A 288358-nucleotide genomic window follows, 5' to 3' on the forward strand; every position below is an offset into this window, starting at 1 on the left:
AAGCGGAATTAATGACGTTACAGTCATTTAGTAAAGGTAATAGAAGGTGCGACTTCAACATTCCTCCTCCTTCATTTTGACAGGCCCTCCTCACTCCTTTAATCCTCCTGCCTAGTGTGAGCTTTACACAGTCTCTATCTCACACTGATCATCCTACCTGGTGTGAGCTTTACACAGTCTCACACTGATCAACCTACCTGGCGTGAGCTTTACACAGTCTCACGCTGATCATCCTACCTGGTGTGAGCTTTACACAGTCTCACACTGATCAACCTACCTGGTGTGAGCTTTACACAGTCTCTATCTCACGCTGATCATCCTACCTGGTGTGAGCTTTACACAGTCTCACACTGATCAACCTACCTGGTGTGAGCTTTACACAGTCTCTATCTCACGCTGATCATCCTACCTGGTGTGAGCTTTACACAGTCTCACACTGATCAACCTACCTGGCGTGAGCTTTACACAGTCTCACGCTGATCATCCTACCTGGTGTGAGCTTTACACAGTCTCACACTGATCATCCTACCTGGTGTGAGCTTTACACAGTCTCTATCTCACACTGATCATCCTACCTGGTGTGAGCTGTACACAGTCTCACACTGATCAACCTACCTGGCGTGAGCTTTACACAGTCTCACGCTGATCATCCTACCTGGTGTGAGCTTTACACAGTCTCACACTGATCATCCTACCTGGTGTGAGCTTTACACAGTCTCTATCTCACACTGATCATCCTACCTGGTGTGAGCTTTACACAGTCTCACACTGATCATCCTACCTGGTGTGAGCTTTACACAGTCTCACACTGATCATCCTACCTGGTGTGAGCTTTACACAGTCTCTATCTCACACTGATCATCCTACCTGGTGTGAGCTTTACACAGTCTCACACTGATCAACCTACCTGGTGTGAGCTTTACACAGTCTCACACTGATCATCCTACCTGGTGTGAGCTTTACACAGTCTCACACTGATCAACCTACCTGGTGTGAGCTTTACACAGTCTCACACTGATCATCCTACCTGGTGTGAGCTTTACACAGTTTCTATCTCACACTGATCATCCTACCTGGTGTGAGCTTTACACAGTCTCACACTGATCAACCTACCTGGCGTGAGCTTTACACAGTCTCACGCTGATCATCCTACCTGGTGTGAGCTTTACACAGTCTCACACTGATCATCCTACCTGGTGTGAGCTTTACACAGTCTCTATCTCACACTGATCATCCTACCTGGTGTGAGCTTTACACAGTCTCACACTGATCATCCTACCTGGTGTGAGCTTTACACAGTCTCACACTGATCATCCTACCTGGTGTGAGCTTTACACAGTCTCTATCTCACACTGATCATCCTACCTGGTGTGAGCTTTACACAGTCTCACACTGATCATCCTACCTGGTGTGAGCTTTACACAGTCTCACACTGATCATCCTACCTGGTGTGAGCTTTACACAGTCTCACACTGATCAACCTACCTGGTGTGAGCTTTACACAGTCTCACACTGATCATCCTACCTGGTGTGAGCTTTACACAGTCTCTATCTCACACTGATCATCCTACCTGGTGTGAGCTTTACACAGTCTCTATCTCACACTGATCATCCTACCTGGTGTGAGCTTTACACAGTCTCGATCTCACACTGATCATCCTACCTGGTGTGAGCTTTACACAGTCTCACTGATCATCCTGAGCTTTACACAGTCTCTATCTCACACTGATCATCCTACCTGGTGTGAGCTTTACACAGTCTCACACTGATCAACCTACCTGGTGTGAGCTTTACACAGTCTCACACTGATCATCCTACCTGGTGTGAGCTTTACACAGTCTCACACTGATCATCCTACCTGGTGTGAGCTTTACACAGTCTCTATCTCACACTGATCATCCTAGCTGGTGTGAGCTTTACACAGTCTCTATCTCACACTGATCATCCTACCCGGTGTGAGCTTTACACAGTCTCTATCTCACACTGATCATCCTAGCTGGTGTGAGCTTTACACAGTCTCTATCTCACACTGATCATCCTACCTGGTGTGAGCTTTACACAGTCTCACACTGATCATCCTACCTGGTGTGAGCTTTACACAGTCTCACACTGATCATCCTACCTGGTGTGAGCTTTACACAGTCTCTATCTCACACTGATCATCCTACCTGGTGTGAGCTTTACACAGTCTCACACTGATCATCCTACCTGGTGTGATCTTTACACAGTCTCACACTGATCATCCTACCTGGTGTGAGATTTACACAGTCTCACACTGATCAACCTACCTGGTGTGAGCTTTACACAGTCTCTATCTCACACTGATCATCCTACCTGGTGTGAGTTTACACAGTCTCTATCTCACACTGATCATCCTACCTGGTGTGAGCTTTACACAGTCTCACACTGATCATCCTACCTGGTGTGAGCTTTACACAGTCTCACACTGATCATCCTACCTGGTGTGAGCTTTACACAGTCTCACACTGATCATCCTACCTGGTGTGAGCTTTACACAGTCTCACACTGATCATCCTACCTTATATTTTTTACTTTTGCTCTGGTCTTTTCCCCCTGAAGAACATGCTTGTGCTTTGTATTCCCCGGTAAGAGAGGATAAGCCATGCTTTCCTAGTTACACATATCAAGTGCTTAAGAAACCAAGAGCCACAAGGACTCTCTACATCCACTTTGAGTCTCCAAATTGGGATTTAGGAGGGTAAAAAAAAATATATATATATATATATATAGACTTTCTTCATAATAGGCTTATTCTGAAGACATATCCTTGAGCTGACAAAGCAAATAGAACATTGTAAAATATGTATGCTTTGTATTTACCAGATGGTTCAGTTTCTTATATTACATCTTTTACTGAATGTACTTCAAAAGGAGTCAACATTAGCATTTTTTTTTTATCCTGACAGGAAAAGGGATATCACATTTGTATTCCTTTCCTTCAAATCAAGGATAGACAATATGATGTACAGCATGCCGAGAATCTTCTAATAATACAGTACAATGCAAAACAACATTATTATGCAAAAGCTTTCATCTGAAAATAGCTATTTTATTGAGAGTTTTATAAGCCAACTCTCCAAAAACTAGAGACAGAAAGTGTCTGTAAAAGATGTGGAACTGCATGCTATATGAATTGTCCATATTATGAGTAAAACTCTTGGGGCCAGTTTCCCTGACACAGATTAAGCCTAATCTCTACTAAAAATACTTTTCAGTCAAGGACTAGGCCTAATCTGTGTCCAGGAAATCGTCCTTTTGTGACCTAAGTGTTATGAACTAAGCGATTGGGGTTGCTATGGTGACTAGTAGAAGTTCAGTTCAACAACTGACTTGCTTATGACTCAACATAGCCTCAAAACACAATGTACCAAAATCAACTCTTGATGACGGCGGCCAGAGTTGGGGTCAACGCTGTGCATTAAGTGGCTAACACGTCTTCCCTGTCAATTTACCCTCGCTTCTCTTGCTTAAACAAGCGATTGTCAGCACAACGCAAATGAATGAACGCCTGTTTTACAGCTGTTGACCTTCTTTCTCTACAGGTACAATGCAATCTAGTCAGATGTCATTGGATATGTGTCCCAAATGGCACCCTATTCCCTATATATAGTGCACTATGGACCTATGCTCTGCGGTCAAATTTAGTGCACTATCGTCCTAGGGGTCATGGTCAAATGTAGTGCACCATATAGGGAATTGGGTGTCCTTTGGAATGCACACTTTTTTTTTTACCTCTAGGTCTTCTCAGACAGATTAGCTCTTTACCGTAATAAAGATATACTATTTAGCTCCTTCCGCTTACTGTCCCTACTGATCATAAGAACATGACTCAAGGTAGAACCCTTTTTGGTTCCAAGTATAACCATTTTGGGTTCCAAGTAGAACCCTCAAAAAAAAAAAGGTTATTCAAAGGTTTATCCTATGGGGACAGCCGAAGAGCCCTTTAAAGGTTCTATATCTTTTTTTAGAAGAAGAAGAAGAAGAGTGTGTAATGGACGCATTATGCCAAGAGTATCTCATGCTATTCATTCGGCTTCACTACCTGTCAAACATGACTCAGGGAAATGTGCATAGTGTTAAAAGCCCTTGATTTGCATAGATGCAGTATGCAGTGTGGTGTTTTATATCTTTTGAGCACACTGCTATCAACTGAGTCATTAGGCTAAATTAGTGATGCTTGATATTCTGTGCCATCGCTATCCAAGGTTCTGCCTTGAGGACATGAAACCCTATCATTACCAAGGAGAGCAGAGAAAACCCATATTAGCTAGTAGGTTGAACCGTGGTTTTGATTTAATATTAACCTTAGGAAAGGACCTATTATTAATTAAACAATTATCTCAGTTCAAAGGACATTTCACTTTTTCACCCCGGCTAGTTCGTCTCCCTCTCGGGTTGAGGGACTTGTCAATCCAATATGGCCGTGTGGATATGACTATCGATTTAGCATCTCACTCAGTGATGTATTGAAATATATACTCAAGTGGCCTCATTAGTGTGGAGCCAATGAGATGGGTGTCAGAAAGAGTGAAAGAGAGAGAGAGAGAGAGAGAGGGGTCGCTGTGAATAAAATATAGGAACCCACAGCAGTCCTCTTCTCCCATCAACATGACGTTTGACTTTGGGAAATGTCCATGCAGATTTATTTTACAGTTCATTCCCTTTCCTGAAACACAAGGTCAACTGAATGACAGATTGGAGGGTGCTTTGCCTCTGCATTTAGCCTTTTATTTGTTTAAATCACTGCCTTAAGGCTGCAAATTGAGAAAACAGCCGGGGTCTCATTTTCAAAACCATTTGAGCATAATAAGTATGAGCCTTCCGATGGCATTTCTGTGTGGATCTGGGAGTGCAGAGGAGACTGATTGCAGACGCTGCCACAGAGCCATTATTGCAGACCCCCACAGTTCAGGGAATTATAATGTTGCCTCTCCAGATATATCAGCTCTTTTTCATTCCTGGTATTATCATAACATGTGGATTTTGACATGCATTGCCATGATCTGTTGCAAAGACAAGGGGTTGATCAAATTATCTATATTACTGTGACTATTTAACAGTAGAGTTGATTAAGCAAGTTAACAGAACACACCAACGTAGATGTCTGCTAGAGAATGTGCCATAATACAAATGTCTATAAAACACAAGGTAAAGATTCATTATGGAAACTTAGTAAGTAACCCTTTACACCCACAAATAATTATAGAACACAGATTACTGAGTTTTGACAAAAATGTGCTTATTTCTCTAAGGTCTACAACAGAGAAAACATTTTTTTAATCTAAGGGAACATTTTAATTACAAGTTTATCTATTTGCAAAGCAGAAAGACTGTACTTCAGGCATTACAATTGTAGGCCTGGAGCCTATAGGATTTTAGGGCTCCCGAGTGGCGCAGTGGTCTGAGGCACTGCATCTCAATGCTAGAGGCGTCACTACAGACACCCTGGTTTGAATCCAGGCTGTATCACAACCGGCCGTGATTGGGAGTCCCATAGGGAGGTGCACAATTGGCCCAGGTTTGGCTGGCGAAGGCCGTCATTGTAAATAAGAATATGTTCTTATCTGACTTGCCTAGTTAAACAAAGGTTACACACAACCCAGTAATGGAATGCCTGGTGCCTATATGATTCCAGAACTATATGATTCCAGAACCCAGTAATGAAATGTCTGGAAACAATAGGATTCCCAGAACCCGGTAATGAAATGTTTGGAAACAATAGGATTCCCAGAACCCGGTAATGAAATGTCTGGAAACAATAGGATTCCCAGAACCCGGTAATTCCAGAACCCGGTAATGAAATGTCTGGAAACAATAGGATTCCCAGAACCCGGTAATGAAATGTCTGGAAACAATAGGATTCCCAGAACCCGGTAATGAAATGTCTGGAAACAATAGGATTCCCAGAACCCGGTAATGAAATGTCTGGAGCCTATAGGATTCCCAGAACCCGGTAATGAAATGTCTGGAAACAATAGGATTCCCAGAACCCGGTAATGAAATGTCTGGAAACAATAGGATTCCCAGAACCCAGTAATGAAATGTCTGGAGCCTATAGGATTCCCAGAACCCGGTAATGAAATGTCTGGAAACAATAGGATTCCCAGAACCCGGTAATGAAATGTCTGGAAACAATAGGATTCCCAGAACCCAGTAATGAAATGTCTGGAAACTATAGGATTCCCAGAACCCAGTAATGAAATGTCTGGAAACTATAGGATTCCAGAACTCTGAAATGAAATGTCTGGCTAATAACCACACCAAAACCAGTGTTATTTGGCAATATTGACACTAATTTATTTGTCTGTTGGAAATTGTAGTAAATCATGTGCCTGATATATCTTCTAGTGCCAGTACCGAGTTAGCTACTTAGCTCATTTGCATTCACACATCTCTCACCTGGTGGAAGTTAGGACTTGATGGTTATTGGTCAGCCAAATGACCGCGGTCACCGTTTATAACCGTAAAACAAAAAAGGATGTGTATCATTTTATTTTGAAGACACATTTTCTCCTCTCTTCCATTACTTACTGCATTGTGCTGCTGCTGATGGAGGGAGGGGTCGTTGCCGAGGCAACCGAAGACTCATTTTCTCCTCTCTTCCATTACTTACTGCATTGTGCTGCTGCTGCTGGAGGGAGGGGTCGTTGCCGAGGCAACCGAAGACTCATTTTCTACAGCAGCAGGCGTTGTACTTTCATGGTTTTATATAGACTTCTGTTTGCTGGATGCTAACTGAGTCGTTCATTTCAGCATGTGTTAGCTGGTGCCATGAGTATGAAAGGAGCAACGTGTAATTAGTAACAAAGTTGGTGGTTCGCTTTCAAAATAAAAGTGTGTTAAAAGTGTGTTAAAACTTACATAAACGGATACAGTTGTTGGATTTATCTGAAAATATGCTTAAAATACATTTGAAATATGATTGTCTTGCATACGGAACATTTAAAATGAACATATATAAAATAAGCAGAAGGTCTGTCATATTTGAATTGCTTTTAATCTTTTTAAATGCATTTATCTTATTAACACTTTGTTCTAGCTAGCTATTTGTGTAGGTAGCTATCAAGTAAACCCTTTCCCTACATACTATGCTGTCAAAGCGGCAGGTAGCCTAGTGGTTAGAGCGTTGGACTAGTTGCAAGATTGCAAGATCAAATCCCCGAGCTGACAAGGTCAAAATCGGGGCCCCTGTGACAACAATTTTGGACCCCCTTGTGGCCCCCCTAAATGTGGAGTATGAAATAGTTCTTTTTTTTACATCCGTTATTAGACAGTGGCAACGATGATAATTATGAACATGGTATTTTGCCCTGCTGATGCCTGCAATGCAGTGAAGAAAATGATACGAAAACAATAACGTCTAATGTAACTGGCCCCTCTAACAGTACAACTGGCCCCTCTAACAGTACAACTGGCCCCTCTAACAGTACAACTGGCCCCTCTAACAGTACAACTGGCCCCTCTAACAGTACAACTGGCTGGCCCCTCTAACAGTACAACTGGCTGGCCCCTCTAACAGTACAACTGGCCCCTCTAACAGTACAACTGGCTGGCCCCTCTAACAGTACAACTGGCCCCTCTAACAGTACAACTGGCCCCTCTAACAGTACAACTGGCCCCTCTAACAGTACAACTGGCCCCTCTAACAGTACAACTGGCTGGCCCCTCTAACAGTACAACTGGCCCCTCTAACAGTACAACTGGCTGGCCCCTCTAACAGTACAACTGGCTGGCCCCTCTAACAGTACAACTGGCCCCTCTAACAGTACAACCTCTAACAGTACAACTGGCCCCTCTAACAGTACAACTGGCCCCAGCTTGCCCCCCCCCCCCCCCCGGTTGAAATGGTCTAGAAGTGCCACTGGTGGGTGTGGTCCCCTGGAATATCTATTCTGCTTCATTTCTAGAGTCACTTCGATTATGAGAAAATTCACCATGTAGATTACAAGGCCGGGGCTTAGTGATATCTGACATCAGTGAAAATTAGAAGAGTTAACAAGCACATGTACATGACCGAGACTGACTCTGCTTTCCAAATGGCACCCCTTTATAGGGCACTACTCTAGAGCCCTACCCATAGGGTCCCTTTTTAAAAGTAGTTCACTATAAAGTGTATACAGTGCAATTTAGGACGCAAGCCTGAGACTGGAAGCCGCTGTGATTTATCCCCTAGTGTCGCCACAGAGCCTCTGACCTGAATTTGTTTGTTATCACTGTACATGATTCCAGACTAGCCCAGAGAGTCTCACTCTGCTGGGTTATTCATGTTAATGGTAGCCTTGGTCTGCGTGGGACTTTAACAGCTTGCATTTGGTGCTGGCTTTATCATTAGACACACATTCTTCTGTTAAACACATGCTTAGAGGAGCAGAATAATTATATGGCCAGCTCCTCCTTTGGTGCTAATTAGTCTATTTTAAGGCAGACTGACTCGTAGTAGTACCACTATGGCACAATTGGTGATGTAGATTCCTTGTGGTTCCTGTTAGTGCTTGATGGAGAATCCCAGTGTGATATGATGTCACACTGAAGAACCACTAGCTCCCTTCTACATACCCTTGTGTAGTGTACAAACATCTGAATGTGTTTATTCCTTTCCCTATAGGTTTCCCCCTCTAGCTCTGGAAATTCAGAACTGGCAACCCTCCAGAAAATGTACCGGCCCACTTCTCTAACCTTGAGGTTACTGCCACTTCCAAGTCATCATTTCTTACAGCACAGAGCCAATGGTCCTGGTAAGCTGACCCTTCTGGGCATGCCCTATATAGGGCTATAGTGAGCTGTTGTTAATCATGCCCTATATAGGGCTATAGTGAGCTGTTGTTAATCATGCCCTCTATAGGGCTATAGTGGGCTGTTGTTAATCATGCCCTATATAGGGCTATAGTGAGCTGTTGTTAATCATGCCCTCTATAGGGCTATAGTGGGCTGTTGTTAATCATGCCCTCTATGGGGCTATAGGGAGCTGTTGTTAATCATGCCCTCTATAGGGCTATAGTGAGCTGTTGTTAATCATGCCCTCTATGGGGCTATAGGGAGCTGTTGTTAATCATGCCCTCTATAGGGCTATAGTGAGCTGTTGTTAATCATGCCCTCTATAGGGCTATAGTGAGCTGTTGTTAATCATGCCCTCTATAGGGCTATAGTGAGCTGTTGTTAATCATGCCCTCTATGGGGCTATAGGGAGCTGTTGTTAATCATGCCCTCTATAGGGCTATAGTGAGCTGTTGTTAATCATGCCCTCTATGGGGCTATAGGGAGCTGTTGTTAATCATGCCCTCTATAGGGCTATAGTGAGCTGTTGTTAATCATGCCCTCTATGGGGCTATAGGGAGCTGTTGTTAATCATGCCCTCTATGGGCTATAGTGAGCTGTTGTTAATCATGCCCTCTATGGGGCTATAGTGAGCTGTTGTTAATCATGCCCTCTATAGGGCTATAGTGAGCTGTTGTTAATCATGCCCTCTATGGGGCTATAGGGAGCTGTTGTTAATCATGCCCTCTATGGGGCTATAGGGAGCTGTTGTTAATCATGCCCTCTATAGGGCTATAGTGAGCTGTTGTTAATCATGCCCTCTATGGGGCTATAGTGAGCTGTTGTTAATCATGCCCTCTATGGGGCTATAGTGAGCTGTTGTTAATCATGCCCTCTATGGGGCTATAGGGAGCTGTTGTTAATCATGCCCTCTATGGGGCTATAGGGAGCTGTTTTACATTAAAACTGAGATCACTGAACTTATTTAATGCTTCAGCAAAATCTCTTTTGACTGGCCTTACCTCGACAAATTAGAGAAACGATTTGAATAGTCTTCACTGCCGTCCCTGTCTGTCTGTCTGTCTGGCTTAAACTTGCTTTCAATGTAAATGACAGATTTATAGCACACGTTTTCTACGTGAATTTGGACGGGTCGCCTAACAAGTTACACATTGCAGTTTAAGAATTCAAAGACATCAGTGTAAAACACAATTTTATGTGGTGATTCATGGCACCACTCTGTAAACTGTTAAATGTGCTTGACACCTGGGTTACCAATATTTACATCACATCTGTATTCATCTGTCTTTAAAGTACACAAAGTTCAACTCTCTAGCTTCCTCCGGTAGAACAGCATTCTAAAGGGAAATTGCATCTGCATTATTACCACCTTAGCAAGGTTACTTGTGGTGTTCTAGGCCTACATTTGAACTCTCGTTTGGCGTTAACTGTTTCTGAAAGATCGGAGCAGCCAAGAAATTCAGGAGACATTGTCATTTCCCTGACACATACGTTGGCAACGCCCCCTGGGTGTACATTCTAGTCAAGGCAAATGTGCCCTCAACAATCTCAATGTCGACTGTGATTTTGTCACCGGGTAGCTAATTCCAGTGTCCCTGTTTTGGATACAAATGACAACGCTATTCCACTATGCTGAGAGCACAAGGGGATGGGCACACCAGGTTAACAAAACATTTAAAAATAAATTGTTTTTCAAAGATGGGTGAAAATGGGACTGCATAAACTTTCCGAAGGAAAGAGAAGGTACAAGAATGCCCCAGGTTGGTTGATATTAAACTGTTTACTGGAGTTTTGATAGGGTCACAATACAATCATTCTAGAATGTTTGGTTAGAACCACGTTGTAGATGCTTGATGGCAACACATGTTGTATTGACATACATCCTTACCTATAGGCATCAATGATGTGGGTACAGCAGAGTTGTATTACTTTCATCGGTTTGTTGTTGTTGCCATTTAGACACTGTACTTCCTACACAGAACTCACATGACCATTAGTTCCTTCAAATCTTTGTCAGTTTTGTTCAATAAAAAGTCATTGCTCTCCTCTCCACCTGTAAATTAGGATGCTTACTTAGCTGGGTTAGTGGAGGAGTTCGTTTCACCCTGCCGTCTGCAAAGGAGGTCAATCCACTGGTTTCTAAGCCAATCGGAAATGAAGAAAAAGAAATACAAAAAAAACAAGAAGACATCAGTAATGTGCTCACATTCTGTTAATCTGGATTCTGGCCATGATTTTCATTTAGTTCAACAAAGAGAGATAACCAAACTGTCAGCTATGTTGCAGTTCCCACATTTAATCTCCGCCCTGCAGTCAATAATCAGCCTGAAACCCCCAAAAAACCTTTGTCAGTTGATAATCTTGTATTGAAGACATTCGGATGCTGCCTGCTGAATTCTGCATCAGGCTATGATAATCCAGACAGGGCATAGTAGAGGGAAAATGTGATTCATTATTGCATTTGTATTATTAAAAAATGACAAATGCATTAAGTCCTCTATATAAAATTAAATTAATAATTTGTATATATTTTTCAAATTTGCTGATGGAGAGCAATAGTACCATGTTCAGTATAAGGTTATGTAAAGTATTGGCGTAATATTTGCAGCCTATGATCCTATGCCTTATGGAAGTAAAATATAAAGACAGACAGACATTATTATCAAAGTACACAATCACTATTCACTATACTTGATACTGTTTGAGTTGTACAAGCACCTGTGGGATATGAACAAAGCATAATGAAATAGAGGTCTGTGTGGAACATTCCAGTACGCCCTACCAATTCACAAATTGGACAATATGAGGTCTCATTAATGACGTAGCCTTCTGTGATTAAAATGAATCACTCACTGATTGATTGGAGGGTCACTGCTGACAATCTCCTCTGTGATTATATTAGAGAGGGCCTTCACATTTAAATGAAAAATCTTAAATGACTTCCCGTTTGCTATTTGCTTCCACACCGGCGCATACACCACAGGATATGCCTGGGCATGCTCAAACAGAGGACAGGCAAAAGAGCTTGATTAAAGTTTATCTTTCAGGGCAATAAGTCTACCCGCACTCATTATGGCTTGTCAGATTGTAAATGGTCTCGGGGAGAAATTATGCGGTCTCACACACATGTTAAAGGGCCCTGATTTACCTCAGGGCCCTTAATGGCCCTTAGTCTCAGCTTAATGTAAACCTGTGTTTATTCCTGGGTTGTCTGATCAGTTTGACAAACCTTTTAGACTGGTGGGAATCAGCCTTTTATGGATAGGGCTACATGTAAATGTTTCTTACAGAAGAAATATAAAAAGCACATGCGTAACCATGGTAGCAATTGAAAGGGAACAGTTTAGAGATAAATGGGACAAGTATTAGATCAAAAGGTGAGAGGACACAACAGTTCACCTGACACTAGACTGAATCCAAACATTTCCCTGTTGATTTGATGTGCATTTCACATTTACTGTACTTTATGAAAATACTCTGGATTCATTCAGTAACCTGACTATTCCTGGTAAATGTTTAGTGTAGGTGCAACATAAGACAAAACAAGGGTTTGAGTGAGAGGACTAACTGGAGTCTCCAAGTGGGGACACACACACCTCTCCAAAGTGTGCACAGTTTGCTATTTTAATGCACTTTTTATGACTCAAAGAACAGTCTTCAACTATGAGGTGCTTTAAAGAGCTCCCCTAGTGGTGGCTTTGAGGAACTAGAACAAGCACACTTGTAGTTGTTGCATTCCTGCAATCACACAATTACTGTTGTTGTTGTTAATGCAATCCAGAAACTGGCCATTATAAATTACAATCTGGGTCAGGTGGGCATGAATTGAAAGCTTGTTCTATTTCAAACATGACACGCTTTGTTATAAATAGGATCTTACAGTGTTAGGCTTACACAACGCAATTCAAAGAATTCAAAGAAACAGATCGTAATTTTGGTGCGCATAGAAAGGACTCATGAGTGCATTCAGGTGCCTGTGTTGTGGTGCATTACATAGTCACCAAGATGGCATAGCAGTCAGACGTCTTTTGTCCTCGTCTTGTCGTGTCCCGTATATATATATATATATTTACAACTTTCTTCGAATACCTTTTTATATATTTTTTTTCTTTTCCATAAACTCATCTTCAAAACATTCTCCTGAAACTGGCCTCACCAATTTATATTAAAAAAAAGAAAGTATTATTTACCTCAAATCTGTAATCCTCCATAGAAGCTAACCAGAAGCTAGCCAGAAGCTAATCAGAAGCTAGCCAGAAGCTAGCCAGAAGCTAGTTAGCTTCTTTACTGGCTAATCGTTAGTATTCAGCTAACCACGGTTTGTGGTCGTCAGCAATCCTTTAGCTCGAAAATCTATCGCCAGTTTTGTACGGCGCAGCATGGCTCGGACCGGAACATACCGGACCTATTTTTCTCTCCATGTCCCCGGATTTCAACTGCAAGCTCTGGACATTTATACCTGGATCTCGCAGCTAGCTAGCTGCTATCCGTGTGACTATCAGCTTACGTCGATTCCGGAGCAAACATCAATTATTCCGGAGCTAGCCAGCTGAAGAGTTCCATCAGTCACTCCTGGGCTACAATCACCTATCCGGACACGTTTTACTGCCAACGTGGAGCCCCACCGGGCCTTCACAACTGGACCACTGACGTTATCTGCCCGAGGGAGTTATCCAGCTGGCTCCTCCGTCGCGACGTTACCTGAATGCCCAACTGCGGTCCGCTAATTGTTAGCTGTCTTATCGGCTGCTATCTGAATAGACCTATCAGACAATTTTTTTTCTTTTTTGTTGGGCCTCTATAACTAAATCTATTCGTTTTTTTGATCCCCTCTACCACACGGAACCCCACTAATCCTACCGACGGAAACACACGAGGTGGCTAAAAACAGACCTCCATCCTATGCTAACTTGCCCGGCTAGCTGTCTGAATCGCCGTGACCCCAACCGACCTCACTACTCACTGGACCCTTTTGATCACTCGACTAAGCATGCCTCTCCTTAATGTCAATATGCCTTGTCCATTGCTGTTCTGGTTAGTGTTTATTGGCTTATTTCACTGTAGAGCCTCTAGTCCTGCTCACTATACCTTATCCAACCTATTAGTTCCACCACCCACACATGCAATGACATCACCTGGTTTCAATGATGTTTCTAGAGACAATATCTCTCTCATCATCACTCAATACCTAGGTTTACCTCCACTGTATTCACATCCTACCATACCTTTGTCTGTACATTACACCTTGACGCTATTTTATCGCCCCCAGAAACCTCCTTTTACTCTCTGTTCCCGACTTCTAGACGACCAATTCTCATTGCTTTTAGCCGTAGCCTTATCCTACTCCTCCTATTTTCCTCTGGTGATGTAGAGGTGAATCCAGGCCCTGCATTGCCTAGCTCCACTCCTATTCACCAGGCGCTCTCTTTTGATGACTTCTGTAACCGTAATAGCCTTGGTTTCATGCATGTTAACATTAGAAGCCTCCTCCCTAAGTTTGTTTTATTCACTGCTTTAGCACACTCTGCCAACCCGGATGTTCTAGCTGTGACTGAATCCTGGCTTAGGAAGACCACCAAAAATTCGGAAATCAGACAAGATAGAAATGCCAAAGGGGGCGGTGTTGCAAACTACTGCAAAGATAGCCTGCAGAGTTCTGTCCTACTATCCAGGTCTGTACCCAAACAATTTGAACTTCTACTTTTAAAAATCCACCTCTCTAAAAACAAGTCTCTCACCGTTGCTGCCTGCTATAGACCACCCTGTGCCCTGGACACCATATGTGAACTGATTGCCCCCCCCATCTATCTTCAGAGCTCGTGCTGCTAGGCGACCTAAACTGGAACATGCTTAACACCCCAGCCATCCTACAATCTAAGCTTGATGCCCTCAATCTCACACAAATTATCAATGAACCTACCAGGTACCTCCCCAAAGCAGTAAACACGGGCACCCTCATGGATATCATCCTAACCACCTTGCCCTCTAAATACACCTCTGCTGTCTTCAACCAAGATCTCAGCGATCACTGCCTCATTGCCTGCATCCGTAATGGGTCAGCGGTCAAACGACCGCCTCTCATCACTGTCAAAAGCTCCCTGAAACACTTCAGCGAGCAGGCCTTTCTAATCGACCTGGCCGGGGTATCCTGGAAGGATATTGATCTTATCCCGTCATAAGAGGATGCCTGTTTTTTTTTTTAAATGCCTTCATAACCATCTCAAATAAGCATGCCCCATTCAAAAATGTTTGAACCAGGAACAGATATAGCCCTTTGTTCTCCCCAGACCTGACTGCCCTTTAACCAACACAAAAACATTATATGGCGTTCTCTGCAGCTTTTCACGGAAGCTAGAAACCATTATACACAGGCAGTTAGAAAAGCCAAGGCTAGCTTTTTCAAGCAGAAATTAGCTTCCTGCAACACTAACTCAAAAAAGTTCTGGGACACTGTAAAGTCCATGGAGAATAAGAACACCTCCTCCCAGCTGCCCACTGCACTGAAGATAGGAAACACTGTCACCACTGATAAATCCACCATAATTGAGAATTTCACCAATCATTTTTCTACGGCTGGCCATGCTTTCCACCTGGCTACTCCTACCCCGGTCAACAGCACTGCACCCCCCACAGCAACTCGCCCAAACCTTACCCATTTCTCCTTCTCCCAAATCCAGTCAGCTGATGTTCTGAAAGTGTTGCAACATCTGGACCACTACAAATCAGCCGGGCTAGACAATCTGGACCATTTCTTTCTAAAATGATCTGACAAAATTGTTGCCACCCCTATTACTAGCCTGTTCAACCTCTCTTTCGTGTCGTCTGAGATTCCCAAAGATTGGAAAGCAGCTGACGTCATCCCCCTCTTCAAAGGGGGGGACACTCTTGACCCAAACTGCTACAGACCTATATCTATCCTACCCTGCCTTTCTAAGGTCTTCGAAAGCCAAGTCAACAAACAGATTACTGACCATTTCGAATCTCACCATACCCTCTCTGCTATGCAATCTAGTTTCAGAGCTGGTCATGGGTGCACCTCAGCCACGCTCAAGGTCCTAAACGATATCTTAACCACCATCGTTAAGAAACCGTATTCATTGATCTGGCCAAGGCTTTCGACTCTGTCAATCACCACATCCTCATCGGCAGACTCTACAGCCTTGGTTTCTCAAATGATTGCCTCGCCTGGTTCACCAACTACTTCTCTGATAGAGTTCAGTGTGTCAAATCGGAGGGTCTGCTGTCCGGACCTCTGGCAGTCTCTATGGGGGTGCCACAGGATTCAATTATTGGACCTACTCTCTTCTCTGTATACATCAGTGAGTCTCTGATCCACCTCTACGCAGACGACACCATTCTGTATACCTTCATTCTGTGTATCTTCTGGCCCTTCTTTGGACACTGTGTTAACAACCCTCCAGGCAAGCTTCAATGCCATACAACTCTCCTTCCGTGGCCTTCCAATTGCTCTTAAATACAAGTAAAACTAAATGCATGCTCTTCAACCGATCGCTGCCAGCACCTGCCCGCCTGTCCAACATCACTACTCTGGACGGCTCGGACTTAGAATATGTGGACAACTACAAATACCTAGGTGTCTGGTTAGACTGTAAACTCTCCTTCCAGACCCACATCAAACATCTCCAATCCAAAGTTAAGTCTAGAATTGGCTTCCTATTTCGCAACAAAGCATCCTTCACTCATGCTGCCAAACATACCCTTGTAAAACTGACCATCCTACCAATCCTCGACTTTGCCGATGTCATTTACCAAATAGCCTCCAATACCCTACTCAACAAATTGGATGCAGTCCATCACAGTGCCATCCGTTTTGTCACCAAAGCCCCATATACTACCCACCATTGCTACCTGTACGCTCTCGTTAGCTGGCCCTCGCTTCATACTCGTCGCCAAACCCACTGGCTCCATGTCATCTACAAGACCCTGCTAGGTAAATTCCCCCCTTATCTCAGCTCGCTGGTCACCATAGCATCAACCACCTGTAGCACACGCTCCAGCAGGTATATCTCTCTAGTCACCCCCAAAACCAATTCTTTCTTTGGCCGCCTCTCCTTCCAGTTCTCTGCTGCCAATGACTGGAACGAACTACAAATATCTCTGAAACTGGAAACACTTATCTCCCTCACTAGCTTTAAGCACCAGCTGTCAGAGCAGCTCACAGATTACTGCACCTGTACATAGCCCACCTATAATTTAGCCCAAACAACTACCTCTTTCCCTACTGTATTAATTTATTTATTTATTTTGCTCCTTTACACCCCATTATTTTTATTTCTACTTTGCACATTCTTCCACTGCAAATCTACCATTCAAGTGTTTTACTTGCTATATTATATTTACTTTGCCACCATGGCCTTTTTTTTGCCTTTACCTCCCTTATCTCACTTCATTTGCGTATATAGGCTTGTTTCTACTGCATTATTGACTGTATGTTTGTTTTACTCCACGTGTAACTCTGTGTCGTTGTATGTGTCGAACTGCTTTGCTTTATCTGGGCCAGGTCGCAGTTGTAAATTAGAACTTTTTCTCAACTTGCCTACCTGGTTAAATAAAGGTGAAATAAAATTAAAATTTACAAAAAATTACAATAAACAAACATATCAATCTGTTCAGAACAACCCAGGGTACAGCGCCATGTCATCTGGTAACAGTACATCTAACATAGACTCAATCTGTTCAGAACAACCCAGGGTACAGCGCCATGTCATCTGGTAACAGTACATCTAACATAGACTCAATCTGTTCAGAACAACCCAGGGTACAGCGCCATGTCATCTGGTAACAGCACATTTAAGATACTGATCATTAACATTGACACTGAATTTGACATGAGTTTTGTGATTTAGAAATGTGAAGTACAGATTTTGATTTTCTTTAAGTTAACCAATTACCGGGAGGAATGGGTGAAACTTCTTGTTGCACCCGGTGCTCATTTTCAGAACATCTGTCAGTCAAAACCCATACCGAGCTGTGAAGAACAGACTCTGACGTCATGTATAGCATGTTACTGGACAGACCCTGAGCTCTGACGTCATGTATAGCATGTTACTGGACAGACTGAGCTCTGACGTCATGTATAGCATGTTACTGGACAGACCCTGACGTCATGTATAGCATGTTACTGGACAGACTCTGACGTCATGTATAGCATGTTACTGGACAGACTCTGAGCTCTGACGTCATGTATAGCATGTTACTGGACAGACTCTGACGTCATGTATAGCATGTTACTGGACAGACCCTGAGCTCTGACGTCATGTATTGTATGTTACTGGACAGACCCTGAGCTCTGACGTCATGTATAGCATGTTACTGGACAGACCCTGAGCTCTGACGTCATGTATAGCATGTTACTGGACAGACCCTGAGCTCTGACGTCATGTATTTCATGTTACTGGACAGACCCTGAGCTCTGACGTCATGTATAGCATGTTACTGGACAGACCCTGAGCTCTGACGTCATGTATAGCATGTCACTGGACAGACCCTGAGCTCTGACGTCATGTATAGCATGTCACTGGACAGACTCTGAGCTCTGACGTCATGTATAGAAGGGAGTAGGGTGCCATTGTTCAACTGTTCAACAACAACAGCTAAAAATAACAGGATGCCATGTACTGTAGACGTTGGACTAACAGGCAGACATTACTTATCACATGTTTTTAGACATATCATACTGTTTTATGGTATTTATTCAAAACCAAAGATGAGGTAATCACAATGGATTTTTTGGGGGTGGCCTATACATTCCTCACAATGTCCAACTTCATCACCTGCTGCAAACTACCACATTAAATCAGGTATCTCCAATAACTTGTAGACGGTGGAGGTATACATAATAGTTGACAGGCAGTAGCTGCCAGGCCATTTCCCTCCAGAAATACACCTGGACAGACTGCCGGAGGAACTACTCAGAGTAACTCTCTCTCTCTGTGGACCCAACTTGAACCATTCATAGGATAGACCCCTGCCGTTTGCACACTGCACTGCCAGTGTTTGCTCTCATAGATTTCTTCTCCAATGTAATACTTATGGTAGCACACACATCATGTTTGGCCCGGGGAGCTGTCTGACACACGTCTTTCACAGCTCAGGCAGTTGAAATGGCTTACAAGGCTGTTCCATGTGTTCTTAAGTATTACCTCACAAGATGGAAAACAGCGATTAGTCTAGTGCACTGTGAAAATGTGCTGTACTGTGAAGACCCCTAAGGCTGCTCGATAAAACAAACAAACAATGGGGTACGTGCAGAGATTATCACTCCTATAGCCTTAAGGGACAGAGTACAATATGTTGAACAAATGTTTAGTAAACAAGCCAAGCCAAAAACCTGTGTGGTTGGGGATGATTGAATTTAAGTGAATATGAAGAAATATATGGTCAATGCTGCTGGGTCCTATTGTAGTGAAATGTTAAGGCTGCTATGCCCAGTTGACTTTAAAAGGCATAACATTTAGAGTTGCATTATACAGCATGGTACATTACTAGTGTTTCAAAATGTATGACTGTCCAATCTGCATTTGTAACTACCACTGACTGTAGTCTCTCTCTTCAGTACAAGGGATAGCTCAAGGGCCAGTTTCCTGGACACTGATCATGCTTTTTAGTTCATGACCAGGTTTGGGTCCGTGAAACCTGCCCATAGAGTTCAGTCATCACAGTCCCATCAACCTTTTCCATGTGAGTAATAGGCCAAACTTCCACTTAGGAAAACATTGGACGTTGGACCTAACGACACAAACATAAACCTTGATACTTTGACAAACTAAAACATCCTGGCATCACAGTAGTGTACTAACCCACCCTTGTTATCACCACATTCAATGGTCCACGATGGCAACTCTATGAGATGTTGAATAGGACACGTTCCCTTATATTGTGAAGTCAACTGATGTACAGTTGTAGAATTTAAATCAGGCAATGAATATGGAACACTCCATTTTCGAATTTCCGTTCGGGAAAAGCAGCTTGTCAATCACAACATCAGTATTCCACTTTTGCTTCACAGGACTAAAATACAGAATTCAGAAATATGATAAATTTGGCATCAATCCTCTGACAGCTATAGTGAAGCTCCACTGCGCTGACCTGCTAACTGTGTATTACATTTAGGAGACGTTCTGAACCACTGCCCGTAGACAGACACACACATATACAAGGGAATTTAGAAGGTTCGACACACAGAGACAATGAACCAAGCATGCATTCAACTAAATCCCTCAAACTGAAGGGATTGTCATTTGGAGCTGGTTTTCTACTAGCCAGATATGTGATTTATTTTCAAGATTAGTAAGAATATACATATATATATATATATACTCTACACAGACACAGAGGTCAATGGAAAGTGTTCCCTTGCTAATGAGCATGCCTGCTGGAAGTCTGGTGTAGTATTTGTTTATGAGAAACGTTGTTTTGTTTTACGTCATCCCATTACGCTATCATTAATAGAAATGAACTTGAAACAATATCTTAATGAATAATCTGCTTGCATTACGTACAACTAGCCGTGTTTAATATCAGGGGGTCTGCAGGTCTGTGAAAGTGGGTCGTTGTGCTAGCCATGCCTAATGGCTGGGTCTGCAGGTCTGTGAGAGTGGGTCGTTGTGCTAACCGTGTCTAATGGCTGGGTCTGCAAGAATGGGTCGTTGTGCTAGCCATGTTTAATATCTGGGTCTGCAGGTCTGTGAGAGTGGGTCGGTGTGCTAACCGTGTCTAATGGCTGGGTCTGCAGGTCTGTGAGAGTGGGTCGTTGTGCTAGCCATGTCTAATGGCTGGGTCTGCAGGTCTGTGAGAGTGGGTCGTTGTGCTAGCCATGTCTAATGGCTGGGTCTGCAGGTCTGTGAGAGTGGGTCGTTGTGCTAGCCATGTCTAATGGCTGGGTCTGCAAGAATGGGTCGTTGTGCTAGCCATGTCTAATGGCTGGGTCTGCAGGTCTGCAAGAATGGGTCGTTGTGCTAGCCATGTCTAATGGCTGGGTCTGCAGGTCTGTGAGAGTGGGTCGTTGTGCTAGCCATGTCTAATGGCTGGGTCTGCAGGTCTGTGAGAGTGGGTCGTTGTGCTAGCCATGTCTAATGGCTGGGTCTGCAGGTCTGTGAGAGTGGGTCGTTGTGCTAGCCATGTCTAATGGCTGGGTCTGCAAGAATGGGTCGTTGTGCTAGCCATGTCTAATGGCTGGGTCTGCAGGTCTGCAAGAATGGGTCGTTGTGCTAGCCATGTCTAATGGCTGGGTCTGCAGGTCTGCAAGAATGGGTCGTTGTGCTAGCCATGTCTAATGGCTGGGTCTGCAGGTCTGTGAGAGTGGGTCGTTGTGCTAGCCATGTCTAATGGCTGGGTCTGCAGGTCTGTGAGAGTGGGTCGTTGTGCTAGCCATGTCTAATGGCTGGGTCTGCAGGTCTGTGAGAGTGGGTCGTTGTGCTAGCCATGTCTAATGGCTGGGTCTGCAGGTCTGTGAGAGTGGGTCGTTGTGCTAGCCATGTCTAATGGCTGGGTCTGCAGGTCTGTGAGAGTGGGTCGTTGTGCTAGCCATGTCTAATGGCTGGGTCTGCAGGTCTGTGAGAGTGGGTCGTTGTGCTAGCCATGTCTAATGGCTGGGTCTGCAGGTCTGTGAGAATATTTGTACAGTTATCTGACTGAAGCCTCAGACTCAGACGTCCAGATCCTTGTTGGAAAGTAACAGCCTGTTTATTTTCTTTTTAAGAAGAAGAAGACAACGTCGTGAGAAGATCAGCGTTGACATCTCTCACATCTACTTATTCATCATTTCAGCTTCTTGTTCAAAGGTCTCACCAGGACAAGCCAATCTAGAGTAAAAACAAACATACCCTCCTGTCTGTGAGAGTGGGCCGCTGTGCTAGCCACGTGTAAAGGATAGGTCAGCAGGTCTGTGAGAGTGAGTCGTTGTGCTAGCCACGTCTAGAAGATGGGTCAGCCTTTCTGTGAGAGCGAGTCGTTGTGCTAGCCACGTCCTGAGGATGGGTCAGCAGGTCTGTGAGAGCGAGTCGTTGTGCTAGCCACGTCTAGAGGCTGGGTCAGCAGGTCAAAAATACAGGAGGCCAGTATTCTGTTCCCATTGGATCCCCCAATAATTAGAATCATTCCATATCCTGCAAACTCAGCCTGACCTGTTTTTGCAGAAGGAGAACTAAATATGTACGTTGTTCTTGGGATATTTCCAATCCAATTGACTGGATAGGAAGTGACAGAGGCATAAAAACTTGGAGTAGCATGGCTGCAGATTCCAAACCTCTAATTAGCACATTCCCAGGAGACTGTGATGTGTGGTAAGTCTGCTGATATCACTGGTGGTGCTTTAGCTATGTCCATGACTTCCTATCTGAAACTGGGGCAACACTGGATTAAACTTTTATATTGTTCTTTTAAAATTAAATAAATCATGTTTTTTTATTGTACTTTACTACCATAAAGTCAGTGCTGAAGCCAAATTAGGAACAAAATTAGTTGTTTTTATTTCCTTTGTCCATATGTTATCCCATCAACAGGCAAATGGAGAATAGGATGCAGGCTTCTGCTTACACCCCAACATTTGAAAAGCGTAACATATTGATTAACTGAGTTGAAATTAAATAATTGGCATAGGTCTGATACAAGGCTTTATCTCAGAGATATGGCTAATTCTAAAAAGCAATCAAACAGTAATTGTTCCACTTCTTGAACACATAAAAAAAAGCTACAACGATTATGTATTGGTTAATTCATTCCATAAAGCCCATCTGTTTAATTAAAATGGCAGGCTTCATGACCGTGTGCCATGCAACAAATACCTGTCTGGATTGGATTGCCTGCCCCTTGATTGCTCTGTGGATTTATGATTTTCTATGGACACATTTGAACATTTCTTAAGTGGTCATTCACTTGTGACTCTCTCTGACTCGCTCGCTCTCCCCCTGACTCGCTCGCTCTCCCCCTGACTCTCTCTGACTCGCTCGCTCTCCCCTTGACTCTCTCTGACTCTCTCAGACTCGCTCACTCTCCCCCTGACTCTCTCTGACTCGCTCACTCTCCCCCTGACTCGCTCACTCTCCCCCTGAATCTCTCTGACTCGCTCGCTCTCCCCCTGACTCGCTCGCTCTCCCCCTGACTCTCTCTGACTCGCTCACTCTCCCTCTGACTCTCTCTCTCTTTCCCTTCCTCCAAATGTCTTGTGATGTATTCAGGGCTGCCATGGTTAGTTCCAGCTAAGGCTTTGGACATGACTTGGAGATGCTCCTCTCCCCGTTGGAGATGATCCTTTACCCTTGAGTGGGGTCCTTCAGTGGGATTTTCATTGAAACCTTTCCTTGAGGGAACAAATTCAAATTTAGCTTGAAAACTTTGTCTTCAGGGACACAGATTTTGTTAAGTTTAATACCACGACTTTGACAAACAGGCTTTCCTTCAGTTGATGCTGTGTCCTTCAGTTGATGCTGTGTCCTTCAGTTGATGCTGTGTCCTTCAGTTGATGCTGTGTCCTTCAGTTGATGCTGTGTTCTTCAGTTGATGCTGTGTCCTTCAGTTGATGCTGTGTTCTTCAGTTGATGCTGTGTCCTTCAGTTGATGCTGTGTCCTTCAGTTGATGCTGTGTCCTTCAGTTGATGCTGTGTCCTTCAGTTGATGCTGTGTCCTTCAGTTGATGCTGTGTCCTTCAGTTGATGCTGTGTCCTTCAGTTGATGCTGTGTCCTTCAGTTGATGCCGTAGCTTATATATTACATTAGTGTGTTTACCACAATGATACCCTTTTGATTTGAGTTCTTTGATAAACCACACATGTATTAGAATTGAAGTTGTTTGGTCCCGTTCAAAGAGATATAACATAAATCAATCATTACTAAAAACCCCTGCTGCTTGCCATTTTAAGTATGATAGATTAAAAAATAAACCTAACTAGGCAAGTCAGTTAGGAAGACATTCTTATTACAATGACGGCCTACTGGGGAACAGTGGGGTAACTGCCTTGTTCAGGGGCAGAACGACAGATTTTTACCTTGTCAACTCGTGGAGTCGATCCACGCAACCTTTCGTTTACTGGCCCAATGCTCTAACCACTAGGCTACCTGCTGTAATATCACACATAAAAAATAAAATATGTTTTTTTTTTACCACATAAAAAGTAGAACGTATCAATGTGAATAGTACGATGCAATTTAACATCTACAAAGCTTCATAAAACTCTTTGGAAGTTAAAACAGACAAAAAGTTCCATCCAGTGAAATGTGGAACCACAAAGCTATGCACCTTCCTGTGTTTCTCTAACTGTAGTTCACACTGTCGTATAGCAGTTGTCTAGGTTGTCTCCTGTTCTGACGGTAATACTAATCCTCGGTGTCAAGCCAATTCAACTTACTGTCCACATCACAGAAAAGGAACTGAGAATATTATCTCGTAACACAAATGGAGGTGCTGCAGTGTTCAGCTCATCATACTTGAGCTGTGTTTAAATATTCACGTCTTTGCCTCTAGACAGGGAGGCTGTTTTTTTTGGGGGGGGGGGGGGGGGGGTTTACATCACCAAACCAGGCTTCATGTCATAAACTGATTGTTTTTTTTTAAGAAAAAAAAAAGAGAAGAAAGGTATAAAATTATTGTTATTTTTTAAGTACTTTTTTTTGGCTTAGTTGTGGTCAATTTGCAGTGTACAAATTACATCCACTCTGACAAAAAAAATCACCCCGCAGCTGAATCTAGAACCTGTCTACCCCTGCTGAATGGTACCTTCCCCTGTGAGAGGCACAATGGAAAATTAAAGAACCTGTCTACCCCTGCTGAATGGAATCTTCCCCTGTGAGAGGCAAAATGGAAAATTAAAGAACCTGTCTACCCCTGCTGAGTGGTACCTTCCCCTGTGAGAGGCAACATGGAAAATTAAAGAACCTGTCTACCCCTGCTGAATGGTATCTTCTCCTGTGAGAGGCAACATGGAAAATTAAAGAACCTGTCTACCCCTGCTGAATGGTACCTTCCCCTGTGAGAGGCAACATGGAAAATTAAAGAACCTGTCTACCCCTGCTGAATGGCATCTTCCCCTGTGAGAGGCACAATGGAAAATTAAAGAACCTGTCTACCCCTGCTGAATGGTATCTTCCCCTGTGAGAGGCACAATGGAAAATTAAAGAACCTGTCTACCCCTGCTGAATGGTACCTTCCCCTGTGAGAGGCAAAATGGAAAATTAAAGAACCTGTCTACCCCTGCTGAATGGTATCCTCCCCTGTGAGAGGCAACATGGAAAATTAAAGAACCTGTCTACCCCTGCTGAATGGTATCTTCCCCTGTGAGAGGCACAATGGAAAATTAAAGAACCTGTCTACCCCTGCTGAATGGTATCTTCCCTGTGAGAGGCACAATGGAAAATTAAAGAACCTGTCTACCCCTGCTGAGTGGTACCTTCCCTGTGAGAGGCAAAATGGAAAATTAAAGAACCTGTCTACCCCTGCTGAATGGTATCTTCCCTGTGAGAGGCAACATGGAAAATTAAAGAACCTGTCTACCCCTGCTGAATGGTATCTTCCCCTGTGAGAGGCAACATGGAAAATTAAAGAACCTGTCTACCCCTGCTGAATGGTATCTTCCCCTGTGAGAGGCACAATGGAAAATTAAAGAACCTGTCTACCCCTGCTGAATGGTATCTTCCCCTGTGAGAGGCACAATGGAAAATTAAAGAACCTGTCTACCCCTGCTGAGTGGTACCTTCCCCTGTGAGAGGCAAAATGGAAAATTAAAGAACCTGTCTACCCCTGCTGAATGGTATCTTCCCCTGTGAGAGGCAACATGGAAAATTAAAGAACCTGTCTACCCCTGCTGAATGGTATCTTCCCCTGTGAGAGGCAACATGGAAAATTAAAGAACCTGTCTACCCCTGCTGAATGGTACCTTCCCCTGTGAGAGGCAACATGGAAAATTAAAGAACCTGTCTACCCCTGCTGAATGGCATCTTCCCCTGTGAGAGGCACAATGGAAAATTAAAGAACCTGTCTACCCCTGCTGAATGGTATCTTCCCCTGTGAGAGGCACAATGGAAAATTAAAGAACCTGTCTACCCCTGCTGAATGGTATCTTCCCCTGTGAGAGGCACAATGGAAAATTAAAGAACCTGTCTACCCCTGCTGAATGGTATCTTCCCCTGTGAGAGGCAAAATGGAAAATTAAAGAACCTGTCTACCCCTGCTGAATGGTATCTTCCCCTGTGAGAGGTAACATGGAAAATTAAAGAACCTGTCTACCCCTGCTGAATGGTATCTTCCCCTGTGAGAGGCAACATGGAAAATTAAAGAACCTGTCTACCCCTGCTGAATGGTATCTTCCCCTGTGAGAGGCAACATGGAAAATTAAAGAACCTGTCTACCCCTGCTGAATGGTATCTTCCCCTGTGAGAGGCAACATGGAAAATTAAAGAACCTGTCTACCCCTGCTGAATGGTATCTTCCCCTGTGAGAGGCAACATGGAAAATTAAAGAACCTGTCTACCCCTGCTGAATGGTATCTTCCCCTGTGAGAGCCAAAATGGAAAATTAAAGTGTACATGAAACTCAAATACTCTCCGGGTTTTCACAGTGGGGTACTGACTTGAAGAAGACAGGGGAATATGCAACAGCTATGTGCACTAGCTGCTCTCACATGGATCTATCTGCTGCTTCTGCCTCTCGCTTCTAAAGCCAATTTTTAATGTGCATCAATCTGTGCAATCTCCAAAGAGTCTCCCATCCAGAATGATGAATAAATGGGAGCGTCTGACAGAGCATTCATAGTCAAGATCAAAGGAGTGTGAGATAATTAACAGTAGACTAATTGGTACCCACCCCAAGTTTTCATCAGATATGAAATAGACTGCAACTTTGCTTGATATTAATTGGATGAGAATGTGCATGAAATATGAATCTCTCAGTATTAGTAGACTAACACACTGCAAGGTACCTGGAAACAAACATCCAGCTTTCACTCACCACAGCATATGTTCTAGGCTTAACCTTAAGAACTAAACGTGCTGTACCTTTTTTTTCCATGGCGTTCCTCGCTCTGTTATTATTCATTTAGATGTGTCTCAAAAATAGCTCTATGGCGGCAGACTCTAAAATACGGATGCACATCCAGAGAGATGTTTGTTGTCATCGTTAATGCTTATCTTGATGGTTATTTTTTTCTCTCTCTCTTCTTCACTATGATAATATTCACATCCATACATTAGAAAACATAGTAGGAACTTTGTTTTGAGACCTAAGGACTTGCTTTAATTAACTACCCCAAGCAGAAATAAAAGCTTTTGTCTTATTGGATTAACACCATCTTGCGACATGCAGATGACCTTACTTAACCACTAGGCTACCTGCCTCCCGTACGACAGTGCTGTTTCTGTTAGGGAAGTTGTTTTGCTTTTTCCAAACAGCAGTGCCACTTGTAAACAAATATGTGTTCCCGATTCACTTAGTAATTTCTTCATGTTCTGAACAGTTCCTTTTAAGCCGAGTTATAACTCCCCGGAGTAAAGTTTCTCTGCCTGCCCTATTGAAATAGGAAAATGCAAAATAGGTGTACAGATTATTCAAGCAAAAGTGGAACCTGAGTATTAGTGGTTGACAATGAATTATTTTGCTGCAGGTACACACAAACACACCATTACAACCCTCACAGGGACCACAGCCTCTATAAATACAAGACCTAACAACGCATTCAACTCCCCAGCGTACACAGATGTCTTGAGTCAACACACATTCAACTCCCCAGCGTACACAGATGTCTTGAGTCTTTGTTGAACTCTTCTATGTTCTTGTTAGATTTTCAGAAGTATGTTAGTTATTTTATTAATGTATTTATTCTGTGTTGTCTTTATAAGCAGGTTGATTTAAAAAAATATATATTACTGTACTGTATACAGTATCTTGGCTGTTATCCTTTTACTTTTAGAGACAATAGACAGAGGGGAACCTCATAGAACTGATCAAGCATTAAATAGGAAGATAATACTGGGATTATGTTGCTCTTTCACACCTTGTCATAAGATTCTTAGCAAGACAAATAGGAAAAGGTGCAAGTGTCGTGTTTTATGTTTGGACTAAGTCTTATGTGGAGAACTGGGAATCTCCCTGATCCCTATCAATAATCATGCCTGGGTTTTCAGAACATTTTCTCAAAAACTCCATGTACTGTAGCCTTAACCCCGTCTACTGGTTTCATTTCATCTCCCTGATCCCTATCAATAATCATGCCTGGGTTTTCAGAACATTTTCTCAAAAACTCCATGTACTGTAGCCTTAACCCCGTCTGCTGGTTTCATTTCATCTCCCTGCAGAGCTGGGCCTATAATCAATTTCCTTTCAACGCGCACTGTTCCCACATGCCATGCTTACACCTAATAGCACCCAACTGGTGTCAATAATACAGATTCAACACTGTGCTGAGGCATGTGCTGTATGGGGTTTGCATTGCTCCTAAAGCCTCGTAGAGATCACAGGGTGTGTCTCAGTAACGTCTCCTTCTCTCTGTTCTCTACTTCCCGAATCTAAAAGCATTGGATTGATGGAGCCATGTGCTAGAGAGAGATTACACCATATTCACACATTTCCAGTTGTTTCCTCTCAAATCAGTGGCGGGAAGTGAACAAGTGCACACTTTGGGAGGTAGGAGAACTAATTGGGACGTAGACAGGATAAATAGAGAATGATGGGTCTCTAGCTACTCATAGGAAGAGTGGGGTAAGTTGAGCCAAAAGGGGTAAGTTGAGCAAAAAGGCTCAGTTGAGCCGCCCTTGTTTCTAGCAAACCGTACACAAAATTTGTAATTTGACCAAATATTGAATAATAATTGCACGAAGTCAGTGAAGGAACATACTGGAAAATGTGGTAAACCACTTAGGTAAAGAAAAAAAAAGATTTTCATCAGGTCAAATGAATGAATATGTTACAGTAGAGGTTTCATGATGCTTGTGTCTAAAACAAATTAGATTATTTTAAGATTGTACTAAACATCAGTTGGGGTCTCAATAAGCTTCAATATGAGGCCCTAAACCTAGCATGAAAGTGCATCCTTGTAGCGATGTGGGCTAATATAGTCACAATGTTGAAACAATGGCCTTGGGGTAAGTTGGCAAGTTGAGCCCGTGGTTGAGCCAATGGCAAGTTGAGCCCGTGGTTGAGCCAATAGCAAGTTGAGCCCGTGGTTGAGCCAATGGCAAGTTGACCCCGTGGTTGAGCCAATGGCAAGTTGAGCCCTTGGTTGAGTCAATGGCAAATTGAGCCCGTGGTTGAGCCAATGGCAAGTTGAGCCCGTGGTTGAGCCAATAGCAAGTTGAGCCCTTGGTTGAGCCAATGGCAAGTTGAGCCCGTGGTTGAGCCAATGGCAAGTTGAGCCCTTGGTTGGGTCAATGGCAAATTGAGCCCGTGGTTGAGCCAATGGCAAGTTGAGCCCGTGGTTGAGCCAATGGCAAGTTGAGCCCGTGGTTGAGCCAATGGCAAGTTGAGCCCGTGGTTGAGCCAATGGCAAGTTGACCCCGTGGTTGAGCCAATGGCAAGTTGAGCCCTTGGTTGAGTCAATGGCAAATTGAGCCCGTGGTTGAGCCAATGGCAAGTTGAGCCCGTGGTTGAGCCAATAGCAAGTTGAGCCCTTGGTTGAGCCAATAGCAAGTTGAGCCCTTGGTTGAGCCAATGGCAAGTTGAGCCCGTGGTTGAGCCAATGGCAAGTTGAGCCCTTGGTTGAGCCCATGGCAAGTTGAGCCCGTGGTTGAGCCAATGGCAAGTTGAGCCCTTGGTTGGGTCAATGGCAAATTGAGCCCGTGGTTGAGCCAATGGCAAGTTGAGCCCGTGGTTGAGCCAATGGCAAGTTGACCCCGTGGTTGAGCCAATGGCAAGTTGAGCCCTTGGTTGAGTCAATGGCAAATTGAGCCCGTGGTTGAGCCAGTGGCAAGTTGAGCCCGTGGTTGAGCCAATAGCAAGTTGAGCCCTTGGTTGAGCCAATAGCAAGTTGAGCCCTTGGTTGAGCCAATGGCAAGTTGAGCCCGTGGTTGAGCCAATGGCAAGTTGAGCCCTTGCTTGGGTCAATGGCAAATTGAGCCCGTGGTTGAGCCAATGGCAAGTTGAGCCCGTGGTTGAGCCAATGGCAAGTTGAGCCCGTGGTTGAGCCAATGGCAAGTTGAGAAAATTGAAGTGTTTTCCTCCCAGATGAAATGCAAGGCAACAGGGAATGGACTATATTAAAAATATGAAAAGAAAATACAATGTGTTTGTTAGGTGTTGAGCCTGTTCTAAAATTATCTTAAAATAATTAAAAGACAAAAAAGCGATTGTGTTTGAGAAAAAAAGATAGACATGGTTGTACAAAAATAGTAGGTAATATTTTATTCAGTGTAGGAATGTATGGGCGGCTCAATTTACCCTTCTCCCGTGGCTCAATTTCTACCATACCCAGATCATTTGTACAAGTTATGTTTTCAAAACTGTAAAGTTTACATGATTTCAAAACTGAATTCAGATTTTTCCATGGATAAACAACATCCTAAAATATAAGTATATATATCTTTGTTAGAAATAATATTATATTTAATTTGACGGAGTGATGCCGATTGTATAAAATATCTCAACTTACCCCACTCTCCACTACAGTCATGATAACTAGAAATGTACCACTGCCAAAAGCCTACAAACACCCATCAACACAAGTGCTACCTGATGAAAACGCAATCCATCATCTAATCAAGCAAATCAACATTTGCTCAAAATTAGGCTAATAGCTAGAAGCACTTGATCTGCAAATTATAACACAACCAAACACAGCTGTGACCGATGGACTGAAAGGATGGTGGGTGGTGCCTGCTCGATTCTATTTGAGGGAGAAAACAACTTGATCCATTTGCAAACACGGACTTGACAACAGCAGAGCTAATTTGTTTGGGTTTGTTTTGAGAGAGCCTGTTGTTGGACTTCAGATTAAAATGTTCTATTTTAGTTTAAACTAGATTCCCTCATGGGATTAGTTGTGAAAATCCTTGTTTGCTACAGATGTAAGATCTTAATATGATCACTCTTTTGTTGCTGAAAAATGTCCTGCACTGCAGGAAATGCAAACTTGTAGTGTAAAAAGCCTTCTAGTGTGTCATTTGCACTTTAGATTTCCAGACTTGATTTGCCCTAACAAGTAATTTATCAACCCCTACAAAGATGTCCATTAATTATAATCCACATTAAAAATTTAATTTCCTGTTGCTGCAGGATTATTATCCTGATGGAGCAAACTGGCTCAAATTAAGATCCTGCATCTGTACTTTTCATTTCTTGACCAGTGACAGCTGAAAGAGAGGAACCTTTTGTGGTTTAGGCTATCCCTTTCTCTTAGTCACATGTAGTGCTTGAATTACACATTGACTCATGCAGGTGTCTATCATCTCTTATTACAATGTCGACATCTTTCTTTGGACGTACATTGATTTATGGATGTTTAGGTTATTATGGAGACGTCCAGATTTGTTATGGGGCATCCTCCCCCATATGCCCTTTTTTAAATGTATTTTTTATTTAACCTTTATTTAACTAGGCAAGTCAGTTAAGAACACATTCTTATTTATAACGACGTCCCTACAGGGAAGCCATATGTAGCCTGCTTGTATGTTGGTTTGGTGGTTTGAAATGATGTGAGTATTTTTCTCTTCTCTTTAAGCTTCACATGAAGTGAATATTTGAAATGTTGTGATTGACTGATGCCACTTGCAAGGCAACACAGTATTTACATACTGTAAATACACCCCAGCTAGCTAGCTAGGCTACATGTTGCTGAACTCTAGGCCTACAATGACTAAAACATTCATCAAACAGACATCCATTTTCTTTTAAAAGTGAGATGGACCATGATGCCAAATTCCCACAACGATGCCTGAAGATAATAGTCAAGTCCTCAGATTCTGCTGAGGCATTATTGTGAACAAACTCAACAGACAGCTAGTGCTTCATCTTTCCAAATACCAGCCAGCCAACTGGTGCCATAGTGAGGACAGGGCAACATATAGAATTATAGGACAATAATACAGATTGCTTGGTAACAAGGTTAAACACTGATAGGATTTTGTGCTGCATTTTGTGCGGCAGGGTGACTACAGTATCAACCTTTGGTAGGGAATAATGGCTTCCCTTTCAGGAGGATGTGAAATTGGATTGCTCATACAAAGTGCTTGCTGTGGATAAACCTGTGTTATCCAATTACGGAGCAAAACAACATTAAAAAGGCTGGAGGTGGGGAGAGTCCGGCCAACCTTTTTACGCTGAGTGACAACACATTCACAGACTTATACTGTTTTGAGAAAATCTAAATATATTTGTCTTTTTATATATAAAGTCAGATTGTTTATGGGTTTGTTTTTCCTCTCGAGGACTGGTATACGTACAGCTTGTTGATTTGATGATGTTGACTAAAAAGCATCACTGATACATCATCAAAACCTTTTCACCAAATGCCAATGTAGATAGCTCTTCTCTCCAATAGAGGGCAATAGTTTATTACGTACTGCTTTGTACCTCTAACTCCATCCCATATTTGGAAGTGAATTTCTGCCTATACTTTCGTAATAAATGTATTTTGTTTTATCTTGGACATCTTTGTTCTTGTTCTGATATTCTTTTTAAATTGGTTTTCACTACATATGCTATGCATCTGAAAATGGTTTCCTTTCTGAATTATTTTAGAGAGAATTCACTGTAAAAGCCAGTAACAGCATATTTCAGACACATTTAAAATGTGTCAGGTGCGTGTATATAAAACATACATGAACAGAACCACCGTCCTGAGTGCATTTACAGAGACCAAAGGTAAACAAGGCCCCCCAAAAATACCAATTGACATACAGTGGGGGTAAATTATTGACACCCTTGATAAATATAAGGGAAAGGGTGATACCTAGTCAACTGAATGCCTTCAACTGAAATGTGTCTTCTGCATTTAACCCAACACCTCTGAATCAGAGGTGCAGGGGGTTGCCTTAATCCACATCCACGTCTTTGACGCCCGGGGAACAAGAAAAGCAATAACGACTGTATAAAATAAATACATCAAATACTGAGCTATATTGAATGCTCAAATGTGTTTGAAATTATATTATTTTATACTAATACAATTGCTCAGAGGAAGAGATTTTGTTTAAATTTTTGTTTTAAATAATAATAATTTAAATGGTAGGGTGCAAAATGATTGACACCACTAGAGATTCTTATAAATAAGACCTTTAGTATTTGGTCCCATATGCCTAGCATGCAAGGACTACATCAAGCTTGCTCATGTTATTGGCAATGGTGAGAGGTTAGCATGTCTTAGGGGTATGATTATTGACCCTCTAACTTTCTCACTCATAATCATTCAGGATTATCCCTAATCATGGTGGCGTCTTACTTTTTAAACTAAATATATTTCTCTGAGCAATTCTATTAGTATAAAATAATACAATTTCGAACAAATTATGGTCGTGGTTATATATTAACTTCACGTAATATAGCATTTATAATGGATTAGTAAATTGTTCAGTCATAATCGATTAATCATTACTCCTACATTTGTACATGTTAGTAACCTAGTTATTTATGAACACATTTTAATAGTATTTAATAAAGATTCATAAGATCATTAATCAGATATATAATATAGATCCATATAAAGCATTTACTAATCATTAGTTAAGTGTTTTTGCGTGACCTCATCTAAAATGTGGGCTATTTTATACTTTATAAATATTTTATAAATGGTTTGAGTGGCCAGTGTAATTTCTCACAAAAAGATGGACATGTCATTGGCAGACATTCCTGCAGTACCTTCCAGCAGCTCCTTCAGGTCTCAAAATGGCTTCTAGAACATGTCATTGGCAGACATTCCTGCAGTACCTTCCAGCAGCTCCTTCAGGTCTCAAAATGGCTTCTAGAACATGTCAATGGCAGACATTCCTGCAGTACCTTCCAGCAGCTCCTTCAGGTCTCAAAATGGCTTCTAGAACGTATCAATGGCAGACATTCCTGCAGTACCTTCCAGCAGCTCCTTCAGGCCTCAAAATGGCTTCTAGAACGTATCAATGGTTCAACAATAAGCACACAACACAGAGGACATTTAAGAAAATGTATTGAACATTTTATTCCAAAACAGTCACACTGTTGTAATAATATGATGTGTAACTTCTGACACACTCTTTTTAATCCCAAAATGCTAACATAAGCGATTCTTGGCAGTGACTTTTCTACCAAAACCAAAGTGTGGATTCCAGTCACTCTTAAAATAAGTCTGTGCTTGGTTACGCCAGAACTAACATCTTGGGTAATTTGGTCAGCTGCGTGATTAACTTCTGTGTCCATACCTATTAGAACTTGGGAGTTCTGGTTTGCGAAGTCTCCACCCTCACAAAAGGAAACTCTCAACCAAAACCCCCTCCCCTTCTGCTAATTTCACCACATATGCAAAGCAGTCAAATTATAAGCACCGCCTTCATCCAATCCTGGTGCATCCAAACAATCAGTGACCAATCCTGGTGCATCCAAACAATCAGTGACCAATCCTGGTGCATCCAAACAATCAGTGACCAATCCTGGTGCATCCAAACAATCAGTGACCAATCGTGGTGCATCCAAACAATCAGTGACCAATCCTGGTGCATCCAAACAAACAAAAACCCAAACACAGGAACTACTATTGCTTGTTGCCCTATGCATCCAATACCGTCGTGACAGAATCCAGTTTACACACATAATCTGTCCAAGAGAGATTTAGAGCAGACCATAGACTGCTTATGAGGTAAGGAAACAATTATCTGAATAAATTATTTCAATGAACTATCCCATTAAAGTTTAAAGAGTTAATACCTTTAAAAGCCTGGCAAAGGTGCTGCTAAACAAAACCATGAAAATAGTCTGTGGTTGAAAGTCTGAAGGACTGGAATTAATTAAAGGTTTTACACGTAACACCTCTACCTGTAAATCATACAGGTAACACTTCTACCTGTAAATCATACAGGTAACACTTCTACCTGTAAATCATACAGGTAACACTTCAACCTGCAAATCATACAGGTAACACTTCTACCTGTAAATCATACAGGTAACACTTCTACATGTAAATCATACAGGTAACATTTCAACTGTAAATCATACAGGTAACACTTCAAAAATCATAAGGTAACACTTCTACCTGTAAATCATATAGTAACACTTCTACCTGTAAATCATACAGGTAACACTTCTGTAAATCATGGTCTACCTGTAAATCATACAGGTAACACTTCTACCTGTATATCATACAGGTAACACTTCTACCTGTAAATCATACAGCTAACACTTCAACCTGTAAATCATGCAGGTAACACTTCTACCTGTAAATCATACAGGTAACACTTCTACCTGCAAATCATACAGGTAACACTTCTACCTGTAAATCATACATGTAACATTTCACCTGTAAATAATACATGTAACACTTCTACCTGTAAATCATACAGGTAACATTTCAACCTGTAAATCATACAGGTAACACTTCTACCTGTAAATCATACAGGTAACACTTCTACCTGCAAATCATACAGGTAACACTTCAACCTGCAAATCATACAGGTAACACTTCAACCTGTAAATCATACAGGTGTCACTTCTCCTGTAAATCATACAGGTACCACTTCTGCAGGTACCACTTCTACCTGTAAATCATACAGGTAACACTTCTACCTGCAAATCATACAGGTAACACTTCTACCTGTAAATCATAAGGTAACACTTCTACCTGTAAATCATACAGATAACACTTCTACCTGTAAATCATACATGTAACATTTCACCTGTAAATAATACATGTAAGACTTCTACCTGCAAATCATACAGGTAACACTTCTACCTGCAAATCATACAGGTAACACTTCTACCTGTAAATCATACATGTAACATTTCACCTGTAAATAATACATGTAAGACTTCAAAATCAATAACACTTCTACCTGAAATCATACAGGTAACACTTCTACATGTAAATCATACAGGTAACATTTCAACTGTAAATCATACAGGTAACACTTCTACCTGTAAATCATACATGTAACATTTCACCTGTAAATAATACATGTAAGACTTCTACCTGCAAATCATACAGGTAATATTTCATCTGTAAATCATACAGGTAACACTTCTACCTGTAAATCATACAGGTAACACTTCTACCTGTAAATCATACATGTAACATTTCACCTGTAAATAATACATGTAAGACTTCTACCTGCAAATCATACAGGTAACATTTCACCTGTAAATAATACATGTAACACTTCTACCTGCAACTCATACAGGTAACACTTCTACATGTAAATCATACAGGTAACATTTCAACTGTAAATCATACAGGTAACACTTCAACCTGCAAATCATACAGGTAACACTTCTACCTGTAAATCATACAGGTAACACTTCTACCTGTAAATCATACAGGTAACACTTCTACATGTAAATCATACAGGTAACATTTCAACTGTAAATCAGACAGGTAACACTTCAACCTGCAAATCATACAGGTAACACTTCTACCTGTAAATCATACAGGTAACACTTCTACCTGTAAATCATACATGTAACATTTCACCTGTAAATAATACATGTAAGACTTCTACCTGCAAATCATACAGGTAATATTTCATCTGTAAATCATACAGGTAACACTTCTACCTGTAAATCATACAGGTAACACTTCTACCTGTAAATCATACATGTAACATTTCACCTGTAAATAATACATGGTTCTACCTGCAAATCATACAGGTAACATTTCACCTGTAAATAATACATGTAACACTTCTACCTGCAAATCATACAGGTAACACTTCTACATGTAAATCATACAGGTAACATTTCAACTGTAAATCATACAGGTAACACTTCAACCTGCAAATCATACAGGTAACACTTCTACCTGTAAATCATACAGGTAACACTTCTACCTGTAAATCATACAGGTAACACTTCAACCTGCAAATCATACAGGTAACACTTCTACCTGTAAATCATACAGGTAACACTTCTACCTGTAAATCATACAGGTAACACTTCTACATGTAAATCATACAGGTAACATTTCAACTGTAAATCAGACAGGTAACACTTCAACCTGCAAATCATACAGGTAACACTTCTACCTGTAAATCATACAGGTAACACTTCTACCTGTAAATCATACATGTAACATTTCACCTGTAAATAATACATGTAAGACTTCTACCTGCAAATCATACAGGTAATATTTCATCTGTAAATCATACAGGTAACACTTCTACCTGTAAATCATACAGGTAACACTTCTACCTGTAAATCATACATGTAACATTTCACCTGTAAATAATACATGTAAGACTTCTACCTGCAAATCATACAGGTAACATTTCACCTGTAAATAATACATGTAACACTTCTACCTGTAAATCATACAGGTAACACTTCTACCTGTAAATCATACATGTAACATTTCACCTGTAAATAATACATGTAAGACTTCTACCTGCAAATCATACAGGTAATATTTCATCTGTAAATCATACAGGTAACACTTCTACCTGTAAATCATACAGGTAACACTTCTACCTGTAAATCATACATGTAACATTTCACCTGTAAATAATACATGTAAGACTTCTACCTGCAAATCATACAGGTAACATTTCACCTGTAAATAATACATGTAACACTTCTACCTGCAAATCATACAGGTAACACTTCTACATGTAAATCATACAGGTAACATTTCAACTGTAAATCATACAGGTAACACTTCAACCTGCAAATCATACAGGTAACACTTCTACCTGTAAATCATACAGGTAACACTTCTACCTGTAAATCATACAGGTAACACTTCAACCTGCAAATCATACAGGTAACACTTCTACCTGTAAATCATACAGGTAACACTTCTACATGTAAATCATACAGGTAACATTTCAACTGTAAATCATACAGGTAACACTTCAACCTGCAAATCATACAGGTAACACTTCTACCTGTAAATCATATAGGTAACACTTCAACCTGCAAATCATACAGGTAACACTTCTACCTGTAAATCATATAGGTAACACTTCTACCTGTAAATCATACAGGTAACACTTCTACCTGTAAATCATACAGGTAACACTTCTACCTGTATATCATACAGGTAACACTTCTACCTGTAAATCATACAGCTAACACTTCAACCTGTAAATCATGCAGGTAACACTTCTACCTGTAAATCATACAGGTAACACTTCTACCTGCAAATCATACAGGTAACACTTCTACCTGTAAATCATACATGTAACATTTCACCTGTAAATAATACATGTAACACTTCTACCTGTAAATCATACAGGTAACATTTCAACCTGTAAATCATACAGGTAACACTTCTACCTGTAAATCATACAGGTAACACTTCTACCTGCAAATCATACAGGTAACACTTCAACCTGCAAATCATACAGGTAACACTTCAACCTGTAAATCATACAGGTGTCACTTCTACCTGTAAATCATACAGGTACCACTTCTACCTTTAATCATACAGGTACCACTTCTACCTGTAAATCATACAGGTAACACTTCTACCTGCAAATCATACAGGTAACACTTCTACCTGTAAATCATACAGGTAACACTTCTACCTGTAAATCATACAGGTAACACTTCTACCTGTAAATCATACATGTAACATTTCACCTGTAAATAATACATGTAAGACTTCTACCTGCAAATCATACAGGTAACACTTCTACCTGCAAATCATACAGGTAACACTTCTACCTGTAAATCATACATGTAACATTTCACCTGTAAATAATACATGTAAGACTTCTACCTGCAAATCATACAGGTAACACTTCTACCTGCAAATCATACAGGTAACACTTCTACATGTAAATCATACAGGTAACATTTCAACTGTAAATCATACAGGTAACACTTCTACCTGTAAATCATACATGTAACATTTCACCTGTAAATAATACATGTAAGACTTCTACCTGCAAATCATACAGGTAATATTTCATCTGTAAATCATACAGGTAACACTTCTACCTGTAAATCATACAGGTAACACTTCTACCTGTAAATCATACATGTAACATTTCACCTGTAAATAATACATGTAAGACTTCTACCTGCAAATCATACAGGTAACATTTCACCTGTAAATAATACATGTAACACTTCTACCTGCAACTCATACAGGTAACACTTCTACATGTAAATCATACAGGTAACATTTCAACTGTAAATCATACAGGTAACACTTCAACCTGCAAATCATACAGGTAACACTTCTACCTGTAAATCATACAGGTAACACTTCTACCTGTAAATCATACAGGTAACACTTCTACATGTAAATCATACAGGTAACATTTCAACTGTAAATCAGACAGGTAACACTTCAACCTGCAAATCATACAGGTAACACTTCTACCTGTAAATCATACAGGTAACACTTCTACCTGTAAATCATACATGTAACATTTCACCTGTAAATAATACATGTAAGACTTCTACCTGCAAATCATACAGGTAATATTTCATCTGTAAATCATACAGGTAACACTTCTACCTGTAAATCATACAGGTAACACTTCTACCTGTAAATCATACATGTAACATTTCACCTGTAAATAATACATGTAAGACTTCTACCTGCAAATCATACAGGTAACATTTCACCTGTAAATAATACATGTAACACTTCTACCTGCAAATCATACAGGTAACACTTCTACATGTAAATCATACAGGTAACATTTCAACTGTAAATCATACAGGTAACACTTCAACCTGCAAATCATACAGGTAACACTTCTACCTGTAAATCATACAGGTAACACTTCTACCTGTAAATCATACAGGTAACACTTCAACCTGCAAATCATACAGGTAACACTTCTACCTGTAAATCATACAGGTAACACTTCTACATGTAAATCATACAGGTAACATTTCAACTGTAAATCATACAGGTAACACTTCAACCTGCAAATCATACAGGTAACACTTCTACCTGTAAATCATATAGGTAACACTTCTACCTGTAAATCATACAGGTAACACTTCTACCTGTAAATCATACAGGTAACACTTCTACCTGTAAATCATACAGGTAACACTTCTCCTGTAATCATACAGGTAAATGTAAATCATACAGCTAACACTTCAACCTGTAAATCATGCAGGTAACACTTCTACCTGTAAATCATACAGGTAACACTTCTACCTGTATATCATACAGGTAACACTTCTACCTGTAAATCATACAGGTAACACTTCAACCTGTAGATCATACAGGTAACACTTCTACCTATAAATCATACAGGTAACACTTCAACCTGCAAATCATACAGGTAACACTTCTACCTGCAAATCATACAGGTAACACTTCTACCTGTAAAGCATACAGGTAACACTTCTACCTGCAAATCATACAGGTAACACTTCTACCTGTAAATCATACAGGTAACACTTCTACCTGCAAATCATACAGGTAACACTTCAACCTGCAAATCATACAGGTAACACTTCTACCTGCAAATCATACAGGTAACACTTCTACCTGTAAATCATCCAGGTAACACTTCTACCTGCAAATCATACAGGTAACACTTCAACCTGTAAATCATACAGGTAACACTTCTACCTGCAAATCATACAAGTAACACTTCTACCTGTAAATCATACAGGTAACACTTCTACCTGTAAATCATACAGGTAACACTTCTACCTGTAAATCATACAGGTAACACTTCTACCTGTATATCATACAGGTAACACTTCAACCTGCAAATCATACAGGTAATATTTCATCTGTAAATCATACAGGTAACACTTCTACCTGTAAATCATACAGGTAACACTTCTACCTGTAAATCCTCGTCAATCACATACTGTATCAGTAGTAATGAACAACTAAAAATCCACTTGATAAAACCTGTGCGGTCCGGCCAGCTGTTGTGTGTAGTAGGCTCCATTTCACTGTTTTAGGATCAGTTCTCCAGGTTGACAACATGAACACAACATTCCCATTACAACTATTCCTCCAAAACAGTTTAATAAATGTCCTTTAACATCCATTGTTGTGTGCTTGTTCTTTTACCATTGATATGTTATAGGCTATTTTGAGACCTAAAGGAGAATCAGGTACTGCTGGAATGTCTACCAATGGCATGTCAATATTGTTTTGTATGAAATTACCCTGGTCAGTCAAAAAATATCTAAACTATTTATAAAACATAAATAGCCCACACTTCAGATGATGCTAACTGGGGATTAGTACATGGTTTATAAGGACCTATATTAAGTTATTATAAAGTGCCACGTTAATTATTTATTTCATACAGACATTATTGCTCATCTTTATCAAGGGTGTCAATAATTTCAGACCCCACTGTACACCTTGCATTTAGCAGAGTGCCTCAGAGCTGAAACTCAATATGTGACATCACCATTGAAACACAGTCGCATCCCAAATTACTCCCTATTCCCTATAATGCATAGTTCTATACCATCAGTGTCCATACGGGCTACATTTTCAGCTGTTCCTACATTTTCACTTGTACATTTCAAGTACAGTGGGGCAAAAAAGTATTTAGTCAGCCACCAATTTTGACAGCTCTTTGGTCTTGGCCATAGTGGAGTTTGGAGTGTGACTGTTTGAGGTTGTGGACAGGTGTCTTTTATACTGATAACAAGTTCAAACAGGTGCCATTAATACAGGTAGCGAGTGGAGAACAGAGGAGCCTCTTAAAGAAGAAGTTACAGGTCTGTGAGAGCCAGAAATCTTGCTTGTTTGTAGGTGACCAAATACTTATTTTCCACCATAATTTGCAAATAAATTCATTAAAAATCCTACAATGTGATTTTCTGGATTTTTTTTCTTCTCATTTTGTCTGTCATAGTTGAAGTGTACCTATGATGACAATTACAGGCCTCTCTCATCTTTCTAAGTGGGAGAACTTGCACACTTGGTGGCTGAATAAATACTTTTTTGCCCCACTGTATGCATATATAATATAATCTAGAAAAATCTTACAAACACAGAAACAGACTTATTCTAGGCAAGAAGGAAGGATTTAGTTAAGAAGTAACACATTTTGCCCTCTCTATTCCATCTCTGACTGTCACCATCATACATACAGTACCACACACAGTTTTTGCAGCTTTGTTTTCGCCTTATGATCTTACTCTACAGCTACCAACGTATTATTTCTGGAGGTTACTTTGAGTATCATGTAGTTTGTGAATGTGAGAACTCAAGGAGGAATGTTGTGCCATTCCTCTTTACAAAACTGTTTCAGTTCAGCAATATTCTTGGGATGTCTGGTGTGAACTGCTCTCTTGAGGTCATGCCACAGCATGTCAATCGGCTTGAGGTCAGGAGTCCTACTGGGCCACTCCAGAAGGCGTATTTTCTTCTCTTGAAGCCATTCTGTTGTTGATTTACTTCTGTGTTTTGGGTCGTTGTCCTGTTGCATCACCAAACTTCTGTTGAGCTTCAACGGGTGGACGGATAGAATAACATTCTCCTGCAAAATGTCTTGATGAACTTAGGAATTCATTGTTCCGTCGATGATAGCAAGCTGTCCCGGCCCTGAGGAAACAAAGCAGCCCCAAACCATGATGCTCCCTCCATCAAACTTTACAGTTCGGATGAGGTTTTGATGTTGGTGTGCTGTGCCTTTTTTTCTCCACACGTAGAGTTGTGTGTTCTTTCCAAACAATTCAACTTTAATTTCATCTGTCCACTGAATATTTTGTCAGTAGCCCTGTGGAACATCCAGGTGCCCTTTTGCTAACTTCAGACGTGCAGCAAAGTTTTTGGGGTCAGCAGTGGCTTCTTCCGTGGTGTCCTTATGTCGTAGACTCATTACATTTACATTTACATTTAAGTCATTTAGCAGACGCTCTTATCCAGAGCGACTTACAAATTGGTGCTTTCACCTTATGACATCCAGTGGAACAGCCACTTTACAATAGTGCATCTAGGTCTTTTAAGGAGGGTGGGGGGGGGTGAGAAGGATTACTTTATCCTATCCTAGGTATTCCTTAAAGAGGTGGGGTTTCAGGTGTCTCCGGAAGGTGGTGATTGACTCCGCTGTCCTGGCGTCGTGAGGGAGTTTGTTCCACCATTGGGGGGCCAGAGCAGCGAACAGTTTTGACTCGTCAACAGAGATTTTAGCATGTTCCAGAGATTTCTGTAAGTCTTTAGCTGACACCCTAGGATTCTTCTTAACCTGATTCAGCATTCTGTGCTGTGCTCCTGCAGTCATCTTTGCAGGATGGCCACTCCTAGGGAGAGTAGCAACAGTGCTGATTTTCTCCATTTATAGACAATTTGGTTTACCGTGGACTGATGAACATCAAGGCTTTTAGAGATACTTTTGTAAACCTTTCCAGCTTTATGCAAGTCAACAATTCTACATCTTAGGTCTTCTGAGATCTCTTTTGATCGAGGCATGGTGCACATCAGGCAATGCTTCTTGTGAATAGCAAACTCAAATTTTCAAAAGATCTCCAATCTCGTCTCATTGATTGGACTCCAGGTTAGCTGACCAATTAGCTTTTGGAGAAGTCATTAGCCTAGGGGTTCACATACTTTTTCTAACTTACACTGTGAATGTTTAAATTATGTTTTCAATATAGACAAGAAAAATACAATATTTTGTTTGTTATTAGTTTAAGAACACTGTGGTTGTCTATTGTTGTGAAGATCAGATCAAATTAAAATTGTCTGAAGATCAGATCAAATTTGATGACCAATTTATGCAGAGGTCCAGGTAATTCTAAAGGTTCACATACTTTTTCTTGCCAATGTATGTACATAGTTAGGTGTACTCCTCTTACTAGTGTGGCTGCGTATTAGAGACAATCATTCCTGATGTGAAATGCAGTAGCCAATATTTGAAAAATAATCAGTGAGCACATATGTATAAAAAAACTTTGGTTATGGTTATGTATGGTATTGCTCGGAGTCCAAAAATTTTGGCCTCAGTTGCTTCTTCATTCTTTAGTCTGGTGTTATAATTGTCTCCGATCTTAGGAATCGTGGAAAAATATCTTATTCTATTGTAAGACAATGAATGCTGCTGTACTTCAGAGAGTAGATATGCTGTTCCACTTCATCTATTAATGTGATCCCGTATCCAGGCAAATCAAGAAAGAGTAACAAACTTAGTTTAAAACCACTTAGTTTAAACTTAGTTAGTTAGTTTAGTTTAAAACCTTAGTTTAAAACCACTGGGTTCTGAAATGAGATTAAAATCACTGGGTTCTGAAATGAGATTAAAACCACTGGGTTCTGAAATGAGATTAAAATCACTGGGTTCTGAAATGAGATTAAAACCACTGGGTTCTGAAATGAGATTAAAACCACTGGGTTCTGAAATGAGATTAAAATCACTGGGTTCTGAAATGAGATTAAAACCACTGGGTTCTGAAATGAGATTAAAACCACTGGGTTCTGATCAACTTTTAGACTAGGAAATGTGTTTAAAACCACTGGGTTCTGATCAACTTTTAGACTAGGAAATGTGTTTAAAACCACTGGGTTCTGATCAACTTTTAGACTATGAAATTAGATTAAAAGCACTGGGTTCTGATCAACTTTTAGACTATGAAATTAGATTAAAAGCACTGGGTTCTGATCAACTTTTAGACTATGAAATTAGATTAAAAGCACTGGGTTCTGATAAAGTGAAAGCCCATAAATTGGTATTAACCATTACTGAAAAACTGATTTATCTTGCAAGTGGTAGATAAAGTACTGCTGCATGTATTCAATTAACATGTATTGTTTTGGTAAATTTGGTTTATATTTGGTCGTGGAATATATTAAACCCCATGTAAGTAAGAAGTAAGAAAATGAAGAACAGCAACATGACCTCTGTTTGTTTTAAGTGACACTACTACACTAAAGACCCTAACAGATCACCCTCAACTCCAATACTATTTGTGGCTGATGCTGTCAAGAGCACATTTATTAAGTCCTGGTACTTTCTTTTTTTGCAGAACAAGTCTAGCCCTCCTCAGGCCCTTACATCCCCTGAGGTGTAAAGCAATGGTCAAAATACACCGCAGGCTTTGTGCCAAGAGTGATCGAGGAGAGGTTAGAGAGGAGGAAGGGTAGAGAGACATACAGCACTGTGAGGAGTCCCTTTGAAGGACGCTCCAGTAATGACCTGTCCTCTCTGTATGGTCTCTAGAGGAGGCAGACTGCTGTTGCGATGCTGCTCACAGATTAGGCCTGCGAGTGTCAGGGGGTTTCAGGGGGATCACACACTCGTGGTCACCCCTGTCAATGTAGAGCACCATGATCACACTGGGCCACTGACAGGTCTGGTGCTATTGGTGCTGGTGGAGGACATTGAGGGACCCGTCATGGCCTGCCGACTACGCCAACCAGCCACACAGGGCCTGCCCACTATGCCACCCAGCCAGCACAGCCACACAGGGCCTGCAGCAGAGTGTATTGCATTTTCTTGGGTGGTCTTAGTGCGAGGCGCCTGCATGACAGAGCCAGTGCATTTCCCAGTCCGTGAGCCTGATAGGTCATGGCAGTGAGCATTTTTTTTAGTTCACTCTCCCGTGCTTGTGTTAATTTGATGACAGGCCTACACAGCTGCAGGGCTGGGCATGTGCTCGCATTTCATAAATAATACCACTTAGTTAAACCAGAACATGAGACAAATGTAATGCGAAAAGAAAAGTATCACAGGAAAATCCACTAGGATATGGAAAGGTGATTTAAATTTAATGCCTTGCTGTCAGGATTCTTACTCTGTTGCTTTCTCCCTAGTGAGAAAAAAAGACAAGGATCCACGAGAAAGTGACAAAACATTAGGTACGCTCTGAAGACTACTTACATCTATGCATCTGAGTTATTTAATTTAGCTTTTCTTTAGGTATCTTTTCATAATAACAAGGTAAACCTCAAAATGACAAAACTGCTGTTATACTGTTTATAAAAGGAATTGCCAGCTTGCGAAGTTGAAGTCCAGAAATATTTAGTTAAGCAAGACAGGACCAAAGTTAATCATGAAAAGAAGATTGAAATGAAGAATTTAGAATCATCTACATCTGCTTCAGGATAATTTGTCAGAATAAATGATAGCAATTAAATAATAGATTGATGAATTGAAAGGAAATTGGATCATTGTAGGCCACCTCGTCATTACAGAGAACCTTGAAGATCTCTCAGAACTTTGAAAGAAAGAAGGGATGATCACGCCAGTTTGTCGGCCAATCGTAATGTAGAGGATCATCGTAGGATTCATTTCCCACACTTCCAATTAGCTCCCGGAGGTTCTACTGCCCACGCTGATGTGACTGTGACATCAGCTCATAATGGAGCTGCTAGGCAGACCAAGTCTGCATCCCAAATGGCACTCTATTTCCTTTATGGTGCACCTCTATGGCTCTGGACAAAAGTAGTGCACTACGTAGGAAATAGGGTGCTATTTGGGAAGCCACCCAGGGTTAGCAGCACAGCTCTCTCTCTCTCCGGGTGTGAACAAAGCAGATTTCTTGATGTTGAAGTTTTCTCATATGCCCAGCAACTATCCACTGTGCAGCTTGTTGCTGTACAGACAGACAGAAAGACAGACAGACAGACAGACAGACAGTGTCCCTATAAAGGCTGAGTTGTGTCTGTGAACATTGTAAAGGCAGAATAAAGTCACAGTGATGTAGATGCAGGGCTTGTCTTTTCAGCCATTGATTTCAGTATTGCAGCATGGTAAAAGAGAAAACTAAGCGTTTGTCAGGTGCATTAGATGTAGTAGAAGACTTTACAGAAAATCCTGAGAAGGTACAGTGGTACAGACATACAGTGGTACAGTCGTACAGTGGTACAGACACAGTGGTACAGACACAGTGGTACAGATATACAGGGGTACAGATATACAGGGGTACAGACACACAGTGGTACAGACATACAGTGGTACAGTCATACAGTGGTACAGACACACAGTGGTACAGATATACAGGGGTACAGACACACAGTGGTACAGTCATACAGGGGTACAGTCATACAGGGTACCGACATACAGTGGTACCGACATACAGTGGTACAGACATACAGTGGTACAGACATACAGGGGTACATACATACAGTGGTACAGACATACAGGGGTACAGACATACAGTGGTACAGACATACGGGTGTAGAGACATACAGTGGTACAGACATACAGTGGTAGAGACATAAAGGGGTACAGACATACAGGTGTACAGTCTTACAGTGGTACAGACACACAGACATACAGTGGTACAGACATACAGTGGTACAGTGGTACAGACATACAGTGGTACAGACATACAGTGGTAGAGACATACAGGGGTACAGTGGTACAATGGTACAAACATATAGACATACAGGGGTACAGACATACAGTGGTACAGACATACAGTGGTACAGTGGTACAGACATACAGTGGTACAGACATACAGTGGGTACAGTGGGGGTACAGACATACAGACATGTGGTACAGACATACAGTGGTACAGTGGTACAGACATACAGTGGTACAGACATACAGTGGTAGAGACAATGGTACAAACAAACATATAGACATACAGGGGTGGTACAGGGTACATACAGACAGACATACAGTGTGGTACAGACAGTGGTACAGTGGTACAAACATATAGACATACAGGGGTACTGTGGTACAGACATACAGTGGGTACAGACATACAGACATGTGGTAGAGACTTACAGGGGTACAGACATACAGGGGCACAGATGGTACAACATACAGGGGTATGGTACAGACATACAGTGGTACAGACATACAGTGGTACAGTGGTACAGGCATACAGTGGTACAGACATACAGTGGTACAGGCATACAGTGGTACAGACATACAGGGGTACAGACATACAGTGGTACAGACATACAGTGGTACAGTGGTACAATGGTACAAACATATAGACATACAGGGGTACTGTGGTACAGACATACAGGGGTACAGTGGTACAGACATACAGGGGTACAGACATACAGTGGTACAGACATACAGGGGTACAGTGGTACAGACATACAGGGGTACAGTGGTACAGACATACAGGGGTACAGACATACAGGGGTACAGACATACAGTGGTACAGTGGTACAGACATACAGGGGTACAGACATACAGTGGTAGAGACATACAGGGGTACAGTGGTACAATGGTACAAACATATAGACATACAGGGGTACTGTGGTACAGACATACAGGGGTACAGTGGTACAGACATACAGGGGTACAGACATATAGTGGTACAGACATACAGGGGTACAGTGGTACAGACATACATGGGTACAGTGGTACAGACATACAGGGGTACAGACATACAGTGGTACAGACATACAGGGGTACAGTGGTACAGACATACAGGGGTACAGACATACAGTGGTACAGACATACAGGGGTAAAGACATACAGTGGTACAGACATACAGAGTGGTACAGACATACAGTGGTACAGGCATACAGTGGTACAGACATACAGGGGTACAGACATACAGGGGTACAGACATACAGTGGTACAGGCATACAGTGGTACAGACATACAGGGGTACAGACATACAGTGGTACAGACATACAGTGGTACAGACATACAGGGGTACAGACATACAGTGGTACAGACATACAGTGGTGGTACAGACATACAGGGGTACAGTACAGTGGTACAGGCATACAGTGGGACATACAGTGGTACATACAGACATACAGTACAGACATACAGTGGTACAGACATACAGGGGTACAGACATACAGGGTACAGACATACAGGGGCACAGTGGTACATACAGTGGTACAGACATACAGTGGTGGTACAGACATACAGGGGTACAGACATACAGTTGTACAGACATACAGGGGTACAGGCATACAGTGGTACAGACATACAGTGGTACAGACATACAGTGGTACAGACATACAGTGGTACAGACATACATGGGTACAGTGGTACAGACATACAGTGGTACAGACAGACACAGGGGAGACATACAGTGGTACAGACATACAGTGGTACAGACATACAGTGGTACAGTGGTACAGACATACAGTGGTACAGACATACAGTGGTACAGACATGGGGTACAGACATACAGTGGGTACAGTGGTACAGACATACAGGGTACAGTGGTACAGACATACAGGGGTACAGTGGTACAGACATACAGGGGTACAGACATACATACAGTGGTACAGACATACAGGGGTACAGACATACAGTGGTACAGACATACAGTGGTAGAGACATACAGGGGTACAGTGGTACAATGGTACAAACATATAGACATACAGGGGTACTGTGGTACAGGGGTACAGACATACAGTGGTACAGACATACAGGGGTACAGACATACAGTGGTAGAGATATACAGGGGTACAGTGGTACAGTGGTACAAACATATAGACATACAGGGGTACTGTGGTACAGACATACAGGGGTACAGTGGTACAGACATACAGACATACAGTGGTACAGACTTACAGGGGTACAGACATACAGGGGTACAGACGTACAGTGGTACAGACATACAGGGGTACAGACGTACAGTGGTACAGACATACAGTGGTACAGACATACAGTGGTACAGTGGTACAGGCATACAGTGGTACAGACATACAGTGGTACAGGCATACAGTGGTACAGACATACAGGGGTACAGACATACAGTGGTACAGACATACAGTGGTACAGTGGTACAATGGTACAAACAGACATACAGGACATACAGGTACAGTGGTACAGACATACAGGGGTACAGACATACAGTGGTACAGACATACAGGGTACAGTGGTACAGACATACAGGGGTACAGTGGTACAGACATACAGGGTACAGACATACAGGGGTACAGACATACAGTGGTACAGACATACAGGGGTACAGACATACAGTGGTACAGACATACAGGGGTACAGTGGTACAGGTACAAACATATAGACATACAGGGGTACTGTGGTACAGACATACAGGGGTACAGTGGTACAGACATACAGGGGTACAGACATATAGTGGTACAGACATACAGGTGGTACAGACATACATGGGTGTGGTACAGACATACAGTGGTACAGACATACAGGGGTAAAGACATACAGTGGTACAGACATACAGGGGTACAGGCAGTGGTACAGACATACAGTGGTACAGACATACAGTGGTACAGACATGGTACAGACATACAGGGGTACAGTGGTACAGACATACAGTGGTACAGACATACAGGGGTACAGACATACAGTGGTACAGACATACAGTGGTACAGACATACAGTGGTACAGTACAGACATACAGTGGTACAGACATACAGTGGTACAGACATGGTACAGACATACAGGGGTACAGACATACAGTGGTACATACAGGGGTACAGACATACAGTGGTACAGACATACTGGGGTACAGACATACAGTGGTACAGACATAGAGTGGTACAGACATACAGGGGTACAGACATACAGTGGTACAGACATACAGGGGTACAGACATACAGTGGTACAGGCATACAGGGGTACAGACATACAGTGGTACAGACATACAGTGGTACAGACATACAGTGGTACAGACATACAGGGGTACAGACATACAGTGGTACAGACATACATGGGCACAGTGGTACATACATACATGGGTACAGTGGTACAGACATACAGTGGTACAGTGGTACAGACATACAGGGGTTGTACAGACATACAGGGGTACAGGCATACAGTGGTACAGACATACAGTGGTACAGACATACAGTGGTACAGACATACAGTGGTACAGACATACATGGGTACAGTGGTACAGACATACAGTGGTACAGTGGTACAGACACACAGGGGTACAGACATACAGGGGCACAGTGGTACAGACATACAGTGGTACAGTGGTACAGACATACAGTGGTACAGACATACAGGGGTACAGACATACAGGGGTACAGACATACAGTGGTACAGACATACAGTGGTACAGACATACAGGGGTACAGTGGTACAGACATACAGGGGTACAGTGGTACAGACATACAGGGGTACAGACATACAGTGGTACAGACATACAGACATACAGGGGTACAGACATACAGTGGTACAGACATACAGGGGTACAGTGGTACAATGGTACAAACATATAGACATACAGGGGTACATGGTACAGACATACAGGGGTACAGTGGTACAGACATACAGGGTACAGACATACAGTGGTACAGACAGGGCACAGGGGTACATACAGGGCACAGACATACAGACATACAGTGGTACAGACATACAGGGGTACAGACACAGTGGTACAGACATACAGGGGCGCACAGACATACAGTGGTACAGGCATACAGTGGTACAGACATACAGTGGTACAGACATACAGTGGTACAGACATACAGGGGTACATACAGTGGTACAGTGGTACAGACATACAGTGGTACAGACATACAGGGGTACAGACATACAGTGGTACAGACATAGTGGCACAGACATACAGGGTACAGACATACAGGGTACAGACATACAGTGGTACAGACATACAGGGGTACAGACATACAGTGGTAGAGACATACAGGGGTATGGTACAGTGGTACAGACATACAGGGGTACAGTGGTACAGACATACAGTGGTACAGACATACAGGGGTACAGACATACAGGGGTACAGTGGTACAGACAAACACAGTGGTACAGGGGTACTGTGGTACAGGGTACAGACATACAGTGGTACAGACATACAGTGGTACAGACTACAGACATACAGTGGTACAGACATACAGTGGTACAGACATACAGTGGTACAGACATACAGGTACAGACAGTGGTACAGACATACAGTGGTACAGTGGTACAGACATACAGTGGTACAGACATACAGTGGTACAGAGACATACAGGGGGTACAGACATACAGTGGTACAGACATACAGTGGTACAGTGGTACAATGGTACAAACATATAGACATACAGGGGTACAGTGGTACAGACATACAGGGGTACAGTGGTACAGACATACAGGGTACAGACATACAGTGGTACAGACATACAGGGGTACAGTGGTACAGACATACAGTGGTACAGACACAGTGGTACACAGGGGTACAGACATACAGTGTACAGACATACAGGGGTACAGACATACAGTACAGACATACAGGTACAGACATACAGTGGTACAGACATACAGGGGCACAGACAGACATACAGTGGTACAGACATACAGGGGTACAGTGGTACAGACATACAGGGTGTGGTACAGACATACAGGGGTACAGACATACAGTGGTACAGACATACAGGGTACAGTGGTACAGACATACAGGGGTACAGACATACAGTGGTACAGACATACACAGTGGTACAGACATACAGTGGTACAGGCATACAGTGGTACAGACATACAGACATACAGGGGTACAGACATACAGTGGTACAGACATACAGTGGTACAGACATACAGGGGTACAGTGGTACAGACATACAGTGGTACAGTGGTACAGACATACAGTGGTACAGACATACAGGGGTACAGACATACAGTGGTACAGACATAGAGTGGTACAGACATACAGGGGTACAGACATACAGTGGTACAGACATACAGGGGTACAGACGTACAGTGGTACAGGCATACAGTGGTACAGACATACAGTGGTACAGGCATACAGGGGTACAGTGGTACAGACATACAGTGGTACAGACATACAGGGGTACAGACATACAGTGGTACAGACATACAGGGGCACAGTGGTACATACATACATGGGTACAGTGGTACAGACATACAGTGGTACAGTGGTACAGACATACAGTGGTACAGACATACAGTGGTACAGACATACAGGGGTACAGGCATACAGTGGTACAGACATACAGTGGTACAGACATACAGTGGTACAGACATACAGTGGTACAGACATACAGTGGGTACAGACATACAGTGGTACAGTGGGGTACAGACATACAGTGGTACAGACATACAGGGGCACAGTGGTACATACATACAGTGGTACAGTGGTACAGACATACAGTGGTACAGACATACAGGGGACATACAGGGGTACAGACATACAGTGGTACAGACATACAGTGGTACAGACATACAGGGTACAGTGGTACAGACATACAGTGGTACAGACATACAGGGTACAGACATACAGTGGTACAGACATACAGTGGTACAGACATACAGGGGTACAGACATACAGTGGTACAGACATACAGTGGTACAGACATACAGGGTACAGTGGTACAATGGGTACAGACATACAGACATACAGGGCACAGACATGGGTACAGACATACAGTGGTATACAGACATATAGTGGTACAGACATACAGGGGTACATTGGTACAGACATACAGGGGTACAGACATACAGGGGTACAGACATACAGTGGTACAGACATACAGGGGTAAAGACATACAGTGGTACAGACGTACAGGGGTACAGACGTACAGTGGTACAGACATACAGTGGTACAGGCATACAGTGGTACAGACATACAGTGGTACAGGCATACAGTGGTACAGACATACAGGGGTACAGACATACAGTGGTACAGTGGTACAGACATACAGTGGTACAGACATACAGGGGTACAGACATACAGTGGTACAGACATAGAGTGGTACAGACATACAGGGGTACAGACATACAGTGGTACAGACATACACGGGTACAGACGTACAGTGGTACAGACATACAGTGGTACAGGCATACAGTGGTACAGACATACAGTGGTACAGGCATACAGGGGTACAGACATACAGTGGTACAGACATACAGTGGTACAGACATACAGGGGTACAGACATACAGTGGTACAGACATACAGGGGCACAGTGGTACATACATACATGGGTACAGTGGTACAGACATACAGTGGTACAGTGGTACAGACATACAGGGGTACAGACATACAGTTGTACAGACATACAGGGGTACAGGCATACAGTGGTACAGACATACAGTGGTACAGACATACAGTGGTACAGACATACATGGGTACAGTGGTACAGACATACAGTGGTACAGTGGTACAGACACACAGGGGTACATACATACAGTGGTACAGACATACAGGGGCACAGTGGTACAGACATACAGTGGTACAGTGGTACAGACATACAGTGGTACAGACATACAGGGGTACAGACATACAGGGGTACAGACATACAGTGGTACAGACATACAGGGGTACAGACATACAGTGGTACAGACATACAGGGGTACAGACATACAGTGGTACAGGCATACAGTGGTATAGACATACAGGGGTACAGACATACAGTGGTACAGACATACAGGGGTACAGACATACAGTGGTACAGACATACAGGGGTACAGGCATACAGTGGTATAGACATACAGGGTTACAGACATACAGTGGTACAGACATACAGGGGTACAGACATACAGTGGTACAGACATACAGTGGTACAGACATACAGTGGTACAGACATACAGGGGTACAGACATACAGTGGTACAGACATACAGGGGTACAGACGTACAGTGGTACAAACATACAGGGGTACAGACATACAGTGGTACAGGCATACAGTGGTACAGACATACAGACATACAGGTACAGACATACAGTGGTACAGGCATACAGTGGTACAGACATACAGTGGTACAGACATACAGGGGTACAGGAATACAGTGGTAGAGACATACAGGGGTACAGTGGTACAATGGTACAAACATATAGACATACAGGGGTACTGTGGTACAGACATACAGTGGTACAGTGGTACAGACATACAGTGGTACAGTGGTACAGACATACAGTGGTACAGACATACAGGGGTACAGATATACAGTGGTACAGACATACATGGGTACAGTGGTACAGACATACAGTGGTACAGTGGTACAGACATACAGGGGTACAGACATACAGTGGTACAGACATACAGGGGTACAGACATACAGGGGTACAGACATACAGTGGTACAGACATACATTGGTACAGACATACAGGGGCACAGTGGTACAGACATACATGGGTACAGTGGTACAGACATACAGGGGTACAGACATACAGTGGTACAGACATACAGGGGCACAGTGGTACAGACATACATGGGTACAGTGGTACAGACGTACAGTGGTACAGACATACAGGGGTACAGACATACAGGGGTACAGACATACAGTGGTACAGACATACAGGGGTACAGACGTACAGTGGTACAGACATACAGGGGTACAGACATACAGTGGTACAGGCATACAGTGGTACAGACATACAGGGGTACAGACATACAGTGGTACAGACATACAGGGGTACAGACATACAGGGGTACAGACATACAGGGGTACAGTGGTACAATGGTACAAACATATAGACATACAGGGGTACTGTGGTACAGACATACAGGGGTACAGTGGTACAGACATACAGACATACAGTGGTACAGACATACAGGGGTACAGTGGTACAATGGTACAAACATATAGACATACAGGGGTACTGTGGTACAGACATACAGGGGTACAGTGGTACAGACATACAGGGGTACAGTGGTACAGACATACAGGGGTACAGACATACAGGGGTACAGTGGTACAATGGTACAAACATATAGACATACTGTGGTACAGACATACAGTGGTACAGACATACAGGGGTACAGACATACAGGGGTACAGACATACAGTGGTACAGACATACAGTGGTACAGACATACAGTGGTACAGGCATACAGTGGTACAGTGGTACAGACATACAGGGGTACAGACATACAGTGGTACAGACATACAGGGGCACAGACATACAGGGGTACAGACATACAGGGGTACAGACATACAGTGGTACAGACATACAGTGGTACAGACATACAGGGGCACAGTGGTACAGACATACAGTGGTACAGACATACAGTGGTACAGACATACAGTGGTACAGACATACAGTGGTACAGACATACAGGGGTACAGACATACAGTGGTACAGACATACAGGGGCACAGTGGTACAGACATACAGTGGTACAGACATACAGGGGTACAGACATACAGGGGTACAGACATACAGTGGTACAGACATACATTGGTACAGACATACAGGGGCACAGTGGTACAGACATACATGGGTACAGGGTACAGACATACAGGGTACAGACATACAGTGGTACAGACATACAGGGGCACAGTGGTACAGACATACATACAGTGGTACAGACATACAGGGTACAGACATACAGGGGTACAGACATACAGTGGTACAGACAGGGGGTACAGTGTGGTACAGACATACAGTGGTACAGACATACAGTGGTACAGGCATACAGTGGTACAGACATACAGGGGTACAGACATACAGTGGTACAGACATACAGGGGTACAGACATACAGGGGTACAGACATACAGGGGTACAGTGGTACAATGGTACAAACATATAGACATACAGGGGTACTGTGGTACAGACATACAGGGGTACCGTGGTACAGACATACAGACATACAGTGGTACAGACATACAGGGGTACAGTGGTACAATGGTACAAACATATAGACATACAGGGGTACTGTGGTACAGACATACAGGGGTACAGTGGTACAGACATACAGGGGTACAGTGGTACAGACATACAGACGTACAGGGGTACAGACATACAGGGGTACAGTGGTACAATGGTACAAACATATAGACATACAGGGGTACTGTGGTACAGACATACAGTGGTACAGACATACAGTGGTACAGACATACAGGGGCACAGTGGTACAGACATACATGGGTACATTGGTACAGACGTACAGTGGTACAGACATACAGGGGTACAGACATACAGGGGTACAGACATACAGTGGTACAGACATACAGGGGTACAGACGTACAGTGGTACAGACATACAGTGGTACAGACATACAGTGGTACAGGCATACAGTGGTACAGACATACAGGGGTACAGACATACAGTGGTACAGACATACAGGGGTACAGACATACAGGGTACAGACATACAGGGTACAGTGGTACAATGGTACAAACATATAGACATACAGGGGTACTGTGGTACAGACATACAGTGGGTACAGACATACAGTACAGTGGTACAGACATACAGGGGTACAGTGGTACAAACATATAGACATACAGGGGTACTGTGGTACAGACATACAGGGGTACAGTGGTACAGACATACAGGGTACAGTGGTACAGACATACAGGGGTACAGACATACAGACAGTACAGTGGTACAAACATATAGACATACAGGGGCACAGTGGTACAGACATACAGACATACAGTACAGGGGTACAGTGGTACAATGGTACAGACATATAGACATACAGGGTACTGTGGTACAGACATACAGTGGTACAGACATACAGTGGTACAGACATACAGGGGCACAGTGGTACAGACATACAGGGTACAGACGTAGTGGTACAGACATACAGGGTACAGACATACAGGGTACAGACATACAGTGGTACAGACATACAGGGGTACAGACGTACAGTGGTACAGACATACAGTGGTACAGACATACAGTGGTACAGGCATACAGTGGTACAGACATACAGGGGTACAGACATACAGTGGTACAGACATACAGGGGTACAGACATACAGGGGTAGACATACAGGGGTACAGTGGTACAATGGTACAAACATATAGACATACAGGGGTACTGTGGTACAGACATACAGGGGTACCGTGGTACAGACATACAGACATACAGTGGTACAGACATACAGGGTACAGTGGTACAATGGTACAAACATATAGACATACAGGGCTGTGGTACAGACATACAGGTACAGACATACAGGGGGTACAGTGGTACAGACATACAGACATACAGGGGTACAGACATACAGGGTACAGTGGTACAATGGTACAAACATATAGACATACAGGGTACTGTGGTACAGACAGTGGTACAGACATACAGGGGTACAGACATACAGACATACATACAGTGGTACAGGCATACAGTGGTACAGTGGTACAGACATACAGGGGTACAGACATACAGTGGTACAGACATACAGTGGTACAGACATACAGGGGACACAGACAGACATACAGGGGGTACAGACTTACAGTGGTACAGACATACAGGGGCACAGTGGTACAGACATACAGTGGTACAGACATACAGTGGTACAGACATACAGTGGTACAGACATACAGGGGTACAGACACAGTGGTACAGACATACAGTGGTACAGACATACAGTGGTACAGACATACAGTGGTACAGACATACAGACATACAGGGGCACAGACATACAGTGGTACAGACATACAGTGGTACAGGCATACAGTGGTACAGTGGTACAGACATACAGGGGTACAGACATACAGTGGTACAGACATACAGGGGCACAGACATACAGGTACAGACATACAGGGGCAGACATACAGTGGTACAGACATACAGTGGTACAGACATACAGGGGCACAGTGGTACAGACATACAGTGGTACAGACATACAGTGGTACAGACATACAGTGGTACAGACATACAGGGGTACAGACATACAGTGGTACAGACATACAGGGGCACAGTGGTACAGACATACAGTGGTACAGACATACAGTGGTACAGACATACAGTGGTACAGACATACAGGGGTACAGACATACAGTGGTACAGACATACAGTGGTACAGGCATACAGTGGTACAGTGGTACAGACATACAGGGGTACAGACATACAGTGGTACAGACATACAGGGGCACAGACATACAGGGGTACAGACATACAGGGGTACAGACATACAGTGGTACAGACATACAGTGGTACAGACATACAGGGGCACAGTGGTACAGACATACAGTGGTACAGACATACAGTGGTACAGACATACAGTGGTACAGACATACAGGGGTACAGACATACAGTGGTACAGACATACAGGGGCACAGTGGTACAGACATACAGTGGTACAGACATACAGTGGTACAGACATACAGGGGCACAGTGGTACAGACATACAGTGGTACAGACATACAGTGGTACACACATACAGTGGTACAGTGGTACAGACATACAGTGGTACAGACATACAGTGGTACAGATATACAGTGGTACAGTGTTACAGACATACAGTGGTACAGACATACAGGGGTACAGACATACAGTGGTACAGTGGTACAGACATACAGTGGTACAGACATACATTGGTACAGACATACAGTGGTACAGTGGTACAGACATACAGGGTACAGACATACAGTGGTACAGACATACAGTGGTACAGACATACAGTGGTACAGACATACAGTGGTACAGACATACAGTGGTACAGTCATACAGTGGTACAGACATACAGTGGTACAGTGGTACAGACATACAGTGGTACAGTGGTACAGACATACAGTGGTACAGACATACAGTGGTACAGACATACAGTGGTACAGACATACAGTGGTACAGTGGTACAGACATACAGTGGTACAGACATACAGTGGTACAGACATACAGGGGTACAGTGGGACAGACACACAGGGGTACAGACATACAGTGGTACAGACATACAGGGGCACAGTGGTACAGACATACCGTTGTACAGACATACAGTGGTACATACATACAGTGGTACAGTGGTACAGACACACAGTGGTACAGTGGTACAGACACACAGTGGTACAGACACACAGTGGTACAGACACACAGTGGTACAGACATACAGTGGTACAGACATACATGGGTACAGTGGTACAGACATACCGTTGTACAGACATACAGTGGTACATACATACAGTGGTACAGTGGTACAGACACACAGTGGTACAGTGGTACAGACACACAGTGGTACAGACACATAGTGGTACAGTGGTACAGCGATACAGTGGTACAGTGATACAGTGGTACAGTGGTACAGACATACAGTGGTACAGACATACAGTGGTACAGTGTTACAGACACACAGTGATACAGTGGTACAGACACACAGTGGTACAGACACACAGTGGTACAGAGGGAAGAATAAAAGGCAGTATATATCCAAGCTTGCTTTATCAATATCTCGCTAATGAAAAAGCATCTAGTTATGTTATTTAATCAAATGTAAAAAATATATATATCGTGAATGAATTTCCTTCTTATTTCAATGTTGTAAAATTGTAGCCACTTTATTCCTTTCATTTTAACTTGGTGTAAAAACAAATAGCAGTCAGCCTCGGAGAGCTTTACAGACACATTCAAACACATTTCAATGATCGGTTGGCAGTTAAATCATAAAAATATGATTAGACATTACCCGAGAGTGGCAAGGCTTTTTAGTCTATTGCTCTCATGTTGAACATAAATAAACAAATACATTGGAACCTGCACTGGCTGATTGGCTCAGTAAAAAGCCAGTCGTTGTGGCCTGTCTATGCCTGCTGATCTGAAGCAACATAAATATAATGAATTTAAAGCCAGCCTGACAAGAGCATTGTAAACCTACACCTCAATAACAGTGTTAATAAAAGCACTTCCATCCTCTGTTGTTTAAAGATGTTTCGACATGGCAGGAACTACAGAGGTAATTATTGTAACGGCTCAGCAATTACCTCAGCAACGATTTGACGTGATGACATCTTGCAATACATACATTAGAACATTGTTAACAATGTGACTTGCAAATTGATCAGCGAGAGAGGTCTGATTTAAAAAACGACAGTTGAAGACATATATACGGTGTAGAACATAATGATCAGCGAGAGAGGTCTGATTTAAAAAACGACAGTTGAAGACATATGTAGAACATAATGATCAGCGAGAGAGGTCTGATTTAAAAAAACGACAGTTGAAGAGATATATAGAACATAATGATCAGCGAGAGAGGTCTGATTTAAAAAACGACAGTTGAAGACATGTAGAACATAATGATCAGCGAGAGAGGTCTGATTTAAAAAAACGACAGTTGAAGACATATGTAGAACATAATGATCAGCGAGAGAGGTCTGATTTAAAAAACGACAGTTGAAGAGATATGTAGAACATAATGATCAGCGAGAGAGGTCTGATTTAAAAAACGACAGTTGAAGACATATGTAGAACATAATGATCAGCGAGAGAGGTCTGATTTAAAAAACGACAGTTGAAGACATATGGAGAACATAATGATCAGCGAGAGAGGTCTGATTTAAAAAACGACAGTTGAAGAGATATATAGAACATAATGATCAGCGAGAGAGGTCTGATTTAAAAAACGACAGTTGAAGACATATGTAGAACATAATGATCAGCGAGAGAGGTCTGATTTAAAAAACGACAGTTGAAGACATATGTAGAACATAATGATCAGCGAGAGAGGTCTGATTTAAAAAAACGACAGTTGAAGACATATGTAGAACATAATGATCAGCGAGAGAGGTCTGATTTAAAAAACGACAGTTGAAGAGATATATAGAACATAATGATCAGCGAGAGAGGTCTGATTTAAAAAACGACAGTTGAAGACATGTAGAACATAATGATCAGCGAGAGAGGTCTGATTTAAAAAACGACAGTTGAAGACATGTAGAACATAATGATCAGCGAGAGAGGTCTGATTTAAAAAACGACAGTTGAAGAGATATGTAGAACATAATGATCAGCGAGAGAGGTCTGATTTAAAAAACGACAGTTGAAGACATATGTAGAACATAATGATCAGCGAGAGAGGTCTGATTTAAAAAACGACAGTTGAAGAGATATGTAGAACATAATGATCAGCGAGAGAGGTCTGATTTAAAAAACGACAGTTGAAGAGATATGTAGAACATAATGATCAGCGAGAGAGGTCTGATTTAAAAAACGACAGTTGAAGAGATATGTAGAACATAATGATCAGCGAGAGAGGTCTGATTTAAAAACGACAGTTGAAGAGATATGTAGAACATAATGATCAGCGAGAGAGGTCTGATTTAAAAAACGACAGTTGAAGAGATATGTAGAACATAATGATCAGCGAGAGAGGTCTGATTTAAAAAACGACAGTTGAAGACATATATACGGTGTAGAACATAATGATCTAAAACCAACAGTTAAGAAACCCACAATATAACTCCAATTGTTAAATTTCTTATTTTAAGTGGTTCAGGTTGTGTCCAGTATTTTTATTTATTTAACTAGGCAAGTCAGTTAAGAACAAATTCTTATTTTCAATGACGGCTTAGGAACAGAACTGCCTGTTCAGGGGCAGAACGACACCTTGTCAGCTCGGGGGGTTTGAACTTGCAACCTTCCGGTTACTAGTCCAACGCTCAAACCACTAGGCTACCCTGCCGCCCCGTATGTTTTACAATGGATTGTTTGAAGGGAGAAATGAAACAGTAATGTGGAGTTTCAAACTTTTGCTGTCTTCCCTTGTGTGTTGACCATCAACTTCTCAAAACATATGTGTAGTCAACTGCAAATCCTAAACTCATATTTCCATGAATTATCCGTTTTCTTTTTTTTACCAAACATTCACGTATCCCTGAGTCTATTCAAAGCTTAAATGTGAATAGAAAACTTTCTCTAAATCCTGCTTTATGCTCTGACAATCTATAAGTTATTATATCTTCTTCTTTGAGGACTGCCTGTGACTCAAGTCTGGCATTAGGCTGGTAATGAATGCATGCGCATGCCTCAGTGAGTTCGCTAGATGTATAAAACATAAGTTGATATGCTTGACAAATCTGTCTTTTAAACTCTAAATTATAATAGTGTGAATAAAACAGGCACAATGGATAAATGAGACACAACATAACATACTATCTAACCCAGTGCAGAATTCACTATCATTCCATGGAATTTCCATGCTTCCGAAACGTGTTGCATTTTCTAGGCATTCTAATTATGCAGGTTCCAATTCATTTCCCCAGAGACAAAAAGAAAAGGTGGTTCTATGTCTTTAGAGAAACCAAAACACTATAGTTAATGATAAAACCATAATATAATAATAAAATAATAAAAAAAATGTGTTCTCCTACTTCCACTGTTGAGAACCAGGTAAACAGCAGACTATACGCTCCACATTGAAATTATATGATATGACATGATAATCATCATTCTCCTCCGTCTGTTTCAGTGTCAATGTATTCCCTGTACTCATTCCACCTCCTTTATATCTAGAGTATTATTATACATAATATATTTCAAATGTCAGGACTTCCATTTCCACATAAACAGCTGGCTTGTTTTATGTCCCTCAACCCAATAACACCAAACTAATGGAACAAGGTATGAATATATTTCTTATTTTCATATATTCTGCTTTTTATCACTAATAATTTATAATTGATCAAGGCCTGTGCTCGTCATCTCAGAGGAATAATTAAGGTGATTTATTAGGTACCATGAGGCTGTAAGCATGGGCCAAAATAACACAGCTGTGCTCTATCCTGTTGTGCTGAGGTTTGTCCTTGTAAAATAGAGCTAAATATATACTAGTACGCTAGTGGCTAATATTAGCAACCGTGTAAAATATGTATGTAAGCAAGCATATCATCAGCACCAATAATAATCAGAACAAAACAAGTAGATGTGTTTGTCCCGTGTTGTGTTTATCATATTGCCGAACAGTAGTGGAGAGGGTAGCAAGTTTTAAGTTCCTCGGCATACACATCACAGACAAACTGAATTGGTCCACTCACACTGACAGCGTCGTGAAGAAGGCGCAGCAGCGCCTCTTCAACCTCAGGAGGCTGAAGAAATTCGGCTTGTCACCAAAAGCACTCACAAACTTCTACAGATGCACAATCGAGAGCATCCTGGCGGGCTGTATCACCGCCTGGTACGGCAACTGCTCCACCCTCAACCGTAAGGCTCTCCAGAGGGTAGTGAGGTCTGCACAACGCATCACCGGGGGCAAACTACCTGCCCTCCAGGACACCTACACCACCCGATGTTACAGGAAGGCCATAAAGATCATCAAGGACATCAACCACCCGAACCACTGCCTGTTCACCCCGCTATCATCCAGAAGGCGAGGTCAGTACAGGTGCATCAAAGCTGGGACCGAGAGACTGAAAAACAGCTTCTATCTCAAGGCCATCAGACTGTTAAACAGCCACCACTAACATTGAGTGGCTGCTGCCAACACACTGTCATTGACACTGACCCAACTCCAGCCACTTTAATAATGGGAATTGATGGGAAATTATGTAAATATATCACTAGCTACTTTAAACAATGCTACCTTATATAATGTTACTTACCCTACATTATTCATCTCATATGCATACGTATATACTGTACTCTACATCATCGACTGCATCCTTATGTAATACATGTATCACTAGCCACTTTAACTATGCCACTTTGTTTACTTTGTCTACATACTCATCTCATATGTATATACTGTACTCGATACCATCTACTGTATGCTGCTCTGTACCATCACTCATTCATATATCCTTATGTACATATTCTTTATCCCCTTACACTGTGTATAAGACAGTAGTTTTGGAATTGTTAGTTCGATTACTTGTTGGTTATCACTGCATTGTCGGAACTAGAAGCACAAGCATTTCGTTACACTCGCATTAACATCTGCTAACCATGTGTATGTGACAAATAAAATTGGATTTGATTTGATTTTTGATTTGATTTGATAACTAGAGATTTAGGTTGATTTAGTTCGTATTCACCATTTAAAATGAACACAAAACATCTAAAAAGTCATTAATTTGCTGAGCTGCATTTTTCCCCCACAATGCATCATTCACATACCGTACCGTCTGAACAGGCTGTTGCTCTCAATTGTCAATCAGTAATTAACACCATTAAGTGCTGCTGACTAATTTGTTAAAGCCACTCTAGTCCATTAAAAACTACAAGTTCATTTAGCGTCAGTAATTATCATTTGACATGTTGGTACTGTACGATTAGTCTCTATGCCGTTGGGAATATCATGACTACTCTACTGTGCTTCACTTGATTGTTTTATTGTACTGTATCCACCAAAGAGAGTGGTCCTCTAGCCTCCATCCTTCACATCACAGGAGCCAATATCTCCAAAAAAAGAGGTCTGAAGCAAGTACTTGTTTGAGCTCCTCCCGAGTGCTACTCTTGTTGTTTTTTTCATGATCTTGTTCCATCCATGATATCAAATGGAATGAGGGTGTCAATCCATGTTTCTTTTCATATCTGTAAACCCAATAGGACTACTAGTATGATGAAATGTAGAGAAATGACAGAAGCTGTTTATGTCTTGTACGAGGTCAGTTAGTGATGTGATGGACTTCAGGTTCTCCTCGGGCATACAGTACATACTGTATGATGTTCACGCAGTACATACCGTATGTTATATAAAAAACCTTACGATCATGAATTATGTATTTTCAAATCAATAATTTCCTAAAATGATTAGTAAACTTGGCATCTTGGCCAGCATCTTTATGGCTAGGGAGAACTAACCTTGTTTCTGTACAGTGGTTATGAAACAACATTTATTTACTGGACAAAATTATCTTATTTTATGACCTTGCATTGCTTTAGCATTCTCTAACTAAATTAATTGTTTTAAATGGGGGAAATGAACATTAAAAAAAAGACCCATTCTTTGAATGGATGGTTTGGGTGATTTAGCTTAGTTGGTAGGAGGATTTCTAGTACTGTGTGTGCTCTGTGAGTTGGCCTGAATGGGTAGAAAACCCTGCCACCTTGACTCATGTCCAACCAGCTCATCCAAGTGGCTACATTCATGTCTCCCTGAATAAATGACTCAAATGAGGCTGTTAGGTTCTATTCCTTAGTACGAGGTAGAAATAGCAGGCTTGTCAAACAGGGAGAGATCAACAAGGAAACAAGAGCATTCATGTTATGCCCCAGGGAGTTGAACTACAAGCATTCGTGGCTTCTGCATTTGATTTGACAGTCAATGCCAATCACAAACTGCACCGTTGTTGTGTTCAAATTGAAGGACATCTTCCCAAGTCTAATACCCGCAGGAGATTAGGACCATGGCGTTCACTATATTTTGCAGGAGGTTTAATACACTTAATGTCTACTGTATGCAGGAGGTTTAATACACTTAATGTAGCCTGAATGTGTTCTGCTGCGTTTTCTTCTCAAGACACAACACAGCATTCTATACATTTGTATTAGTGATTGGGAGATTGACCAAGACCATGGAATGGATTGCTCAACAAACGACCGTAAACCCACTTCGAAACAGAATTGTCCCCAATCAATGTTCTCCAAGGACTATGTGTAGATACTGTGATACAAATAAATGTTTTTTATGTAAATTGGTTGTGTAGAATTAGCTCTTTGGTCCAAGCCAATGCTTCGCTAGTGACACTAAGCAGATATTGGCTGTGCTGGCTGGCTTCCCATATTTCTTCTTCGGAAAAAAGGGATGTGATGTGTTTAAGTAAAGTGCTCTATAGGCATCACTACAGACCCTGGTTCGATCCCGGGCTGTATCAAATCAAATCAAATTGTATTTGTCACATTCTGCTGAATACAAGCCCTTAACCAACAATGCTTTAAGTTAAGGAAAAAAAAGGTGTTAATTAAGATAAAAATAGATAAGTTAATTTTATGGAAAAATAGAAATGAATAGTAACAAATAATTAAACAGCAGCAGTAAAATAACAAGTGAGGTTATATACAGGGTATTACGGTACAGAGTCAATGTGGAGGCTATATACAGGGTATTACGGTACAGAGTCAATGTGGAGGCTATATACAGGGTATTACGGTACAGAGTCAATGTGGAGGCTATATACAGGGTATTACGGTACAGAGTCAATGTGGAGGTTATATACAGGGTGTTACGGTACAGAGTCAATGTGGAGGTTATATACAGGGTATTACGGTACAGAGTCAATGTGGAGGCTATATACAGGGTATTACGGTACAGAGTGAATGTGGAGGCTATATACAGGGTGTTACGGTACAGAGTCAATGTGGAGGCTATATACAGGGTGTTACGGTACAGAGTCAATGTGGAGGTTATATACAGGGTGTTACGGTACAGAGTCAATGTGGAGGCTATATACAGGGTGTTACGGTACAGAGTCAATATGGAGGCTATATACAGGGTATTACGGTACAGAGTCAATGTGGAGGCTATATACAGGGTATTACGGTACAGAGTCAATGTGGAGGCTATATACAGGGTATTACGGTACAGAGTCAATGTGGAGGCTATATACAGGGTGTTACGGTACAGAATCAATGTGGAGGCTATATACAGGGTGTTACGGTACAGAGTCAATGTGGAGGTTATATACAGGGTGTTACGGTACAGAGTCAATGTGGAGGCTATATACAGGGTGTTACGGTACAGAGTCAATGTGGAGGCTATATACAGGGTGTTACGGTACAGAGTCAATGTGGAGGCTATATACAGGGTGTTACGGTACAGAGTCAATGTGGAGGCTATATACAGGGTGTTACGGTACAGAGTCAATGTGGAGGCTATATACAGGGTGTTACGGTACAGAGTCAATGTGGAGGTTATATACAGGGTGTTACGGTACAGAGTCAATGTGGAGGCTATATACAGGGTATTACGGTACAGAGTCAATGTGGAGGCTATATACAGGGTATTACGGTACAGAGTCAATGTGGAGGCTATATACAGGGTGTTACGGTACAGAATCAATGTGGAGGCTATATACAGGGTGTTACGGTACAGAGTCAATGTGGAGGTTATATACAGGGTGTTACGGTACAGAGTCAATGTGGAGGTTATATACAGGGTGTTACGGTACAGAGTCAATGTGGAGGTTATATACAGGGTGTTACGGTACAGAGTCAATGTGGAGGTTATATACAGGGTGTTACGGTACAGAGTCAATGTGGAGGCTATATACAGGGTGTTACGGTACAGAGTCAATGTGGAGGCTATATACAGGGTGTTACGGTACAGAGTCAATGTGGAGACTATATACAGGGTATTACGGTACAGAGTCAATGTGGAGGTTATATACAGGGTGTTACGGTACAGAGTCAATGTGGAGACTATATACAGGGTGTTACGGTACAGAGTCAATGTGGAGACTATATACAGGGTATTACGGTACAGAGTCAATGTGGAGGTTATATACAGGGTGTTACGGTACAGAGTCAATGTGGAGACTATATACAGGGTGTTACGGTACAGAGTCAATGTGGAGGCTATATACAGGGTGTTACGGTACAGAGTCAATGTGGAGACTATATACAGGGTATTACGGTACAGAGTCAATGTGGAGACTATATACAGGGTATTACGGTACAGAGTCAATGTGGAGGTTATATACAGGGTGTTACGGTACAGAGTCAATGTGGAGGTTATATACAGGGTGTTACGGTACAGAGTCAATGTGGAGGCTATATACAGGGTGTTACGGTACAGAGTCAAGGTGGAGGCTATATACAGGGTGTTACGGTACAGAGTCAATGTGGAGGCTATATACAGGGGGTTACGGTACAGAGTCAATGTGGAGGCTATATACAGGGTGTTACGGTACAGAGTCAATGTGGAGGCTATATACAGGGGTTACGGTACAGAGTCAATGTGGAGGCTATATACAGGGGTTACGGTACAGAGTCAATGTGGAGGTTATATACAGGGGTTACGGTACAGAGTCAATGTGGAGGCTATATACAGGGGTTACGGTACAGAGTCAATGTGGAGGCTATATACAGGGTGTTACGGTACAGAGTCAATGTGGAGGCTATATACAGGGTGTTACGGTACAGAGTCAATGTGGAGGCTATATACAGGGTGTTACGGTACAGAGTCAATGTGGAGGCTATATACAGGGTGTTACGGTACAGAGTCAATGTGGAGGCTATATACAGGGTGTTACGGTACAGAGTCAATGTGGAGCTATATACAGGGTGTTACGGTACAGAGTCAATGTGGAGGCTATATACAGGGTATTACGGTACAGAGTCAATGTGGAGGCTATATACAGGGTGTTACGGTACAGAGTCAATGTGGAGGCTATATACAGGGTGTTACGGTACAGAGTCAATGTGGAGGCTATATACAGGGTGTTACGGTACAGAGTCAATGTGGAGGTTATATACAGGGTGTTACGGTACAGAGTCAATGTGGAGGCTATATACAGGGTGTTACGGTACAGAGTCAATGTGGAGGCTATATACAGGGTGTTACGGTACAGAGTCAATGTGGAGGCTATATACAGGGTGTTACGGTACAGAGTCAATGTGGAGGCTATATACAGGGTGTTACGGTACAGAGTCAATGTGGAGGCTATATACAGGGTATTACGGTACAGAGTCAATGTGGAGGTTATATACAGGGTGTTACGGTACAGAGTCAATGTGGAGGCTATATACAGGGTGTTACGGTACAGAGTCAATGTGGAGGCTATATACAGGGTATTACGGTACAGAGTCAATGTGGAGGCTATATACAGGGTGTTACGGTACAGAGTCAATGTGGAGGCTATATACAGGGTGTTACGGTACAGAGTCAATGTGGAGGCTATATACAGGGTGTTACGGTACAGAGTCAATGTGGAGGCTATATACAGGGTGTTACGGTACAGAGTCAATGTGGAGGTTATATACAGGGTGTTACGGTACAGAGTCAATGTGGAGGCTATATACAGGGTGTTACGGTACAGAGTCAGTGTGGAGGTTATATACAGGGTGTTACGGTACAGAGTCAATGTGGAGGCTATATACAGGGTGTTACGGTACAGAGTCAATGTGGAGGCTATATACAGGGTGTTACGGTACAGAGTCAATGTGGAGGTTATATACAGGGTGTTACGGTACAGAGTCAATGTGGAGGCTATATACAGGGTGTTACGGTACAGAGTCAATGTGGAGGCTATATACAGGGTGTTACGGTACAGAGTCAATGTGGAGGCTATATACAGGGTGTTACGGTACAGAGTCAATGTGGAGGCTATATACAGGGTATTACGGTACAGAGTCAATGTGGAGGCTATATACAGGGTGTTACGGTACAGAGTCAATGTGGAGGCTATATACAGGGTGTTACGGTACAGAGTCAATGTGGAGGCTATATACAGGGTGTTACGGTACAGAGTCAATGTGGAGGCTATATACAGGGTGTTACGGTACAGAGTCAATGTGGAGGCTATATACAGGGTATTACGGTACAGAGTCAATGTGGAGGCTATATACAGGGTGTTACGGTACAGAGTCAATGTGGAGGCTATATACAGGTGTTACGGTACAGAGTCAATGTGGAGGCTATATACAGGGTATTACGGTACAGAGTCAATGTGGAGGCTATATACAGGGTGTTACGGTACAGAGTCAATGTGGAGGCTATATACAGGGTGTTACGGTACAGAGTCAATGTGGAGGCTATATACAGGGTGTTACGGTACAGAGTCAATGTGGAGGTTATATACAGGGTGTTACGGTACAGAGTCAATGTGGAGGCTATATACAGGGTGTTACGGTACAGAGTCAATGTGGAGGCTATATACAGGGTGTTACGGTACAGAGTCAATGTGGAGGCTATATACAGGGTGTTACGGTACAGAGTCAATGTGGAGGCTATATACAGGGTGTTACGGTACAGAGTCAATGTGGAGGCTATATACAGGGTATTACGGTACAGAGTCAATGTGGAGGCTATATACAGGGTGTTACGGTACAGAGTCAATGTGGAGGCTATATACAGGGTGTTACGGTACAGAGTCAATGTGGAGGCTATATACAGGGTGTTACGGTACAGAGTCAATGTGGAGGCTATATACAGGGTATTACGGTACAGAGTCAATGTGGAGGTTATATACAGGGTGTTACGGTACAGAGTCAATGTGGAGGCTATATACAGGGTGTTACGGCACAGAGTCAATGTGGAGGCTATATACAGGGTATTACGGTACAGAGTCAATGTGGAGGCTATATACAGGGTGTTACGGTACAGAGTCAATGTGGAGGCTATATACAGGGTGTTACGGTACAGAGTCAATGTGGAGGCTATATACAGGGTGTTACGGTACAGAGTCAATGTGGAGGCTATATACAGGGTGTTACGGTACAGAGTCAATGTGGAGGTTATATACAGGGTGTTACGGTACAGAGTCAATGTGGAGGCTATATACAGGGTGTTACGGTACAGAGTCAGTGTGGAGGTTATATACAGGGTGTTACGGTACAGAGTCAATGTGGAGGCTATATACAGGGTGTTACGGTACAGAGTCAATGTGGAGGCTATATACAGGGTGTTACGGTACAGAGTCAATGTGGAGGTTATATACAGGGTGTTACGGTACAGAGTCAATGTGGAGGCTATATACAGGGTGTTACGGTACAGAGTCAATGTGGAGGCTATATACAGGGTGTTACGGTACAGAGTCAATGTGGAGGCTATATACAGGGTGTTACGGTACAGAGTCAATGTGGAGGCTATATACAGGGTGTTACGGTACAGAGTCAATGTGGAGGCTATATACAGGGTGTTACGGTACAGAGTCAATGTGGAGGCTATATACAGGGTGTTACGGTACAGAGTCAATGTGGAGGCTATATACAGGGTATTACGGTACAGAGTCAATGTGGAGGCTATATACAGGGTGTTACGGTACAGAGTCAATGTGGAGGCTATATACAGGGTGTTACGGTACAGAGTCAATGTGGAGGCTATATACAGGGTGTTACGGTACAGAGTCAATGTGGAGGCTATATACAGGGTATTACGGTACAGAGTCAATGTGGAGGCTATATACAGGGTATTACGGTACAGAGTCAATGTGGAGGCTATATACAGGGTGTTACGGTACAGAGTCAATGTGGAGGTTATATACAGGGTGTTACGGTACAGAGTCAATGTGGAGGCTATATACAGGGTGTTACGGTACAGAGTGAATGTGGAGGCTATATACAGGGTGTTACGGTACAGAGTCAATGTGGAGGTTATATACAGGGTGTTACGGTACAGAGTCAATGTGGAGGCTATATACAGGGTGTTACGGTACAGAGTCAATGTGGAGGCTATATACAGGGTGTTACGGTACAGAGTCAATGTGGAGGCTATATACAGGGTGTTACGGTACAGAGTCAATGTGGAGGCTATATACAGGGTGTTACGGTACAGAGTCAATGTGGAGGTTATATACAGGGTGTTACGGTACAGAGTCAATGTGGAGGCTATATACAGGGTGTTACGGTACAGAGTCAATGTGGAGGCTATATACAGGGTGTTACGGTACAGAGTCAATGTGGAGGCTATATACAGGGTGTTACGGTACAGAGTCAATGTGGAGGCTATATACAGGGTGTTACGGTACAGAGTCAATGTGGAGGTTATATACAGGGTATTACGGTACAGAGTGAATGTGGAGGCTATATACAGGGTGTTACGGTACAGAGTCAATGTGGAGGCTATATACAGGGTGTTACGGTACAGAGTCAATGTGGAGGTTATATACAGGGTGTTACGGTACAGAGTCAATGTGGAGGCTATATACAGGGTGTTACGGTACAGAGTCAATGTGGAGGCTATATACAGGGTATTACGGTACAGAGTCAATGTGGAGGCTATATACAGGGTGTTACGGTACAGAGTCACTGGAGGCTATATACAGGGTGTTACGGTACAGAGTCAATGTGGAGGCTATATACAGGGTGTTACGGTACAGAGTCAATGTGGAGGCTATATACAGGGTGTTACGGTACAGAGTCAATGTGGAGGCTATATACAGGGTGTTACGGTACAGAGTCAATGTGGAGGCTATATACAGGGTGTTACGGTACAGAGTCAATGTGGAGGCTATATACAGGGTATTACGGTACAGAGTCAAAGTGGAGGCTATATACAGGGTATTACGGTACAGAGTCAATGTGGAGGCTATATACAGGGTGTTACGGTACAGAGTCAATGTGGAGGCTATATACAGGGTGTTACGGTACAGAGTCAATGTGGAGGCTATATACAGGGTGTTACGGTACAGAGTCAATGTGGAGGCTATATACAGGGTGTTACGGTACAGAGTCAATGTGGAGGCTATATACAGGGTATTACGGTACAGAGTCAATGTGGAGGCTATATACAGGGTGTTACGGTACAGAGTCAATGTGGAGGCTATATACAGGGTGTTACGGTACAGAGTCAATGTGGAGGCTATATACAGGGTGTTACGGTACAGAGTCAATGTGGAGGCTATATACAGGGGTACCGGTACAGAGTCAATGTGGAGGTTATATACAGGGTGTTACGGTACAGAGTCAATGTGGAGGCTATATACAGGGGGTACCGGTACAGAGTCAATGTGGAGGCTATATACAGGGTGTTACGGTACAGAGTCAAGGTGGAGGCTATATACAGGGTGTTACGGTACAGAGTCAATGTGGAGGCTATATACAGGGGGTACTGGTACAGAGTCAATGTGGAGGCTATATACAGGGTGTTACGGTACAGAGTCAATGTGGAGGCTATATACAGGGTGTTACGGTACAGAGTCAATGTGGAGGCTATATACAGGGTGTTACGGTACAGAGTCAATGTGGAGGCTATATACAGGGTGTACCGGTACAGAGTCAATGTGGAGGCTATATACAGGGTGTTACGGTACAGAGTCAATGTGGAGGCTATATACAGGGTGTTACGGTACAGAGTCAATGTGGAGGCTATATACAGGGTGTTACGGTACAGAGTCAATGTGGAGGCTATATACAGGGTGTTACGGTACAGAGTCAATGTGGAGGCTATATACAGGGTGTTACGGTACAGAGTCAATGTGGAGGCTATATACAGGGGGTACTGGTACAGAGTCAATGTGGAGGCTATATACAGGGGTACTGGTACAGAGTCAATGTGGAGGCTATATACAGGGTGTTACGGTACAGAGTCAATGTGGAGGCTATATACAGGGTGTTACGGTACAGAGTCAATGTGGAGGCTATATATAGGGGGTACCGGTACAGAGTCAATGTGGAGGCTATATACAGGGTGTTACGGTACAGAGTCAATGTGGAGGTTATATACAGGGTGTTACGGTACAGAGTCAATGTGGAGGTTATATACAGGGTGTTACGGTACAGAGTCAATGTGGAGGCTATATATAGGGGGTACCGGTACAGAGTCAATGTGGAGGCTATATACAGGGTGTTACGGTACAGAGTCAATGTGGAGGTTATATACAGGTTGTTACGGTACAGAGTCAATGTGGAGGCTATATACAGGGGGTACCGGTACAGAGTCAATGTGGAGGCTATATACAGGGGGTACCGGTACAGAGTCAATGTGGAGGCTATATACAGGGGGTACCGGTACAGAATCAATGTGGAGGCTATATACAGGGTATTACGGTACAGAGTCAATGTGGAGGTTATATACAGGGTATTACGGTACAGAGTCAATGTGGAGGCTATATACAGGGTATTACGGTACAGAGTCCATGTGGAGGCTGTATACAGGGTATTACGGTACAGAGTCCATGTGGAGGCTGTATACAGGGTATTACGGTACAGAGTCAATGTGGAGGCTATATACAGGGGGTACCGGTACAGAGTCAATGTGGAGGCTATATACAGGGGGTACTAGTACAGAGTCAATGTGGAGGCTATATACAGGGTATTACGGTACAGAGTCCATGTGGAGGCTGTATACAGGGTATTACGGTACAGAGTCAATGTGGAGGCTATATACAGGGGGTACCGGTACAGAGTCAATGTGGAGGCTATATACAGGGGGTACCGGTACAGAGTCAATGTGGAGGCTATATACAGGGGGTACCAGTATAGAGTCAATGTGGAGGCTATATACAGGGGGTACTAGTACAGAGTCAATGTGGAGGCTATATACAGGGGGTACTAGTACAGAGTCAATGTGGAGGTTATATACAGGGGGTACCGGTACAGAGTCAATGTGGAGGCTATATACAGGGTATTACGGTACAGAGTCAATGTGGAGGCTATATACAGGGTGTTACGGTACAGAGTCAATGTGGAGGCTATATACAGGGTGTTACGGTACAGAGTCAATGTGGAGGCTATATACAGGGTGTTACGGTACAGAGTCAATGTGGAGGCTATATACAGGGTGTTACGGTACAGAGTCAATGTGGAGGCTATATACAGGGTATTACGGTACAGAGTCAATGTGGAGGCTATATACAGGGTGTTACGGTACAGAGTCAATGTGGAGGCTATATACAGGGTGTTACGGTACAGAGTCAATGTGGAGGCTATATACAGGGTGTTACGGTACAGAGTCAATGTGGAGGCTATATACAGGGGTACCGGTACAGAGTCAATGTGGAGGTTATATACAGGGTGTTACGGTACAGAGTCAATGTGGAGGCTATATACAGGGGTACTGGTACAGAGTCAATGTGGAGGCTATATACAGGGTGTTACGGTACAGAGTCAATGTGGAGGCTATATACAGGAGGTACTGGTACAGAGTCAATGTGGAGGCTATATACAGGGTGTTACGGTACAGAGTCAATGTGGAGGCTATATACAGGGTGTTACGGTACAGAGTCAATGTGGAGGCTATATACAGGGTGTTACGGTACAGAGTCAATGTGGAGGCTATATACAGGGTGTACCGGTACAGAGTCAATGTGGAGGCTATATACAGGGTGTTACGGTACAGAGTCAATGTGGAGGCTATATACAGGGTGTTACGGTACAGAGTCAATGTGGAGGCTATATACAGGGTGTTACGGTACAGAGTCAATGTGGAGGCTATATACAGGGTGTTACGGTACAGAGTCAATGTGGAGGCTATATACAGGGTGTTACGGTACAGAGTCAATGTGGAGGCTATATACAGGGGGTACTGGTACAGAGTCAATGTGGAGGCTATATACAGGGGGTACTGGTACAGAGTCAATGTGGAGGCTATATACAGGGTGTTACGGTACAGAGTCAATGTGGAGGCTATATACAGGGTGTTACGGTACAGAGTCAATGTGGAGGCTATATATAGGGGTACCGGTACAGAGTCAATGTGGAGGCTATATACAGGGTGTTACGGTACAGAGTCAATGTGGAGGTTATATACAGGGTGTTACGGTACAGAGTCAATGTGGAGGTTATATACAGGGTGTTACGGTACAGAGTCAATGTGGAGGCTATATATAGGGGGTACCGGTACAGAGTCAATGTGGAGGCTATATACAGGGTGTTACGGTACAGAGTCAATGTGGAGGTTATATACAGGTTGTTACGGTACAGAGTCAATGTGGAGGCTATATACAGGGGGTACCGGTACAGAGTCAATGTGGAGGCTATATACAGGGGGTACCGGTACAGAGTCAATGTGGAGGCTATATACAGGGGGTACCGGTACAGAATCAATGTGGAGGCTATATACAGGGTATTACGGTACAGAGTCAATGTGGAGGTTATATACAGGGTATTACGGTACAGAGTCAATGTGGAGGCTATATACAGGGTATTACGGTACAGAGTCCATGTGGAGGCTATATATAGGGGGTACCGGTACAGAGTCAATGTGGAGGCTATATACAGGGTGTTACGGTACAGAGTCAATGTGGAGGTTATATACAGGTTGTTACGGTACAGAGTCAATGTGGAGGCTATATACAGGGGTACCGGTACAGAGTCAATGTGGAGGCTATATACAGGGGTACCGGTACAGAGTCAATGTGGAGGCTATATACAGGGGTACGGTACAGAATCAATGTGGAGGCTATATACAGGGTATTACGGTACAGAGTCAATGTGGAGGTTATATACAGGGTATTACGGTACAGAGTCAATGTGGAGGCTATATACAGGGTATTACGGTACAGAGTCCATGTGGAGGCTGTATACAGGGTATTACGGTACAGAGTCCATGTGGAGGCTGTATACAGGGTATTACGGTACAGAGTCAATGTGGAGGCTATATACAGGGGGTACCGGTACAGAGTCAATGTGGAGGCTATATACAGGGGGTACTAGTACAGAGTCAATGTGGAGGCTATATACAGGGTATTACGGTACAGAGTCCATGTGGAGGCTGTATACAGGGTATTACGGTACAGAGTCAATGTGGAGGCTATATACAGGGGGTACCGGTACAGAGTCAATGTGGAGGCTATATACAGGGGGTACCGGTACAGAGTCAATGTGGAGGCTATATACAGGGGGTACCAGTATAGAGTCAATGTGGAGGCTATATACAGGGGGTACTAGTACAGAGTCAATGTGGAGGCTATATACAGGGGGTACTAGTACAGAGTCAATGTGGAGGTTATATACAGGGGGTACCGGTACAGAGTCAATGTGGAGGCTATATACAGGGTATTACGGTACAGAGTCAATGTGGAGGCTATATACAGGGTGTTACGGTACAGAGTCAATGTGGAGGCTATATACAGGGTGTTACGGTACAGAGTCAATGTGGAGGCTATATACAGGGTGTTACGGTACAGAGTCAATGTGGAGGCTATATACAGGGTGTTACGGTACAGAGTCAATGTGGAGGCTATATACAGGGTATTACGGTACAGAGTCAATGTGGAGGCTATATACAGGGTGTTACGGTACAGAGTCAATGTGGAGGCTATATACAGGGTGTTACGGTACAGAGTCAATGTGGAGGCTATATACAGGGTGTTACGGTACAGAGTCAATGTGGAGGCTATATACAGGGGGTACCGGTACAGAGTCAATGTGGAGGTTATATACAGGGTGTTACGGTACAGAGTCAATGTGGAGGCTATATACAGGGGGTACCGGTACAGAGTCAATGTGGAGGCTATATACAGGGTGTTACGGTACAGAGTCAATGTGGAGGCTATATACAGGGGGTACTGGTACAGAGTCAATGTGGAGGCTATATACAGGGTGTTACGGTACAGAGTCAATGTGGAGGCTATATACAGGGTGTTACGGTACAGAGTCAATGTGGAGGCTATATACAGGGTGTTACGGTACAGAGTCAATGTGGAGGCTATATACAGGGTGTACCGGTACAGAGTCAATGTGGAGGCTATATACAGGGTGTTACGGTACAGAGTCAATGTGGAGGCTATATACAGGGTGTTACGGTACAGAGTCAATGTGGAGGCTATATACAGGGTGTTACGGTACAGAGTCAATGTGGAGGCTATATACAGGGTGTTACGGTACAGAGTCAATGTGGAGGCTATATACAGGGTGTTACGGTACAGAGTCAATGTGGAGGCTATATACAGGGGTACTGGTACAGAGTCAATGTGGAGGCTATATACAGGGGTACTGGTACAGAGTCAATGTGGAGGCTATATACAGGGTGTTACGGTACAGAGTCAATGTGGAGGCTATATACAGGGTGTTACGGTACAGAGTCAATGTGGAGGCTATATATAGGGGGTACCGGTACAGAGTCAATGTGGAGGCTATATACAGGGTGTTACGGTACAGAGTCAATGTGGAGGTTATATACAGGGTGTTACGGTACAGAGTCAATGTGGAGGTTATATACAGGGTGTTACGGTACAGAGTCAATGTGGAGGCTATATATAGGGGGTACCGGTACAGAGTCAATGTGGAGGCTATATACAGGGTGTTACGGTACAGAGTCAATGTGGAGGTTATATACAGGTTGTTACGGTACAGAGTCAATGTGGAGGCTATATACAGGGGGTACCGGTACAGAGTCAATGTGGAGGCTATATACAGGGGTACCGGTACAGAGTCAATGTGGAGGCTATATACAGGGGGTACGGTACAGAATCAATGTGGAGGCTATATACAGGGTATTACGGTACAGAGTCAATGTGGAGGTTATATACAGGGTATTACGGTACAGAGTCAATGTGGAGGCTATATACAGGGTATTACGGTACAGAGTCCATGTGGAGGCTGTATACAGGGGGTATTGGTACAGAGTCCATGTGGAGGCTGTATACAGGGTATTACGGTACAGAGTCAATGTGGAGGCTATATACAGGGGGTACCGGTACAGAGTCAATGTGGAGGCTATATACAGGGGGTACTAGTACAGAGTCAATGTGGAGGCTATATACAGGGTATTACGGTACAGAGTCCATGTGGAGGCTGTATACAGGGTATTACGGTACAGAGTCAATGTGGAGGCTATATACAGGGGGTACCGGTACAGAGTCAATGTGGAGGCTATATACAGGGGGTACCAGTATAGAGTCAATGTGGAGGCTATATACAGGGGGAACTAGTACAGAGTCAATGTGGAGGCTATATACAGGGGGTACTAGTACAGAGTCAATGTGGAGGTTATATACAGGGGGTACCGGTACAGAGTCAATGTGGAGGCTATATACAGGGGGTACCAGTACAGAGTCAATGTGGAGGCTATATACAGGGGGTACTAGTACAGAGTCAATGTGGAGGCTATATACAGGGGGTACCGGTACAGAGTGAATGTGGAGGCTATATACAGGGGTTACCGGTACAGAGTGAATGTGGAGGCTATATACAGGGGGTACCGGTAAAGAGTCAATGTGGAGGCTATATACAGGGTTATACGGTACAGATTCAATGTGGAGGCTATATACAAGGGGTACCGGTACAGAGTCAATGTGGAGTTTATATACAGGGGTACCGGTACAGAGTCAATGTGGAGGCTATATACAGGGGGTACCGGTACAGAGTCAATATGGAGGCTATATACAGGGGGTACCGGTAAAGAGTCAATGTGGAGGCTATATACAGGGTATTACGGTAAGAGTCAATGTGGAGGCTATATACAGGGGGTACCGGTACAGAGTCAATGTGGAGGCTATATACAGGGGGTACCGGTACAGAGTCAATGTGGAGGCTATATACAGGGGGTACCGGTACAGAGTCAATGTGGAGGCTATATACAGGGGGTACCGGTACAGAGTCAATGTGGAGGCTATATACAGGGGGTACCAGTACAGAGTCAATGTGGAGGCTATATACAGGGGTACCAGTACAGAGTCAATGTGGAGGCTATATACAGGGGTACCAGTACAGAGTCAATGTGGAGGCTATATACAGGGGTACCAGTACAGAGTCAATGTGGAGGCTATATACAGGGGGTACCAGTACAGAGTCAATGTGGAGGCTATATACAGGGGTACCAGTACAGAGTCAATGTGGAGGCTATATACAGGGTATTACGGTACAGAGTCCATGTGGAGGCTGTATACAGGGTATTACGGTACAGAGTCAATGTGGAGGCTATATACAGGGGGTACCAGTACAGAGTCAATGTGGAGGCTATATACAGGGGGTACCAGTACAGAGTCAATGTGGAGGCTATATACAGGGGGTACTAGTACAGAGTCAATGTGGAGGCTATATACAGGGGGTACTAGTACAGAGTCAATGTGGAGGTTATATACAGGGGGTACCGGTACAGAGTCAATGTGGAGGCTATATACAGGGGGTACCAGTACAGAGTCAATGTGGAGGCTATATACAGGGGGTACTAGTACAGAGTCAATGTGGAGGCTATATACAGGGGGTACCGGTACAGAGTGAATGTGGAGGCTATATACAGGGGTTACCGGTACAGAATGAATGTGGAGGCTTTATACAGGGGGTACCGGTACAGAGTGAATGTGGAGGCTATATACAGGGGGTACCGGTAAAGAGTCAATGTGGAGGCTATATACAGGGTTATACGGTACAGATTCAATGTGGAGGCTATATACAAGGGGTACCGGTACAGAGTCAATGTGGAGTTTATATACAGGGGTACCGGTACAGAGTCAATGTGGAGGCTATATACAGGGGGTACCGGTACAGAGTCAATATGGAGGCTATATACAGGGGGTACCGGTAAAGAGTCAATGTGGAGGCTATATACAGGGTATTACGGTACAGAGTCAATGTGGAGGCTATATACAGGGGGTACCGGTACAGAGTCAATGTGGAGGCTATATACAGGGGGTACCGGTACAGAGTCAATGTGGAGGCTATATACAGGGGGTACCGGTACAGAGTCAATGTGGAGGCTATATACAGGGGGTACCGGTACAGAGTCAATGTGGAGGCTATATACAGGGGGTACCAGTACAGAGTCAATGTGGAGGCTATATACAGGGGTACCAGTACAGAGTCAATGTGGAGGCTATATACAGGGGGTACCAGTACAGAGTCAATGTGGAGGCTATATACAGGGGTACCAGTACAGAGTCAATGTGGAGGCTATATACAGGGGGTACCAGTACAGAGTCAATGTGGAGGCTATATACAGGGGTACCAGTACAGAGTCAATGTGGAGGCTATATACAGGGGTACCAGTACAGAGTCAATTTGGAGGCTATATACAGGGGTATCAGTAGAGAGTCAATGTGGAGGCTATATACAGGGGGTACCGGTACAGAGTAAATGTGGAGGCTATATACAGGGGGTACCAGTACAGAGTCAATGTGGAGGCTATATACAGGGGGTACCGGTACAGAGTCAATGTGGAGGCTATATACAGGGGGTACCGGTACAGAGTCAATGTGGAGGCTATATACAGGGGGTACCGGTGACAGAGTAAATGTGGAGGCTATATACAGGGTGTTACGGTACAGGGTCAATGTGGAGGCTATATACAGGGGGTACCGGTACAGAGTCAATGTGGAGGCTATATACAGGGGTACCAGTACAGAGTCAATGTGGAGGCTATATACAGGGGGTACTAGTACAGAGTCAATGTGGAGGCTATATACAGGGGGTACCAGTACAGAGTCAATGTGGAGGCTATATACAGGGGTACCAGTACAGAGTCAATGTGGAGGCTATATACAGGGGGTACCAGTACAGAGTCAATGTGGAGGCTATATACAGGGGTACCAGTACAGAGTCAATGTGGAGGCTATATACAGGGGGTACCAGTACAGAGTCAATGTGGAGGCTATATACAGGGGTACCAGTACAGAGTCAATGTGGAGGCTATATACAGGGGGTACCAGTACAGAGTCAATTTGGAGGCTATATACAGGGGGTATCAGTAGAGAGTCAATGTGGAGGCTATATACAGGGGGTACCGGTACAGAGTAAATGTGGAGGCTATATACAGGGGGTACCAGTACAGAGTCAATGTGGAGGCTATATACAGGGGGTACCGGTACAGAGTCAATGTGGAGGCTATATACAGGGGGTACCGGTACAGAGTCAATGTGGAGGCTATATACAGGGGGTACCGGTGACAGAGTAAATGTGGAGGCTATATACAGGGTGTTACGGTACAGGGTCAATGTGGAGGCTATATACAGGGGGTACCGGTACAGAGTCAATGTGGAGGCTATATACAGGGGGTACCGGTACAGAGTCAATGTGGAGGCTATATACAGGGGGTACCGGTACAGAGTCAATGTGGAGGCTATATACAGGGGGTACCAGTACAGAGTCAATGTGGAGGCTATATACAGGGGTACCAGTACAGAGTCAATGTGGAGGCTATATACAGGGGGTACCAGTACAGAGTCAATGTGGAGGCTATATACAGGGGTACCAGTACAGAGTCAATGTGGAGGCTATATACAGGGGGTACCAGTACAGAGTCAATGTGGAGGCTATATACAGGGGTACCAGTACAGAGTCAATGTGGAGGCTATATACAGGGGGTACCAGTACAGAGTCAATTTGGAGGCTATATACAGGGGGTATCAGTAGAGAGTCAATGTGGAGGCTATATACAGGGGGTACCGGTACAGAGTAAATGTGGAGGCTATATACAGGGGGTACCAGTACAGAGTCAATGTGGAGGCTATATACAGGGGGTACCGGTACAGAGTCAATGTGGAGGCTATATACAGGGGTCAATGTACTATATACGGGGTACAGAGTCAATGTGGAGGCTATATACAGGGGGTACCGGTGACAGAGTAAATGTGGAGGCTATATACAGGGTGTTACGGTACAGGGTCAATGTGGAGGCTATATACAGGGGGTACCGGTACAGAGTCAATGTGGAGGCTATATACAGGGGGTACCGGTACAGAGTCAATGTGGAGGCTATATAGAGCGTCTGCTAAATGACTTAAATGTAAATGTTCCGGTACAGAGTCAATGTGGAGGCTATATACAGGGGGTACCGGTACAGAGTCAATGTGGAGGCTATATACAGGGGGTACCGGTACAGAGTAAATGTGGAGGCTATATACAGGGTGTTACGGTACAGAGTCAATGTGGAGGCTATATACAGGGGGTACCGGTACAGAGTCAATGTGGAGGCTATATAGAGCGTCTGCTAAATGACTTAAATGTAAATGTTCCGGTACAGAGTAAATGTGGAGGCTATATACAGGGTGTTACGGTACAGAGTCAATGTGGAGGCTATATACAGGGGGTACCGGTACAGAGTCAATGTGGAGGTTATATACAGGGGTACTGGTACAGAGTCAATGTGCGGGGGCACCGGTTAGTTGAGTTGAGGTAATATGTACATGAAGGGTAGAGTAGAAATGACTATGCATAGATAATAAACATAGAGTAGCAGCGTAAAAGAGGGGACTGGGTAGCCTTTGATTAGCTGTTCAGGATCTGTTCACAACAGGCCGTGAACGGGAGTCCCATAGGGAGGCGCACGATGGGTCCAGCATCGTCCTGGTTAGGGGGAGGGTTTAGCCGGGGTAGGCCGTCATTGTAAATATTGACTTGCCTAGTTAAATAAAGGTTAAATAAAATAAATACACATTATAAGTGCCAGGATAAGACCACGTTAAATGCAACTGAGTGTTAATGGAACCCAAAGATTGGACCATTGGCCTGTGCAATATTTCTTTTAGAATGGTCTCTCGTCTTGATCGAATGCAACATCAATGGGATCCATGTGTTCGTTAAGAAAGGCATTGCTTAATAACACCTATAATCTCACATATGTGGCTTGTCCCGAACAGTACCCTATTCCCTATGCAGTGCACTACTTTTGACGAGGGCCCCCACTAGACAGGTAAAATGGCACCATTTGGGACATGGCCCAGGAGTCGTTGTGGAGGAGACGAGACGGGTTAGCCTCCCCAAGGGATCAACAAACTCCACGGTTGCCCTGGTGACAGATGAGACCGCATTCCCTCTGCAACATAAACATGATTTAATATCACAGCTGTTCAACTCTCTAACACCTCTTCCTCATTCTCCTTATTAGATACTTATGCCCAGGGAGGCCTACAGTACAATGTGCCTGGCAAAGCTCTAGCTACTTCTCAGGAAATGATTACTAACATGCTATGCATCCCAAATGGTACACTATATTTCATATGGGGCTGTGGTCAAAAGTAGTGCACTATATGTCCTAGAGGGACCACGGTGTCATTTGGGATACAACTGAATATCTAGACTGGAATTAAACCCCCAAATAATCTTTAGTACGCAATAAATTTAAATGAAAGGGATTCAATGTAAACTCATTATTATAATTTAGTTGGCCATGCCCTCTCTGTATTTAATCTGGTCTGAGACATGATGCCATATACATTTACATTTACATTTAAGTCATCTAGCAGACGCTCTTATCCAGAGCGACTTACAAATTGAGGGTGTATTCAGGGTGTATTTAATCCTGGTCTGAGACATGATGCCATATAAGGGTGTATTTAATCTGGTCTGAGACATGATGCCATATAAGGGTGTATTTAATCTGGTCTGAGACATGATGCCATATGAGGGTGTATTTAATCCTGGTCTGAGACATGATGCCATATAAGGGTGTATTTAATCCTGGTCTGAGACATGATGCCATATAAGGGTGTATTTAATCCTGGTCTGAGACATGATGCCATATGAGGGTGTATTTAATCCTGGTCTGAGACATGATGCCATATGAGGGTGTATTTAATCCTGGTCTGAGACATGATGCCATATGAGGGTGTATTTAATCCTGGTCTGAGACATGATGCCATATGAGGGTGTATTTAATCCTGGTCTGAGACATGATGCCATATGAGGGTGTATTTAATCTGGTCTGAGACATGATGCCATATGAGGGTGTATTTAATCCTGGTCTGAGACATGATGCCATATGAGGGTGTATTTAATCCTGGTCTGAGACATGATGCCATATGAGGGTGTATTTAATCCTGGTCTGAGACATGATGCCATATGAGGGTGTATTTAATCCTGGTCTGAGACATGATGCCATATGAGGGTGTATTTAATCCTGGTCTGAGACATGATGCCATATGAGGGTGTATTTAATCCTGGTCTGAGACATGATGCCATATGAGGGTGTATTTAATCCTGGTCTGAGACATGATGCCATATGAGGTCTGAGACATGATATTTAATCCTGGTCTGAGACATGATGCCATATGAGGGTGTATTTAATCCTGGTCTGAGACATGATGCCATATGAGGGTGTATTTAATCCTGGTCTGAGACATGATGCCATATGAGGGTGTATTTAATCCTGGTCTGAGACATGATGCCATATGAGGGACATGATGCCATATGAGGGTGTATTTAACCTGGTCTGAGACATGATGCCATATAAGGGTGTATTTAATCCTGGTCTGAGACATGATGCCTTATGAGGGTGTATTTAATCCTGGTCTGAGACATGATGCCATATGAGGGTGTTTAATGTTTGTTTTTGTTTCTGTTCTCTCAGGCTATTACTTTGTGAGTGGCCCACGCGGCCACGTGTTTACTTTCCAGGTGAACCAGCGGAACTATCAGAGCGCAGGGATAATAACAGGGCTCCACACACACGAAGGCACACAAACACAGAATGGATGGAGGCCTGTGAGTCTACACTAATACAATCAGCATGGTAGAAACAGCAGGGGCAGACACACTGTAGACCCATACACCACAGACGTGAGATACTCTGAGCTTCTCTCCACCACAGAGCCCCCCTCTCTTGGTTAGCTTTGATTCTGAAGCACCAGACAGAGAGGAGAGAACATGTTTCATGTTGTGATCAGAGATGACCCACTCCCTGTAGGTCTTCTCTCCGTAGATAGCCATTTCTTGACTGGACACAGAGAACAGATGTTCACCTCACATATATAGTTTACAGATAGAACATTAATAGTCTGTAATTCAATACATGATTTCATCTTTGACAGATTAATATAGAATGAAATTGATCTGAGGAGCTTTAGGTAGCCATTTTGAAATACTCCAAGTAGTATTACTGTATATTGCCTATGCCGCTCTGTACCATCACTCATTCATATATCTTTATGTACATATTCTTTATCCCCTTACACTTGTGTCTATAAGGTAGTAGTTTTGTAATTGTTAGCTAGATTACTTGTTGGTTATTACTGCATTGTCGGAACTAGAAGCACAAGTATTTCGCTACACTCGCAATAACATCTGCTAACCATGTGTATGTGACAAATTTGATTTGATTTGATTTGATAGTTGAGTGTATATGTGTTTTCCATAGATATTGGACTAGTTGAATGACATTTCACACTAGTAAAATCACACGGTGCACTCTGAAAGCAGACCCCTTGACTTTTTCCACGTTTTGCTATGTTTATACCCTTATTCTAATATTTATTAAATAGGTGTTTATCGCATTTACAAAAGTATTCAGACCATTTACTCAGTACTTTGTTGAAGCACCGATCACAGCCTCGAGTCTTCTTGGGTATGATGCTACAAGCTCGGCACACTTGTATTTGGAGAGTTTCTCACATTCTTCTCTGCAGATGCTCTCAAGTTCTGTCAGGTTGGATGGGGAGCATCGCCGCACAGCTATTTTCAGGTCTCTCGAGAGATGTTCGATCTGGTTCAAGTCCGGGCTCTGGCTGGGACACTCAAGGACTTTCAGAGACTTGTCCCGAAGCCACTCCTGCGTTGTCTTGACTGTGGTCATTGTCCTGTTGGAAGGTGAACCTTTACCCTAGTCTGAGGTCCAGAGCGCTCTAGAGCAGGTTTTCATCAAGGATCTCTCTGTACTTTGCTTCGTTCATCTTTCCCTCGATCCTGTCTAGTCTCTCAGTCCCTACCACTGAAAAACATCCCCACAGCATGATGCTGCCACCATCATGTTTCCCTGTACTGTGGTTCTTCCTTTAAAAGTTTTGAGCTTATGCTGTGGTAGATTGTGGTAAATTGCTCAAGTCTGGCAACAATGGCTGACACTTAAATAACATGCCATAGAATACTGCAGCACCCTGCAATCTGTTCTGCAGTACGCTGCAACTTTTATGGGAAGAATCACTGTAGGGATGGTGCCAGGTTTCCTCCAGACGTGATGCTTGGCATTCAGGCCAAAGTGTTCAATCTTGGTTTTATCAGACCAGATAATCTTGTTTTTCATGGTCTAATAGTCTCTAGGTGCCTTTTGGCAAACTCCAAGCAGGCTGTCATGTGCCTTTTACTGAGGAGTGGCTTCCGTCTGGCCACTCTACCATAAAGGTCTGATTGGTGAAGTGCTGCAGAGAAGGTTGTCCTTCTGAAAGGTTCTCCCTTCTCCACAAGGAAACCCTGGAGGTCTGTCAGAGTGACCATTGGGTTCTTGGTCACCTTCCTGACCAAGGCCCTTCTCCCCAGATTGCTCAGTTTGGCCGGGCAGCCAGCTCGAGGAAGATTCACTTGGTGGTTCCAAACTTCTTCCATTTAAGAATGGAGGCTACTGCGTTCTTGGGGACCATCAATGCTGCAGAATGTTTTTGGTACCCTTCCCCATATCTGTGCCTCGACACAGTTCTGTCTCGGAGCTCTACTGACAATTCCTTGAACTTCATGTCTTGGTTTTTGCTCTGACATGCACTGTCAACTGTGGGACCTTATATAGACAGGTGTGTGTGCCTGTCCAAATCATGTCCAATCAATTGAATGTACTACAGGTGGACTCCAATCAAGTTGTAGAAACATCTCAAGGATGATCAATGGAAACAGGATGCACCTGAGCTCAATTTCAAGTCCCATATCAAAGGGTATGAATACTTACAGTATGTAAATCGGTTATTTAAGTTCTTTATTTTGAACAAAAGTGGAGAAAACAAATCTGAAAACATGTTTTCACTTTGTATTGTGTGTAGATTTATGAGGAAAACATTTATTGAAGCAATTTTAAAATAAAGCTGTAACTTCAGAAAAAGTTGGAGTAAGTCAAAGGGTCTGAATACTTTCCGAATGCACTGTACATACGAGACAGTTGGAATATTGAGTGAATGATTGAGTAAACACTCTGTGTAGCATTATGATAGGAGCCAAACCCCCCCCAATGTGAATAATATCAAGCCAATCATTTGCATGCTGATGTATTTACATATTTCATTTCCATTATAAGTAGGGATAATATGGGATTTAGCCCTGGGCCAAACAGAGTCAACCTTGCAGGCTTTTACTGACAATGTCACCATGAGACCAGTCAGGAGGCATGCTTCAGGCATGGAAAACTCTCAAGGACTTGGATTGGCTTTGGAGTTTGTATTAAATCCATCAATTGTTATCGTGCTAAACACGTACAATCAAAATGAAAAGTAGGAAAGTGTCCTGAAATGTGTTTTGCAAAAGTAAAAAAAAAAAAAAAAAAAAAAAACTTGAACTAAAAGATATCAACATTTTTATCTTTAGTACGATCCCCATTAGCTGATGCCACGATGACGGCTAATCTTCCTGTGGTCACACAACAAAAAAGACGTTACAGATCCTACAACTGCTAGGAAATCCATATAATTGTTTTCTTTGACATTTTGACAAGACAAAAAATGTCAAACGCATGTCCAGTTATATGGATTTCACTTTTCCTAGCAGTTGTAGGATCTGTAACGTTTTTTTTGTTGTGTGACCACAGGAAGATTAGCCGTCATCGTGGCATCAGCTAATGGGGATCGTACATTTCAGGACATTTTCCTACTTTTCCATTTTGATTGTACGTGTTTAGCACAATAACAATTGATGGATACTCGCCTGTTTAAATAAATGGTGTCTCAACTCTGCTTCCTGTTCCCTAATGACCAGCCTCACAGTTGAGTTCAATGTTTTGAATAGGACATTTTGTTGAAAGATATGTAACTCCTACCTACCCTCATCACTGCCTCTTTTGTTTTTTCTAGGTCAGTGATGGTCATGGAACTGCAGGTATGCAGGTTTTTGTTCTACCCCAGCTGGAACTGCCCTAGAAACACTGCAATAGCTCTCAAAAATGCCCCTTGTCTACAGTATTTGGAGCTATTTTTTTGATAACTCAATCTGATGGTCAGACAGGAATATATATCAAATAAAGCTTTTTTTTCCCAATCAGACAAAGCAGAAAAGGTGTGAATTGTGCGTCTCTCTTCCAGGTACAGTAAGATTGTTTGCAATGCTAATAAGAACCACGGAATGAATCCAATTTGATTTTGTTCCAGGGAAATGTTTCATTTAAAACTGTAGGGGGAAGTCAGAAAGTCTTGCAAGCCCCCAGGCTACTTCACTCAGGGGTACATCCCTATGACCCGGGAGTGGACTAATCTTCATGTATCACTTTATTAACCAGGAAACATGAAATACACCAAACAACAACAGAACATTCATTCCCTATGGGAGTTGTTGAATACAACTATAATGATTGCTAGATGGATAAAGCTGCGAAAAAGACAAAGGTTTTTGTGTACAGAGTGGAAGGCACTAGATTTGTGTCTGCTGGGCTCCCATTCAAATGTGTGAAGCTTCCCGTGTCACAGTGCAAGCCGTGCAGATCTTGCACTTTCTTCTAAAAAAATGTATCTCGGTCACCATAAGCTAGACTGCCAGCCAGGGTTGCTCCTGTTCCTTGCCTCAGTGTTAAATTGTATTTTTTAGAATTCCAATCCACACAAAGAATCAATGTGGCTGTAAACATGTTTTTCAAGTGTTATGACATTGATTACATTTAAAGCTTTACTTCCTCTTCTACCGGGGACTTTAGCTCAGCGATTGCTCCACTGTGTCATTATGAAAGCGCTAAAGGCATTTATAAATGCCTGTTAAACATTGATTCATATTGGTAGGTAGACAGACAGAAGTGCAACTCAAGGTAATGTCATGGAGATGGTTCTGCTAGTGACTCACCATACCTCTTAGCTGGATATATGTCAGGAGTACACATTCAATATCATAGTGTGAAGAAAACCCTTACTATTGCCCATGAGTATTACCCAGAACTTTCTCTCAAACCCTCTCTCTCTCTGGCCCTGGGACTTAAAGACACATTTTGTAAAAGCTGAGGTAGGCTACCAACCCCTGACGTCAGCCTGAGTCTGTCCTGCTGCAGAAGGCCACTTCACACCTATGCGTTATGCACCAGATGTCCAGGCACAAGAGTCAGCTGATCCGGTCAGCCAATCAGTGGTTGGACTCCCCAGTCTGTCCCTAACCTCTTCAGTTGTTTCCATGATGGCAGGTTGAAACAAACTGCAGGTTAGAGTTGGGGTTTATTTTCTAATACATTTGCTAACGTTTATAAAAACCTGTTTTTCGCTTTGTCATTATGGGGTATTGTGTTTAAATCGATTAAGAAAAAAAATAATTTAAATGAGTTTAGAATAAGGCTTTTAACGTGGAGGAGGAGACTATGTGGAGGCACACAGTACTACATTAGAGCCATGACTATATGGAACTCTATTCCACAGTACTACATTAGAGCCATGACTACATGGAACTGTATTCCACAGTACTACATTAGAGCCATGACTACATGGAACTCTATTCCACAGTACTACATTAGAGACATGACTACATGGAACTCTATTCCAAATCAGGTAACTGAATCAGTAATCGAATCAGATTTTAAAAAACAAATACAAATGCACCTTATGGAACAGCAAGGACTGTGAAGAGACACACACAGGCACAGACAAACACACAAACACACACACACATGTTGTATTGTAAATATGGGCTGATGGAGTGGTGGCCTGAGGGAACACATTTAATGTTTTTATGAAAAGTGTTATTAAATGTAAAGTCATGTAATAGTTTACATGTTATATACAGTAACTGCCTTAATGTTGCTGGACCCCAGGAAGAGTAGCTGCTGCCTTGGCAAGAACTAATGAGGATCCTTAATAAATCCCAGGAAGAGTAGCTGCTGCCTTGGCAAGAACTAATGGGGATCCATAATAAACCCCAGGAAGAGTAGCTGCTGCCTTGGCAAGAACTAATGGGGATCCTTAATAAACTCTAGGAAGAGTAGCTGCTGCCTTGGCAAGAACTAATTGGAATCCATAATAAACTCCAGGAAGAGTAGCTGCTGTCTTGGCAGGAACTAATGGGGATCCCTAATAAACTCCAGGAAGAGTAGCTGCCGCCTTGGAAGTAACTAATGGGGATCCATAATAAACTCCAGGAAGAGTAGCTGCTGCCTTGGAAGGAACTAATGGGGATCCATAATAAACTCCAGGAAGAGTAGCTGCTGCCTTGGAAGGAACTAATGGGGATCCCTAATAAACTCCAGGAAGAGTAGCTGCTGCCTTGGAAGGAACTAATGGGGATCCCTAATAAACCCCAGGAAGAGTAGCTGCTGCCTTGGAAGGAACTAATGGGGATCCATAATAAACTCCAGGAAGAGTAGCTGCCACCTTGGAAGTAACTAATGGGGATCCCTAATAAACTCCAGGAAGAGTAGCTGCTGCCTTGGAAGGAACTAATGGGGATCCCTAATAAACCCCAGGAAGAGTAGCTGCTGCCTTGGAAGGAACTAATGGGGATCCATAATAAACTCCAGGAAGAGTAGCTGCCACCTTGAAGTAACTAATGGGGATCCATGGAAGAGTAGCTGCTGCCTTGGAAGTAACTGATGGGGATCCATAATAAACCCCAGGAAGAGTAGCTGCTGCCTTGGAAGTAACTAATGGGGATCCATAATAAACTCCAGGAAGAGTAGCTGCTGCCTTGGAAGTAACTAATGGGGATCCATAATAAACTCCAGGAAGAGTAGCTGCTGCCTTGGCAGGAACTAATGGGGATCCATAATAAACTCCAGGAAGAGTAGCTGCTGCCTTGGCAGGAACTAATGGGGATCCATAATACACACATGTGGCAGAGTTTGCTTGTCTTAGCTATTCAGGCCATGAGTTAAAATATCTAATGTGTCAAATTATTTGAGTCATCAGGTACAGGTAAACTGCGATTCCAAAACGAACAGCTCCTTGTAATGCTGCGGGTGTCGTGGGTGTGGAGTCAGACGCAGGAGACAGAGAGTGCAATGCTGTGCGTCTTTAATTGCACCAACGCACCACAGGGTACTCACAATTGAAAATGTACAACGGAAAAGTCACGACCAGGCACTAACACGTACCTCTACAACAGAGCCGAAGGTTACACTGAAATAATCCCGCACAACAACCAGGCGGGCCGGCTGTCTAATAAAGACAAACTAATCATACCTAAACAGGTGCTACCAATAAACATACAAGGAGGGGGAGGAAAGACAATCAGTGGCAGCTAATAGGCCGGTGATGACGACCGCCGAGCGCCACTGTGACAGTACCCCCCTGACGCGCGGCTCCCGCAGCGCCCGACACCGGCCTCGGGTCGCCCCGGAGGACGAGGTGCAGGGCGATCCGGATGGAGCGATGGAAATCCTCAACATGGATGGATCCAAGATGTCCCCCACCGGTACCCAGCACCTCTCCTCCGGGCCGTACCCTCCCAGTCCACGAGGTACTGCAGGCCCCTCACCCGGCGTCTTGAGTCCAGAATGGCCCGGATCGTGTGCCCGGGACCCCTCGATGTCCAGAGGGGGGGGACCTCCAGCACCTCACTGTCCTGCAGGGGACCAGCTACCACCGGCCTGAGGAGAGACACATGAAACGAGGGTTAATACGATAATAGGAAGGAGTTGTAATCGATAACACACCTCGTTTATCCTCCTCAGGACTTTAAAGGGCCCTACACACTGCGGACCCAGCTTCCGGCAGGGCAAGCGGAGAGGTAGGTTTCGGGTCGAGAGCCAGACCCTGTCCCCCGGTACAAACACGGGGCCTCACTGCGGTGGCGGTCAGCACTCCTCTTCTGCCGTCCACTCGCTTGTTGTAGAGATTCCTGGACGGCCCTCCAGGTCTCCTTGGAGCGCTGTACCCATTCCTCCACCGCAGGAGCCTCGGTCTGGCTCGGATGCCATGGTGCCAGGACCGGCTGGTACCCCAACACACACTGAAAAGGACACGTTAGTGGCGTGTGAGTTCTGAGCCATTTCAGCCCAGGGAATGTAGCGTGCCCACTCCCCAGGCCGATCCTGGCAATGGGGGTTCACTCTCTCCACCTGCCCATTACTCTCGGGGTGATAACCGGAGGTCAGGCTGACAGAGACCCCCAGCGTTCCATGAACGCTCTCCATACCCGAGACTTGAATTGGGGGCCCCGATCAGAAACGATGTCCTCCGGACCCCGTAGTGCCGAAAGACATGGGTGAATAACGCCTCCGCAGTCTGTAGGGCTGTAGGGATACCGGCAACGGGAGGAGACGGCAGGACTTAGAGAACCGATCCACAATCACAAGAACCGTGGTGTTCCCCTGAGACGGCGGAAGATCGGTCAGGAAATCTATGGACAGATGTGACCATGGCCGCTGTGGAACGGGGAGGGGTTGTAACTTCCCTCTAGGAAGGTGCCTAGGGCCTTACTCTGAGCGCACACTGAACAGGAGGAGACATAACCCTTAACGTCCTTAGCCAAAGTAGGCCAAATACCTCCCCTGAAGGCTCCTCAGTCCTCGTCACCCCAGGGTGACCCGAGGAGGGTAGGACATGAGCCCACCGAATCAGCTTGTCCCGAACACCAAGCGGCACGTACCTTCGCCCCGCTGGACACTGAGGAGGAGCGGGTTCAGCCCGTAACGCCCGCTCGATATCCGAGTCCACCTCCCATACCACTGGTGCTACCAGCTTTGAGGCGGGAAGGATGGGAGCAGGTTCGGTGGACCCATCCTCCGTGTCGTAAAGGCGGGACAGTGCGTCAGCCTTTACGTTCTGGGAGCCCGGTCTATAAGACAAAGTAAACTAACCGGGTGAAGAATATGGCCCACCTTGCCTGACGTGGGTTAAGTCTCCTAGCTGCCCGAATATACTCCAGGTTCTGGTGGTCGGTCCAGATGAGAAAAGGGTGCTTAGCCCCCTCAAGCCAGTGTCTCCACACCTTCAGAGCTCTAACCACCGCTAGCAACTCCCGGTCCCCCACATCATAGTTACGCTCCGCTGGGCTGAGCTTCCTTGAGAAGAAAGCGCAGGGGCGGAGTTTTGGTGGCCCCGAGGAAGGCACCCACCCCAGCCTCGGACGCGTCCACCTCCACTATGAATGCTAGAGAGGGGTCCGGATGCGCCAACACGGGCGCATCAGTGAACAGCGCCTTCAACTTGTTGAACGCTACCACTGCAACCGCACCGGGCCCCCTTCAGCAGTGAGGTAATGGGAGCCGCTATCTGGCCAAAACCCCGGATAAACCTCCGGTAGTAGTTGGCAAAACCCAAAAACCGCTGCACCTCCTTTACCGTGGTTGGAGTCGGCCAATACGGCCCTAATGGGGTCGCCCTCCATCACTACCCCCGAGGTGGAAATGCGATATCCCAGAAAAGAGACGGCTCGTTTAGAGAACACGCGTTTCTCAGCCTTGACGTATAGGTCATGCTCCAGCAGTCTACAAGCACCTTGCGCACCAGAGACACATGCGCCAGGAAGAATGTCATCGATATAAACAACCACTCCCTGCCCGCACAGGTCCCTGAGAATCTCGTCTACAAATGATTGAAAACGGCTGGAGCATTTTTTAACCCATATGGCATGACGAGGTAATAGTGGCCTGATGTGGTACTAAATGAATACGCACCAGACTATACGCGCTCCTGAGATCCAGTTTTGTGAAGAACTGCGCTCCGTGGAATGATTCCACCGCCGTAGCGATGAGAGGTAGAGGGTAACTATACCCCACTGTGATGGCGTTTAGACCTCTATAATCAATACACGGACGCAAACCTCCCTCCTTTTCCTCACAAAAAGAAACTCGAGGAGACGGGTGAAATGGAGGGCCGAATGTACCCCTGTCCCAGCGACTCCGTGACATATGTCTCCATTGCCAACGTCTCCTCCTGGGACAGCGGGTACACGTGACTCTTGGGAAGCGCAGCGTCTACCTGGAATCCCTTCCCGGTCGATAAGGTGGTAATTTAGTCGCTTTCACTTTACTGAAAGCGATTGCCAAATCGGCATACTGGGGGAATGCACACCGTGGAACCCTGGTCTGGACTCTCCACCGACGTAGCACCGATGGAAACTCCCAAACACCTTCCAGAACACTCCTCTGACCACCCCTGGAGAACCCCTGTTTCCACGAAATTTTAGGATTGTGCCGGGCCAGCCAGGGAGTCCCCAGCACCACTGGAAACGCAGGCGAATCAATAATAAAAAAAACTGATACGCTCCCTATGATTCCCCTGCGTCACCATGTCCAGTGGGACCGTGGTCTCCTGACCATCCCTGACCCTAATGGCCGGCTATCTAGGGAGTGCACGGGGAAAGGAGAATCTATCGGCACCAGCGGAACCCCTAATTTAAGGGCGAGTCCGCGATCCATAAAGTTCCCAGCTGCGCCTGAATCGACTAGCGCCCTATGCTGGGAAGAGGGAAAAAAGTGGAGGAAAAAGGTTAAGACAAACATGTGGCCAACAGGGGGTTCTGGGTGAGTTTGATGCAGACTCACCTGGGATGATCGAGAAGCGTTCCGCCTGCCATCTCTACTCCCAGACGGACCCCCCCAGCACCGATCAGACGTGTGTCCTCTCCGACCACAGTTGGTGCAGGGAAGGCCTCCTCCTCCGGTACCCCTCGGCGCAGCCCCTCCCAACTCCATCGGAATGGGAGCGGAGGGGCTGGGTGGTGGAACGCACAGGACCCTCTCTGAACGCCCGCGGGCAGCCAGCAGATTGTCCAGTCGAATGGACATGTCAATCAGCTGATCCAGTGACAGAGTGGTGTCCCGACACGCTAACTCCCGGCGGACGTCCTCTCGGAGACTACACCTGTAGTGGTCCATAAGGGCCCTGTCGTTCCACCCAGATCCGGCTGCCAAGGTCCGGAACTCCAGCGCGTAATCCTGGGCGCTCCTCCTCTCCTGCCTGAGATGAAAAAGTCGTTCTCCCACCGCTCGGCCGTCTAGAGGGTGATCAAACACGGCACGGAAGCGGAGGGAAAACTCTGGGTAGTGCTCCGCGCTGAGTCTGGGCCATTCCAGACTGCGTTCGCCCACTCCAGAGCACGACCCGTGAGGCAGGAGATGAGGACACTCACCCTCTCCGCTCCTGAGGGAGTGGGTCTAACGGTGGCCAGGTATAGCTCCAGCTGAAGCAGAAACCCTGGCAACCCGACGCCGCTCCATCATAAGCCCTCGGTAGCGTCAGACGGAGGGTGCTGGAGTCGAGTGATGGGGAGTCCGGAGCCGTGGGTGCCGAAGGTGGAGAGAGGAGACCACTCCTCTCCCATCGGTCCATTCTCTCCATTACTTGATCCATCGCGGATCCGATCCGATGGAGAACGGTGGTGTGGTGGAGAACCCGTTCCTCCATCGATGGGAGAGGGTTGGCTGCTGCTCCTGCTGACTCCATTCAATCTGGTTGTGGTGCGGGATTCTGTAATGCTGCGGGTGTCGTGGGTGTGGAGTCAGACGCAGGAGACAGAGAGTGCAATGCTGTGCGTCTTTAATTGCACCAACGCACCACAGGGTACTCACAATAGTAACGACCCCAAACCCAGGGAATGAAAATGTACAACGGAAAAGTCACGACCAGGCACTAACACGTACCTCTACAACAGAGCCGAAGGTTACACTGAAATAATCCCGCACAACAACCAGGCGGGCCGGCTGTCTAATAAAGACAAACTAATCATACCTAAACAGGTGCTACCAATAAACATACAAGGAGGGGGAGGAAAGACAATCAGTGGCAGCTAATAGGCCGGTGATGACGACCGCCGAGCGCCACTCGTGACACTCCTACTGTATGACAGGCCTCTCTGTTCATTACAGTTAATGAAAGTGTTATTGCAACCCTGTCTGTTGACTGAAAGCGTGCTGCTTACAACACAGCATGATATTAACATCCACCGAATACCTTGTCTTAATCAATCTAATGGCTACAAATTACATTCTTAGATTCCAGAACACGTTATTGGATTCTATAGCACGGAACACGAATGATAGGCTTAGTAAATATAGACTAAGTGATTAAATATGACAATACGTTAATGAAATACAACTAACGTGATCCATTCACCCAACTAAACAATAGATACCTATGTACTGTACGAGGATGTTACTTTCAATTAAATGACTGGCAAGGAGCAACCAATAATATTGTGAAACAAAAGACCAGGTCTGGTGGGTTATTGAAGCCTGTTAAAAGCAGCATGGACCTCCAGCCTCCAACGCTGCAGCCAACGCAGTGAGAAATATTTGTATTGTTGGTAAGCTGAGCTTGATCGAATTTCTTTGAGAAATCAGCAAAAAAAGATCAAGTTACAAGAAAGAAGAACGATTTGTAATTTGTGATAAACTGTAGACTCATTGATCAAGGACGTATGAACATAACATGAGATCCACTTCTCTCTCTGTAGCTTAGCATTTCAATGCATGATACAAGCAGACCTTTCCAGGTCCATTCAAATGGTTATTCAAATGAGTAATGCTATTCGAGTCACCACTGAGCTCTACTCACACAAATTGATGTCTCGAGTATTTGAAAAGGAAAACAATAATACACAGTAATATATAATATACGGATATCAATATATGGTATATACCTTGATAAAGAAACTTTACCATGACACTTTCCTTATAAAAAAACAATTCTATTTAAAATTGTTGATATTGTCCCCTTAATTTCTGTTTCTTCTTTGTATTTTCTCTTTATTGATCTCGTATTTGATGTGTGTATTTTTCTATTTTCGCCGGGCTCACTTGTAAAACAGACCTAAGACTCAATGTGAATCCCTGTTAAAATAAAGGTTTAATAAATAAAATAACAACCCCCCACACACACACACACACACACACACACACACACACACACACACACACACACACACACACACACACACCTAATAGCCTTAAGCCATTGAAACAGAGGTGTTTATGGACGACATCATCATCACATAAAACCATATGGCTGACAATAATAAGTTATACCAGATTACAAGTACACTGACCCCTGACCTCTACTGACCCCATTTGTCTCACTGTCCCTTCTGCTGCTGACCTGTTACTGTGTAAGCTAGAACGTTTTTGACACTAATCTTGAAGTATGAAAATCCAGCCTGATAGAACTGTAACCAACCACTATGCATCAGTATATAACCTGATAGAACAGTAACCTACCACTACACATCAGTATATAACCTGATAGAACTGTAACCAACCACTACACATCAGTATATAACCTGATAGAACCGTAACCAACCACTACACATCAGTATATAACCTGATAGAACCGTAACCAACCACTATGCATCAGTATATAACCTGATAGAACCATAACCAACCACTATGCATCAGTATATAACCTGATAGAACAGTAACCAACCACTACACATCAGTATATAACCTGATAGAACCGTAACCAACAACTATGCATCAGTATATAACCTGATAGAACAGTAACCTACCACTACACATCAGTATATAACCTGATAGAACTGTAACCAACCACTACACATCAGTATATAACCTGATAGAACTGTAACCAACCACTATGCATCAGTATATAACCTGATAGAACCATAACCAACCACTATGCATCAGTATATAACCTGATAGAACAGTAACCAACCACTACACATCAGTATATAACCTGATAGAACAGTAACCAACCACTATGCATCAGTATATAACCTGATAGAACCATAACCAACCACTATGCATCAGTATATAACCTGATAGAACAGTAACCAACCACTACACATCAGTATATAACCTGATAGAACCGTAACCAACAACTATGCATCAGTATATAACCTGATAGAACAGTAACCAACCACTATGCATCAGTATATAACCTGATAGAACCGTAACCAAACACTATGCATCAGTATATAACCTGATAGAACAGTAACCTACCACTACACATCAGTATATAACCTGATAGAACTGTAACCAACCACTACACATCAGTATATAACCTGATAGAACTGTAACCAACCACTATGCATCAGTATATAACCTGATAGAACCATAACCAACCACTATGCATCAGTATATAACCTGATAGAACAGTAACCAACCACTACACATCAGTATATAACCTGATAGAACCGTAACCAACCACTATGCATCAGTATATAACCTGATAGAACAGTAACCAACCACTACACATCAGTATATAACCTGATAGAACCGTAACCAACCACTATGCATCAGTATATAACCTGATAGAACAGTATCCCAACAAACAGGAACTAACTAGGATCTACCTGTTAGTTATGATCTGGACATTTAACCTTCCTCAATAGGTTCAGTATTGGCATAATCAGTAGGGCAGTGCTACAAAAGTAGCAATCGTTATGATCCAGAGGAAATTACATTAAAAAGAGATAGAACTACTGTTAGTTAGAAGAACCCTGTTGATTTGTAAGCTGGTGTAGCTGAATTAAGATCTGTGTCAATACAATGTCTAGCCTGGTTGCCAGTCTCTATCAACTCAGATCAAACAAATTACACTTTAATTATGCTTCGTAAACAACAGGTGTTGACTAACAGTGAAATGCTTACTTACTGGCCCATCCCAACAATGCAGAATACAAAAAAAATGTATTATATTAATAATAATATAACAAAATGATAACACAAGGAATAAATCTACAATGAGCAAAGACAGCTTGGCTATATACAGTACACGGGGTACGAGTACCAAGTCAATGTGCAGGGGTACGAGGTAATAACATGGCTATATACAGTACACGGAGTACGAGTACCAAGTCAATGTGCAGGGGTACGAGTACCAAGTCAATGTGCAGGGGTATGAGTACCAAGTCAATGTGCAGGGGTACGAGGTAATAACATGGCTATATACAGCACACGGGGTACGAGTACCAAGTGACTGTGCAGGGGTACGAGGTAATAACATGGCTATATACAGTACACGGGTTACGAGCACCAAGTCAATGTGCAGGGGTACGAGGTAGTAACATGGCTATATACAGTACACGGGGTATGAGTACCAAGTCAATGTGCAGGGGTACGAGGTAATAACATGCCTATATACAGTACACGGGGTACGAGCACCAAGTCGATGTGCAGGGGTACGAGGTAATAACATGGCTATATACAGTACACGGGATACGAGTACCAAATCAATGTGCAGGGGTACGAGGTAATAACATGGCTATATACAGTACACGGGGTACGAGTACCAAGTCAATGTGCAGGGGAACGAGGTAATAACATGGCTATATACAGGGAGTACCAGCACCAAGTCAATGTGCAGGGGTACGAGGTAATAACATGGCTATATACAGGGTGTACCAGTACCAAGTCAATGTGAAGGGGTAAGAGGTAATAACATGGCTATATACAGGGAGTACCAGTACCAAGTCAATGTGCAGGGGTACGAGGTGATAACATGGCTATATACAGGGAGTACCAGTACCAATTCAATGTGCAGGGGTATGAGGTAATAACATGGCTATATACAGGGAGTACCAGTACCAAGTCAATGTGCAGGGGTACAAGGTTATAACATGCTCCGTCACCGTTTGTCGTGCGGTAGCAGAGTCTTTGACAATTTTTCGAGCCTTCCTCTGACACCGCCTGGTATAGAGGTCCTGGATGGCAGGGACTTCGTCCCCAGTGATGTACTGGGCCATACACACTACCCTCTGTACCTATAATTCCACTCCTTGAACTCCAAGTCATGTGCCAATATTCCACTGCTTGAACTCCAAGTCATGTGCCAATATTCCACTCCTTGAACTCCAAGTCGTGTGCCAATATTCCACTCCTTGAACTCCATGATATGTGCCAATATTCCACTCCTTGAACTCCATAATATGTGGCAATGTTTCATATGCCAAATCTTTGGCACATGACATGAAGTACAAGTAGTGGAATGTTAGCTGAAAAGACTCGCAACCAGGCTATACAGTTTCCTTTCTGAGTACCCATTTAGCAATGTAGACAAACAGGGCCTGTTTTTTTCAGTAACAAAAACAAAATAACACATAGCCTAGTTTAGCTATGTAGCTGTATAAAACATGTTTTACCCGTCCAGCCAAGGAAAGAGAGACGATACCTGATATCAAACCCATTATAAATGTGCCAATAGAAAGCACACATGAGAGCCAAGAGACGAATGCAGGTAAATAACTGAAATGACGGATCCAATCTTACGTGTGTAATTTAAATAGATACGAATAGTCAAAGGGCTAAACAAAATATGAATAAAGAAATGTGGTCCTTTAGAAGTGACGAGAGCCGCAGCATTAATCTCATTCATCTTCCACGTTGCTTTTTCCTGACTGCCCTAATATTCCTCATCAATCAGTGAGTTTGGTGTCAAGTGTGGACAATCTGACACAAAGTAAGTGTCAGCCTCTTTACTTGCTGTTCTAACAACCTTGTGGATGAATAGGTTCATGTGAGTTGATGAATATGTATCGATGACAGCTTGTAGAAGTGATGTGTAATAAAGACCAGTTAGTTGGACAGATCCACTTAAGTACTGACTAGAGGCAACATATGAAAAACACTGACCTCTTGCGCAAAATATGACTCTGTCCCAAATTGTACCCTAATCTCAATATAGTGCACTACTGTTGAACAGGGCTCACCTGGTTCTGGTCAACAAGTAGTGCACTATGTAGGAAATAGGGTGCGATTTGGGACAGGCACTATAACTCACACACACACACACACACACACACACACACACACACACACACACACACACACACACACACACACACACACACAGAGAGAGAGAAGAGACACCCACAAATACTAGCAGACATCAAATACATAAAAGGAAGTCATACTAACAATGGAGGGGTCAATCAAGCACTTTAAAAGCGAGGAACGATCACCATGCTTCCAGAGACACATCTGCTACACTGATGACAGATCCCAACGTCGTCTTTCTTCTTTACACACGTTTTCTCTTTTTTCTTTGCCTTGGCTACACCTCTCCAGGTTGGCTCCTTAGTGCGTGAAGGAACGGACAATGGAAACTTCAAATGTGTGATCATACCGTCATTAGAATGGCATCACTTCCTGTCCCTTGACACAGTGATATGTTCTTAATCGGATACATTGAGACTGCTATATTATTAAACTTAAAAAATGAGCAAGCCATAGCTTGTTTGTCGTTCTTTGCTTCATCGTCACTTTTTAATTATGTTTACAATTAGCACAGACATGGAGTCAGCAACACTTGACTGAAACCTTTAACAAACAAGATTATGAAAAGTACATCTTCATGTTGTTTTTAAACTCATGTATTTGACCAAAGTTTCTTAATTAGGGCCAATTCTTAATTGCATGCATATGCATCACAAAAACTAAAAATAATAGACTGTGGTTTATGAAACATGAAGCTAAAATGTCTACTGACAACACAATGGAAAGAGTCCAAAATGGCAACCTTTTCGCACTATACAGTAGTGGACTACTTTAGACCAGAGCCCTACTGGCCCTGGTCAACTGTATTGCACTATACAGGGAATAAGGTCCCATTTAGGATGATTATTGGCAGTAGTTTTTCTAACTGTGATGCACTTCCGGAACAATAGTGTTCTGTTTCAGAACATTCTAGAGCCTCCCAGAACCATACACCCTTCTATTTGACCTCATCTCGTCACGATCCTTGGCAAATGAAATAAAACCCAAGAAAGGGGCAATCTGAAAATGCAAAATACATTTTTGGATTTATGAAAATAATCATGTACTGTATACCCATTGATTATTTAAGAATATATTTAAATATGTCTCATGGGCTTAGTTCAACTGTCACAACATGTTAGTACTCCAATGTTTTAAAAATTGCAAATGTAAAACAAACACTGTACAGTCTGAAAACATGGTTACTATAATGTATATAACTATAATGTTGATATCATGGATGGTCGGTCATTGCATCCATAGCTCTGTCTATGAATTTGAGAGTGGTTACATTTATCCAGGCCAAGCCCTCAGCTTTAGATGTGGGGTGTTATTGTTTCAAATGTGGATTGGGCCTTTAAAGATTAAAAAGTAATAACGGTAAGTAGGCTATGAATTACAAAACACTGACACACTGGGAATGACAGATGTCTTATAGACCAGCATCAGCGCTTTGTGTTGGAAGAAAATAAACTCTAGTGGTGTTTGTTCATCATATCTTAATACACATCAATAGTTTATCACCTGGGAAATGATCTGCATCCTGTTTTGACGGCGCTAAGGATTTCTGATTAAAGGCACAGTCAACTTAGTGTATGTAAACTTCTGACCCACTGGACTTGTGATACAGTGAATTATAAGTGAAATAATCTGTCTGTAAAATTTTTGGGAAAAATTACTTGTGTCATGCACAAAGTAGATGTCCTAACCGACTTGCCAAAACTATAGTTTGTTAATTAACAAGACATTTGTGGAGTGGTTGAAAAATGAGTTTTAATGACTCCAACCTAAGTGTTTATAAACATCCGACTTCAACTGTAGTTGTGGCTTGAGTCCTTGTGCTGCACCTACTGAACACAGTACCTGACAGGTCCTAAACCTGCACATTATGAACACACAGTACCTGACAGGTCTTAAACCTGCACATACTGAACACAGTACCTGACAGGTCCTAAACCTGCACATACTGAACACAGTACCTGACAGGTCCTAAACCTGCACATACTGAACACAGTACCTGACAGGTCCTAAACCTGCACATACTGAACACAGTACCTGACAGGTCCTAAACCTGGACCTACTGAACACAGTACCTGACAGGTCCTAAACCTGCACCTACTGAACACACAGTACCTGACAGGTCCTAAACCTGCACATACTGAACACACAGTACCTGACAAGTCCTAAACCTGCACCTACTGAACACAGTACCTGACAGGTCCTAAACCTGCACATACTGAACACACAGTACCTGACAGGTCCTGAACCTGCACATACTGAACACACAGTACCTGACAGGTCCTGAACCTGCACCTACTGAACACAGTACCTGACAGGTCCTAAACCTGCACATACTGAACACAGTACCTGACAGGTCCTAAACCTGCACCTACTGAACACACAGTACCTGACAGGTCCTAATCCTGCACCTACTGAACACAGTACCTGACAGGTCCTGAACCTGCACATACTGAACACACAGTACCTGACAGGTCCTGAACCTGCACATACTGAACACACAGTACCTGACAGGTCCTGAACCTGCACCTACTGAACACAGTACCTGACAGGTCCTAAACCTGCTCATACTGAACACAGTACCTGACAGGTCCTAAACCTGCACCTACTGAACACACAGTACCTGACAGGTCCTAATCCTGCACATACTGAACACACAGTACCAGACATACATTATTGACTTTATTGTCCCCATAGGGACATTTTGTTGTGGTGTCATGTACATGTCTAAAGTGGCGTTTAAAAATACAAAACAAAGTTGACAATACAACTTTCAGAACAGTTACATACTAATAAAAGGCCTGCTGGCCTTACTAAGTGGATAGGAATATTTACCCAAGCTATTGAGAAGGGATATCACACCCAGCACAAATGATTGTCTAGTTGTGTTTTTCCTGCCGAGGGGTGCCCTGTATACCCGCGCCCAGTGGGGAGTAGTCCGGGTACAGGGGGTGACTTGGGTCTAAAATGATTTTGTGAGCCTTGCAGAGGGCCCTGACCTTAAAGATCTCATCCAGGCTTGTCTGTTTGACTCCGAGTACCATGCGGAGGGCCCTGACCTTAAAGATCTCATCCAGGCCTGTCTGTTTGACTCCAAGTACCATGCGGAGGGCCCTGACCTTAAAGATCTCATCCAGGCTTGTCTGTTTGACTCCAAGTACCATGCTGAGGGCCCTGACCTTAAAGATCTCATCCAGGCCTGTCTGTTTGACTCCAAGTACCATGCGGAGGGCCCTGACCTTAAAGATCTCATCCAGGCCTGTCTGTTTGACTCCAAGTACCATGCGGAGGGCCCTGACCTTAAAGATCTCATCCAGGCCTGTCTGTTTGACTCCAAGTACCATGCTGAGGGCCCTGACCTTAAAGATCTCATCCAGGCCTGTCTGTGTGAAATTGTAGCAAATCGTTTTTTTTTAAAGCACCTTTGGCAGCGACTACAGCCTAGAGTCTTCTTGGGTATCATTCTACATGATTGGCTCACCTGTATTTGGGGATTTCCTCACATTCTTCTCTGCAAATCTTCACCCAGCGTCGCTGCACAGCTATTTTCAGGTCACCCCAGAGATGTCCGAATGGATTCAAGTCCGGGCTCTGGCTTGGCCACTCAAGGACATTCAGAGACTTGTCCCAAAGCCACTGCTGCATTGTCTTGGCTGTATGCTTAGGGTTATTGTCCTGCTGGAAGGTGAACCTCCAACCCAATCTGAGGTCCTGAACGCTCAGGAGCAGGTTTTCATCAAGGATCTCTCTGTAATTTGCTCCATTCATCTTTCCCCCGATCCTGACTAGTCTCCCAGTACCTTCTGATAAAAAAAACATCCCATAGCATGATGCTGCCACCACAATGCTTCCCCATATGGATGGTAGCAGGATTCCTCCAGACGTGATGCTTGGCATTCAGGCCAAAAAGTTCAATCTTGGTTTCAACAGACTAGATAATCTTGTTTAGGTGCCTTTTGGCAAACTCCAAGCGGGCTGTCATGTGCCTTTTACTGAGAGAGTAGCCGTCAGGCCACTCAACAATAACGGCCTGATTGGTGGAGTGCTGAAGAGATGGTTGTCTTTCTGGAAGGTTCTCCCATCTCCACATAGGAACTCTGGAGTTCTGTTAGAGTGACCATCGGGTTCTGGGTTACCTCCCTGACCAAGGCTCTTCTTCCCCGATTGCTCAGTTTGGCCGGGCGGCCATCTCTAAGAAGAGTCTTGGTGGTTACAAACGTTTTCCATTGAAGAATGATGGAGGCCACTGTGTTCCTATGGACCTTCAATGCTGCAGAAATGTTTTTGTATATTTCCCCAGATTTGTGCCTCAACACAATACTGTCTTGGAGCTCTACAGACAATTTCCTCGACCTCATGGCTTGGTTTTTGCTCTGACATGCACTGTCAACTCTGGGAACTTACTGTATATAGACAGGTGTGTGCCTTTCCAAATCATGTCCAATCAATTGAATTTACCACAAGTGGACTCCAATCATGCTGTAGAAACATCTCAAGGATGTTCATTGGAAACACATTGGAGTTTAATTTCGAGTCTCATAGCAAAGGGTCTGTATACTTATGTAAATACAGTATTTCTGTTTTTGCATTGTCGTTATTGGGTTTTGTGTGTAGATTGATGAGGAAAATAATTTAATGAATTTTCGAATAAGGCTGTAACGTAACAAAATGTGGAAAAAGTCAAGGGGTCTGAATACTTCCCAAATTCACTGTACCTTACACAGTACCAGATAGGTCCATATGTTGGAGATACTGAACACACAGTACTAGACATGTCTTTATGTTAGACATACTGTACACATTTTAATTCAGAAAATTATGTAATATTCTACTCAATGTACTGTCTGTTGAGTGAAACTAAATCTGCATTTAGTCAAGTAGAATATGTTTTTGTTGTTGTCACATGCTTCACAATCAACAGGTTTAGAACAGTATGAACGGAATGGCACTGGAGGGGATAGTGCACCTTTTATGAGCTCATGAACAATTGTGTTATTTAGGCCCTGACGCAAGGATAATCATATTCTTGGTTCCATTTGAAAGGAAACACTTTGATGTTTGTGGACAATTGAAAGGAATGTAGGAGAATATAACACATTAGATCTGGTAAAAGATAATACAAAAAAATTAAACGTTATTTTGTATTTGTTTGTACCATCATCTTTGAGAAAGTCCATAATGTATTATTCCAGCCCAGTTGCAATTTAAATTTTGGCCACTGGATGGCAGCAGTGTATGTGCAACGTGTTATTCTGATCCAATGAACCATTGTATTTCTTTTCAAAATTTTGTATCAATACTGCCCAAATGTGCCTAATTTGTTTATTAATAACTTTTCATGTTCAAAATTGTGCACTCTCCTCAAACAATAGCATGGTATTATTTCACTGTAATAGCTACTTTAAATTGAACAGTGCAGTTAGATTAACTATAATTTAAGCTTTCTGCCAATATGTCAATGTCCTGGGAAATGTTCTTGTTTATTACAACCTCATGCTAATCACATTAGCATCATTTTCAAGACTGAAAGAGTTCCTGGACATCAGAACAGCTCTCAATTACCTCAATTTGGACGAAGACTTCTACTTCAATGAGTCGGAGGTGAAAGACATAATTGATTATCCCGGACCAGACCCAAATCCCCTACACTTGGAGAAGGAGGAGACAGCACTATAGAAGCCGGCGTGCGGGATACCTGACAAGATACCCTCCGTTCTATTGGCGAACACTTAATCACAGGAGAATAAACGGGAGACTCCGTTTGAGTTCCGTTTGAGACTCTCCTATAAACGTGATCAAAAGAAGTGTAATATCCTATGTTTCTCAGAGTTGTGGCTGAACACGGACATGGTAAATATAAATACAGCTGACAGGATGGAACAGAGGTGTCGGGGAAGCTCAGGGGAGGGATGTGCATATATTTTTGACAACAGCTGGTGTGCAATCTCTACTATTAAGGAAGTCTCAAGGTTCTGCTTGCCTGAGTTAGAAGCCTTTTTGTCCTAGACTTGACACTCTGGTACCGCTTGCCATGCGGTAGAAGAGAGAACAGTCTATGACTGTTGTGGGTGGGGTCTTTGACCATTTTTAGGGCCTTCCTCTGACACCGCCTGGTGTAGAGGTACTGGATGGCAGGCAGCTTAGCCCCAGTGATGTACTGGGCTGTGTAGTGCCTGGCGGTCAGAGGCCGAGCAATTTCCGGTCCAGGCAGTGATGCAACCAGTCAGGATGCTCTCGATGTTGCTGCTTTAGAGCCTTTTGAGGATCTCAGGACCCGTGCCAAATCTTTTTAGTTTCCTGAGGGGGAATAGGCATTGTCGTGCCCTCTTAACGACTGTCTTGCTGTGTTTGGACCATTCTAGTTTGTGCTCGGTCCTCCTTTTCCTGTAGTCCACATTCATTTCCTTAGTCTTGGTTACGTTGAGGAGGGATAGGTTCTTATTCTGGTTTTGTCCAACATATCTACGCATTGACACAATCATACCCTGGGTCTAGTTTTGTCCCGTGGAATAGATATTGTGGATCTAAATGTTTTTCCTCATAATCCTGGACTATTAGACCACCATCTTATTATGTTTACAACTACCACAAATAATTCACTTGGACCCCAATTAAGGATTATCAAAACTCACACTATAAATTGTCAGACAACACAAAGATTTCTAGATTCCCTTCCAGACTCCCTCCACCTACCCAAACTCAGTTGTCTTGTGTCTGCACAGAACTGCCAGGAACCTGGATCAATGGAGACACTCAAGATTTTTAATCCGGACCTCTTGAAACACTCAACAAAATTGTCACGTCCTCTAAACCTTCCAGCTGTCTACTGGACCCTATTCCAACTAAACTTCTGAAAGAGCTACTTCCTGTACTTGGCATTCCTATGTTGAACATAATGAATGGCTCCCTATCCCCCGGATGTGTACCAAACGCACTCAAAGTGTCTGTCAGAGCTGGCGTAGTAGGATTTGATCTTAGTCCTGTTTTATTTGGATCCCTATTGGCTTTTGCAGAGGAAGCAGCTTTTCTTCCTGGGGTCCACAAAAGCACAAAACATGACCAGTAACAAAACACTGTTACACTGAGACACAAGGATACTGAGGTGAAAGCACCAATTTGTAAGTCGCTCTGGATAAGAGCGTCTGCTAAATGACTTAAATGTAAATGTAAATGATAGTCACACACATTTGAAATATAACAATATATGAATAATTCAACTAAAATAATTATAATAATACAAACAATACAACTAAAAAACGAATGTGTGTGTCTGAGTGTGGATGTGTTTTTGTGTGTGTAACCTCATCAAATAGACTTTTTGACTGTTTGCTGGCTCATTGGAGGTCGTAGTGGGATTTCTTAAGAGCATCCAGATTAGTGTTCCATTCCTTGAAAGTGGCAGCTTTTGCCATTATCTCACTGCGGATGTTGCCTGTAATCCATGGCTTCTGATTGGCGTACGTACCGTACGGTCACTGTAGGGATGTCGTCTATGCACTTATTAATGAAGCCTGTGACTGATGTTATTGGATGAATCCCAGAATATACACTTTAATGTAAACATTATTTGATGTACAGATGTCCTACACTGCAATTGTATAGAAATATACGTACATTTTGTCTGATTCCTTTTCACCGTATTTTATGTGAGAGATCATTTACTATAGCTGTCAGAACTGGCATTTTGGTTCCGCCCATCATTCAGAGAGACTTATTCTATGAGATGGGGAGACAGGATTGGTCATTGAATGCTGCTGTCACATTCTTTTGCCTCACGAACGAGAATATAAATAAATAGATAGCTAACCTCCGGAGGCATGCCCTTACCTAATTTTCTCTCACCATGCCACTCACTGGAATGGAAAATAAGTGGCCTAAAGAATACCACACATCAATCCATGTCATGTTACAATGTTGAACCTCTCTCAGTGACATCCAGCATATGTCTGAGACTACCTTTCTGTTATAGTAGGACATGTACTGCTTGTCATGTTGCTGATAGCAGTCTAGCACACAGGTCCATATCTGTTATAGTAGGAGATGTACTGGTTGTCATGTTGCTGGTAGCAGTCTAGCACACAGATCCAGATCTGTTATAGTAGGAGATGTACTGGTTGTCGTGTTGCTGGTTGCAGTCTAGCACACAGACCCAAGATCTGTTATAGTAGGAGATGTGCTGGTTGTCGTGTTGCTGGTAGCAATCTAGCACACAGACCCAAGATCTGTTATAGTAGGAGATGTGCTGGTTGTCATGTTGCTGGTAGCAGTCTAGCACACAGATCCAGATCTGTTATAGTAGGAGATGTGCTGGTTGTCATGTTGCTGGTAGCAGTCTAGCACACAGATCCAGATCTGTTATAGTAGGAGATGTGCTGGTTGTCATGTTGCTGGTAGCAGTCTAGCACACAGATCCAGATCTGTTATAGTAGGAGATGTACTGGTTGTCATGTTGCTGGTAGCAGTCTAGCACACAGATCCAGATCTGTTATAGTAGGATATTTACTGGTTGTCGTGTTGCTGGTAGCAGTCTAGCACACAGATCCAGATATATTACCTCTAGCTGTACATACTCCACCTGAACCTTTTACAGTGTGCCCACTCTTCCGAAATGCAGTCATATACTTTTTTTTCATGCATATTTTCTTTATAAGTAATACAAGTAGCATCTTGATTAAAGCTGAAATCAACATTATATACATTACTTTATGTGCAAGATATTGAGAATGTATGCGCCCCAAAAATTAAGCTATGCATGTAGTAATTTATTACGGATGGTGGAATGGAATTATTTTTATTGGAAAAATGTTTGTGCTTACTCGAGGAAACAAACTTTGGAAAAGTCACCTTTATGCCAGAAATGCATTTATGTGACATAAATGACTTGCCCATGTAATCCTCTTGGAAACAGTGGAAGAAAAGTAAAGCTGAAACGTTGCATGAAAGCTGAGCCAATCCCGGTGGGATTTGTCTTAAAACCTGGCAGAAATCCAACAGATTCTATCTAATTACAGCACCTAGAATTCATGAGTTTCTTTAAGGACACCTGAGAGACAAGGATGAGGGAGAGACCGATGGTGTTCAGTTAGGACACCTGAAGTATACGGATGAGGGAGAGACCCATGGTGTTCTGTAAGGACACCTGAGGTATACGGATGAGGGAGAGACCCATGGTGTTCTGTAAGGACACCTGAGGTATACGGATGAGGGAGAGACCCGTGGTGTTCTGTAAGGACACCTGAGGTATACGGATGAGGGAGAGACCCGTGGTGTTCTGTAAGGACACCTGAGGTATACGGATGAGGGAGAGACCCATGGTGTTCTGTAAGGACACCTGAGGTATACGGATGAGGGAGAGACCCATGGTGTTCTGTAAGGACACCTGAGGTATACGGATGAGGTAGAGACCCATGGTGTTCTGTAAGGACACCTGAGGTATACGGATGAGGGAGAGACCCATGGTGTTCTGTAAGGACACCTGAGGTATACGGATGAGGGAGAGACCCATGGTGTTCTGTAAGGACACCTGCGGTATATGGATGAGGGAGAGACCCATGGTGTTCTGTAAGGACACCTGAGGTATATGGATGAGGGAGAGACCCATGGTGTTCTGTAAGGACACCTGAGGTATACAGATGAGGGAGAGACCCATGGTGTTCTGTAAGGACACCTGAGGTATATGGATGAGGGAGAGACCCATGGTGTTCTGTAAGGACACCTGAGGTATATGGATGAGGGAGAGACCCATGGTGTTCTGTAAGGACACCTGAGGTACATGGATGAGGGAGAGACCCATGGTGTTCTGTAAGGACACCTGAGGTACATGGATGAGGGAGAGACCCATGGTGTTCTGTAAGGACACCTGAGGTATATGGATGAGGGAGAGACCCATGGTGTTCTGTAAGGACACCTGAGGTATACGGATGAGGTAGAGACCCATGGTGTTCTTTAAGGCCCTTCAAATAATGAAGTCCTGTATATATGGAGGTAGTCTAGTGTCTAAAGAAAGGGGTGAAATATGTGTTTAAAAAATACATTAATTTCCTAATCTTTCTTATATCTCTCAGATTTAGGGCAGACACTTCAAAACAAACTTCCTACAGATCATGTTTTTTCCATGTATAAATCTGTTATTCAATGCATTTTTATGGGTTAATAGCAGTAAGGCCAAATTTAATGTTTAATCAAATATTTTTATATATATTTTTTTATACCCAAAGAGGTCCTAAAATTTCAAAACAAATAGCTAAATGATCCTTTGTATGATAATCTCAAAACAATTCCATATGTTAGCTTAGTAGAAACCCCCTCCCAATCTTAGACTCTAGGGCAGGGGTGGGCAACTCCAGTCCTCCAGGGTCTGATTGGTGTCACACTTCTTCTCCATCCCTAACAAAAACACCTGATTTATCACATTTCCATTCTAAACTGAAGATCGTGATTAGATGATTATTGGAGTCAGGTGTGTTAGATGGGGGATGGGGCAAAACGGTGACACCAATCAGGCCATCGAGGACTGGAATTGCCCACCTCTGCTCTAAGGGGTTATGGACACCTGAGACATAAAGATGCACCCTCTGAAACCATTGTGATTATTATTTGACCCTGCTGGTCATCTATGAACCTTTGAACATCTTGAAGAACAATATGGCCTTAATAGCCACATACTCTTAAAATCCACCCGGCACAGCCAGAAGAGAAATGGCCACTCCTCAGAGCCTGGTTCCTCTCTAGGTTTCTTCCTAGGTTCCCCGCCTTTCTAGGGAGTTTTTCCTAGCCACTGTGCATCTACATCTGCATTACTTGATGTTTGGTGTTTTAGACTAGGTTTCTGTATAGCACTTTGTGACATCTACTGCTGTAAAAAGTGCTTTATAAATACATTTGGCTGAAGTTTGATTGAGTTAAAGGCCCACTGTGTTCGTGTTCACCGTATCCAGTGACAACCTGAACTTCGTTACTGAGTCTCTGTAAGCTGTATATGTGTTTGCACAGCCACAGCATTTTAGTCTGGTCTTCATTGAATACTCAAAAACGAAAGACAAGTATATAATTTTACATACATGTCCTCGCTACATTGAGGGACAAACAGTGAAATACACCCTATGATTGTAACAGTGAAGACAAAAATCTTACTGAATTGTTTACCACTGAACAGGTAACATTGGATTGGAGGGGAAGGAGGAAATTGTATCTGCAGTGGAGGAGAGTCAGCCCTGGATGGTCCTGTCTCCACCCCTCCACCCCTGGTGTCGTCCCCAGACAGGTTAGTGGAGGAGAGTCAGTCCTGGATGGTCCTGTCTCCACCTCTCCACCCCTGGTGTCGTCCCCAGATAGATCAGTGGAGGAGAGTCAGTCCTGGATGACCCTGTCTCCACCCCTCCACCCCTGGTGTCGTCCCCAGATAGATCAGTGGAGGAGAGTCAGTCCTGGATGACCCTGTCTCCACCCCTCCACCCCTGGTGTCGTTCCCAGATAGATCAGTGGAGGACAGGCAGCCCTGGATGGTCCTGTCTCCACCCCTCCACCCCTGGTGTCGTTCCCAGATAGATCAGTGGAGGACAGGCAGCCCTGGATGGTCCTGTCTCCACCCCTCCACCCCTGGCGTCGTCCCCAGATAGATCAGTGGAGGAGAGTCAGTCCTGGATGACCCTGTCTCCACCCCTCCACCCCTGGTGTCGTCCCCAGATAGATCAGTGGAGGAGAGTCAGTCCTGGATGACCCTGTCACCACCCCTCCACCCCTGGTGTCGTCCCCAGATAGGTCAGTGGAGTAGAGTCAGTCCTGGATGACCCTGTCTCCACCCCTCCACCCCTGGTGTCGTCCCCAGACAGGTCAGTGGAGGACAGGCAGCCCTGGATGGTCCTGTCTCCACCCCTGGTGTCGTCCCCAGACAGGTCAGTGGAGGACAGGCAGCCCTGGATGGTCCTGTCTCCACCCCTGGTGTCGTCCCCAGATTGATCAGTGGAGGACAGGCAGCCCTGGATGGTCCTGTCTCCACCCCTCCACCCCTGGTGTCGTCCCCAGATAGGTCAGTGGAGGAGAGTCAGTCCTGGATGGTCCTGTCTCCACCCCTCCACTCCTGGTGTCGTCCCCAGATAGATCAGTGGAGGAGAGTCAGTCCTGGATGACCCTGTCTCCACCCCTCCACCCCTGGTGTCGTCCCCAGATAGGTCAGTGGAGGAGAGTCAGTCCTGGATGACCCTGTCTCCACCCCTCCACCCCTGGTGTCGTCCCCAGATAGATCAGTGGAGGAGAGTCAGTCCTGGATGGTCCTGTCTCCACCCCTCCACCCCTGGTGTCGTCCCCAGATAGATCAGTGGAGGAGAGTCAGCCCTGGATGGTCCTGTCTCCACCCCTCCACCCCTGGTGTCGTCCCCAGATAGATCAGTGGAGGACAGGCAGCCCTGGATGGTCCTGTCTCCACCCCTCCACCCCTGGTGTCGTCCCCAGATCGATCAGTGGAGTATAGTCAGTCCTGGATGACCCTGTCTCCACCCCTCCACCCCTGGTGTCGTCCCCAGATAGATCAGTGGAGGAGAGTCAGTTCTGGATGACCCTGTCTCCACCCCTCCACCCCTGGTGTCGTTCCCAGATAGATCAGTGGAGGACAGGCAGCCCTGGATGGTCCTGTCTCCACCCCTCCACCCCTGGTGTCGTTCCCAGATAGATCAGTGGAGGACAGGCAGCCCTGGATGGTCCTGTCTCCACCCCTCCACCCCTGGTGTCGTCCCCAGATAGATCAGTGGAGGAGAGTCAGTCCTGGATGACCCTGTCTCCACCCCTCCACCCATGGTGTCGTCCCCAGATAGGTCAGTGGAGTAGAGTCAGTCCTGGATGACCCTGTCTCCACCCCTCCACCCCTGGTGCAGCCCTGGATGGTCCTGTCTCCACCCCTGGTGTCGTCCCCAGACAGGTTAGTGGAGGACAGGCAGCCCTAGATGGTCCTGTCTCCACCCCTGGTGTCGTCCCCAGACAGGACAGTGGAGGACAGGCAGCCCTGGATGGTCCTGTCTCCACCCCTGGTGTCGTCCCCAGACAGGTCAGTGGAGGACAGGCAGCCCTGGATGGTCCTGTCTCCACCCCTGGTGTCGTCCCCAGACAGGACAGTGGAGGACAGGCAGCCCTGGATGGTCCTGTCTCCACCCCTGGTGTCGTCCCCAGACAGGTCAGTGGAGGACAGGCAGCCCTGGATGGTCCTGTCTCCACCCCTGGTGTCGTCCCCAGACAGGTCAGTGGAGGACAGGCAGCCCTAGATGGTCCTGTCTCCACCCCTGGTGTCGTCCCCAGACAGGTCAGTGGAGGACAGGCAGCCCTGGATGGTCCTGTCTCCACCCCTGGTGTCGTCCCCAGACAGGTCAGTGGAGGACAGGCAGCCCTGGATGGTCCTGTCTCCACCCCTGGTGTCGTCCCCAGACAGGTCAGTGGAGGACAGGCAGCCCTGGATGGTCCTGTCTCCACCCCTGGTGTCGTCCCCAGACAGGTCAGTGGAGGACAGGCAGCCCTGGATGGTCCTGTCTCCACCCCTGGTGTCGTCCCCAGACAGGTCAGTGGAGGACAGGCAGCGCTGGATCGTCCTGTCTCCATCCCTGGTGTCGTCCCCAGACAGGACAGTGGAGGACAGGCAGCGCTGGATGGTCCTGTCTCCACCCCTGGTGTCGAACCCAGACAAGTCAGTGGAGGACAGGCAGCCCTGGATGGTCCTGTCTCCACCCCTGGTGTCGAACCCAGGCATGTAAGTCCAAACACTTCCGGGTTGGAGCGAGCGGTCGCATCTGCACTCGGTCCGCAGGTAGTATTACATTTCATTACATTTCATTATAGTACAACGGTTTGATTTGTCTAATCTTATCAATTTCTTCTTAGCTAGCTACACAGCCGTCTTTGTTTCATAGATAATTGCGTAATTATCGTATTTCGTCGTCCTAACGCAGTCTACACTGCCCTGCAGCTAGCCAGCTAGCTAACGTCCACCGTTAGCTAGTCCACCGTCTACCGATTAGCAGCACAACTATTACACTCAACTGAACGACTTGATTAGTGTAGTGTTAGCTAGCTACATAGTTGTCTTTGCTGTCTTCGTACCCAAGATAATTGTGTAGTTTAGAGTGTGTAGTTTTATGTCGTCCTTAACATAGGAGACTCTGCTAGCTAGCCAACAGCTAGCCAACGTCTACCGAACAGAACTTCTGCACTCAACAATCCGGTCGCATTTCGCTCGCTCCACAGGTAGTATCACATTTTTCATTTCATTTCATTACAGTACAACGGCTTGATTTGTTTGATCGTAGCTAGCTACATAGCTAGCTACACAGCCGTCTTTGTATCAAAGATAATTGTGTAGTCTAGAGCGACTTCCTAGGTTAGTTAGCCAGCTATTGTCGTTCTTTTAACGCAACGTAACGTAATCAACACTGCTAGCTAGCCAGCTAGCCCCGAATAGCAGCACAGTAGAAACTATTACACTCAACGGAACGACTTGATTAGTGTAGTGTCAACAACGCAGCCAATGCCAACTAGCCTACTTAGTCAACAACGCAGCCTCTGCCAGCTAGCCTACTTCCGCAGTACTGTATCATTTTAATCATTTTAGTCAATAAGATTCTTGCTACGTAAGCTTAACTCTCTGAACACTCGTGACGTGTAGTCCACTTGTCATTCCAATCTCCTTTGCATTAGCGTAGCCTCTTGTGTAGCCTGTCAACTATGTGTCTGTCTATCCCTGTTCTCTCCTCTCTGCACAGACCATACAAACGCTCCACACCGCGTGGCCGCGGCCACCCTAATCTGGTGGTCCCAGCGCGCACGACCCACGTGGAGTTCCAGGTCTCCGGTAGCCTCTGGAACTGCCGATCTGCGGCCAACAAGGCAGAGTTCATCTCCGCCTATGTCTCCCTCCAGTCCCTCGACTTCTTGGCACTGACGGAAACATGGATCACCACAGACAACACTGCTACTCCTACTGCTCTCTCTTCGTCTGCCCACGTGTTCTCGCACACCCCGAGAGCTTCTGGTCAGCGGGGTGGTGGCACCGGGATCCTCATCTCTCCCAAGTGGTCATTCTCTCTTTCTCCCCTTACCCATCTGTCTATCGCCTCCTTTGAATTCCATGCTGTCACAGTTACCAGCCCTTTCAAGCTTAACATCCTTATCATTTATCGCCCTCCAGGTTCCCTCGGAGAGTTCATCAATGAGCTTGATGCCTTGATAAGCTCCTTTCCTGAGGACGGCTCACCTCTCACAGTTCTGGGCGACTTTAACCTCCCCACGCCTACCTTTGACTCATTCCTCTCTGCCTCCTTCTTTCCACTCCTCTCCTCTTTTGACCTCACCCTCTCACCTTCCCCCCTACTCACAAGGCAGGAAATACGCTCGACCTCATCTTTACTAGATGCTGTTCTTCCACTAACCTCGTTGCAACTCCCCTCCAAGTCTCCGACCACTACCTTGTATCCTTTTCCCTCTCGCTCTCATCCAACACTTCCCACACTGCCCCTACTCGGATGGTATCGCGCCGTCCCAACCTTCGCTCTCTCTCCCCGCTACTCTCTCCTCTTCCATCCTATCATCTCTTCCCTCTGCTCAAACCTTCTCCAACCTATCTCCTGATTCTGCCTCCTCAACCCTCCTCTCCTCCCTTTCTGCATCCTTTGACTCTCTATGTCCCCTATCCTCCAGGCCGGCTCGGTCCTCCCCTCCCGCTCCGTGGCTCGACGACTCATTGCGAGCTCACAGAACAGGGCTCCGGGCAGCCGAGCGGAAATGGAGGAAAACTCGCCTCCCTGCGGACCTGACATCCTTTCACTCCCTCCTCTCTACATTTTCCTCTTCTCTCTCTGCTGCTAAAGCCACTTTCTACCACTCTAAATTCCAAGCATCTGCCTCTAACCCTAGGAAGCTCTTTGCAACCTTCTCCTCCCTCCTGAATCCTCCTCCCCCTCCCCCTCCTCCCTCTCTGCAGATGACTTCGTCAACCATTTTGAAAAGAAGGTCGACGACATCCGATCCTCGTTTGCTAAGTCAAACGACACCGCTGGTTCTGCTCACACTGCCCTACCCTGTGCTCTGACCTCTTTCTCCCCTCTCTCTCCAGATGAAATCTCGCGTCTTGTGACGGCCGGCCGCCCTACAACCTGCCCGCTTGACCCTATCCCCTCCTCTCTTCTCCAGACCATTTCCGGAGACCTCCTCCCCTACCTCACCTCGCTCATCAACTCATCCCTGACCGCTGGCTACGTCCCTTCCGTCTTCAAGAGAGCGAGAGTTGCACCCCTTCTGAAAAAACCTACACTCGATCCCTCCGATGTCAACAACTACAGACCAGTATCCCTTCTTTCTTTTCTCTCCAAAACTCTTGAACGTGCCGTCCTTGGCCAGCTCTCCCGCTATCTCTCTCAGAATGACCTTCTTGATCCAAATCAGTCAGGTTTCAAGACTAGTCATTCAACTGAGACTGCTCTTCTCTGTATCACGGAGGCGCTCCGCACTGCTAAAGCTAACTCTCTCTCCTCTGCTCTCATCCTTCTAGACCTATCGGCTGCCTTCGATACTGTGAACCATCAGATCCTCCTCTCCACCCTCTCCGAGTTGGGCATCTCCGGCGCGGCCCACGCTTGGATTGCGTCCTACCTGACAGGTCGCTCCTACCAGGTGGCGTGGCGAGAATCCGTCTCCACACCACGTGCTCTCACCACTGGTGTCCCCAGGGCTCTGTTCTAGGCCCTCTCCTATTCTCGCTATACACCAAGTCACTTGGCTCTGTCATAACCTCACATGGTCTCTCCTATCATTGCTATGCAGACGACACACAATTAATCTTCTCCTTTCCCCCTTCTGATGACCAGGTGGCGAATCGCATCTCTGCATGTCTGGCAGACATATCCGTGTGGATGACGGATCACCACCTCAAGCTGAACCTCGGCAAGACGGAACTGCTCTTCCTCCCGGGGAAGGACTGCCCGTTCCATGATCTCGCCATCACGGTTGACAACTCCATTGTGTCCTCCTCCCAGAGCGCTAAGAACCTTGGCGTGATCCTGGACAACACCCTGTCGTTCTCAACTAACATCAAGGCGGTGGCCCGTTCCTGTAGGTTCATGCTCTACAACATCCGCAGAGTACGACCCTGCCTCACACAGGAAGCGGCGCAGGTCCTAATCCAGGCACTTGTCATCTCCCGTCTGGATTACTGCAACTCGCTGTTGGCTGGGCTCCTGCCTGTGCCATTAAACCCCTACAACTCATCCAGAACGCCGCAGCCCGTCTGGTGTTCAACCTTCCCAAGTTCTCTCACGTCACCCCGCTCCTCCGCTCCCTCCACTGGCTTCCAGTTGAAGCTCGCATCCGCTACAAGACCATGGTGCTTGCCTACGGAGCTGTGAGGGGAACGGCACCTCAGTACCTCCAGGCTCTGATCAGGCCCTACACCCAAACAAGGGCACTGCGTTCATCCACCTCTGGCCTGCTCGCCTCCCTACCACTGAGGAAGTACAGTTCCCGCTCAGCCCAGTCAAAACTGTTCGCTGCTCTGGCCCCCCAATGGTGGAACAAACTCCCTCACGACGCCAGGACAGCGGAGTCAATCACCACCTTCCGGAGACACCTGAAACCCCACCTCTTTAAGGAATACCTAGGATAGGATAAAGTAATCCCTCTCACCCCCCCTCCCCCTGAAAAGATTTAGATGCACTACTGTTCCACTGGAGGTCATAAGGTGAATGCACCAATTTGTAAGTCGCTCTGGATAAGAGCGTCTGCTAAATGACTTAAATGTAAAATGTAAAATGTAAGTGGAGGACAGTTAAAGTTCCCAAATAAAGAACATCAGCATTATTTGGGGTCAATGCAGTGCTTACGCATTCATACACCTTGGGCTAGCTTCCAGGTAGATATGATGCTTGGCTCAAGGTTACTTTCCTATGGGCACTACTATGTCTGACGCCAGATGCCAAGAAAATTGCCTATAGAGCCTATTCTGATCCTGTTGAATTATATAATGCATTCTGCATGAGTGGAGCTCTGCAACCTGACATCTAAATGTGATGACCTGATGGGTGCAGGTGGTTGTTCTGTAGGGTGTGAAAAGCACACAGTTCTCGCCAAGTAAAGAAATGGCCCAAGGTAACTTGCTGAATAATTAAAACAACTATCATGAAGACCCAACTTCCTCAGACAAAGAATTTTAGATAAATAGTTTGCTGAATAAAATGGAAATAATACGGCATGTTAAAAAAAGGACTTTGTAAAAAACATGCTGTGTAATGTACATTATGCAGTAAAGCTTTGTAAAAAAGCATGCTGTGTAATGTACATTATGAAGTAAAGCTTTGTAAAAAACATGCTGTGTAATGTACATTATGCAGTAAAGCTTTGTAAAAAACATGCTGTGTAATGTACATTATGCAGTAAAGCTTTGTAAAAAAACATGCTGTGTAATGTACATTATGCAGTAAAGCTTTGTAAAAAACATGCTGTGTAATGTACATTATGCAGTAAAGCTTTGTAAAAAAACATGCTGTGTAATGTACATTATGCAGTAAAGCTTTGTAAAAAAGCATGCTGTGTAATGTACATTATGCAGTAAAGCTTTGTAAAAAACATGCTGTGTAATGTACATTATGCAGTAAAGCTTTGTAAAAAAACATGCTGTGTAATGTACATTATGCAGTAAAGCTTTGTAAAAAAACATGCTGTGTAATGTACATTATGCAGTAAAGCTTTGTAAAAAACATGCTGTGTAATGTACATTATGCAGTAAATCTTTGTAAAAAAACATGCTGTGTAATGTACATTATGCAGTAAAGCTTTGTAAAAAAACATGCTGTGTAATTGCTGTGTAATAATTTTTAAATACGATACAAATATTGCTTAGGTTAAAGTGTACGTATTGTCTATTTCCTAAGCAGAGGATGAAAAGCAATTAAGAGGTTTTGCTGTTAAAAACGTATAGATTTCTCACATATAAATGTCTTGAACATAATGTAGAAAGTCCGAGGCTCAAGACTAAAAGCTACAGTCCTTTGCTAGTACATTCATTTTGAGACTTACAAATTAATAATATATACCCATTGATTCTTGAAGAATATAACTTATAAATGCCTCATGAGCTTAGTTCAACTGTCGTACCCCATCTGAACACAAAATATAAGTTTGTTGTACATCAATGTTTGTAAACAACGTAAATGTAAACAAGTATGTAGCCTCTTGGGGCCGCAGCGTAGCCAAGTGTTTAGAGTGTTGGGCTAGCAACCAAAAGGTTGCAAGTTCAAATCCCTGAGCTGACAAGGTAGAAATCTGTCATTCTGCCCCTGGACTAGGCAGTTAAACCACTGTTCCTAGGCTGTCATTGAAAATAAGAGTTTGTTCTTAACTGACTTGCCTAGTTAAATAAAAAAACATTGTTTAAAACTATACTCATCGGTGTCAAAGGTCACCATTCCATAGACTCTTGTGACATGTTTCTTCTTGGCACTGTTTTGGCTATCATAGATACATGGGCGTCTTGGCTATCATAGATACATGGGCGTCTTGGCTATCATAGATACATGGGCAGTCCTTGCAACAATAGCTCTGTCTTTATGAAGTGCAGAGTGGCTTCATTTCTCCGGGCCTATTCCTCAACTTTTTACCAAAACAGGGGCAGGGTGCCACTTTGTTATTGTTTCAATTAAGGATTCTAGTTTCAACACCTACAATCTTATTGTCAGATAGGCACAAGATAGTATATACTGTATAATGTGCAAGACGTCTTATTTTTGCTAGTATTGTTGTTGTTGTTGTTATGTCCTTGTACCTGTGTGTGTCTATGGCAGGGGTGTCAAACTCATTTCGCATCGTGGGCCACATACGGCCTAGGGAGATGTCAAGTGGGCCGGACCATTAAAATTATACCATACTCTGCTACACTGCTCCACGAAATTGAAAATTTATGGAGTTGTATGAACAGTAGAATTCCATCACACAACTTTTGTTTTGAAGCTGCTGACTAACATTAAAGTGCACATTTTTTAAATCACCACAGTAAGGATTCATCTTCACAGAGCTGTATTCTTTCAATGCAAACAGTATCTAAGGCAGCATTTTAAAGGTGTTAGTCTAGTCTGGACTTGTATTTGTTCCTGAAACTTGGCATCTTTTGGCCTGTACAACTGCATCAACACCAGGTGTCATGTCCTGACTAGCTGTCACTTTCAGAATGTCATTTAAGTGCTTGTTTGTGAGCCTTGAACGCATTTTTGTTTTATTGATATTCATCACTGAGAAAATTTGTTCACAAAGGTAGGTTGTCCCAAACATGCACAAAATTTTAACAGCCAGGGCTGTTAATTTGGGGTACCCTGGTAGTAGATACTGATAAAATCTGTCCAGACCTACAGAGGCAAATTTGCCCTTCAAATCTGCATCACACTGCAAATCAATTATCTCTAGCTGAATTTCGACCGGCAGATCAGAAGCTTTAACTGTGAAAGGTGAGCGAAAAACTGAAAATTCTGTCTCAAGTTCACCAAATACCTGAAAACGTTTCTCAAACTCCCGCAGTAGTCCTGCAATTTTGTCTTTGTACCGTTTCATGTCCGCATCAGGTCTGGTCACACACACATCTCTCAGACAGGGAAATGAGCAGGGTTGCCATTTGCCAGTTGCATCTCCCACAAAGTCAGCTTCAACTTAAATGCATGTATGTTGTCAGAAAACTGTGTGACAACTTTTTTGCGGCCTTGCAACATTTTGTTCAGATTGTTCAAGTGTTCAGTAATATCAACCAAGAATGCAAGGTCCCGTAGCCATTCCTGAGATTGTAATCCCAACACCGGTTTTCCTTTTTCTCCATGAACTGTCCGATTTCCTCTCGTAGATCAAAGAAATGCCTCAGCACAGCGCCTCGGCTTAACCATCTCACTTCAGTGTGGTATGGCAGGCTGTGGGTAATGTTGCTGTCGCTGAGAAGTTTGTCAAACTGACGATGGTTCAGACCTCTGGACCGGATGAAATTTACAGTGCGAACAACCACCTCCATGACGTGGTCCATTTTCAGCGACTTGCAACACAATGCCTCCTGGTGCAAAATACAGTGAAATGTCCAGAAACGATCTCCTCCATTAAGGGCTTGTACTTTGTCTTTGAACTTTGTCGCGACACCTGCTTTCTTTCCGACCATGGATGGCGCGCCGTCTGTAGCCAGGCTGACAGCGCGGGACCAGTCCACTCCAACTCTGTCCAATGCAGCAACGACAGAGCCGAAAATGTCCTCGGCTGTTGTGGTGTCCATCATTGGCACCAACTCAAGAAACTCTTCAGTAACAGTCAATGTCTCATCAACTCCTCGAATAAATATGGCCAGTTGGGCCACGTCTGTGATGTCAGTGCTCTCGTCAATTGCCACGGAAAATGCAATAAATGACTTGACTCTCTGTTTCAATTGACTGTCTAAATCTGCCGATAGTTCCGAAATCCTCTCTGCTATAGTATTCCTCGTCAGGCTAATATTGGCAAAAGCTTGTCGCTTCTCGGGACATACAAGTTCAGCCGCCTTCATCATGCATCGTTTAACAAAGTCACCGTCGGAATACGGCTTCGATGCTAATGCTATTTCGCTAGCAATTAGGTAGCTGGCTTTTACCGCTGCTTCACTGACTTCTCGGCTCTGGATGAAAGTTGACTGCTGTTTCCTCAGACCCGCCAGCAATTCGTTAATCTTATCTCTTCTCAGTTGTCCTTGCAAGCCGTCATATTTTTCGCTGTGATGAGTCTCGTAGTGGCGTCGAATATTATATTCCTTCAATACCGAAACTTGTTGCAAACACACCAAGCACGAAGGTTTTCCGTGCATCTCTGTAAATAAATAGGACGTGGTCCATTTTTCTTTGAAAATTCTACACTCCTTATCTACTTTTCTCCGTTTGGATAACGACATTTTGGCTAATGAGGGTGTAGCGGAGAGGTAGAGACCAAGGTATTAACAACGTCGTAACAAGCAGCAGATGGTGCATTGATACCGTCTGCTGTTTTCAGTCTGTCTCAGTGATGCGGCTTGTCTTCTACTCTGATGGAAAGAGTGCGCCCCTTAGCGGATAATCCATGAATTGCAGCGAATTAAAAATATTAATTCCATGTCTTTTATGCATTTTTTCCACTTTCAAATTATCCTGCGGGCCTGATCGAACCTCCTTGGGGGCCGGTTCCGGCTCGCGGGCCGTATGTTTGACACCCCTGGTCTATGGCCACTGTTTACACTCTCACTGTCACCTTTCCATGTCCTAGGGAACCTCCACCAAAGCCACAAACCTTTAGTCACACCTTAGTGGCCCAAGGAATCAGTCTGTACAGGTCACCACAGGCCACTACCCTCAGGGCCTTTTGTTCTGAATAACCGAGTCCCAAATGGAACCCTATTCCCTTTATAGTGCACTACTGTTGACTACTACCCATTGGACTATGGTCAAAAGTAGTGCACTATGTAGGGAATAGGGTACCATTTTGGGACACATCCATAGAAGCTAAAGCACAGCCACCCAGCCACTCCAGTACAGGACAGCCTACCTTTCAACATTCTCCAAGTGCAAGCAGCAAGAGAGCTAGCTATGAATCATGCTGACTACAAGTCTCCTACATCAATTAAAATGTGCTTAATTGTATCATAACATAACATAATCACTTTCCTGATTAATTAAGTGTTGTTTTCCTATGTCGGTCGGCCCCAGGGGGGCCCGTAAAGATATAAACAAAGTTCTGCACTGTCAGAAATAGCGAATGTTAGGACATGCACCTGTTGGAAATGAATGACAATCTTATGAATTGTTTTTTGTTGAGGCCCGGACAAAAATAAATACATATTTAACCTTAGAGGGGACAGAATATATTCAGGCTTCACTGAGTTTTGTCTCAATCAAAATACTCTCAAACTGAAATGTGAAGATCATCATCAACATTAGATCCATTTATTTTGGTGGTTGATTTCTGTGGTAGTTGAAACGTGTTTGCTTAGTTAAAGCGAGGCGTGAACATAACTGCACAGGCAAAGAGTGAAAGGAAATGGTTGTATCCATCTTTCCAACATGTACAATCTATGCATAATATTGTTATTTCATATAATGGTAAACGTTGAGTGACATAAATGAAAAGAAAGCTTGAGAATAAAACGTCATATTTATTATGAAATTGTTTTTAAAGAAGCATATATTTTGGTATTTTGTTGTAAAGCCTAATGTTTGTTATCTTACCACTATGATATATGATGCATTTCACCATGTTAATTGGACTTTGAGAGAGAGACTCACTGTGAGTGAATCAGACTCAGAAGAGGGCCTTTTTGGAACTCGTTGGCTCAAAGTCAGCTAAGCATACAACTGAAGTCTAACTGCTTTAATGAACCCAGACTCCTAGAAGAGGACCGCAAAGAGACCGAAGCTGTTCATTTAACTTCTATGTGATTTGATTGAAACGTCAGTGTTTCTTTGTGAACTTTACACTGTCTGAATGGAACTAATGATGCAAGGCAGCTTGGTAAAGAAGCTATGACATCTGTATTCATTATCTTCTGTTGAGTTTCAATTTTCCCACGAGTGTCACTAGAAAACCGCTGTGTGACTGTTGTCTGTCTGTTGTCTTGTAATGTGAGATTCATCTGTGTTTCTCAGTCGTGACCAGTCATTTGTCGATTAGTGTTTAAGACATGATTCCTGCACCCCAAAATTACACCCTATTCCCTAAATACCCTATTCCCTAAATAGTGCACTACTTTTGAACTGTCCTGGTTAGAAGTATTTAACTACACATGGAAGCTGTGGCCGTTTGGGACACTACCTGTCTGTAGATAAACGATAGAACCACTTATTGTAGGAGTCCATCTATCAGTTGTAATCCAGAAAAGGATTTGTAAGGTGTAATGAAGATTGATAGTTGTATCATGTTTTGTTTGTTGTAACCAAGGTTACATGGGTTCTCAAGCACAAATACACAGAGCATATCATAACAGTATATCATAACAGTATATCATAACAGTATATCATAACGGTATATCATAACGGTATATCATAACAGTATATCATAACAGTATATCATAACGGTATATCATAACAGTATATCATAACGGTATATCATAACAGTATATCATAACAGTATATCATAACAGTATATCATAACGGTATATCATAACGGTATATCATAACGGTATATCATAACAGTATATCATAACAGTATATCATAACAGTATATCATAACAGTATATCATAACGGTATATCATAACAGTATATCATAACAGTATATCATAACAGTTTATCATAACAGTATATCATAACAGTATATCATAACAGTATATCATAACAGTATATCATAACAGTATATCATAACGGTATATCATAACAGTATATCATAACACTATATAATAATAGTATATCATAACCAACAAGTCTTAACAGCATATCAGAACATCAGGACAGCATATCAGAACAGAATTTCAGAACAGCATATCACGTGTAATTGAGAGTAGAGAAAGTAGACTTTAAAATGAAATAAATAATGTTCTGTCAAATGTGGCTGTCGTATTTGAAACCTCCTGACATTGATCCATCTGTGTACACCAGCATTGTTTATAAAAGGAAGGCTTTTCTAACATTGCACAAGAAGAAGAAACAAGTATTTTCTTCAAACGGCTCAAGAAACACAAAACTATGCTTCATGCTGGCATTCAAATTAAGAATTTACTTAAACATTTTACTAATAAAAAAAAATATATATATATATATAACGAAAATGAAAATCGTTATAATTAAAATGAAAAACCGAGACATATGGTTACTACGTTGTCTTTCTGCTGTTGTCTTGAGTGGGTCGCCATCGTTATAGTTGTCGTGTGATGTAAAACAAGTAAAACAAGTAAATGTAACAAGTAAAACAAGTAAATGTAACAAGTAAAACAAGTAAATGTAACAAGTAAAACAAGTAAATGTAACAAGTAAAACAAGTAAATGATTTGGACCACTGTCTCTCTTGTTTGCGGAATGATGTTAATAAGATTAAATGATGTTAATAAGATTAAATGATGTTAATAAGATTAAATGATGTTAATAAGATTAAAACAGATTCACCCGCTGGATGGTAAGATATTAACTTTCTTAATTGTTTGATTCAGTGAGCCGCAAAAGGTTCTGGCTGAAGCTGAGTAAAGTATGTTGGGAGGAACTGTATTACTTGGCTTTATAACAGCTGATGCTCTCTGATGATGGGAGTTTTGATTCAATCCATATCCTGCCTGAATGTTTTGGCTTGTTATTTTAAGGTGTAATGTAGACTATTTGTGATTGAATGGATCGAGGTCTACATCTTGCTGCCAGTGTTGAGTTAGAAGACAGAAAATGCCTTATAATTATTTTTTCTTTTCTGGAGATAAAGTCTTGCGTCGACACTCATCCATTTAGCCAATCAGAGAACAGTTTGCTAACGCTCTGTGTTCAGCCAAGCAGATAGCTCACTAGCCAATCAGAGAACAGCTTGCTAACGCTCTGTGTTCAGCCAAGCAGATAGCTCGCTAGCCAAGCAGAGAGCTAGCTAGCTATATTGCTACCCATCAAGGGCAGTTCCAGGCACAAGCAACATAAGCGGTTGTTTAGGGACCCAGTCTCAGTAGGGGTCTCAACCTACTATTGAGAGTAAGAATAGCAGAACACACCAGGTGAAATTTCATTGTGCATCAAAGTTTTTTCTCTTTTTATGTCAGTCACTGACAGTCACTCAATTAGCCATGTCAGCTAACAATTCTTAGATTGGTAATTAGTCTAGCCAACTATATAAACTAGCAATCATGGCCAAATACCGGCCAGGCACGCATGGCACGTGTCCAGGGGCCCTGACGTCCTGGGGGCCCCAATTGATTTTGTTTGCCATTCTCACTCAAATCAAATCAATTCAAATGTATTTATGTAGCCCTTCATACATCAGCTGGTATCTCAAAGTGCTGTACAGAAACCCAGCCTAAAACCCCAAACAGCAAGCAATGCAGGTGTAGAAGCACGTTGACTAGGAAAAACGCCCTAGAAAGGCCAAAACCTAGGAAGAAACCTAGAGAGGATCCAGGCTATGAGAAGTGGCCTGTCTTCTTCAGATATCATTAACATGGTATAAGTATTTGTATTAATTAGGGATCCCCATTAGTTCCTGCCAAGGCAGCAGCTACTCTTCCTGGGGTCCAAACACATTATGGCATTTACATATAAAACAAAATATAAAACAGTACATCATATAACGTTATTACAGCACCTGATATCTACAATAAAACATATATATATACAATAGTATAACAATGTGTGTGTGTGTAGAGTGCGTTTGTCTGTACCTGTGTGTGTGTCTCTTCACAGCCCCCACTGTTCCATAAGGTGCATTTTTATATATTTTTTTTATCTGATTCCACTGCTTGCATCAGTTACCTGATGTGGAATAGATTTCCATGTAGTCATGGCTCTATGTAGTACTGTGGAATAGAGTTCCATGTAGTCATGGCTCTATGTAGTACTGTGGAATAGAGTTCCATGTAGTCATGGCTCTATGTAGTACTGTGGAATAGAGTTCCATGTAGTCATGGCTCTATGTAGTACTGTGGAATAGAGTTCCATGTAGTCATGGCTCTATGTAATAGTACTGTGGAATAGAATTTCCATGTAGTCATGGCTCTATGTAGTACTGTGGAATAGATTTCCATGTAGTCATGGCTCTATGTAGTACTGTGGAATAGAGTTCCATGTAGTCATGGCTCTATGTAGTACTGTGGAATAGAGTTCCATGTAGTCATGGCTCTATGTAGTACTGTGGAATAGATTTCCATGTAGTCATGGCTCTATGTAGTACTGTGGAATAGATTTCCATGTAGTCATGGTTCTATGTAGTACTGTGGAATAGATTTCCATGTAGTCATGGCTCTATGTAGTACTGTGCGCCTACAATAGTCTGTTCTGGACTTGGGGATTGTGAAGAGACGGTTGCGCCACTCAGGAGCTGTACAGCATGGTTGGTCGGGAGTGGGCTACAGTTCTACAGTAAGAGCAAAATAATCCTAACAAAATAAAACAATAAAAACCCCAGTGTAACGACAGTTTTAGTAAGTAATACTGAAGTCGTACACAATTATCAGTTTCTATTTAGGTTTATGGTCGTCCATTCATTGTCATTTAGAGACACAGTAGGACCCAAAAGCATAATCAGTACTCTAACTCCCCCTTATGGTGGTCTGGAGCAATGAAGTGGTGACGCAGGGTACCGTACTAAACCACAAATGACCTCTATGTACCACAGCATAATCGCAAACCTTTCAGTAGAGCAACCACTGTAATGTTCTAATCTTGCCAATTAAAAAATCATTAAAATAGTTGGCAATATCAGTGGCTTTTGTGATGAATAAGCCATTGATTAATTGAATGATGGAGCTGAGTTTGCATTTTTGGCCATAATTTAAGGTGCTCCAAAAAAACATTATATTGTTCTTTATATAATTTATCTTTGTTTCATTGTATAGTTTCTTCTTCTTTTTATTTAGGTTAGTCACTTGACAGATCAATTTGTAGTATGTTTTCCAATCGGTTGTGCATCCAGACTTATTTTCGATACCTTCTGCCTCATCCCTCTCAACCATACCATTTTTCAAATCCTCATGAATCCAAGGGGATTTACCCATTTTTACAGTCATTGTTTTAATGGGTACATGTTTATTAGTAACTGGAATAAGCACTTTTATAAATGTGTCAAGTGCAATTGAAACACAACCACATTGTGTCTCAACATTTTCTCCTACTAGTTTTAGCATGAACTTTGCATTAAAAATGATTGTAGACTGTGACTATGGAAAATTGTTTACAAACATAGTTCACTTGTCACGACTTCCGCCGAAGTTGTTCCCTCGCTTGGGCGGCGTTTGGCGGTCGTCGTCACCGGCTTTCTAGCTGCCACTGATCCACGTTTCTTTTTCCATTTGTTTTGTCTTGATTGTTCACACCTGGTTCCCACTACGTTATTAATATTTCCCTATTTAACCCTCTGGCTAACATTATGTTTTGTGCGTGATTGTTCCTGGTTTTGTGTTAGGGTTTTGTGTTAGGGTTTGTTATCCCTGCGTGGATTAGTTGGCTCTTTATTTTTCAGAGTAAAGTATGTTATTTTACTCAGTTCTGTGTCCTGCGCTTGACTCCGTCCTCACCTCTGCACAACTGACACTTAACATCAATGTTGAAACACAAATATTCTTTACATCATCCACATATGAATCATTACAAAACGTATTGTATTACCTCTTATACACTATATTAGGCCCAGCCTTTGGAACTTTGGTTTTCCAATATATGGCTACTATATTGTGATCATTACATCCTATGGATTTGGACAGTCTTTAAAGCAAACATCTGCAGAATTAGCACATATTGATGATTTCATTCCTGTGCTGTACCTTGGTAGGTTGACTGATAACCTGAACCAGGTTGCAGGCATCGGTTACAGTTTTGAGCTTTTTATTGAGTGGGCAGCTTGGTGAAAGCCAGTAATATTGAAATCACCCAGAACGTACATTATCAAGTATTTCGCACATATTATCCAGATATTGACCATTAGCACTTGTTGATCTATAGCAGCTGCCCAAAAGAATGGGCTTTAGGTGAGACAGATGGACCTGTAGCCATATTACTTCAACAGTATTTAACATGAGTTAGTCTCTGAGCTTTACTGGAATGTGGTTCTGAATGTAGACCGCAACACCGCCCCCATTGGCATTTCTGTATTTTCTGTAGATGTTATAATCATGTATTACTACCACTGTGTCATCAAAGTTGTTATCTAAGTGAGTTTCAGAGATAGTGAGAATATAAATGTCATCTGTTACTAGCAATTTATCTTCTTCATGAACCTTGCTTCTTAGACTATACATGTTGATATGGGCAATTTTGTAGCACCTTTCTGGGATGTTTGACTGTTTTTAATGCTTTACTTGGAAGCTTATCAGAAGTAGACTGTCATCTTATTTATATTGGAGCTGATAGTGCAGGGTGAGCTACACACAGTGAACTTCCTGCTAGGGCACACCGTCTCAGTGCTATCAGTATAATTCTGGTTCATAGGCATTGATTAAAGCATACAATAGCTATAGAATCGACATAGGTATTTAGGGCAGTTCGGGGGACATGAATTAAGTTACTTACATTGTGTCTGCCACACCCATGAGATAATGGTAATTTGCTGCAGCATTATGACCACTCATCGACACCATGGTAGGGAATAACTGAGCTGGTCTTGGGTAGATGAAAAATTGTTGTCTCATTTTAGCCTTGAATTTCAGTGACAGAGTCCAGGAGCCAAGATGATTTGGATGGACTCCGTCATTCCTGTAGAGCATCTGTTTCCAGAAGGTGTCAAAGTTATCTTCAAAAGTGATTCCAACAGAGCTACCGCAACTATTTAGCCATGGATTAATGCCAGTAGCCTGCTGAATCTTTCACACCCACGGCCCAACGATGGTACCAGACCTGAAATTATTTGCAACTTCTTTCAGTGCTAGAACTAGTTCTGAGCTAGCCCTACTGATGTTGTTAGACACCACATGGACTACGATAGCGTCTGTCCTGGCATTTGTCATAGATCGGAGGGAAGCAGCCTTGTAATGTCCTGAACTCGTGCTCCAGGATAGCACAGGGTTTTTGCCTCAGGAACCAAGATGCTTCTTACAATAGCGCTTCTGATGATGACAGCTGGTGGAATGGCTGAGGAAGTTCTGCCATACTTTAGCCTCGTGTGGTTTCGCAAACCCCTCGAGGAATGAAGGGTGGTGGTGCCTGAGCCAGCTGTAGTATCCATTGTGGAGGATGAATGTGCCAGAGTCTCAGGCATCCTCAAGGTCTGATGAGGGTGGGAGCTCTGAGGATCTGAAACAGAGGTAGAAGCCACCGGAGAGGGAGACAGAACAGGGATGAAAGTGCAGATACCTCCACATCCGATCTCGAATCAGAAGCCCCGAAGGGTAGAAGGCGCCAAACCTCTTTGTCCAGGGCGGCAAAGCCTTTTCTGGTCTGTGTCTGGTCTGGGCTTAACATCTCCAAGGAGAACCCCGTTGCCAGAGGACGCTGGTCCGGGCTTAACATCTCCAAGGAAAACCCCGTTGCCAGAGGACGCTGGTCCGGGCTTAACATCTCCAAGGAGAACCCCGTTGCCAGAGGACGCTGGTCCGGTCTTAACATCTCCAAGGAGAACCCCGTTGCCAGAGGATGCTGGTCGGGCTTAACATCTCCAAGGAGAACCCCGTTACCAGAGGACGCTGGTCCGGGCTTAACATCTCCAAGGAGAGAGGACGCTGGTCCGGTCTTAACATCTCCAAGGAGAGAGGACGCTGTCAGAGGACGCTGGACAGGCTTAACATCTCCAAGGAGAGAGGACGCTGTCAGAGGACGCTGGTCCGGGCTTAACATCTCCAAGGAGAGAGGACGCTGTCAGAGGACGCTGCTCCGGGCTTAACATCTCCAAGGAGAGAGGATGCTGTCAGAGGACACTGGTCCGGGCTTAACATCTCCAAGGAGAACCCCGTTGCCAGAGGACGCTGGTCCGGGCTTAACATCTCCAAGGGGAGAGGACGCTGTCAGAGGATGCTGTCTTCGACTTCCACGGCAAGTTACATATCTCCATGCTGGATGGTAGGACTGAGAACAGGAACATCCCCCACATCATCCAGGAGCATCCTACTAGCTCCGTTCTCCGGTGTAAATCAGTGATGCAAAATGCCTTGCTTGGGCAGATCTCCAAAGGTGCAGCATGTTGGTTTTCACACCGTTTTAGAACGTTTGCTGCATGCTGGTTTTCACACCGTTTTAGAACGTTTGCTGCATGCTGGTTTTCACACCATTTTAGAACGTTTGCAGCACTACCATTTTTCACAACATTTTAGAATGGTTGCAGCACGCTGGTTTTCACACCACTTTTCTGTTATTTCAAGATGAGCTAAAGCTGCAGGAAGAGGGGAGAAATGGTCTACAATGCTGACCAAGTACAGTTTTGGCCAGAAGTTTTTAGAATGACACAAATATTCATTTCCACAAAGTTTTCTGCTTCAGTGTCTTTAGGTATTTTTTTTCAGATGTTATTACGGGAATACTGAAGTATAATTATAACTATTTCATGTGTCAAAGGCTTTTATTGACAATTACATGAAGTTGATGCAAAGAGTCAATATTTGCAGTGTTGACCCTTCTTTTTCAAGACCTCTGCAACCCACCCTGGCATGCTGTCAATTGACTTCTGGGCCACATCCTGACAGACGGCAGCCCATTCTTGCATAATCAATTAGTTTGTCAGAATTTGTGGGTTTTTGTTTGTCCACCCGCCTCTTGAGGATTGACCACACGTTTTCAATGGGGTTAAGGTCTGGGGAGTTTCCTGGCCATGGACCCAAAATAGGTTTTGTTCCCCGAGCCACTTAGTTATCACTTTTGCCTTATGGCAAGGTGCTCCATCATGCTGGAAAAGGCATTGTTCGTCACCAAACTGTTCCTGGATGGTTGGGAGAAGTTGCTCTCGGAGGATGTACCATTCTTTATTCAGGGCTGTGTTCTTAGGCAAAATTGAGAGTGAGCCCACTCCCTTGGTTGAGAAACAACCCCACACATGAATGGTCTCAGGATGCTTTACTGTCTTCTCCGGACAAGCTTTTTTCCAGATGCCCCAAACAATCGGAAAGGGGATTCATCAGAGAAAATGACTTAACCCCAGTCCTCAGCAGTCCAATCCATGTACATTTTGCAGAATATCAGCCTGTCCCTGATGTTTTTCCTCGTAAGAAGTTTTTTTTTCTTCCCTTCTTGACACCAGGCCGTCCTCCAAAAGTCTTCGCCTCACTGTGCGTGCAGATGCACTCACACCTGCCTGCTGCCATTCCTGAGCAAGCTCTGTACTGGTGGTGCCCAGATCCCGCAGCTGAATCAAATTTAGGAGAAGCTCCTGACACTTGCTGGGCTTTCTTGGGCGCCCTGAAGCCTTCTTCACAACAATTGAACCGCTCTCCTTGAAGTTCTTGATGATCCGATAAATGTTTGATTTAGGTGCAATCTTACTGGCAGCAATATCCTTGCCTGTGAAGCCCATTTTGTGCAAAGCAATGATGATGGCACGTGTTTCCTTGCAGGTAACCATGGTTGACAGAGGAAGTACAATGATTCCAAGCACCACCCTTCTTTTGAAGCTTCCAGTCTGTTATTCAAACTGAATCAACATGACAGAGTGATCTCCAGCCTTGTCCTCGTCAACACTCACACCTGTGTTAACGAGAGAATCACTGGCATGATGTCAGCTGGTCCTTTTGTGGCAGGGCTGAAATGCAGTAGTAATGTTTTTTGAGTTCATTTGCATGGCAAAGAGGTACTTTGCAATTAATTGCAATATATCTGATCACTCTTCATAACATTCTGGAATATATACAAATTGCTGTCATACAAACAGAGGCAGCAGACTTTGTGAAAATGAATATTTGTGTCATTCTCAAAACTTTTGGCCACGACTGTAGATAGCCACAATAAGTTTTGTTTGAAGAAAACTCACCTAACTTTGTAAGCTACCTACTGTAGATATAACTAACTAGCGATCTACTATCTAGTAAAACATTTTCTCACAATTTTAAAGGCAACAAACTGTTAACACAAAACAGCATATTACTGACCAAAAAGGTTAGCTGTGTTAGCCCAGTCGCTAGCTTATCCAGGGTCAGTGATGCATAGAGCAACCATGTACTGTCTATCTATGGGAACAACTGCAATCATTTTGAAAGCAATATTGCCATTATGAATCAAATAAAATAAGATGATCCTCATGAAATGGTATCTGTAATGCTCATCTCCTGTAGCCTAACTGTCATTTTCATAGACTTGGATTTGCACCAAACTATTTTATATGTTAGCGCTCAAAAGGCAAGTACAAAATCTGGCGTACGGTTTGACTCGTAAACATTGTCTACGGGTATCATTTTAAATTGATAACATGTAGCTCAATATCTAAACAGTTTGTGATTTTAGCTATTCTCTGCTTCTGATGACAGATGACCATTAGGCCTGTAATACCATCATACTGTAGGCCAATGGTTACATTGATGATGCATAATATATGAGAAGCTGCACAATGGATTCACATGGCTGATATACTGAGAGAGAGTGACAATCAAATCAAACAGATGGGAGATCGTACAACTTGACCAAAAGGAAATGTTTATTTGAGAATAAAACCCCAAAAATACAGATTGTGCAGGATTGTGATAAGTGATTATTTAACATTTACACTAGTTAAATTTGAATAGTAGTTTAACAATGAAAACACATTTAAACACTTACCTTCAAATAATTAACACTTCATCACTTGTGTAAAGATTAGACATCTCAGTCTAAACAGATAATTGAGTAGTAATAAGTAGACTATTATTACTAAAAGCATCATTTCATGTAAAATAAAATAAAAAATCTCCAGCGGTGGCCGACCTTGCTCCACTGAACCTGTCACACCCTGATCTTTCTCACCTGTCCTTGTGATTGTCTCCAGTGTATTTATCCCTGTGCTTCCTGTCTCTCTGTGCAAGTTCGTCTTATATGTTTGTCAAGTCAACCAGCGTGTTTTTTTTCCCTTACTCCTTTTCTCTTCTCTTTGCTAGTCCTCTCGGTTGTGACCCTTGCCTGTATTCAAGACTACATTCCCACTTTCCTGACCATTCTGCCTGCCCTGACCTCGAGCCTGCCTGCCCTTCGGTACCTACTCGACTCTGACCTGGTTTTGACCTTTTGCCTGTACACAACCATTCTCCTGCATACAAATCTAACACTCCAACCATCTCCCTCCTGTGTCTTCATCTGGGTCTTATTGAACCCTGATCTACTGGGTGAAGAGACTTATATTTCAGCCCAGCAATAGCACACTAGATTATAAACTCATTAGATTTTGATAAGTTAAATCAGGTGTGTTATTGCTGGGATGAAACGGAGCCCTGAACACCCAGCAGACCTCCAGCAGGGTTGGCCTGCTCCAATCGTAATAGGTTTATAGATTGTGTGTGATGTTTCACTGTATTTTTGCAGTGGTGGAAAAAGTACCTAATTGTCATACTTGAGTACAAGTAAAGATACCTTGATAGAAAATTAAGTCACCCAGTAAAATACCACTTGAGTAAAAGTCTAAAAGTATTTGGTTCTAAATATACTTAGGTATCAAAAGTAAATATAATTGCTCAAATATACTTAAGTATCAAAAGTAAAAGTATTAATCATTTCAAATTCCTTAAATTAGGCAAACCAAATTCTGCAGCGATACGCCATCCCATCTGGTTTGTAGCTTAGTGGAAATACCATTTGTTTTTCAACAGGACAATGACCCAACACACATCCAGGCTGTATAAGGGCTATTTCACCAAGAAGGAGCGTGATGGGAGTGCTGCATCAGATGACCTGGCCTCCACAGTCACCCAACCTCAAAACAATTGAGATGGTTTGGGATGAATCAGACCGCAGAGTGAAGAAAAAGCAGCCAACAAGGGCTCAGCATATGTGGGAACTCCTTCAAGGAGAAGCTGGTTGAGAGACTTCCAAGAGTGTGCAAAACTGTCATAAAGGCTGGTTACTTAGAAGAATGTCAAATGTAAAATATAATTTGATTTGAAACCTCGCTGGGATAGTCGTCCTGATAGCGGTGAAATTCAAATACATAATCATAAAAATTATGGATATTAAACATGCATGTACATACAAGTGTCTTATATTGGTTAAAAGCTTGTTAATCTAACTGCACTGTTCGATTTACAATAAGCTTTACAGCGAAAGCATGCGATTGTTTGAGGACTGCACCCCCCACCAGCACAGGTTACATAAATTCACAAATAACGAATAAATATTCACTTACGCTTTGAAAATCTTCCTCTGATTTGTCATCCAAAGGGTCCCAGCAACAACAACAAAGGGTCCCAGCAACAACAACAAAGGGTCCCAGCAACAACAACAAAGGGTCCCAGCAACAACAACAAAGGGTCCCAGCAACAACAACAAAGGGTCCCAGCAACAACAACAAAGGGTCCCAGCAACAACAACAAAGGGTCCCAGCAACAACAACAAAGGGTCCCAGCAACAACAACAAAGGGTCCCAGCAACAACGTGTCATTTTGAAAGATAAAATCCTTCTTTATATCACAAAAAGTATGTTTAGTTGGCGCAATCGATTTGAGTAATCAAGAGAAAGGAATACAAAAAGCTACTACTAAACTTTGTTAAAACTTATAAAAATATGTTTCTATCCAATCCTCAGATACCCTAAAATGTAATTAAACTATAATATTTTATACGGAAAGAAGTATATTCAATAGGAAAACGATATTAGTAGGTGCGCGTCCTCTTTGTCGCGCACGCACAGACTGCTTTCCAAGTCTAGACTATACTACTTAAGTAGTATTTTAAAGTATTTTTACTTAATTATTTTCCACCACTGTATTTTGTATAGACAATTTCCTAAAATATGTAGGCCTAGACATATAACCCATGTCTTATACAGTGGGAGATACCCTTAGTGTCTTGGGACGTTCATTTGGACCTCTGTCACGAATCCCGCCGAATATGGTTCCTCTTCCTGTTCGGGCGGCGCTCGGCGCTCGTCGTCGCCGGCCGACTAGCTGCCACCGATCCCCTTTTCTTTTTCAGTTAGTTTTGTCTGATTAGTTTCACCTTTTTCTTGTTTGGGTTTTGTTTTGGGCTATTTAAACCCGGTATGGCCGCCTGCTTTTGTGCGGGCTTGTTTTTCTGTTCATGTGTGTGGATTTATGTGGAATCCTTTTTCCGGACAGTTTCGTCCTGTTTGTTGGACTTGGTATTTATGCGCACTTGTGTTTGGCGTGACCGTTACATTGTTCCTGGAATAAAGACCCACGTTTGAACTAACTCTGCTCTCTGCGCCTGACTCCTCCACCCACTACTCCTAGAAGCTGTGACAACCTCTCTCTTTATCAGCAAACAGGCTTTCTCAGCTTTCCATATCTGAGAACAGAAAACATAGAAAGAAACAGGCTTAATTATATTGAAATTAGACAGCGGTGAATATTATGTCGCTATTATCTATCTGTCCTCAAAGTTTTCCCCTCTAGGGACTGGAACTGGAAATATTTTCATAATGTCCTCCCACAAAATTAACTTCCCTATCCAGACCAGTACAGTAGCATACACTCTCCCTTTAATGACAGCTGCAGCTGCAATTTAAACCTCTTCCATGGCTGTTATCTACAAATGCATTAGGAGACTGTGATTTTAATTTACAATGATTACATCAAGATAGTTAGATACAGTGCCTTCAGATAGTATTCATACGCCTTGACTTATTCCATATTATGCTCTGTTACATGGATATTTTTTTCCCCACCAGTCTACACACAATACCCCACAATGAGAAATTGAAAACATGTTTATGGTAATGTTTGCTAATATATTGAAAATGAAACACAGAAATATCTAATTTACATAAGTATTCAAACCCATGAGTTAATAAATGTTAGAATCACCTTTGGCAGCGGTTACAGCTGTGACTCTTTCTGGGTAAGTCTCTAAGAGCATTGCACAACTGGATTGTACAATATTTGCAAAAATAAATTCTTTAACCTCTGTCAAGTTGCTTATTCATAATTGATAGACAGTCATTTTCAATTCTTGCCATAGATTTTCAAACAAATGTATGTCTAAACTGTAATATGGGCCACTTAGGAACATTCATTGTTGTCTTGGTAATCAACTCCAGTGTATATTTGGCCTTGTGTTTTAGGTTATTGTCCTGCTGAAAGGTGAATTAATCTCCCAGTGTCTGTTGGAAAGCAGACTGAACCAGGTTTTCCTCCAGGATTTTCCCTGTGCTTACACCGTAGCTGAGCTCTATTCCGTTCCTTTCAAAAAAAAAAAAATGTTTTTAAAAACATCCTAGTCCGGGCCAATGACAAGCATACCCATAACTTGATGCTTGAAAATATGAAGAGTGGTACTCAGTGATGTGTTGTGGTGGATTTGTCCCAATCATAAAGCTTTGTATTCAGCACATGAAGTTAATTTCTTTGCCACATTTTTTTAAAACCTTTTTGCAAACAGGATGCATGTTTTGGAATATCTTTATTCTGTACAGCCTACCTTCTTTTCACTCTGTCAAATAGGTTATTATTGTGGAGTAATTACAATGTGGTTGATCCATCCCCATTAAACTCTGTAACTGTTTTAAAGTCATCATTGGCCTCGTGGTGAAATCCCTGAAAGATTACCTTCCTCTCCGGCAACTGAGTTAGGAAGGACACCTGTATCTTTGTATTGACTTGGTGTATTGATACACCATCCAAAGTGTAATTAATAACTTCATCATGCTCAAAGGGATATTCAATGTCTGCCTTTTTTATTTGTACCCATCTACCAATAGGTGTCCTTCTTTGCGAGGCTTTGGAAAACCTAATTGGAAAACCTCCTTGGTCTTTGTGCTATGGCTACATGAGACTAGCCTCCCCCCAACCAAATCTTGCTTAGGGCCCTCAAACGCTGGAGCTGTCCCTGCTGCCTATAGCTAACTTAGCTTGCTGATATTTATCTGACAAGTCACAATGTGTACCCTGTTTCTTGTGCATCTATTTCATGCCACTTGTTTGCTACAACACCTTGCTACAACAAGTGTTTTGGCAATCAAATCATTGTAAAGAGCTACCGTGGAAACGGTCTCTGTTGCATATCTCTTCTTGTTGATCTGAGTGTTCCTTCTTTAGTCAGCTGTTGTACAACACAACATTCTAGTTTGAGCTCGGCTTGACCTCAGATAAAACATTACAGGCCACCCCAAACTGGAATCACTTAGGAAGTATCACTACGAAACAGTTATTTGAAAAAATACCCAGGATAAAATGTCAATGGGCATTAGCTAATTTCATCACATGCTTTTTATTAAATTATTTTAAAAGCCATTTGTGTCCCCTTGCCAAGATGTCATATTCATTCAAGGAAGAGTCCTTGAAAGAAGGATACCCCAATTTGTATATTCACGTTTTAAGACAGCCTCAGTAACTCTTGCAGCCCGCTCAAAGCAAACACAACATATCATATGTTTATGTTCTCATCTATGCATAGTCACTTTAATAACTCTACCTACATGTACATAATATCCTCAATTACCTTGACTAACCAGTGCCCCCGAACATTGACTCTGTACCGGTACCCCCTGTATATAGCCTCCACATTGACTCTGTACCGGTACCCCCTGTATATAGCCTCCACATTGACTCTGTACCGGTACCCCCCTGTATATAGTCTCCACATTGACTCTGTACCGGTACCCCCTGTATATAACCTCCACATTGACTCTGTACCGGTAGCCCCTGTATATAGCCTCCACATTGACTCTGTACCGGTACCCCCTGTATATAGCCTCCACATTGACTCTGTACCGGTACCCCCTGTATATAGCCTCCACATTGACTCTGTACCGGTACCCCCTGTATATAGCCTCCACATTGACTCTGTACCGGTACCCCCTGTATATAGTCTCCACATTGACTCTGTACCGGTACCCCCTGTATATAACCTCCACATTGACTCTGTACCGGTACCCCCTGTATATAGCCTCCACATTGACTCTGTACCGGTACCTCCTGTATATAGCCTCCACATTGACTCTGTACCGGTACCCCCTGTATATAGCCTCCACATTGACTCTGTACCGGTACCCCCTGTATATAACCTCCACATTGACTCTGTACCGGTACCCCCTGTATATAGTCTCCACATTGACTCTGTACCGGTACCCCCTGTATATAGCCTCCACATTGACTCTGTACCGGTACCCCTGTATATAGCCTCCACATTGACTCTGTACCGGTACCCCCTGTATATAGCCTCCACATTGACTCTGTACCGGTACCCCCTGTATATAGTCTCCACATTGACTCTGTACCGGTACCCCCTGTATATAGCCTCCACATTGACTCTATACCGGTACCCCCTGTATATAGCCTCCACATTGACTCTGTACCGGTACCCCCTGTATATAGCCTCCACATTGACTCTGTAACGGTACCCCCTGTATATAGCCTCCACATTGACTCTGTAACTGTACCCCCTGTATATAGCCTCCACATTGACTCTGTACCGGTACCCCCTGTATATAGCCTCCACATTGACTCTGTACCGGTACCCCCTGTATATAACCTCCACATTGACTCTGTACCGGTACCCCCTGTATATAGTCTCCACATTGACTCTGTACCGGTACCCCCTGTATATAGCCTACACATTGACTCTGTACCGGTACCCCCTGTATATAGTCTCCACATTGACTCTGTACCGGTACCCCCTGTATATAGCCTCCACATTGACTCTATACCGGTACCCCCTGTATATAGCCTCCACATTGACTCTGTACCGGTACCCCCTGTATATAGCCTCCACATTGACTCTGTACCGGTACCCCCTGTATATAGCCTCCACATTGACTCTGTACCGGTACCCCTGTATATAGCCTCCACATTGACTCTGTACCGGTACCCCCTGTATATAGCCTCCACATTGACTCTGTACCGGTACCCCCCTGTATATAGTCTCCACATTGACTCTGTACCGGTACCCCCTGTATATAACCTCCACATTGACTCTGTACCGGTACCCCCTGTATATAGCCTCCACATTGACTCTGTACCGGTACCCCTGTATATAGCCTCCACATTGACTCTGTACCGGTACCCCTGTATATAGCCTCCACATTGACTCTGTACCGGTACCCCCTGTATATAACCTCCACATTGACTCTGTACCGGTACCCCCTGTATATAGTCTCCACATTGACTCTGTACCCCTGGTACCCCCTGTATATAGCCTCCACATTGACTCTGTACCGGTACCCCTGTATATAGCCTCCACATTGACTCTGTACCGGTACCCCCTGTATATAGCCTCCACATTGACTCTGTACCGGTACCCCTGTATATAGTCTCCACATTGACTCTGTACCGGTACCCCTGTATATAGCCTCCACATTGACACTGTAACGGTACCCCCTGTATATAGCCTCCACATTGACTCTGTAACTGTACCCCCTGTATATAGCCTCCACATTGACTCTGTACCGGTACCCCCTGTATATAGCCTCCACATTGACTCTGTACCACTACCCCTGTATATAACCTCCACATTGACTCTGTACCGGTACCCCCTGTATATAGTCTCCACATTGACTCTGTACCGGTACCCCCTGTATATAGCCTCCACATTGACTCTGTACCGGTACCCCCTGTATATAGCCTCCACATTGACTCTGTACCGGTACCCCCTGTATATAGCCTCCACATTGACTCTGTACCGGTACCCCCTGTATATAGTCTCCACATTGACTCTGTACCGGTACCCCCTGTATATAGCCTCCACATTGACTCTGTACCGGTACCCCTGTATATAGCCTCCACATTGACTCTGTACCGGTACCCCCTGTATATAGCCTCCACATTGACACTGTAACGGTACCCCCTGTATATAGCCTCCACATTGACTCTGTAACTGTACCCCTGTATATAGCCTCCACATTGACTCTGTACCGGTACCCCCTGTATATAGCCTCCACATTGACTCTGTACCGGTACCCCCTGTATATAGCCTCCACATTGACACTGTAACGGTACCCCTGTATATAGCCTCCACATTGACTCTGTACCGGTACCCCCTGTATATAGCCTCCACATTGACTCTGTACCGGTACCCCTGTATATAGCCTCCACATTGACACTGTAACGGTACCCCCTGTATATAGCCTCCACATTGACACTGTAACGGTACCCCCTGTATATAGCCTCCACATTGACTCTGTAACTGTACCCCCTGTATATAGCCTCCACATTGACTCTGTACCGGTACCCCCTGTATATAGCCTCCACATTGACTCTGTACCGGTACCCCTGTATATAACCTCCACATTGACTCTGTACCGGTACCCCCTGTATATAGTCTCCACATTGACTCTGTACCGGTACCCCCTGTATATAGCCTCCACATTGACTCTGTACCGGTACCCCCTGTATATAGCCTCCACATTGACTCTGTACCGGTACCCCCTGTATATAGCCTCCACATTGACTCTGTACCGGTACCCCCTGTATATAGTCTCCACATTGACTCTGTACCGGTACCCCCTGTATATAGCCTCCACATTGACTCTATACCGGTACCCCCTGTATATAGCCTCCACATTGACTCTGTACCGGTACCCCCTGTATATAGCCTCCACATTGACACTGTAACGGTACCCCCTGTATATAGCCTCCACATTGACTCTGTAACTGTACCCCCTGTATATAGCCTCCACATTGACTCTGTACCGGTACCCCCTGTATATAGCCTCCACATTGACTCTGTACCGGTACCCCCTGTATATAGCCTCCACATTGACACTGTAACGGTACCCCCTGTATATAGCCTCCACATTGACTCTGTAACTGTACCCCTGTATATAGCCTCCACATTGACTCTGTACCGGTACCCCTGTATATAGCCTCCACATTGACTCTGTACCGGTACCCCCTGTATATAACCCTCCACATTGACTCTGTACCGGTACCCCCTGTATATAGCCTCCACATTGACTCTGTAACTGTACCCCCTGTATATAGCCTCCACATTGACTCTGTACCGGTACCCCTGTATATAGCCTCCACATTGACTCTGTAACTGTACCCCCTGTATATAGCCTCCACATTGACTCTGTACCGGTACCCCTGTATATAGCCTCCACATTGACTCTGTACCGGTACCCCCTGTATATAACCTCCACATTGACTCTGTACCGGTACCCCCTGTATATAGTCTCCACATTGACTCTGTACCGGTACCCCCTGTATATAGCCTCCACATTGACTCTGTACCGGTACCCCCTGTATATAGCCTCCACATTGACTCTGTACCGGTACCCCCTGTATATAGCCTCCACATTGACTCTGTACCGGTACCCCCTGTATATAGTCTCCACATTGACTCTGTACCGGTACCCCCTGTATATAGCCTCCACATTGACTCTATACCGGTACCCCTGTATATAGCCTCCACATTGACTCTGTACCGGTACCCCCTGTATATAGCCTCCACATTGACACTGTAACGGTACCCCCTGTATATAGCCTCCACATTGACTCTGTAACTGTACCCCCTGTATATAGCCTCCACATTGACTCTGTACCGGTACCCCCTGTATATAGCCTCCACATTGACTCTGTACCGGTACCCCCTGTATATAGCCTCCACATTGACACTGTAACGGTACCCCCTGTATATAGCCTCCACATTGACTCTGTAACTGTACCCCCTGTATATAGCCTCCACATTGACTCTGTACCGGTACCCCTGTATATAGCCTCCACATTGACTCTGTACCGGTACCCCCTGTATATAGCCTCCACATTGACTCTGTACCGGTACCCCCTGTATATAGCCTCCACATTGACTCTGTACCGGTACCCCCTGTATATAGCCTCCACATTGACACTGTAACGGTACCCCCTGTATATAGCCTCCACATTGACTCTGTAACTGTACCCCCTGTATATAGCCTCCACATTGACTCTGTACCGGTACCCCCTGTATATAGCCTCCACATTGACTCTGTACCGGTACCCCCTGTATATAGTCTCCACATTGACTCTGTACCGTACCCCTGTATATAGCCTCCACATTGACTCTGTACCGGTACCCCTGTATATAGCCTCCACATTGACTCTGTACCGGTACCCCCTGTATATAGCCTCCACATTGACACTGTACCGGTACCCCCTGTATATAGCCTCCACATTGACTCTGTACTGTACCCTGTATATAGCCTCCACATTGACTCTGTACCGGTACCCCCTGTATATAGCCTCCACATTGACTCTGTACCGGTACCCCTGTATATAGCCTCCACATTGACTCTGTACCGGTACCCCCTGTATATAGTCTCCACATTGACTCTGTACCGGTACCCCCTGTATATAGCCTCCACATTGACTCTGTACCGGTACCCCCTGTATATAGCCTCCACATTGACTCTGTAACGGTACCCCCTGTATATAGCCTCCACATTGACTCTGTACCGGTACCCCTGTATATAGCCTCCACATTGACTCTGTACCGGTACCCCCTGTATATAGCCTCCACATTGACTCTGTACCGGTACCCCCTGTATATAGCCTCCACATTGACTCTGTACCGTACCCCTGTATATAGCCTCCACATTGACTCTGTACCGGTACCCCCCTGTATATAGCCTCCACATTGACTCTGTACCGGTACCCCCTGTATATAGTCTCCACATTGACTCTGTACCGGTACCCCCTGTATATAACCTCCACATTGACTCTGTACCGGTACCCCTGTATATAGCCTCCACATTGACTCTGTACCGGTACCCCCTGTATATAGCCTCCACATTGACTCTGTACGGTACCCCCTGTATATAGCCTCCACATTGACTCTGTACCGGTACCCCCTGTATATAACCTCCACATTGACTCTGTACCGGTACCCCTGTATATAGTCTCCACATTGACTCTGTACCGGTACCCCTGTATATAGCCTCCACATTGACTCTGTACCGGTACCCCCTGTATATAGCCTCCACATTGACTCTGTACCGGTACCCCCTGTATATAGCCTCCACATTGACTCTGTACCGGTACCCCCTGTATATAGTCTCCACATTGACTCTGTACCGGTACCCCTGTATATAGCCTCCACATTGACTCTATACCGGTACCCCTGTATATAGCCTCCACATTGACTCTGTACCGGTACCCCTGTATATAGCCTCCACATTGACACTGTACGGTACCCCCTGTATATAGCCTCCACATTGACTCTGTAACTGTACCCCCTGTATATAGCCTCCACATTGACTCTGTACCGGTACCCCCTGTATATAACCTCCACATTGACTCTGTACCGGTACCCCCTGTATATAGTCTCCACATTGACTCTGTACCGGTACCCCCTGTATATAGCCTCCACATTGACTCTGTACCGGTACCCCTGTATATAGCCTCCACATTGACTCTGTACCGGTACCCCCTGTATATAGCCTCCACATTGACTCTGTACCGGTACCCCCTGTATATATCTCCACATTGACTCTGTACCGGTACCCCCTGTATATAGCCTCCACATTGACTCTGTACCGGTACCCCCTGTATATAGCCTCCACATTGACTCTGTACCGGTACCCCCTGTATATAGCCTCCACATTGACTCTGTAACGGTACCCCCTGTATATAGCCTCCACATTGACTCTGTAACTGTACCCCCTGTATATAGCCTCCACATTGACTCTGTACCGGTACCCCCTGTATATAGCCTCCACATTGACTCTGTACCGGTACCCCCTGTATATAGCCTCCACATTGACACTGTAACGGTACCCCCTGTATATAGCCTCCACATTGACTCTGTAACTGTACCCCCTGTATATAGCCTCCACATTGACTCTGTACCGGTACCCCCTGTATATAGCCTCCACATTGACTCTGTACCGGTACCCCCTGTATATAGCCTCCACATTGACTCTGTACCGGTACCCCCTGTATATAACCTCCACATTGACTCTGTACCGGTACCCCTGTATATAGTCTCCACATTGACTCTGTACCGGTACCCCTGTATATAGCCTCCACATTGACTCTGTACCGGTACCCCCTGTATATAGCCTCCACATTGACTCTGTACCGGTACCCCTGTATATAGCCTCCACATTGACTCTGTACCGGTACCCCTGTATATAGTCTCCACATTGACTCTGTACCGGTACCCCCTGTATATAGCCTCCACATTGACTCTATACCGGTACCCCCTGTATATAGCCTCCACATTGACTCTGTACCGGTACCCCCTGTATATAGCCTCCACATTGACACTGTAACGGTACCCCTGTATATAGCCTCCACATTGACTCTGTAACTGTACCCCCTGTATATAGCCTCCACATTGACTCTGTACCGGTACCCCCTGTATATAGCCTCCACATTGACTCTGTACCGGTACCCCTGTATATAGCCTCCACATTGACACTGTAACGGTACCCCCTGTATATAGCCTCCACATTGACTCTGTAACTGTACCCCTGTATATAGCCTCCACATTGACTCTGTACCGGTACCCCTGTATATAGCCTCCACATTGACTCTATACCGGTACCCCCTGTATATAGCCTCCACATTGACTCTGTACCGGTACCCCCTGTATATAGCCTCCACATTGACACTGTAACGGTACCCCCTGTATATAGCCTCCACATTGACTCTGTAACTGTACCCCCTGTATATAGCCTCCACATTGACTCTGTACCGGTACCCCCTGTATATAGCCTATACATTGACTCTGTACCGGTACCCCCTGTATATAGCCTCCACATTGACTCTGTAACTGTACCCCCTGTATATAGCCTCCACATTGACTCTGTACCGGTACCCCCTGTATATAGCCTCGCTATTGTTATTTTACTGCTGCTCTTTAATTATTTGTTACTTTTTTTTTTTTTTTTTAGGTATTTAGGTTGGTTAAGGGCTCGTAAGTAAGCATTTCACTGTAAGGTCTACCTACACCTGTTGTATTCAGCATTTCACTGTAAGGTCTACCTACACCTGTTGTATTCAGCATTTCACTGTAAGGTCTACTACACCTGTTGTATTCAGCATTTCACTGTAAGGTCTACCTACACCTGTTGTATTCAGCATTTCACTGTAAGGTCTACTACACCTGTTGTATTCAGCATTTCACTGTAAGGTCTACCTACACCTGTTGTATTCAGCATTTCACTGTAAGGTCTACCTACACCTGTTGTATTCAGCATTTCACTGTAAGGTCTACCTACACCTGTTGTATTCAGCATTTCACTGTAAGGTCTACTACACCTGTTGTATTCAGCATTTCACTGTAAGGTCTACCTACACCTGTTGTATTCAGCATTTCACTGTAAGGTCTACCTACACCTGTTGTCTTTCACTGTAAGGTCTACACACCTGTTGTATTCAGCATTTCACTGTAAGGTCTACCTACACCTGTTGTATTCAGCATTTCACTGTAAGGTCTACCTACACCTGTTGTATTCAGCATTTCACTGTAAGGTCTACTACACCTGTTGTATTCAGCATTTCACTGTAAGGTCTACTACACCTGTTGTATTCAGCATTTCACTGTAAGGTCTACCTACACCTGTTGTATTCAGCATTTCACTGTTGTATTCAGCATTTCACTGTAAGGTCTACTACACCTGTTGTATTCAGCATTTCACTGTAAGGTCTACCTACACCTGTTGTATTCAGCATTTCACTGTAAGGTCTACCTACACCTGTTGTATTCAGCATTTCACTGTAAGGTCTACCTACACCTGTTGTATTCAGCATTTCACTGTAAGGTCTACTACACCTGTTGTATTCAGCATTTCACTGTAAGGTCTACCTACACCTGTTGTATTCAGCATTTCACTGTAAGGTCTACCTACACCTGTTGTATTCAGCATTTCACTGTAAGGTCTACCTACACCTGTTGTATTCAGCATTTCACTGTAAGGTCTACCTACACCTGTTGTATTCAGCATTTCACTGTAAGGTCTACTACACCTGTTGTATTCAGCATTTCACTGTAAGGTCTACTACACCTGTTGTATTCAGCATTTCACTGTAAGGTCTACCTACACCTGTTGTATTCAGCTTTTCTCTGTAAGGTATACCTACACCTGTTGTATTCAGCATTTCACTGTAAGGTCTACTACACCTGTTGTATTCAGCATTTCACTGTAAGGTCTACTACACCTGTTGTATTCAGCATTTCACTGTAAGGTCTACCTACACCTGTTGTATTCAGCATTTCACTGTAAGGTCTACCTACACCTGTTGTATTCAGCATTTCACTGTAAGGTCTACCTACACCTGTTGTATTCAGCATTTCACTGTAAGGTGAAACACCTGTTGTATTCAGCATTTCACTGTAAGGTCTACCTACACCTGTTGTATTCAGCATTTCACTGTAAGGTGAAACACCTGTTGTATTCGACGCATGTGACCAAACAAATCTGTGATTTTATTTTTATTTGATATAGAGGTAGAAAGCTATGTTGGTACACTGCTGGGGTTAACCCAGTATTGCACAGTATTTATCCATTTTTTTAAAAAATAGTTCAAAAGACCTTAGCAACTTCATTCATCACTATACATTCACTATACACTTGAGGTGCCATAACTATAATTTGACATTTCAGATGGAATCCATTGGTATTTCTTGATATTTGAACCATCTGTCCTAGTTGAGCTGAACACATTGACCATGGACCTGCATAAGGAGACAGGAAATGTTATTTTCAAATGAATGATATTTGAACCATCTCTCCTAATTTCATGAACTGAACACATTGACCATGGACCTGCATAAGGAGACAGGAAATGTTATTTTCAAATGAATGATATTTGAACCATCTCTCCTAATTTCATGAACTGAACACATTGACCATGGACCTGCATAAGGAGACAGGAAATGTTATTTTCAAATGAATGATATTTGAACCATCTCTCCTAATTTCATGAACTGAACACATTGACCATGGACCTGCATAAGGAGACAGGAAATGTTATTTTCAAATGAATGATATTTGAACCATCTCTCCTAATTTCATGAACTGAACACATTGACCATGGACCTGCATAAGGAGACAGGAAATGTTATTTTCAAATGAATGATATTTGAACCATCTCTCCTAATTTCATGAACTGAACACATTGACCATGGACCTGCATAAGGAGACAGGAAATGTTATTTTCAAATGAATGATATTTGAACCATCTCTCCTAGTTTCATGAGCTGAACACATTGACCATGGACCTGCATAAGGAGACAGGAAATGTTATTTTCAAATGAATGTTATTTCAACTAAATAACATAATACAGCATGTTTACAACAGAACAATACAAATCCAATGCTCTTATAAGCCCTAAATGTGAATCTGACTTTGCAGAAAGGAACACTGACAACGATAAATGCCCTTACTTGTATGTGTAATTGTTAATGGGCTCCCGAGTGGTGCAGCGGTCGAAGGCACTGCATTCTCAGTGCTAGAGGCGTCACTACAGACCCTGGATTGATTCCAGGCTGTATCACAACCGGCCATGATTGGGAGTCGCATAGGGTAATGCACAATTGGCCCAGCGTCGTCTGGGTTAGGGTTTGGCCAGGGTAGGCCGTCATTATAAATAACAATTTGTTCTTAACTAACTGACTTGCCTCGTTAAATAAAGGTTAAAAAAAATAACGAAAACACATTTCTGATAGAAAGAAGCATAGAACAAATGTCTTCAGACATAATTATGAGTCATATTCAAAAATAAGTGAAAGAAAATGTCCTTGTTTAGCGAGATCATCCCTCGCTTGTTCTCAATACTCTGTAACTTATATACGACAGCAAGTCTGAGCCCCTGGAAAGAGAACGACAGCAGCTATCCTAATATCAATGTGTAATTTGACATGAGGGGTATGACAAATCTTACGTCGAGTTTATGACTCTGTCATGTCCATGTCATACTGACCCTGTCAAATAAAGTGGTACCTTAAAACTTAACACGCAGGAAGACAAGTTGTCCAAGATAGTCAAAGACAGATGGAGATCAATAATTTAAAAAAAAAAATACAACTGCATTAAATTAAACAAACCACAGTTTTCTTTGAAACTGTACTTCAGCTATAACTTGAGGCATTGGATTCAGGAGTAGCGAAGCAGAACACTTGTTACCATGGATACTTTTCCACGCAAACAGAGAACTGAAGATGTGAGTGGGCATCCGAGAGGGAGTGGGTACGCACTGAATGTTCTTCAGCCCGTTCTTCAATAGATACTGGAGAAGATAAACAAAACAGTACAATGTAAGTAGTTGGATGATTAATATATGTGATTAAAGATGATTGAAGTGTTACATATCACACAACTTTGAATTTAGTAGGCCTACATCAGCTGTTTGCGATGCAGTCCATTTCAAACATGCTGTTCAAAAGTTTACGGTCACTTAGAAATGTCCTTGTTTTTGAAAGAAAAGCATATTTTTTGTCCTTTAAAATAACGTAAAATGGATCCGAAATACAGTGTAGACGATGTTAATGTTGTAAATTAATATCTACATAGGCGCACAGAGGCCCATTATCAGCAACCATCACTCCTGCATTACAATGGCATGTTGTGTTAGCTAATCCAAGTTTATCATTTTAAAAGGCTAATTTATCATTAGAAAGCCATTTTGCAATTATGTTAGCACAGCTGAAAACTGTTGTTCTGATTAAAGAAGCAATACAACTGGCCTTCTTTAGACTAGTTGAGTATCTGGAGCATCAGCATTTGTGGATTCGATTACAGGCTCAAAATGGCCAGAAACAAAGACATTTCTTCTGAAACTCATCAGTCTATTATTGTTCTGAGAAATAAAGGCTATTCCATGCGAGAAATTGCCAAGAAACTGAAGATCTAGTACAACGCTGTGTACTACTCCCTTCACAGAACAGCGCAAACTGACTCTAACCAGAATAGAAAGAGGAGTGGGAGGCCACGGTGCACAACTGAGCAAGAAGACAATTACATTAGAGTTTCTAGTTTAGGAAACAGACGCCTCACAAGTCCTCAACTGGCAGCTTCCTTCAATAGTAACCTCAAAACACCATTCTCAATGTCAACAATAAAACGGTAAAATGAATAAGTAAAACATCCCGGAGTCGCTTCTTCACTGTTGTTGTCGGGTGTTTTGCGGTTACTATTTCCTGAAGCTGCCAGTTGGAACCGGTTCAGGGAACAAAACCAAAAAACTGAAAATAACACATTTTTGGGATTAACAGAGCCGGGAAATAATACTGTTCTGGAACAGATCCGCTATTTTAAAAGCACGGGGGAACCGGTTATTAACATTGGTTTAAGTTCCGGGCATTTCATTTTCAGTCCCCCAAAAACCTCAAACAAAGCGCGTATGCAAAGCCCTCACTGTCACTCAGAAACGTCAGCTGAAATAGATCTGGTCCAGTGCTAAGCCAAATATCTGAAGGTCCATATAGATACCACACTGGTGGATTGATTATATTGGCAAAGGATAAATGCTCACTAACAGAGATGTTAACACATTTGTGAAAACAATTTTAGAGAAACAACCTTTTTGTGCATATGGAAAATGTATGTGATCTATTATTTCAGCTCATGAAATATGGGACCAACACTTTACATGTTGCGTTGTATATTGAGACAAATTACAGACAGTAGCCTACTAGTAGCAACATACAACTCAATAGATTGAACATGAAATATATTTCAATATGATTGAAATAGGCCTATAGCCTAATGTTTATATTTTTATGTATTCATCTCGGTTTTCATTTGAAAAGTATTTGTCGCTTGTTTGTATCAGTTGCAAAGATATTGGCGACTTTGAATTTGTAGTCAACTTTGTTCTGAAGTTATCAGTGGACACACAGAAACAGATAAACCACGTGATTCTACATTTAGCGGTGATCTTCTGTCTATAAAGTAATGAGGGAGGGTTAAAAAAAAGCATCTAAGGATGCACTTTGCTAATTTGAAGCAGGCTGTAACGGCTTTCTTCTGTGGACGAAGGAGAGGACCAAAGCGCAGCGTGGTTAGTGTTCATCATGTTTAATAAAGACGATAAACTTGAACACTACAAGATACAAAAACAACAAATGTGGGAGGGGGTGGGGGGGGGCAAACCAGTTCTGTCTGGTGCAGACAAACGAAGACAGAAGACAACCACCCACAAAACCCAACACAAAACAGGCTACCTAAATATGGTTCCCAATCAGAGACAATGACTAACACCTGCCTCTGATTGAGAACCATATCAGGCCAAACATAGAAACGGGAAAACTAGACACACAACATGGAATGCCCACTCAGCTCACGTCCTGACCAACACCAAAACAAAGAAAACACAAAAGAACTATGGTCAGAACGTGACACAGGCATTAATTGAATTCATTAATATATGTAAATAGTGAATGAATGGAAAAAAAACAAACAATGCATCTGTTTTAATCTCAATATCAAATAATGTCTGGGTAACAATGAAGTACCTTGTACTGTACTGTGATTGAAATAGTAAAAAAAGCCACAAAAACAGCTTTTTAGCTAAATGTTTTATCAAGCAATAATTGTGCTTATGTAACGCTCGTCGTTGGAATGAGATGAGGACGCAGCGTGGTAAGTGTTCATAATTACATTTATTCAACAGAGAACACTAAATAAAATAACAAAGGAGAACGAAACGAAACAGTTCTGTAAGGTGACAGACACAACAAAACAGGAAACAATCACCCACAAAACACAGGTGGGAAAAGGCTACCTAAGTATGATTCTCAATCAAAGACAACGAACGACATCTGCCTCTGATTGAGAACAATTCCAGGCCAAACACATAAACACAACCTAGAAAAACGAACATAGACTGCCCACCCAACTCACGCCCTGACCATACTAAAACAAAGACAAAACAAAAAAACTAAGTTCAGAACGTGACAGCTTAGACTTTCTGGGAGAGGTCTGAATTGCGAGAGGGAGGGATATATAATCTGAAAACTAGCTGCTGTTGTCAGAAAGGTTTGGAACTCTCTTTGTTCTTGGCCTGTATTAATGTATACCTCTTGGTGATGTCACCAGGAAAGCCAAAACTCCACCCATGCAAAACCTATGCTGATTACAATGTCCTGTGTAGATTGTATTTTCAGCCAGCAACTATCAGGAAATGAAACTGATCAAATTTCTTCACAGTTTTCATCATCTGTTGTGCAATATAATACAAAACACAGGAAATACTATAATTTTGTGTGAAGATTGAACAAATATTTGTATTGGCAAGCCTTCTCCCCAGAAGCTAATATCCTAGTCTACCTCAGACCACAAGCCATATGACTGTTGATCAGGAAACACTATTGCCCCCTTGAGACTTGGCTTTTTCACTGCATTGTTTTTCCTTGTCTGAAGAAGCTGCTAAGTGTACCCCAAGTCTTACCCTATTCCCTATATAGTGCACTACTTTTGACCAGAGCCCTATGGGCCTCAATCAAACGTAATTCACTTTAACGAACATTTGGGACCCTGACCCTATGTGTTTTGTTTCAACAAGTTCTGACTGCAGTTTATTTATTCCAAAGTGATATTGGCAGTAGATTTTCATTTAATCACACAGAATCACCGACCGGGAAGAGGAGGGGTTGCATCTTGACTTAAAATATTCAGTCGAGGACCTTATTGCCACGAGGCAGAGACACACTACACTGGCAATTGCTTGGCAGCCAGATTGTGACTTTTAATTTAAAAAACTGCAAGTAAACAGAGAGGGCTGTCTAATGAAATGATGGACCCAGTTGAAGCTAGAGGGTGAACGAACTGTCTGAACCGAAAAACACAGAGGGAGTGATGGTGTTGTATTTCAACACGTGTGCCTCCCAAATGGTATCCTTTTTCCTGTATAGTGAATTACTGGTCAAAAGTTGGGCACATAGTGAATATGTAGCCTTTTCAAATGCATCCAGTCTCCCATAATACTTTGAACCTGACTCGAACATACAGCACAATCTATCTTGTTTTTATAATGTTCAACAACTGTTCAGCAATAATGTTCAGCAACCTTTTTTAAACAAAGGAGACATACCATGGAAAAACCATAGGATGGACATAACATTATATGGAAATAACATTAGATGGAAATAACATTAGATGGAAATAACATTAGATGGAAATAACATTAGATGGAAATAACATTAGATGGAAATAACATTAGATGGACATAACATTAGATGGAAATAACATTAGATGGACATAACTGGACACATAACTTTAGATGGACATAACATTAGATGGAAATAACATTAGATGGAAATAACATTAGATGGACATAACATTATATGGAAATAACATTAGATGGAAATAACATTAGATGGACATAACTTTAGATGGAAATAACATTTGATGGAAATAACTGGACACATAACTTTAGATGGACATAACATTAGATGGACATAACATTAGATGGAAATAACATTAGATGGAAATAACATTAGATGGACATAACATTAGATGGACATAACATTAGATGGACATAACATTAGATGGACATAACATTAGATGGAAATAACATTAGATGGACATAACATTAGATGGACATAACATTAGATGGACATAACATTAGACATGCCATGATTTCCCAGATGTGTTTCTCCACTGGCTATATTGGCTCAAAGAGTAATATATACTGCATATCTTTATATATATACTCATTATATTTATATATTATTACAATTTCAAAGCCAAAACAGACCAACATAAATGTGAGAGCATTGAGACTGTGATAGAGAAAGTCATACTCTACAGATTAAATTTATTTCAGCTGAATCTATTTCCCCCCTATGCTCTATATACCTGTGGAACAACAACTGTCCACATTCGTTCACCAGTATTCCCAAGGATATGTCAGGCTATTGTATCACTGCACTTATTTTGTGATATTTCTTCAGCCAATGTGTTACATTGGCATTATTGGGCAACTGTCAACAAATAGAGCTCTCTGAAACAGATAATTTTGAAAATAAAACTTTTGAAAGTTGATGGAAGTGTTCTCAGACTAAGATTATAATGCAGATAACTGTAAAAATAAAGGAAACCCCAACATAAAGTGCCTTAATAGGGTGTTGGGTCACCACGAGCCAGAACAGCTTCAATGCACCTCGGCATGGATTCTACTAGTGTCTGGAACTCTATTGGAGGGATGTGACATCATTCTTCATGAGGAATTCCGTTATTTGATGTTTTGTTGTTGGTGGTGGAAAACGCTGTCTCAGGCGCCACTCCAGAATCTTCCTTAAGTGTTCAATTATGTTGAGATCTGTTGACTGAGACGGTCATGGCATGTGGCTTACATCCTTTTCCTGCTCATCAATTCCTTCAGTGACCACTTGTGCCCCTTGAATGGGGAAAGTGTTATGCTATGGGGGAATAGCCATGATGGCCAAAATAATGGCCTGTCCAGCATTTTTGTAGATGACCCTAAGCATGTTAATTGCTTAATTAACTCAGGATGCCCACCTGTGTTGAAGCACCTGCTTCCAATATACTTTGTATCCCTCATTTACTCAAGAGTTTCCATTATTTTGTCAGTTACCTACATGTATATCATATTTATGTAGATGTCCAACTAATTATTTAGTTAATTTCTGAACTTTTTATTGTAATATTTACTTTTACTTTATTCTGAGATTAGAATCCTTCCCCTCCTACACTAGTATATGGGACAACAGTAAAGAGACTGGAATCCTTCCCCTCCTACACTAGTTTATGGGACAACAGTAAAGAGACTGGAATCCTTCCCCTCCTACACTAGTTTATGGGACAACAGTAAAGAGACTGGAATCCTTCCCACTAGTTTATGGGACAACAGTAAAGAGACAATCTTCCCTCCTAGTTTATGGGACAACAGTAAAGAGACTGGAATCCTTCCCCTCCTACACTAGTTTATGGGACAACAGTAAAGAGACTGGAATCCTTCCCCTCCTACACTAGTTTATGGGACAACAGTAAAGAGACTGGAATCCTTCCCCTCCTACACTAGTTTATGGGACAACAGTAAAGAGACTGGAATCCTTCCCTCCTACACTAGTTTATGGGACAACAGTAAAGAGACTGGAATCCTTCCCCTCCTACACTAGTTTATGGGACAACAGTAAAGAGACTGGAATCCTTCCCCTCCTACACTAGTTTATGGGACAACAGTAAAGAGACTGGAATCCTTCCCCTCCTACACTAGTTTATGGGACAACAGTAAAGAGACTGGAATCCTTCCCCTCCTACACTAGTTTATGGGACAACAGTAAAGAGACTGGAATCCTTCCCCTCCTACACTAGTTTATGGGACAACAGTAAAGAGACTGGAATCCTTCCCCTCTTACATTAGTATATGGGACAACAGTAAAGAGACTGGAATCCTTCCCCTCCTACACTAGTTTATGGGACAACAGTAAAGAGACTGAATCAACTAGTAAACAACAGTAAAGAGACTGGAATCCTTCCCCTCCTACACTAGTTTATGGGACAACAGTAAAGAGACTGGAATCCTTCCCCTCCTACATTAGTTTATGGGACAACAGTAAAGAGACTGGAATCCTTCCCCTCCTACATTAGTATATGGGACAACAGTAAAGAGACTGGAATCCTTCCCCTCCTACACTAGTTTATGGGACAACAGTAAAGAGACTGGAATCCTTCCCCTCCTACACTAGTTTATGGGACAACAGTAAAGAGACTGGAATCCTTCCCCTCCTAGTACATGGGCCAACGGTAAACAGATATATTGTCAGCTTCTAGACTAGCGTCCTGTCCAGGCAGTGTACTTGTACATCAAGCTGCCTCATGGTACAGAAACAGGAGATAGGTTCCTGCCCTATGAGCTGTTCTGCCGTGGGACAGGGGCTACTTACTCAACTATTGCCAGTTGGAAATGTAGAAACAGTAGACTGTACATCTCATACTTCCTGCCCCTAGTTCTCTGATCATTGCCCAATCAGAGCTAGGACATAAGACATGAAAAGCAGGTTTCCACCACACAGTTATGAATTCAACCATAGGTTGACACCCTAATCCTTAGTGCACTACTGTGGGCCCTGATGAAAAGAAAAGCACTATATAGGGAATAGGGTGCCATTTCAGACACAAAAGCATGGGAGGAACAGTCTGGTTTCATCAAAGACATCAAGATCGCGTATTTCAAAATCCTTGTGTTGTTGTGAGGTCAGCACCAATCACTGTCAGAAAACAGAGGTTGATTTAGGTGTGGGACTGACCTCAGTGACAGAAAAACCTTTCTGTTCAATTTGTTGTTGAGTTAAGGAACTGTATTAGATATCAGTACAGCTGTAATGGTGTCCTATATCAAAGTTTGATACAGATTTGAAAGTGTTGTAATTTACGTTGATTTGATGATAATGGTAATGACGTCAACAGGGATGATGTAACGTTGTGTCTTAGATTCCTGAAATGCATTGTGTTCCGAGTGATTCTTATTGAGTTTCTTTGTTCCTTTCTGCTTTGATCATTAAATGTCAATCTCCCCAGCTCTGGTGAAGCAGAAGTAGTCAATATCGCCTTGTATACCATGTGAAGTCTAAACTGGGATTCACAGACAGGCTGCCTGCCTGCCTGCACCAGATACATTGGTCCTCTCCAAGGGATGGTTCATATTTTTAATTTTTTAACTATGCAAGTCAGTTAAGAACAAATTCTTAGTTACAATGACAGCCTACCGGGGAACAGTGGGTTAACTGCCTTGTTCAGAGGCAGAACGACAGATGTGTACCTTATCAGTTCAGGGATTCGATCCAGCAACCTTTCCATTACTGGCCCAACGCTCCAACCACTAGGCTACCTGCCGCCTCATAACCCAAAGCAGAGGTGCTGAGGCAGAAAGAGAACAAGCTTCCTGATTGCTTTGAAAATAATGACATTTGCAGCGCTGCACCAAAACACACAATACAATATGAAATCCCTTCTCTGGAGTTTCGTCATCAGGCGCGTGCTTAATTATAGTATTATATAGAAAGATTATGTGAGATGGAATGATTATTACTTCATTTAAGATAATTTTAATTAGCTTATTCTAATTATTGTATTATTTGAAAAGGTTGTAATGCAAATAGCAAAACATAGCTGCAAAATATGATTATGAAAAGATATGGAAAAACAAATGAGTTGTCACTAGGTCTCATGGGATTTGGGTTGAGCACTGAGCAGCAGGCTGCATGCCCATTAGACCACGTTATTAATTAGTACCAGTAATGACTACATTCTAATAGATCTGCTGGTGCTAATAGTGATGTAGGGGAATGATGGTGGTAATATTGTTGTAGGGTAATGATGGTGGTAATATTGTTATAGGGTAATGATGGTGGTAATATTGTTGTAGGGTAATGATGGTGGTAATAGTGTTATAGAGTAATGATAGTGTTATAGGTAATAGTGTTATAGGTTGTAGGGTGATGGTGGTAATAGTGTTATAGGGTAATGATGGTGGTAATAGTGTTATAGGGTAATGATGGTGGTAATATTGTTGTAGAGTAATGATGGTGGTAATAGTGTTATAGGGAAATGATGGTGGTAATAGTGTTATAGGGTAATGATGGTGGTAATAGTGTTATAGGGTAATGATGGTGGTAATATTGTTGTAGAGTAATGATGGTGGTAATATCGCAGTAGGGAAATGATGGTGGTAATATTGCCGTAGGGTAATGATGGTGGTAATAGTGTTATAGGGTAATGATGGTGGTAATAGTGTTGTAGGGTAATGATGGTGGTAATAGTGTTGTAATAGGGTAATGATGGTTATAGGTAATAGTGTTGTAAGATAATGATGGTGGTAATAGTGTTATAAGGTAATGATGGTGGTAATAGTGTTATAGGGTAATGATGGTGGTAATATTGTTATAGGGTAATGATGGTGGTAATAGTGTTGTAGGGTAATGATGGTGGTAATAGTGTTGTAAGATAATGATGGTGGTAATAGTGTTATAAGGTAATGATGGTGGTAATAGTGTTATAGGGTAATGATGGTGGTAATATTGTTGTAGGGTAATGATGGTGGTAATAGTGTTATAGGGTAATGATGGTGGTAATAGTGTTATAGGGTAATGATGGTGGTAATAGTGCTGTAGGGTAATGATGGTGGTAATATTGCTGTAGGGTAATGATGGTGGTAATAGTGCTGTAGGGTAATGATGGTGGTAATATTGCCGTAGGATAGTGATGGTGGTAATATTGCCAAAGGGGGGGACACTCTTGACCCAAACTGCTACAGACCTATATCTATCCTACCATGCCTTTCTAAGGTCTTCGAAAGCCAAGTCAACAAACAGATTACCGACCATTTCGAATCTCACCATACCTTCTCTGCTATGCAATCTGGTTTCAGAGCTGGTCATGGGTGCACCTCAGCCACGCTCAAGGTCCTAAACAATATCTTAACCGCCATCGATAGGAAACATTACTGTGCAGCCGTATTCATTGATCTGGCCAAGGCTTTCGACTCTGTCAACCACCACATCCTCATCGGCAGACTCGACAGCCTTGGTTTCTCAAATGATTGCCTCGCCTGGTTCACCAACTACTTCTCTGATAGAGTTCAGTGTGTCAAATCGGAGGGTCTGCTGTCCGGACCTCTGGCAGTCTCTATGGGGGTGCCACAGGGTTCAATTCTTGGACCGACTCTCTTCTCTGTATACATCAATGAGGTCGCTCTTGCTGCTGGTGAGTCTCTGATCCACCTCTACGCAGACGACACCATTCTGTATACTTCCGGCCCTTCTTTGGACACTGTGTTAACAACCCTCCAGGCAAGCTTCAATGCCATACAACTCTCCTTCCGTGGCCTCCAATTGCTCTTAAATACAAGTAAAACTAAATGCATGCTCTTCAACCGATCGCTACCTGCACCTACCCGCCTGTCCAACATCACTACTCTGGACGGCTCTGACTTAGAATACGTGGACAACTACAAATACTTAGGTGTCTGGTTAGACTGTAAACTCTCCTTCCAGACCCATATCAAACATCTCCAATCCAAAGTTAAATCTAGAATTGGCTTCCTATTTCGCAACAAAGCATCCTTCACTCATGCTGCCAAACATACCCTTGTAAAATTGACCATCCTACCAATCCTCGACTTTGGCGATGTCATTTACAAAATAGCCTCCAATACCCTACTCAACAAATTGGATGCAGTCTATCACAGTGCTATCCGTTTTGTCACCAAAGCCCCATATACTACCCACCATTGCGACCTGTACGCTCTCGTTGGCTGGCCCTCGCTTCATACTCGTCGCCAAACCCACTGGCTCCATGTCATCTACAAGACCCTGCTAGGTAAAGTCCCCCTTATCTCAGCTCGCTGGTCACCATAGCATCTCCCACCTGTAGCACACGCTCCAGCAGGTATATCTCTCTAGTCACCCCCAAAACCAATTCTTTCTTTGGCCGCCTCTCCTTCCAGTTCTCTGCTGCCAATGACTGGAACGAACTACAAAAATCTCTTAAATTGGAAACACTTATCTCCCTCACTAGCTTTAAGCACCAACTGTCAGAGCATCTTACAGATTACTGCACCTGTACATAGCCCACCTATAATTTAGCCCAAACAACTACCTCTTTCCCAACTGTATTTCATTTATTTATTTATTTTGCTCCTTTGCACCCCATTATTTTTATTTCTACTTTGCACATTCTTCCATTGCAAAACTACCATTCCAGTGTTTTACTTGCTATATTGTATTTACTTTGCCACCATGGCCTTTTTTGCCTTTACCTCCCTTCTCACCTAATTTGCTCACATTGTATATAGACTTGTTTTTTTTTTTTTTTTTTACTGTATTATTGACTGTATGTTTGTTTTACTCCATGTGTAACTCTGTGTCGTTGTATGTGTCGAACTGCTTTGCTTTATCTTGGCCAGGTCGCAATTGTAAATGAGAACTTGTTCTCAACTTGCTTACCTGGTTAAATAAAGGTGAAATAAATAAAATAAATAAAAATAGTGATGGTGGTAATAGTGTTATAGGGTAATGATGGTGGTAATAGTGTTATAGGGTAATGATGGTGGTAATAGTGTTATAGGGTAATGATGGTGGTATTATTGCCGTAGGGTAATGATGGTGATAATGGTGCTGTAGGGTAATGATGAGCTGCTGGTGGGTATCCGCTTTTGGCGCGTGAACCGCTAGCGGGGCACCTACGACTACATCCGGTGAAATTGCAGAGCGCGAAATTCAAAATTCCAAAATCACAACATTAAACATTCATGAAAATTCAAGTGTCATACATCATTTAAAAGCTTAACTTCTTGTTAATCCAAACCCTTTGTCAGATTTCAAAAAGGCTTTACTGCGAAAGCATACCATACGATTATCTGAGGACAGTGCCCCACACCAAAATACCTTTTCAACCAGCACAGGCGTCACAAAAATCACAAATAGCGATTAAAATAAATCACTTACCTTTGAAGATCCTCCTCTGTTTGCAATCCCAAGGGTCCCAGCAACACAATGAATGGTTGTTTTGTATGATGAAGTCCTTCTTTATATCCAAAAAGTCTGTTTAGTTTTCGCTAATGATCTCAGTAATCCACCCGTTCAACATGCAAACAAACAAATCCAATAAGTTAACGGTAAAGTTTGTCCAAACAAGTCAAACAATGTTTCTAATTAATCCTCAGGTACTCTAATATCGAAATAAACGATAATATTTAAGATGGAAAATAATATGTCCAATAGGGAAGGTAAATAATGAAGAGCACGCACCTCATTCATGCGCCAACAAGACTACTTTTCTAATGATAGACACCTTGTAGTTCTTCCAACTACTTGCTAATTTTTCAAAAAACAAGCCTGAAACCCTTTCTAAAGACTGTTGACATCTAGTGGAAGACCTAGGAACTGCAATCTGGGTCCTATCTATTTGTTTTTCCTCTGGGTTTTAACTGCCATGTCAGTTCTGTTATACTCACAGACATTATGTAGACGGTTTTAGAAACTTCAGAGTGTTTTCTATCCAATAATATCAAGTATATGCATATCCTAGCTTCAGGGCCTGAGTAACAGGCAGTTTACTTTGGGCACGTCAGTCATGCAAAATTCCTAACAAAAACCAGTCTTCAAAACAGGTAATAGTAGGCTACCTGGGGCGGCAGATACCCTAGTTGTTAGAGTGTAGAAGCGGCAGGTTCCTTAATGGTTAGAGTGTAGGGGCGGCAGGTACCCTAGTGGTTAGTGCATTGGACTAGTAACTGGAAGGTTGCAAGATCGAATCCCTGAGCTGACAAAGTAAAAATCTGTCGTTCTGCCCCTGTACAAGGCAGTTAACCCGCTGTTATTGAAAAGAAGAATTAGTTCTTAACTGACTTGCCTGACGCTCTGTCGAAATGCAAATGCCCCACACTTGCGATACGGTTTTGGATATCTTTGGAACTTTTATATAAGCGAGAAATAATATTTAAAATACTAAATAAATAAGAATTGTATTCTGCTTTTGGTAATAAAGGTGGTAAAATTGTTGTAGGGTAATGACGATCTGATGGTGTGAATAGTTCTGTAGGGTAATGACGATCTGATGGTGGCAATAGTTCTGTGGTAAAATAATAGTTCTGTAGGGTAATGACGATCTGATGGTGTGAATAGTTCTGTATCTGATGGTGTGAATAGTTCTGTAGGGTAATGACGATCTGATGGTGGCAATAGTTCTGTAGGGTAATGACGATCTGATGGTGATAATAGTTCTGTAGGGTAATGACGATCTGATGGTGTGAATAGTTCTGTAGGATAATGACGATCTGATGGTGGCAATAGTTCTGTAGGGTAATGACGATCTGATGGTGATAATAGTTCTGTAGGGTAATGACGATCTGATGGTGGGAATAGTTCTGTAGGGTAATGACGATCTGATGGTGATAATAGTTCTGTAGGATAATGACGATCTGATGGTGTGAATAGTTCTGTAGGGTAATGACGATCTGATGGTGATAATAGTTCTGTAGGGTAATGACGATCTGATGGTGGCAATAGTTCTGTGGCATCTGATGGTGTGAGTTCTGTAGGGTAATGACGATCTGATGGTGATAATAGTTCTGTAGGGTAATGACGATCTGATGGTGGGAATAGTTCTGTAGGGTAATGACGATCTGATGGTGGTAATAGTTCTGTAGGGTAATGACGATCTGATGGTGATAATAGTTCTGTAGGATAATGACGATCTGATGGTGTGAATAGTTCTGTAGGGTAATGACGATCTGATGGTGGCAATAGTTCTGTAGGGTAATGACGATCTGATGGTGATAATAGTTCTGTAGGGTAATGACGATCTGATGGTGGGAATAGTTCTGTAGGGTAATGACGATCTGATGGTGGTAATAGTTCTGTAGGGTAATGATGAGCTGCTGTAGATTTACGATTGTCATAAATTATCTCTCCATGGATCCTCCAGGTATGTGTTTCGAATAACACCTTAATCCCTATAAAGTGCACTAGAAGCCTATGGGCCCTGGTCAAAAGTAGTGCAGTTTTAAGCAAATAGGATGCTTTGGGCTCAGACCATTAACATAATCCTCTGTCTTCGTTTAGCCAACCAGAGCATGTATGAACATCAGCATTGAAAGCCAAATGGTGCAATTGAACTATGACCTGCAGTCACCATAAAATGAATCAGAATGACCTTCCTCTGGTAGCTCCCACGCAGTCTGTACCACCGCAAAGAGACACGCACCCTTTACCATAGTAAAGAGTCACGCAGTCTGTTCCATCATAATGAGCCAAGCAATTTTTCCTTCAATCTAATGATAACATGGTGCTTTGCCATACACTGTGATTATCAAGGGAGATTCTCCATCCATCCCTGTGTTGGCTGGCATCACAAACAAAAGAGGGAGCTTTTAAAATTTTAACTAGGCAAGTCAGTTACGATGGTACAGACTGCATGGGAGCTATCAGAGGAAGGTTATTTTTATTTACAATGACAGCCTACCAGGAAACAGTGGGTTAACTGCCTTGTTCAGAGGTAGAAGAACATATTTGTACCTTGTCTTCTCAGATATTCGATCCAGCAACCTTTCTGGTTAATGGCCCAATGCTCGAACCACTAGGCTATCTGCTGGCCCGTTGTTTAAAGGCAGAGGTAGAGGTCTGGAGCCAGATTTTCTCTGGCTGGCACAGTCTGCGTCAGTTTCATGAGGCAGCACTGATGGATCCTCTTGGACAAAGCCACAGACAGATTTTAACCAGCTGACAATAGCGACTGACTATAAACACACAGCCTGTTGATGTCTCTTCTGAGGAGCCTGATTGTATGTTTCACAAAGTCAGTACACATCAGAACGTTGTTAGCTAGAGTACTTCTCTGAAGCTGCCTCTTCACTCGGGGGCCAGACCTTTAATAAGACTGTCAAAGTGATGAAAAATTACATCTGTAGATGTTGTGAATGATACAGTTGAATGTTAATAATAAGTAACAGAAGTCAAATTATATGATTCCAAATTTAATTTGAGCATACGTTCTATAACAGATGGCTTGTTTAAAATATTTATGAGAAAGATTTAAAAAAAAACTTTATAATACTATTTCTTTAAATGCTTTAAAGTACTGGTTATGTTACAGGGTACTAGAAATGTGTTCTACTACTTATAAGATGTCAGAGAAAAATCAAATATCTGTTTGAGGGTCACCTCTTGGGGAACTGTGTGTGGGTGGGGGGGGGGGTACCTAGCGGTTGGGTGTGTGCACCGGTGGATGACGGCTCGCTGGTTCGGATCCCCGTTTTTGACCTTGTGGGAGATCTGTCGACGTGTCCTTGAGCAAATATCTGTTTGAGGGTCACCTCTTGGGGAACTGTGTGTGTGGTGGAGAGGGGCGTGTCCTCAAGGCAAGGTCGTTGAGCCTGGTGAGTCTGTTAGAGGACCAATGTGATGCAGACGTTGAGCGGATACTGCAAGTAGTTTGTATGTTTTTTGTGTCTGTTTTTTACCCCTTTTTTCTCCCCAATTTCATTGTATCCAATTGGTAGTTACAGTCTTGCCCCATCGCTGAAACTCCTGTACGGACTTGGGAGAGGCGTCGAGAGGCGTGCGTCTGAAGCACAACCCAACCAAGCTGCACTGCTTCTTGACCCAATGCCCACTTAACCCAGAAGCCAGCTGCACCAATGTGTCGGAGGAAACGCTGTACACCTGGCGACCGTGTCAGCGTGCATGCGCCTGGCCCGCCACATGTGTAGCTAGAGCGCAACCTGAAAGAATTCCAGGTGAAGCTGGTTGAGAAAATGCCAACAGTGTGCAAAGCTGTCATCAAGGCAAAGATTGCCTATTTGCAGAATCTCAAATCTAAAATATATTTTGGTTTGTTTAACACTCTTTTTGTTTGCTAAATGATTCCATATGTGTTATTTCATAGTTTTGATGTCTTCACTATTATTCTACAATGTAGAAAATAGTGAAAATAAAGAAAGACCCATGAATGAGTAGGTGTTTTAAAACTTTTGACTATTACTGTATATATATATATATATATATATATATATATATATATATATGTGTGTGTGTGTGTGTTTTCAACCATAGGCAATTGGAATGAGATGATTTAATTTAAAGTAAAGTTTTTCACAATGGTTTACAGATATCATCAGAGAGCAACAGAGTCAGATTTGACCCCTATGACTCAGAGGCAGATAATCACATCTAGTGTTTGTAAATCCTTCATACTGCAATTTGGAGTGAAATAAATTGGCACCATGGTCAGAGAGAAGATTGGATCAATACATTTGATCAATTCTGCTTTTGCAAATCTGCTTCTGATGTTGCAAGTGTGCTTGTGTATTTTGTGCGTGTGTGTGTGTGTGTGTGTGTGTGTGTTTATTTGTGCGTGTGTGTGTGTGTCTGTGTGTGTCTGTGTGTCTGTGTGTCTGTGTGTCTGTGTGTGTACGTGTGTTTGTATCCAGCAGTCTCTAGTTGAGAAAAAAAAGTAAACTTTTGTCCTCATTGTTTTTCAGGGAAATCCCTTCAATTAGTCAGGGAAGGGAAGCACATTCTGCGACATCACCTGTTGTAAACATGAAGCAGTGGATTTGCTGCGGTGTCGTGTTTGCCTAATCTTGTTTTAATTGTGGGGGTGGGTGCAGTTATCCTCCTTTTGTAGTTGTTCTTAGTCTAATACAGCTAAATCCATTAGAATTGAACCGTGTTAAAGGCTTTGAGGAATCTCTTTTGTTGAGTAGATGTTGGTGCGTAAGTGATAACAAGATTGAGTTGCTTTCATGTTCAACAAGAGAGTTTTGTGATAATCCAGTCAGAGAGTTATGGTAATCTGGTGTGCCATCGGCAGGAAGGAAACCTCTGAGAGATCTGGTTGTCTAGTTGGTTAGCGCAGACATTTGATTCACTCTGGTTGGAAAGAGTATATTTAAAGCTTCATCTGACACAAACAGCTCAGTCACTCTTCTAGTTGTTAACATCTTTAAATTGCTTTGAGCATATCCTTCAATTTTGAAGACATTATCCACACACTATTGTCCATTGACTGTAAACTTTTTGATTATTAGCCGCATAGTCCTGCATTATCGTACTGCATTATCAGCATATTGGGAATGAACATATCCTGGAAAGTTGTCAAAATACAAAGTTTGATTAAGTAACGTGGCATTCAGTCCATGTACACTGAACCAAGGGAAATCTGATTCCCGTCCACCCATAAGATTGATCCATGTTAGAGTTTGCTTTTCTCTCCTACCGACAGACACTCAGAAATCTCCTGCTATAGGTTGGCCCACACCTAGCCAGGCCAGAATCTCTTCCACAAGCCTTAGCTGGAATCTTTATGTTCCCAAAGCTCTTCCTGTATCCTAATTGGCTTTTGTGATTGTCTTGTTAGATAACCCAAGCCCCATCCTGGATATTCCCTCTCAAGTGTGGGCCATTCGTGAGTCAGAATCCTTAACAAGATGTCCAGGTCTCCAAGGTGAGAGAGCCTATGATCCTCTGGAGGGCAATCACTTAACACTCTCTCCTTCGGTGTCTTAGAAGGGGCCTGGCTGAGGTCATTACCAGAGGTCAGGGAGCGTGACACACTTAAACACAAACACATTCTCTACTTCTAGCCAACTAATTAAACATAAGAACAGAATCTTTCTTGGCAACGCTTGAGTAAAGAAAAGTAGCATTGCAGTTGTAATTAGGTGTGCTTTATTCCTACTTCGTTAAGTGGTATATGTATAGAGTGGTAGGTGTAAGAGTTCTCAGCTGGCTATATTTTGGTTCAGCCTTGCAGACTTACTGTATTACTCAATGTATTTAACACTGAGTCCATGGGGACACTGCTGACATTGCCATGATAATGAAATCAAGAGACAGAGATCTTATCTTTCTTAATATCCTGTTATATAAATCTTCCCCTTTATTGATTGTGTAAATGACTTGTAAAATGCAAAAGCCGGAGGTATTTGAAAGTAACAAGCAGAGTGATTTCTAATGACACAGAATTGATTCGCTAAAACACCACATAGATCATTTTATCTGTAACTCAAGACCTTTATCAAGGTAATACATTCAACCAGACACAACTCATCTAAAGTTGGAATCCAGGCTTCCACACTAATTCCCATTTCCATGGTAATGTCGCATTTATTTTCAGTTAAAACAAGATAAGACAATGAGTTTAGTCATGGGATGTGAAATCAGTTTATTGTGTGGATTTCTATATGCATAGTTGCAGGGCCCTGGTTAGTGGATAGAGAGAAAGTAGCAGAGGGAAAACATTGTTTCAAACAACGCCAAACAAAGACTACGTAATATTACTTTCAAATATACCCACAATTCAACTGAACTGTGACAACAATGAGACAACAATCACTTACATTGTTATGATGTGCATAGCACATACAATTGGTGTAGTATTTTAAACACTTGTTGTAAATATTGGCGTGTTGTGCATATCACTTCAGGTAAGATCACTAAGCCTTGGTAAATGACTTTTGGCATCCAGTAGTGTGTTAGTCTGATTTTATCTTGCAAGGCTTTTGAAGTGTGACGCTGTATCTGCTGTACTTTGCTGTGACAATTCTGCTGAAATCCATCAAGTTGCAATAATAAGTCGTTTATTTCCTGTTTCCTTTTTAAACATTGTCTAATATCAGTATAACACATTTTTATTGAAAAGCAAATCTTGTTGCCTATTTTGAAAATTGCTGTAGATAGATACTGTAAGAGAAAATCTATTGTTGCACAGCACTTTGTAGAGATTTATAGAGAAAGCACCGCAGGTAAATAGCTTATATGAAAAGAAAGTGCTATAGTGTAACTCTAATAGTGTCATAACTAATGAGACAGCTTTTTTATTTAACTAGGAAAGTCATTGAAAATTCTTATTTTCACAGCGGGTTAACTGCCTTGTTCAGCGGCAGAACGACAGGGCCGACCTGTCTTGTAACCTTGCAGTTACTAGTCCAACGCTCTAACCGCTATGCTACCTGGCTAATAGTAGGCTAATATGATTAGCCACAGTGTGCATGACTAGAAAAGTAAAGTCAAGTATACCACTTAGTTTTCTAACTGGAGACATGGTATATAAGTAATAGCACATTGGTATATAAGTAATAGCACATTGGTATATAAGTAATAGCACATTGGTATATAAGTAATAGCACATTGGTATATAAGTAATAGCACATTGGTATATAAGTAATAGCACATTGGTATATAAGTAATAGCACATTGGCCGTTCAAGGTAAATACATTTTTAGATTTGAATGTTATCATAATATATCTGTCAGAGTTGTCTGTTTACCTCAACTTAGATTTCTGTATATATTTGAGGCAGAATAGTTGCACATTTATGTTACAGGTAAACATCTGTCTCTCCATTCATTGTTTGCATATCAATAAAGGAAGCAAGGTCTTCTTGTATCCGAAAGGAAGGTTTTCTATGACAGAAGGAAAAACTCCATATCACAGCATTTAAACCTGACACAGGTGAAATGTAATCCCAGTCCTGTATGTTCAAAAATTGTGTTAATAATTCCTAGATCAGAATAAGAGATGTCAGAGCTTATTGTTGTCTCGTTCCTGCTACTACTGACTGCTACTACTGTTTTCAGGAAGAGTTGTTTATGATCATTAACACTTCAGTATGTTTTTGGCTATGGGCTTCTAGCTAGCTGGCAAAGCTCCCCATTCTGTCGTTGGCACACTCTCTCACATCTTGTGTTTTAAATTGTAGGAGGCAGAGAATGGAGCTGTGTGTGGGGCTTGTTTGTTAACGACACAACAGCCTCATGAGTGCTCGTTGGCAGCCTGCCTAGCCCCTGGAACTGGGGTGGTACAGAGAGAAAGCTGGAAGTGAACCCAATCTTATTTTAAATGTGTGTATTTACTCATTTACCCAGCAGTCATTAGAATTACGCCGATTGCTCTGTGATCTATTCCCCTTAATTGGTTCTAACTGGCTCTGTGTTTTTAATTTGCTCACAATAGATGACATGAGTCCTTTTCTCAAATGGTTTTCCAAATGATAGAAGTGAATGAAATAATGCATTCAAGTTCAATTTGATGATGTTTCCAATTGTCTACCACCCCCAACTGAGGTGTTAATTCTGCTTTGATTAGACTCATGTTGACTGTTTCATAATCCTCTGTAGGTCCTAGACCAGGGGTGTCAAACTCATTTTGCCCCGGGGGCTGCATTCAGTCTTTAACAAGGCCTGGAGGGCCACACAGAAAATTGGTTATATTTCCTTGCCATTAAAATGTGTCCTGTATCCATCGTTTTGGGAATTTTATATGCTTCCTGACTGTCTATCTTTCATTTCGGTGATCATTAGTCAAGAGACTGTATGAATGTTGGCCCATTATCATTTCTACACAGTTATTATTATTATTATTTTAAAAGAAACGACCCACGGGCCCCTCGTGGTCAGGATTTGGCCCGCGGGCCGTAGGTTTGACACCCCTGTCCTAAGCCAATAGAGATGTGGGGAAAAAAAAAGAAAAAAACTCAAAACATTTCAGAATGTTGAGGACACGTTCCAGGCAACCTACATTGCATATACTTTGATGATCAGATTGTATAATCATCATGTTTATTTGTGCTCCTGGAACATATGGAATGTAACCTGACTGTAGATGGAATTCAATCATAGGGCATATTGGTTTTTAGCAGTGTGGCCCTTGTCAACATTTATGAGTACTCACCTACAATTAAATTCCATCCATTAAGGGAATAGTCTGAAATGCAGCATATTTGATTGGGCAACTTCATCAATTAATATTTACAATCCTTTAAGGTGGCTGATTTTCACGTATAAACAAAACCAAACAAAGCTGGCTATTTTCTGCTCTGATTGTATCTTTCCCAGTAGGCAAAACTGGTTGATGTAAATTATGTCATTTGAACCACTGTTTTGGCCACTGGGTTGCTGGGAAACCATGTCAGACTGCTGGTCTCCATTTTCTTCCAAGAAATGTCTTCATTGCTACCTCAAATTGACATAAAACTGAGATAGGAACTGAGATATTCTGAGAAATATCTCTTTTGGCTTCACAGGCACTCAACTAGACATAAAAGTTGCAACGATTTCCATGGGGTGTTGCTGGAGACTTTCCGACTGTATAGTGTTCTCTTTCCTCAATATTTTACATCAGGATGAATACTGTCAGATGAGCACCATATCACTATTTGTGATGAAGCTCAGGACAGTATGACTTTATATTATTCTCTAGCGCCTAGCCTTAATAAAAGCTCTTAAGGTAGTCTGAGACAACTGATAACCTCATTTATAAACATTTAATCTGGTGAGAGGATATTACTTTAATGTGATGCTGTGGATTGATGTAGTAAGCCATACTCATTTCCTCAATGCATTTTCAGAGTCGTTTCAAGGCTTTTTGACAAGGAAGGCCAGAAAAGATACAAATTAAGTCCACCACCCTCTTGTTTCTTTCAGCTTTTCTAAAGGGTCACAGTGTCATCACATTGGGCAGTGGATAGAGTCTGTTACTTATAAAGGGTCCGTAACAGAATGGTCTTTATGTGCAGAGTGATTTTGTATTCAGCTTTTAATATTGAGACTATTCAGCGGCTAAATTACTTCAGTGGGAATCATTTAAATCTGGCTACTTTAAAGTGTATTCATTCCCTTGATTAAATGTTGAAGCCTGCAAGGTTTATTTATTTTAACCAGGTTAGTCACTTTGAGATGAAAAACCTATATTTCAATAGAGACCTGGACCAAGACAGCAGCATCAACGTAACGTCGTGAAAACAAAACAGGCACATGACATCAACCTGATTCAAATGACAGCAATACAATAGGCAGAACGTCACCCACTAACATGTACACAACACAACATCAGAATGTAATACGTCAAACATCACAGCTAATTATGCTCTCTATGATCTCACTCACAAACCAAACAACTTACTTAAAGGAGCACAGTTCCTCCACCAATTGTTTAATTTAACCAGGCAAGTCGGTTAAGAACAAATTATTGTTTACAATGACAGCCTAGGAACAGCGGGTTAACTGCCTCGTTCAGGGGCAGAACCAACATACATTTACTGTTACTGGCCCAACGCTCTAAAACACTAGGCTACCTGCCACCCTATGAATGGCATGCTCTCTTAGAATATCTGAATATTAGTAGAAGGCATGGTTAACAGTGGGTGGTGAAACAGTTGTAGGTTGTCAAAGGTGTCTTCTTTTCTTAAGCCCATAACTATGTGTGTGAGGTGTATACTTTTGTTTCAAAGTAGATTTGTTTAAGAATGCCAAGAAACACTCTGTGTGACCCTGATTTAGCCCACTGCAGTAAAAGGTTTTAATTACCTGATTGCTAGCTTAGAAACAATATGACTTAAAATAGACAGCGTGAACATTAAAGACGTTTACTGTTTTGTACTCCTACACTTCCACTGCGGGGAGGAGAGTTTCAGGCCGTTGCTATGATACTACTGCATGTCCCTGTACTCTTCATTGGGGTCTTCATTCTCTCTCTCTCTCTCTCTCTCTCTGTCTCTGTCTGTCTCTGTCTCTCTGTCTCTCTCTCTCTCTGTCTCTGTCTCTCTGTCTCTCTGTCTCTGTCTCTCTGTCTCTCTCTCTCTCTCTCTCTCTCTCTCTCTCTCTCTCTCTCTCTCTCTCATTCTCTCTCTCTCATATATTACACACACACACAATGATGTGATTATTGTGGATAGTCAGACTAATATAATAGTTTGATTCAAACGTTTACATGCTTGCACAAATGACAATTTCCTATATCCTGTTTACACAGACACATCTGAAATCTGATGGCTAATCTGATAGATGCAGAAAATCACCAATCAAAATAAACATTCTGACAACATGTTGTTTTTGGGAAGCAATATTTGATTCTGAGTTTGGGACACATAACATTTTTATATTTGAAAACCTCTTCTAAGATGAATACAGTCAGTTGTTCCGAACTCACTTCACTCGCGCTAAAGAGGTAGAGGCTCTCGGATGGTGCTAGCACATGCTCTCATCTGATTTGAAGGTGTTTACATATCCTAATCATTTCAACGATTGCTCAGAAAACCACGTATTTTAAATCAGCACGTGCTTTACTTACATGACTATTAGATCATCTGGCCACTGTCGTAATAATATTCAATTATTACCTTTCATGTAAACATACTCTCTGTGACTAATGATCTTCTAGTAATGGGTTGTTTCAACTGCATGGTTTTTTATTTGTTATTTTTATTTAACCTTTATTTAACTCATTCTTATTTACAATGACGGCTTACACCGTCCGAACCCGGGACTCCCAATCACGGCCGGTTGTGATACAGCCTTGTTTCGAGCCTGGGTGACTGTAGTGACGCTCGTAGCACTGGGATGCAGTGCCTCAGACCGCTGCCCCACTAGTTTAAAGCAGTATGGAAGAAACTCCAGACCTTCTTAATAAAATGAAAGTCATTGTACTTTTTCCTATGTGTTCTAAACATTTTTCAGCTTATTTCTTAACGTTGACTCAGGGTAGCCTAGTGGTTAGAGCCTTGGACTAGTAACCGAAAGGTTGCAAGTTCAAATCCCCGAGCTGACAAGGTACAAAATCTGTCGTTCTGACTCTGAACAGGCAGTTAACCCACTGTTCCTAGGCCGTCATTGAAAAAATAAGAATTTGTTCGTAACTGACTTTCCTAGTTAAATAAAGGTTAAATGAGAATTTGTTCTTAACTGACATGCCTAGATAAATAAAGGTTAAATAAAAATAGACAACCATTTTGCAATTATGTTAGCACAGCTGAAAACTGTTGTCCTGATTAAAGAAGGAATAAAACTGGCATCAGCATTTGTGGGTTCAATTACAGGCTCAAAATGGCCAGAAATAAAGAATTTTCTTCTAAACTCATGTCTATTCATGTTCTGAGAAATGAAGGCTATTCCAAGAGAGAAATTGCAAAGAAACTGAAGATCTCGTACAACGCTGTGTACTACTCCCTCCCAGAACAGCGTAAATTGGGTCTAACCAGAATAGAAAGAGTGGGAGGCCCCGGTGCACAACTGAGCAAGTGGACAAGTACATTAGAGTGTCTAGTTTTAGAAACAGAAGCCTCACAAGTCCTCAACTGGCAGCTTCATTAAATAGTACCCGCAAAACACCAGTCTCAACGTCAACAGTGAAGAGACGACTCTGGAATGCTGGCCTTCTAGGCAGAGTTGCAAAGAAAAAGCCATATCTCAGACTGGCCAATAAAAAGTAACGATGAAGATGGGCAAAAGAACACAGACTGGACAGAGAAACTCTGCTTATTGTTGAACCATTGACATGTTCTAGGGGCCATTTTGAGACCTGAATGAGCTGCTGGAAGGTACTGCAGGAACATCTGCCATTGGCATGGCCATCTTTTTTGTGAGAAATTACACTGGTAGCTAAAACCATGTCTAAAGTATATATAGCCTAAACTTTAGATGAGGTCACGTTAAAATAAAATACTTAACTAATTAGTAAATTGTTTATAAGGAACTATATTAAACATCTTATGAATGGAGTAATATTACGTCAATTATGAATACAACTCTCTATAAATGCTATATTTATCGGAATTATTAAAAAGTACTACCGTTGTTTGGGATGATAACGTTGATTAATACCTGGAATCTTATTATTAAAGGAATGCTTTGGGATTTTGGCAATGAAGCACTTTTTCTACTTCCCCGGAGTCAGTTTTGCGAGCAAATGCTACCTAGTGTTGGTGCAATGAATGGAGGTCTATGGTATCTACTAGCATGCTACCAGTTACCATAGACTTCCCAGTCATTTTGTAACTTCCTTCAAACTGCACGCATAAACAACATAATAATGGTATCCACGAGTTCATCTGACTTTGGGGAAGTAGATCATCCTGGGGAAGTAGATCATCCTGGGGAAGTAGATCATCCTACGGAAGTAGATCATCCTGGGGAAGTACATCATCCTGGGGAAGTAGATAATCCTGGGGAAGTAGATAATCCTGGGGAAGTAGATCATCCTGGGGAAGTAGATAATCCTGGGGAAGTAGATCATCCTGGGGAAGTACATCATCCTGGGGAAGTAGATCATCCTGGGGAAGTAGATCATCCTGGGGAAGTACATCATCCTGGGGAAGTACATCATCCTGGGGAAGTAGATCATCCTGGGGAAGTAGATCATCCTGGGGAAGTAGATCATCCTGGGGAAGTACATCATCCTGGGGAAGTAGATCATCCTGGGGAAGTAGATCATCCTGGGGAAGTAGATAATCCTGGGGAAGTAGATCATCCTGGGGAAGTACATCATCCTGGGGAAGTACATCATCCTGGGGAAGTACATCATCTGGGGAAGTAGATAATCCTGGGGAAGTAGATAATCCTGGGGAAGTAGATCATCCTGGGGAAGTAGATCATCCTGGGAAGTACATCATCCTGGGGAAGTACATCATCCTGGGGAAGTAGATCATCCTGGGGAAGTAGATCATCCTGGGGAAGTAGATAATCCTGGGGAAGTAGATCATCCTGGGGAAGTAGATCATCCTGGGGAAGTAGATCATCCTGGGGAAGTAGATAATCCTGGGGAAGTAGATCATCCTGGGGAAGTAGATCATCCTGGGGAAGAGATCATCCTGGGGAAGTAGATCATCCTGGGGAAGTAGATAATCCTGGGGAAGTAGATCATTCTGGGGAAGTCATCATCCTGGGGAAGTAGATCATCCTGGGGAAGTAGATAATCCTGGGGAAGTAGATCATCCTGGGGAAGTAGATCATCCTGGGGAAGTAGATCATCCTGGGGAAGTAGATAATCCTGGGGAAGTAGATAATCCTGGGGAAGTAGATCATCCTGGGGAAGTAGATAATCCTGGGGAAGTAGATCATTCTGGGGAAGTACATCATCCTGGGGAAGTAGATCATCCTGGGGAAGTAGATCATCCTGGGGAAGTAGATCATCCTGGGGAAGTAGATCATCCTGGGGAAGTAGATCATCCTGGGGAAGTACATCATCCTGGGGAAGTAGATCATCCTGGGGAAGTAGATCATCCTGGGGAAGTACATCATCCTGGGGAAGTAGATCATCCTGGGGAAGTACATCATCCTGGGGAAGTAGATAATCCTGGGGAAGTACATCATCCTGGGGAAGTACATCATCCTGGGGAAGTAGATCATCCTGGGGAAGTAGATCATCCTGGGGAAGTAGATCATCCTGGGGAAGTAGATCATCCTGGGGAAGTACATCATCCTGGGGAAGTACATCATCCTGGGGAAGTAGATCATCCTGGGGAAGTAGATCATCCTGGGGGAAGTAGATCATCCTGGGGAAGTAGATCATCCTGGGGAAGTAGATCATCCTGGGGAAGTACATCATCCTGGGGAAGTAGATCATCCTGGGGAAGTAGATCATCCTGGGGAAGTAGATCATCCAAAATCCTGATGTATCCCTTTAATACCTGATGAGATAATATTTACCCGGAACCTTATTATTCTTTCCCTGGAAGAACAAACATGCTTTAACCTAAACAAAGAGCCCCCCCCTAACAAGAAGCCCCCCCCCCCTGCCCCCGCCCACTCTCACACACTAATCAGACCTACAACAATTGGGACAGGATTCCCTGGAAGATACTGACAGCGCCATTAAGTATTTATTAACAACAATGATGTTTACAGGATAATATATTCTAGGCTAACCTATTTCATTCCCTGCATGCTAATTGCAATATTTATTTATTGTTCCTGTCTGTATGTTGCCATTATTTATTTTGAATATCAAACATACATATTGTTTTTGAATATGGCTAGAAATTCATATATGGTATCTCTATTGCTAACAGGGATCATCTTGGTAATGTTCAAATTTAGAAATATTTTCAGTTACTAGTGCTGGAAAAGCAGCACAATGTTGTAGCTACAAGCTTGAGCAGTAGTCTTAGATAAAAACGTTCACGTCCTCTTCACATGGCAGTTTCAAATACATCAAATATTTTCATTGCGGTATCACACATAGATTTAAGGATTTCTTCCCCCTTCCCACTTCCACAGATAGAGATGTTAAAGATTGATCTTAAACAGAGAGCCAGAGTGTCACATCGCTCACCAATGTAACCTTTCTTTCGTCTCTGAGCAGCGTGATTCTCTCTCGCATGGTGCAAGCTCTATTACTCCTCTATGTTGGACCACAATACAGTACCTGAGGGGCCAAGAGGTTTCTCTGGCCCCGTTGACTGTCAGTGATGCAGTTTAGCTTTTTTTTTGTTTCTCCAAGGCCTGAGGAGGAAATATATAATTGAGAAATCAGCAGGGGCCCTTCCTCCTCCTCAAAGTCGTTGGCTTACACACTGTGTTCCCACACCAATCATCATCTTAACGGCTTAGTCCTATTTGTACTGGAAGATTGTATGGATGGTGGCGCCTGCTTCTTATCCTGGCAGGGGCTGTGAAGGAAAGTGGAAAACTTTTGGTCTGGTATGGACACAGTATTGATCTATCTGCAGTATGATCCTCTCACACACAGTATTGATCTATTGGTAGTATTGTTCCATCACACACAGTATTGATCTATTGGCAGTTTTGTCCTCTCACACACAGTATTGATCTATTGGTAGTATTGTTCCATCACACACAGTATTGATCTATTGGCAGTTTTGTCCTCTCACACACAGTATTGATCTATTGGTAGTATTGTTCCATCACACACAGTATTGATCTATTGGCAGTTTTGTCCTCTCACACACACAGTATTGCTCTATTGGCAGTATTGTCCCATCACACACAGTATTGATCTATTGGTAGTATTGTCCCATCACACACAGTATTGTCCCATCACACACAGTATTGATCTATTGGCAGTTTTGTCCTCTCACACACAGTATTGATCTATTGGTAGTATTGTTCCATCACACACAGTATTGATCTATTGGCAGTTTTGTCCTCTCACACACACAGTATTGCTCTATTGGCAGTATTGTCCCATCACACACAGTATTGATCTATTGGTAGTATTGTCCCATCACACACAGTATTGTCCCATCACACACAGTATTGATCTATCTGCAGTACTGTCCTCTCACACACAGTATTGATCTATCTGCAGTACTGTCCTCTCACACACAGCATTGATCTATTTGCAGTACTTTTCCCAACACAGCCCTGATGATTAAAATAATTTGCACTGTGTTTAACTGCATAACCTGGAAAGAACAGACAGGTATCAACATGCATTGAGAAGCGTGATATAGTAAATATCAAATACATATATTCTGTCAAAGTTTTGCTGCTTCCAAATGTTGATGTTGAGTATTGACATTAATAGGGTATTGAGGCAATTTAAAATATATATATATATATATATTTGGATATTGTGCACAATTTTATGTTAGTACGATGAATGCTTATTTTTTTTACATTATGTAATTTTATTTTATTCCGCCCCGGTGGATTATCAGAAGGTAAAAGCTTTCTGCTCAGGATTATTTACGCTGACATTGTGAAAACCTCAATTGGGTATAAATAATAAGGAAGAGGAGGAGAAAGCCACAGTAACATACTTTAATTCAGATAACTAATTACTACTGAACAAAGAAATCCATTTTTTATGACAACAGGTATGAATAATGATCAGAGAGACAGTTAGCGATGATGGTGTTGACTACAATATCACCTACAGCTATGAGCCTTGAGCTAACATGCTGACACAAGACGATTCAAAGGAAGCATTTGCACATTTCCCTTCCCAGGATATCAAGAAAGTGGTCAAGTCATTTAAAGCTGTTGATTTATTGTCAAGCCAAAGGTTCAGTGGCGTGGGTAAGGCACGTATGTTCTGAGGTTTATTCATATTTGCTTACTCTGGACCATACCACCGCTCCTATCCTGTAGAAATGAAACCCTGGCTAAGGCTCTAAGGCCAGGTGAAGAGGCACAATAATAGAATAGGAATTCTCGACTGGAACCTAACAGAGATTCAAATGCTTTCATAGCATTCCACATTCTTTAATTAAATCAATACATTTGGCAGAGCAGAACGGTTTAGAAAGAGAAGCAGTTGGTTATATAATGTAATAGATTGGAAATGCACTAGACTAGCCCTTTCAAGGCTGTGTGTTTGAAATTGTTGTGAGATAGCAGTTGAAAGCCCTTCAAATTATAATATGCTACTCAGATGGAGGCAAGGCTCATTCATCATTGGGTCTGCGATTAGTAAAATGTAATAAATCATCTGTTTCTTGATTTAAAAAAGAAGTATTTATTCAACTAGGCAAGTCAGTTAAGAACACGTTCTTATTTACAATGACAGCCTACCCCGGCCAAAACCAGACGACGCTGGGCCAATTGTGCGCACGTCCTATGGGACTCTCAATCACGGCTGAATGTGACGCAGCCTGGATTCAAACCAGGTACTGTAGTGACGCCTCTTGTACTGAGATGCTGTGCTTTAGACCACAGTGCCACTCGGGATCCAATTCTTAACGAGTGAACATTCAACAGGGTCTTATATCCCCGTACAATAGGTACGGAGCCAATATCACACTGTGACATACAATACTGGCTGGTATCAGCTTTGACTCCTGGCATAGGTTCTGGACAAGATGATTTAACTGTCGTCTGGAACCAATCAAAATCCCCCAGAGCTGAAAAACACATTGCTATTGGGTGAATCTTCCCTTTACGAGACATGGTTCAGATAAGAATTATGACATGCAAAAAAAATATATTTATATATTTATATAATATTGTATTATTTACTTTAATGTTCACCTTGGACGTTTTCCTTTGTGAGATTAAAAGAATCATTTCAAAGCAGTAAATAATCTGCCCTGGGACATATCATATTCTATGACGGGCGGTGAATTATTCATTATAATCTGGCAATGCTGCGGTTGTTTATCATATATTAATGTGCTACATCAGGGAGCAGTTTCTCTCCGTCTGTAGCAGGCAACATGTAGTATCTGCCAGGATTCATGGAGCTGCAGTCACATGATGTTAATCTGACTGCTGCGGGGCTCAATCACAGGGGACTGTGATCATTCTCTCCCACAGACACCTTGTCGCCACACCAAGTATTCCCAATTACCAATGCTAAAGAACGTGAAGAATGGTTTAACTTTTTTTTTTGGAGAAGAGGGAGAATTCATGAAAAAGTGTTCATTTGAATGTTTTTGGTTTTAAAATACAGATTTAAAATGAACTGTGCAACTTCAAAAAGCTACCATGAGCACAAATAAAACTGTTTTGCCACATATTCACTCTTATAGACTAATTGTTTCATAACAGGTTTTATGCAAATGGTAATGAAAGTCTGATTCACACACACATTGTTTACTATTATTTTTATTCTTCTTCGTTAGTTTTAATTAGTTTTAATTGAACTCAGTCGTGATGACAAGGAAACCTGGTGTCCCAGTTCGTGTGCAGATAAATAACATGAGACCCGTAGCGGTGCAGCTCTGTGAATAACTAAGATATTACATTGTTTATTGTGATTTTGAGTTCAGTTGAGGTGACGGTACTTCGTCTTCTCATTTCTAGGCATTTGTTCACTGTGTGGGCCGGAGTGATAATATGTTACCGTGAGGTAGAGGTGGAGCGCTCTGTGTAGATGTTACCATTTGTCTGTAAGTCATCAGAAGGAGAGATTGGCTTCAGGCTCATTAGACAGAACAGCTGGTTGGGTAATGAACAGTGAACAGCATGTCACTAGGTTCACTCAACTTCCCACCAGATGTACAGTATTATTGGGAATGTGACTATGATTGAAAAGGAAAAAAATAGATGAATGGTGAATCGTCATTAGCTAGTGATGGAAAATCCCTTTGAAATTAGGGCAGTACTTGTAGCATATACAAAATAAATGTTAATAAGTGCCTTTCCCTTACATTTTGTTTACATATTTTACACTATTGCTTGATATAAAAAATATATATTAGAAGTTCATACAGAGTATCATACAAAATGTTGAAACCTCCGTATCCATCCATTTCACCCAAGCTATGTCAACCAATCATGAAGGGGAAGAGTTATAACTATAATTCTAGCTAAGTGCCATTTGGAAAGATGATGAAAAAAAAATGTATTTCCTAAACTCTTCAGCTTTTTACAATTACTGGTCTTCACACACTAGAAATCCCAGCTGTCACTCGGAGTACTGGGTTGGTTCTGGCCGTAATCCCTCATACCAACTCCTACAGTCTCACTTTATGATTAGCCAATCGTATCATTATGTTGTCCATCCATCCATTTTAAACATCCCTGTCACTAACTCCCAAGTGGGTCGCGTTTATTTGGAAGGAGCCAATAGCAACAGCTGAGGTAAATACTACAAAAAACATTGACAGCAGCAAGATGATATCTAGTACATTGTGAATCCATCAATGCAACCAGTATTGTTTAATGTAAGTACATGCATTAACAACTTGTATTCACAATTGACTTGCAGTCTTTTCAACTTTGTGATGAAACATCCTATTGACAGTTGCAAACCCTCGGTAAAGGACTTGCAACACCTATAATATCCTAATGAACCTTACATCTAATATTACAACTGATATGATGTCCCGTATACTGTACCTTACATCTATTATTACAACTGATGTGATGTCCCATATACTGTACCTTACATCTAATATTACAACTGATATGATGTCCAGTATACTGTACCTTACATCTATTATTACAACTGATATGATGTCCTGTATACTGTACCTTACATCTAATATTACAACTGATATGATGTCCCGTATACTGTACCTTACATCTAATATTACAACTAATATGATGTCCCGTATACTGAACCTTACATCTATTATTACAACTGATGTGATGTCCCGTATACTGTACCTTACATCTAATATTACAACTGATATGATGTCCAGTATACTGTACCTTACATCTATTATTACAACTGATATGATGTTCCGTATACTGTACCTTACATCTAAGATTACAACTGATATGATGTCCCGTATACTGTACCTCACATCTAATATTACAACTGATATGATGTCCTGTATACTGTACCTTACATCTGATTTACAACTGATATGATGTCCCGTATACTGTACCTTACATCTAATATTACAACTGATATGATGTCCCGTATACTGTACCTTACATCTGATTTACAACTGATGTGATGTCCCGTATACTGTACCTTACATCTAATATTACAACTGATATGATGTCCCGTATACTGTACCTTACATCTAATATTACAACTGATATGATGTCCCGTATACTGTACCTTACATCTGATTTACAACTGATGTGATGTCCCGTATACTGTACCTTACATCTAATATTACATGTAATAATATGTCCGTTGGACTGTACCTTACATCTAATATTACAACTAATATGATGTCCCGTATACTGTACCTTACATCTAATGTTACAACTAATATGATGTCCCGTATACTGTACCTTACATCTGATTTACAACTGATGTGATGTCCCGTATACTGTAACAATATGTCTGTTGAACATCTAATATTACATGTAATAATATGTCTGTTGGCTGGTCTTTACATACCTCTGCACTATAGTGAAGTGAGCAGGTGACTTCTGAAGGCTCTATTTGTAGATGGGATTTACTTCCGGCGCCGACTGAGATGGCCGCCTCGCTTCGCGTTCCTAGGAAACTATGCAGTTTTTTTGTTTTTTTACGTGTTATTTCTTACATTAGTACCCCAGGTCATCTTAGGTTTCATTACATACAGTCGAGAAGAACTACTGAATATAAGATCAGCGTCAACTCACCATCAGTACGACCAAGAATATGTTTTCCGCGACGCGGATCCGGTGTTCTGCCTTACAAACAGGACAACGGAATGGATCGCATGCAGCGACCCAAGGAAAGGACTCCGAAAAAGAGGAAAACGAGGCGGTGTTCTGGTCAGACTCCGAAAAAGGGCACATCGCGCACCACTCCCCAGCATTCTTCTTGCCAATGTCCAGTCTCTTGACAACAAGGTTGACGAAATCCGAGCAAGGGTAGCATTCCAGAGGGACATCAGAGACTGCAACGTTCTCTGCTTCACGGAAACATGGCTTACTGGGAAGACGCTATCCGATGCGGTGCAGCCAACGGGTTTCTCCACGCATCGCGCCGACAGAAACAAACATCTTTCTGGTAAGAAGAGTGGCGGGGGCGTATGCCTCATGACTAACGAGACATGGTGTGATGAAGGAAACATACAGGAACTCAAATCCTTCTGTTCACCTGATTTAGAATTCCTCACAATCAAATGTAGACCCCATTATCTTCCAATTATAATTATAATCACAGCCGTATATATCCCCCCCAAGCAGACACATCGATGGCTCTGAACGAACTTTATTTAACTCTTTGCAAACTGGAAACCATTTATCCGGAGGCTGCATTCATTGTAGCTGGGGATTTTAACAAATCTAATCTGAAAACAAGACTCCCTAAATTTTATCAGCATATCGATTGCGCAACCAGGGGTGGTAAAACCTTGGATCATTGTTACTCTAACTTCCCCCGCCCCCCTTTCGGAAAAGCTGACCACGACTCCATTTTGTTGATCCCTGCCTACAGGCAGAAACTAAAACAAGAGGCTCCCACGCTGAGGTCTGTCCAACGCTGGTCAGACCAAGCTGACTCCACACTCCAAGACTGCTTCCATCACGTGGACTGGGACATGTTTCGTATTGTGTCAGATGGAAATATTGACGAATACGCTGATTCGGTGTGCGAGTTCATTAGAACGTGCGTCGAAGATGTCGTTCCCATAGCAACGATAAAAACATTCCCAAACCAGAAACTGTGGATTGATGGCAGCATTCGCGTGAAACTGAAAGCACGAACCACTGCTTTTAATCAGGGCAAGGTGTCTGGTAACATGTCCGAATATAAACAATGCAGCTATTCCCTCCGCAAGGCTATTAAACAAGCTAAGCGTCAGTACAGAGACAAAGTGGAATCTCAATTCAATGGCTCAGACACAAGAGGCATGTGGCAGGGTCTACAGTCAATCACGGACAACAAGAAGAAACCCAGCCCAGTCACGGACCAGGATGTCTTGCTCCCAGGCAGACTAAATTACTTTTTTGCCCGCTTTGAGGACAATACAGTGCCACTGACACGGCCTGCAACGAAAACATGCGGTCTCTCCTTCACTGCAGCCGAGGTGAGTAAGACATTTAAACGTGTTAACCCTCGCAAGGCTGCAGGCCCAGACGGCATCCCCAGCCGCGCCCTCAGAGCATGCGCAGACCAGCTGGCCGGTGTGTTTACGGACATATTCAATCAATCCCTATACCAGTCTGCTGTTCCCACATGCTTCAAGAGGGCCACCATTGTTCCTGTTCCCAAGAAAGCTAAGGTAACTGAGCTAAACGACTACCGCCCCATAGCACTCACTTCCGTCATCATGAAGTGCTTTGAGAGACTAGTCAAGGACCATATCACCTCCACCCTACCTGACACCCTAGACCCACTCCAATTTGCTTACCGCCCAAATAGGTCCACAGACGATGCAATCTCAACCACACTGCACACTGCCCTAACCCACCTGGACAAGAGGAATACCTATGTGAGAATGCTGTTCATCGACTACAGCTCGGCATTCAACACCATAGTACCCTCCAAGCTCGTCATCAAGCTCGAGACCCTGGGTCTCGACCCCGCCCTGTGCAACTGGGTACTGGACTTCCTGACGGGCCGCCCCCAGGTGGTGAGGGTAGGCAACAACATCTCCTCCCGCTGATCCTCAACACGGGGCCCCACAAGGGTGCGTTCTGAGCCCTCTCCTGTACTCCCTGTTCACCCACGACTGCGTGGCCACGCACGCCTCCAACTCAATCATCAAGTTTGCGGACGACACAACAGTGGTAGGCTTGATTACCAACAACGACAAGACGGCCTACAGGGAGGAGGTGAGGGCCCTCGGAGTGTGGTGTCAGGAAAATAACCTCACACTCAACGTCAACAAAACTAAGGAGATGATTGTGGACTTCAGGAAACAGCAGAGGGAACACCCCCCTATCCACATCGATGGATCAGTAGTGGAGAGGGTAGCAAGTTTTAAGTTCCTCGGCATACACATCACAGACAAACTGAATTGGTCCACTCACACTGACAGCGTCGTGAAGAAGGCGCAGCAGCGCCTCTTCAACCTCAGGAGGCTGAAGAAATTCAGCTTGTCACCAAAAGCACTCACAAACTTCTACAGATGCACAATCGAGAGCATCCTGGCGGGCTGTATCACCGCCTGGTACGGCAACTGCTCCGCCCTCAACCGTAAGGCTCTCCAGAGGGTAGTGAGGTCTGCACAACGCATCACCGGGGGCAAACTACCTGCCCTCCAGGACACCTACACCACCCGATGTTACAGGAAGGCCATAAAGATCATCAAGGACATCAACCACCCGAACCACTGCCTGTTCTATCATCCAGAAGGCGAGGTCAGTACAGGTGCATCAAAGCTGGGACCGAGAGACTGAAAACAGCTTCTATCTCAAGGCCATCAGACTGTTAAACAGCCACCACTAACATTGAGTGGCTGCTGCCAACACACTGTCATTGACACTGACCCAACTCCAGCCACTTTAATAATGGGAATTGATGGGAAATGATGTAAATATATCACTAGCCACTTTAAACAATGCTACCTTATATAATGTTACTTACCCTACATTATTCATCTCATATGCATACGTATATACTGTACTCTAGATCATCGACTGCATCCTTATGTCACTAGCCACTTTAACTATGCCACTTTGTTTACTTTGTCTACATACTCATCTCATATGTATATACTGTACTCGATACCATCTACTGTATGCTGCTCTGTACCATCACTCATTCATATATCCTTATGTACATATTCCTTATCCCCTTACACTGTGTATAAGACAGTAGTTTTGGAATTGTTAGTTAGATTACTTGTTGGTTATCACTGCATTGTCGGAACTAGAAGCACAAGCATTTCGCTACACTCGCATTAACATCTGCTAACCATGTGTATGTGGCAAATAACATTTGATTTGATTTGATTAGATTTGATTGGGATCAAAATGATTAAAATGTCTGAAAGTTAACATCCATCCATTGTGACACATTGTGTCTGCTGTTTTACAATGATTGCATCATTAATTACATTACTTACATACAGTATACACTGAATGTACTAAACATTAGGAAGTCCTTCCTGATATTGAGTTGCTCTGTCAGGAATAGCGTCTGTGTATGGCCGGCCCTGGCAGGTACAAATACCTACACTAACCTTTCTGAGCGGCCGCATCCCTCGGGTCCGCCATTGAAATTATAATTAACTTGTGAGGAAATGTGGGCATTTTTCTATTAGAAGAGACATCTTGTCAATTTCAATCCTGGCGAAGATAGTCACAGCACTTCCTGTTGGGAGAAAGGTCAATAGCTGAGTGTAATGAGTGATTGACTCAAGGCAGAACAGCTCACACTGTGTTCTGATCAAGTACCAAAATGGGATTTATTTCCATATCATTTTCCCTCTCATTTCTAATTTGGTATAGAAAATCAGGCCCTGATTGAAGTGCCTGCCGTTAGGGCCAATCCTGGAGGAGAAAAGTAATTGAGCTTAAGTAGAAGGGTGACACGAACATAGATGTGCGTTTTCCTGAGCCAGCTAGGGACTAGGGACAGACATGGAATTATACCGCCTAGACGGAGCAGAACTCTCACTTAGTCCTGCAGTATGGTGCCCATTTTAGGAAAGCTGAAGTGTGGTGCCCATTTTAGGAAAGCTGAAGTGTGGTGCCCATTTTAAGGAAGATACGGTTTGGAAATAGTAGTATTTTTTATTTATTTTTACCTGAAACTAAAACTAATCAATGAACAATACAAGGTAAAGTAGTCAGTCACACCCACAAATCCTTCATGTTTTCCAACGTAAAGTCATGTTGTGGATGTTAACCATGTTTTTCTCTGTGTTTAGAATATTTAGTATTGGTACGACATGATATATGATATTCCGATAGTTGAACAAGTAAAGTAATTCAGAAGAAAGTAAAGAGATGAATAATGTAAAAGGCTGGTGAGATTGTTATAGGCAGTCAGTAGTGTTAGCCTGGTAGTCTGGACGATTGAATATTTATAGAAGTTGTATGACTAACGACTGGGACAGTAGAATACACACACAAAGTTTGATGATAGCCTGTGGGCATGTGATATTTTTTGTTTACATTATTGCATGACACACACGCACACACGCACACACACACACACACACACACACACACGCACACACACACACACACACACACACACACACGCACACACACACACACACACACACACACACACACACACACACACACACCACACACACACACACACTAATGGAGAACATTCAAAATAATCCTGTCGAAGACAGCAACCCTGATTCATTTACACTATTTAGTAGCCAATGTCCAAAATAGTTGGATGTAGGATGTTGCCTTGATAGAGTGAGGAATCTCCAATCAAAACCTCCTTTGGGATTAATCAGAGGTTGTTTGAAGTTCTCATATTAGTTTAGATGTTTGTATTTTATTTTGAGTATCTTTGGGAAGACCAGTGGGTTTGTTTCTTTGTACTAGTGCTGTAACTATTGTGAATGCATGAATCAGAATTCTGTAAATCATGCAGAACCTTGTGTCACGATCGCAGATTTTAGAGAAACAACAAATGTTGGTACGTGTAAGTGTCTCATATTGGCTGAAAGCTTAAATTATTGTTAATATAACTGTACTGTCCGATTTACAGTAGCTATTACTGCGAAAAAATGCCACGCTATTGTTTGAGGAGAGCTCCTAACAACAAAACACTTTTTTCACCCAGATAGGTTTGATAAATTCACCTCTGAAGGTGAAATGTGTACTTACATTCTGAAATCTTGCTCTGATGTATCATTCAAAGGGTCCCAGAGATAACATGAAGTATGATTTTGTCAGATAAAATCCTTCATGTCTACAACATGTATGTGTGATAGGGATATACACATACAAGGTAAATCTCAGCTCTGTTAAAAGTACACTCGTAAAAAAATGTGTATTTATGATTTATTAAGGAGTAACATTAAACAGAGTAACATGCCCCCACCAACATTAGACAACTATACAGAAAATAACTAACATTTGCGGAAATAAGTCAATGAAATCAATGATGAGAGAAACAGTCAGATGAACTGAAAATTGACACGTTGACGTGGTGGAGTAGAAGGCCATCCTCCAAGAGATTGTGAGATCAAATCCCAGTTGAGGACATGTTGAATATTATTTGCTGTATAAATTAACAGGCATAATGTATATCAAATATGCAAGTTGAAAAAAAAGATATGTTATACGCAATGTTTATGTTTATATAACCAATTCCACAGCCTTTTTGCTGTTGTTAGGATGCCCAAATATGAATTTATAGTTGAAGGAACATATGAGGCATAGTTGAGCAAACAAATAATTTTACATTTACAGGATTTTTGACTGTCTTTCCAAGTTGGAGCTAAATTTGGGCCAACTCATTTTTTTTGGGTTGTTTTTCAGGTTAAACTTGGACAGAAAAGTTGAGTAAGCAAAAAAACGGCTGTGGAACCAGTTACAAAATAATTATTACACCTCATCAAAAATATAAACACAACATGCAACAATTTCAAAGATTTCACTGACCGCCACCATGGGGCACTCTGTTCATAATGTTGACATCAGCAAACTGCTCACCCACCCATTTCACTGACCGCCACCATGGGGCACTCTGTTCATAATGTTGACATCAGCAAACTGCTCACCCACCCATTTCACTGACCGCCACCATGGGGCACTCTGTTCATAATGTTGACATCAGCAAACTGCTCACCCACCCATTTCACTGACCGCCACCATGGGGCACTCTGTTCATAATGTTGACATCAGCAAACTGCTCACCCACCCATTTCACTGACCGCCACCACGGGGCACTCTGTTCATAATGTTGACATCAGCAAACTGCTCACCCACCCATTTCACTGACCGCCACCATGGGGCACTCTGTTCATAATGTTGACATCAGCAAACTGCTCACCCACCCATTTCACTGACCGCCACCACGGGGCACTCTGTTCATAATGTTGACATCAGCAAACTGCTCACCCACCCATTTCACTGACCGCCACCATGGGGCACTCTGTTCATAATGTTGACATCAGCAAACTGCTCACCCACCCATTTCACTGACCGCCACCATGGGGCACAGCAAACTGCTGTTCATAATGTTGACATCAGCAAACTGCTCACCCACCCATTTCACTGACCGCCACCATGGGGCACTCTGTTCATAATGTTGACATCAGCAAACTGCTCACCCACCCATTTCACTGACCGCCACCATGGGGCACTCTGTTCATAATGTTGACATCAGCAAACTGCTCACCCACCCATTTCACTGACCGCCACCATGGGGCACTCTGTTCATAATGTTGACATCAGCAAACTGCTCACCCACCCATTTCACTGACCGCCACCATGGGGCACTCTGTTCATAATGTTGACATCAGCAAACTGCTCACCCACCCATTTCACTGACCGCCACCACGGGGCACTCTGTTCATAATGTTGACATCAGCAAACTGCTCACCCACCCATTTCACTGACCGCCACCACGGGGCACTCTGTTCATAATGTTGACATCAGCAAACTGCTCACCCACCCATTTCACTGACCGCCACCATGGGGCACTCTGTTCATAATGTTGACATCAGCAAACTGCTCACCCACCCATTTCACTGACCGCCACCATGGGGCACTCTGTTCATAATGTTGACATCAGCAAACTGCTCACCCACCCATTTCACTGACCGCCACCATGGGGCACTCTGTTCATAATGTTGACATCAGCAAACTGCTCACCCACCCATTTCACTGACCGCCACCATGGGGCACTCTGTTCATAATGTTGACATCAGCAAACTGCTCACCCACCCATTTCACTGACCGCCACCACGGGGCACTCTGTTCATAATGTTGACATCAGCAAACTGCTCACCCACCCATTTCACTGACCGCCACCATGGGGCACTCTGTTCATAATGTTGACATCAGCAAACTGCTCACCCACCCATTTCACTGACCGCCACCATGGGGCACTCTGTTCATAATGTTGACATCAGCAAACTGCTCACCCACCCATTTCACTGACCGCCACCATGGGGCACTCTGTTCATAATGTTGACATCAGCAAACTGCTCACCCACCCATTTCACTGACCGCCACCATGGGGCACTCTGTTCATAATGTTGACATCAGCAAACTGCTCACCCACCCATTTCACTGACCGCCACCATGGGGCACTCTGTTCATAATGTTGACATCAGCAAACTGCTCACCCACCCATTTCACTGACCGCCACCATGGGGCACTCTGTTCATAATGTTGACATCAGCAAACTGCTCACCCACCCATTTCACTGACCGCCACCATGGGGCACTCTGTTCATAATGTTGACATCAGCAAACTGCTCACCCACCCATTTCACTGACCGCCACCATGGGGCACTCTGTTCATAATGTTGACATCAGCAAACTGCTCACCCACCCATTTCACTGACCGCCACCATGGGGCACTCTGTTCATAATGTTGACATCAGCAAACTGCTCACCCACCCATTTCACTGACCGCCACCATGGGGCACTCTGTTCATAATGTTGACATCAGCAAACTGCTCACCCACCCATTTCACTGACCGCCACCATGGGGCACTCTGTTCATAATGTTGACATCAGCAAACTGCTCACCCACCCATTTCACTGACCGCCACCATGGGGCACTCTGTTCATAATGTTGACATCAGCAAACTGCTCACCCACCCATTTCACTGACCGCCACCATGGGGCACTCTGTTCATAATGTTGACATCAGCAAACTGCTCACCCACCCATTTCACTGACCGCCCACCATGGGGCACTCTGTTTCACTGACCGCCATGGGGCACTTGACATCAGCAAACTGCTCACCCACCCATTTCACTGACCGCCACCATGGGGCACTCTGTTCATAATGTTGACATCAGCAAACTGCTCACCCACCCATTTCACTGACCGCCACCATGGGGCACTCTGTTCATAATGTTGACATCAGCAAACTGCTCACCCACCCATTTCACTGACCGCCACCATGGGGCACTCTGTTCATAATGTTGACATCAGCAAACTGCTCACCCACCCATTTCACTGACCGCCACCATGGGGCACTCTGTTCATAATGTTGACATCAGCAAACTGCTCACCCACCCATTTCACTGACCGCCACCATGGGGCACTCTGTTCATAATGTTGACATCAGCAAACTGCTCACCCACCCATTTCACTGACCGCCACCATGGGGCACTCTGTTCATAATGTTGACATCAGCAAACTGCTCACCCACCCATTTCACTGACCGCCACCATGGGGCACTCTGTTCATAATGTTGACATCAGCAAACTGCTCACCCACCCATTTCACTGACCGCCACCATGGGGCACTCTGTTCATAATGTTGACATCAGCAAACTGCTCACCCACCCATTTCACTGACCGCCACCATGGGGCACTCTGTTCATAATGTTGACATCAGCAAACTGCTCACCCACCCATTTCACTGACCGCCACCATGGGGCACTCTGTTCATAATGTTGACATCAGCAAACTGCTCACCCACCCATTTCACTGACCGCCACCATGGGGCACTCTGTTCATAATGTTGACATCAGCAAACTGCTCACCCACCCATTTCACTGACCGCCACCATGGGGCACTCTGTTCATAATGTTGACATCAGCAAACTGCTCACCCACCCATTTCACTGACCGCCACCATGGGGCACTCTGTTCATAATGTTGACATCAGCAAACTGCTCACCCACCCATTTCACTGACCGCCACCATGGGGCACTCTGTTCATAATGTTGACATCAGCAAACTGCTCACCCACCCATTTCACTGACCGCCACCATGGGGCACTCTGTTCATAATGTTGACATCAGCAAACTGCTCACCCACCCATTTCACTGACCGCCACCATGGGGCACTCTGTTCATAATGTTGACATCAGCAAACTGCTCACCCACCCATTTCACTGACCGCCACCATGGGGCACTCTGTTCATAATGTTGACATCAGCAAACTGCTCACCCACCCATTTCACTGACCGCCACCATGGGGCACTCTGTTCATAATGTTGACATCAGCAAACTGCTCACCCACCAGCAAACTTTCACTGACCGCCACCATGGGGCACTCTGTTCATAATGTTGACATCAGCAAACTGCTCACCCACCCATTTCACTGACCGCCACCATGGGGCACTCTGTTCATAATGTTGACATCAGCAAACTGCTCACCCACCCATTTCACTGACCGCCACCATGGGGCACTCTGTTCATAATGTTGACATCAGCAAACTGCTCACCCACCCATTTCACTGACCGCCACCATGGGGCACTCTGTTCATAATGTTGACATCAGCAAACTGCTCACCCACCCATTTCACTGACCGCCACCATGGGGCACTCTGTTCATAATGTTGACATCAGCAAACTGCTCACCCACCCATTTCACTGACCGCCACCATGGGGCACTCTGTTCATAATGTTGACATCAGCAAACTGCTCACCCACCCATTTCACTGACCGCCACCATGGGGCACTCTGTTCATAATGTTGACATCAGCAAACTGCTCACCCACCCATTTCACTGACCGCCACCATGGGGCACTCTGTTCATAATGTTGACATCAGCAAACTGCTCACCCACCCATTTCACTGACCGCCACCATGGGGCACTCTGTTCATAATGTTGACATCAGCAAACCCACCCATTTCACTGACTCTGTTCATAATGTTGACATCAGCAAACTGCATTTCACTGACCGCCACCATGGGGCACTCTGTTCATAATGTTGACATCAGCAAACTGCTCACCCACCCATTTCACTGACCGCCACCATGGGGCACTCTGTTCATAATGTTGACATCAGCAAACTGCTCACCCACCCATTTCACTGACCGCCACCATGGGGCACTCTGTTCATAATGTTGACATCAGCAAACTGCTCACCCACCCATTTCACTGACCGCCACCATGGGGCACTCTGTTCATAATGTTGACATCAGCAAACTGCTCACCCACCCATTTCACTGACCGCCACCATGGGGCACTCTGTTCATAATGTTGACATCAGCAAACTGCTCACCCACCCATTTCACTGACCGCCACCATGGGGCACTCTGTTCATAATGTTGACATCAGCAAACTGCTCACCCACCCATTTCACTGACCGCCACCATGGGGCACTCTGTTCATAATGTTGACATCAGCAAACTGCTCACCCACCCATTTCACTGACCGCCACCATGGGGCACTCTGTTCATAATGTTGACATCAGCAAACTGCTCACCCACCCATTTCACTGACCGCCACCATGGGGCACTCTGTTCATAATGTTGACATCAGCAAACTGCTCACCCACCCATTTCACTGACCGCCACCATGGGGCACTCTGTTCATAATGTTGACATCAGCAAACTGCTCACCCACCCATTTGTTCACTCAGAAACCGCCACCACCCATTTCACTGACCGGGGGCACTCTGTTCATAATGTTGACATCAGCAAACTGCTCACCCACCCATTTCACTGACCGCCACCATGGGGCACTCTGTTCATAATGTTGACATCAGCAAACTGCTCACCCACCCATTTCACTGACCGCCACCATGGGGCACTCTGTTCATAATGTTGACATCAGCAAACTGCTCACCCACCCATTTCACTGACCGCCACCATGGGGCACTCTGTTCATAATGTTGACATCAGCAAACTGCTCACCCACCCATTTCACTGACCGCCACCATGGGGCACTCTGTTCATAATGTTGACATCAGCAAACTGCTCACCCACCCATTTCACTGACCGCCACCATGGGGCACTCTGTTCATAATGTTGACATCAGCAAACTGCTCACCCACCCATTTCACTGACCGCCACCATGGGGCACTCTGTTCATAATGTTGACATCAGCAAACTGCTCACCCACCCATTTCACTGACCGCCACCATGGGGCACTCTGTTCATAATGTTGACATCAGCAAACTGCTCACCCACCCATTTCACTGACCGCCACCATGGGGCACTCTGTTCATAATGTTGACATCAGCAAACTGCTCACCCACCCATTTCACTGACCGCCACCATGGGGCACTCTGTTCATAATGTTGACATCAGCAAACTGCTCACCCACCCATTTCACTGACCGCCACCATGGGGCACTCTGTTCATAATGTTGACATCAGCAAACTGCTCACCCACCCATTTCACTGACCGCCACCATGGGGCACTCTGTTCATAATGTTGACATCAGCAAACTGCTCACCCACCCATTTCACTGACCGCCACCATGGGGCACTCTGTTCATAATGTTGACATCAGCAAACTGCTCACCCACCCATTTCACTGACCGCCACCATGGGGCACTCTGTTCATAATGTTGACATCAGCAAACTGCTCACCCACCCATTTCACTGACCGCCACCATGGGGCACTCTGTTCATAATGTTGACATCAGCAAACTGCTCACCCACCCATTTCACTGACCGCCACCATGGGGCACTCTGTTCATAATGTTGACATCAGCAAACTGCTCACCCACCCATTTCACTGACCGCCACCATGGGGCACTCTGTTCATAATGTTGACATCAGCAAACTGCTCACCCACCCATTTCACTGACCGCCACCATGGGGCACTCTGTTCATAATGTTGACATCAGCAAACTGCTCACCCACCCATTTCACTGACCGCCACCATGGGGCACTCTGTTCATAATGTTGACATCAGCAAACTGCTCACCCACCCATTTCACTGACCGCCACCATGGGGCACTCTGTTCATAATGTTGACATCAGCAAACTGCTCACCCACCCATTTCACTGACCGCCACCATGGGGCACTCTGTTCATAATGTTGACATCAGCAAACTGCTCACCCACCCATTTCACTGACCGCCACCATGGGGCACTCTGTTCATAATGTTGACATCAGCAAACTGCTCACCCACCCATTTCACTGACCGCCACCACGGGGCACTCTGTTCATAATGTTGACATCAGCAAACTGCTCACCCACCCATTTCACTGACCGCCACCATGGGGCACTCTGTTCATAATGTTGACATCAGCAAACTGCTCACCCACCCATTTCACTGACCGCCACCATGGGGCACTCTGTTCATAATGTTGACATCAGCAAACTGCTCACCCACCCATTTCACTGACCGCCACCATGGGGCACTCTGTTCATAATGTTGACATCAGCAAACTGCTCACCCACCCATTTCACTGACCGCCACCATGGGGCACTCTGTTCATAATGTTGACATCAGCAAACTGCTCACCCACCCATTTCACTGACCGCCACCATGGGGCACTCTGTTCATAATGTTGACATCAGCAAACTGCTCACCCACCCATTTCACTGACCGCCACCATGGGGCACTCTGTTCATAATGTTGACATCAGCAAACTGCTCACCCACCCATTTCACTGACCGCCACCATGGGGCACTCTGTTCATAATGTTGACATCAGCAAACTGCTCACCCACCCATTTCACTGACCGCCACCATGGGGCACTCTGTTCATAATGTTGACATCAGCAAACTGCTCACCCACCCATTTCACTGACCGCCACCATGGGGCACTCTGTTCATAATGTTGACATCAGCAAACTGCTCACCCACCCATTTCACTGACCGCCACCATGGGGCACTCTGTTCATAATGTTGACATCAGCAAACTGCTCACCCACCCATTTCACTGACCGCCACCATGGGGCACTCTGTTCATAATGTTGACATCAGCAAACTGCTCACCCACCCATTTCACTGACCGCCACCATGGGGCACTCTGTTCATAATGTTGACATCAGCAAACTGCTCACCCACCCATTTCACTGACCGCCACCATGGGGCACTCTGTTCATAATGTTGACATCAGCAAACTGCTCACCCACCCATTTCACTGACCGCCACCATGGGGCACTCTGTTCATAATGTTGACATCAGCAAACTTTCACTGCTCACTCTGTTCACATCAGCAAACTGCTCACCACCCATTTCACTGACCGCCACCACGGGGCACTCTGTTCATAATGTTGACATCAGCAAACTGCTCACCCACCCATTTCACTGACCGCCACCATGGGGCACTCTGTTCATAATGTTGACATCAGCAAACTGCTCACCCACCCATTTCACTGACCGCCACCATGGGGCACTCTGTTCATAATGTTGACATCAGCAAACTGCTCACCCACCCATTTCACTGACCGCCACCATGGGGCACTCTGTTCATAATGTTGACATCAGCAAACTGCTCACCCACCCATTTCACTGACCGCCACCATGGGGCACTCTGTTCATAATGTTGACATCAGCAAACTGCTCACCCACCCATTTCACTGACCGCCACCATGGGGCACTCTGTTCATAATGTTGACATCAGCAAACTGCTCACCCACCCATTTCACTGACCGCCACCATGGGGCACTCTGTTCATAATGTTGACATCAGCAAACTGCTCACCCACCCATTTCACTGACCGCCACCACGGGGCACTCTGTTCATAATGTTGACATCAGCAAACTGCTCACCCACCCATTTCACTGACCGCCACCATGGGGCACTCTGTTCATAATGTTGACATCAGCAAACTGCTCACCCACCCATTTCACTGACCGCCACCATGGGGCACTCTGTTCATAATGTTGACATCAGCAAACTGCTCACCCACCCATTTCACTGACCGCCACCATGGGGCACTCTGTTCATAATGTTGACATCAGCAAACTGCTCACCCACCCATTTCACTGACCGCCACCATGGGGCACTCTGTTCATAATGTTGACATCAGCAAACTGCTCACCCACCCATTTCACTGACCGCCACCATGGGGCACTCTGTTCATAATGTTGACATCAGCAAACTGCTCACCCACCCATTTCACTGACCGCCACCATGGGGCACTCTGTTCATAATGTTGACATCAGCAAACTGCTCACCCACCCATTTCACTGACCGCCACCATGGGGCACTCTGTTCATAATGTTGACATCAGCAAACTTTCACTGCTCTGTTCACCCACCCATTTCACTGACCGCCACCATGGGGCACTCTGTTCATAATGTTGACATCAGCAAACTGCTCACCCACCCATTTCACTGACCGCCACCATGGGGCACTCTGTTCATAATGTTGACATCAGCAAACTGCTCACCCACCCATTTCACTGACCGCCACCATGGGGCACTCTGTTCATAATGTTGACATCAGCAAACTGCTCACCCACCCATTTCACTGACCGCCACCATGGGGCACTCTGTTCATAATGTTGACATCAGCAAACTGCTCACCCACCCATTTCACTGACCGCCACCATGGGGCACTCTGTTCATAATGTTGACATCAGCAAACTGCTCACCCACCCATTTCACTGACCGCCACCATGGGGCACTCTGTTCATAATGTTGACATCAGCAAACTGCTCACCCACCCATTTCACTGACCGCCACCATGGGGCACTCTGTTCATAATGTTGACATCAGCAAACTGCTCACCCACCCATTTCACTGACCGCCACCATGGGGCACTCTGTTCATAATGTTGACATCAGCAAACTGCTCACCCACCCATTTCACTGACCGCCACCATGGGGCACTCTGTTCATAATGTTGACATCAGCAAACTGCTCACCCACCCATTTCACTGACCGCCACCATGGGGCACTCTGTTCATAATGTTGACATCAGCAAACTGCTCACCCACCCATTTCACTGACCGCCACCATGGGGCACTCTGTTCATAATGTTGACATCAGCAAACTGCTCACCCACCCATTTCACTGACCGCCACCATGGGGCACTCTGTTCATAATGTTGACATCAGCAAACTGCTCACCCACCCATTTCACTGACCGCCACCATGGGGCACTCTGTTCATAATGTTGACATCAGCAAACTGCTCACCCACCCATTTCACTGACCGCCACCATGGGGCACTCTGTTCATAATGTTGACATCAGCAAACTGCTCACCCACCCATTTCACTGACCGCCACCATGGGGCACTCTGTTCATAATGTTGACATCAGCAAACTGCTCACCCACCCATTTCACTGACCGCCACCATGGGGCACTCTGTTCATAATGTTGACATCAGCAAACTGCTCACCCACCCATTTCACTGACCGCCACCATGGGGCACTCTGTTCATAATGTTGACATCAGCAAACTGCTCACCCACCCATTTCACTGACCGCCACCATGGGGCACTCTGTTCATAATGTTGACATCAGCAAACTGCTCACCCACCCATTTCACTGACCGCCACCATGGGGCACTCTGTTCATAATGTTGACATCAGCAAACTGCTCACCCACCCATTTCACTGACCGCCACCATGGGGCACTCTGTTCATAATGTTGACATCAGCAAACTGCTCACCCACCCATTTCACTGACCGCCACCATGGGGCACTCTGTTCATAATGTTGACATCAGCAAACTGCTCACCCACCCATTTCACTGACCGCCACCATGGGGCACTCTGTTCATAATGTTGACATCAGCAAACTGCTCACCCACCCATTTCACTGACCGCCACCATGGGGCACTCTGTTCATAATGTTGACATCAGCAAACTGCTCACCCACCCATTTCACTGACCGCCACCATGGGGCACTCTGTTCATAATGTTGACATCAGCAAACTGCTCACCCACCCATTTCACTGACCGCCACCATGGGGCACTCTGTTCATAATGTTGACATCAGCAAACTGCTCACCCACCCATTTCACTGACCGCCACCATGGGGCACTCTGTTCATAATGTTGACATCAGCAAACTGCTCACCCACCCATTTCACTGACCGCCACCATGGGGCACTCTGTTCATAATGTTGACATCAGCAAACTGCTCACCCACCCATTTCACTGACCGCCACCATGGGGCACTCTGTTCATAATGTTGACATCAGCAAACTGCTCACCCACCCATTTCACTGACCGCCACCATGGGGCACTCTGTTCATAATGTTGACATCAGCAAACTGCTCACCCACCCATTTCACTGACCGCCACCATGGGGCACTCTGTTCATAATGTTGACATCAGCAAACTGCTCACCCACCCATTTCACTGACCGCCACCATGGGGCACTCTGTTCATAATGTTGACATCAGCAAACTGCTCACCCACCCATTTCACTGACCGCCACCATGGGGCACTCTGTTCATAATGTTGACATCAGCAAACTGCTCACCCACCCATTTCACTGACCGCCACCATGGGGCACTCTGTTCATAATGTTGACATCAGCAAACTGCTCACCCACCCATTTCACTGACCGCCACCATGGGGCACTCTGTTCATAATGTTGACATCAGCAAACTGCTCACCCACCCATTTCACTGACCGCCACCATGGGGCACTCTGTTCATAATGTTGACATCAGCAAACTGCTCACCCACCCATTTCACTGACCGCCACCATGGGGCACTCTGTTCATAATGTTGACATCAGCAAACTGCTCACCCACCCATTTCACTGACCGCCACCATGGGGCACTCTGTTCATAATGTTGACATCAGCAAACTGCTCACCCACCCATTTCACTGACCGCCACCATGGGGCACTCTGTTCATAATGTTGACATCAGCAAACTGCTCACCCACCCATTTCACTGACCGCCACCATGGGGCACTCTGTTCATAATGTTGACATCAGCAAACTGCTCACCCACCCATTTCACTGACCGCCACCATGGGGCACTCTGTTCATAATGTTGACATCAGCAAACTGCTCACCCACCCATTTCACTGACCGCCACCATGGGGCACTCTGTTCATAATGTTGACATCAGCAAACTGCTCACCCACCCATTTCACTGACCGCCACCATGGGGCACTCTGTTCATAATGTTGACATCAGCAAACTGCTCACCCACCCATTTCACTGACCGCCACCATGGGGCACTCTGTTCATAATGTTGACATCAGCAAACTGCTCACCCACCCATTTCACTGACCGCCACCATGGGGCACTCTGTTCATAATGTTGACATCAGCAAACTGCTCACCCACCCATTTCACTGACCGCCACCATGGGGCACTCTGTTCATAATGTTGACATCAGCAAACTGCTCACCCACCCATTTCACTGACCGCCACCATGGGGCACTCTGTTCATAATGTTGACATCAGCAAACTGCTCACCCACCCATTTCACTGACCGCCACCATGGGGCACTCTGTTCATAATGTTGACATCAGCAAACTGCTCACCCACCCATTTCACTGACCGCCACCATGGGGCACTCTGTTCATAATGTTGACATCAGCAAACTGCTCACCCACCCATTTCACTGACCGCCACCATGGGGCACTCTGTTCATAATGTTGACATCAGCAAACTGCTCACCCACCCATTTCACTGACCGCCACCATGGGGCACTCTGTTCATAATGTTGACATCAGCAAACTGCTCACCCACCCATTTCACTGACCGCCACCATGGGGCACTCTGTTCATAATGTTGACATCAGCAAACTGCTCACCCACCCATTTCACTGACCGCCACCATGGGGCACTCTGTTCATAATGTTGACATCAGCAAACTGCTCACCCACCCATTTCACTGACCGCCACCATGGGGCACTCTGTTCATAATGTTGACATCAGCAAACTGCTCACCCACCCATTTCACTGACCGCCACCATGGGGCACTCTGTTCATAATGTTGACATCAGCAAACTGCTCACCCACCCATTTCACTGACCGCCACCATGGGGCACTCTGTTCATAATGTTGACATCAGCAAACTGCTCACCCACCCATTTCACTGACCGCCACCATGGGGCACTCTGTTCATAATGTTGACATCAGCAAACTGCTCACCCACCCATTTCACTGACCGCCACCATGGGGCACTCTGTTCATAATGTTGACATCAGCAAACTGCTCACCCACCCATTTCACTGACCGCCACCATGGGGCACTCTGTTCATAATGTTGACATCAGCAAACTGCTCACCCACCCATTTCACTGACCGCCACCATGGGGCACTCTGTTCATAATGTTGACATCAGCAAACTGCTCACCCACCCATTTCACTGACCGCCACCATGGGGCACTCTGTTCATAATGTTGACATCAGCAAACTGCTCACCCACCCATTTCACTGACCGCCACCATGGGGCACTCTGTTCATAATGTTGACATCAGCAAACTGCTCACCCACCCATTTCACTGACCGCCACCATGGGGCACTCTGTTCATAATGTTGACATCAGCAAACTGCTCACCCACCCATTTCACTGACCGCCACCATGGGGCACTCTGTTCATAATGTTGACATCAGCAAACTGCTCACCCACCCATTTCACTGACCGCCACCATGGGGCACTCTGTTCATAATGTTGACATCAGCAAACTGCTCACCCACCCATTTCACTGACCGCCACCATGGGGCACTCTGTTCATAATGTTGACATCAGCAAACTGCTCACCCACCCATTTCACTGACCGCCACCATGGGGCACTCTGTTCATAATGTTGACATCAGCAAACTGCTCACCCACCCATTTCACTGACCGCCACCATGGGGCACTCTGTTCATAATGTTGACATCAGCAAACTGCTCACCCACCCATTTCACTGACCGCCACCATGGGGCACTCTGTTCATAATGTTGACATCAGCAAACTGCTCACCCACCCATTTCACTGACCGCCACCATGGGGCACTCTGTTCATAATGTTGACATCAGCAAACTGCTCACCCACCCATTTCACTGACCGCCACCATGGGGCACTCTGTTCATAATGTTGACATCAGCAAACTGCTCACCCACAATCATGTGTAACAATCATGCAGTTTAATCAGTTTCTTGATATGCAGGGCCTTGTAAAATGGATGGATTTATTATCTTGACAAAGGATAAATATTTATTAATGGGGATTTAAACAAATTTGTGCACAACATTTGAGAGAAATACACTTTTTGTGCGTATGGAACATTTCTGGTATCTTTTATTTCACCACATGAGGCATGAGACATCACTTTACATGTTGCATTTTATTTCTGTTCAGTAGAGTAGAAATGAAGATGGCACATTTTCAAGGCCTTACATTAAAATGCAGTAGTGTCCATCTTGAATATATTCTATAATTAACTAACATAAGTGATGAGATCCAGAGTCAGTTTTTTTTCTTCATTGGAGACTAACCTACTTTATATTTAAGATCTATTCAATGTTCATGATCAAGCGCTAGCAGGACTAGGAGTCCAGTTCAGCTCGTACCCAGTTTTTCCAGACACTGCATACACTAACTACAGGTTGTGTGGGGCGGAGTCTGTAAACTAGAACAGGCAGTTGAACTGTTACTTAGGCCACAGACCTCCTGAAATCAGAGGAATTTAAATGGAAGAAACAACGAAAAAAGACAAGTGAACAACTATAAAACAACTATAATTCCAAACAACTATAATTCCCATTCCCTCTGTCTCGGATCGTGATAGGACACATTGTCTTAATAACGTATAACATTATCAAACATCTAACAATTAGACTCTCCATTATGGCAGGTCTTGCAACTGACAATTATAATTGACCTTTGCAGTGCATTCGGAAAAAGTTCAGACCGCTTGACTTTTTCCACATTTTGTTACATTAAAGCGTAATATTCTAAAAATGTATTAAATAAAAATAATTCCTCCTTTGATCGAGGACAACTGAATCAATTTTAGAATAAGGCTGTAACGTAAACAAAAATGTGAAAAATGTCAAGTGTTCTGAATAATTATCCGAATGCTCTGTACAGAACAGTTTATTCTGTGTCAACGCTCTGTTCATATCCGCATCATGCTTGGGCGAATGCAAAGTTTTCCCACTGTATCCCAATCGGCACCCTTTCGCTCACATCGTGCACTACTTCTGTCCAGAGCCCCTTTTAGCCATTGTCAAAAGTAGTGCACTATATAGGGAATAGGTTGTCAATTTTGGCACAAATGCATAATTTCTGTTGCTAAGCAATATCCGTCAGAGTCCACTGCCATTATATTAATTCCATGTTATTATGATGATGTCTGGTTATGTATGGGACGTCATGGTTTGTGTGTTTTATTCACGCACTAAGGACACTTTACCTGACTGAATGGCAGGGTAAATATAAACACAGCCTGCCGTACAGTTTAAAGCTTAGTTCTCAACCTTGACTCTGACACAGACTCCTGGTGACTTTGAGGATGTCCTAACATGGACACCGTATCCTGTGGTCTCTCTTGAACCTGAGGTGAAAAGGGGCATACCTGAGAGAAAGTACCACTTGGTGATGTTCAACAGCACTGATCCCCCCCCCCCCCAGTTGGATTTATACTACAGCATAACAAAATAAAACAGAAACCTTGATAACAATAAATCAAAATGAAAGATTGACAAGGAATATAATACAAGCCCTCCTCATGTCTTAGTGTACTATTCTAGTGGAAACTTGACTTTTTACCAAGAGATGTTGTTCCATCTCCAGATCCTATTTTTAATGCCAGTAAGTTATCTTTACTTCTCAGGAAATGCCAAATCTAATCCCTGACACCTGAGATCTCACCTGAAACTTGGAGCTGTTCAATACTGCCACACAAACCCATGATGTCTAAACTACACAGTGGAGAGCTGTTCAATACTGCCACACAAACCCATGATGTCTAAACTACACAGTGGAGAGCTGTTCAATACTGCCACACAAACCCATGATGTCTAAACTACACAGTGGAGAGCTGTTCAATACTGCCACACAAACCCATGATGTCTAAACTACACAGTGGAGAGCTGTTCAATACTGCCACACAAACCCATGATGTCTAAACTACACAGTGGAGAGCTGTTCAATACTGCCACACAAACCCATGATGTCTAAACTACACAGTGGAGAGCTGGTCAATACTGCAACACAAACCCATGATGTCTAAACTGCAACACAAACCCACAAACTACACAGTGGAGAGCTGTTCAATACTGCAACACAAACCCATGATGTCTAAACTACACAGTGGAGAGCTGTTCAATACTGCCACACAAACCCATGATGTCTAAACTACACAGTGGAGAGCTGTTCAATACTGCCACACAAACCCATGATGTCTAAACTACACAGTGGAGAGCTGTTCAATACTGCCACACAAACCCATGTTAGAATTATCAGTCAGCCTTAAAAATATCAAAATATATAGAGATTTTTTTCTGGGGGGTTGAGACAATTGAATGGGTATTGTAATCCTTTATGAGTAAAATCATTATCATTATTATTATTATTATTATTTTGACAACGCGGTAGTTAAAAGAAGAAAAAAAATCAACATCAAAAAAGGTAGATTTTATTTATTGATGCGCTGGTTTTTAAGATAGTCTTAAAATAGGATACTCCATGGTGTTTAATGTGTGTCTAAAAGTATCTGTAATAGCTAAAATGACCTTAAAATCAATACATTAATGAGCACTAAGAGCCTTGGAAGGCAAGATACATCTTCCTGTCTCCACGGGAACATGCAAATACACTTTGGGTCCCATGAAGCTCAAAAACCGGTGTTTCTCGACGTGTGAGGTGATTTCTCATGGACTTTGCATGCCATATCAGACACAGGGCTGTAATGTAATGAAACAAATGAATGACTCTGCCTGCGCCACAAATTGCACTGTATTCCATATATAGTGCACTACTTTTGACCAGGGCCCACAAGGTACACCCATGGAGCTCTGGTCAAAAGTAGTGCACTATAATCGTAACAAAGGGGGTCAATTGGGACACAGGCCCTGATGAGTACCACCTGGCTACAGCAGAGCAGAGCGATGATGCAGAGGTACACTTTTGACTTTTCTCCAGGAAGCTTTCTCCTCTGCAGAGCCATCAACAGACTCATATCAGTAAAGGGTCATTAGAGCTGGAATCCAACTGTAGAAAGGTTTTTTTGCAACATTAAATTTAACACTGCCAATCCAGTAAATAATACTCTAGTTACAGCCATGATCGTCTTACAAAAAAAAAAACACACACTTGAGAACTTAATGGCATTTTCCTCAAAGACAAAAGAGTTTGGAGAATCGAGGTGCTAAAATTAAGGGCTTTGTAAATGAAAGTGGTTAAAGATGGTTAAAGATGGTTAAATTACATGCTCAGATTCTTAGCATGTGACACCGTCCATCCTTTATGAGATTTGACCCGAGACTTGGTGAAAATAATCCGAAAATAACCAGAAAATGTTACATTTGAAAAGTAACCATTGTAAAGTTACATTCGATGGAGTAGTAATACCACCATTTTGGGATCATAATCTGCAGTAACTCAATAATTTGTTAACTAAACCACACTTTGTAACATACATAACGATAAGGGACGAAAAATGACTGAACATATTGACAGTTTAATATCAATGAATCACTCAAGGAGACTTGTGTGATTTGACAAAACTTGCAAGTTGCCATCCAATTATTGCTTTGAGAAGAGCTTATGGGAAATGAGAGAATCAATAGATTAATTAATGAATCTCCGATGCAACTCCAAAAATATGTCATACGTTTAAAATGAGACCAAGGTCAATGGGATAATTAATGAGTTTCCAATTTCTGCAGTCAACATAGTGTCATTTTACTGTTTATTTCCTTCTTATTTTGACACTCATCTGAGTCAATACTCTAAAGACATGCTTCTCTGTCACAATAGGTTAATGAAATATTTACAGAAAGAAAAAAACCACCAACAATGAGTCAGTTTTGAACCAAGTGTAAAATGTACATGTACAATATGTTTTCTGGGAAGGAGCATTTTCTGTCTATGAGCTGAACTAGCTGAAGTGGAGTTAACTAGGATATAGGGACCACACAGGTCCAGCAGAGTTCAATATAGAAAGCTGGACCAGATGTTGATGATTATGGATTAGCAGGGATGGTGTGGAATGCATAATTACGTGTACCTGAACAGTGTACGAATTTACTCATGGAACTTTTAGAATTTAAACCCTAGAATTGAGCATTTGCATAGCTGTAACTATTTTCTATTGAACATCCTTCCCAGCCATGATGACTAACAGCTGGCCACGCCTACGCACACACACACACACACACACACACACCACACACACACACACACACACACACACACACACACACACACACATACACATACACATACACACACACGCGCGCACACGCAAGCAAGCACGCACGCACACTCGCACACACACACGCACACACACACACCCACTGTTGGTTAAGTCCCAAATAGCTCTCTATTCCCCATATAGTGCACTACATTTGCCATGGACCCTAACCCCATGGACCCTAACCCTATGGCCCCTAACCCTATGGCCCCTAACCTTATAGGCCCTGGTCAAAAGTAGTGTTCCATCAATGAAATAGGGTGCCATTTGGGATACTGCCATAGAGTGATGCGGTCAGTCTTTGTTGAGGGTAAATGCAGGGTACAGTTCCGGTCCATTCTCACGAGTCATTAGAACTGGACTGTCGTGCTCCTGAAACAAGAACATGATGATGAGAATGAGAGACACATTACCTGAATATGGGGAATACATAGATAGATGTGTCAGATGGACTAGATTAAAGGACTCGATTTTGACCTTCATTTAACTAGGCAAGTCAGTTAAGAACAGATTCGTGTTTACAATGACGGCCTACCAAAAGGAAAACGGCCCCCTTCGTCGACGGGGTCTGGGAATACATTTAATTTTTAATTTTTAAATACAATATAAATATAGGACAAAACACACATCACAACAAGAGAGACACAACAATACATAAAGAGATGATAACATGATAACGTTAAAGTTTGTACATGATAACACAGCATGGTAGCAACACAACATGACAACAACATGGTAACAAACACAACATGGTAGCAACACAACATGACAACAACATGGTAACAAACACAACATGGTAGCAACACAACATGACAACAACATGGTAACAAACACAACATGGTAGCAACACAACATGACAACAACATGGTAACAAACACAGCATGGTAGCAGCACAACATGACAACAACATGGTAACAAACTCAACATGGTAGCAGCACAACATGACAACAACATGGTAACAAACTCAACATGGTAGCAGCACAAAAACATAGTACAACCATTATTGGGCAAAGTCAACAGCACAATGGTTAAGAAGGTAGAGACAACAATGGCAGCCCACTCATTCCTATCTAACCTCCTCAATGGAACATCAGCCCAAAACAATTACATTCAGTGAAAAGTACCATGTGACACACAGTTTGTCTTTTAAAAAAAATGTTATTTAACTAGGCAAGTCAGTTAATACCAAACTCTTAACTACATTGACGGGCCTACCGGGGAACAGTGGGTTAACTGCCTTGTTCAGGGGCAGAACGATAGATTTTTACCTTGTCAGCTCAGGGATTCGGTTACTGGCCCAACGCTCTAACCACTAGGCTACCCTGCACACCTAATGAAGTGCTTTCGACACTCACAACTGGAACACATGTAACCCTCCCTTATTCAGTGAAAGCCAGTGGATGTTCAAGTAATATTTTTGTATTGCACCAGAAGAGAGGGGGGGGGGGGTGCAATACGGTTCTTCACTTTTTTCCACTACAGGGAACTAACTTCTCAATGTTAAATGTGTTGGCATGTGAACAAAATGTCCCAAACTATTGCCGGGCTTTGAAGTTTTCGTCTTTTATGCCATTTTGAAGCTGGGCGGTGTTTAAGACATTAATTATAAAATACTATCAGTTCCACCACCTTGACTCATATTAATTTTTCCCCTGGTTGCTTTTTATGTCCCTTTTTCCTCTGCAGCGCTCTCTACCTCTCGAACATTAAGGTTGCGTACCAATCATTACATTTGTAATGTCCCTTTGAGATGAACATGTAGGCTGTGTCTACTGTTGAACCCTAGACACAGGTCATAAGATGTAGTCATCAGATGATCTAGAGGTGGATAGATATAGATTACTGTATATGTTGATATTTGTAGAGTATATGTTGTTGTTTTTCCCCCATTTACCTTTTCCTTAAAATTGTAAAATACACTTTGCAATGATAACACCAGTAGAGCAAATACCACATGGACACAGCTACCACACGTACCATAGATAGGTCACATTCATTTTCAAAACAACATATATATATATTCAAGTTGACACAGCAAAGTTTATACATTAATGGGAGGAGCATGAGAATTAAATAGATAAAAGATACAATTTTCCACAGCTGAGCAACTCATTAAGTAACAAAACAGGTCATTGATTTAACAGCTTTGTCCAGAGATTTTATGGGACATAAGTGACTCTCATAAGATTTCACTATGGATCATTAAATGAGAGCTGTGGATGATCCCCCCCCCAAAAAAAAGCATTTTACTTTCAATAACGTCATCAGGCTTAAGGCATTTTGCTCTACTCTCCAAAGAGTTGGGTTTACTCACCTGGACTTACAGGTACGTACTGCAAATATGGAACTAAAACAGAATGAAGTAAGAAAAAGCAAAGTTCTGCTAGTATTAAGACGGTTGTTTTGCATGTCTAAATATATATTTTTTATTTTATTTTACCTTTATTTAACCAGGCAAGTCAGTTAAGAACAAATTCTTATTTTTCAATGACGGCCTAGGAACAGTGGGTTAACTGCCTGTTCAGGGGCAAAACGACAGATTTGTACCTTGTCAGCTCGGGGATTTGAACTTGCAACCTTCCAGTTACTAGTCCAACGCTCTAACCATTAGGCTACCCTGTCGCCTTTACACTCTAACCACTAGGCTACCCTGTCGCCTCTACACTCTAACCACTAGGCTACCCTGTCGCCTCTACACTCTAACCACTAGGCTACCCTGTCGCCTCTACACTCTAACCACTAGGCTACCCTGTCGCCTCGACACTCTAACCACTAGGCTACCCTGTCGCCTCTACACTCTAACCACTAGGCTACCCTGTCGCCTCTACACTCTAACCACTAGGCTACCCTGTCGCCTCTACACTCTAACCACTAGGCAAAAAAAAAAAAAAAGAACAATAATAAAAAACTTTAGTATACCAATGTACCGTTTAACTCTTTGTCAAGTTAGGTTTCTGAACATCATACTATTGCTTGAAAGGATTGATGAGCCTCGTGTTCTAGCCTTTCAAAATTAATTTAAATAATACATGAAAATGCTTTTAAACACTTTGCATATCTTAATGGATGACCTTCTGAAGAGAGACAGTCTAAGTGGTATGGAAGTGTTGCTGGGATCTTAAAGAGACAGAAAATATTCAGACCCTTAGAATTTTTACACATTTTGTTACGTTACAGCCTTATTCTGAAACTGATTCAATTGTTTTTCTCATCAATCTACACACAACACCCCATAATGCCAAAGAAAAAACTGTTTTTTTAGAAATGGTAGCATATGTATTAAAAATGTAAAACAGAAATATCACATTGACATAAGTATTCAGACCCTTTACAAAGTACTCTGTTGAAGCACCTTTAGCAGCGGTTACAGCCTCGACTCTTCTTGGGTACTGATAGAGGCTTCGGTCTGGCCACTCCACCATAAAGGCCTGATTGGTGGAGTGCTGCAGAGATGGTTGCCCTTCTGGAAGGTTCTCCCATCTCCACAGAGGAACTCTGGAGCTCTATCCAAGTGACAATTGGGTTCTTCGTCCAAGGCCTGACCAAGGCCCTTCTCCACCAATTGCTCAGTTTGGCCAGGCGGACAGCTCTGCTTACAAAAATGTAAGAATGATGCAGGCCACTGTGTTCTTGGGTACCTTCAATGCTGCAGAACATTTTTAGTATCCTTCCCCAGATCTGTGCCTCAACACAATCCTGTCTCAGAGCTACATGGACCATTTTATGTGACTTCATTTTAACCAGGCAAGTCGGTTAAAGAACAAATTCTTATTTACAATGACGGCCTACCCCGGCCAAACCCTCCCCTAACCTGGACAACTCTGGGTAAATTGTGCACCGCCCTATGGGGATCCCGATCACGACCGGTTATGATACCGCCCGGGATCGAACACGGGTCTGAGGTGACGGCTCTAGCACTGCGATGCATTTCCTTACACCTCTGTGCCACTCAGTCCCCCACAATTCCTTTGACCTTATGGCTTGGTTTTTGCTCTGACATGCACTGTCAACTGTGGGACCTAATATAGACAGGTGTGTGCCTTTCCAAATCATGTCCAATCAATTGAATTTACCACAGGTGGACTCCAATCAAGTTGTAGAAACATCTCAAGGATGATCAAGATGAACCTGAGCTAAATTTCGATTCTCATCTCAAAGGGTCTGATTAAGTAAATAACATATTTCTGTTTTTTTATTTGGCAAACATTTCTAAAAAATTATGTGGTATTGTGTGTAGGTTGATGAGGATTTATTGAAATGTAATACATTTTAGAATAAGGCTGTAATGTAACCAAATGTGGAAAAAGTCAAGGGGTCTGAATACTTGCGCTGTAAGTGGTATAGAAGTGTTGCTTGATTTGAAATAGACAGACTGAGTGGCAAAGAAGTGTTGCTGGATTTTAAAGAGACAAAGTGGTATAGAAGTGTTGCTGGATTTTAAAGAGACGAAGTGGTATAGAAGTGTTGCTGGATTTTAAAGAGACAAAGTGGTATAGAGGTGTTGCTGGATTTTAAAGAGACAAAGTGGTATAGAAGTGTTGCTGGATTTTAAAGAGACAAAGTGGTATAGAAGTGTTGTATTATTATTTGGGAATGAAACATGCATTCAAAACGCAGGGCTTTTTGGCGGTTATTGAAATGTAAGATTCACTGCAGTTTACAGCCTAGACTAGGGTTCTTAACTCACAAAAATAATAATACACTTTTTTTTAAAGTAATTATTGCATTGTGTTGTTATAGCCTAGGTATGATCATTGTCTTGTCCCTAAAAAAGTATTAGTAGAATCAGGCCTAATATTTAGCTAATGACTGATGGGTTGCATATGCTTCTAACTTAGTCTACACATCTGTAGTCTGTCTTCACAGTTCTCTTTGTGTAATAAAGATACAGCTATTCCTCTTAGCTCTTGGAGTCCCAGGAAAAGCTAGACTACAATAGATTGTTGTAAGCCTACACTTAATGCAAGCATTTTATCTACTACTACTACTAGCTAATCGAGGAATGACTCCAGCTTGCTCTTGCTTGCTGAATGTAAAATATGAGAGTTTGAAAGGAGAGACAGAGAGAGAGAATGTGTGATGGTGTGATCAAAATACACGCTATGAGTAGCCTGCTAATGTACCTTTCTGGACATTGTAAACTGTGGAGAATAAACCCACAACTGATCAAATTGTTGCATAATCAGAACCTAAGTTGTAGGCCGTTATTTCGGCAGGAAGCATTCAAAACCAGGATGTTTGAGTGGTTATCCAAATGAGCCTACATCACTGCAGTTTTACAACCCAAGACAATGATTGTGTCCTCACTTGATCACAATAATACTTTTCTCTCATTGTACTGTGTAGTTGTAGCCCAGGTGGAATCATGTCCCTGTTTTAAAACGTAGAGCTAATCAATAGTGGAGCTTTGCGTGTTAGCGACTGCGGAGAGCAGCCTGGAGGAATGCACAGATATGCCATTTCAGAATACGTTCACTTTTTTTTTCTTACACTTTGACAGGTGAATATTTATAGCCTTACTATTTGGCAAATGAATGGCCTAATATCTAGCTGGTATTTAGCTTCTTGCTTTGGCTACACATCTCTAGCCTCTCTCTTCCAACTGTTCCCGTGCTCAAATCCAGGGTACCAAAACCGCACCGCTATTCCTCTTCACGTGAAATCCAAGGACAAGCTATAAACTATGTATTTGTAGATTTTTTTTAAGCTAGCCCTAATAGCCATTTTAACCTGGCTCTAATAGCCAATTTAAGCTAGCCCTAATAGCCAGTTTAAGCTAGCCCTAATAGCCATTTTGTAGAGAGAAGTCTTGTTGTTTCTAATTGGTAAAATGTCAAATGGGGTTGATCTTAAAGAGACAGACTAAATTATCTAGAAGTGTTGCTGGATCTTAAAGAGAAAGACTAAGTGGTACAGAAGTGTTGCTGGATCTTGAAGAGACAGACTAAGTGGTACAGAAGTGTTGCTGGATCCTAAGGTGTGGATCTAGACATGTACATCAATCCATCTGTCCAAATAACTGCAGCATATTCACCTACACAGAGAGACTACACTCACTACAGCATATTCACCTACACAGAGAGACTTCACTCACTACAGCATATTCACCTACACAGAGAGACTTCACTCACTACAGCATATTCACCTACACAGAGAGACTTCACTCACTACAGTATATTCACCTACACAGAGAGACTTCACTCACTACAGCATATTCACCTACACAGAGAGACTTCACTCACTACAGTATATTCACCTACACAGAGAGACTACACTCACTACAGCATATTCACCTACACAGAGAGACTACACTCACTGCAGCATATTCACCTACACAGAGAGACTTCACTCACTACAGCATATTCACCTACACAGAGAGACTTCACTCACTACATCATATTCACCTCACCTATTCACAGAGAGACTTCACTCACTACAGCATATTCACCTACACAGATAGACTACACTCACTACAGCATATTCACCTACACAGAGAGACTAAACTCACTACAGCATATTCAACCTACACAGACAGACTACACTCACTACAGCATATTCACATACACAGAGAGACTTCACTCACTACAGTATATTCACCTACACAGAGAGACTTCACTCACTATTCAGTATATTCAGCATATTACACAGAGAGACTACACTCACTACAGCATATTCACCTACACAGAGAGACTACACTCACTACAGCATATTCACCACAGAGAGACTACACAGAGAGACTACAGACTCACTACAGCATATTCACCTACACAGAGAGACTACACTCACTACAGCATATTCACCTACACAGAGAGACTACACTCACTACAGCATATTCACCTACACAGAGAGACTACACTCACTACAACATATTCACCTACACAGAGAGACTACACTCACTACAGCATATTCACCTACACAGACAGACTACACTCACTACAGCATATTCACCTACACAGAGAGACTTCACTCACTACAGCATATTCACCGACAGGCATTCTTCACTCACTACAGCATATTCCCTGACACAGAGAGACTACACTCACTACAGCATATTCACCTACACAGAGAGACTACACTCACTACAGCATATTCAACCCACACAGACAGACTACACTCACTGCAGCATATTCACCTACACAGAGAGACTTCACTCACTACAGCATATTCACCTACACAGGCAGACTTCACTCACTACAGCATATTCACCTACACAGAGAGACTTCACTCACTACAGCATATTCACCTACACAGAGAGACTTCACTCACTACAGCATATTCACCTACACAGAGAGACTTCACTCACTACAGCATATTCACCTACACAGAGAGACTTCACTCACTACAGCATATTCACCTACACAGAGAGACTTCACTCACTACAGAATATTCACCTACACAGAGAGACTACACTCACTACAGCATATTCACCTACATCAGAGAGACTACACTCACTACAGCATATTCACCTACACAGACAGACTACACTCACTACAGCATATTCACCTACACAGAGAGACTACATTCACTACAACATATTCACCTACACAGAGAGACTACACTCACTACAGCATATTCACCTACACAGACAGACTACACTCACTACAGCATATTCACCTACACAGAGAGACTTCACTCACTACAGCATATTCACCGACAGGCATTCTTCACTCACTACAGCATATTCCCCGACACAGAGAGACTACACTCACTACAGCATATTCACCTACACAGAGAGACTACACTCACTACAGCATATTCACCTACACAGACAGACTACACTCACTACAGCATATTCACCTACACAGAGAGACTTCACTCACTACAGCATATTCACCTACACAGAGAGACTTCACTCACTACAGCATATTCACCTACACAGAGAGACTTCACACTCACTACAGCATATTCACCTACACAGAGAGACTTCACTCACTACAGCATATTCACCTACACAGAGAGACTACACTCACTACAGCATATTCACCTACACAGAGAGACTACACTCACTACAGCATATTCACCTACACAGAGAGACTACACTCACTACAGCATATTCACCTACACAGAGAGACTACACTCACTACAGCATATTCACCTACACAGAGAGACTACACTCACTACAGCATATTCACCTACACAGAGAGACTACACTCACTACAGCATATTCACCTACACAGAGAGACTACACTCACTACAGCATATTCACCTACACAGAGAGATATTCACCTACACAGAGAGACTACACTCACTACAGCATATTCACCTACACAGAGAGACTACACTCACTACAGCATATTCACCTACACACTGCAGAGACTACACTCACTACAGCATATTCACCTACACAGAGAGACTACACTCACTACAGCATATTCACCTACACAGAGACTTCACTCACTACAGCATATTCACCTACACAGAGAGACTACACTCACTACAGCATATTCACCTACACAGAGAGACTACACTCACTACAGCATATTCACCTACACAGAGAGACTTCACTCACTACAGCATATTCACCTACACAGAGACACTACATTCACATATTCACCTACACTACACTCACTACAGCATATTCACCTACACAGAGAGACTACACTCACTACAGCATATTCACCTACACAGAGAGACTACACTCACTACAGCATATTCACCTACACAGAGAGACTTCACTCACTACAGCATATTCACCTACACAGAGAGACTACACTCACTACAGCATATTCACCTACACAGAGAGACTTCACTCACTACAGCATATTCACCTACACAGAGAGACTTCACTCACTACAGCATATTCACCTACACAGAGAGACTTCACTCACTACAGCATATTCACCTACACAGAGACTTCACTCACTCACTACAGCATATTCACCTACACAGAGAGACTTCACTCACTACAGCATATTCACCTACACAGAGAGACTTCACTCACTACAGCATATTCACCTACACAGAGAGACTACACTCACTACAGCATATTCACCTACACAGAGAGACTACACTCACTACAGCATATTCACCTACACAGAGAGACTACACTCACTACAGCATATTCACCTACACAGAGAGACTACACTCACTACAGCATATTCAACCCACACAGACAGACTACACTCACTGCAGCATATTCACCTACACAGAGAGACTTCACTCACTACAGCATATTCACCTACACAGAGAGACTTCACTCACTACAGCATATTCACCTACACAGACAGACTTCACTCACTACAGAATATTCACCTACACAGAGAGACTACACTCACTACAGCATATTCACCTACACAGAGAGACTACACTCACTACAGCATATTCACCTACACAGAGAGACTTCACTCACTACAGCATATTCACCTACACAGAGAGACTTCACTCACTACAGCATATTCACCTACACAGAGAGACTACACTCACTACAGCATATTCACCTACACAGAGAGACTACACTCACTACAGCATATTCACCTACACAGAGAGACTACACTCACTACAGCATATTCACCTACACAGACAGACTACACTCACTACAGCATATTCACCTACACAGAGAGACTACATTCACTACAACATATTCACCTACACAGAGAGACTACACTCACTACAGCATATTCACCTACAAAGACAGACTACACTCACTACAGCATATTCACCTACACAGAGAGACTTCACTCACTACAGCATATTCACCGACAGGCATTCTTCACTCACTACAGCATATTCCCCGACACAGAGAGACTACACTCACTACAGCATATTCACCTACACAGAGAGACTACACTCACTACAGCATATTCAACCCACACAGACAGACTACACTCACTGCAGCATATTCACCTACACAGAGAGACTTCACTCACTACAGCATATTCACCTACACAGAGAGACTTCACTCACTACAGCATATTCACCTACACAGAGAGACTTCACACACTACAGCATATTCACCTACACAGAGAGACTTCACTCACTACAGCATATTCACCTACACAGAGAGACTACACTCACTACAGAATATTCACCTACACAGAGAGACTACACTCACTACAGCATATTCACCTACACAGAGAGACTACACTCACTACAGCATATTCACCTACACAGACAGACTACACTCACTACAGCATATTCACCTACACAGAGAGACTACATTCACTACAACATATTCACCTACACAGAGAGACTACACTCACTACAGCATATTCACCTACACAGACAGACTACACTCACTACAGCATATTCACCTACACAGAGAGACTTCACTCACTACAGCATATTCACCGACAGGCATTCTTCACTCACTACAGCATATTCCCCGACACAGAGAAACTACACTCACTACAACATATTCACCTACACAGAGAGACTACACTCACTACAGCATATTCACCTACACAGAGAGACTACACTCACTACAGCATATTCACCTACACAGACAGACTACACTCACTACAACATATTCACCTACACAGAGAGACTACACTCACTACAGCATATTCACCTACACAGACAGACTACACTCACTACAGCATATTCACCTACACAGAGAGACTTCACTCACTACAGCATATTCACCGACAGGCATTCTTCACTCACTACAGCATATTCCCCGACACAGAGAAACTACACTCACTACAACATATTCACCTACACAGAGAGACTACACTCACTACAGCATATTCACCTACACAGACAGACTACACTCACTACAGCATATTCACCTACACAGAGAGACTTCACACTCAGCATATTCACCGACAGGCATTCTTCACTCACTACAGCATATTCCCCGACACAGAGAGACTACACTCACTACAGCATATTCCCCGAAACAGAGAGACTACACTCACTACAGCATATTCACCTACACAGAGAGACTACACTCACTACAGCATATTCAACCCACACAGACAGACTACACTCACTGCAGCATATTCACCTACACAGAGAGACTTCACTCACTACAGCATATTCACCTACACAGAGAGACTTCACTCACTACAGCATATTCACCTACACAGAGAGACTTCACACACTACAGCATATTCACCTACACAGAGAGACTTCACTCACTACAGCATATTCACCTACACAGAGAGACTACACTCACTACAGAATATTCACCTACACAGAGAGACTACACTCACTACAGCATATTCACCTACACAGAGAGACTACACTCACTACAGCATATTCACCTACACAGACAGACTACACTCACTACAGCATATTCACCTACACAGAGAGACTACATTCACTACAACATATTCACCTACACAGAGAGACTACACTCACTACAGCATATTCACCTACACAGACAGACTACACTCACTACAGCATATTCACCTACACAGAGAGACTTCACTCACTACAGCATATTCACCGACAGGCATTCTTCACTCACTACAGCATATTCCCCGACACAGAGAGACTACACTCACTACAGCATATTCACCTACACAGAGAGACTACACTCACTACAGCATATTCAACCCACACAGACAGACTACACTCACTGCAGCATATTCACCTACACAGAGAGACTTCACTCACTACAGCATATTCACCTACACAGAGACTTCACTCACTACAGCATATTCACCTACACAGAGAGACTTCACACACTACAGCATATTCACCTACACAGAGAGACTTCACTCACTACAGCATATTCACCTACACAGAGAGACTACACTCACTACAGAATATTCACCTACACAGAGAGACTACACTCACTACAGCATATTCACCTACAGAGAGACTACACTCACTACAGCATATTCACCTACACAGACAGACTACACTCACTACAGCATATTCACCTACACAGAGAGACTACATTCACTACAACATATTCACCTACACAGAGAGACTACACTCACTACAGCATATTCACCTACACAGACAGACTACACTCACTACAGCATATTCACCTACACAGAGAGACTTCACTCACTACAGCATATTCACCGACAGGCATTCTTCACTCACTACAGCATATTCCCGACACAGAGAAACTAACTACACTCACTACACAGAGAGACTATTCACCTACACAGAGAGACTACACTCACTACAGCATATTCACCTACACAGAGAGACTACACTCACTACAGCATATTCACCTACACAGAGAGACTACACTCACTACAGCATATTCACCTACACAGACAGACTACACTCACTACAGCATATTCACCTACACAGAGAGACTACATTCACTACAACATATTCACCTACACAGAGAGACTACACTCACTACAGCATATTCACCTACAAAGACAGACTACACTCACTACAGCATATTCACCTACACAGAGAGACTTCACTCACTACAGCATATTCACCGACAGGCATTCTTCACTCACTACAGCATATTCCCCGACACAGAGAGACTACACTCACTACAGCATATTCACCTACACAGAGAGACTACACTTACTACAGCATATTCAACCCACACAGACAGACTACACTCACTGCAGCATATTCACCTACACAGAGAGACTTCACTCACTACAGCATATTCACCTACACAGAGAGACTTTCTCACTACAGCATATTCACCTACACAGAGATTTCACACACTACAGCATATTCACCTACACAGAGAGACTTCACTCACTACAGCATATTCAACTACACAGAGAGACTACACTCACTACAGCATATTCACCTACACAGACAGACTACACTCACTACAGCATATTCACCTACACAGAGAGACTACATTCACTACAACATATTCACCTACACAGAGAGACTACACTCACTACAGCATATTCACCTACACAGACAGACTACACTCACTACAGCATATTCACCTACACAGAGAGACTTCACTCACTACAGCATATTCACCGACAGGCATTCTTCACTCACTACAGCATATTCCCCGACACAGAGAGACTACACTCACTACAGCATATTCACCTACACAGAGAGACTACACTCACTACAGCATATTCACCTACACAGACAGACTACACTCACTACAGCATATTCACCTACACAGAGAGACTACACTCACTGAAGCATATTAACCAACAGGCATTCTTCACTCCAGCTTCTTAATGGAGAATGAATGCATGTCCATTGAGAATCCTCTCATCCCTGCAATTATAACAAAGATGCTTTTGTTGGTTTGCCATGCAGAGACAAATCTGAATTTTCCTCAAATGTAGTTGTAAATGGGGTCTGAGGGCAGCTATTTCCAAAGTTTTAACCCTCTGGAGTTGGGTTGGCAGGGCTGTACAATCAGTATGCAGCAAGCAGCCAGCTAACTCTGATGGCTATGGGATGGCATCGGCCTTGCCACGGTGCAAAAACATTAAGGAAAGACGTTTCCCTCCCCCCAAGCTATATAGAAGGCTATGTATAAAACCCTGACCTGGTTGTCATTTCCATATTCTATTCAACCTCTGTTAAAGGTCCAAAGCATCTTTTTTTCCCATCTCAATATCAAATCATTTCTAGGTAACAATTGAGCACCTCACTGTGATTTTGTTCAATTAAAATTGTAAAAAATTAAATTAAATTAAATAAAAAGCTGTTTCTCAAGCAATACTTGTTCTATTGCTGTCTTGGAGTGGTCTGAGTGGGGAGGGGGATAACGAAAACAAACAACAAAATATTATTGGCAGAGAGGTTTGGAAGTGTCTTTTTATAAAACTCATTTACCACATGGTGATGTCACCATGGAAGGCCAAAACCTCCACCCCACCAGACAGCTCTTTACACTAAAAGGGCATCATCATCATTTTCACAGTAATTCTTTTCAAATCATAGTGTGGAAATATATACTGTATATACCGTAAAACACAGGAAAATCCAATATATTAACTGCACTGGGGGTCTTTAAGAGATCTGTTCACTCTCATTATGAAACCCACTCATACGTTCACAGTAAACACATCCCTCAATTATTTAACCAACCAAATAAGCTCTGTGAACATTAAACCTTCGCCAAACAGTTTCTTGCTGTAGCTATCCTTTTCTTTTGTTGAATTATCACATCACAGAATGGAGATAGGTGGTCATTTGGTTTGCTTTGTTATAGTATCTAAATCATCAACCAACAACAAACAGGAAATGCTGATTGAATAGGGAAAATAACATCATATGGGAATTTGTATTTGGATTATTATATAGGCTGTTTCTCATCTAATGTGGCAGATTTGCCAACAGTTTTACCTTCATCCAGTTTAGGAAAGATTAGTCTTCCATCTGTGATGCAGTTTGTTCACGGCTTTGGTAAAGAATAATTTCACCAGCATTTTTGAGCATGTGTGACTGACATCAGCACGGGCTGTTTCCTGGTTGATCATAGCCAGTGGAACAATGTGCCAGACATTTAAACTTGTGTGAAATATCTCCTTCTATGGTTTGTTTTATTTGTGTATTTTTCTTATTCAGTGTTTCCTCTAAAAGGGTTAGAGATGTCAACAGATTGCCTCACTGCGACCACCTAGTCTCAGGGGCCCTGTTAATTAGGTCACCACATGGGGGCATGATGACGCAACATTGATTCAGAAAACATAGTCAAAGTACACAACTTGTTGTTTTCCCTCTGAGCAGTTGTGGACAAATTAGTAAATGTGGCCATAGAACAACTGCTAAGGGGATAGACCACTACCTGGCTACAGTGGACTGGTAGGTAGACCACTACAGGGCTACAGTGGACTGGTAGGTAGACCACTACAGGGCTACAGTGGACTGGTAGATAGACCACTACAGTGTACTGGTAGATAGACCACTACAGTGGACTGGTAGATAGACCACTACAGTGTACTGGTAGATAGACCACTACAGTGGACTGGTAGATAGACCACTACAGGGCTACAGTGGACTGGTAGACAGACCACTACAGTGGACTGGTAGATAGACCACTACAGTAGACTGGTAGATAGACCACTACAGTGGACTGGTAGGTAGACCACTACAGTGGACTGGTAGATAGACCACTACAGTGGACTGGTAGATAGACCACTACAGTGGACTGGTAGATAGACCACTACAGTGGACTGGTAGATAGACCACTACAGTGGACTGGTAGATAGACCACTACAGTGGACTGGTAGACAGACCACTACAGTGGACTGGTAGATAGACCACTACAGTGGACTGGTAGGTAGACCACTACAGTGGACTGGTAGACAGACCACTACAGTGGACTGGTAGATAGACCACTACAGTGGACTGGTAGGTAGTGGGTAGACCACTACACTGTAAAGAAACGTTTATGTGGGTAACCTGGCTGTGATAATGGGTAGAACCTTGCTGCCAGTCGTGGTCAGAGGTGGTTGTAAGGTTTACAAGATTAGTACAGTTGTGGTCAGGGCTAGTGGTAATGTTTACAAGGCCAGTACAGTTGTGGTCAGGGCTAGTGGTAATGTTTACAAGGTTAGTACAGTTGTGGTCAGGGCTAGTGGTAATGTTTACAAGGTTAGTACAGTTGTGGTCAGGGCTAGTGGTAATGTTTACAAGGTTAGTACAGTTGTGGTCATGGCTAGTGGTAATGTTTACAAGGTTAGTACAGTTGTGGTCAGGGCTAGTGGTAATGTTTACAAGGCAGGTTGTGTCCAGGGCTAGTGGTAATGTTTACAAGGTTAGTACAGTTGTGGTCAGGGCTAGTGGTAATGTTTACAAGGTTAGTACAGTTGTGGTCAGGGCTAGTGGTAATGTTTACAAGGCCAGTACAGTTGTGGTCAGGGCTAGTGGTAATGTTTACAAGGTTAGTACAGTTGTGGTCAGGGCTAGTGGTAATGTTTACAAGGTTAGTACAGTTGTGGTCAGGGCTAGTGGTAATGTTTACAAGGTTAGTACAGTTGTGGTCAGGGCTAGTGGTAATGTTTACAAGGTTAGTACAGTTGTGGTCAGGGCTAGTGGTAATGTTTACAAGGCAGGTTGTGTCCAGGGCTAGTGGTAATGTTTACAAGGTTAGTACAGTTGTGGTCAGGGTTAGTGGTAATGTTTACAAGGTTAGTACAGTTGTGGTCAGGGCTAGTGGTAATGTTTACAAGGTTAGTACAGTTGTGGTCAGGGCTAGTGGTAATGTTTACAATGTTAGTACAGTTGTGGTCAGGGCTAGTGGTAATGTTTACAAGGCCAGTACAGTTGTGTTCAGGGCTAGTGGTAATGTTTACAAGGTTAGTACAGTTGTGGTCAGGGCTAGTGGTAATGTTTACAAGGTTAGTACAGTTGTCGTAGGGCTAGTGGTAATGTTTACAAGGCAGGGCTTGTGTTTACCAGGGCTAGTGGTAATGTTTACAAGGTTAGTACAGTTGTGGGGCTCAGGGTGGTCTAGTGGTAATGTTTACAAGGTTAGTACAGTTGTGGTCAAGGCTAGTGGTAATGTTTACAAGGCCAGTACAGTTGTGGTCAGGGCTAGTGGTAATGTTTACAAGGTTAGTACAGTTGTGGTCAGGGCTAGTGGTAATGTTTACAAGGTTAGTACAGTTGTGGTCAGGGCTAGTGGTAATGTTTACAATGTTAGTACAGTTGTGGTCAGGGCTAGTGGTAATGTTTACAAGGTTAGTACAGTTGTGGTCAGGGCTAGTGGTAATGTTTACAAGGCAGGTTGTGGTCAGGGCTAGTGGTAATGTTTACAAGGTTAGTACAGTTGTGGTCAGGGCTAGTGGTAATGTTTACAAGGTTAGTACAGTTGTGGTCAGGGCTAGTGGTAATGTTTACAAGGTTAGTACAGTTGTGGTCAGGGCTAGTGGTAATGTTTACAAGGTTAGTACAGTTGTGGTCAAGGGGTTGTGGTCCAGGGCTAGTGGTAATGTTTACAAGGCCAGTACAGTTGTGGTCAGGGCTAGTGGTAATGTTTACAAGGCCAGGGCTAGTGGTAATGTTTACAATGTTAGTACAGTTGTGGTCAGGGCTAGTGGTAATGTTTACAAGGTTAGTACAGTTGTGGTCAGGGCTAGTGGTAATGTTTACAAGGTTAGTACAGTTGTGGTCAGGGCTAGTGGTAATGTTTACAAGGCCAGGTTGTGTCCAGGGCTAGTGGTAATGTTTACAAGGTTAGTACAGTTGTGGTCAAGGCTAGTGGTAATGTTTACAAGGTTAGTACAGTTGTGGTCAGGGCTAGTGGTAATGTTTACAAGGTTAGTACAGTTGTGGTCAGGGCTAGTGGTAATGTTTACAAGGTTAGTACAGTTGTGGTCAGGGCTAGTGGTAATGTTTACAAGGTTAGTACAGTTGTGGGGCTAGTGATAATGTTTACAAGGGTTGTGTCTAGTGGTAATGTTTACAAGGTTAGTACAGTTGTGGTCAGGGCTAGTGGTAATGTTTACAAGGTTAGTACAGTTGTGGTCAGGGCTAGTGGTAATGTTTACAAGGTTAGTACAGTTGTGGTCAGGGCTAGTGGTAATGTTTACAAGGTTAGTACAGTTGTGGTCAGGGCTAGTGGTAATGTTTACAAGGTTAGTACAGTTGTGGTCAGGGCTAGTGGTAATGTTTACAAGGTTAGTACAGTTGTGGTCAGGGCTAGTGGTAATGTTTACAGGGCTAGTGGTAATGTTTACAAGGCAGGTTGTGGTCAGGGCTAGTGGTAATGTTTACAAGGCCAGTACAGTTGTGGTCAAGGCTAGTGGTGATGTTTACAAGGTTAGTACAGTTGTGGTCAGGGCTAGTGGTAATGTTTACAAGGTTAGTACAGTTGTGGTCAGGGCTAGTGGTAATGTTTACAAGGTTAGTACAGTTGTGGTCAAGGCTAGTGGTAATGTTTACAAGGTTAGTACAGTTGTGGTCAGGGCTAGTGGTAATGTTTACAAGGTTAGTACAGTTGTCGTAGTACAGTTGTGGTTAGGGCTAGTGGTAATGTTTACAAGGTTAGTACAGTTGTGGTCAAGGCTAGTGGTAATGTTTACAAGGTTAGTACAGTTGTGGTCAGGGCTAGTGGTAATGTTTACAAGGTTAGTACAGTTGTGGTCAGGGCTAGTGGTAATGTTTACAAGGTTAGTACAGTTGTGGTCAGGGCAAGTGGTAATGTTTACAATGTTAGTACAGTTGTGGTCAAGGCTAGTGGTAATGTTTACAAGGCCAGTACAGTTGTGGTCAGGGCTAATGTTTACAAGGCAGGTTGTGGTCAGGGCTAGTGGTAATGTTTACAAGGTTAGTACAGTTGTGGTCAGGGCTAGTGGTAATGTTTACAAGGCCAGTACAGTTGTGGTCAGGGCTAGTGGTAATGTTTACAAGGTTAGTACAGTTGTGGTCAGGGCTAGTGGTAATGTTTACAAGGTTAGTACAGTTGTCGTAGGGCTAGTGGTAATGTTTACAAGGCAGGTGTGGGCTAGTGGTAATGTTTACCAGGTTGCTAGTGGTAATGTTTACAAGGTTAGTACAGTTGTGGTCAGGGCTAGTGGTAATGTTTACAAGGCAGATTGTGTCCAGGGCTAGTGGTAATGTTTACAATGTTAGTACAGTTGTGGTCAGGGCTAGTGGTAATGTTTACAAGGTTAGTACAGTTGTGGTCAGGGCTAGTGGTAATGTTTACAAGGTTAGTACAGTTGTGGTCAGGGCTAGTGGTAATGTTTACAAGGCCAGTACAGTTGTGGTCAGGGCTAGTGGTAATGTTTACAAGGCCAGTACATTTGTGGTCAAGGCTAGTGGTAATGTTTACAAGGTTAGTACAGTTGTGGTCAGGGCTAGTGGTAATGTTTACAAGGTTAGTACAGTTGTGGTCAGGGCTAGTGGTAATGTTTACAAGGTTAGTACAGTTGTGGTCAGGGCTAGTGGTAATGTTTACAAGGTTAGTACAGTTGTCGGGGCTCAAGCCAGGTTGTGTCCAGGGCTAGTGGTAATGTTTACAAGGTTAGTACAGTTGTGGTCAAGGCTAGTGGTAATGTTTACAAGGTTAGTACAGTTGTTTACAAGGTTAGTTGTGGTCAGGGCTAGTGGTAATGTTTACAAGGTTAGTACAGTTGTGGTCAGGGCAAGTGGTAATGTTTACAATGTTAGTACAGTTGTGGTCAGGGCTAGTGGTAATGTTTACAAGGTTAGTACAGTTGTGGTCAGGGCTAGTGGTAATGTTTACAAGGCAGGTTGTGGTCAGGGCTAGTGGTAATGTTTACAAGGCCAGTACAGTTGTGGTCAGGGCTAGTGGTAATGTTTACAAGGCCAGTACAGTTGTGGTCAGGGCTAGTGGTAATGTTTACAAGGTTAGTACAGTTGTGGTCAGGGCTAGTGGTAATGTTTACAAGGTTAGTACAGTTGTCGTAGGGCTAGTGGTAATGTTTACAAGGCAGGTTGTGTCCAGGGCTAGTGGTAATGTTTACAAGGTTAGTACAGTTGTGGTCAGGGCTAGTGGTAATGTTTACAAGGCAGATTGTGTCCAGGGCTAGTGGTAATGTTTACAATGTTAGTACAGTTGTGGTCAGGGCTAGTGGTAATGTTTACAAGGTTAGTACAGTTGTGGCCAGGGCTAGTGGTAATGTTTACAAGGTTAGTACAGTTGTGGTCAGGGCTAGTGGTAATGTTTACAAGGCCAGTACAGTTGTGGTTAGGGCTAGTGGTAATTTTTACAAGGCCAGTACATTTGTGGTCAAGGCTAGTGGTAATGTTTACAAGGTTAGTACAGTTGTGGTCAGGGCTAGTGGTAATGTTTACAAGGTTAGTACAGTTGTGGTCAGGGCTAGTGGTAATGTTTACAAGGTTAGTACAGTTGTGGTCAGGGCTAGTGGTAATGTTTACAAGGTTAGTACAGTTGTCGTAGGGCTAGTGATAATGTTTACAAGCCAGGTTGTGTCCAGGGCTAGTGGTAATGTTTACAAGGTTAGTACAGTTGTGGTCAAGGCTAGTGGTAAGGTTTACAAGGTTAGTACAGTTGTGGTCAGGGCTAGTGGTAATGTTTACAAGGTTAGTACAGTTGTGGTCAGGGCTAGTGGTAATGTTTACAAGGTTAGTACAGTTGTGGTCAGGGCAAGTGGTAATGTTTACAATGTTAGTACAGTTGTGGTCAGGGCTAGTGGTAATGTTTACAAGGTTAGTACAGTTGTGGTCAGGGCTAGTGGTAATGTTTACAAGGCAGGTTGTGGTCAGGGCTAGTGGTAATGTTTACAAGGCCAGTACAGTTGTGGTCAGGGCTAGTGGTAATGTTTACAAGGCCAGTACAGTTGTGGTCAGGGCTAGTGGTAATGTTTACAAGGTTAGTACAGTTGTGGTCAGGGCTAGTGGTAATGTTTACAAGGTTAGTACAGTTGTCGTAGGGCTAGTGGTAATGTTTACAAGGCAGGTTGTGTCCAGGGCTAGTGGTAATGTTTACAAGGTTAGTACAGTTGTGTTCAGGGCTAGTGGTAATGTTTACAAGGTTAGGTTGTGGGGCTCAGGGCTAGTGGTAATGTTTACAAGGTTAGTACAGTTGTGGTCAGGGCTAGTGGTAATGTTTACAAGGTTAGTACAGTTGTGGTCAGGGCTAGTGGTAATGTTTACAAGGCCAGTACAGTTGTGGTCAGGGCTAGTGGTAATGTTTACAAGGTTAGTACAGTTGTGGTCAGGGCTAGTGGTAATGTTTACAAGGTTAGTACAGTTGTGGTCAGGGCTAGTGGTAATGTTTACAAGGTTAGTACAGTTGTGGTCAGGGCTAGTGGTAATGTTTACAAGGTTAGTACAGTTGTCGTAGGGCTAGTGGTAATGTTTACAAGCCAGGTTGTGTCCAGGGCTAGTGGTAATGTTTACAAGGTTAGTACAGTTGTGGTCAAGGCTAGTGGTAAGGTTTACAAGGTTAGTACAGTTGTGGTCAGGGCTAGTGGTAATGTTTACAAGGTTAGTACAGTTGTGGTCAGGGCTAGTGGTAATGTTTACAAGGTTAGTACAGTTGTGGTCAGGGCAAGTGGTAATGTTTACAATGTTAGTACAGTTGTGGTCAGGGCTAGTGGTAATGTTTACAAGGTTAGTACAGTTGTGGTCAGGGATAGTGGTAATGTTTACAAGGCAGGTTGTGTCCAGGGCTAGTGGTAATGTTTACAAGGTTAGTACAGTTGTGGTCAGGGCTAGTGGTAATGTTTACAAGGTTAGTACAGTTGTGGTCAGGGCTAGTGGTAATGTTTACAAGGTCAGTACAGTTGTCAGGGCTAGTGGTAATGTTTACAAGGCCAGTACAGTTGTGGTCAGGGCTAGTGGTAATGTTTACAAGGTTAGTACAGTTGTGGTCAGGGCTAGTGGTAATGTTTACAAGGCCAGTACAGTTGTGGTCAGGGCTAGTGGTAATGTTTACAAGGCCAGTACAGTTGTGGTCAGGGCTAGTGGTAATGTTTACAAGGTTAGTACAGTTGTGGTCAGGGCTAGTGGTAATGTTTACAAGGTTAGTACAGTTGTGGTCAGGGCTAGTGGTAATGTTTACAAGGCCAGTACAGTTGTGGTCAGGGCTAGTGGTAATGTTTACAAGGCCAGTACATTTGTGGTCAAGGCTAGTGGTAATGTTTACAAGGTTAGTACAGTTGTGGTCAGGGCTAGTGGTAATGTTTACAAGGTTAGTACAGTTGTGGTCAGGGCTAGTGGTAATGTTTACAAGGTTAGTACAGTTGTGGTCAGGGCTAGTGGTAATGTTTACAAGGTTAGTACAGTTGTGGTCAGGGCTAGTGGTAATGTTTACAAGGTTAGTACAGTTGTGGTAGGGCTAGTGGTAATGTTTACAAGGCAGGTTGTGTCCAGGGCTAGTGGTAATGTTTACAAGGTTAGTACAGTTGTGGTCAAGGCTAGTGGTAAGGTTTACAAGGTTAGTACAGTTGTGGTCAGGGCTAGTGGTAATGTTTACAAGGCAGGTTGTGTCCAGGGCTAGTGGTAATGTTTACAAGGTTAGTACAGTTGTGGTCAGGGCTAGTGGTAATGTTTACAAGGTTAGTACAGTTGTGGTCAGGGCTAGTGGTGATGTTTACAAGGTTAGTACAGTTGTGGTCAAGGCTAGTGGTAATGTTTACAAGGTTAGTACAGTTGTGGTCAGGGCTAGTGGTAATGTTTACAAGGTTAGTACAGTTGTGGTCAGGGCTAGTGGTAATGTTTACAAGGCAGGTTGTGTCCAGGGCTAGTGGTAATGTTTACAAGGTTAGTACAGTTGTGGTCAGGGCTAGTGGTAATGTTTACAAGGTTATGCACAACGTTGTAGTTTACATTTGATTGAATTTCTTCCAAGTAAAAGCAACCATTTTCAAAATAATATTTTCTAACAATGAAAATAGATCTGGTGGTATTGGCAAATATATACATTCAGTACAAACTGAATCACAGTACATACGAGCTTCTCAAGTTCAGAAGAGTTTCAACGTTCTATTTGGTAGAGTTTATACTCCAATAACACAGGAAGGAAGTCAGTGCTCAGCGACAGACAGACATCTCCACAGTCAGAAAGCCTTGGTGTGTAACTCTCTCTGCTGTGGTTCTTCTATTCATTATCTTTTTTTGTCAATTACTTAGATTTGGGCCTGTGCTTGATGAGGCGGGAGCCCCTCTGTCCGGTGTGATTAGGTGTCTGTGTGGCCGGTGTTGCCAGTGGCCCTGCTAGCTGGTGCTGTGCGACATGGTCCGTGGTCACAGTGGCACTCACTGCAGTTATTCACTGGAGCTGGGAGATAGCATCTAAATGTTTGTCAGATCCATGGCTCCTGTTTAGTACGGCCATTATTTTTTATTCTGTCAGAAATGTCACTTTGAATCGGGGACCGTGTCAGTGTAAGTGTTGTCGCCCACAGGGGGCAGCTAGGCTTATCCTTCCTCCCTCTACTGACACTACTGTACGTAGGTCCACACCAGCCAAGGCTTTGGTCAGAGTTTGTGTCTTTTTATTTTGTGTGTGACCATGACTGTCCACATCTAATGGAAAGTCAGGGTTGTTACGCTGTAAAAGGGGCAGCTTTGCAGACGGTTGTGTTACTTCAATCCCAGGCACTTTATCATCCCTCTACGAACATGAAACTATGCACATTAAAAACCACATTATCTCTCTACCTTCTGTTCTCACAGTTGTATGCAGAGAAATATTATTCCCCGGAAAAATCTAAATGTTACATTCCCTAATAATGTGCAGAAAGAGATGACATCGTCGATGTGTCTAATGCACAGAAGTCGCCCGTGGAGCTCATCTGCAGTTGCTTGTTCACAAATGCTGACAAATGTTTCCGATCTGGTGTAATATCGAACAGTCACTATTTAAAGGTCTATAATGTATGTTTTCCCGTCCCTTCAAGCATCACCGTGTTCAAGATATCCCGGGTTCTTTACATTGATTTATCCTTTGAATTACTTGACCCCGAGTCAAAGCCTTACAGCTAAGCCCGTGTCAATCATTACGGGATGGTATTGACTTCCACGGTGACAGACTAAACTCCTATAGGGTTTTGTTGACTCTGACAGCGGAGGGAAAAAGTCAAGGTAGCTGTTCAATATTGGACTAGGACACTAGGAAACTTTGCCTTCATGTTAACTTGTGTGTAACTCGTAATGCTTCACATACAGTTCACTGTGGATCCTGTGGGTAGAACCCCACCCATCTACACACAGAATGGGAATATTCACACAATAAAAATTCTGTCCCTTATATAGCCAGAAGGATTAAGGTCTCTGCTATTCCGTGCTCCTTCTAGAAGGATTAAAATGATCTATTTCAGAAGATCATTTGCATGCCAGTATCCCTGATCGGTTTTCCGTTAGCACTAATTGACATATTTGGTTGTGAAGTATCAAGGGGAATGACACATTCTAGTCATAGAGTCGTAGTCATCTGCATTAGGGACACATCATCCCTAGGACATCATCCCTCCAGCCCCTCTTCTCAGCATGTCAGCAAGGTGTCCTTAAGATACCCATCTACGCCCCGGGCTGATTAAAGATCCTGTCAGCTTGCATCTTCCAGGACCAATAATTAACATGGAAACGTAAAACTGGGGACTAATGAACAGGGGCTGGATAATTATGTATTCAATAAATACAGCATGTGTCTTTGTGTGTAGTTTGCTTCTGAATTAATGCTATGCTTGCATTTCTCTGAGATGTGTCAATTATTGTACTGGCTAAATCAGTCATCAAGAGTGTCCTGGTTGAACCTGAGACTTATAGCCATGTACAGTGTACTATATTCAGGGATAAATTGACAAATAGGATAAGATTTGGTTTAAATGTCTTGAGAACCTTGACAAACAGAGTGGAAAACACATGATGATACATTAAAGAAAGACCTAATTTTGGTTTAACTGAATGCGTTTATTTTGTATTTATTTTTTATGTGGTGTCTCTTCTGAGAAGATACTTTCACGTGTCATGCTCCATTAATAAGGACTTAAAACTTGTGTTTGTGGTGTCCTTTAATGACGTCTGATTTTTTAACATCTTGATTCAATTCCCTTAAGATTAATCTATCCGTCTTGGTACCTTGGTGGCTTGGTCTGGATGTTTCTGGTGTGCAGTACCTTTAAACAATTAAACACAACACTGTTTTTCTTCTGCTATTAAGGGTCGATTTATGGATATCTGATATTTACCGCCTCACAATGGAATTAGGATTTCATTTGAAAGTTGAGCAATTGTGGCAAAGAAATTGCAATGTCATTTTGATGTCCGACTGAGTTGTGAGCGCACTCCCCTCGTTTCGAATCGTAGATTTAGATTTTAATGTTGTCCTAAATAATGAAACGTGTTAATATTTCAGACGGCTAAATGTAATATCAAAGTCAGGGCACCCCATTAAGCTCAGAGAAACACATTATACTTCATACTTATATATAACCATGTTGGATTTGAAGCCTTGATGGCCATTGGTCAGCCAGCCATACACATCCACATCAAATCAAATTGTATTTGTCACATGCGCAGAATACAACAGTTGCAGACCTTTTCCGTGAAATGCTTGCTTGACCTTAACTAACAATGCATTTCAAGATTTACTAAATAAATGAAAGTTTAAAAAAATGTAAATAATAGTTACATAACGATAATGAGGCTATATAAAAGTGGTACCAGTACTGAGTCAATGTCCAGGGGCACAGGTTAGTCAAGGTAATTTTTAAAGTGACTATGGATAGATAATAAAGAGCGAGTAGCAACGTAAATAGTCTGGGTAGCCATTTGAGTAATTGTTCAGGAGTCTTATGGCTTGAGGGTAGAAGCTGTTAAGAAGCTTTTGGTCCTAGACTTGGCTTTCCGGTACAGAGAGGTAGCAGAGAGAACAGCCTATGACTTGGATGACTGGAGTCTTTGACAATTTGTGTTTTATTCCTCATTTAAACTAGGTTAGCGAGTTTAATTTGATGGAAGTCATTATGTGACATTAAGGCACAGGCTGATGGACTGATAGACTGGTGGCCTGGCTGGTCCTGGACAGAATCACATCCCTAATTAATATTGTTCTGGCTTCCCTTTCATGTTTATTCTACTGTGCATCATCATACAACAGTAAAAATAGGGTCAAACAATGGGTAGGCCTACAGTACATTATCAAGAACATTTTAGGGCAGCCCAAACCATGAGGGTATCTAGCTAAAATGCCAAATGACATGAATGGGGGTTAATTTGCTAAAGATGTTGAATAATGTGAGTTGGTGTTCATTTTTTAGCCTTTTTTTTTTAATTGTCTGAACTTTTAGTTAAAACTTACAACAAAACGACGTGAAGGATTAATGACGATGTTGTAAAATGATATACACGGGGAAGACTTTGTACTCTATCTGTCAGCAGTGTGTCCATCTTCTGTTACATTGTCTGCATTTCATTTGACCCTCATCATAAAGAAAGATGCTCGAAATCCTACTAAAACAGATACAACTTTAAACAGCACCATTTGAACAAAAAACATTTGAATTGTGAATAGTATTTGTCCAGGCTATTTTAGCATACGTGGCGTGGTAAGGAATGTGGATATACAGTATATTGTGGTATGTTCACAGAGCAGCGAGGGCCTCAGAAGGCTCAGGAGTGATGTGTGGTGACAGTGCAGTGCCAGGCTGTTGACACAGCCGTCATCTCCTGGGTACTGGGGGTGGGAGAGCCCCAGGCCTGATTATTTACAGGCCTGTGCTGCCTGCCTGCGTGTCCTAGCTCCCTCCAAAAGGCGCATCCCAAATGCCACAGTCTATTACCTACACAGTGCACTACTTTTGACCAGAGTTCTATAAGGCCCCGGTCAAAAGTAGTGCACAATGTAGGGAATAGGGTGCTGTTTGGAACGCGTAGCACACCAAATGTTCCGTGCACACCAAATGTTCCGTGAGGACACCAGGAGATCTCTCCTCTTCCAAGCCCCTTAATTGGATCAGAGCCATCATTTATTAATGGCCAAGTCTATGCCATCTAGTGTGCTGCATGATTATTAATGGCTGATGGCTGATGGTATCCAAAGAGCAACATGACCTGTAGGATACCACATTCTGTCAGGGATGGGAAATATATAATATGTATCTATGAAAACTAGGGAAGTGGCATTTAGAGAGAAAGAGAGAGAGAGAGAGAGAGAGACAGAGAGAGAGAGAGAGAGAGAGAGAGAGAGAGAGAGAGAGACAGAGGGAGAGAGAGAGAGAGGGGGGGGGGATTTGCTTTGAGTTGAATAAGTCAATAGTAGACATTTGTTGGTCAATGCTTGTAGTTTGTGTTCATTATTTGGGTTGAAGATTGTCCTTCAGACAGAGATCAAACAGAGATTTAAATATCCATCGACATCATAATCTTAGTTATACTGATAGTGTGTGCAGTGACGTGGCACAGTTCCGTCTAACTACTTACAATTCTACACATTTTGAAAATGTTCCTTTTTTCATATTATATTAGTCACATGCTCCAAATACAACAGGTGTATTCACCTTACAGTGAAATGCTTACTTACGAGCCCCTAACCAACGATGCAGTTTTTTGCGGGTAAGAATAAGAGATAAAAGTAACAAGTAATTAAAGAGCAGCAGTAAAGAATTAGCAATATATATACAGGGGGTGGGGGGGTGTCGGTACAGAGTCAATGTGCGGGGGGCACCGGTTATTTGAGGTAATATGTACATGTAGGTGGAGTTAATTAAAGTGACATCAGATGACATCAGAGAGTGGCAGTGGTGTGGACAGAGGGGGGCAATGCAGGTAGTCTGGGTAGACATTTCATTAGATGTTCAGTGGTCTTATGGCTTGGGGGTAGAAGCTGTTTAGAAGCCTCTTGGACCTAGACTTGGCGCTCCGGTACCGCTTGCCATGAGGTAGCAGAGAGAACAGTCTATGACTAGGGTGGCTGGAGTCTTCGACAATTTTTATGGCCTTCCTCTGACACCACCTGGTATAGAGGTCCTGGATTTCAGGAAGCTTGGCCCCAGTGATGTACTGGGCCGTATGCACTACCCTCTGTAGTGCCTTGCAGTCGGAGGCAGAGCAGTTGCCATACCAGGCGGTGATGCAACCAGGATGCTCTCGATGGTCCATATCAAGGAAGTTCAGCGTTATAGTGTGATTGATGTGTAAAGTTAACTTCCGATTGAGCCAACATATGCAGTGTTTACCGTGAATGCAGTCTCCGCTAACGAGGAAACATTGCCTTTAAATGTCTAGGGCTCTGTGCTACAGATCTTCAGCGCTATGGATTGAATTGAGCCCTAAATCAAATCCCTCAAATAAAGCTGGGATTTGATTTCCAGAGCACCAGCTAAGATATAAATGACTACACTACATTGTGTAGAGGATTGTATTGAAAATGCTCCCTTGTCCTCAAATGCTTTCAGAGACTCCAAAAAACGAAAATAGCTCAACTTAAATAATTCAACAGGAATACTTAAGATGAGCTCAAAGATTCTGAAGAAAAGGTTCATTCCGTGGACTGAAGAAACTGAAGAAAAGTGTAAGACCTTTACTGACAGAGGGAACAACACTTCCCTCCGTACATCAAGAAGGAAATAGTATGTAGAGAGAAGACTTAGGACAGGAAAGAGGATATTTTAAAACTGAATTTTGCAGCACCATCAGTCACTGCTGGATCGATCTGTGCAACCAAATGAGACATGACATTCTCTTGACAGCCCTGCGTACTTGTTTAGATTAATTATTTATAACCTGCTCTGGCTTAGTATGTCAGACTGGAATTTAATTGTCAAAGTCTCATTAGGTCCAAAGGGCATTTTCCTGTCATTCATTTCACTAAATTGTGTATGTACACTTCGCAGGATGCCAGTCAACACTTGTGTTGTATTTCACCTCTGTGACAACGGCACTCTTGGGGCTGAGGAGTGTTTCAATAAATCTGAATAGTATTTCAACGTTATTGCTTTTAGCATTGAATTATATTAAAGGGTTGTATTGCAATGTGATCATTTCTGAAAGTACACAATTGAGTGCGTCCTTGATAGCCCAAAAGTCCTAGATTCTGAAAAGCTTGTCCATATTTCTAGCAAAACACTCATTGTGACTTTAGTTCCCATTGCTCAGCACGAATGATGAATTAAATAGTCACTTATCTACAGATACAGGTGACAAAAATATTTCATAATTTTGCTCAAAATGAAAATCCCAGTCTTTATTGTCAGTTGTGATTAATTGTATCAAATGTCAAGTAGAGACAGATTCAAGCCATGTGCTGTCGCTGTTGGTTAGGAATAAAGAGTGAATCTCAGACACTGCCACAAGCTCTCTTTAGAATGCCACTGACGATGATATAACCATACGTCAATCACATAGACACAAATATATTACGGTGACAGTCACAATGTAAAATGAACAATTATACACAGGATTCTTTAATAAAACCGTGGAAGACGAGGCCATCATGGGTATTCAAATAGAGCGATAGTAAAAGCACGGAGTAAAATTGGAAGTGCCATCACAGGTTCAGAAGTGGTGTGTGGGTGATGTGTTTGTGTCTTTTCTGGGGCCTGGAGTTTTTCCTGCTCTCTTGACCTGTTCAGGTAAACCTCTGTGTCATATTTTGTAGGCTATGACAGAGTCCAACATTAACACAGCCGTCATCTCCTGGGTACTGGGGGTGGGAGAGCCCCAGGCCTGATTATTTACAGGCCTGTGCTGCCTGCCTGCGTGTCCTAGCTCCCTCCAAAATACGCATCCCAAATGCCACAGTCTATTCACTACACAGTGCACTACTTTTGACCAGAGTCCTATAAGGCCCCGGTCAAAAGTAATGCACTGTCCCGACTGGGCCAGTCGGCCGATAATCTATTAATAGGCTATATTTGGATATTATGACATCTATTAAAAAGCCTTTTAATATTATTTAGCGACGATGACGCCACAGCACCAATTTGCCTTGTTGTACCCGACTTGGCGGTTGGACTTGACTGATCTCGGACACTCTGTGGTTGCTATGATAGAGTTAGGAATTACGGTCAGTGTGATGAAAGAGGTTGCGCTGACATCTGACTGATATCCAGACTGGGCCAGACAGAGTTTGTGGTTTTTGGCTGATAGTTGGCTGCAATTTGGCTCTGACATTGAGTAGAAACATACTTCAGAATGATGAATAGAGTGCGATCTTGTTCACAGCGGTCATGTTGTTTGTTAAAGTATGATGATTTAACTGTGACTATTTTTCAGTATTATGACTGGCCAGATCAAACACTGTTATAGGCTATTCTATGTGTTTGTGTACTCTTCATCTGAAGATCAGGATAGTTGATCAGGAAAAGTATAAACTACCGCCAGCAAAACAAGTTTCTCTGCCGACGGACAAGCGCAAAGACAAGTCAAAATATCTAAAGTTAATATAGAGTGAGGGTCCTCAAAGTAGCACAACCTAAATGTGCTAATGGGTTTAAATATGGAGTTTAACACACGCCTGTCAATCAAGCCGTTGGCATTGTTACCGTCTGACAGTGAGGTCATCATTTCCTTAAAGGGACAGGAGCACTTTAAACACGTTACGCTGCTGCTTATCACAGATGCTGCCACCACTTTCCCCTGGGGCTCAAATATGTAACTTGCATTCAGCAATCGCCATGCTGAGCGTGAATAATCGAGAATCATTCATTGTTTCACTAATGTGCACTAAGCAAAAATATAATCATAACATGGTAAAGTGTTGGTCCCGTGTTTCATGAGCTGAAATAAAAGATCCCTGACATTTTCCATAACCATAAAAAGCTTATTCTCTCAAAATTTTGGACACAAATTTATTGACATCCCTGTTAGTAAGCATTTCTCCTTTGCTAAAAAATAATCTATTCACCTGACAGGTGTGGCATGTCAATAAGCTGATTAATCAGCATGATCATTACACAGGTGTACCTTGTGCTGGGAACAATAAAAGGCCACTCTCCCTCAGTGCCACAGATGTCTAAAGTTTTGAGGTAGGGTACAAATGGCATGCTGACTGCAGGAATGTCAACCAGAGCTGTTGCCAGATCATTTCTTGTTAATTTTTCTACCATAAGCAGTTTTAGAGAATTCGGCAGTATGTCCAACCGGTCTCACAACCGCAGGCCATGTGTAACTACGACAGCACAGGACCTCCACATCCGGCTTTTTCACCTGAGGGATCGTCAGAGACCAGCCACCTGGACAGATGACAAAACTGGGTTTGCACAATTGAAGATGTTCTACACAAACTGTCAGAAACCATCTCAGAGTAGCACATCTGCGTGCTTCTCATCTTCACCAGGGTCTTGACCTTATTGCAGTTCGGCGTTGTAACCGATTTCAGTGGGCAAATGCTTACCTTTGATGTCCACTGGCACCCTGAAGAAGTGTATTCTATACCAGGGGTATTCAACTTTTACAAAGTCCGTAGCCTGCTGGTTGTCTGCTCTACCTGATCATTAATTTCACCCACTTGGTGTGCCAGGGTGGAACAATGAAAACAGGCAGAGGAACTGCCTTCGCGGTCCAGAGTTGAGTTTGAGGATTCTAGACAGTCAGTGGTATATTAGAACAGTCATTTGGAGACAAGATACGTGTTGAGATGAGATCTCTTTAGTTTCAGAATGGAGATTTCTGTGAGGACTTTTTTCTGCTCTTTTTAGAGATCTTTGTACATTGTTAGGCAGGGGTTGAATTGTGCTTGGCCTGCAGTACAATGTACTTGTCAATTCATTCTAACAGTTGTATATAGAAATGTAATGTACTCTATCAATAAAGAGTTTATTTCCATACCATACTCCATAGCCACAAACATTAACTTAAAACATCTCTGTCCAAATACAACTATACAGTGCCTTCAGAAATGATTCATACCCCTTGACTTCTTCCACATTTTGTGTTACAGCCTAAATTCAAAATGTATTCAATTGTTGTTTTTGTCTTCACATTTATTGAACATTTAATACCGAAATATCTAATTTCTATAAGTATTCACACCCCTGAGTCAATAACATGTTAGAATCACTTTCGGCAGCAATTACAGCTGTGAGTCTTTCTGGGTAAATCTCTAAGATTGTGTCTATACTTGACTCTTTAAATGCGACTTCTGCTATCAGAATACAAGGACCAGGTTGAAAAGACCGGACTAGATACGCAAAAAAATTAAGTTGTTAAAATTGTTAAGATCTGTCTGACCACATCAGGAAGTGGATCACAAAGTGGTCATTAAGTGGTCAGGGAGGCATTGTGTATCTGTCTGACCACATCAGGAAGTGGTCAGGGAGGCATTGTGTATCTGTCTGACCACATCAGGAAGTGGTCAGGGAGGCATTGTGTATCTGTCTGACCACATCAGGAAGTGGTCAGGGAGGTATTGTGTATCTGTCTGACCACATCAGGAAGTGGTCAGGGAGGTATTGTGTATCTGTCTGACCACATCAGGAAGTGGTCAGGGAGGCATTGTGTATCTGTCTGACCACATCAGGAAGTGGTCAGGAAGTGGTCAGGCATTGTGTATCTGTCTGACCACATCAGGAAGTGGTCAGGGAGGCATTGTGTATCTGTCTGACCACATCAGGAAGTGGTCAGGGAGGCATTATCTGTCTGTATCTGTCTGACCACATCAGGAAGTGGTCAGGGAGGCATTATGTATCTGTCTGACCACATCAGGAAGTGGTCAGGGAGGCATTGTGTATCTGTGTATCTGTCTGACCACATCAGGAAGTGGTCAGGGAGGCATTGTGTATCTGTCTGACCACATCAGGAAGTGGTCAGGGAGGCATTGTGTATCTGTCTGACCACATCAGGAAGTGGTCAGGGAGGCATTGTGTATCTGTCTGACCACATCAGGAAGTGGTCAGGGAGGCATTGTGTATCTGTCTGACCACATCAGGAAGTGGTCAGGGAGGCATTGTGTATCTGTCTGACCAGATCAGGAAGTGGTCAGGGAGGCATTGTATGCAAATTTCTCCTCTGTTTGGATGTCATTGATGTCAAGGCTACTGAAAGTGAAGACAGTGGGCGATGATCATCAGCGCTCTGCCCACAGGTCTGCAGAAAACATGTGTTTTGGGAGTGAGAGGCATCTTTTTTTCATTAAAACGTTGGAGGGAATACGTTCCTAGCTCGTGAGGAACGTGTTTATTGGCTTCATAAATGTTTGGCAAGAGTTTTGCGAACCTGTTTGCAATCCATTTAACTTCGCTAGCTAGCTTGAGGGCTGGACAGCTACAGTAGTTGGCTACTGTTGTCAAGTTGTTGTTGTGTTTTTTTATCAGATTTAGCATGTTCCACCATTTGCAGAATGCATGCTGGCATTTTAATATAGTGCGGTACACAGTAGACACATTTACACGTAGGTGTAGACGCATGAAGTGTTCAGAATTCCATCATCAGAATACAAAGCTGCATGAACTGTCAAGTGTAGACTGTGAGTCTTTCTCGCAAGTCTCTTAGAGCTTTACCCACCTGAATTGTACAATATTTGCACATTATTCTTTAAAAAAAATATTACATCTCTGTCAAGTAGGTTGTTGGTCATTATTAGACAGCCATTTTCAAGTTTTGCCGTAGGTTTCAAGCTGATTTAAGTCAAAACCGTAACTTGGCCATGCAACGTCATCTTGGTAAGCAACTCCAGTGTATATTTGGCCTTGTGTTTTAGGTTATTGTCCTGCTGAAAGGTGACTTTTTCTCCCAGTGTCTGTTGGAAAGCGGACTGAACCTTTCCTCTAGGATTTTATCTGTGCTTAGTTCTAAACCGTTTCTTTTTATTCTAATAAACTCCCTAGTCCTTGCTGATGACAAGCATACCCATAACATGATGCAGCCGCCACCATGCTTGAAAATATGAATAGCGATACTCAGTGATTTTTTTTTAGCCCAATTTCATGAAGTTGTATTTTAGTGCCTTGTTGCAAACAGGATGCACATTTTGGAATATGTTTTATTCTGTACAGGCTTCCCTCTTTTCACTCTGTCAAAGGTGTTAGTATTGTTGTGTAACTGCGATGTTGTTGGGCTTGTAAGCAAGCATTTCACTGTAAGGTCTTCACCTGTTGTATTTGGCGCATGTGACAAATAAACATTGATTTGATTTGATCTATATCACCATTGGCCTCATGGTGAAATCCCTGAGTGGTTTCCTTCTTCTCCAGCAGCTGAGTTAGGAAGGATGCATGTATCTTTGTAGTGACTGGGTGTATTGATACCCGATCTAAAGTTGAATGAATAACTCCACTGTGCTCAAAGGGATATTCAATGTCTACCAATAGGTGCCCTTTTTTGGAGGTATTGTAAAACATAACTGATCTTTGTGGTTTAATCTGAGTTGGAAATTGCAAATGTGTGGGGTACAGAGATGAGGTAGTCATTAAAAAAATCATGTTAAACACTATTATTTCTAGGAACATAATTCCACTTCGACATTACTGGGTATTGTGTGTTGGCCAGTGACACAAAATCTCAATTTATTCTATTTAAAAAAATAAGGCTGTAAAGTCAAGGGTTGTGAATACTTTCTGAAGGCACTGTACGCCTTCCATTTCACCTGATCCTACCCCCCAGTATACATACACAACTCCTTCCATTCCACCTGATCCTACCCCCCAGTATACATACACAACTCCTTCCATTCCACCTGATCCTACCCCCCAGTATACATACACAACTCCTTCCATTCCACCTGATCCTACCCCCCAGTATACATACACAACACCTTCCATTCCACCTGATTCTACCCCCCAGTATACATACACAATGCCTTCCATTCCACCTGATCCTACCCCCCAGTACATACACGCCTTCCATTCCACGATCCTTCCATTCCACCTGATCCTACCCCCAGTACATACACAACACCTTCCATTCCACCTGATACTACCCCCAGTACATACACAACACCTTCCATTCCACCTGATCCTAAGTACACCTTCCATTCCACCTGATCCTACCCCCCAGTATACATACACAACACCTTCCATTCCACCTGATCCTACCCCCCAGTACATACACAACACCTTCCATTCCACCTGATCCTACCCCCCAGTACACGTACACAACAATTGACTCTACTTGTCACTACTGTAAGTGACATTTCCCCTGATTGAGGGAGGAAATGAGATGACACTTCAGAATGGATGGTTTCAAACTTAGTTATATTCAACCGGTAGCAGCAAAGAGGAGGACAGTCGTCAGAGTTTCAATACCTACCTTTTGTCACCCAGATTCTCAGAAGTGACAGAAATGTTATTTTGGACTGACTAACTTTGACTTGTCAGATTCTTGCAACCTGTCATCATTTCAAATGCGTCTGCAGGGTCTCCGCCACTACCTTAAATCTCAGACTGAAGTCCTGTATAATTTTCCCATCTTCCCAGTTCCCTCTGTGCTAAATTGCATTGGGAGATGGATTTTTGGCATGTGAGGTTGTCAGGCCTGCGCCAGGGAAGACTTTATGCACTGGTACACCCGCTATGAAAAAAGTGAATTCTGGAGGGATGGAAGGAAATCAAAGTGGAGAGTCAAGTGCTGCCACTCTGACACGTCTTTGGGCATTTTGTCTTTGTGTGGTTGTATGTATTTAACTAAATTTACATATTTGGAGATATCTTTTTGAGCTTCTTCACATGGAATTGCAATCCCATACATTAGCTTTGCAATGATCATTCATGTTTAATATGTAATATTAATATAAAATAGTAACTTCATATTTATCGGGAAAGAAACCCATCTGCAATGCATAAAATGAACAAACGCCGCTCTAGCTATGCCACCTTTCACCACAGATTAGAAAGTGAGATGCAGATGGATGTGGTGGATTGAGACACATCCAATGCAAACAAACTGATGGATTTTGTGGGGGAATTTTTAATTATGCTAATTCGATTTGTTATCCTAATTAGCTTTTCAGAAAGTATGCTCTCGATGGTGCTCCTGTAGAACACTGTACGGGTCCTCAGGGACAGGCTGAATTTCTACAGCATCCTGACGTTGAAGAGTTGCTGTCGTGCCTTTCTTCATTACGGTGTCCATGTGGTTAGACCATTTCAGCTTCTCTGGGACAGTCTCCATAGCGGCCCCATTGATGAGGATGGTGGGCATGTCCAGCCTGGTTCCTCTAGAAGTACACAATCACTCCTTTGTTTAAATAACATTGAGCACTTCGGCTGATGTAAAAAGGGCTTCTTAAATTTGTTTGATTGATAGACTGATTGATGCCCCCCCCCCACCCCCATACCATCATGGCCATCTTCTCCTCTGTAACTATTCCCCAGGTTGTTGCCATAAATGAGAATGTGTTCTCAGTCAACTGTCCTTGTAAAATAAGGGTTAATTATTCACTGTGTATTTATTTCTCATGTCGCTATTTCTATTTTTCTATTTTTCTATTTCTGTTTTATCTTTAAGTCTGGATTTTTGGAAAAGGACCGATAGGTAAGCATTTCTAACTAGCTCTCACGTCAGAATTATATGTTAATTCATGTTTCTCAAACGTCAAATTTCGAATTTGTTCCAAACATCAAATTTCAAAGTGTTTAAGTTTAATTTTAGGCATTAACTCTGAAATCTTACGGTTAGGCAATTATGGTAAGGGTTAAGGTTTGGGATAGGCTTAAATCAAAAATATTTATATCACTTGACTCAAACTTGCAACCTTTGGAGTGAGAGGCAGATACTTAGGTAACTCCACCATCTCTGTCTACAATTTCCTAGTAAAACCGAAACCTACTTGAAGGTAAGGTCGGCCTGTTCTGGAAAACACATCCTCTCCAAGGTGCTTCTCTCCTGGCTATCATACTGGTAACATGGCCTCCGTTGCGTGGTTGTTTTGATGGGCCCCCAGCATTTAATCACATTGAGTAAGTTACCGTTCTCTCTTTGCTGTTGTAATGCCGACGAGTTTTGTGTCTTGGTTGTGTTTATTGACGGTCCTAGTGCTGGCTGGGTTCTTGTCTGTCGCCGGGTTCTGGCTTGCTGCCTATGTGGTGATCCAATCTTACCGACTATCACACTGTATGAATTGATTGACTTTTAGCTGATTCCTCACCAACCTATTTTATTTGTGTGGATTTTAACAGATTTATTCCTAATTGGCGTATACCACATTCCGCCATACGGAGAAACTGAGACTTTTTCCAGATTAGTGGCTAACACCTTCAGAGACTACGTGATTGTTTCATCCCATGTAGGAGCTGCACCTATTTGGCACATTTCAGGAACAATATTGACCGGCAACATTTCCAATGTGGAAACTGTCAGCTTATTGAGGAATACATCTCTGAGCTGGACACCCAGAGTAATCAAATTGAGACATTACAGTGTATCCTGGATAGGTCCCACTCTAAGACATTACAGTGTATCCTGGATAGGTCCCACTCTAAGACATTATTAGAGTCTATCATGGATAGGTCCCACTCTAAGACATTACAGTGTATCCTGGATAGGTCCCACTCTAAGACATTACAGTGTATCCTGGATAGGTCCCACTCTAAGACATTATTAGAGTCTATCATGGATAGGTCCCACTCTAAGACATTACAGTGTATCCTGGATAGGTCCCACTCTAAGACATTACAGTGTATCCTGGATAGGTCCCACTCTAAGACATTATTAGAGTCTATCATGGATAGGTCCCACTCTAAAACATTACAGTGTATCCTGGATAGGTCCCACTCTAAGACATTATTAGAGTCTATCATGGATAGGTCCCACTCTAAAACATTATTAGAGTCTATCATGGATAGGTCCCACTCTAAAACATTACAGTGTATCCTGGATAGGTCCCACTCTAAGACATTACAGTGTATCCTGGATAGGTCCCACTCTAAGACATTACAGTGTATCCTGGATAGGTCCCACTCTAAGACATTATTAGAGTCTATCATGGATAGGTCCCACTCTAAAACATTACAGTGTATCCTGGATAGGTCCCACTCTAAGACATTACAGTGTATCCTGGATAGGTCCCACTCTAAGACATTATTAGAGTCTATCATGGATAGGTCCCACTCTAAAACATTACAGTGTATCCTGGATAGGTCCCACTCTAAGACATTATTAGAGTCTATCATGGATAGGTCCCACTCTAAAACATTACAGTGTATCCTGGATAGGTCCCACTTTAAGACATTACAGTGTATCCTGGATAGGTCCCACTCTAAGACATTACAGTGTATCCTGGATAGGTCCCACTCTAAGACATTACAGTGTATCCTGGATAGGTCCCACTCTAAGACATTATTAGAGTCTATCATGGATAGGTCCCACTCTAAAACATTACAGTGTATCCTGGATAGGTCCCACTCTAAGACATTACAGTGTATCCTGGATAGGTCCCACTCTAAGACATTATTAGAGTCTATCATGGATAGGTCCCACTCTAAAACATTACAGTGTATCCTGGATAGGTCCCACTCTAAAACATTACAGTGTATCCTGGATAGGTCCCACTCTAAGACATTACAGTGTATCCTGGATAGGTCCCACTCTAAGACATTACAGTGTATCCTGGATAGGTCCCACTCTAAGACATTACAGTGTATCCTGGATAGGTCCCACTCTAAGACATTATTAGAGTCTATCATGGATAGGTCCCACTCTAAAACATTACAGTGTATCCTGGATAGGTCCCACTCTAAGACATTATTAGAGTCTATCATGGATAGGTCCCACTCTAAAACATTACAGTGTATCCTGGATAGGTCCCACTCTAAGACATTACAGTGTATCCTGGATAGGTCCCACTCTAAGACATTACAGTGTATCCTGGATAGGTCCCACTCTAAGACATTACAGTGTATCCTGGATAGGTCCCACTCTAAGACATTATTAGAGTCTATCATGGATAGGTCCCACTCTAAAACATTACAGTGTATCCTGGATAGGTCCCACTCTAAGACATTACAGTGTATCCTGGATAGGTCCCACTCTAAGACATTACAGTGTATCCTGGATCATGGATCCCACTCTAAGACATTATTAGGATAGGTCCCACTCTAAAACATTACAGTGTATCCTGGATAGGTCCCACTCTAAGACATTACAGTGTATCCTGGATAGTACAGTGTATCAGGATAGGTCCCATCCTGGATAGGTCCCACTCTAAGACATTACAGTGTATCCTGGATAGGTCCCACTCTAAGACATTACAGTGTATCCTGGATAGGTCCCACATTACTAATACATTACATTACAGTGTATCCTGGATGGTCCCATCTAAGACATTAGTGTATCCTGGATAGGTCCCACTCTAAGACATTATGTAGAGTCTATCATGGATAGGTCCCACTCTAAAACATTACAGTGTATCCTGGATAGGTCCCACTCTAAGACATTACAGTGTATCCTGGATAGGTCCCACTCTAAGACATTACAGATCATTCCCACTTAGAGTCTATCATGGATAGGTCCCACTCTAAAACATTACAGTGTATCCTGGATAGGTCCCACTCTAAGACATTACAGTGTATCCTGGATAGGTCCCACTCTAAGACATTATTAGAGTCTATCATGGATAGGTCCCACTCTAAAACATTACAGTGTATCCTGGATAGGTCCCACTGTTATCCTGGATAGGTCCCACTCTAAGACATTAAGACATCATGGATAGTCCCACTAAAACATTACCCTGGATAGGTCCCACTCTAAGACATTACAGTGTATCCTGGATAGGTCCCAATCTAAGACATGACAGTGTATTCTGGATAGGTCCCACTCTAAGACATGACAGTGTATCCTGGATAGGTCCCACTCTAAAACATTACAGTGTATCCTGGATAGGTCCCACTCTAAGACATTACAGTGTATCCTGGATAGGTCCCACTCTAAGACATTACAATGTATCCTGGATAGGTCCCACTCTAAAACATTATTAGAGTCTATCCTGGATAGGTCCCACTCTAAAACATTACAGTGTATCCTGGATAGGTCCCACTCTAAGACATTATTAGAGTTTATCCTGGATAGGTCCCACTCTAAGACATTATTAGAGTCTATCCTGGATAGGTCCTACTCTAAAACATTACAGTGTATCCTGGATAGGCCCCACTCTAAGACATGACAATGTATCCTGGATAGGTCCCACTCTAAGACATGACAATGTATCCTGTAATAGGTCCCACTCTAAGACATTACAGTTTATCCTGGATAGGGTCCCACTCTAAAACATGACAATGTATCCTGGATAGGTCCCACTCTAAGACATTACAGTGTATTCTGGAGAGGTCCCACTCTAAGACATTACAGTGTAGTCTGGATAGGTCCCACTCTAAAACATTACAGTGTATCCTGGATAGGTCCCACTCTAAGACATTACAGTGTATTCTGGATAGGTCCCACTCTAAGACATTATTAGAGTCTATCATGGATAGGTCCCACTCTAAGACATTATTAGTGTCTATCATGGATAGGTCCCACTCTAAGACATTATTAGAGTCTATCCTGGATAGGTCCCACTCTAAAACATTACAGTGTATCCTGGATAGGTCCCACTCTAAAACATTACAGTCTATTCTGGATAGGACCCACTCTAAGACATTGTAGAGTCTATCCTGGATAGGTCCCACTCTAAAACATTACAGTCTATTCTGGATAGGACCCACTCTAAGACATTGTAGAGTCTATCCTGGATAGGTCCCACTCTAAAACATTACAGTGTATCCTGGATAGGACCCACTCTAAGACATTGTAGAGTCTATCCTGGATAGGTCCCACTCTAAGACATTACAGTGTATTCTGGATTGGTCCCACTCTAAGACATTATTAGAGTCTATCATGGATAGGTCCCACTCTAAGACATTATTAGTGTCTATCATGGATAGGTCCCACTCTAAGACATTATTAGAGTCTATCCTGGATAGGTCCCACTCTAAAACATTACAGTGTATCCTGGATAGGTCCCACTCTAAAACATTACAGTCTATTCTGGATATGACCCACTCTAAGACATTGTAGAGTCTATCCTGGATAGGTCCCACTCCAAGACATGACAGTGACCCAGATATTGCCTCAGAGACATACTAAGCCACTCTTAGGTAATACCTCCGATCCTTTTTGAAAGCATTATCGTCCTGCTATTTTCTATACTCTAATTGCCCCCCAGGGCAATTTACCTTATTCCATAGTCTGCCCCAAAACACAGCTGGCGGAAAAGAGGTATTCGGTGTGGACATCTAGTCCGACTCAGGAGGCGTGCACACCATCCACACCATCCATTTACAAGCATTTGCTACACCCACAATAACATCTGCTAAATATATGTATGTGACCAATACAATTTAATTTGATTTGATTTATAGTGCTAGGGGTGTTGTCAGTTGCAGTCTACCCATTCACTTGCACTCCACTCTTAGATCTGCTATTCTTGGATCAGAAGAGAAGCCCACTGTGGTCTGCTCACCCAGTACTTTTAGTTCAAATGTGAATTCCATAAACTTGAATACCCCCTCGGTTTTCAAATCACGTACAAGGCTTGGGCTGTTTCACGATACACTGAGAGTTCCCCATGTTGACATCGGCTGTGGCCTCAGGCCCTATGGCGCTAACCTTGGAAAAGTCATTCAAATTTCTACTACTTCCACTTTTACAAATAAGGATAGACCAAATGGTGCAGTTCTATGCAATCTTATTGCCATACCAACTACTGTATTTAAATATCAACCATCAGACAGGGCCTGAAACTGCCTATTGAACATAGCTTGTTTGAGTTCGAGATTCCATGTGACTTTAAAATTGTAAAGTACTTGGTTTGATGCATCTGAAAATGAGGAGCTAAATTCCTAAACTGGATTGCGTCAAGATCTGGGCTATGCCAGATGAGATCTAATCATAAATGGCATTCATGCTGTCCAATTTTGCGTAATAAAGAATTCTTAGCATGTAGGAAACCATTTATTTCAAATTCTTGGTGTAAGAAGGGTATTTATACTTTCAAAGACATATTCAACGTGAATGGATTCCTCCGTTGCCACGAAATTCGCCAGTGTGTTTTAATGACCCAGGTTCATCGCGTCTACGGGGCCCCTGGGGAGCAGAATTAGCAGTACACCCATTGGTCAAACTTCTAACTGACAGACACCTCTCAAAAGGAGTTGTTTCTGATATCTATAGTTAATTAATTATAGCACCACAAAAAAACATGAACTATATCCACTGTATGGGAAAATAATTGTACACTTGCTGACAGACAAATATATTGGGAGACAGTATGGGAAAATATGTGTGCATCATCTAGGAACCCCAATCACCAATTCATCAATTTAAGAATTTGCCATAGAATCTATGTAACACCTAAAAAATAGACATGGGTATTAGTCCATCACCATTATGTATGTTCTGCACCACAGGGGACCTTGGTACTTTTCAGCAGGTGCTGTGGAAATGCCCGAGGGTGGTTGAATTCTGGGGGAAAGTCGAGGATATAATCTCTGTACTTGTAGGTACAATAATGCCATTAGACCCAATATTGACATTGCTTTATGATGACTCTGATTTGCACTTGTCAGACAACCAACAGTGTGGTTTGCAGGAACTACAGCTGCTAAGAAAATTATTGTACAAAGGTGGACTACACCTTATCATTTACCGTTGCAACAATGGCTGCTCACATTTAATAATCCTGGGTGACCTAAACTATGATTTGGAAATGCAGGCTTCAGACAATCTAAAAGATGATGATCTAAACCTAACCCAGCAGGTGAGGAACCCTACACGGCCCAACCCTAAATATCCTTCAAAGTCCAACTCTGATTTATCTTGTCTTAACAAATACACCAGAAAAATATGTATCTACTGGTGTCTTCGCCTATTACATTAGTGTCCATTGCCCAGTTGTTTGTGTTAGAGATGTGAGAATGCAAAAATCTTTCACGCCTTGTGACGTCATAAAGAGGAACTTTAAGAACTTCAGTGAACAGGCTTTTTGTACATGTTTATTTTAGCAACCTTCATTGTTTTCCAGCTATCCTCGAACCTGCTTTAGCTTTCAGCCTTTTGGCAGATGTCTTCAATTATATTGTGGGATGCTCCCTTCAAAAAATGGTAGAGTTAAAGGTATATCAAATGACTGTGACACCCTGGAATTATCACAAGTCATTCATTAAATATATGATGCTTGGGTCAAGGCCAGGAACACAGGCTTAGCCAGGACTGGCAAGCTTTTAATTAAGCAACTGAAGAATTTGTGTAAGACAAGAAAGGCTAAATCTGATTATTATGTAAAGCGCTCCTTCGTATTGTAATGGGAACACGGCAAAATTCTGGAAAACTGTCAAATCCCTGAAGGGTTCTCCTTCCTCCTCTCTGGCACAACAAATTAATTCAGACAATGGCCTCATTACGGGAAAAATTGTCTTAATTTAATCACCACATCTCTTTGAAATAACTTCTAAGCCTATTCACAATTATATTGTGTCACACCCTGATCTGTTTCACGTCTTGTGCTCGTCTCCACCCCCCTCCAGGTGTCGCTCATCATCCCCTTTATCCCCTGTGTACTTATACCTGTGTTTTCTGTCTGTCTGTCTGCAGTTTGTAATGTCTCGTCAAGCCTACCAGCGTGTTTTTCAGGTACACCTGTTTCTCTCTAGCCCTTGTTTTTCCGGTTTTGACCACTCTGCCTACCCTGAGCCTGCCTGCCATTCTGTACCTGTCTGACTCTGCCCTGGATTACTACCCTCTGACTGCCATTCTGTACCTGTCTGACTCTGCCCTGGATTACTACCCTCTGACTGCCATTCTGTACCTGTCTGACACTGCCCTGGATTACTACCCTCTGACTGCCATTCTGTACCTGTCTGACACTGCCCTGGATTACTACCCTCTGACTGCCATTCTGTACCTGTCTGACACTGCCCTGGATTACTACCCTCTGACTGCCATTCTGTACCTGTCTGACTCTGCCCTGGATTACTACCCTCTGACTGCCATTGACCTGTCGTCTGCCTGCCCCCTTTTTCGTAAAAAAATAAAACTATTTTCCGAACTGTCTGCATCTGGGTCTTTTCCTGAGGTCTGATATATTGGGCTCGATGCTGATAGGGGAAACTTTCTGAATGATAAGAGAAATGACAGTCAGTTCTTTTCTTTTAGTCTATTTACAGACAAATAAGTCCTTGATGCTGTCCTAGCAATAGACAACAAGAAATCCAAAGGGACCAACCAATTGGATCCCGGTCTGCTTAAGTGGGCAGTGCCCATCATTGTTGGCTCAATAACCCCCATTTTTATATTAAACATTGTTATCAGGAAATATTCCAAAAAGTATTTGAATCAGCTCTTATGCTGCCTCTCTATAAGGACGGGGATAGAGGGATCTTAATCGTTACAGCCATCTTTTTCAAGGCTTCCTAAGATTATTGAATCCCTGAGAAATGTACAACTTCACTATTTTGAATGTAAACCATTCAGGGTTTAGGCCTTGACATACAGTTGAAGTCGGAAGTTTACATACACTCAGGTTGGAGTCATTAAAACTCATTTTTCAACCTCTCCACAAATTTCTTGTTAACAAACTATAGTTTCGGCAAGTCGGTTAGGACATCTACTTTGTGCATGACACAAGTCATTTTTCCGCCATTTTTTTTACGGACAGATTGTTTCACGTATAATTCTATGTATCAATTCAATCCACAATTCCAGTGGATCAGAAGTTTACAAACACTAAGTTGACTGTGCCTTTAAACAGCTTGGAAAAGGCTAATTGACATCATTTGACATCATTGGAGTCAATTGGAGGTGTACCTGTGGATTTATTTCAAGGCCTACCCTCAAACTCAGTGCCTCTTTGCTTGACATCATGGGAATATCTAAATAAATCAGCCAAGACCTCAGGAAAAAAAATTGTAGACCTCCACAAGTCTGGTTCATCAATGGGAACAATTTCTAAATCCCTGAATGTACCACGTTCATCTGTGCAAACAATAGTACGCAAGTATAAACACCATGGGAACACACAGAAAGGAAAATGAGGAAGGAAGGAAAATTATCTGGATATATTGAAGAAACATCTCAAGAAATCAGTCAGGAAGTTAAAGCTTGGTCGCAAATGGACAATGACCGCAAGCAAATTTGTGGCAAAATGGCTTAAGGACAACAATGTCAAGGTATTGTAGTGGCCATCAAAAAGCCCTGACCTCAATCCTATAGAAAATATGTGGGCAGAACTGAAAAAGCGTGTGCGAGCAAGGAGGTCTACAAACCTGACTCAGTTACCCCAGCTCTTTCAGGAGGAATGGGCCAAAATTCACCCAACTTATTGTGGGAAGCTTGTGGAAGGCTACCCGACATGTTTGACCCAAGTTAAACAATTGAAAGGCAATGCTACCAAATACTAATTGAGTGTATGTAAACTTCTGACCGCCTGGGAATGTGATGAAAGATATAAAAGCTGAAAGAAATCCTTTTCTCTACAATTATTCTGACATTTCACATAATTAAAATAAAAGTGCTGATCCTAACTGACCTAATAGAGGGAGTTTTTACTAGGATTAAATGTCAGGAGTTGTGAAAGTTTAAATGTATTTGGCTAAGGTGTATGTAAACTTCCAACTTCAACTGTAGATGCAGATTGTAATATTATGTATGCTATTGCCCAGACTGTTGATCAGGCTAGTCAAAACTACTGTCAGATTTTATAGCTATGCAGGAATCCTTTCGAACAATCGAACGTGTTACCGCCTACTTTGCAGACAGAGTTCAGTGTGTCAAATCGGTGGGCATGTTATCCGGACCTCTGGCAGTCTCTATGGGGGTACCACAGGGTTCAATTCTCAGGCCGACTCTTTTCTCTGTATATATCAATGATGTCTCTCTTGCTGCGGGCGATTCCCTGATCCACCTATACGCAGACGACACCATTTTGTATACTTCTGGCCCTTCCTTGGACACTGTGCTAACTAACCTCCAAACGTGCTTCAATACCATCCTTCCGTGGCCTCCAACTGCTCTTAAACGCTAGTAAAACCAAATGCATGCTTTTCAACCGCTCGCTGCCCGCACCCGCCCGCCCGACTAGCATCACCACCCTTGACGGTTCCGACCTAGAATATGTGGACAACTATAAATACCTAGGTGTCTGGCTACACTGTAAACTCTCCTTCCAGACTCATATTAAACATCTCCAATCCAAAATCATATCTAGAATCGGCTTTCTATTTCGCAACAACGCCTCCTTCACTCACGCCGCCAAACGTACACTCGTAAAACTGACTATCCTACCGATCCTCGAATTCGGCCATTGTTTACTACAAAATAGCTTTCTACACTCTACTCAGCAAACTGGATGCAGTCTGTCACAGTGCCATCCGTTTTGTCACCAAATCACCTTATACCACCCACCACTGCGACCTGTATGCTCTAGTTGGCTGGCTACATATGCGTTGCCAGACCCACTGGCTCCAGGTCATCTATAAGTCTATGCTAGGTAAAGTTCCGCCTTATCTCAGTTCACTGGTCACGATGGCAACACCCATCCGTAGCACGCGCTCCAGCAGGTGTATCTCACTGATCATCCCTAAAGCCAACACCTCATTTGCCGCCTTTTCTTCCTGTTCTCTGCTGCCAGTGACTGGAACGAATTGCAAAAATCGCTGAAGTTGGAGACTTTTATTTCCCTCACCACTTTAAACATCAACTATCTGAGCAGCTAACCGATCGCTGCAGCTGTACATAGTCCATCTGTAAATAGCCCACCCAATCTACCTACCTCATCCCCATACTGTTTTCATTTTATTTACTTTTCTGCTCTTTTGCACACCAGTATCTCTACTTGCACATCATCATCTGCTCATTTATCACTCCAGTACTAATCTGCTAAATTGTAAATATTCGCTCCTATGGCCTATTTATTGCCTACCTCCTTATGCCTTTTGCACACACTGTATATAGACTTTTTTTCTCTACTGTGTCATTGACTTGTTTGTGTTATTGGCTTGTTTATTGTTATTGTAGTGTAACTCTTGTTGTCTGTGTCACACTGCTTTGCTTTATCTTGGCCAGGTCACAGTTGCAAATGAGAACTTGTTCTCAACTAGCCTACCTGGTTAAATAAAGGTGAAATAAAATAATTAAATATTTAGGCATTTGGATTGATATGGATTAGACGTTTAAAAAGATTTGAAGTTAACTACAGAAACAGATCGTGCCTTTCTCTAAGCAGTACAAAGCAGATTATTCAGTCAACCTTTTTATCTGTTGTTGATTTTGGTGATATTATTTATCAAAGTGCAGCTGAAACTACTCTTGAACCTTTGGATGCCATCTATCATAGCACCCTTTGTTTTGTTACTGGTGATAGTTTTGATACTCATCACTGCATTCTGTATCAAAAGGTTGGCTGGACTTCACTGAAGACCTGTAGATCTCTACATTACTCCCTTTTTGTTTACAAGGCCCTACTTCCTAAGCTTGCGTCTTATATAACTTTGCTGTTGAAGTATAGACACCTGAGTTGTCTGACCTGTTCACAGGATTGGTTAAAAACTTCTTTGGGCTGAAATCCCGTTAACAGGATTGATATGACAACAGCCAGTGAAAGTGCAGAGCGCCAAATTCAAACAGCAGAAATCTCATTATTAAAATTCCTCAAACATACATGTATCTTATACCATTTTAAAGGTAATCTTGTTGTTAGTCCCACCAAAGTGTCCAATTTCAAATAGGCTTTACAGCGAAAGCACCACAAACAATTATGTTAGGTCACCGCCAAGTCACAGAACTTTTTCCAGCCAAAGAGAGGAGTCACAAAAAGCACAAATAGAGATGAAATTAATCACTAACCTTTGATGATCTTCATCAGCTGACACTCATAGGACTGCATGTTATACAATACATGTATGTTTTGTTCGATTAAGTGCATATTTACATTTAAAAAATCTCAGTATACATTGGCGCGTTATGTTCACTAGTTCCAAAAACATCCGGTGATATTGCAGAGAGCCACATATATTTACAGAAATACTCATTATACATTTTGATTAATACAAGTGTTATACATGGAAATATAGATAAACTTCTCCTTAATGCAATGTGTCAGATTTCAAAAAAGCTTTACGGAAAATCAAACCATGCAATAATCTGAGAATGGCGCTCAGAAAACAAATAGATATATCCGCCATGTTGGAGTCAACAGAAATCAGAAATAACATTATAAATATTCAATTACCTTTGATGATCTTCATCAGAATGCCCTTCCAGGAATCTCAGTTCCACCATAAATGTTTGATTTGTTCGATAATGTCCATAATTTATGTCCAAATAGCTACTTTTGTTAGCGCGTTTGGTAAACATATCCAAAGTCACGAAGCGCGTTCACTAGGAGCAGACGAAATGTCAAAAAGTTCCGTTACTGTCCGTAGAAACATGTCAAACGATGTATGGAATCAATCTTTAGGATGTTTGTAACATGAAACTTCAATAATATTCCAACCAGAGAATTCCTTTGTCTTCAGAAAAGCAAAGGAGCACAAGCTACCTCTCATGTGAAATGCGCATGACCAGCGCGTGACTGCTGGCAGACCTCTGACTCAATCTTCTCTCATTCAGTCCCCCTTCATAGTAGAATCCTCAAACAAGTTTCTAATGACGGTTGACATCTAGTGGAAGCCTTAGGAAGTGCAACATAACCAATATTCCACTGTGTATTCAATGGGGGCTGAGTTGAAAATCGACCAACCTCAGATTTCCCTCTTCCTGTTTGGATTTCTTCTCAGGTTTTTGCCTGCCATATGAGTTCTGTTATACTCACATACATCATTCAACCAGTTTTAGAAACTTCAGAGTGTTGTCTATCCAATGCTAATAATAATATGCATCTGGGACTGAGTAGGCACCTTATTCATCCAAGCTACTCAATACTGCCAATACTCAATACTGCCACCCAGCCATAAGAAGTTATTAACTCTTGAGGTTCCTAGAGTCTCCACAGAGCTAGGTAAATCTGCTTTTAGTTTTAATGCACTGTATTCCTGGAACAAAATTCAAAAAATACATTTAATCTTGATGTATTGATTGGGGAGTTATTTTGTGGACGAATGTAACAGTTTTTCTGGGTGATTTACAATGTTTTATTTGTGCTTCCCATGACTGTATTTTAGTATTTTAATATGTATCTTTTTGGGGTAAGATGACTATATTTATGTTGTATACACAGGTCACATTTTCCAAAGCGGTATGAAACGAAAGAAGAGACGTAGGTCTGTAGTTCTTGATGTCAAATGAGTCGAGTGTTGGTTTCCTGGTTTCCTGGTTTCCTGGTTTCCTGAGGAGCAACTCAGGCCATTTTGAAGTCAGAGATGAGTTGATGGGGAATGGGAGAACGTCCCAGAGATGGACTGGAGAAGGGGATGGGGTCGAGCGGGCAAGTTGTCAGGCGGCCAGATCTCACAAGTCGCAGGATTTCATCTGGAAAGAGAGGGGAAAAAGAGGTCAAGGCGTAGGGTAGTTTTTGCGTGAGTGAGACCAGTAGACTCAATAGTCTGAGTGATTGAGGAGCGGATGTCCTCAACCTTCTTTTCAAAGTGGTTGACAACGTCGTCCGCAGAGAGGGAGAAGAGATGGCCGGAAGATTAAGGAGGAAGGAGGTGGCCTGGCTGAGAATGTCACTGTTAGTCTACACCTGCTGTTTACGAAGCGAGTGACAAATACAATTTGATACGGCCCAGAGAGGTCCTCAGCTTCAGCCTCCTCTCTGTCAAGTGGATATGGTCCAGATAGGTCCTCAGCTTCAGCCTCCCCTCTTTCACGTGGATATGGTCCAGAGAGGTCAGCTTCAGCCTCCTCTCTGTTAGGTGGATAGAGAGGGCCTCAGCCAGCCCAGGGAAAGTGCAAAGCTGAGCCATCAATCTCTGTAACTCTCTGCCTCCACATGCACATGATTACCTGCCTGCCTGCTGCCTGCCTGCTGCATCCCTAAGTGGAATGTGTGACGGGATTGAACAATCAGCCGCGTTACCCGGGAGAAATGTACCCCCAGCCCGCCCCCCTTGAGCAACCCAGCCCGCCCCCTTGAGCAACCCAGCCCGCCCCCTGAGCAACCGTGCCCGCCCCCCTTGAGCAACCCAGTAACACAGGCCTGCCTCTTGATCTTTGTCGGTCCCCTGCCAGGATCACAACTCAAAGCTTTGACAGTTTTTTTTCTAACATTGACTGATGTGTAACTTTAAAGTGTCACTTTTACTTACACTGACTGATCTAACCCTTCTGGGGGGTGGGGGTGGGTGATTTCTTTTTAGGGGGGGTGGGGGGAACGATGTATTTAAAAATGTATTTGGGTACATCTTCCCCTTCCAAATCAACTACTATGGCAGCATAATGACTTTAAATACATTTTACCTTTGGTATAACATTCTCACAAGTAGGAGTAGTAACATCAATGATGCTAACGTGAATGAGACATTGTAGGTCATTGAGGATTTTCTGGAATAGATCTCACACATGCTCAAATCCAAGGTCTTTGACCCCCTCGAAAATATTTTACGGAAGTGATATGAATAATACTTTTGCTCACAATATTATTTCCCCTGATTTAAATTGAGTAACACAAAGGGACACTTTGGATTTAGACAAACCAAATGATCAATGAAATCCTCAAATGTATGACATAATAAAAGGGTGTGATTAGTTAATAATTGAATATACTGTAGATCCCTCCTCTGATAACAGTTTGCTACTGAAAGGAGGTCGAGGTCCTTGTATATCGTTGTAATGAGCGATTTTCTATCACCAATTATATAACACTGGGGGACATGCAGTAAAGAAGGAACATTTACAGACTTCTTTGTTTTTATTGATCTGTACAATCAATTACATATTGTTACTCACTTTATAGCATTCAAAATAATGGATATATCTCTCTCAACATGTAACTACAACTCTACGCATCACCACTGGGACAAGCAGCCAATGTGCCTACCATAAATACTTTAATCAATGCATAAATGTATTTATGTTTATTGTACCTTATTTAAGCAGGGAGTTGAGACCAGGGTCTCGTTCACAAGCTGCATATACCATTTCATAAGACAACATAAACAAATATCAATATTTTAAATTGCCCGATCGACACCAGAACATCCTATTTTAATGTACTGTGTAGTTGGTTCCAGCAATGAGATTTCTCTAGTTTGGGTGGAGACCCGAAGAACATCAAGAGTCACACAACCTTGTGAATGGGTTTGATATCTCATATTTTTTTGTATTTTAACAGCGAAGTTATGGAAATCAGAAGCTTGTTTAGTAGTAGAGCTTTGTAAAAAACACAAAGGGAACATTGAAGTTGCAGAAAGAGTCCCCTTCCTTAAGCATTAGCTGGCAGATAAACTCTTATTACTGAAAAATGATTTATCACCACCAGTTCACAGGTACGGTGTTAGAAACGGAGTAAAACTGACATAGAAGTAAGAAAAAACAACCAGAAGTAAAAGTATGCTGAATACGAAGCTTAATTCTCACTAACAGCACAGCGTGTTTTTTTTTATACCTATGTTATAATATCATCATGAGATATACTGCCATATGCAAAAAATATATATTATAAATTACATAGAGCAGATATCTCTAACCATGCAGCTATCAAGACAATACGTACATCTATCACAATCATCCGTACAAAATATCATCAAGAATTGTATTGGTAATTATGTTATTATTGTTTTGCCTACAGACAATTATTCTACAAATTGATTACAAGAATGGTGGAGTATCATAATATATGCAGCTCCACAGTGACTTTCACCATTTGAAACATAAGCAAACAGACATTAACAGTGAATCTAGTGTCCAAACATGGAATTTACCTTAAAATGAATTCAAACCAACTACAGGGGCCAGAAGACTCCCAGACTAGTATCTGTAAGGACGCCAACATTGACACTAGAACTTAAAGTTACTTATTCGTCTTTGGAGAGAGGAGTAGTACAATCTCTGAAACTGGGTACAGAAAGGTCTTGCTGTCTTGACTTCAACCGTTCTTACTTTCCCATCTCTTCCAGGAAATGTCTTCACGATGATGCCCCATGGGCCGGTCCTTTCTTTTCACTTGACTGTCTCACAGCGTCACAATGTCTCCCTCCAGAAGCTTGGGCTACTCTTTCTTCCAATTCCTACGACTCTGTAGGGTAGGAAGATACTCTTTCTTCCACTTCCTACGGCTCTGCAGGGTAGGAAGATGCTCTTTCTTCCACTTCCTACGGCTCTGCAGGGTAGGAAGATGCTCTTGCTTCCACTTCCTACGACTCTGCAGGGTAGGAAGATGCTCTTTCTTCCACTTCCTACGGCTCTGCAGGGTAGGAAGATACTCTTTCTTCCAGCGGTGCCGGAAGGTGTTGACAAGGCTTTGAACTTACCTCCAATGCCGGCTGAAGAGATCTTTCATTGTATTCACCTGCAGCAACCTTTTGGGAGAGGAGTGTCGCTAGTGTCGAGATGAGGGGGAAGTCTGTGGATCTGTGGAAATAGGAACCTCTGGATAAGCATTCGCAATGGCTGTGACTTCTACCATGAATGTAGTCAGGACTCCGTAAGTTTGGATGGACTCACCATCAGCAGCATGGAATCCATGATGCGCCTCGTGATGACAGATCATTCTGTTGCAGCTGCCTCCTACAGTGGGGAGAACAAGTACTTGATACACTGCCGATTTTGCCGATTTTCCTACTTACAAAGCATGTAGAGGTCTGTAATTTTTTATCATAGGTACACTTCAACTGTGAGAGACGGAATCTAAAACAAAAATCCAGAAAATCATTAATTCATTTGCATTTTATTGCGTGAGATAAGTATTTCATACATCAGAAAATCAGAACTTAATATTTGTTTACAGAAATTGCAATTACAGAGATCATACTTTTCCTGTAGTTCTTGACCAGGTTTGCACACACTGCAGCGGGGATTTTGGCCCACTTCTCCATACAGACTTTCTCCAGATCCTTCAGGTTTCGGAGCTGTCGCTGGACAATATGGACTTTCAGCTCCCTCCAAAGATTTTCTATTGGGTTCAGGTCTGGAGACTGGCTAGGCCACCCCAGGACCTTGAGATGCTTCTTACAGAGCCACTCCTTAGTTGCCCTGGCTGTGTGTTTCAGGTCATTGTCATGCTGGAAGACCCAGCCACGACCCATCTTCAATGCTCTTACTGAGGGAAGGAGGTTGTTGGCCAAGATCTCACGATACATGCCCCCCCCCCTCAATATGGTGCAGTCATCCCGTCCCCTTTGCAGAAAAGTATCCCCAAAGAATGATGTTTCCACCTCCATGCTTCACGGTTGGGATGGTGTTCTTGGGGTTGTACTCATCCTTCTTCTTCCTCCAAACATGGCAAGTGGAGTTTAGACCAAAAAGCTTTATTTTTGTCTCATCAGACCACATGACCTTCTCTCATTCCTCCTCTGGATCATCCAGATGGTCATTGGCAAACTTCAGACATGCGCTGGCTTGAGCAGGGGGATCTTGCGTGCGCTGCAGGATTTTAATCCATTACGGCGTAGTGTCTTACCAATGGTTTTCTTAGAGACTGTGGTCCCAGCTCTCTTCAGGTCATTAACCAGGTCCTGCCGTGTAGTTCTGGGCTGATCCCTCACCTTCCTCTTGATCATTGATGCCCCACGAGGTGAGATCTTGCATGGAGCCCCAGATCGAGGGTGATTGACCGTCATCTTGAACTTCTTCCATTTTATACTAATTGTGCCAACAGTTGTTGCCTTCTCACCAAGCTGCTTGCCTATTGTCCAGGTCTACAATTTTATCCCTGATGTCCTTACACAGCTCTCTGGTCTTGGCCATTGTGGAGAGGTTGGAGTCTGTTTGATTGAGTGTGTGGACAGGTGTATTTTATACAGGTAACAAGTTCAAACAGGCGCAGTTAATACAGGTAATGAGTGGAGAACAGGAACAGCTTCTTAAAGAAAAACTAACAGGTCTGTGAGAGATGGAATTCTTACTGGTACTTATGTCATGCATTAAAATGCAAATGAATGACTTAAAAATCATATAATGTGATTTTCTGGATTTTCTGTTTTAGATTCTGTCTCTCACAGTTGAAGTGTACCTATGATAAACATTACAGACCTCTATATGCTTTGTAAGTAGGAAAACCTGCAAAATCGGCAGTCTATCAAATACTTGTTCTCCCCACTGTATATGAGACCAGTGTGGTGGCTTGAAGACCCAAATACACCCTTTACTTTTTGACCTTCTTCTCTCTCTGAATGGCCTCCATCTTCAACTCTCTGCAAGCTCTGATGAAGTTTGTGCCACAGTCAGACTTGATTTGTTTGGCTGGTCCTCTGATAGAAAAGAACCGCCGCAGAGCATTTATGAAGAATTCATGAAGCATTGACTCAATGTGGATGGCCTCATACAAGGTTAACAGCCCAGCCCAACAGTTACTGCTTGCTAGTCCACCCCTGGTGCTACGTGCTGCAATCATCCAGCGGGTCGAACAGGCTGTTGATCGTCCACAAGACTCCAAGTCTGGTGTATGGTTTCTCTGTTGAACACTAGTTAAGAACAAGGGCCTCACACCGTTAAAGCTCCCAATTCACCGCTTTAATGACAAAATATACACATTTCACCATTGCGGACATGACGAATGCTGGGTGCAAAAACTATTTGTGTACCTCTAAAAATGTGATATCAATGAGATGGGCACATGTAGTAGTACCAAAAAAGTATATACATGTACAAAATGACCAAGTAGGAGACCTGGAAGGCAACATAAATCAAATAACATAATCATGGTTCAGACCTCTAGGAGACATGGTACACAAAACAGTGAATTCAATACAACTCCCTTCTCAATAATAGACTATCAGTATATCCACCCCTCCAAGGATTCTTAACATATTCAATGCCAATGTACAGTGCCTTGCAAAAGTATTCATCCCCCTTGGCGTTTTCCCTACTTTGTTGCATTACAACCTGTAATTTAAATGGATTTGTATTCTGATTTCATGCAATGGACATACACAAAATAGTCCAAATTGGTGAAGTGAACTGAAAAAAATTACTTGTTTCAAAATATTCTAAGAAATAAAAGAAACGGAAAAGTGGTGCTATGAAGATCTGGTGCAACCAATTACCTTCAGAAGTCACATAATTAGTTAGTAAAGTCCACCTGTGTGCAATATAAGTGTCACATGATCTCAGTGTATATATACACCTGTTTTGAAAGGCCCCAGAGTCTGCAACACCACCAAGCCAGTGGCGCCATGAAGACCAAGGAACTCTCCAAACAGATCAGGGGCAATGTTGTGGAGAAGTACAGATCAGGGTTGGGTTATATAAAAACATCAGAAACTTTGAACATCCCACGGAGCACCATTAAATCCATTATAAAAAAAAATGAAATAATATGACATCACAACAAACCTGCCAAGAGAGGGCCGCCCATCAAAACTCACAGACCAGGCAAGGAGGGCATTAATCAGAGAGGCAACAAAGAGACCAAAGATAACCCTGAAGGAGCTGCAAAGCTCCACAGCGGAGATTGGAGGAGCTGTCCATAGGATCACTTTAAGCCATACACTCCACAGAGCTGGGCTTTACAGAAGAGTGACTGTAAAAAAAGCCATTGCTTAAACTGTTCACCAAAAGGCATGTGGGAGACTTCCCAAACATATGGAAGAAGGTACGCTGGTCAGATGAGACAAAAAATGTAGCTTTTGGCCATCAAGATAAACACTATGTCTGGAGCTAACCCAGCACCCCTCTTCAACCCGAGAACACCATCCCCACAGCAAAAAATGGTGGTGGCAGCATCATGCTGTGGGGATGTTTTCCATCGACAGGGACTGGGAAACTGGTCAGAATTGAAGGAATGATGGATGGAGCTAAATAAAGGAAAATTGAGGGAAACCTTTTTCAGGCTTCCAGAGATTAGACCGGGATGGAGGTTCACCTTCCAGCAGGACAATGATCCTAAGCATACTGCTAAAGAAACACTCAAGATGTTTATAGGGAAACATTTAAATATCTTGGAATGGCCTCAGACCTCAATCCAATTGAGAATCTGTGGTATGACTTAAAGATTGCTGTACACCAGCAGAACCCATCCAGGAGCTGGAGCAATTTTGGAGAATGGGCAACAATCCCAGTGGCTAGATGTGCCAAGCTTATAGAGACATACCCCAAGAGACTTGCAGCTGTAATTGCTGAAAAAGGTGTCTCTACAAAGTATTGACTTTGGAGGGGGGTGAATATCTCTTCTCTTACCAAGATGGCATAGCAGTTCAGACGTCTTTTGTCCTCGTCTTGTCGTGTCCCGTATATATATATATATAACTTTTTTTTCACATACATTTTTTTTATTTTCCATCAACTCATCTTCAAAACATTCTCCTGCAACCCGCCTCACCAATTTATATTTATAAAAAAGTATTATTTACCTCAAATCTGTAATCCTCCAAGAAGCTAGCCAGAAACTAGCCAGAAGCTAGCCAGGAGCTAGCCAGAAGCTAGCCAGGAGCTAGCCAGAAGCTAGCCCAGAAGCTAATCAGAAGCTAGTTCAGAAGCTAGTTACCTTCTTTACTGGCAAATCGTTAGTATTCAGCTAACCACGGTTTGTGGTCATCAGCTATCCTTTAGCTCGAAAATCTATCGCCAGTTTTGTACGGCGCAGCGCGGCTCGGAACGGAACATACCGGACCAATTTTTCTCTCCATGTCCCTGGATTTCAACCGCTCTCTGGACATTCATACCTGGATCCCACAGCTAGCTAGCTGCTATCCGTGTGACTATCGGCTTTCGTCGATTCCGGAGCAAACATCAATTATTCCGGAGCTAGCCAGCTCCGTCAATCACTCCTGAGTTCCATCAATCACTCCTGGGCTGCAGTCACCTATCCGGACCCGTTTTACTGCCTATGCGGAGCCCCACCGGGCCTTCACAACTGGACTGCCGACGTTATCTACCCGAAGGAGTTATCCGGCTGGCTCCTCCATCGCGACTTTACCTGAACGCCCATCTGCGGCCTGCTAACCGTTAGCTGTCTTATCGGCTGCCATCTGAATTGACAATCGGACAATTTATTTATTTATTTGTATTATTATTATGTTTTCTTCTTGGGCCTCTATAACTATATCTATTGTTTTTATTTTTGTTGTTGTTGTGTGATTTGGATTAATCCCCTCTACCACACGGAATCCCACTAATCTACTGACGGAACGCAAGAGGTGGCTAATAACAGACCTCCATCCTATGCTAGCTTGCTACCGATGGCCTGGCTAGCTGTCTAAATCGCCGTGACCCCCAACCAACCTCTCCACTCACCGGACCCTTTGGATCACTCGACTAAGCATGCCTCTCCTTAATGTCAATATGCCTTGTCCATTGCTGTTCTGGTTAGTGTTTATTGGCTTATTTCACTGTCCTGCTCACTATACCTTATCCAACCTATTAGTTCCACCACCCACACATGCAATGACATCTCCTGGTTTCAATGATGTTTCTAGAGACAATATCTCTCTCTTCATCACTCAATACCTAGGTTTACCTCCACTGTATTCACATCCTACCATACCTTTGTCTGTACATTATACCTTGATGCTATTTTATCGCCCCCAGAAACCTCCTTTTAATCTCTGTTCCAGACGTTCTAGACGACCAATTCTTATTGCTTTTAGCCGCACCCTTATTCTTCTCTTCCTATGTTCCTCTGGCGATGTAGAGGTGAATCCAGGCCCTGCAGTGCCTAGCTCCACTCCTATTCCCCAGGTGCTCTCTTTTGCCGACTTCTGTCACCGTAATAGCCTTGGTTTCATGCATGTTAACATTAGAAGCCTCCTCTCTAAGTTTGTTCTATTCCCTGCTTTAGCACACTCTGCCAACCCAGATGTTCTAGCTGTGTCTGAATCCTGGTTTAGGAAGACCACCAAAAATTCTGAAATTTTAATTCCAAACTACAACATTTTCAGACAAGATAGAACTGCCAAAGGGGGCGGTGTTGCAATCTACTGCAAAGATAGCCTGCAGAGTTCTGTCCTACTATCCAGGTCTGTACCCAAACCATTTGAACTTCTACTTTTAAAAATCCACCTCTCTAAAAACAAGTCTCTCACCGTTGCCGCCTGCTATAGACCACCCTCTGCCCCCAGCTGTGCTCTGGACACCATATAGCCCGGTGCGCTATAGGGCAGCCCCCCGAAAGTGCCATGCGAGTGTGGGCATTGAGCCAGGGCGTATGGTGCCTGCTCAGCGGGTCTGGTCGCCGGTACGCAGTTTTGGTCCAGGTTATCCTACGCCGGCTCTGCGTGCTGTGTCTCCGGGGCGCTGGGAGGGTGCAGTGCGTCCTCTGCCTGCGCTCCGCTCGTGCCGGGCAAATGTGGGAGTGGAGCCAAAGGGAGAGGTGCGTGTAGTAAGCACTAGATCTCCCGTGCTTACCCACAGCCCGGTTCAACCTGTGCCTGCACTCTGGAGGGTCCGGGCTAGAGTAGTTGTCCAGCCTGGGGAAGTCGTGCCAAGGTTGCGCACCAGAGCTCCAGTGCTCCCCCACAGCCCGGTCCTTCAGGCTCCTCCTAACACCAAACCTCCTGAAGGTCTCCCCAGCCTGGTGGTTCCTGTGGCAGCCCCACGCACCAGGCTGTCTCTCTGTCTCCTCCCTGCAGGTGGTCCCGCCTGTCCGGCGCCGCTGCCGGAGCCTCCCGCCTGTCCGGCGCCGCTGCCGGAGCGTCCCGCCTGACCGGCGCCGCTGCCGGTGCGTCCCGCCTGTCCGGCGCCGCTGCCGGAGCGTCCCGCCTGTCCGGCGCCACTGCCGGAGCCTCCCGCCTGTCCGGCGCCGCTGCCGGAGCCTCCCGCCTGTCCGGCGCCGCTGCCGGAGCCCCTCAGCCCAGAGGCGCCAGAGCCCCTCAGTCCAGAGGCGCCAGAGCTTCTGCCCCTCTGTCCCGAGCTGCCCCTCTGTCCAATGGGGTCATTGAGAGGGGTTGCCATGGTGAGAAAGCCACGGAGGCGGACAATAAGGCGGACTAAGACAATGGTGAAGTGGGGTCCGCGTCCCGCGCCAGAACCGCCACCGCGGACAGACGCCCACCCAGACCCTCCCCTATAGGTCAAGGTTTTGCGGCCGGAGTCCGCACCTTTGGGGGGGGGGGGTACTGTCACGTTCTGACCTTTATTTCCTGTGTTTTGTAATTAGTTAGTATGGTCAGGGCGTGAGTTGGGTGGGCAGTCTATGTTTGTTTTTCTATGATTTGAGTATTTCTATGTTTCGGCCTAGTATGGTTCTCAATCAGAGGCAGGTGTCATTAGTTGTCTCTGATTGAGAATCATACTTAGGTAGCCTGTGTTTCACTGTGTGTTTGTGGGTGATTGTTCCTGTCTCTGTGTTTGCACCAGATAGGACTGTTTTGAGTTTTCACATTTCTTGTTTTTTGTAGTCAGTAACGCATTAAAAAGAACCATGGACACTTACCACGACGCATATTGGTCCTCAGATCCGTTTCGCCTCTCCTCTTCGGAGGAGGAGGAGGAAATTCATTACAGACACTGTAAAGTCCATGGAGAATAAGAACACCTCCCAGCTGCCCACTGCACTGAAGATAGGAAACACTGTCACCACTGATAAATCCACGATAATTGAGAATTTCAATAAGCATTTTTCTACGGCTGGCCATGCTTTCCACCTGGCTACTCCTACCCCGGTCAACAGCGCTGCACCCCCAACAGCAACTCGCCCAAGCCTTCCCCATTTCTCCTTCTCCCAAATCCGTTCAGCTGATGTTCTGAAAGAGCTGCAAAATCTGGACCCCTACAAATCAGCCGGGCTAGACAATCTGGACCCTTTCTTTCTAAAAATTACCTGCCGAAATTGTTGCCACCCCTATTACTAGCCTGTTCAACCTCTCTTTCGTGTCGTCTGAGATTCCCAAAGATTGGAAAGCAGCTGCCGTCATCCCCTTCTTCAAATGGGGGGACACTCTTGACCATGGTCACTCTTTCTAAGGTCTTCGAAAGCCAAGTCAACAAACAGATTACCGACCATTTCGAATCTCACCATACCTTCTCTGCTATGCAATCTGGTTTCAGAGCTGGTCATGGGTGCACCTCAGCCACGCTCAAGGTCCTAAACGATATCTTAACCGCCATCGATAAGAAACATTACTGTGCAGCCGTATTCATTGATCTGGCCAAGGCTTTTGACTCTGTCAATCACCACATCCTCATCAGCAGACTCGACAGCCTTGGTTTCTCAAATGATTGCCTCGCCTGGTTCACCAACTACTTCTCTGATAGAGTTCAGTGTGTCAAATCGGAGGGTCTGCTGTCCGGACCTCTGGCAGTCTCTATGGGGGTGCAACAGGGTTCAATTCTTGGACCGACTCTCTTCTCTGTATACATTAATGAGGTCGCTCTTGCTGCTGGTGAGTCTCTGATCCACCTCTACGCAGACGACACCATTCTGTATACTTCTGGCCCTTCTTTGGACACTGTGTTAACAACCTTCCAGGCAAGCTTCAATGCCATACAACTCTCCTTCCGTGGCCTCCAATTGCTCTTAAATACAAGTAAAACTAAATGCATGCTCTTCAACCGATCGCTACCTGCACCTACCCGCCTGTCCAACATCACTACTCTGGACGGCTCTTACTTAGAATACGTGGACAACTACAAATACTTAGGTGTCTGGTTAGACTGTAAACTCTCCTTCCAGACCCATATCAAACATCTCCAATCCAAAGTTAAATCTAGAATTGGCTTCCTATTTCGCAACAAAGCATCCTTCACTCATGCTGCCAAACATACCCTTGTAAAACTGACCATCCTACCAATCCTCGACTTTGGCGATGTCATTTACAAAATAGCCTCCAATACCCTACTCAACAAATTGGATGCAGTCTATCACAGTGCAATCCGTTTTGTCACCAAAGCCCCATATACTACCCATCCTTGCGACCTGTACGCTCTCGTTGGCTGGCACTCGCTTCATACTCGTCGCCAAACCCACTGGCTCCAGGTCATCTACAAGACCCTGCTAGGTAAAGTGCCCCCTTATCTCAGCCCGCTGGTCACCATAGCATCTCCCACCTGTAGCACACGCTCCAGCCGGTATATCTCTCTAGTCACCCCCAAAACCAATTCTTTTTTTGGCCGCCTCTCCTTCCAGTTCTCTGCTGCCAATGACTGGAACGAACTACAAAAAACTCTGAAACTGGAAACACTTATCTCCCTCACTAGCTTTAAGCACCAACTGTCAGAGCAGCTCACAGATTACTGCACCTGTACATACCCCACCTATAATTTAGCCCAAACAACTACCTCTTTCCCAACTGTATTTATTTAATTAATTAATTTTGCTCCTTTGCACCCCATTATTTTTATTTCTACTTTGCACATTCTTCCATTGCAAAACTACCATTCCAGTGTTTTACTTGCTATGTTGTATTTACTTTGCCACCATGGCCTTTACCTCCCTTCTCACCTCATTTGCTCACATCGTATATAGACTTGTTTATACTGTATTATTGACAGTATGTTTGTTTTACTCCATGTGTAACTCTGTGTCGTTGTATGTGTCGAACTGCTTTGCTTTATCTTGGCCAGGTCGCAATTGTAAATGAGAACTTGTTCTCAACTTGCCTACCTGGTTAAATAAAGGTGAAATAAATAATAAAAAAATAGTTATGCACGCTTTTTTGTCTTATTTCTTACTTGTTTCACAATATCAAATATTTTGCATCTTCAAAGAGGTTGGCATGTTATGTAAATCAAATGATACTAGCCCCCCAAAAAATATATTTTAATTCTAGGTTGTAAGACAACAAAATAGGAAAAATGCCAAGGGGGGTGAATACTTTAGCAAGCCACTGTATCTCAAAGAGCTAATGCTGTGAAGAGCCTCCATGAAATGCACAGCCACAGCTTTCTCTGGTCAAGAGTCCTGATATGACTCCTGTGTTCTGCTATCCTTGTTTTCAGAGCTCGTTTTGTTTTTCCTACATAGCGTAGACCACAAATACACTTGATCAGGTAAAAACATGTTTTTGTGGAACATTTAATGATGACCTTAATCTTAATGGCCTTGCGCGTAATAGGGTGATTGAACATTGTACATTTGTTTGTAAAGTTTACACTTCTCACATGCTCAGTGGATTCTGGCCCTTCAACGGGAGTAGAGAATTCTTACTTCTAAGCCCAGTAGTTCTCTGGCTTGTCGTTGAACTTGGTGAGTCCAGTTGTGAGGAGGTTGCGGTGTGCTAGGAACTTCACCAGCTCTGCAACACTGGAACAAATCAAAATGGGTAACATTGGATTAATGACATTCTACGCTAGGTGACTGGCCATCAGTACGAGCGGGAGCGCAGGAGACTGGATGTACTAGTAGTAGTGAGCTGTGGACCAGCGTGTTGATGGAGGGAGACAGGATGTACTAGAAGTAATGAGCTGTGGACCAGCTTGTTTTGGGTACGGAGACATGATGTACTAGTAGTCGTCGTGAGCTGTGGACCAGCTTGTTGTGGGAGGGAGACATGATGTGCTAGTAAGTAGTTGTGAACTCTGGACCAGCTTGTTGTGGGAGGGAGACGGGATGTAGTAGTAGTAGTCGTGAGCTGTGCACCAGCTTATTGTGGGAGGGAGACATGATGTACTAGTAGTAGTCGTGAGCTGTGGACCAGCTTGTTGTGGGAGGGAGACGGGATGTAGTAGTAGTCGTGAGCTGTGCACCAGCTTATTGTGGGAGGGAGACAGGATGTACTAGTAGTAGTCGTGAGCTATGGACCAGCTTGTTGTGGGAGGGAGATGGGATGTATTAGTAGTAGTCGTGAGCTGTGGACCAGCTTATTGTGGGAGGGAGACATGATGTACTAGTAGTAGTCGTGAGCTGTGGACCAGCTTGTTGTGGGAGGGAGACGGGATGTACTAGTAGTAGTCGTGAGCTGTGGACCAGCTTGTTTTGGGTAGGGAGACAGGATGTACTAGTAGTGGTGAGCTGTGGACCAGCTTGTTGTTGGAGGGAAACAGGATGTACTAGTAGTAGTCGTGAGCTGTGGACCAGCTTGTTGTGGGAGGGAAACAGGATGTACTAGTAGTAGTCGTGAGCTGTGGACCAGCTTGTTGTTGGAGGGAAACAGGATGTACTAGTAGTAGTGAGCTGTGGACCAGCTTGTTGTTGGAGAGAAACAGGATGTACTAGTAGTAGTCGTGAGCTGTGGACCAGCTTGTTTTGGGTAGGGAGACAGGATGTACTAGTAGTCGTGAGCTGTGGACCAGCTTGTTGTTGGAGGGAGACAAGATGTAGTAGTAGTCGTGAGCTGTGCACCAGCTTGTTGTGGGAGGGAGACAGGATGTAGTAGTAGTAGTCGTGAACTCTGGACCAGCTTGTTGTTGGAGGGAGACAGGATGTAGTAGTAGTAGTCGTGAGCTGTGCACCAGCTTATTGTGGGAGGGAGACATGATGTACTAGTAGTAGTCGTGAGCTGTGGACCAGCTTGTTGTGGGAGGGAGACGGGATGTAGTAGTAGTCGTGAGCTGTGCACCAGCTTATTGTGGGAGGGAGACAGGATGTACTAGTAGTAGTCGTGAGCTATGGACCAGCTTGTTGTGGGAGGGAGACGGGATGTATTAGTAGTAGTCGTGAGCTGTGGACCAGCTTATTGTGGGAGGGAGACATGATGTACTAGTAGTAGTCGTGAGCTGTGGACCAGCTTGTTGTGGGAGGGAGACGGGATGTACTAGTAGTAGTCGTGAGCTGTGGACCAGCTTGTTTTGGGTAGGGAGACAGGATGTACTAGTAGTAGTGAGCTGTGGACCAGCTTGTTGTTGGAGGGAAACAAGATGTACTAGTAGTAGTGAGCTGTGGACCAGCTTGTTTTGGGTAGGGAGACAGGATGTACTAGTAGTCGTGAGCTGTGGACCAGCTTGTTGTGGGAGGGAAACAGGATGTACTAGTAGTAGTCGTGAGCTGTGGACCAGCTTGTTGTTGGAGGGAAACAGGATGTACTAGTAGTCATGAGCTGTGGACCAGCTTGTTGTTGGAGGGAAACAGGATGTACTAGTAGTAGTGAGCTGTGGACCAGCTTGTTGTTGGAGGGAGACAGGATGTAGTAGTAGTAGTCGTGAGCTATGGACCAGCTTGTTGTTGGAGGGAGACAGGATGTAGTAGTAGTCTTGAGCTGTGGACCAGCTTGTTGTTGGAGGGAGACAGGATGTAGTAGTAGTCGTGAGCTGTGCACCAGCTTGTTGTGGGAGGGAGACAGGATGTAGTAGTAGTAGTCGTGAACTCTGGACCAGCTTGTTGTTGGAGGGAGACAGGATGTAGTAGTAGTAGTCGTGAGCTGTGGACCAGCTTGTTGTTGGAGGGAAACAGAATGTACTAGTAGTAGTCGTGAGCTATGGACCAGCTTGTTTTGGGTAGGGAGACAGGATGTACTAGTAGTCGTGAGCTATGGACCAGCTTGTTGTTGGAGGGAGACAGGATGTAGTAGTAGTAGTCGTGAGCTGTGGACCAGCATGTTGTGGGAGGGAGACATGATGTAGTAGTAGTCGTGAACTCTGGACCAGCATGTTGTGGGAGGGAGACGGGTTGTGTGACTGGAAGTGTTCAACTGGAGGAGGCCATTCAAACTGGCTGTGAGACTTCCTTGTATGCCGATGGCTGATGTTATTTCACAAAGGCTTGCTGGTCTTCTACATCACATGAGGTTGGTGGCACCTTAATTGGGGAGGATGGGCTTATGGGAATGGCTTGAGTGGAATGGTATCAAATACATCAAACAAATGGTTTCCATTTGCGCCGTTCCAGCCGTTATTATGGGCTCCTGTGTGGCGCAGTGGTCTAACTCACTGCATCTCAGTGCAAGAGGCATCACTGCCTGTTTTGAATCCAGGCTGCATCACATCTGGCTGTGATTGGGAGTCCCATAGGGCAGCGCACAATTGGCCCAGTGTCATCTGGATTTGGCCGAGGTAGACCGTCATTGTAAATAAGAATTTGTTCTTAACTGATTTGCCAAGTTAAATAAAGAGTAAATAAAAAAATTATGAGGCAGCCTCCTGTGTTTTACAAACTTCTCAGTCCTCTCGAGAGAACGGTGTTGAATTGATTACAACGTTTTTTTTCCTCATCGATCTCCATACAATGCCCTATTTTGACAAAGCAAAAACAGGTTAATTAAAATTTGGACAACAGATTCACTACATTGAACAACAAATAGACTCCCAAAATTGTTTTTAAAGGAAGATTGTTCTGAAGTGTCTGTCCTGCACCTTCTTTTTCTAACTAAAGTCTCCATATATACTAACTTGAATTTCTTCAACTGGTACCGGGGGACATTCAGATGAGTCTTGCATCCAATAAAGAAAAACTGATATCCGTACCTTAAACTGGCCTATTTTTATGGGGATGTTTTGTTATGCTAATTAGACATCGACTCTAGGGGCCTTAACAAACCATTTGTAATTTTAAAGTGTTTTATCATGGTTGCAAAGGCAAAGGACACAAATGCCAACACAATTCAAGAATAACCCTTGTCAAATTAAAAGATGGCCACTCAAAATTCTGATGATCTTGCCACATTCATAATTTCACAAACAACATATTTCAACCATAAACAATATATTACAAACACAAACAACATATTTCAACCATAAACAATATATTCCAAACACAAACAACATATTCCAACTGTTCCTAAAAGTGTGTACCAAGGTACAAGAAAATAAACCTTGGCACTGCAGCGCGGTATTGGCAGGATTAGGTGTTATAAAGCTCACCAAGAGCTCACAGATCTTTTCGCAGTACTTACAGAATATCTCTTCTTGCCCAGATTTTCAATAGAACAAGATCATTTACGATTCAAGCAAACTTGTAGAGCATTTGGTGGCATTAGACTTTCATAAAACAAAAAAAACAAACAAAATGGGAGGTATGACCTCTAGTCAAATGTCTTCTTTACACAGACTGAGCCTCTAGTCAAATGTCTTCTTTACACAGACTGAGCCTCTGGTAAAATGTCTACTCTACACAGACTGAGCCTCCGGTAAAATGTATTCTTTACACAGACTGAGCCTCCGGTAAAATGTCTTCTTTACACAGACTGAGCCTCCGGTAAAATGTCTTCTTTACACAGACTGAGCCTCCAGTAAAATTTCTACTTTAGACAGACTGAGCCTCCAGTAAAATGTCTTCTTTACACAGACTGAGCCTCCAGTAAAATATCTAATTTACATAGACTGAGCCTCCATGAAAAAAGTTTACTCTACACAGACTGAGCCTCCAGTAAAATGTCTACTCTACACAGACTGAGCCTCCAGTAAAATGTCTTCTTTACACAGACTGAGCCTCCGGTAAAATGTCTTCTTTACACAGACTGAGCCTCCGGTAAAATGTCTTCTTTACACAGACTGAGCCTCCGGTAAAATGTCTTCTTTACACAGACTGAGCCTCCAGTAAAATTTCTACTTTAGACAGACTGAGCCTCCAGTAAAATGTCTTCTTTACACAGACTGAGCCTCCAGTAAAATATCTACTTTACATAGACTGAGCCTCCATGAAAAAAGTTTACTCTACACAGACTGAGCCTCCAGTAAAATGTCTTCTTTACACAGACTGAGCCTCCGGTAAAATGTCTTCTTTACACAGACTGAGCCTCCGGTAAAATGTCTTCTTTACACAGACTGAGCCTCCGGTAAAATGTCTTCTTTACACAGACTGAGCCTCCAGTAAAATTTCTACTTTAGACAGACTTAGCCTCCAGTAAAATGTCTTCTTTACACAGACTGAGCCTCCAGTAAAATATCTACTTTACATAGACTGAGCCTCCATGAAAAAAGTTTACTCTACACAGACTGAGCCTCCAGTAAAATGTCTTCTTTACACAGACTGAGCCTCTAGGTTGCTGCAGACAACATGTCTTCTTTACACAAACTGAGCCTCTAGGTTGCTGGAGGCAACATGTCTTCTTTACACAAACTGAGCCTCTAGGTTGCTGGAGGCAACATGTCTTCTTTACACAAACTGAGCCTCTAGGTTGCTACGGGCAACATGTCTTCTTTACACAAACTGAGCCTCTAGGTTGCTACGGGCAACATGTCTTCTTTACACAAACTGAGCCTCTAGGTTGCTACGGGCAACATGTCTTCTTTACACAAACTGAGCTTCTAGGTTGCTACGGGCAACATGTCTTCTTTACACAAACTGAGCCTCTAGGTTGCTACGGGCAACATGTCTTCTTTACACAAACTGAGCCTCTAGGTTGCTACGGGCAACATGTCTACTTTACACAAACTGAGCCTCTAGGTTGCCACGGGCAACATGTCTTCTTTACACAAACTGAGCCTCTAGGTTGCTACGGGCAACATGTCTTCTTTACACAAACTGAGCCTCTAGGTTGCTACGGGCAACATGTCTACTTTACACAAACTGAGCCTCTAGGTTGCTACGGGCAACATGTCTTCTTTACACAAACTGAGCCTCTAGGTTGCTACGGGCAACATGTCTACTTTAAACAAACTGAGCCTCTAGGTCGCTGCAGGCAACATGTCTTCTTTACACAGACTGAGCCTCCGGTAAAATGTCTTCTTTACACAGACTGAGCCTCCAGTAAAATTTCTACTTTAGACAGACTTAGCCTCCAGTAAAATGTCTTCTTTACACAGACTGAGCCTCCAGTAAAATATCTACTTTACATAGACTGAGCCTCCATGAAAAAAGTTTACTCTACACAGACTGAGCCTCCAGTAAAATGTCTTCTTTACACAGACTGAGCCTCCAGTAAAATGTCTACTTTAGACAGACTGAGCCTCCAGTAAAACGTTGGTTGCCCGTAGACTGAGCCTCCAGTAAAATGTCTACTTTACATAGACTCAGCCTCTAGGTTGCTGCAGACAACATGTCTTCTTTACACAAACTGAGCCTCTAGGTTGCTGGAGGCAACATGTCTTCTTTACACAAACTGAGCCTCTAGGTTGCTACGGGCAACATGTCTTCTTTACACAAACTGAGCCTCTAGGTTGCTACGGGCAACATGTCTTCTTTACACAAACTGAGCCTCTAGGTTGCTACGGGCAACATGTCTTCTTTACACAAACTGAGCTTCTAGGTTGCTACGGGCAACATGTCTTCTTTACACAAACTGAGCCTCTAGGTTGCTACGGGCAACATGTCTTCTTTACACAAACTGAGCCTCTAGGTTGCTACGGGCAACATGTCTACTTTACACAAACTGAGCCTCTAGGTTGCCACGGGCAACATGTCTTCTTTACACAAACTGAGCCTCTAGGTTGCTACGGGCAACATGTCTTCTTTACACAAACTGAGCCTCTAGGTTGCTACGGGCAACATGTCTACTTTACACAAACTGAGCCTCTAGGTTGCTACGGGCAACATGTCTTCTTTACACAAACTGAGCCTCTAGGTTGCTACGGGCAACATGTCTACTTTAAACAAACTGAGCCTCTAGGTCGCTGCAGGCAACATGTCTTCTTTACACAGACTGAGCCTCCAGTAAAATGTCTACTTTACATAGACTGAGCCTCTAGGTTGCTGCAGGCAACATGTCTTCTTTACACAAACTGAGCCTCTAGGTTGCTACGGGCAACATGTCTTCTTTACACAAACTGAGCCTCTAGGTTGCTACGGGCAACATGTCTTCTTTACACAAACTGAGCCTCTAGGTTGCTACGGGCAACATGTCTTCTTTACACAAACTGAGCCTCTAGGTTGCTACGGGCAACATGTCATCTTTACACCAACTGAGCCTCTAGGTTGCTACGGGCAACATGTCTTCTTTACACAAACTGAGCCTCTAGGTTGCTACGGGCAACATTCACGGTAAATGACAGGTCATTGTAGTTTTTAGACCCTCCCGCCTGGCTACTCGCCACTTCATATCAGTTTATGTACGCTATGTCTCCTACAAGAGACAAGCAGTAGGCTGGGCTGGGCTGTCTAAATTGTCACAACTCCTGATCATTATCTTGCCCCTTTCTGCTCAATTTTTTTGTCATTTCACCTTGAGTGTTGATCAATCTGAGCTCCGGTCTCTGGTATTAAATGCTAGAAGGAACTGGTTTACCTCAACACCTCAATCAAAATGAGTTGAAAGTCCCGCCCCATTCAAATGAAATAGAGAAACACAGAAACCATCTGATGTGGCAGTGTGACTGAAATGTTGGATGCATCACAAATGGCACCCTATTCCATTGACCAGGGCCTATGGGGTAGTGCATTATGTAAGTGCACTACGTGAGTAGGATGACATTTTGAGAGCGTTGGACTATAAGGTTCTATCTACATTGTTGTTGTGAGTTATTGACATAGCCTTGTTCTGGTTCAATGTTCTCTACTTATGTAGTATTCTAAATACCTTCCTTCATGTCTTCAAAAGAATACTATAAAATCATTTCTGACAACATGAGATATCGGAGCTTTAATGCCAGTCTCAGAATCATCTTTTTGTAGATAGAACCGTAGAATTCTGAGCTCTCGATTTGGAACAGAGCCTTTGTGTTCCAAAGGGTTCAGCAATCCATGTCCCTCTGAATAATCCCTCCTTGAGGACTAGTTCTACTGGTTATCCAACAAAGCTTTGAACAGATTCCATTCAAGCCCATCATCGAGTAAATGATCAAATCTAAAATGTCAAGCTCTTTCTAACGAATATAACCCAGAGACTGTCACACCCTGATCTGTTTCACCTGTCTCTGTGATTGTCTCCACCCCCCTCCAGGTGTCGCCCATCTTCCCAATTATCCCCTGTGTATTTATACCTGTATTCTCTGTTTGTCTGTTGCCAGTTCGTTTTGTTTTGTCAAACCTACCAGTGGTTTCCCCTCAGTTCCTGTCGCTCGATTGTTCCTGTTTTCTAGTCTTCCTGGTTTTTACATGTTCTGCCTACCCTGAGCCTGCCTGCCGTCCTGTACCTTTGCCCCACCTATCTGGACTATTGACCCCTGCCTCCCTTGTTGGATTAAAAAACTGTTGTTAATTCGACGTTCTCTGCATCTGGGTCTTTCCTTGAATGGTAATACTACCTAGAACAAAAAATAAACAAAAAACATGCTGTCATAAGAGAGCTGCTAGAACAGCTAAATGGAACCATTTACTGAGTACAATAGATGTGATTTCCACCGTACATTCAAATCCCACATTCATGAAGATACACATTTTCTACACCTACAGTTTAACAAAATTATATGTAGGCTAAACGAGAGAGGAATTGCTTAGATAGATGTTACACTACAGTACACCAATATTATATGTAGCCTAAACCAGAGAGCAATAGCTTAGATAGATGTGTAGTGCCGATCAGGCATAAGCCCCTACTCTCCCCAGCTGTGGCAAGAAACCCCCTGAGGTATTGCTCCACAAGCTACCCTGTAAAACCCAACCACATCACATCTGGGTCCCAGCAGGTGCTGTGAAGTCCCAGCATACATCAGCATTCAGTTCAACATTGAACCTTTGTACTGGAGTCCCCTGGCAGTGCCCATTGCATTCACTCTGATTTGATCATAAGCATCAGAAATCTGGACCAAATACCAGGGATGACATGACGTGCAGAGTATAAGCAATGAGTGACCACTACAGGGAGAAGGGAATACTCAACTATAGTAAAGTACACAAGTATTGGGCATTTGAATTGGCCATGATAAAGGGGTTCACTTTGGACCACCAGAGCCTTTTTCGTCTTGCCACTTCAATGTCTCCTGACGTGAGTCGTTATGGTGTAAAAGAAAATCTGTGTCTTTAAAAGTAATGCTGTTGTATCTGGTTATTGTGGCCCTTGAGGACGACACATACTGTGTTCTTTGTTTACATTTTTATTTAGCATGAACAAAAATATAAACACAACATGTAAAGTGTTGGTGCCATGAATCATGAGTTGAAATAGAAGATCTCAGAAGTGTTCCATAAGCACAAAAATAAACGTGTTTCTTTCAAATGTTGTGAACAAACTTGTTTACATCCCTGTTAGTGAGTATTTCTCCTTCACCAGGATAATCCATCCACCTGACAGGTGTGGCATATCAAGAATCTGATTAAACAGCATGATCATTACACAGGTGCAACTTGTGCTGGGGGACAATAAAAGGCCACTCTAAAACGTGCAGTTTTGTCACACAACTGACAGGTGTGGCATATCAAGAAGCTGATTAAACAGCATGCCACAGATGTCTCAGGTTTTGAGGGAGTGTTCAATTGGCATGCTGACTGGAAGAATGTCCACCAGAGTTGTTGCCAGTGAATTTAATGTTAATTTCTCTACCATAAGCCACCTCCATTGTAGTTTTAGGCCTCACAGCCGCAGACCACGTGTAACCATGACAACCCAGGATCTCCACATCCGGCTTCTTCACCTGTGAGATCATCTGAGACAAGCTGATGAAACTGAGGAGTATTTCTGTCAGTAATAAAGCACTTTTGTGGGAAAAATCTCAGCCTGGTTGGCAGGGCATGCCCTCCAGGGCCCATCCATGGCAGCACCAATTCCCAGTCATGTGAAATCCATAGATTAGGGCTTAATTTATTTATTTCAATTGACTGACATCCTTTATATGAACTGTAAACTCCGTTAAATCGTTGAAATTGTTGCGTGTTGTGTTTATATTTTTGTTCAGTGGAAGGACAAGGCCAAACGGCGAGCCAAACGTCACAAGCTCATTCCTATTCTGCACGGTGGCTCTACGGCCATGTTATCCCTGATAAGCACAGCTAGGAATAATTGGCAAAGATAACTTTTATTTTATCAATCATTATCTTTGATACTTGTCTGTCTGCAGGTTTTTAAATTGTAATCGTTTTTCCTCAAAATATCATTGATTTTCATGTCACTTATCAGCAGGCATATTAGAGTCGTGTTTGACGGTGTCCATCAGGAGAAAATGATACGGCTTTGGGAACTAGGTCAATGTAACCTAATTGATTGGTGGTACATAAAACAATGACTGTCTCTAGGAAATGTTGCAGTGTAATAAGGCTCTTTTAGCTAAACAAATGCTGAAAAGTCAAAGATGAAGAATGATTGTGGTTTCCACGGACTGTTGATTTACATATATGCATGACTAGATAAAACCTGTTCACGCATGTCTATTCCTCCCCATGTCCACACCTGCCCCAGAATCTATTCTTAGGCCTTGTTTATATTTCAGGAGAAGATGATTGCAGGATAATACTGCATGGAACCATCACAGTCTGAGCAGAACCCTGAAGCTTCTCTTCTGATTTGAATCATCTTTATCATACTGTAGTCTGGATCTCTGGAGGATCGGATAGGAATCCTACTCCTTAGGAAGGTATTGTGTGTGGAGATATAGCCTGCAGGTTTAGGAAAGTGTGGTTATCCAACTGGGTCAAAATATAAGGTGGCTGTCCTCTTTGAAGGGAGCACATTATATCTGCAAAAACTGTGTTTTACATGCGAGCAAGCCAAGCTTGAAAATAGCTAAGCGGAATTCGATTAGGCTGTGCTCCTCCAACCCCGGGGTCTGAGAGAAATACTGGGTGTGTTTGTGCATTTGAATCCTTCCCTTCAACTTGTCAGTACTTTGATTCCTGGACAGATTCCCTAGCTGCATTTTTGCTTCAGTGCTCATCACACTCTGTTGTCTCTCACTTCTAGTATCTGTCTCCTATCTTAAAGAACAGGACCTGCCAGGCAACATACAGCTCCTATCTTAAAGAACAGGAGCTGCCAGGCAACATACAGCTCCTATCTTAAAGAACAGGACCTGCCAGGCAACATACAGCTCCTATCTTATATAACAGGAGCTACCAGGCAACACACACCTCCTATCTTATTTAACAGGACCTGCCAGGCAACACACAGCTCCTATCTTATATAACAGGAGCTACCAGGCAACATACAGCTCCTATCTTATATAACAGAAGCTGCCAGGCAAAATACAGCTCCTATCTTATATAACAGGAGCTACCAGGCAACATACAGCTCCTATCTTATATAACAGGAGCTACCAGGCAACATACAGCTCCTATCTTATTTAACAGGAGCTGCCAGGCAACATACAGCTCCTATCTTATTTAACAGAAGCTGCCAGGCAACATACAGCTCCTATCTTATTTAACAGGAGCTGCCAGGCAACATACAGCTCCTATCTTGTATAACAGGAGCTACCAGGCAACATACAGCTCCTATCTTATTTAACAGGACCTGCCAGGCAACATACAGCTCCTATCTTATATAACAGGAGCTGCCATGCAACATACAGCTCCTATCTTATATAACAGAAGCTGCCATGCAACATACAGCTCCTATCTTATATAACAGGAGCTGCCAGGCAACATACAGCTCCTATCTTATATAACAGAAGCTGCCATGCAACATAGCGCTCCTATCTTATATAACAGAAGCTGCCATGCAACATACAGCTCCTATCTTATATAACAGGAGCTGCCATGCAACATACAGCTCCTATCTTATATAACAGGAGCTGCCAGGCAAAATACAGCTCCTATCTTATATAACAGGAGCTACCAGGCAACATACAGCTCCTATCTTATTTAACAGGAGCTGCCAGGCAACATACAGCTCCTATCTTATTTAACAGGAGCTGCCAGGCAACATACAGCTCCTATCTTGTATAACAGGAGCTCCCAGGCAACATACAGCTCCTATCTTATATAACAGGAGCTACCAGGCAACATACAGCTCCTATCTTATATAACAGAAGCTGCCATGCAACATACAGCTCCTAACTTATATAACAGAAGCTGCCATGCAACATACAGCTCCTATCTTATATAACATGAGCTCCCAGGCAACATACAGCTCCTATCTTATATAACAGGAGCTACCAGGCAACATACAGCTCCTATCTTATATAACAGAAGCTGCCATGCAACATACAGCTCCTATCTTATATAACAGAAGCTGCCATGCAACATACAGCTCCTATCTTATATAACAGGAGCTTTCAGGCAACATATCTTATATAAGCTGCCATGCAACATACAGCTCCTATCTTATATAACAGGAGCTGCCAGGCAACATACAGCTCCTATCTTATTTAACAGAAGCTGCCAGGCAACATACAGCTCCTATCTTATTTAACAGGAGCTGCCAGGCAACATACAGCTCCTATCTTGTATAACAGGAGCTACCAGGCAACATACAGCTCCTGTCTTATATAACAGGAGCTATCAGGCAACATACAGCTCCTATCTTATATAACAGAAGTTGCCATGCAACATACACCTCCTATCTTATATAACAGAAGCTGCCATGCAACATACAGCTCCTATCTTATATAACAGGAGCTACCAGGCAACATACAGCTCCTATCTTATATAACAGGAGCTGCCATGCAACATACAGCTCCTATCTTATATAACAGAAGCTGCCATGCAACATACAGCTCCTATCTTATTTACCAGAAGCTGCCAGGCAACATACAGCTCCTATCTTATTTAACAGAAGCTGCCAGGCAACATACAGCTCCTATCTTATATAACAGAAGCTGCCATGCAACATACAGCTCCTATCTTATATAACAGGAGCTGCCAGGCATCATACAGCTCCTATCTTATTTAACAGAAGCTGCCAGGCAACATACAGCTCCTATCTTATTTAACAGGAGCTGCCAGGCAACATACAGCTCCTATCTTGTATAACAGGAGCTACCAGGCAACATACAGCTCCTGTCTTATATAACAGGAGCTATCAGGCAACATACAGCTCCTATCTTATATAACAGAAGCTGCCATGCAACATACACCTCCTATCTTATATAACAGAAGCTGCCATGCAACATACAGCTCCTATCTTATATAACAGAAGCTGCCATGCAACATACAGCTCCTATCTTATATAACAGGAGCTACCAGGCAACATACAGCTCCTATCGTATTTAACAGGAGCTGCCATGCAACACACAGCTCCTATCTTATATAACAGGAGCTGCCAGGCAACACACAGCTCCTATCTTATATAACAGAAGCTGCCAGACAACACACAGCTCCTATCTTATATAACAGAAGCTGCCAGGCAACACACAGCTCCTATCTTATATAACAGGAGCTGCCAGGCAACATACAGCTCCTATCTTATATAACAGAAGCTGCCAGGCAACATACAGCTCCTATCTTATATAACAGAAGCTGCCAGGCAACATACAGCTCCTATCTTATATAACAGAAGCTGCCATGCAACATACAGCTCCTATCTTATATAACAGGAGCTGCCAGGCAACACACAGCACATCGCCTTGGTTCCATATATAAACACACTGTCCTATGGAGCTGCTGCTTAAATGCCCTCATTGAGATACAGATAAAATTGTATGGAATGTATGGATCAATGTGGGTACAAAGTACTATAGGACAAAAACGAAATGCTGCATAATATCACGCATTCCTCCAACTAGGAAAATACATATTATTAGCATAGCAGCGGCCAAATATATTCTGGGATGTTAATGATTGTTAAAATTGGTCTTCTTTTAAGCACATCACACTGACTGGGAAAAAAAAGAGAGAGAGAGACAGCGCTATCTAGCAAAATGTCAAAACTCAATCTTACGGTCTCAAGTTCATTATTGGGAAGTTTTTCATGTTCTCAGAGTTTCCCTGTCTCTTTAGGATGTCTCTCATTGGAGCACATCCCCCGTTGTTGCCAAAGAGAAGCACATTACCCAGTGCTGCAAACGAGACAGAACAATCTTCAGAACCTTCAGCGCGGCCGTGAATAGCTGCAGAATGAGTGAAGGGTCAGCACAGCAACAGTTAGGGAGGGGGGGGGGGGGGTCACTCATGGACCTGTATAAAATTGGATCTGCCATTTCTGAAAAATGTGCTGTTGAGTTGATACTCTTCCGTCTGGCTTTTGTAGGGAGGGATGTCCGGACAACTGATGAAGATAAATGCCAGGTGTTTCCTATAGAGGAAGAGAAACAAGCAGATCGCGAGGAGACTGTCTTCTGACAACTGAGCAGATTTCTTAGTTTTCCTGTTTCAGACCCTCAATACTACTGTAATCTGTCAATTATAATGTTTGTTACCATTCCTAGCACAGGAGGGTATTAGAAGGACTTTGTGTATAGCTGTGAACTTAATATGTGGAATAGGTGCCATATAACAGGTGTTCTATATCATTGAAAACAGTAGCACCAGGTGTAATCTCAATTGTTCTTGACATACCCCCCAACAAACAACAACAGAATCATTTAGAAATTAAAAGGACACCATTATTTGTATTTATTTGTTTGTTTTTTTACCTTTATTTAACTAGGCAAGTCAGCTAAGGACAAATTCTTATTTATAATGACGGCCTACCACGGCCAAACCCGGATGACGCTGGGACAATTGTGCGCAGCCCTATGGGACTCCCAATCACGGCCAGATGTGATGCAGCCTGGGATTATGATATCCTACTTGTGACCAGAAGAAACTCATTTTAGGGCTAGGCATCCCGCTAGCGGGTCAACTTCCGGTGAGACTGGAGGGCGCGCAATTCAAATAAATAATCATAAAAATTATGGATATTAAAAATGTAGGTAAATATAAGTGTCTTATATCGGTTGAAAGCTTTAAATCTTGTTAATGCAACTGCATTGTCCGATTTACAGTAGATATTACAGCGAAAACATGCCATGCGATTGTTTGAGGACGGCGCCCCACATCAAAATATTTTTCCACCGGCACAGGTTTCATACATTCACGTCATACAGGCGGAAATTGAGAAAAAATGGGCATAGCCGAAACTAAAATACACCATTATGATATTCTACTTGTGGCCAAAAGCAGCAGCAGTGATTGCCTACTTGTGACCAGCATCAGCAGCAGTGATTGCCTACTTGTGGCCAGCATCAGCAGCAGTGATTGCCTACTTGTGGCCAGCATCAGCAGCAGTGATTGCCTACTTGTGGCCAGCATCAGCAGCAGTGATTGCCTACTTGTGGCCAGCATCAGCAGCAGTGATTACCTACTTGTGGCCAGCATCAGCAGCAGTGATTGCCTACTTGTGACCAGAAGCAGCAGCAGTGATTGCCTACTTGTGGCCAGCATCAGCAGCAGTGATTGCCTACTTGTGGCCAGCATCAGCAGCAGTGATTGCCTACTTGTGGCCAGCATCAGCAGCAGTGATTGCCTACTTGTGGCCAGCATCAGCAGCAGTGACAGCCTACTTGTGACCAGCATCAGCAGCAGTGATTGCCTACTTGTGACCAGAAGCAGCAGCAGTGATTGCCTACTTGTGGCCAGCATCAGCAGCAGTGATTGCCTACTTGTGGCCAGCATCAGCAGCAGTGATTGCCTACTTGTGGCCAGCATCAGCAGCAGTGACAGCCTACTTGTGACCAGAAGCAGCAGCAGTGATTGCCTACTTGTGGCCAGCATCAGCAGCAGTGATTGCCTACTTGTGGCCAGCATCAGCAGCAGTGATTGCCTACTTGTGGCCAGCATCAGCAGCAGTGACAGCCTACTTGTGACCAGAAGCAGCAGCAGTGATTGCCTACTTGTAGCCAGCAGCAGCAGCACAAGTATGTAGCATTAGAATATAGAATGTCACTGTGAGTGTTCCACAGGCTCTGCTCCAGTCCAGCAAACTGAAGAGTGTTTTGGGGTGTTTTTGGTGGCATGCAGCCTTATTGGCATTTTCTATGCAGATTTCAATGAGCTTAAACTATTAGAATCACCGAGGGCTCCATCTAGTCCCCGGCAGCCTGCATGCTAACCGGTGATGCATCCCAAATGACACCCTATTCCCTATATAGCGCTGTACTTTTTTTACCAGGGGATATGGGCTGTGGTCAAAAGTACTGTTCTATATAGGAAATAGGCTATCATTTGGAACCCAGCTAGAGAGTACTCCCTGGAGCCTCTGTTTACCAAACCAAGTCGGATTTGCTGCTCTCGTAGACACACAGACCGACAGACAGACAGACCGGGTAAGGCTCACCTCCCCCCCAGAGGATTGCATTTTGTCTCACATCCTAAGTCTACTTCAGCCAGAATCTATTCAAAAGTTACCAGACTAAGGGTTTTTTATGTAAATCTCTTTAGAGGGAAAAACAGCGACCATGGTTACAAGCCCAATCCTCCATTCTGAAAAACACACTTCAAACAGAAAACATTTCAATCTCAAACAACAAAACAAGGGAGCAGCTCATTTTTGTTTTCTTCATTATTGACTTTACAACTAGAGGGTGTTATTTAAGAAGGCTGTTAATATACAGAAGAAAGAATAAGGCTTTTTTGTTTGTTTATTTTCTTTCTAACCAAGTTTCCTCAGCCTGTGAGAAAGCGGAGCGAATGCGTATTTACATTTTTTTTTTTTTTTTTTTTTTCAATCGAATGTTTGAAGAGTTAGACAATCAGACACAGTGTCTCTTGTATCATTATACTATTTTTAATCATAGATTTTTTTTTTTGGGGGGGGGGGTGGCACTTTGATATTCAAAACAAAATATATCTCAGCGGGTGACTGTGAAATAAATTGCTATCTTTCTAAGAACTGGGCATCTTGATGATCAAGAGGGACCAACTGTTTAAGGCAACACAAGAAGGGAATGTGGCTCACTTGTTCGTCCAATGCTGCAGGCGAGAGGCCTTCCAATACTGACTGTGTTTGTAACAATAAACCACATCAGATGAAGCTGTGTAATGCTCTGTCATTAGAAGAAAAACAGTGTGTTTCAAATATGTATGTAGAAGGACAGTTCTTTTGTAAGAGTTTGAAACAATACCCTAAGAAATTCAATTTTATATAACTTTTTAAGCTAAATCACCATTTCAGGCTATATTATCCTCTCTACAGGTCAAATCTTAACTTGATGTCTTCTGTTTTAGATGGAAATATCATACAACAGTCATTTGTGATCATGCATTCAATTACACACATGTATCTCAAGTTAGTAGTCAATAAACAGCTCTTATATGAGTAGCTTAATATAAAGTTTGAGAAGTTTGAAAAACAGGGTAAATTGAATAACAACAAGAACTCAGTGGTAATTCACCCAAGAAGATTGTTTTTTGGTTAGAAGGTTCTGCAGGAGGCAACACAAGTCATGACAGAGTTGACCATATAGCCTAATGTAAACAGCTGAAATTAAATTAATCAAATTTCACATTTAATTGACTTTAATTGAATGTGTTCTACGGGGCGGGTACACAAAGCAACTCACATGTAAATCTGGTACACGCTGGTAACATTGGTTGCTAATGATGGCAGAATTATTATTTTTTAAGATTGTGGTGTCTCCTATACTATGCACAACTTTTGATGGATTATTGCCTGCATTGAAATTATAAAGATTGCCAGACTGCATTTGTTGGTTTTCCTGCTTAAAAAAAAAAGGAAAAAAAAGTACAGGCACCCTTATATAAAAGATTTATGCTTATAACTGTGTGGAATATTTATGGTCATTTGTGTGGCGCATTCTACATGTACTGTAGGTACTTCCTGTTTGTAGGCACAACATGGTTACTGTAGGTACTTCCTGTTTGTAGGCACAACATGGTTACTGTAGGTACTTCCTGTTTGTAGGCACAACATGGTTACTGTAGGTACTTCCTGTTTGTAGGCACAACATGGTTACTGTAGGTACTTCCTGTTTGTAGGCACAACATGGTTACTGTAGGTACTTCGTGTTTGTAGGCACAACATGGTTACTGTAGGTACTTCCTGTTTGTAGGCACAACATGGTTACTGTAGGTACTTCCTGTTTGTAGGCACAACATGGTTACTGTAGGTACTTCCTGTTTGTAGGCACAACATGGTTACTGTAGGTACTTCCTGTTTGTAGGCACAACATGGTTACTGTAGGTACTTCCTGTTTGTAGGCACAACATGGTTACTGTAGGTACTTCGTGTTTGTAGGCACAACATGGTTACTGTAGGTACTTCCTGTTTGTAGGCACAACATGGTTACTGTAGGTACTTCCTGTTTGTAGGCACAACATGGTTACTGTAGGTACTTCGTGTTTGTAGGCACAACATGGTTACTGTAGGTACTTCGTGTTTGTAGGCACAACATGGTTACTGTAGGTACTTCCTGTTTGTAGGCACAACATGGTTACTGTAGGTACTTCCTGTTTGTAGGCACAACATGGTTACTGTAGGTACTTCGTGTTTGTAGGCACAACATGGTTACTATAGATACTTCTTGTTTTTTTTTGGCACAACATGTTTACGGTTGGTACTTACTGTCTGTAGGCACGACATGGTTACTGTAGGTACTTCCTGTTTGTAGGCATGATATGGTTACTGTAAGTACTTCCTGTTTGTAAGCACAACATGGTTACTATATGCATTCATCTTTGTGATATGTCTTGCTGGGGAACTTCCTGTCTGTATTATTTTAGAAACTGCTGCATTGTGCTAAACTGCGAATCGTCCCTTTGTGATTGTAGCCTATGTTATGAGTTCTGGTGCTTTGTGCACTTTGAAAGGCCAACCCTGTAAAAAAACAAACCTGTAAAAAACAGTTTCTTCTTCTCGTCTGTGTACCAAATGACCCCCCTATTCCAAATATAGTACACTCATTTTGACCAGGGCCCATTGGGATCCGGTAAAACGTGTGTACCATGTAGAGAATAGGGTGCCATTTGGGTCTCTGTCCTTCTGTACCTTAGGTTGAGTCTGTCACAGACAGGGAGGTGAATCACAGCCCATCACTCTCAGCTGCAGAATTCAAGGCCTCCAGACATGAAATCAATATAAATCATTTTGCCACTGATGGACGGATACTGGGAAAGGCAAATTCCCTCACCAAAGACTGCACTTGATTGAACCCCACTTAGATGGTTAATGTGACTGCCAGACCGATCTGGAGTACTGTGAGTTACTGTCTCCTACTGTATTGAGATGAGCTGTTATTGATGAGTACAGTGAGTTACTGTCTCCTACTGTATTGAGATGAGCTGTTATTGATGAGTACAGTGAGTTACTGTCTCCTACTGCATTGAGATGAGCTGTTATTGATGAGTACAGTGAGTTACTATCTCCTACTGTATTGAGATGAGCTGTTATTGATGAGTACAGTGAGTTACTGTCTCCTACTGTATTGAGATGAGCTGTTATTGATGAGTACAGTGAGTTACTGTCTCCTACTGCATTGAGATGAGCTGTTATTGATAAGTACAGTGAGTTACTGTCTCCTACTGCATTGAGATGAGCTGTTATTGATGAGTACAGTGAGTTACTGTCTCCTACAGTATTGAGATGAGCTGTTATTGATGAGTACAGTGAGTTACTGTCTCCTACTGTATTGAGATGAGCTGTTATTGATGAGTACAGTGAGTTACTGTCTCCTACTGCATTGAGATGAGCTGTTATTGATGAGTACAGTGAGTTACTGTCTCCTACTGCATTGAGATGAGCTGTTATTGATGAGTACAGTGAGTTACTGTCTCCTACTGTATTGAGATGAGCTGTTATTGATGAGTACAGTGAGTTACTGTCTCCTACTGCATTGAGATGAGCTGTTATTGATGAGTACAGTGAGTTACTGACTCCTACTGTATTGAGATGAGCTGTTATTGATGAGTACAGTGAGTTACTGTCTCCTACTGCATTGAGATGAGCTGTTATTGATGAGTACAGTGAGTTACTGACTCCTACTGTATTGAGATGAGCTGTTATTGATGAGTACAGTGAGTTACTGTCTCCTACTGTATTGAGATGAGCTGTTATTGATGAGTACAGTGAGTTACTGTCTCCTACTGTATTGAGATGAGCTGTTATTGATGAGTACAGTGAGTTACTGTCTCCTACTGCATTGAGATGAGCTGTTATTGATGAGTACAGTGAGTTACTGTCTCCTACTGTATTGAGATGAGCTGTTATTGATGAGTACAGTGAGTTACTGTCTCCTACTGCATTGAGATGAGCTGTTATTGATGAGTACAGTGAGTTACTGTCTCCTACTGCATTGAGATGAGCTGTTATTGATGAGTACAGTGAGTTACTGTCTCCTACTGTATTGAGATGAGCTGTTATTGATGAGTACAGTGAGTTACTGTCTCCTACTGTATTGAGATGAGCTGTTATTGATGAGTACAGTGAGTTACTGTCTCCTACTGTATTGAGATGAGCTGTTATTGATGAGTACAGTGAGTTACTGTCTCCTACTGTATTGAGATGAGCTGTTATTGATGAGTACAGTGAGTTACTGTCTCCTACTGCATTGAGATGAGCTGTTATTGATGAGTACAGTGAGTTACTGTCTCCTACTGTATTAAGATGTTTTCTTTTTTTATTTGACCTTTCTTTAACTAGGCAAGTCAGTTATTTAGAAAAAAATCTTATTTACAATGACTGCCTAGGGACAATGGGTTAACTTCCTTGTTCAAGGGGCAGAACAACATATTTTCACATCTAACTAGTATGTCTAATCACAGTACAGTATATCTAACTAGTATGCCTAATGACATTGCAGTGTATCTAGCTAGTAGAGTTGACGTTGGAAGTTTACATACACCTTAGCCAAATACATTTAAACTCAGTTTTTCACAATTCTTCACATTTAATTCTAGTAAATCCCCTGTCTTCGGGTCAGATAGGATCACCACTTGATTTTAAAAATGTGAATTGTCACAATAATGATAGAGAGAATTATTTATTTCAGCTTCTATATATTTCATCACATTCACAGTGGGTCAGAAGTTTACATACACTCAATTAGTACTTGGTAGCATTGACTTTAACTTGGGTCAAATATTTTGGGTAGCCTTCCACAAGCTTCCGACAATAAATTGGGTAAATTTTGGCCCAATCCTCCTGACAGAGCTGGTGTAACTGAGTCAGGTTTGTAGGCCTCCTTGCTCGCACACGGTTTTTCAGTTCTGCCCACACATTTTTTATGGGATTGAGGTCAGGGCTATGTGATGGCCACTCCAATACCTTGACTTTGTTGTCCTTAAGCCATTTTGCCACAACTTTGGAAGTATTCTTGGGGTTATTGTGCATTTGGAAGACCCATTTGCGACCAAGCTTTAACTTCCTGACTGATGTCTTGAGATATTGCTTCATTATATTCACAAGATTTCCTTTCCTCATGATGCCATCTATTTTGTGAAGTGCACCAGTCCCTCCTGCAGCAAAGCACCCCCACAAGATGATGCTGCCACCCCCGTGCTTCACGGTTGGGATGGTGATCTTCGGCTTGCAAGCGTCCCCCTTTTTCCTCCAAACATAACAATGGGCATTATGGCCAAACAGTTCTATTTTTGTTTCAGCAGACCAGAGAATATTTCTCCAAAAAGTACGATCTTTGTCCACATGTGCAGTTGCAAACCGTAGTCTGGATTTTTTTTATGGCGGGTTTGGAGCTGTGGCTTCTTCCTTGCTGAGCGGCCTTTCAGGTTATGTCGATATAGGACTTTTTTTTTTACTGTGGATGTAGATACTTTTGTACCTATTTCCTCCAGCATCTTCAGAAGGTCCTTTGCTGTTGTTCTGGGATGATTTTCACTTTTCACACCGAAGTACGTTCATCTCTAGGAGACAGAACACATCTCCTTCCTGAGCAGTATGACAGCTTTGAGGTCCCATGGGCCTTTGTTGTCCTTAAGCCATTTTGCCAAAACTTTGGAAGTATTCTTGGGGTCATTGTCTATTTGGAAGACCCATTTGCGAC

Source organism: Oncorhynchus nerka, linkage group LG6, assembly GCF_034236695.1.
Source record: "Oncorhynchus nerka isolate Pitt River linkage group LG6, Oner_Uvic_2.0, whole genome shotgun sequence".
Taxonomy (NCBI): domain Eukaryota; kingdom Metazoa; phylum Chordata; class Actinopteri; order Salmoniformes; family Salmonidae; genus Oncorhynchus; species Oncorhynchus nerka.